The sequence below is a fragment of the Phacochoerus africanus genome, chromosome 1 (assembly GCF_016906955.1).
Source record: "Phacochoerus africanus isolate WHEZ1 chromosome 1, ROS_Pafr_v1, whole genome shotgun sequence".
Classification (NCBI taxonomy): domain Eukaryota; kingdom Metazoa; phylum Chordata; class Mammalia; order Artiodactyla; family Suidae; genus Phacochoerus; species Phacochoerus africanus.
The window spans coordinates 146,749,325-147,037,092 of NC_062544.1; the positions used below are offsets into that span (position 1 = coordinate 146,749,325).

Sequence of the window (287,768 nt, forward strand, 5' to 3'; positions counted from 1 at the left end):
GGGCTAAAAGCAAATTCAGCCAATTCTCAAAAAGTTATTGAAAACAGGATTGATTAAACCTTGTAGGTCCCAGTATAACACACCTATCCTCCTGGTGAAAAAGCCAAACACAACAGAGTATCGTTTGTTTGAGGGCTGTTATTGAAATAGTCCAAGATTTGCACCATGTGGTAACTAACCCATATACACTTTGCTCACACCTATTCCCAAAGACTACACCTGGTTCTCAGTTTCAGACTTGAAAGGTGCTTTTTTCTGCACTCCTGTTGGAGAAGAATCATAGCAGCTATTTGCCTTTGAATGGTAGGACCCAGAAACACAGGTAGTCCAACAGTGTCGTTGGACAGTCAACAGGGAGTGCCCAGAGGGCAGAAGTCATTGCCTCAGAGATTAAAAATTCCCCTACCATGTTTGGGGAAATGCTGGCCAGGGACCTTAGAAACTTAATACTGGATGACGGACTCTTACTCCAATATGTGGATGAATTGCTCATAGCAAGTCCTCTATATGACAAGTGTCGACAAAATACCATCAGCACCCTGAACTATTTGGCTACTTGTAGATGTAAAGTTGCCCAGAAAAAGGCCCAAGTGTGTAAGCAAGTCACGTATCTGGGTTTTGTCCTTCCCCAAGGACAGTGGAGTCTTTTGCCTGATAGAAAACAGGTAATTGCCGGCTTAGGAACACCCAAGACCCACAGACAACTGAGAGGGTTTCTGGGAATGGCAGGATTCTGTCCGATTTGGATCCCGAACCATAGGCTCATAGTAAAGACCCTCTCTGAGGCTTTAAAAGGACATGATCTTGAGCCCCTTACACGGACTAAAGAGTACCAAACAACCTTTGAAGCAATAAAGACAGTCTCAGCCCTGGCTTTGGGGGACTACTAGACTTAAAGAAACTTTTCAGGAGTTCCCATCGTCACTCAGTGGTTAACAAATCTGACCAGGAACCATGAGGTTGCGGGTTTGATCCCTGGCCTTGCTCAGTGGGTTAAGGATCTGGCATTGCCGTGAGTTGTGGTGCAGGTCGCAGACTTGGCTCGGATCCTGCATTGCTGTCTGTGGCTCTGGTGCAGGCCTGTGGCTACAGCTCTGATTGGACCCCTAGCCTGGGAACCTCCATATGCCACGGGAGCAGCCCAAGAAATGGCAAAAAAAAAAAAAAAAAAAGAAAAAAGAAATCTTTCAAACCGTAAGTCCATGAGAGACAGGGAATAAGTCTCAGGGTATTAATTCAATCTCTGGGGAATATCCCTTTGCCTGTTGCTTAACTTCTCAAAACAACTAGAATAGACTGTGAAGGGATGGCCCCCTTGCCTTTGAGCTGTAGCAGCTGGGTGTGACCTACTTGAGGAAGCTGAGAAGTTTACCCTGGGGTGACCCACTACTGTGTATGTCCCTCACCATGTCCTTTCTTTACTGGAGCAAAAGGGGGGCTATTGGCTGACTTGCTGGAGGATGAGAAAATACCAAGCCATTCTCTTAGACAATCCTTATGGAAGGTCCCTTCAGCCCTGAATCCAGCTACATTGCTCCTGATTGATGCTGCACAATCCCCAGAGCAGGATGGCCTGCACGTCATGGAGCTGGTGTGTTCTAGTGGACCAGACTTGATGGACCAGCCCTTGGCTGAGCTGGATGTGGACCTGTTCACCAGTGGAAGCAGCTTCATGGACCATGGTAGGCGTCACACTGGGTATGCAGTGGTAACCCTATCGGTATTAAGTGGGAGCCCTGCTCCCAGGGAGGGCTCAGAAGGCAGCTATCATTGCTCTGACAAGACCCTGCTGCTCACTGAAGGGAAGCAGGTAAATATACACAGACTCTCATTGTGCATTCTCCATGCTGCACACTCATGGGGATCTGGAAAGAGAGGGGGCTCCTTACTTCAAATAGTAAAGATAAAACCTACTTCTGGAATCTTGTTACTCTTAGAAGCAGTCAATAAGCCCTCACAAGTGGTCAGAATGCACTGTCCAGGGCACCAAAAGGGTGAAACTCATCACAAAGGGCAACTGGTTAGCTGACCAAGCTGTAAAGCAGCAGCAAAGGAAGGTGGTTATCAAGCCATGATGGGGTCACTTCTCCTACAGACTGACTTGTCACAATACCAGCTAGTGTATTTGGAAAAGGACCAGGAGAGGGCCAGAGATTGTTCAGTTTGGACCACACCTCACCTGGCTGGAAATGTAGTACACAAGGAACAGTTTTGATCCCTGAGGTTCTCTTGGACCCTGTGCTGCAGCACATTCATAATAGGGCCCATTAGAGGAGAGATGCCGCCTTACAGTGGATTCAGAAATAGATAATGGGGTCAGACCTACAGTGGATCATCCAGCGAGCTGCTAAGAGTTGCAGGATTTGTGCTAAAAAAAAAACCCCAAAGACTGTTGTCAGACCTCCCCAGATGGGGCACCACACAGAGGAACCTGCCCCACCGGGGACAGGTACACAGACTTGAAATGCCTTGAGCCACAAGAAATCTCCAATTCTTGCTAGAGTTTGTGAATACTTTTTCAGGATGGGTGGAGGCATATCCAACCAGGGAAGGGAACCTCCAAAGTGGTTAAAGGCCTCCTTAAGGAAATTATGCTCCGATTTGGACTACCTAAGGTGATAGGTTTGTTTCTAGCATAACCGAACTAGTGTCTAAAGCACTGCAAATTAATGGGAAGCTACATTCATCCCGGAGACCAAAATCAACAGGAGAAATGAATTAAACACTGAAGAGGAGCATTGCTAAAATATGTCGAGACTATTTAAACCTGGGATAAGGCCTTGTTGGTTGCCCTGCCATGAGTCAGAGTGGCTCCCAGAAGCAGGCTTAAATGAAGCCCCTTTGAAATATGGTGTGGGAAGCCATTCCAGGTGTTTTCCCTGGCAGGGGAATCTATAAATGTTCTGAAAGATCTAGTGGTTGCCAATTATGTTAGAACTCTGGGCACTGTACTAACCTAAGTACATGAGTTTGCTTCTAGCAGGTCTGCCTGTCTAACTGAGGTAGGCTTACATCCTTTCTGACCTGGAGACCGAGTCCTCAAAACCTGGAGAGAAGAAGGGTCTAAGCACCAGCTGACAGCAATGTGGACAGGACCACACGTGGTATCACTTACCACACACTCATCTGTCAGGTTAGTTGGAATAAAGCCACGGGTTCATCACACTCAGGTCAAAGTAGCCCCACTGACATCAGAAAATGACCCAACACCTGAGAAGCCTGGAGAGCAATAAGGTTGTGAACCCTTAGAAGATGTAAGGTGGCTCTTTAAAAAGGATAAGCCATTGTGGTTAGAATTTCCTTGTAGAAGGAATTTCATCAAGTTTAAATAGATGTAGATAAAATGAATTGTATTAATATTCCGGGCCCAAGACTGATCAGTTCCATCTCATGATCACCCCACTGCCCATCATCGCCCCCTTCCCCACAAGATTGTGGAATGGACATTGACAGTGGGGAGTTGTAAGCGAGTGACCACTAGTGGTCCTGCTCAGCCACTGGTCAGCATTGCACTGAGCCCTCCCCCAAACAAGTGATTGTTAGTGAGTGACCGGTGGCTGCTCCCCCTTCCCTTTCTCAGTCAGTATAAAAGGAGCCTGAATTTGGACTGAGGCAAGATGGTTTTCTTGAGATTCTAGTCTGCCATCTTCTTGGTCTGCTGCCTTTCTGATTTAGTTGCTCCAACAACTTGTCTCCAGATTTATTGACCTGTCATGCAGTGGTCAAACTTGGGTTCAGTATCGCACATTTACGATTGTTTCTCTCTCTCTCTCTCTCTCTTTTTTTTTTTTTTGGTCTTTTTGTCTTTCTGTCTTTTTTCTAGGGCTGCATCCGAGGCATACGGAGGTTTCCAGGTTAGGGGTCTAATCGGAGCTGTAGCCACCAGTCTATGCCACAGCCACAGCAATGTGGGATCCGAGCTGCGTCTGTGACCCACACCACAGCTCACGGCAACACCGGATCCTTAGTCCACTGAGTGAGGCCAGTGATCAAACCCCCAACCTCATGGTTCCTAGTCGGATTCATTTCTGCTGTGCCACAATGGGAACTCCTAGGATTGTTGCTTTCTTGACGAATTGACCTTATTATTATGTCCCTCTTTATTTTGTTCCTGTTCTTTCTTTTTCTCCCCATTTCAGGGCTGCATGTGTGGCACATGGAAGTTCCCAGGCTGGGGTTGAATCGGAGCTGCTGGCCTATGCCACAGCCACGGCAATGTGGGATCTGAGCTACATTTGTGATGTATGCCGCAGGTCACGGTAACACCAGAGTCTTAACCCACTGAGTGGGGCCAGGGATTGAACTTGCGTCCTCATGGATACTAATTAGATTTTTAACCTACTGAGCCATGATGGGAACACCTCCATTTTCTTTTTTTGGTGCCCATTTTTGGACTATGTTTATGGTGTCATGCTGCTCTCTACTGGCGTATTCATTATACCCTCTGCTTTATTCTTTTAGTGGTTGACCTAGGATTTGCAACCTCAACATATTAGAGCACATAGTGGATAGTTACGTTTTCCCTTCATATACACTGTAAGACTGGCAACAGAATACTTTGATTTCCCTACTTCCATTATTTGTGCTACTGCCATACATTTTATTGTCGTCACACTGTGTCAACCCCACAATGCACTTTGGATAGTCAGTATTTTTAGAGATTAAAGAAATGAAAAAAGTCTTATGTTTACCTGGATATTTACTATTTCTGATATTCCTTATTCCTTGGTTGTAGATTCACATTTTCTCCTGGTATTTTCCTTCTGCCTGAAGAACTTCCTTTGATGTTTCTTGCATTGCTGCTTTGCTGGTGATTGATTCAGTTTTATTTGAAAAAGCATTTCATCTTGTATTTATTTATTTATATTTTTATTTTTTGTCTTTCTGCCTTTTCTAGGGCCGCTCCTGTGGCATATGAAGGTTCCCAGGCTTAGGGGTCTAATCGGAGCTGTAGCCACCGGCCTATACCAGAGCCACAGCAACGTGGGATCCGAGCTGCATCTGCAACCTACACCACAGCTCACGGCAACACTGGATGCCCAACCCACTGAGCAAGGCCAGGGGTCGAACCCGCAACCTCATGGTTCCTAGTCGGATTCGCCAACCACTGCGCCACGAAGGGAACTCCTGAAAAAGCATTCCATCTTTTTAAAAAAGATTTTCACTAGATATAGAATTCTAAGCTGATGGGTTTTTTCTTTCAGCACTTCAAAGACACTTTTCAGATGGTTTGTATAATTTATGATGAGAAGTTAGCTGCTGTTCTTATTTTGTTGTTTAATTTTATGGCTGCACCCACGGCATGTGGAAGTTTCCACGCCAGAGATTGAATGCACTGTAGGTCACTGCTGTGGCAATGCCAGATCCTTTAACCCACTGTGCCAGGCCAGGGATTGAACCTGTGCTTCCATGGCGACCTGAGCCGCTGCATTTGGATTCTTAACCCATTGTGCCACAGCAGGAACCCCTTAGCTGCCCACCTTGTATTCATTTTTCGATGTGTAACAGGCTTTTTTCTCTAATTTAAAAAGTTGTTTTATTATAGTATGTGCTCATTTCAAGTTACACATAGTTTAGACTGGTTAATATAGTTTCCTGTGTTTCCTTTCTCTGCCAGTTTTTTTTTTGCTCCCTTCAGTCTCTGATGTGTATTTTTCCCTGCAGAAATGGAATGGTTCATTTCTAGAAACTCCAGTTGCAACTTTCTTGCATTCATTTCTTTTACATCCTTTTTTTTTTTGGTCTTTTTGCCTTTTTTAGGGCTGCTCCCATGGCATATGGAGGTTCCCAGGCTAGGGGTCGAATCGGAGCTGTAGCTGTCAAGCCCACGCCAGAGCCACAGCAACACCGGATCCGAGCTGCATCTGCAACCCACACCACAGCTCACGGCAACACCAGATCCTTAACCCTCTGAGCAAGGCCAGGGATCGAACCCATAACCTCATGGTTCTTAGTCGGATTTATTAACCGCTGAGACATGACAGGAACTCCTTTTACCTTCTTGAACATATTTATACCTCTTTTTAAGGTAGTCATCTAATTCTATGGTCTGTTATTTCTGAATCTGGGTCTATTAATTTTTTTCTTTTCCTGATTATGAGTCATATTCCTGCTTCTTTGCATGCCTGGTAATTTGGGGTTGGGTGATGTACGTTGTGAATTCTATGCTGTCAAATGCTGAATTTTTTTTGTTGTTAAAGAGCGTTGGGCTTGGATCTGGCACAAGGCTTGCTCTTAAAATCTGGAGCGGCCTTTACTCTAGACCTAATTTAAGGTGTACTCTTAAAGCATAGTCTTTCTTGGGACTTGACCTAATGCCCTGTGATTGTGAAGATGTTGGACTCTAGTTCTTGGGAACATGAACCACTCCCACTCTGTGAGTTGCATGAATTGTTTAGTCTATTGCTTTTCTATATGCAGGTTAGTCCTGGGTCAAAATTCTGGGAAGACCCATCAGCAGATCCCAGGAGCTCGTGTCTCCAAAGCAGCACCCTCTTTTCAAGTACTCTGCTCTGCAAGTGCTGGCTTAGCCTTCTCAGCTCTGGATTCTGTGTTCTGGTCCTTTCCTGGAAACTGCCACCAGGTGAAAGCTGGAGCAATTATGGTGACCCCCTCATTTGTTTGCCTTTTTCTGGAAAAACACTGACAGAAACACTGAAAACAGTTGTTTCATGTATTTTTTTTGTGTGTGTTTTCTAGTCATTTATCATGTAAGGGAAGCTCTTGGCATTATAAATTCTTTATGTGTAGAAATGGAAATATGCCCCCTAGTCATTTTGAATTCACTTTTCAATGAAAGCGTGGGTGACAGTCCTCACCCATGGCTTGCTGAGTTTTCCACTGAGAACAGATGCACATTTGACGGTAATTCTTGGTTTCCTGACTCATGTATTTTAGATTCGTTTCTGCAGAGCCATGATGGGAACTCCTGTTTCCTGACTCAAAGAACCATTAAAAGTTTCCTTTTTCTCTATGCTGATCCTACACAGGTATTATGCTATAAATAACTGGGCCCTGCTCCTTGATATTCTAGAGTTTGAGGGGCCACCTTAATGTCTGAGGGCTTCTTTCACTGTCCTAGTTGCTTTGTTTTTAGGAAAAGATTGAAAAACAATGTGGCTGCTACCACCTTCTTTCCCTAACCAGAACTCTGTATCTTTTAAACTACCCTTACATCCATTTGGACTTGGCAACTGCTCTGGAAGATTGATACAACATGGTCTTTCCACCTGAGTGGCCTATTTTGCTGTAACAATGTGGGGTATTTATCTCACTCTAGGAATGGCTAACATGTTACCACCTTAAGCATAAACTGTTCACCAGAGTAATTTCATTTACTTCCAGAGAATTTTAAGTGATCTTGGTGGTGTAGGCTGTAAATAGCACCTGTGGCCAGGAGCCCAATGACTTGTCACTGTGCGACATGGGACCAGTCCCTTCTCATTATTCATTTGTTGATGGTGGCAGGCCCTGTGAGGAAGACCAGCTCTGCTCTTAGGAGCACAGAGCTTATAAGGGAAGGCAGAAATGTAGAGCGAAGTAGGGGTCAGTGGAATTGGGTCGACTGCGAAGTATGTGCAAAGGTGCTTTCTTGAACTGTTTCACATCTGAATAATGGGTGGAAAGAAGCAGCAATTTTCATAATGTTTTCTAGAGGCTGGGATTTTGTAGAACAACTTGGGAGGCAAAGTGGGCCAGACCCCGACCCCTCTAGCCTCATTTCAAAGTATTTCCACTGTTCCATTGGATATGTTATGATCTAAGATTTCAAAACAGACTGCGCTGCTGAAAGGCAGACAAGAAACAGACACAGCCTCCTGCAGCTGAGTGGCTGACCTTTCATCTAAGTGCTCACATAAAGGCCTGGTATGAGCTCCACCGAGGACAGCGGTGCTCCTTCCCTGATTCCACCCGAGAGGTTTCCAAGGTAAGAAGGGTGAGGAGACCAGTGCTGGCCTTAGCATGTGGTGGTGGACAGGCCTGGGCTAGTCTGGACCTCCTTGCCAGTTTCCTCACCAGTAAGTCGGGGTTATGAGCCTACACAGGTTTGCTGGGCTGCCTTATGTATGAGATGTCCAAGTTTGTGCCACTTAACGCAGGTCTCAGTAAATGCCAGCTAGTGTGACTACTGACTCAGGTCCCAGGGCCTCTGCTGAGAGGTGATAGTTGGTTCAGGGTCAGTGAGGACCAGAACTGTGCTCTCCATCACAGGCTCCTCCTTCCACTGACAAGGCAGTAAACGTGGTGAGTTGTGCCTACCTTCCTGGTCAGTCTCCTAACTCCTACAGACTTCGTCTCTGTCCACGGCAGAGGATGTGCACTCAGGGTAAGTAGCAGAGCTGGGCCACAGGCCCCTCCCTGAAGGTGCAGTTGAGTGCTCCTCTTACACCGCTCCATATGGTGCCTTTAGCATCAACTGAGTCACAAAAAATCTTAAAATCTTAAATAGTGATTAACCAGCTCTATGGATGGGGTTTCTTCACGCCCACAAGGACCTGGGTTCTTGGGAAATGCTGTTCTAGGACACTGACCAACAACAGTTAAAATGAGGGCTGTAGGGCAGGGTTAGGATAATGCGGGAAGAGCTATAAGCAATATGAGTTTATTTAATAATTATTCTGAAAACAATCCCCCCCTCCCCACCACAAATGATGTCTGAACCGAAAAGGTACATAAAAGTGACCAAAAATACTTTAAAATAATAAATTTGAAGGTCATTCGTAGTTTTTCCCCTCATAACAAGAGTGCATTCAGCTGGACAAGAAATTACAAACCACATTAGATCATGTTAAGGCAGATGATCAATCTGGTTGCATTTAGTATGACTCCCGGGAGAGTGAGCCTGTGGGAGTTTGGCATTCTTCCTCCTAGCTGTTTGGTCAGTTGGCCCAGGAGGGGCAGTCCTGGAGGCGGCAGGTGAAGAGCCAGGCCCGGCCTGTCTTGTCACTGCTCGTTCTGCTGACCCTCTGTGATTGAAGTGGACACGGAACCCTGGCCCTTGTTGACATCACTGATGCACACCCACTGCCCGTCGACCGACTCCTTCCACAGGGTCACCTGCAAGCCAGCACCCACACAACTTGTTAGAGGTGTGCCCTGTTGTCCTCCTCTCCCCGGTTGCCTAAAGACAGCCAAGATCTCCTGCAGGAACCAGAGCTTACAGCCTTGGGGGTAAACTCAGCACTGATCTTGGTTCCCCCCCCCCCCAAATCCCCACAAAATGGAAGTAAAGGAGTAAAAATTCACACCCAGAAAGGAGTAAGAATGTTGTCATGAAAATGGTGACACAATTGGTCATAACTGTTCCTAGCTTTACTCTCTCTCAGAAGAACTAACCACTACTCATGGATGAGACACCACTGAGCAAATCCTACAACGTATGAGTGAGGCTGACATACCCCCTGCACCACAGAGACTGAGACCTGCTGCATACTGATCACATCTCTTCCTGACGTTGGCACAGCACCAGGCAGAGGACTTCTGTGAGGCCAGGGCCCCTCCAGTGGAACACGAGCCCAAGGGTGACATCCAGAGCCCTTGCCTCAGCACTGTGGTCATCACTGCAGGAGCTGCTACACTAGATATGCCCCACGGGGATGGTAGGTGAGTCTGAGGCCCCAGTGTGTGAAACTGATCCAACACTAGCACTCAGTTCTCGGCAGAGCCTGAGGTCCCAGCTGCAGAGCCCAAGCCGTAGTAGCAAGAGCAGCTTTCATCATCTGCAGGACTGCCCCGGGAACTGTGTGGCGTGCAGGTCTATCTAATTTGGTCCCTAAACAAGATTTGCTGCACCTGGTCCACCTACAGTGCAAGAGCTGAGTCACAGCTCTACCTGCTGTAGATGCCCGCTCCCTACTCCCCTCCCCTCAAAGTTGGCCTGGGAAAAATTTGGGAGTTGCCTGAAATGTGGGCCCTCTAAGACCTACCGAGGCTGTACTCCTGAACTGCAGCTTCCCTGCTGCCATCAGAAAGGCTCCTGAGAACACCTGGAAGCCATGGTGACCCAGCAACTGAGCAGGGGGGCAGAGCTGATCACACCCAGAGTGAAACCAGGGACTCTGTTCAGCTCCCCACACAACAAGCCATGCATGGTCTGGGTCCCATCCTACTGCATTGCCAGGGCAGGAAATCCAATTCACAAGTCCTACTTATTGCTGAATAGAGGAGCCAGCCAACTGTCTAGTAAGCCTAACCAGAGAAGCCAGGCAACTGAGAAGCCTTTACTACAACTGCACTTGGGCAGGGACCTAAGCTGCCCATCCTATCCAGCTGATCTCTAGTCAGTGGCACACTGAGTTGACACAATTGCCTCACCCCAAAACAGACCTTAACAGCAGGTCCTACCTGCCCAAGGACATTATCAGCAGACATAGCCAGAAACCCAAACTGAGCTGGCTAGTCAAGAACAGCCTCTACCAAAGCAAACTTGTATGGTATGGAAGAAGAGACAACTGTTCCAATATAGGGGGTCAAGATCACAAAAAAGCCCCCACTTAAATACGAGACCACTAAAGGAAACCAATACAGCTTTAATAATGGATCCTAAAGAAACAGATCTGTCACCTATTAGACATTTAAAATAATCCTCTTCAAGAAGTTTGGTGAACTACAAGAACACAGACAACTGAACAAAATAGGAAAACAATGCATGCATGAATAAGATGAGAAGTTTGACCAAAACCATAAATAAATACAGTCTAAGTGAAGTTAAGAATTCAATATAGCCTCAAAAGCAGACCTGACCATGCAGAAGAAAGAATCAGTGACCTGGACAATAAGATAACTGGAATTATCCAAAGGAGCAAAAAGAGTGAAGAATGTCTACAGACATAATATGGGAATTCCAGAAGAGAAAAGGACAGAAAATATATTTAAAGCAATAATGATTGAAGAAGCCAAAAGAAACCCAAGTAGACTGAATCTGAATAGGGCCACACTGAGATACATGAGAATTAAAAGTCAACAACAAGAGTGAAGGAAGGCATCCTCACAAGACTCTTGACAGATTTCTCAAGATAAACTTCTCAAGCCAGAACAGGAGGGAATTACATATTCGATACTGAAAGAAAAAACTCCTGTTAACCAAGAATACTATACCTTGTAAAGCTGTCTTTCAGAAATGAAGGAGGGATAAAGACTTTCCTGAATAAACAAAATCTGAGGGAATTCACTATCACCAGACCTGCCTTGCAAGAAATGCTAAAGGGAATTTTGTGAGTGGAAAGAAAAGGACACTAATTAAATCACAGAAACTTAAGAAGGCAATCAATATAAAACTCACTGGTGATGGTAAATACATAGTCAAAGTTGAATTCTATACGGTAAGTGAATTATATATCACTTACAACTCCAGTTCTCAATAGCTTAAAATGTGAGGGGGTGGGAAGTAAAAACATAAAGTTGAGGAATTATACTGAAACTAAAATTATAGCACTCACTTTAAACAATTACAATCACAAGGAAAAACACAAAATAAGATAAAAAGTCATCTAAGCACACTGATACTGCAAGGTATCAAAACACAAAAAAAGATAGCAGGATAAAGAACAATGGATTTACAAAATCAGAAAATAATGGAAAAAAAAGGGCAGTAAATCCTTACTTATCAATAATTAAATGTAAATAGATCAAATGTGAATAGATTAATTCTCCAATAATAAGATAGAGAATGGCTAAATGGATTAAAAAAACTCCAAGATCCAACAATATGACACCTATCACTTTAGCTTTAAAGACAAATATATACTAAGAGTAAAGGGACAGGAAGAATTATTTCGAACAAACAGATACCCTAACCCATGCCACCCTCAACCTCCCAAAAGAGGACAGGGGCAGCTACATATTGGTATCAGAGAAAATAGACTTTAAAAATGATAAAAAGAGACAAAGAATATCATTATATAATGACAAAGGGTTCAATATATTAAGGAAATACTCAACACCAAAGCATCTAAACCCACAAAACAAAGTTAAATAAATAGCAATCTGATAATTGCTGGAGACCTTAATACCCTACTCTCAACAGATAAATCATCCAGAGAATCAATAAGGAAACCACATAGGTGAACAACGCTACAGACCAAAAAAACCTAACAGATATATAGCGAATATTTTTCTAGGATACACCATATGTTAGGCCACAAAACAAGTCTTAGTAATAAATTCAAGATGACTGAAATACCAAGTATATTCTCTAACTACAGTGGTATGAAATCAGTAACAAGAAGAAAACTGGGAAATTCATAAATACATGGAAATTAAATGGCACTCACCTGATCAAAGAAGGAATTAAAGGGAAATAAAATAACCTCAAGATCAACAAAAAATAGAAATACCACATACCAAAACTTATGGGCAGCAGCAAGAGTTCTAAGAAGGAAGTTCCTGGCCATAAATGCCTACATTAAAAAGAATCCAAATAAACAACCTAACTTTATACCTTAGGGAATTAGAAGAGGAAAAACAAACCGAGCTCAGTTGCAGAAGGAAACAGAGTAGTAGAAATGAATAGAGAATAAGAAAAGAACCAAACTAAGAGTTCTCCAAAAAGATAATCAAAACTAACCAATCTTTAGACTAATCAGGGAAAAAAGAGAGGACCCAAATCAACAAAATTATAAATGGAAACTGATACATTTCAACTAATACCAAAGAATCATAAGAGGCTACTATGAAACCTTGATAACCTACAAGAAATGGAAAATTCTCAGAAATACACAAATTTGGAGTTCCCATTGTGGCTCAGTGGTAATGAACACAACTAGCATCCATGAGTATGTGGGCTTGATCTTTGGCTCTGCTCAGTGAGTTAAGGATCCTGCATTTCTGTGAGATGTGGTGTAGGTTGGCTCAGATCTGGTGTTGCTGTGGTGTAGGCTGGCAGCTATAGCTCAGATTCTACCTCTAGCCTGGGAAACTCCATATGCTGTGGGTGTGGCCCTAAAAAGAAAAAAAAAAACAAACTACCAAGACTAACTCAGAAAGAAATAGAAACTGAACAGACCAATTACTAAATCGAATCAGTAATCAAAAATCTCCCAAAGAACAAAAGCCAGCCCAGGACTGGAAGGCTTCACTGGTGAATTTCACCAACACTTCATCAAATTCCTTGGAAAAAAAAAAAAAAAGAGAGAGAGAGAGAAGAAAACACTCTCAAGCCAATTTATGATAGAAGATCATATATAGTAATTCCACCCAATATCATAATGGCAAAAGGCTGAAAGCTTTTCCTCTAAAATCAGGACCAATACAAGGGTGCCCACTCTCACCACTCCTATTGGACACAGTACTTGAAATCCTTGCCAGAGTAATCAGGCAAGTAAAAGAAAAGGCATCTAAATTAGAAGTGAAATTAACATACCAAAATCAGCATTTCTATACACTAACAACAAGTGAATGAAAACAAAAACAACCCATTTACAGTAGCATCAAAAACAGTAGAATATGAGAATTTCCACTGGGGCTCAGTAGGTTAAGAACCTGACTAGTATTCATGAGGATGCAGGTCTGACCCCTGGCCTCACTCAGTGGGTTAAAGGATCTAGCATTGCCACCGCAATGAACGTCACGCTGCCGTGTACATCACACGTCGCAAATGTGACTCTGGGATCTGGTGTGGCTGTGGCGTAGGCTGGTCGTCAGCTGCAGCTCTGATTTGACCCCTAGTCTAGGAACTTCCCTATGCTGCAGATACGGCCCTAAAAAGAAAAGAAAGAGCAAGCACAATAAAATACTGAGGAATAAACTTAATGAAGTGAAAGAGCTCCAGTCTAAAAAGACATTCCTGAAAGAAACTGAAGACAAATGGAAAGGTTTCCCATGATCATGAATCAGAAGAACATTGTTAAAGTGTCTGTACCATCAAAAGCTATCTAGAAATTCATCACAATCCCTACCAAGATTCCAATGGCATTTTTTAGAGTAGTAGAAAAATCAAACCTCACATGGGAGTCACAAAAGACCCTGAAAAGCCAGAGAAATCCTGGGAGAGAAAAAGTGGGAGGGGATTGTACTTCCCAATTTCAAGCCGCACTATAAAGCTATGGCAATCAAAACAGTCTGGCATTGGCATAAAAACAAATATATCAATAAGCCAGAATTGAAAGACCAGAAATAAACTAATGCACATATAAATCAACAAGTATTTGACAAGGGAGGCAAGAACATTCACTGGAGAAAAGTCAGTCTCTTCAATGTATGGTATAGGGAAAACTGGATTCTCACATGTAAAAGAATGAAACTGGACTCCTATATAATACCACTCACAAAAATTAACTAGAAATAAATGGGTTAAACATTTAAATCTAAGACCTTAGACCATAACAATACTAGAGGAAAACAGGAAAAAAGCCCCTTGACATGGGTCTTGGCAATATTTTGGATATGTCACCTAAGGTACAAGTAAGCAAAATTAAAAATTAAACAAATGGGACTGCATCAAGCTAAACTAAAATGTTTTTGCACAGTAAAAGAAACCACCAGCAAAGTGAAAAGACAACCTACAGAATCAGAAAAAGTCACAAATTATGTATCTGATAAGGGGTTAATATCCAAAACATATAAAGAAACTTACATACTTCAATAGCAAAAGAACCAAATAATCCAATTCAAAATGGGCAAAAGACCTTAGCAGACAATTCTCCAAAGAAGTTATATGAAAGGCCAACAGGTACATAAAAAGATGTTCAACATGATTAGTCATTAGGGAAACAAAAATCAAAACCAAACTATCACCTCATGCCTGTTAGAATGGCTATTATAGGAGTTCCTGTTGTGGCTCAGCGGGTTAAGAAGTAGTATCCATGAAGATGCAGGTTTGATCCCTGGCCTCACTCAGTGGGTTAAGGATCCAGTGTTGCCGCAAACTGCACTGTAGATAAAAAGATGTGGCTCAGATCTGGCATTGCTGTGGCTGTGGCACAGGCTGGCAGCTGCAGCTCTGATTCAACCCCTAGCCTGAGAACTTCCATATGCCACAGGTATGGCCCAAAGAAGAAAAAAGAAAACAACAACAACAACAACAACAAAACAGAATAGCTACTATAAAACAGACAGGCTATAACAAACGCTGTTGAGGATGTGGAGAAAAGAGAACCCTTGTGTGCTGTTGGTGGGACTATAAACTGATATAGTCACTATGGAAAAACATGGAAGATTAAAAATAGTCTACCATATGACCCAGCAATTCAAGTGCTCTAGTGGCACAATCAGTGTGTTACTTACACGATCCAGCAATTTCCACTTCTGGGTGTAAATCCAAAGAAAACAAAAACACTAACTTGATATCTGCACTCCTGGGTTCATAGCAGCATTATTTACAATAGCCAAGACATGGGAAAAAAACCTAAGTATCCGCCTAACGTATAACTGGATAGTGAAGTTGTGGTACATACACACAAACACAGCCTGGACTATTATTCAGCCATAAAAAAATAAGAAATCCTGCCATTTGCAATAATAGAGATTGACCTTGAGGGCATTATGCTAAGAGAAATAAGTCAGACAAATACTGCAATAGCTCACTTGTATATGCAATCTGAAAACAAAAAACCAAACTCATAGAAAAGGAATTAGATTTGTGGTTACCAGAGGCAGGGCATAGGGGAGGAGGAATAGGAGGAAGGTGGTGAAAACACACAAACTTCCAGTTGAATGATAAATAACTCACAGGGATGTAATGTACAGTATGAAGGCTACAGCTAACACTGCTGTATGATATATATGAAAACTGTTAAAGAGAGTGGACCCTAAGAGTTAACATTACAGGGAAAATAAGTTTTTCTTTTTTGCATTTTCTTGTTAATATGAGATGATGGATGCTAACTAAATTCATAGCAACGATCATTTCAAAATGATCATGCAATTACATGCAAGTCAAACCATTACGGTATACACTTAATATAGTGATGTATGTCAATTATACCTCAATAAAAATGGAGGAGTTCCTGTTGTGGCTCAGCACGTATCTGACTAGTAACCATGAGGATGCAGGTTCAATCCCTGGCCTCGCTCAGTAGGTTAGGGATCCGGTGTTGCTACGAGCTATGGTGTAGGTTGCAGATGTGGCTCAGCATTGCTGTGGCTGTAGTATAGGCTGGCAGCTGCAGCTCTGATATGACCCCTAGCCTGGGAACCTCCATATGCCACAAGTGTAGCCCTAAAAAGGGAAAGAAAGAAGGAAGGAAGGAAGGAAGGAAGGAAGGCAGGCAGGATGGAAAGAAAGAAAGAAAGAAAATAAAAACAAAAACAAAAACAAAAAAAAGGGGAGTTCCCGTCGTGGCGCAGTGGTTAACGAATCCGACTTGGCCATGAGGTTGTAGGTTCGGTCCCTGCCCTTGCTCAGTGGGTTAATGATCCGGCATTGCCGTGAGCTATGGTGTAGGTCGCAGAAGCGGCTCGGATCCCGCGTTGCTGTGGCTCTGCCGTAGGCCGGTGGCTACAGTTCTGATTCGACCCCTAGCCTGGGAACCTCCATATGAAATAGCAACAACAACAACAACAACAACAACAACAACAAAAAGACAAAAAAAAAAAAAACAAAAAAAGGGAAAAAAAAACCCAAAGCAAAGCCCCACACAAAAACCCCTAGGAATAAGAGGCAATGTTGTGAATAATGATGTAATACAAAGTAACAAAAATGTAAACTCTGGTGCTGTCTAACCAGTTTTTTTTTTTTAGTCTTTTGTCTTTTATTGTTGTTGTTGTTGTTGCTATTTCTTGGGCCGCTCCCGCGGCATATGGAGGTTCCCAGGCTAGATGTTGAATCAGAGCTGTAGCCGCGTCTGCAACCTACACCACAGCTCACGGCAACGCCGGATCGTTAACCCACTGAGCAAGGGCAGGGACCGAACCCGCAACCTCATGGTTCCTAGTTGAATTCGTTAACCACTGCGCCACGATGGGAACTCCTGTCTAACCAGTTTGACAGAGCTTGAGAGAGAGGATTTGGGGTGGTAAAGAGCAACTGCTCTCAAAAGTGACCAGAGTGAGTCTGCAGCATCTGGCGACTTGTGAAAAATGCAAACTGTTGTGTCCCAGCCCAGATCCACTGATTCAGGAGCTCTAGCGCTGGGGGGTGGGTAATCTGAACAAGTTTAACAATGCAAAAATGTGAGAACTGGGGTAGAGGAAGACAAAAAATCAGTGAGTATATTATTTCTACACTGAAATAAACAGCAGAAGAAACAGTTAAGAGTTGAAAAGGCTTGTCCATGGAGAGGGACAATTACACTGTAGTAAAAAAACAAAACCCAAAAAAACCCTATTTGATAAGAATGATTTTAAGAACTCAGGGACATTTTATTACAAACATGCAGTGTGCAGAATGCTCTGGAATGAAAACACACTAAGTCCTTCAGTGAAAGAATGCTATAGAGACAGCAAAAGAGCTAAACTCTTCATAGGAAACAGGCTTATAAAGAAGAGTAAGATGCATAAAAGCAGACCCCAAAACATGAAATGTACAACTATGCACTTGCTCATTATCTTGTAAATATTACCGAGGCCAGTCAGGGTACACTGTCCAAAGCTGGGCTCTAGCCCTGACGTTGGCACCCACTAGAAATAGCGTTGGATTAGTTGTTTTTTGAGGGTCATTCCAGCTCAAATGCTATGGCTCTCAGATAGGGCCTGATATATTCTCTGGGACCACTGAACACAAAAGGGACCCAAGGCGGGGAAAAAGCGGCCTGCAGAGGGTCCTGAAGTGGTATTACTTGTATACCCTGTGCACAGCAGCATTATTCACAACAGCCAAAAGGTGGAAAGCACCCCAGTGTCCATCAATGGAGAATGGAGAACAAAATGTGGCACAATGGAATATTATTCAGCCTTAAAAAGGAGGAAACGATGACACATGCTACAACATAATGAAGACAATATGCTAAGTGAAATAAGCCTGTCACAAAAAGACAAATCCTGTATAATTCTCCTTACATGAGGTCCCTAGTATAGTCCATTCATAGAAATAGAGACAGCAAAATGGGGGTTTCCGAGTGGCTGGCGGGGGGGTGTGTGTTTAATGCATACAGAATCTCAGAGTTTAGGATGAGGAAGAGTTCTGAACTGATGACAGCGATGACTGCACGACATGTGAATTAACACTACAGAAGTGCACAGGTAAAAATGGTTTAGGTGGTTAATTTTGTTGCATATATTTTACCAAAATTGAAAAAAAAAAAAAAAAGAAAGCCGACTGGAGAAGTGAAGTAATAAGCCATTGCCATCTGTTCAGCTGACTTTTCCTCTAAGGCAGAGGGTCCCTAACTGAATAAGGTAGGTTTCCAAGTAGTGGTCATGATGAATTTTCAAGTACATATGCTCTGTTGCTATCCTGCCCTGGGCTAGTCTTTATTTTGCCAAATTTTCCTATGGCTCCTTGGGCACCATGTCCCTTCCTTCATATGGCTCACACCACAACATGAAGAGGTACACTCTGGTGCCAAGAAAGTACTTATGAATTTTACTGATTTAATATGCTGGAAGTTCCCATTGTGGCTCAGTGGTAACGTGCCTGACTAGTATCCATGAGGATTCGGGTTTAATCCCTGGCCTCGCTCAGGGTTAAGGATCTGGCATTGCTGTGATACGTGGTGTAGGTCGTAGACACGGCTCAGATCCTGAGTTGCTGTGGCTGTGGTGTAGGTCAGCAGCTGTAGCTCTGATTCAACCCCTAGCCTTGGAACTTCCATATGCTGTAGGTGTGGCCCTAAAAAAAGCAAAAAGTAAAAGATACACTTTTTGGGTGTTTTGGATTGTCCTGCCCCATTTTTTCACTTTTGAGTTCTTTTTCTTAGCTGTTTGCTTTGGGGACAGAACTAACTAAATGTTACCATGGAGATGGAGTTGTCAAATGGTCATGGTGACAGACTGTGGCACTGGACTTACCTTGGGCCTGATCATTGGTTCTGCCAGCAAACAGCTTTGTGACCTCTATGCAAGTCAAATCACCTCTGTCAGCCTCTCTCTCATCTGTACTAGGGGACATGCCACCTCTCAGGGTTGGGGTGTATGTGTCGTAGGCATTAATGACGTAAAACAGCTCAAAACACAGCCTTCATTCAGGTTCCTCCCAAACCTGCCATTAGGCAGAAGACTCAACTGTGCCTCCCTAGCGGACAAAGTAAAGACAAATAGACCTCTTAGTCCAGGTCACAGATACAGGGTGTATGTACCTTATTGTCTCCACCTGAGACGGCCAGGATGTTGGCTGTAATGGACCAGCTCACATGCCATACAACATCATTGAACTTGTGCAGCAGCTTCGGGGACCATGTATTGCCTGAGGCATCGTCACAGGTCCAAATAAACACTCGACCATCCTGGCAAAAAAACAGACTAGTCAGGAGCCAAAGGCCGACAACCCTGCACTGGTGATATCTTCCCAGTCTGGAGCCATGTCGAGCCTCTGCATGAAGAGGGTGGGGGTTCACGGCCAAGCACAGCCAAGGACCTCCTGAGTATCCACAGCTTTCATAGCTAGCTTCCACCCAAAACCCTTGCTTTAATTCCTCTATCCTGGAAACACACTTCATATTGGTCAGTAGTCTTCTAGGTTCCTTTCCTCATATAGGTTACAGGAATGGATTTTGCATCACCAATTCTCAAATTTTCTCTGGGTTTTCCTCATATCTGCCAAGTCACTTCCCTCTTTTGACTCTCTCTGGGTCTGTACTTTCTCAGCTGGATGGATATAACTGTCTAAAAAAAACAAAACAAAACAAAAAACCTCTAAGCCCTGAGAATGAAAAGGGGACCCTCCACAAAAAAATCCCTTAAATTTAGGACAAGTGGAACAGATTCAAGTGATGTAAAAGGCCTGGCTCAATTCTCTCCTAGGGTGATTGCAGCATATAATTACAGGCTTGTCCTTGGTCTTAATTCTGTTATCTGTTTGGGAAAAGTAGGCAGGTGAGCTCAGGGTCTTAGAATTCCCCATTGCTCCCGGTCCTTAATTAGGAACACTCTCAGAATGACAGCTAGGCACCTCCACTTCCTACCCACAAAAGGGTCAGGAGGGGAGACTTGTCCTGAATTTGGCTCCACTCTTGGCCTACTGGAAGACAGCCACTGTGGCTTCTGACCAAGGCTTCACCACATGATGACTACAGGTGCTTCCTTATTTGCACTGGTCTAAAAGTGCGTCTCCTGTCCTTCCAAGGGCTTCCCATAGCGCGTTAGTCACCTACGGGGACTTCAAGGGCTGATGAGACTTCCTGCCATTAAATAACACGAGATGCTTGCATGGATGTGAGCTGACCTGGGAACAGCTGGCAATGGTGCTGGTGGGCAGACCGATGGACGGGGCCCAGGCCACATCTCGAACCCAGTCACTGTGTGCTTCCAACTTCTGCTCTTCCTTCCACTGGCCGTCCTCTTCCTCCCTAACAGCGGAGACAGGTGGGAGAACCCAGCAGGCAGCAGCCCAGGAGCCATCCCCATACCTCCATTCCTCCCCCATCCTGTGGGCTCCACAGGGGCTGAGAAGCTATTCCATCTTTGTGATTCCACTTGTTAAACATACAGAACTGTATTCAGCTCACCAGCTATAAAGGAGGAAATGCGCTTTCTCCGCAGCCAACAAGTCGGCTCCAACAGCTGGCACTTAGGCAGAGTAAAAGTGCCTGAGCAAAGGGCAAGCTTTTTTTTTTAAGTTATATTTTTTATTTTTATTTTTTAAAGGATGTGCTCTGACAGATTGAAGATAGTTTCTATGGGCAGAAAGGAAAAAGTCAGGTGATCTTGTTACTGGTGAATGGAGGCTGAATCATGGTAAGAAAAGTGGAAGGTGAGAAGTGCCCTCTTGAGATCACCAACCCCACTTACTTCCACAGTTTGATGAGGTTGTCACAGCCGCCTGATGCAAACTTCTTGATGTAGTTGGGCTTCTGCCCAGATGGCTGGTCTATGAGGCTTCCGGGTACAACAGCAGGGGCCCAGCTGACGGCATTGCAGCCAATCTGAAAGGAGGGGGACTTGTGGTGACTCCGTCCCTTGGCCTGGCAATAGGACACTGCTTCCGCAGACCCGAGGCTGCTGTTCCTCTCCAATTCTCAGGACTGGATTATGCAGGATAGCTGTTTTGATGAACTAAGGATTAAGCCAACCATACTCTCCTGCAAAGATTCCTAACAGTGCATGTTATTTTTTAGCAATGTGCACTTAAAGCAGGAATTAGGCATCCTCGGGAATTTAAGAAACAGAACATTTTGCAAATATATGAAGGGAAGGCACAGACTCAGAAAACCACAAAGTAAATATAAGGCTTTACAAATTACTCTAAAGCACTGCTGTAATCACTACCAGTCAAGAAATAAAACTACCACTTACCCAAGAAGCCATGTCATTTATGTCCTACCTGAATCACAGCCCTTCTCTTCTCCTGTTAAGTAACCATTATTCTGACTTCTAATCTCTTTTTTTAGCTTTGTCACCCAAATGTACATTCCTAGGCAGTACAGTTTGGTCTTGCCATTTAAACATTTTAAAAAAATTTGTGATAGTCTTTTTATTGAACTATAATTTACAATATTGTGTTATTTTCAAGTATAGAGCAAAGTGATTCAGTTACATCTTTTTTCACGTTCTTTTCCATTATAGGTTATTACATGATATTGAATATAGTTCCCTGTGCTATACATTAGGTTCTTGTTGTTGATTTTATTTTATTTTTTGTCTTTTTGCCATTTCTTGGGCCGCTCCTGTGGCATATGGAAGTTCCCAGGCTAGGGGTCTAATCGGAGCTGAAGCCGCTGGCCTACACCAGGGCCACAACAACGCGGGATCCGAGCCGCGTCTGCAACCTACACCACAGCTCACGGCAACGCCGGATGGTTAACCCACTGAGGAAGGGCAGGGATCGAACCCGCAACCTCATGGTTCCTAGTCGGATTTGTTAACCACTGTGCCACGACAGGAACTCCTGCTGTTGATTTTATATATAGTAGTGTGTACCTGTTAATCCCATACTCAATATTTATCCCCCCCCTCCATTTCCCCTTTGGTAACCATAAGTTTATTCTTCATGCCTGTATGTTTGTGTTTTGTATATAGATTTCTATTATTTGTTTAGATCCCACAAATAAATATCATATAACATCTGTCTGACTTACTCCATTTAGTATGATAATCTCTACGTCCACCCGTGTTGCCCTAAATGCCATTATTTCATTCTTTTTTTATTGTTTAGTAGTATTCCATTGTGTATATGTACTGTATCTTCTTTATCCATTCATTGGTCTATAGACACTTAGGTTGGTTTCACATCTTGGCTGTAAACAGAGTTGCTATTAACACACTGGGGTGCGTGTATCTTTTCAAATTCGAGTTTTTGTTCTTTCCAGATATATGCCCAGGAGTGGGACTGCTCATATGGTAGCTCTATTTTTAGTTTTTTAAGGAAACTACTTACTTTTTTCCATAGTGGCTGCTCCAATTTACATTCCCACCAACCCTGTGGTTCCCTTTTCTCTACACCCTCTCCAGCATTTGCTATTTGTAGACTTTTTGATGATGGCTATTCTGACTGGTGTAACATTTTTTTGGATGTTTTTTCCATCTCCTAGCTTATAGATCCCTCCTCTGATCTTTTTAATTTCCTTGTAATTTTCCTGTTGAAGAAAAGGTCATCTGACCTATAGTCTCTCAGGCTGGCTTTTGCTGTTGCATATTCAGTTCAGCGTGTTCCTCTAAATTCCTGAAAACTGTCATTTGGGTGCAAGACTGGATCAGACTCAGGTTTGTTCGCTTTGCCAAGGGTAGTTGTGTATTCCTTCATCAGGAGGCACGTGATGTCATACTGTCTTTTAATATTTTAGCACCTGTCAATAATTTATACCTCTCAATTCATTACGAAATGGTGATACTGTCATTCTCATTCATTTCTTTGTCATTTATTACATGAAATACTCTAGATAGGGTCAATTCCACTCCTTAATATGTGGATTCCCAGGGGTACAGATCAGATAGGAGAGGCAAGATATATGCTTGATTCTTTTCAACTAGTTCTGTATCATTCTCCACAGATGACTGATTCTCTTTTAAATATCAAGATGGACTCATGGATTTAAACATATTTGACAGGTTTTAGTTCAATGCGATTACTCTAAATTTTTACATTCAAACTGCCTATCTTTGTTAGTGTGAGCCTGTTCAAGTTGCTCCTTTAACATAACTCTAGTATGTCACTGATCCTTTCTTTTCTATCTGGTGTGGCAAGATGTTCCAGGCTCCTCTTGTACATTTCCTGCCTCAGACCTGGGGTTAGCCATTTCCTCAAGAGCTCTGGTTTCTTTTATGACAAACTGTATTTCAAGTGTGTTTATTTTTATTTTATTTTTTTGTCTTTTTGCCTTTTCTTGAGCTGCTTCCATGGCATATGGAGGTTCCCAGGCTAGGGAACTGGAGCTGTAGCCACCAGCCTACACCAGAGCCATAGCAACGCGGGATCTGAGCCATATCTGTAACCTACACCACAGCTCACGGCAACGCAGGATCCTTAACCCACTGAGCAAGGCCAGGGATCGAACCCACAACCTCGTGGTTCCTGGTCAGATTTGTTTCCGCTGCACCATGATGGGAACTCCTCAAGTGTGTTTCTGATACTAGGGATGCTCAGCACTACATAACTATTTATTTTATCTCATGTCACACATAGCAGAATAGTCTCATAATAATAATATTGTGAACATAATTACTAAAAACATTTAGAAAAATGTTTGCAATGCCCTCCCCATTCAATCCCAGTTTCTTTTTTTGGGGGGGGGGGGCATTTTTGTGTAAATGTACCTACATTACAAAGTCTAGATCTCCAGCTGCTTGTGTTGCACACTTTAAAACAATTTTTTTTTTTTGTTTTAGGGCTGCACTCATAGCATATGGAGGTTCCCAGGCTAGGAGTCAAATTGGAGCTACAGCAGTTGGCCTACACCACAGCCACAGAAACACAGGATCCTAGCCATATCTGCAACCTACTCCATAGCATATGGCAATTCCAGATCCTTAACCCACTGAATGAGGCCAGGGACTGAATCCGCATCCTCACGGATTTCAATTTGTTTGTTTCTGCTTCGCCACAGCGGGAACTCCTGCACACTGTTTTTTAACAGCTGTACTCCATTTTAGCTGGGCACATGAACAGGACCTGAAGTTCTTTATAATTAACTATATATTTATACGGATGTCTCTCTAGTGACTTTGGCTGTCTACAACTTATTCTCTAGTAGATCTTTCAGGAAGGGCTCATGGAAACAATAGTCCTTGAGTTCTTGCATACCAGAAACAGCTTGCACTCTTTATATTCCCAATTTTAAATCAAGTTTTGAGATCTAATCGACTTTAACAGCACATAAAGTGCCCTGTAGGAGTTCCCGTCGTGGCGCAGTGGTTAACGAATCCGACTAGGAACCATGAGGTTGCAGGTTCGGTCCCTGCCCTTGCTCAGTGGGTTAAGGATCCGGCGTTGCCGTGAGCGGCCCAAGAAATAGCAACAACAACAACAACAACAGACAAAAGACAAAAAGACAAAAAAAAAAAAAGTGCCCTGTAAAACCATCCTTAAATCAAGATAACAAATGTATCTCTAAGTGATGAAAAAAAAAAAAAAACCTCCAACCAAGAATACTCTTACCTGGCAAAGTTATCAATCAGAATTAAAGGAAGACAGCATTTTCCAGACACATCAAAGCCTAAGGAATTCATCACCACTAAACCAGTCTTACAAGAAATTTTAAAGGGATTTCTTTAAGCTGAGAAGGGTGAAATTAGTAACAAGAAAACATATGAAAGTATTTATCTTCCTTATGCTTATAAGGTAAATGTATATTAAAGGCAGTAGATTAATTGCTTATGAAGCTATTAGGAAGGTTAAAAAAGTAATAAAAACTACAACTCAAAAACTAAAAGATATACAAGATAAAAAGACATAAAATGTAACATCAAAACATAAAATGTGGGTGGGAGAGGGTAAAAATGTAGAGTTTTAGAAATGGGTTCAAACTTAAATTGTTATCAAACTGTTATATATATGGGCTGTGACATGTAAATCTCATGGTAACCATAGAGCAAAAACCTATAGTAGATACACAAAAGAAAGGAATCTAAGCCTAACATCAAAGGCCATCAAATCACAAAGGAGAGCAAAACACAAAGAAACAAGAACTATAAAAAGCCAGAAAACAACAAAATTGCAATAAGTAACTACTTATCAATATTTACTTTAAATGTAGAGGGACTAAATTCTCCAATCAAAAGACAGAGTGGCTGACTGGATTTAAAAAAAAAAAATTCAGAAGATGTGGTATATATACACAATGGAATACTACTCAGCCATAAAAAAGAATGATATAACGCCATTTGCAGCAACATGGATGAAACTAGAGAATCTCATACTGAGTGAAATGAGCCAGAAAGACAAAGACAAGTACCATGTGATATCACTTATAACTGGAATCTAATATCCAGCACAAATGAACATCTCCTCAGAAAAGAAAATCATGGACTTGGAAAACAGACTTGTGGCTGCCTGATGGGAGAGGGAGGGAGTGGGAGGGATCGGGAGCTTGGGGTTATCAGACACAACTTAGAATAGATTTACAAGGAGATCCTACTGAGTAGCATTGAGAACTATGTCAAGATACTCATGTTGCAACAGAACAAAGGGTGGGGAAAAAAATGTATACATGTAAGAATAACTTGATCCCCTTGCTGTACGGTGGGAAAAAAAAAATTAAAAACAAAAAAACAGGAGTTCCCGTCGTGGCACAGTGGTTAGCAAATCCGACTAGGAACCATGAGGTTGCGGGTTCGGTCCCTGCCCTTGCTCAGTGGGTTAACGATCTGGCGTTGCCGTGAGCTGTGGTGTAGGTTGCAGACGCGGCTCGGATCCCGTGTTGCTGTGGCTCTGGCGTAGGCCGGTGGCTACAGCTCCAATTCAACCCCTAGCCTGGGAACCTCCATATCCCGCGGGAGCGGCCCAAGAAATAGCAACAACAACAACAACAACAAAAGACAAAACAAACAAACAAAAAAAAACAAGGCCTATCTATATGCTACCTACAAGAGACTCACTTTGGATTTAAGGGTACACACAGAGAAAGAAAGGATGGAAAAAGATGTTCCATGCAAATGAAAACCAAAAAAAGCTGAGATAACTCTACTTATATCAATATCAGACAAAACAATCTTTACTATAGAGACTGTAGTAAGAGACAAAGAAGGGCATTAGATAATGATAAAGGAGTCAATCCAACAAGAGGACACAACATTGGTAAATATATACACTCAATACAGGAGCACCAAGATATATAAAGCAAGTATTAGGAGACCTAAAGGGAGATACAGACAGCAATATTTTTTTTTTGTTGTTGTTGTCTTTTTAGGGTCACACCTGCAGCATATGGAGGTTCTTAGGCTAGGGGTCGAACCAGAGCTGCAGCTGCTGGCCTATACCACAGCCACAGCAATGTGGGATTCGAGCCATGTCTGTGATCTACACTACAGCTCACAACAATGCTGGATCCTTAACCCACTGAGCAAGGCCAGGGATTGAACCCATATCCTCATGGATACCAGTCAGGTTCGTTAACCCACCAAGCCACGGTGAGAACTCCCAGACAGCAATACTATTAATAACAGTAGGGTTTTTTTTTTTTTTATAAATTTTTTTTAATTTTCCCACTGTACAGCAAGGGGGTCAGGTTATCCTTACATGTATACATTACAATTACATTTTCCCCCCACCCTTTCTTCTGTTGCAACATGAGTATCTAGACAAAGTTCTCAATGCTATTCAGCAGGATCTCCTTGTAAATCTATTCTAAGTTGTGTCTGATAAGCCCAAGCTCCTGATCCCTCCCACTCCCTCCCCCTCCCCCTCCCATCCATCAGGCAGCCACAAGTCTCTTCTTCAAGTCCATGATTTTCTTTTCTGAGGAGATGTTCATTTGTGCTGGATATTAGATTCCAGTTATAAGTGATATCACATGGTACTTGTCTTTGTCTTTCTGGCTCATTTCACTCAGTATGAGATTCTCTAGCTCCATCCATGTTGCTGCAAATGGCATTATGTCATTCTTTTTTATGGCTGAGTAGTATTCCATTGTGTATATATACCACCTCTTCCAAATCCAATCATCTGTCGATGGACATTTGGGTTGTTTCCATGTCTTGGCTATTGTGAATAGTGCTGCAATGAACATACGGGTGCACGTGTCTCTTTTAAGTAGAGTTTTGTCCGGATAGATGCCCAAGAGTGGGATTGTGGGGTCATATGGAAGTTCTATGTATAGATTTCTAAGGTATCTCCAAACTGTTCTCCATAGTGGCTGTACCAGTTTACATTCCCACCAACAGTGTAGGAGGGTTCCCTTTTCTCCACAGCCCCTCCAGCACTTGTTATTTGTGGATTTATTAATGATGGCCATTCTGACTGGTGTGAGGTGATGTCTCATGGTAGTTTTGATTTGCATTTCTCTCATAATCAGCGATGTTGAGCATTTTTTCATGTGTTTGTTGGCCATCTGTTTATCTTCTTTGGAGAAATGTCTATTCAGGTCTTTTGCCCATTTTTCCATCGATTGATTGGCTTTTTTGCTGTTGGGTTGTATAAGTTGTTTGTATATTCTAGAGATTAAGCCCTTGTCGGTTGCATCATTTGAAACTATTTTCTCCCATTCTGAAAGTTGTCTTTTTGTTTTCTTTTTGGTTTCCTTTGCTGTGCAAAAGCTCTTCAGTTTGATGAGGTCCCATGGGTTTATTTTTGCTCTAATTTCTATTGCTTTGGGGGACTGACCTGAGAAAATATTCCTGAGGTTGATGTCAGAGAGTGTTTTGCCTATGTTTTCTTCTAGGAGTTTGATGGTGTCCTGTCGTATATTTAAGTCTTTCAGCCATTTTGAGTTTATTTTTGTGCATGGTGTGATGGTGTGTTCTAGTTTCATTGCTTTGCATGCAGCTGTCCAGGTTTCCCAGCAATGCTTGCTGAATAGACTTTCTTTTTCCCATTTGATGTTCTTGCCTCCCTTGTCAAAGATTAATTGACCATAGGTGTCAGGGTGTATTTCCGGATTCTCTATTCTGTTCCATTGGTCTGTCTGTCTGTTTTGATACCAGTACCACACTGTTTTGATGACTGTGGCTTTGTAGAATTTCTTGAAGTCTGGGAGAGTTATGCCTCCTGCTTGGTTTTTGTTTCTCAGGATTGCTTTGGTGATTCTGGGTCTTTTGTTGTTCCATATAAATGTTTGGATTGTTTGTTCTAGTTCTGTGAAAACTGTCATGGGTAATTTGATAGGGATTGCATTGAATCTGTAGATTGCTTTGGGTAGTATGGCTATTTTTACAATATTGATTTTCCCAATCCAGGAACATGGAATATCTTTCCATTTCTTTACATCTTCTTTGATTTCTTTGATTAAAGTTTTATAGTTCTCGGCATATAGGTCCTTTACCTCCTTGGTCAGGTGTATTCCGAGGTATTTGATTTTGTGAGGTGCAATTTTAAAAGGTATCGTGTTTTTGTATTCCTTTTCTAATATTTCATTGCTGGTATACAGAAATGCCACTGACTTCTGAATGTTAATCTTACATCCTGCTACTTTGCTGAATTTATGAATCAGTTCAAGGAGTTTTGGGGTTGAGTCCTTCGGGTTTTCTATGTATAGTATCATGTCATCTGCATACAGTGACAGTTTGATCTCTTCTCTTCCTATATGGATGCCTTTGATTTCTTTTGTTTGTCTAATTGCTGTGGCTAGGACTTCCAAAACTCTGTTGAAGAGCAGTGGTGAGAGTGGGCATCCCTGTCTTGTTCCAGATTTGAGTGAGAAGGCTTTCAGTTTTTCCCCATTGAGGATTATATTTGCTGTGGGTTTATCATAGATGGCTTTGATTATATTCAGGAATGTTCCCTCTATACCCACTTTGGAGAGGGTCTTGATCATGAATGGATGTTGGACTTTGTCAAATGCTTTTTCTGCGTCTCTTGAGATGATCATATGATTTTTGACTTTTTTTTTGTTAATGTGGTGTATGATGCTGATTGATTTGCATATGTTGAACCATCCTTGTGAACCTGGGATGAACCCTACCTGGTCATGGTGTATAATTTTTTTGGTATGTTGTTGGATTCGGTTGGCTAAGATTTTGTTGAGACTTTTTGCATCTATATTCATCAATGATATTGGGCGATAGTTTTCTTTTTTGGTGGTATCTCTGTCTGGTTTTGGAATGAGGGTGATGGTGGCATCATAGAATGTCTTTGGGAGTATTCCTTCTTCTTCAACCTTTTGAAAGAGTTTAAGGAGGATGGGCACCAATTCCTCTTTATATGTTTGATAGAATTCACCTGTGAAGCCATCTGGTCCTGGACTTTTATTTGTAGGGAGTGATTTTATGACCTCTTCAATTTCATTTCTAGTGATCGGTCTGTTCAGTTGGTCTGTTTCTACTTGATTCAGTTTTGGCAGGCTGTAAGATGCTAGAAAATTGTCCATTTCTTCCAGATTGTCAAACTTGTTGCCGTATAGTTGTTCATAGTATTCTCTTATGGTTTTTTGTATTTCTGCTGTATCTGTTGTGATTTCTCCTTTTTCATTTATAATTTTGGTTATTTGGGTTCTTAGTAGGGGGTTTTAACACCTATGTCACTGGATAGATCGTCCAAAAAGAAAATCAATAAAAAAACAATGGCCTTAAAGGACCCATTAGACCAGATGGACTTTAAAGATATATACAGAATATCTTATCTAAAAGCAGCAGAATACAGGCACACTTCACTTGTGTGTGTCTTGCTTCACTGTGCTTGATAGATAACCGAGCTTTTAACAAATTGAAGGTTTGTGGCAACTCTGCATTAAGCTAGTCAGTTGGCACCATTTTTCCAACAACATTTTTGATCATTCCTGAAGTATTTCAAACTTTTTCATTATTATACTTATTCTGATGATTTGCGATGAGTGATCTTTGACGTTACCAATGCAAAAAGATGATGACTTGCTGAAGGCTCAGATGATAGTTAGCTCTTTTAACAATAAAGTAGTTTGAAAATAAAGCATGTACACTGTGTGTGGGGGGGATCAAGATGGTGGAGGAGGAGGACATGGAACTTGCCTCTTCCCAAGAATACATCAAGAATACATCTACAAATGGAGCAGTTGTCACAGAACACCTACTGAACACTAGGAGAAAACCTCAAACACCTGAAAGGGTAAGAAAGGTCTCCATGTAACAGGGTAGGACAAAAGAAAAAAAGAGGAAGCAGGATGGGACTTTTCCCTGGAGAGGGAGTTGACAGAGAGGAGAGGTTTCCACCACCCTGGAAGTACCCTCGCCAGTGGCTCTATCAGATGGGACAGAAGAGGAACTTTGGAGGCTTAGAGAAGAATGCAACAAGCAGTTTATGACAGGCAGGACAGAGTGTCTGTGCCACAGCCCTGCATGTCCCAACCTGAGATGTGTGTCTGCTGATAAGGGCAGGGACTGGGTCCTGGGATGTGGAGTTTAGAGAACAGTACTGGGGAAAGGACTGCTGTAGGCTACGTGGAGATGGCCTGAGGGGTGGGAGTACAGAGTACCACAACTGGGAGTGTTCATGGAAGAAGCCTGGGTTGCCACTGCAGCCTCTTTCCCCACGCACTGGTCCCTGCTCCCACAGGCTCTGGGGGAGGCTCCTGCCTGGGTTGGCCTGCATGCCCCAATTGCTGCCCCGGCTCCCTCCTGTCTGGGTAGGCTTGTGTAGGCTACAGGAGGTGGGGCGCCTCTTGCACGGGGTAGAGGTGGTGAGGGCAAACTGCCACAGCTATCTGACTCCAGACATGGATGTGGCCTCCCATCACTAGAGGTCCATGAAGAGGCACTACCTGTGGCCCCAGTCATCTCAGGGGTCAGCACAGAAAAGGGCACTACCACAGAGCGCCACCTGTATTGCTCTCACTCCCCTGGGAATGCATATGTCCTGCCGTTGCCAATGCCAAACATTCTGGGTACCATTTATACCTGCCTAAGGGTCACTGCCTCTTCCCAGGGACCTGCAACCAGGAGCAGCCTGCACCACCTCCAGTAAGTCCTTACTACTGTCAAAGGCCCAGCGACTAGGCACTGGCTACAAGCCCTGCCCACTGCCTCCATCTCCCTGGCAGCACAGAGAGGCCACACACCAGCACACCCCCTATAAGGGGATAACAGCCTGCACACACTGAGGAAAGAGATATTAAGCATCCAAATCAAAAGCAGACTGCCCCCCACCCCCAACACACAAACACAAAGTAAGCCCTTACAAACTACCCAGGGGTGCTCTTGCATGTAAACAGCCCTCCAAGATTACAGTAGTGGTTTTCCCTAAACTCAAAAGAATAATAAAAATATAAGCAAAATGAAGAAACTCAGGAACCATTCCCAGTTAAAAGAACAGGTGAATTCCCCTGAAGGAGCAAACAATGAAAAAGACCTCTATAGTGTAACAGACATAGAGTTCAAAAAGGAGATGGTGAAAAGATTGAAGGAATTAAGAGTGGATATGAAGGAAAGAAGAGCAGATATGAACAGTAATGCAGGCTACTTTAGAAAGGAACTAGAAAATATGAGGAGCCATGAGAAATTAGAAAATTCATTTGCAGTGTCACAAGCTGAGTTAAAGGCACTGAAGGGCAGAATGAATATTGCAGAGGAACGAATAAGTGACTTGGAAGACAGAATAATAGAATCACCCAGTCAGGACAGCAGACAGAAAACCAAATGAAAAATGTGAAAGCAATATAAGAGATCTATGGGCTAATATGAAGCAGGCCAGTTTATGCATAATAGAGATTCTAGAAGGAAAAGAAAAAGGGGAATTAAAAATATATTTGAAGAAGTTATGGATGAACACCTTCAACTCTAAAGGAAACAGACATCAAGACACAGGAAGCACAGAGGGCCCTAAACAAGTTGAAACCAAACAGACCCACAACAAGACATATTATAATAAAAATGGCAAATCTTAAAGAGATGATTCTAAAGGCAGCAAGAGAAAAACAAAGAGTTAATTACAAGGGAACCCCCATAAGGCTATCAGCTGATTTCTCTCCAGAAACACTACAGGCCAGAAGAGAGTGGCAAGATACATTCAAATTTCTAAAAGAGAAAAATCTGCAGCCTAGAACACTCTACCCAGCAAAAATATAGTTTAAAATAGAAGGAGAAATAAAGAATTTCCCTAACAAACAAAAACTGAAAGAATACAGCAATACTAAACCCATTCTAAAAGAAATACTAAAAGGTCTCCTCTAAATAGGAAAGAATTAAGATATAGGATGGAGAAAATCACAAATGGAAAGTAATCACTTTAAGCCAGTACACAGAGATCTAAAAGGGGGGAAAAACCTATTTGTAAAGCAATGATAAACACAAGGAAAAGCAAAAGGATAAATACGAAGATGTAAAAAAAGACATCAAAATCATAAAATGTGGGGAAGGAAAGTAAGAAAATTTATACTTTTTTTTTTATTTAAAATTTTTTTTGAATGTGTTTGAGCCTATATGACTATCAGTCGAAGGCAAGCAGATATAGGAAGAGATCAACATACTTGAAAAACAGGGCAACTACAAATCAAAACCAAACAACACATCCACAAAAACTAAAAAGAGAAGGATATAAGCATAAAATAAAATCATCCAGCCAAAAAGGAAAGGAACAAAGGAGAAGCATAAAATCAACTGGAAAACAAGGTTTAAAATGGCAATACACATATATTTATTAATAATTACCTTAAATGTCAATGCACTGAATACTCCAATCAAAAGACAGAGTGGTAGACTGGATTAAAAAACAAGAGCCCACAATATGCTGCCTACAAAAGACTCACCTTAGGGCAAAGGACACATATAAATTGAAAGTGAGGGAATGGAAAAAGATATTTCATGGAAAAAACAAGAAAGCAGGAGTTGCAATACTCATATCAGACATAACAGCTTTAACACAAAGGCTGTAAAGACAAAGGGCACTGAAGGGCAGAATGGATCCATTCAAGAAGAGGATTAAAGATAAATTTAAAGACAAAAGGATCCATTCAAGAGGAGGATATTACATTCATCAACATATATGCCCCTAATATAGGAGCGCCCAAATACATACAACAAATACTAACAGAGATAAAAGGAGAAATTGATGGAACAACAATAATAGATTTTAACACCCCATTCATATTAAGGGACAGATCTTCTTGGCAGAAAATCAATAAGGCAACAGAGACCTTAAATGACACAATAGAACAGTTAGACTTAATTGATATTTTCAGGACGTTACATCACCCCCCCCAAATATACATTCTTTTCAAGCACATATGGAACATTCTCAAGGACCGACCACATACTAGGGCACAAAACTAACCTCAGCAAATTTAGGAGTGTAGAAATTATTTCAAGCATCTTCTCTGACCACAATGTCATGAAACTAGAAATCAACCACAGAAAAAGAAATGAGAAAAAACTGGCTACATGAAGACTAAATAGCATGCTATTAAATGAACCAATGGGTCAACGAGGAAATCAAAATGGAAATTAAAAAAAGACCTTGAGACAAATGATAATGAAAACACAACCTTTCAAAATCTATGGGATGCCTCACAAGCACTGCTTAGAGGAAGTTCAAAGCAATCCAGGCCTTCCTCAAACAAAGAAAAAATCTCAAATCAACAACTTAATCTACTGCCTAAAAGAATTTAAAAGAAGAAAAACAAAACCCAAAGTCAGCAGAAGGAAATCAATAAAATAGAAATTCAAAAGACAACAGAAGAAAATCAATTAAAACCAAGAGCTGATTCTTTGAAAGGGTAACAAAACTGACAAACCTCTGGCCAGATTCACCAAGAAGAAAAGAGAAAAACTCAAACAAAATAAGAAATGAAAAGAAGAAATCTCAAAGGATACTGCAGAAATACAAAAAACCATAAAAGAATACTCTGAACAATTATATACCAACAAATTTGACAACTTAGAAAAAAACGGACAACTTTCTACAAACACAGATTGCTAAAACTCAATCAAGAAGAAATAGATCAATTGAACAATCACTAGAAATTAAACTGAATATGTAGTAAAAACACTTCTTACCAAGAAAAGTCCAGGACCAGATGGCTTCACAAGTGAATTCTACTAAACACTCAGAAGACCTTATACCCATCCTTCTTAAACTTTATAAATCCAAAAGGTTCAAGAATAAGGTATAATCCCATTCTATGAAGCCACCATCACCCTAATACCAAAACCAGACAAAGATACTACCAAAAAAGAAAATTATAGGCTACCATCTTTGATGAATATAGATGCAAAAACTCTTAACAAAATTTTAGCCAACCAAACTGAGTAACACATAAAAAAGATTAAAGACCACAACCAAGTGGGATTCACTCCAAGCTCACAAGGATGGTTCAACATATGCAAATCAATCAACATCATACACATTAACAAAAGTCAAAAACCACATGATCATCTTGATAGATGCAGACAAAATGTGCATCTAGATGTGACAAAATCCAACATCCACTCATGATAAAACAAAAAAAAACCTCTTACCAAAGTGGGTAAAAAAAGTCTTAATAAATTTAAGAAGACTGAAATTCTATCAAACATCTTTTCTGACCACACTGACATGAAAGGAGAAATCAATTACAAGGAGAAAACAGGAAAATTTGACAAATATGTGGAGAATAAACAATGTGCTACTGAACAATCAATGGGTCAACAAATAGAAGAATAATCAAAAACACCTTCAGGCAAAAGAAAATATAAATACAAAACACCAAAATTTATGGGATGTAGCAAAAGTTCTGAGAAGGAAGGTCATAGCAATAAATACCTACCTGAAGAAACAAGAAAAATCTCAATAACATCCTAACCTTATACTTCCAGGCACCAGTAAGAGAACAAATGAAACTCAAAGTTAGTGGAAAGCAGGAAATAATAAAAATCAAAGCAGAAACAAATGAAATAAAGACCAAAAAGACAATAGAAACGATCAATGAAACTAAGAGCTGGCTCTTAGAAACAAGGAATAAAATTGACAAACCTTTAGCTAGAGTCACAACAAAAAAAAGAGGGCTCCAATAAAATCAGAAGTGAAAGAGGAGACAAAACTGATAACCACCAAAATAAAAAGGATTATACGAGAATGAAAGAATAGATAAATTCCTAGAAGCATAGACTCTTCCAAGACTCATGAAGAAACAGAAAATCTAAACCAATAACTACAAACATAGATTAAAAAAAAAAAATCCTCAGCAAAATATCAGCAAACTGAATTCAACAATACATTAAAAGGATCATTCACGATGATCATGTAGGATTTACTCCAGGGATGCAAGGCCAGTTTAAATACCCACAAATCAATCAAGGTGATATACCACATTAACAAAATGAAGAATAAAAATCATATAATCACATAAATAGATGCAGAAAAAGCATTTGATAAAATTTAGCATTGATTTATGATAAAACTCTCAACAAAGTAGGTATACTTCAACATAATAAAGGCCATATAAGAGAAACCCAAACTAACACCAAAGTAAACAGTGAAAGGCTGAAAGCTTCCCCTCTTAAGTTCAGGAACTGGATGAGGATGCCCATGCCCACCACTTTTACTCATCATAGTACTGGAAGTCCCAGCCAGAACAATAAGACAAGAAAAGAAATAAAAGGCATCTAAATTGGAAAGGAAGAAATAAAACTGTCATTACTTGGAGATGACATGGTATTATATACAGAAAACCCTCAAGACTCCACCAAAATACATTAGAATTAATAAACAAATTTGGTAAAGTTGCAGGATGCAAAATCAACACACAAAAATTTGTTGCATTTCCATTCACTAACAATGAATTACTGGAAAAGAAATTACAAGAACCAATTATTCACAACTGCATCAAAAAGAATAAAATACTTAGGAATAAATTAAACCAATGAGGGGAGTTCCTTGGTGGTCCGGTGGTTAGGATATAGCACTTTCACTGCTGCAGCCTGGGTTCTATCCCTGGTTTGAGAACATGCCAAGGCAAAAAATAAAATAAAATAAAAAAGGGTAAATTAAACCAAAGAGGTGGAAGATCTGTACTCTGAACACTTTAAGACAATGATTAAACAATGACACAAATGAAAGATATCCAAGCAGATGGTTTGGAGGAAATGATATTGTTAAAATGTCCATACTACCCAAAGCAATCTACAGATTCAATGAAATTCCTATAAAAATTCCAATGCCGTTTTTCACAGAAATAAACAATCCTCAAATTTGCATAGAACCACAAAAGGCTCCAAAGAGCCAAAGCAATATTAAGAAAAATGCAGCTGGAGGAGTTCCCGTCGTGGCACAGTGGTTAATGAATCCAACTAGGAACCACGAGGTTGTGGGTTTGGTCCCTGCCCTTGCTCAGTGGGTTAATGATCCGGCGTTGCCGTGAGCTGTGGTGTAGGTTGCAGACGTGGCTCGGATCCCACATTGCTGTGGCTCTGGCGTAGGCCGGTGGCTACAGCTCCGATTAGACCCCTAGCCTGGGAACCTCCATATGCTGTGGAAGCAGCCCAAGAAATAGCTAAAAAGACAAAAAAAAAAAAAAAAAAGAAAAAGAAAAAAGAAAAAAGAAAAAAGAAAAATGCAGCTGGAGAAATCAGGCTTCCTGACTTCAGACTACACCACAAAGCTATCGTCACCAGAACAGTAAGGTACTGGCACAAAACCAGAAATACAGACCAGTGGAACAGGACAGAAAATCCAGAAATAAACCCATGCAGATATGGTCAACTAATCTATGACAAAGAAGCTGAAAATATACAATCGGAAAAAAAAAAGTCTCTACAATAAGTGGTGTTGGGAAAACTGGACAGCTATATGTAAAAGAATGAAATCTGAACAATCTCTAACACCACACACACACAAAAACCTTAAAATGGATTAAACATAAGGGTGGATGCTATAAAACTCTTAGAGGAAAACACAGGCAGTACACTCTTTGCCATAAACTGCAACAGTATCTTTTTTGACCCACCTCCTTTAATCATGGAAATAAAAATAGAAATAAACAAATGGGACCTTACTAAATTTAAATGCTTTTGCACAGCAAAGGAAAACATAAATGAAAAGCCAACCCAGAGAATGAGAGAAAATCTTTGCAAAAGAAATGACCAACAAAGGATTAATTTCCAAAATATACAAATATCTGATACAGCTCAGTATCAAAACACCAAACAACCCAATCAAAAAATGGTGAGAAGATTTAAATAGATGACTCCAAAGAAGACAGACATATGACCAAAAAGCACATGAGAAGACTATGAACATCACTGATTATTAGAGAAATGCAAATCAAAACAATGAAGCATAACCTCACACCAGTCAAAACGGCCATCATTGAAAAGTCTATAAGCAATAAATACTGAAGAGGGTGTGGAGAAAAGGGAACCCTTCTATAATGCCAGTAGGAATGTAAGCTGATGCAACCACTATGGAGTCAGCATGGAGGTTCCTTAAAAAACTAAATATAGAACCACCATATTATCCAGCAGTCCCACTCCTGGGCATATATCTGTAGAAAACCATAATTCTAAAAGACACATGCACCCCGATGTTCACTGCAGCACTATTTACAATAGCCAAGACATGGAAGCATCTTAAATGTCCATCGACAGATGAATGGATAAAGAAGATGTGGTACATACATATACAATAAAATACTACTCATCCATGAAAAAAAATGAAATAATGCCATGCGAAGCAACATGGATGGACCTAGAGATTATCATACTAAGTGAAGTAAATCAGCCAAATACCATGAGATCACTAACATATGAAATCTAATAAAGAATAATACAAATGAACTTACTAAGCAGAAAGAGACTCAAAGGTTTTGAAACTAAAGTTACTGCTACCAAAGGGAAAACGTGGGTGGAAGGGATAAATCAGGAGTTTGGGATTAACATGTATACACACACACACACACACACTACCGTATATCAAATAGATAAATAACAAGGACCTGTATAGCACAGGGAAATCTACTCAATATTGAGTAATAACCTATATGGAAAAGAATGTGAAAAGGAATGAATATATGTATATGTATAACTGATTTGCTTTGCCATACACCTGAAACTAATACAACTTTGTAAACCAACTATGTTCTAATAAAATGAAACAGAACAAAACAAAACTGCTAGAGGAAAACAAAGATATTAAGCTCCTTGACACTGATCCTGGTGATGATTTTTTGGATCTGACTCCAAAAGCAAAGGCAACTTCAGCAAAAATAAACAAGAGGGACTACATCAAACTAAAATGCTTCTGTCCAGCAAAAGAAATCAACAAAATGAAAAGGCAACCTGTGGATTGGGAGAAAATATTTGCAAATCACCTATCTAATAAGGGATTAATATCCAGAATATAAAAAAACTCATACAATTAAACAGCAAAAATCCAAATCATCCAATTTTAAAAATGGCAGAGGAGGAGTTCCCATTGTGGCTCAGGGGTAATGAACCTTGCTAGTATCCATGCGGATGCGGATTTGGTCCCTGGCCCTGCTTAGTGGGTTAAGGATCTGGTGTTGCTGTGAGTTGTCGTGTAGGTCACAGATGCGGCTTGGATCCCACATAGGCTGTGGTGTAGGCCAGCAGCTGCAGCTCCAATTCGACCCCTACCCTGGGAACTATGCCATAGGTGAGGCCTTAAAAAAAAAAAAAAAAAGCAGAGAATCTGAACATATGGTTTTCCAAAGACAATATACAGATGGTCAATAGGCACATGAAAAGAAGCTTAACATCACTAATCATCAGGGAAATGCAAATCAAAACCACCATGAGATATCACCTGTTACAATGGCCATTACCAAAGAGACAAGAAATAGCGAGCACTGGCGAGGATGTGGAGAAAAAGGAACCTTGTCCACAGTTAGTGGGAATATAAACTGGCAAAACCAATACAGAAAACAGTTATGGAGGATCCTCAAAAAAATTAAAAATAGAATTATCTATGATTCAGCAATTCTGCTTCTGGCTATTTATACCAATAAACAAATAAAACCCAACAACCCCACCCTCATTAATTCAAAATACATCTGCACCCCCATGTTCATTGCAGCATTATTTACAATAGCTAAGATATGTAAACAAACTAAATGTCCATCAATGGATGAATGAATAAAGATGTGGGGTGTAAACACACAGGAATATTATTCAGTCATTAAAAAAATGCAATCTTACCATCTGCAACAACATGGATGGACCTTGAGGGCACTGTGCTAAGTGAAATAAGTCAGAAAGAGAAAGACAATACTGTATGATCTCACTTACATGCGGAGTTAAAAACAACAGCAAGAACCCCCCCACCCCCAAGCTCATAGGTACAAAGAACGGACTGACGGTTTCCAGCAGCGGGGAAGGGGGATGAACAAAATGGGTCAAAGAGGTCAAAAGACACAAACTTTCAGTCATAAAATAAGTAAGTCAGCTTGGCAACTACAGTTAACTATACTATATACTACTGCATATTTGAAAGTTGCTAATGGAATAGGTCTTAAATATTCTCACCACAAGAAAAAATTTTTTGCTATGTATTGTGATGGGTGTTAACTAGACTTATTGTGGTGACTATTTCACAAGTGTACAAATATCAAATCGTAATGTACCCCTGAAACTAATGTTATATGTCAATTACACTTTAATTAAAAACAGAAGTGATTAAACAATAAATTATTGCTAAAAAAAGAGAGAATGAACACATCTATCATCTCTTAAATGTCCTTTACAATCCATCTCTGGCCCCCACCACCCAACATGGCAACTACTGATCTACTGTCACTATATTATGATCCATATTATGGTATCATGGTACATACTTTTTTGTCTGATTTTTTTCCTTAGCATAACTATTTTAAAATTCATTCATCTTGTATTAATATTCATTTCTTTTTATTGCTAAGAAGCATTTTATAGTATGGACATGCCACAATTTGCTGACCAATTCACCTGCTGATACACATTCGGATTATTTCCATATTTTGGCCATTAAAGCTGCTATGAACTTTTGTGTAAGTCTGTGTGTGAACTTGAAAGTCAACTTTGCTCTTCATAAATCCTTGGCTCACCCATCCTTCCCTTGAGTATTGTAAATGTGTTCTCCATTTTTTTCCTACATGGATCATTGCTGTTGAAAAGTCTGACGATAATCTAATTGTTTTAGAAGTCACATGGCTCCTTTTGCTAGGTGCCAGTAATTTCACTATAATTCTATCCTTTTGCTGGTGATTCTGGGTTGAGATTCTTAAATAAAGGTTATGCTCTCTCATTATGTGGATTCAAATATTATTTTTATTTATTTATTTTTTGTATTTTTAGAGCAGCACCCAAGGCATATGGAAGTTCCCAGGCTAGGGGTCTAATCAGAGCTGTTGCTGCCAGCCTACGCCACAGCCGCAGCAATGCCAGATCTGAGCTGAGTCTGCGACCTACACCGCAGCTCATGGCAACACCGGATCCCCAACCCACTGAGTGAGGTCAGGGATCAAACCTGCAACCTCATGGTTCCTAGCCGGATTCGTTTCCACTGCACCACGACAGGAACTCCTCAAATATTATTTTTAAATTTTAAGGTCATTTTCTTGAATTAGTTCTTAGTACTTGTTCTACTTTCTGCTTTGGGACTCTTAATATTCATGTGTTTGATCTTCATGTGACTTCATTGTTTGTCAAAATCTTTTTCTCTCCTCATAAAGATTTTCTTTTTTTCCTTTTTCACACTATTTCTCTTAAGGCATTATCTGTTGTGTTTATATGCTCTAATATCCCTTCTAACTTAGTCTTTATGAAATAATTTTTTATTTCTAATTCTTTCCTGAGCTGTCACCTCATCTCAGTTTTTCAAATTTTGATTTATGCTATTTTTAATGTCTTATGTCATAAAAAAAAAGTTTCTTGGAGTTCCTTTTGTGGCTCAGCAGTTAATTAACCCGACTAGGATTCATGAGGATGTGGGTTTGATCCCTGGCCTCACTCATTGGGCTGGGGATCTGGCACTGCGGTGAGCTCTGGTATAGGTCGCAGATGAGGTTCACATCCCACGTTGCTGTGGCTGTGGTGTAATCTGGCAGATGTAGCTCCTATTTGACCCTTAGCCTGGCAACCTCTGTATGCCTGGGATTGGCCCTAAAAAGCAAAAAAAAAAAAAAAAAAAGTCTCTTAGCTTGATTTGAGGTAGTGGGTGACAGTTGGTTCTATTTTGTGGGCAAGTCTTTCATTGCCTGGAGCATATTATTTATTTAAGAAAATTTAAGTTATTCTGCATATTCTTTTTTTAAGAAAAACTCTGTGATTTCACCTCAAATATTCCTCTGTTGTTTTTATGTGAAATTAGTCTTCTTGATAAAGTGAGGTTCAGGAAAGCCTTTCTAAATTGAGAATTCTGTTTTTGTACAGTGTTAACAGATGTGACAGCCTGCTTATGGGATTTTGTGGCTCTGTCCCCTCTCCCCCTGACACACACACACTTGGGTCTTCCTCATCTCTTTCCTTTCATTCTGTGTCCCTCTGCAGCTCAATTTTGATCTCACTCCCAGCAGTTTCTCCTCATGAGGAGCACTGTTGTGGAGGAAGGCCCCAGTGAGTCATAAGGGTCAGATTTCTCCAAATTCCTCTAGGCTTTCTAACAGAGGGTCACCTGTATTTACCTGGTATGAGATAGTGCAAACCCCTCTCCAGTCAGTTCTCCAAAGAAGTTCTCCAGTGACCAACAAGCATGTGAAAAGATGCTCACCATCATTAGTCATTAGAGAAATGCAAATCAAAACCACAAGGAGATACCAGTTCACACCCACTTGGATGGTTCTAATCCAAAAGATGTCAACAAGTGTTGGCAAGGATGTGGAGAAACTGAAACACTGCTGGTAGGAAATGTAATATGCCACAGTTAATTTGGATAACAGTTTAGTAGTACTTCAAAAAGTTAAACACAAACCAGTTCCCTTGTGGCTCAGTGGGTTAAGGATTCAGCATGGTAACTGCTATGCCTCTGGTTATAGCTGTGGCATGGGTTTGACCCCTGGCTTGGGAACTACTTCCAGGTAGTTGCCCAAGAAAACTGAAAACACAAAAACTTTTACACACATGTTATAGAAGCATTATTCATAACAGCTGAAGATGACCACCAACTGATGAATGGTAAAACAAAATGTGTATATTCACACAATGGAATGTTATTCAGCCATAAAAAGGAATGAAAGCCTGATATATGTTATGATACAGATGAAACCTGAAAAGACAAGTGAAAGCTGTCAGTCACGAAAAACCATGACCACATATATATATAATTACATTTACAGAGAATGTTTAAAATAGGCAAATTCATAGAGACAGAGATAGATTAGGGTTGCTTAGGGCTGGGGGTATGGTGGGGTGGAGTGTGACTGCTAATGGGGTTTCTTTTTGGGGTGATGAAAAAGACCTGGATATTAGCGGTGAGAGTTGTACAACTTTATGAGTATACTAAAAACTATGGGATGGTATACTTTTAGAAAAGGTGAATTTTATGGTATAAGAATTTTATCTTAACTTAAAAAGTTAAAAACAAAACAAACCCACAAAATTCCTGTCCTCAAACTGGCGAGCTACGCTTTTCAGTGAACACGTGGCCCTCCGGGAGCACACCTCAGGTGTGCTGGGAGGCACCTCACTGCTTCCTTCCTCCTTCTTCTTGGATGCTAATACCATGCAGTCTTCGTTCCTCTTCTCTTGTATTTTGGAGCTTGCGGTAATACCTTGTTACCCAGTTTTGTTGTAAATGTTTTGCAGGAGGTCTTGGTTTTGCTACCTCGTTGCTCTGTTGGTTTTTATGAAGAGATGTGGAAAGACTGAAGCACTATGATGCCATTCCCCACCATTATCTTCCCAGAAACCTCTCAGCCAATTCATTTTTGGAAATTAGTTAGCAGATAGGGGTCCCAAGGGTCTCAAGTAACAAGGCCCTGAGATAGGCTCCTGGGGCCTTGAAGGCTGGGTGAGCTCTGGATCTCCTGAATTTGAGAACTCCAAAATACTGTCAAACTTGGGGCTGCTAACTTCCATCTGGGTACCTTTCAGAAGGGTTGGGGCCATTACAACTGGACTGCTGTGTAGACAGAAGGCACACAGATTTCAAGGTTCTAACCCTAGCACAGTATCTTCTCTCAGCTGCTTATTTTTTTCTGAGCCTCACTTACCTAGTCATAAAATGAGAACAGGATCATTGACCTTGCAAATCTGTACATTTGTTAGTTTTTTCTTTTATTCACGAGAGAATTACATGACACACAACAGAGGCTCAAGAAACCTAGGTTTTTCCCCTACTGTCCAGAGTTCTTTCATGACTATTTCAACCTTAATGTCCAATGGCCAGAAATAGAGAACTAAATTCTTATACTTTCTATAACACCAGATGAGCCCAATGATCACTGCAGGCCAAGTCAACTTGAGGTGTTCACAGCAAAGGCGGCAGGTAGACAGGCTGCTGCTGTAACTTTGCCAGTGCCCTGGCCCTCCCTGACATGGAGGAACCAGTACCAACCCTGCCCTGGGCTGAATGAGGCTGGTGCAGCCTGGCCTCCCTGGTTTCAGAGCAAAAAAACTCAAAGCTGCTCTCCAAGCATGTCTGACCAACAGTCCCCTCCCCAGCCCACCACACAGCAGTGACACTGCTCCTGCCACTCTCTAAGGAGTGAACAGGGGATGCGTGGCAAGACTGCAGAGTTACCCTCTATAGGTAGGCAGGGTCTGGACTTACAGTGTGAGCATTGTTGATCTTCTTCACTTCCCACTGGCCCAAGCCAGTGTAGGTCAGCAGGGAGATGGCCCCATCCGAGCTCCCACAGGCCAGGATCAGGCCATAGTCGTGGGGGGCCCAGCACACAGAATTTACTGCAGGAAGGAAGGAGACACAGTTAGAAACTTTCATTTCTCAGACTTAGTGTTTTACTAAATTTCTAAAAAAGAAAAATTACAGAGCTCATGGGGGGAAGATGTAAGTTTGTCAATTAAGGAGATTAAAAAAACTTATCACCTAATAATATCATTTCATAAATAAAAGCCTATCTTATAATCTGAGAATAGGGCCAGTACTTAAAGGGAATAAACCTTATAAAAAGGCCTCATCATGCTGTCTTTGCTTTTCTCACTTTGCTTTGGATTGGTTTCAGGTCTTAGGGCCTTATCTCTGCTGTGGACAGATGAGCAGAAAAGCAACCAAAGCCCAAGAGACAGGCAAGAAGCAGGACACGGAGAAAGCTGAGCATCAGCCAGGACAGAGGCCCTTCCCACCCGAGGGCCCCTGAGCCTGCCGCCTTCTCCTGCCACACCCAGCGTACCTGAGGAATCGTGTCCTGTGTGCTCATGTGTCTTCTCCCAAGTGCCGTTCTCCTCTTTCCAGATAATGACCTTCCGGTCATAGGAGCAGGATGCCAGGATATTGCCATACATGGGGTGGGCCCAGGCCACTTGCCACACAGGACCTTCATGACTGAAAGGGGAGAGGGGCAGAGACTGCTCAAATGTGCCAAACAAACCCCTGGTGCCCTGCCAGCCGCTACTCTGGGTTTCCCAGTACAGCACTGCCTAAGAATTTCAAGAGGGAGAGCTGTAGAATGTCACCTCCAAATCACTAGGCAGTGAGGACACTGAGGCTGAAGGCCCCTCTGTCCTGACCCAGCAGAACCCTTACCTGGCCCAGACTGCACCCACCACCACCTACACTTACTGCCTTCAGCACAATCACTGATCAGTCTAGGGTTTACACCCACCAGTGCTCCAGATGTATATGTGGATCAAGTACTACTCATCTTCCCAGATGGTCAACTTATTGAGGAGGCAGTAACTGTTTTATTTTGATACTTTCTACTATCGTATTAACTTGTTCAAAAGGCATGACTCTCTTTTTAAATTTTTAATTAATTAATTTGGGGGGCCACACCCACAGCACGTGGAAACTCCTGGGCCAGGGATGGAACCTACACCACAGCAGCAACCTGAGCTGCTGTAGTGACAATGCTGGATCCTTAACCTGCTGTGCCACAGGGGAATTCCATGCCTCTCTCTTTTCTTTCCATCTTTTTATGTTCACCTGGTAAGTACTGTCTCAGCATGGACTCTGTGCCACCCTTGGGTCTGGGGGGTGGGGGGGGGGCGGCACCAGCACACAAGAGGTAGCATGGCACAGAGGTGGTGGACAAGGCTCTTTCACACTGACTCCCCGTTCTATTCACTAGCTGCTTGATTTTAGGACAGAGCCATACCCTCTCTTTGGATTTGTCTCTCAATAGAGATGTCAGCAAGACTTCTTTCACATGGAGGTGCTGAGGGAAATGTATGTGACAACTCACATGAAGACTTTAGAACAGTGCTTGGTACAAGAAAAGGAAAAAACACCAGCTCAATGCCTATGAGTTCTGAGTGCTGCTTCTTGCTCACTCCCTAGCCCCAGGACTGCAGACAATGGTCCACCCGCAGGCTCTACAAAGGAGCTGCTAACGAAATTCTTAGGAGACCCAAACATCCTATAACCAGCATGATTTTAACGGAGGGAAAAAAGAATGGGAGTGTGACCTTTTTTTTTTTTTTTTGGTCTTTTTAGGGCTACACCTGTGGCATATGGAGGCTAGGGGTCTAATCAGAGCTGTAGCTGCCAGCCTACACCACAGCCACAGCAACGAGCCACGTCTGCGACCTACACCACAGGTCATGGCGGCGCTGGATCCTTAACCCACTAAGCAAGGCCAGGGATTGAACCTGCAACCTCATGGTTCCTAGTCAGATTCGTTAACCATAGAGCCACAACGGGAACTCCAAGGGAGTGTGACTTTTTTACCCTCTGATATTTTATGTCCTCTAAGCGGACAGGATGGCTTCCACCAGTGCTGGCAGCCAGGCCTCGCCCTCATAGCTCTCTGCTCAGCCGTGGGCTGCCATGCAGGAAAAGTGGCGTGGGCTCCTCAGTCACTCTACCCCTGACACTCAGGAAGAGGGAAACTTCTAGGCCCATCTTCCCAAAGGGCTACTGACTTAGTTATATATCTTCTTTATTCAGTTAACAAACATGGACTGAGCACCTACTTGTCAGGGATTCTTAATCTTGCTTATGTCATCTGGTGAAGGTTATGGCCCCTTCTCACATTAATGGATAAAACACACAGAAATAGAGTTATAAAGGATACTGAAATACAGTTATCAAAATGTTTAAGAACAATTTATGATATAGTGATACATGTGCTTCTGTGTTAACACATTAAGTAACAAATGCTAGTGTCAAGTATAACAACCATTCTAATTCCAAGGTAGTAATGAGCATCAATGCTGTTTTGAGAAAGCTACAACAACTGTAATGTGATATAAAAAATATTTGTGATTTCTACAGGTAACAAAGTGATAGAAACTATGTCTACTACTGTGGTTCCTGGCCTATAGCTATCATTGAAGGAAATGCTAAGTATTAAAGTCCCTGAAAATAAAGATGTGATTTTTTTTTTTCTCCCTTTCCTAGTTTGCCACTGCCTGAATTCTATCCACAGAAGCCTTAGAGCTCTGTAGAACCAGGGTAACAACCCCCACCTATCTCTCGTAGTGAACTAAGGGAAAGCACTAGAGTGTGGCCATAAATATGAGAGCCAGGATCTCAAGAACCTCAACAGGGAGAAGGGTAAATCAAATGCTGTAAATACCCACTCAGGGCCTGCCATGGGCCAACAGGCAGAATTATGGGATTTATATAATTACCATTATATTCTTACATTACCACCTTTGAGTCATTTAAGATCATGCGGACTAAACCTTTTCTTAAAAAAAAAAAAAAGTAGTTTTTCACTTTTAAAAATAGCAGTAGCTACCAGAGTTCCCTTGTGGCACAGTAGGTTAAGAATCTGATGCTGCTGAAGCAGCTTGGGTTGCTGTTGTAGCACCGGTTCAATTGCTGGCCTGGGAACTTCCACATGCAGTGGGCGTGGCAAAAAAAAAAATAGCAGCAGCTACTGAAGGCTTGCTGCCAAGAAGGTTCCACCCGGGCAGAAGGAGCATCAGTCTGAGGATCAGTTTTGTAGCAAGTGAAGGCTACAAGAAGTAAACAGACTTTCTTACCCAAGGTCTTTTAAGGGCTTCTGGGTGGCAGAGCTGGGATTCCATCTGGCTCCATGAGTCTGGAACTCTGGGTAGCTAGGACCGGGTGCCCTCTCTGCCAATGGAACTGTGGGCTGCTCTGATCTGGGCTCTCAGCCCTTCCTGCCATGTCTGAGAAGCCCCAATACTAAGACTCTGTGTAGCATCGGCTCCACTTACCCCCTGAGGTCGGCGATGAGGATCTGCCCTCCGTTGCGCACATCGAAGATTTTGACGGACCTGTCTGATGAGCAGGTTGCCAGACGGGTGCCATAGTAGTCCATCTGGGCATCATGCTGCAAAGGGAGGAGAGCTGGGGCAGCCTGCAGGCTACGCGGATGGGTGTGGGGAGGGGTGGTCACCAAGACAGAAAGCCTAGTTTGGACCAGTCTACCTGACATTATTTGAACCTCAAGGAATCATCACTACCAGACAAAAAGCTAGTAAGTCAACATTCTCACTTCTCTGAATGGCAATGTGTTTCTGAAAGGGCCAAGAAAAACCACACCCATCTGCTTTCAGACCCCTTACATCATGGAGAAAGTCCTTTGCAATCCCACTCTGCAGAGCGGGTATGGGAGAAAAGAAACTTGCCTGGCCTCCCTTGTCTTCCTCCTTCCCCCAGCCCCAATGTGTCCTGAGGCTCTGTGGGCTACCAGGGAGGTTCAGCTCAGCCTCAGAACCCAGGGCTAGTGCTGATCCAGAGGCACAGGCCTCTGCCTGCCTGTAGGCCCCAGTCAGGTGCTCCATGACACACATCTGTTCTGTACATGGGTTGGCTCCATTCAGACATTTAGCACCACCCCCACCGCCTGCCCCGGATCCTTTGTGGACCCATGTTCCTGTGTTTCCACTTGACCTTTTCCCTAGCAGTGTACCCAAGATCCCAGATTCTTCACCCATGCCTTAAATGTTACTGGTCCCACCACTGATGAACGGACTTCACTGATGCTGTCTGGCCATCAAGACCCAGGGCCAGGCCCTGCCCACAGCTCCTTGTCCATCCAGGTGATGGTTCCTCTGAGCCACTCTGCCTGTTGGCCCTCCTGTTTGCTGACCTTGTCTATTCCAACAGATGGCACTTTCTTCAGCTATAGCACCTGGGGTTTCAGGGACTATCTGCTCTTACGGTCATCAGGAGCAACTACATTCTTTAAAAGGGAAGCAATCATTCTGTCTGCATCAACATTCCTTCTGCTTCAACATTCCTTCTTCACCTCCTTACCAAAGGAAAACAGATTCTTCTTGGGAAGTCAACCCTCCACCATTTCAGGTCTTGGTTTTTTGGAAGGCAGGCAGAGCAGGGGTGAGGACAGATTTCTCTCCAAGTGCTTCTGAAGTACTGCTCCTGTAGGGTACTACCACAAACTTGGGAGGAAGCAGGGCACAGTACCTATGAGATTCGAGCCCTCTCTCCTTAGGTTACCATGTGCAACTTGGAAAAATTTCCTAATCTCCTTGCACTTTAGTTTCCTTATCTTCAAATGGAGCTAATGATGGTATCTGCTTCAAGGTTTGTTATGAAGGTTAAAAGGGGTACTTAATGGACAGTATTTAGCATGGGGTGTGATGTCCATGAGCAGGCAGACATTAGTCATCACACTTTGTCTCATCTGCCTCTCCACAGGAACCCACACAGAGAGGTGGCATATCCATTATTTTTCCCATTTTAGCTATGAGGAAATCAAGGCTGATTCAGACAAATTAAGAGACTGGCTTGGGATCTGATTGGCTCTTCTTGCCCAAGGTGCCGAGCTGTCTCCAAGGAATGTGGTCTTACAGCCAGAGCACACACATGACTGTGTCCAGGGAACATACACAATTTTGAGGCCAGGCAATCTCCCAGACCCAAAAGCAACTGTAGGTGGATAGATGTAGGACAGGATGCCTGGCATGAAATGCTGTAGGCTGGCCAGACCTAGGTTTTGTTCAAAGGCTGCCTGGACTCCCTGGCCCTGCATGAAGCAGAGTTTGCATCTTTGCTGCTGGAGACTTTAACCTCTGGACCTTCTCCCACACACCTGCCCTCCTGTACTAAGCCCTGTGCTTGCGTCTCAGCAAATACCCTGATTTAACAACTTATGGTTCAAAGGGCCTTGTATGGCTCACTGTCTGTGGTGGTCTGACCTGGCTCTGCCTCTGTATAGTCATCCTCCTCCTTTTTCTTCTTTTAACCCCCTTTCCAATGGGGCCAAGACATAGCAGCAGGAGAAAGATAGGTTGGAACACTATTTCAAAACTCTGCATTCACTACCATCTCCTTCCAGAACACAGGACTAAGGCCTTGAGCTACAAACTGTTTCTAAGTTCCTCCTGCCTTGCCAACTCAGAGGGCACTGCCCGAGGACCCCTGAGGCCACGGCCTGGCTGGCAAAGGCTGCAAGGCAACACTGGGTTCATAAACAATGAACAGAAATGCCCATGTCCACAGCCCATGAGGAAGGGCTAAAGGAGTACTTACTATCATGTCCTCATGGGAAGTATCCACAGTGTTAATTACTGACACCTAGAACCAAAGATATTGAATGCAATCAGTTAGAATGCAGTCATCTCATTAAATCCACTGCTCATTTCTCAAGTCCTCCACTGCATCTGTTCATTCATTCAGTAAAGGGTCAGCGTAAGTGCCTTCATTGTGCCAGGGACTGGAGACATGGACACAAATAAGAGATACTTCTTGCCTCCATGAAGCTTGCACATAAGTAACCCTAACAGGGCATGATAAATACTTTTATGGGGTTTCCCTGTGCCATAGCAGCCTGAGGGGCTGGTGGTGGACATGAACTGGGATTCAGACAATGAGGAATTTGCCAGGTGACACGGGGGTATAAAGCACAGTTCAAGCAGATGGAATAACATGAGCAAAGAGGGGGGATGTCCAGCAAGCCACCCTGGTTACCTTTGAGAGTGAAGAGGGATCCTGAGGGAGCTATGGCTGGGGTTTCCTTCCTGGATGACAGACTCTCATGTTCTAGGCAGTTTTTTGCGTAACAGGGTTAATACCTAAGACTTTGAGAATTGATTCAAGTTTTTCCCGAGGCTGCTCCCTGCTCCACCACCTATGACAGAGCCCAGTTTGTGGGGCGGGCACACAGCTGCTAGGGTCATCACCTTCCTACCCATTCTCTGAGGTTCAGCTCAAATTATGCCTCCCCCCCCCCTTTTTTGTCTTTTTGCCTTTTCTAGGGGCGCACCTGTGGCATATGGAAGTTCCCAGGCTAGGGGTCTAATCAGAGCTGTAGCCGCCGGCCTATGCCAGAGCCAAAGCAGTGTGGGATCTGAGCCGCGTCTGCAACCTATACCACAGCTCACGGCAACGCCAGATCCTTAACCCACTGAGCAAGGCCAGGGATCGAACCTGTAATCTCATCGTTCCTAGTTGGATTCATTAACCACTGCACCATGACGGGAACTCCCTGCCTCCCCTCCTTGAAGATTCCCAGATTTCCCAACTGGCTGGCTTCCTCTGAATATCTTCAACACTAAATATCTATGACACTTTATGCTGTTTCTTCTTACAACTAGAAGGTGAGCTGCCTGGACCAGGGTCAGTTTCATTAGGAATTTTGAATGCTCTCAAATCACAGTGCTTGGCAACCAGAAGGAACTCAGTGGCTGTCTGCTGAATAAGTAAATGAACAAAAATGGACAGAGTTTTTTTTTGTTGGTTTGTTTTGGTTTTCTTTTTATGCCCGCGGGTGCGGCATATGGAAGTTCCCAGGCTAGGGGTCCAATCAGAGCTGCAGCTACCAGCTTACACCACAGCCACGCCAGATCTGAGCTGTGTCTGTGACCCTACACCACAGCTCATGGCAATGCTGGATCCTTAACCCATTGAGTGGGGCCAGAGATCGAACCCACATCCTCATGAATACTAGTTGGGTTCTGAACCAGCTAAGCCACTATAGGAACACCTGGAACCAATATTTCTTACCATTTCACCTTTTTCCAGCAGAAGCCCTGCAGGTATAAAGTCTGACCTGACTTTTCCAAAAGTTAGGACCCTGGAAGAGGATGGCTGCAAAGTAAACAAGGGTTCTCTCATCCAAATCTAGATGCCCTATGCAGCAGGCCCTCAAGGTCTGCAAAACCAAGTATGGAAGAGAAGCATCTTCCACATGTGCCAAGTTGTCCTGGTTATAAAGTGTGCTCACGTGTGCACTGGGAAGGCCAAAGGGCAGAGCTGTCTGACAGACTAAGGAAATGAAAAAGCCCCGAGAGGAGAAAGCACTTGTTCAAATGACTAAAGCTAGTTAAGGTGGAACTGGGAGAAGAGCTCCACCTGCTAACCTGGAGCCCACAGAGCTTCTTACCTGAAGAGGCTGCCTCTCCAGAACACAGAATCATCATTACGCCCAATTCCCTCAGTCAAGAGCTGAGGGCTAAGTAGGAGCAGGAAGAATGTTTACTGCTAGTTTCATACTAAGTCACCAAAGGACTTTGGAGATAACTAGCATTTATTCTGAATCACTCTCACCCACCAATCATGCTTCTGAACAAGTGTAGTTTTTTTTTGTTGTTGTTTTTTAAGCTCCTTTTTTTTAAAAAAAAAAAAAAAGTCCTTCCTCCTGAGCACCTCAAGTCGTCTGGTTTCATTAATGAGACAGCCCTCAAAAACAATCAGCTCTTCAGAATTAATGACTTAAAAACTCAATTAGAAAGAGCTGAGTGTCAGGGCATAAGAGACCCCCAACTCTACTCATCAGCTGAAGAATCAGAGGCCAAAAAACCCCAGAATAATTTAAAACCTGGTCCCCTGCAGAGCAAGAACCAAAGCCAGAGCCCTGACTCCCGGGACCACCTGGGTTTCCTCAAAACCCCAGGCACGCCCATTTTCCTGAGAGCAATGTTTTACTGAACCCTCACTCTGTGCCAGGCTCAGGCTATTTGCTTCCATTCATTAGTTCCCGCTGGCGGTCATTCACTGGATGAATAAGTGCAGAGTCAATGTACACTGTGCACCACAGACGTTTAAACACCTGAGCCCCTGCCTCAGAGTGCCATTCAGTTCATCTTTACATCAGTTTCCTAAAATGCCCATCACACCTCCGGGCCCTGGGCCAGGCAGCTACTTCATAAACACCTCTGCTGGGAAGGGAGGTGGGGGAAAGTAATGGTTTCGAGGGTTTGAATCTCAGCTCTGCCACTCGCTGCTCAAAAAGCTTCACCTCCCTGAACCTCTAGCTTCCTTATTTGTCAAGGGTCGATAATAACAATACCGACTTCACGGAGCTGTTAGCCGACTGAGATTAGGAACACTGCTTGGAACCTACCAAGGGCTCAGGATACAGTACCTCCTAAGGTATTATGGGTTTTTTTTTTTCCCATTATTGGAGAACAAGAAGGAAAACAAGGAGCAGGAGACGCAGCAGCAGCGAGGGCCGAAGCGTTCCGGAAGGTTCCGCGGCCTCCGCTTAGCCTTCCCCCAGCCTCTGCCTCCGAAACGTTCAGACCTGTAGGGCTGCGGCCCTCCAAACCCGAAGCGGTAACGGAGAGATGAGCGGCCCCAGTCCGGGGTTTCAACCTCTCTGCAACGAGGAACCCGAGAGACTGCGGCCGAAAGCCCCCTCGGCGACCCTGTCCCCAGCACTCACCATGGTGGCAACAGCGGAGGTGGTGGCGGCTCCAGGCCTCGGACGTGGCAGGACCCGGCGGCGCCCGGGAACAGCTCACTTCCGGCGCCGGGCTGGCCGGCCTTCGGGCACCTCGCGGGAGCCTCCGGGTAGCAGCACGCTCCGCTCGCACAAAGGTTCCGGGACTTTCAGGGGCGGTGCCAAGCTCTCCCCTGGCCCCACTCTTTCTCGGTGCAGAATGCGCAAGACGTAAATGGGCGGGACTCTCCTTTCCACTGCGACCAGGATCTGGGGACTTGGAATTTGAAGCTCTAGTCTCTCTTCTCTCTGCCAACTCTTCCCTTTTCCTGAGATCCACACATTTAAGAAAAAGGACTCATACATAACTACACCTTCACCCACTTCTCTGTGGTTGTGGGTGCCACTGGCCTTATGTTGAACATTGTAGGGTGATTAATTTTTGAGGTAATGGGTAGACCAGTCCTAGTACTTCCTTGTTGTTGGTCTCTCCACAGACCCCCAAGGTTGGGACCAGGGGCAGAGAAGGCCAGGGAATAACTCCCTACCAGAGGCTGAGCCTCTCGCCAGGCCCTCTCCAAGCTGGAAGACACAGACCTCCAAGCTGCCTGTTCCTCACGGCTCTGGGATCCTGTGAGTCAGGCCCACCAGATAGATTTCCCAGGCAAGGAGAGATCTCAGCCAGGCTCAGGCAGCAAGAGCCCAGGAGACAACCACTAGTTTCCCCAAACCCTAGGTTTCTGGCTTCCCACTGGCTGTACAGCTGGACAGAGCCTGGGGTCTCCCCTCAGCCACACATGGTCTGGCAGCTCTGGGTTCCTCATGGCTTTAAGGAATCCAGTGACTTAGAATGGAGCCTAGGCACCAGTTGGGTGAGTCAGAATCACTCAGTTTCCTCTCCTGAAATTGGAAGGAAGAGTCCTAGCAGGTAACGGTCACTGTTGGAGGGATGAAGTTTAATTAAGGCTCAGAGTGCAATAGACCCAGACCATCAAGGGGCTTTGGAGAAGGGGTTGAGCAGTCGGGTCTTACAGAACTCAGGGCTGGGCCTCGGAGCAGTAACTCCTCCCCCACCCCCACTTCAGGGTTCAAGACCCTTAATTTCCCTCTAATGGAGAAATATTGCAGGGAACAAAGGGGGAGGGCCTCTTGAGTCGCCTGTTTTTTAAGGGTAGGCTCTGGTCTCGGATCTGTAGATGTATTACTGATTCTCTGGATGATGAAGTCATATCACTTCTTTCCGAGCCTCTCTTTCCTCAAGTTGAAAATGGGGACAATGACTCATTAGCTATAATATAAATACAATGCATGGAGCATAGTTGTTATTAAAGGAATTCCCTGGTGTGGAAAGATTGGGGATTTGGGACAAATGGTGCAACTCTATCTTATTCATTAAGGTATTTGCTGGTGGAACTGAAAGGTTTTGAGTGCTGATTCTGGCGTAAGACTAGGTATCAATACTGTTTCTCTTACTTAAGAGGTGGGCACACCCTTCACTTCTCTGAGCTGCTGTCTCCTCTTTGGTCAAGTGGGAATTGTAATAATACCTCCACTGGAAAGTTGATGCTGGGAGTAAATGGACCTTTGGAGGTGGAACTGGGCTTGGAAGTTGTTTGGGCCCATGGTGCTTGACCTGGGGATCAGTTTTCCCTGAAAAGAACTGGGTTTTAGAGTGTGCGTATGTGTGCACATGCGCATGTGACCCTCAATCTTTAGACCAACACTGGGACCATCTCCTCCTGGGACATTCTTTACTGATTCTTAGCAGAGATTTGCAAATCAGACTCTTAGGGTGCCAGGCTCCCCTCTGCCTTCCTGCCCCCACCCCCCCATAGGCAATGCCACCTGCATCCTTTGTCCATATCTCCCATCACCTCCCTCCAGTTAATCCCAGGCCATTTTTAGCTTCCCCTAATTTGTGCCCTGACCTCCCAGATCCTCTGCCTCTGAATCTTCTCCTCTCTGTCCGCCTGAGTCTCTTCCCCCAAAGTCTTGTTCTCTGGGATTGTCAGCTCTTCCTCATGGAAGGTTAAGGACTTGCAGGCAGGCTGAACTTGCCTCCCTCACATGGTGACCATTTGAAAGGTGTGACTGGGTGGCAGGAGAGAGACCACGCCTGTGCAGTGCCCCCTTGGGCAAAATGCCTTTCCCTCCCAGGCACTCAGTTTCCAAATCATGGAGGGCAGGGACCCAGCTGCTCCACGGAAAAAGGCCTTGTGATGTGTACCATGTCTGCATTTCCACGTGTGCATTTATTGTTATTGCTCAGTATAGTGTTGAAAAGGCAGACAAATCCCATTGATTACAAAGAGCACAAGCCAGAGATACAGAGAAATCAAGAGTGTACAATAAGAGCACAGTCACTTCCCAGCCCCATTGTCCCAGAGCCCGGGCAGCTTGTGGAAGCTGAAGGCGGCACCATGTCCTCGCTACTCTGTTATAAAATATGTGCACACAAGAGTTAGCAAAGTGTGGCGACAGACCCCCGAGAGGAAAGGTCCAGAGGGAGAGCACCACAGGCGTTACAAAACAGACTCAGGGGGCTGAGAAGGGTGGTTCCAAAGCAGCCTTAAATATCTTGTTGTTGGTGGAGGGGGCGATGGCTGATGCCCAGAGCCTGGGATCTCCCTTCCCCCAACTTGGGTGAACCGGATCTTTACATCCAAACGAGGAGGGCTTGCTTTGGAACTTGGGAAAGACCTGGGGATTTTCTGCTGTTGTTTGATTTAGGCCTTGGGGCTGGAAGACCCAAAAGCCTTCAGAGGAAAGCAACCTGCCCCTCCATCTTCTAATGGTGAGATCTCGGACCCTATGCAAAGAGTTTTAGGTGGGAGGCAAGTCACGGTGCACACCTTTGACAGCCTTCTGTAAGAAGAGCAAGAATGAGGAAGGGGAGTCAGGGTGGTGAGAAATTGCTGCATCCCAAGGGACCTGTTATTCAACTGACTCTGAATAAAGGGCAAGAAATGACCCCCCCCCAAAAAAAAGAGAAAACAATAGTTCAGGCAAGGGAGATGGGAATAAATATTTCTCCATGAGGAGAACTGGCAACTGAGGCACACATGCTGCCAGATCAGGGTCTGGGAAAGACCCTTCTTTCTTGCCTGGACCAGGGCAGATGGAGGGTCCACCCCAGCACAGCCAAGATGGGTGAGTTTGGTCCCACACCGAGATCGGGTGGGGGCTCAGTGCCCTCTCCTGATGACAGCCTGGCTCAGGGGACAGGAGAGATGATGGGAAGAAAACCAGGCTTCTCTCGGGGTTTAGGACACCATTTTTACATGTCCCCTTCGAGGGCACTCTGTTTAGTAACCTGGAGAGGACAGGGGACAGGTGGGAAGATGTTTGCACCTAGAATGACAGGGCAAATGATATCTGGGGGGAGAGGAGGGCAGGAGGGTGGAGCACTCGGCAAAATTTCAAGTTTACCTGGAAGGATAGATGTGAGAGATAACCAGGAATTTTTTTTTTTTAAGTAAAGAGTATTTATCCCACCACATAATAAAACATAATATAAATCAATAATAATTAAACTATATGGCTGGTGCCATATGAGACACCCAGATGAGGGAACAGAGGAGCAATTCCAGAAATAAACTCCAGTCTCTCTGAGCTGTTAGGATGTGGTAAAGGAGAGTTTCTGTATGGTTGGGAAAGAGGGGCTATTCGGTAACTGGGTTACCTAGGCTGAGACAGGTCCGGAGTCCTTGACCCTGGTGCACTCACTGCCATTGGTCTGGTTTCAGAAGAAGGGGGCCCCCCTTCTTGCCAACACTCTGCTCAAGGGGGTCAAGGGGCCATGGTAGGAGCAACCGAGGCTGTTTTCGAGTGAAGGAAGGACAGGCCTCAGTTTGCTTCCTGTCCACCTCACTGAATGGGGCCCTGCTCCTCCATCAGGGGTTGGGGGCAACAGATTGGTGAACTTGGACCTCAGGACAGAATCTGCTACCTTCTTCTGGAGCTCTTGTCCAGAGGGCAGACAAGAAGCTAAAGAGATGGTGCAGTTCCACACCAGAAAGAAAGGATACATTACAGAGTATAGATTTACTACGTTCTGTTTGATGTTGGTTTCTGCCTTCTCGCTCTCTTTTTTTTTAAAGACCACAGATATTTCAGAACAACACTGCAGGAGTAAGAAGAGTCGGCCATTGAAAGCATAACCATTGCATAGTATTAAATGAACAGAGATGGTGAGTTCTTTATTTACAATTATTGTCTAGATAAAAAAATTCATAAAAACAGATGAATGGTCATAAATTATTTACCCCCTAATGGGGTGAACTGCCAAACGTACCCCATGCTGCTAGATATAGGACGCAGAGTGCAAGCCTGATGTACTACAGTGAGTTCTGACAAACCAATCATTCCCTGTGTGTGTGTGGATGTGTGTGTGTGTGCAAGTGTGGAGCTGGGGGTGTGTGTGTGGGAGAGCATCCATCATTCCCGACAAGAAAAGACCAACACTGATGTCAGGCATTCTTGGTAGCTCCCATCACTCCTTATCCCCTGAGCTAAGCCCCACTTGGGGAGACCCCCTACTGCTTTCCTTGCATCCTGGCTCCACATGAGCAGGGAGCATCAGTGTTGCGTACAAGCGGAGCTTTCCTGGTGTCAAGGAATGAGGTCATGGCCACAAGGTTGGAACAAAAGGGGGAGATGGAAAACCTTGAAAAAGTAAACTGCCAAAAAACAAAAAACAAAAAAGCAAAAAACCCCACAAACACACAACGTTCCAAGGCTGCCCCATGTTTTACAGGAGCAGGTCTTTTCTTTCTCGCAGGAGAGCAGTGGGCTGAATCAGTGGTGTTGGTGCTGGAATCCAATAAACATATCTGAGAGCTGGTCACCCTGGTGGGGGTGGGGTGGGGTGGGGTGAGGGGATGCAGTTTACTCTGCTGGGTACATTCAGAGACATTTCTTCATGACATTCAGGAGATGCTCTTGCGCAAAGAAGGTCCTCCTTTCAGGAAGTTTTTGCCAGGTGGGATGGGCTGACTTGGGACCCCAAACCCTCGGGTTTCTCCACAGCCGTCCAGATGCAGGCCCCTCCCAGCTGACTATGGCTCTGTTCCCGCGTGGCTCTCATCTTGTTTGTGGAAGAGTTCTCTGGGCCTGGAGAAGGGAAGGGCCTGGGCTGACTCAGAGCAAATGTGGGAAGGATCAGTATGAAGAATGCATTTTGCAAGCGAGGCGGGAAGTGTTTGGTTTTCCTTGAAGCATGGGACATCGTCGATCATGGTATTCAAAATGTCTTTTGCACTGTACAAGTTTATGGAAAAAGATCGTATGCTGAAAAGTCTCAAAGCAAACTTTGTATTAAATACAAAAGTTCTTTTTATGAAAAAAGCTGATACCCACAAAGTGCTTAGCAGTTAAGAGGCTGACATACAATTAAATAAGCTCTTATGAAGTGGGATTACTAGTGCCGTTATTGTCTTGGGGGAAAAATAACCACCTTTTCTCGCCTGCGATACTGTAGGGTTTCAGAATGGCTTTCTGTCTGGGAAACAAGACTCGCTGTTTGAAGGCTACAGTATATTGCGACTACAGGAAGACAACTGGGTTAAAAAAAAATCACACTGAATACATCTCAATGTACACATCATAAGGTTCGTTCGGATCTAGATAGTGCAGAGAAAAAGGCTATTCTTTTTCAAAAAGAAAAAGAAAAGCAGCAAGCCATAATGATCCTCATCCAATATGCCAACAGCTCTTATGCTGGAATTTATAAGGAAATAAGCCTCTAAATTACTAACTGAAAAAAAAATCAACACAATAGCATTTATAATATTGCCACACTACCTCAATCTCTGTACAGACAGTGCCAGAGAGAACCTCTGTTTCAAATGCTCTTAGTAAACGCAAGTGAATTTCATTGAGAGAAAAGTCTTCACCCAGTGCTTTGCAGACTGGCTGTCTGGGAGCCCAGCTGCCTTCAGTGCTTTGAGCCCTGGAAGCCTTCTCTCCCTCCTCGCCCTTTGTCTGCAAAGCACACTGTTGGACCCCTCAGGATGGATACTTGCTAACATTTGGCTTCTGCCTGAGCCTCCCTCGGTAGTGACGTCATTGAACGGAAATAGCAGGCAAAAATCAGAGCATGGCTATCTTAAAACATCAAGGATGCAATCCAGGGAGGTGTCTGTCGGGCTGAGCTGTTTTCATAGCATCTCAGCCACCAGTGTCCTTAAACCATACAAATAGCTGAAGACGTTATCTACAGGTTTGTAAACAAATTACATTCTTCTTTTAGGACATAAATAAGTTAAAATAGAGCAATTTAAGCGGAAACAAGGCAACATGCCGGCAAAGAAACTTTATATATCCATGTATATATAATATATATATATATATATATCTACCTATCTATATGGACGTATACGCTCTTGGAGAAGTATACGTTGATATAGATACAAAGAAATGGATATAACCTGGTGAGTGTCTGAAGTTCTTCGGTTCCATTGGTGCAAATTTTCTAGGCGAGTTAAGCTCTGCAATTTCAAAAAGTTGTTAAATTAACCTATACAACTGAGACCATGCTGCGCAAGCATTTCAAAAACTCACAGATCAGTGGATTGGATAAATAGTCTCAGAAAAGAGTCCATTTGCAGTTCCCGCCTATGAAAACAAACAAACAAACAAAAAAACCCTTCCCCAACCCCCCCCCCAAACCAAACCAAGGAGAAGAAGAGTGCAGTACATTCATGCAGGGGGTGTGGTGGCTGGGCGGGCGCATGGCTGGTCCATGTCGGGCGGGAGCCAGGAAGGGCTAGTTCTGGGAACCCCGCTCACTCCCTTAAGCCCTGGAGGAGATTCCGCCCTCGTCTCAAAGTGAAAAAGAGTTCAAACAGCATCGCAGCCAGAAAAAAGGTCTGTTGGGTGGAAACGGTTTTCTTGCCAGTATTTGGTTTCCTGTTGTTGCTCGCTGCTGCTTGCGTGAGTCGAGTGCCTGGATGGGTGGGTGCCCGGGGAGGTGGGTGGCGGCGGGGTCCTCAGCTAAAGCGACGTCTCCAGGCTGTGGATGGGGCTCCCTGGACTTGAAGAGGTAGCTGATTTGCTTGTGTCGGTCGTCAGGTTGATCCCACTGTCGATGGCGCTGTTATTCTTGTTGAGCGATGTGGGCGGGCTCGAGTTCTGCTTGAGCGCAGCATCTTCTTCCAGGTCGGTGTCATCAATGAGGGGGATGTGGGGCTGTGAATCTTCGATCCGGAACTCAGGATGAGCCATGAAATTATGGATGGAGGTTCGAGACTCAGGCTTTTCTAGACCTTCATAGAGAGAGCTACGGAACGCCTTCACGACGCGGATCTGCAAGGGAAGCGCTGGAGTCAGAAGCACTGCCCTGGGGGCTGGGGGGCCGGCGGCCAAGATCTGGGGGGCTCAGAGGGGGCACGGGTTGGAGAGGGGTTAGGGCACGGCAGTGGCTGGAATCCACAGTCGCTGGGTGTTATGTGCATGGATAGGAGAGGGAAGAATGGAAGAGGGGGCTCAGGTTATGTGCATCCATGAGGTTTGTTTAAATTGCTCGAGGTTGGGGTCAGAACTACTGTATTAAGGCAGGAGGAAGGAAGCCCCATCACAGAGGTGATGGGAGGCAGTGGTTAGAGGAAGCTTAGTCCACTCCAGCGGGCAACCACACCTAGTGAGAGACTGAGCCTTGTTAACTCTAAAGCAGAGGTTCAACCATGCAGAAGGGGAGTGGGACCAGGTGGGAAGAAAGTGGGAAGGAGGAGAGGCTATTTGTCAAAAGTTAATCTTAAAAAAATAAACCACACACAGTTAAGAAACCACACAACACGGAACAGATAACGCGTCACAAACAAAAAGGAACAGAAAGGAGAGACAGTCAGATGAGCTGGGATGAGAGGAGACACATGAGGGCCCAACAGAGAAGGGGGACATCACACGGAGGCAGCAAAGCAAACCAAAGCCAACTCGGGGCTTCCTGGGGTGCAGAGCAGAGGCAGCCAGAAAGCACAGAGGGGCTGGCGACCCATGACATTCGGGGGTAGGAGCATGCTACAGGGGGAAGCAGTCGGGAACCACACGGCACACATAGACGGACACACGGCTACACTTGGAAGCCTGGACAATGTGAACGGAGGTCGTTTGTACCCAACGTTTCTTCCCTTCATGCATTTGGGAGGTAAACACTCGAGTATAGACTCAAAGCCCTGGTCAGTCATTGGAGTTGGCTGTGGGGTCCCCTATTTCCTGTTTTTTTTTTTTTCTTTCTTTATTTGTGCTTTGAAAACACAAAACTGAAAAAAAAAAAAAGAAAAAAGAAAAAAAAGAAAAAGAGGCCAGAATGAGATGGCCAAACCCAGCCCCTGGGTAGGATTCTAAGCAGGGGTGGCTCTGAGCCACCAAACAGCAAGTTCTTTCATTTTCTGTGTCTCAGTTGGAACCTGGGTTCCCTAGAGAATGCAAGCAGGCTGGACACTGAGTCCTACAGGCCAGTGGACAGAGCACTGGATTCTGAATTAGGAAGACCAGAGTCTGAGTCTGGGCTCTTCACATCTGCTGCCCTGACTGTGGGCAAGCCACGCCACCTGGTTGGCTGCCCCCTGTCCCGAGTTACATGGTGCAGGGGAATGGGACCCTTGCTTGGAAGAGAGGTGTCCCTTCTTTGGACTCCTGGGAGAGGGAGCCATGCCTGCCACCCCATGGGGCCAGTGGGACTTGGGCAAAAGTGCTTCCTCCTCTCTTCCCAGCCCCCACTCAGAGCAGAGCCAGTGGTGGGGAAAATGATCCTGCAGCGATCCCTCCAAGGAGCAGAGCCTCATCCCAGGCGGCCAGCTGGGCCTTTCCTGCAGAGCAGCAGCTGCCACGCATCCCAGGCCTGGGGGAGGCAGAGAACTGGAAGAGGCAGTTTCGGGGAGGCCCCTGCGGTCCCAGGATTGGAGGAGCTCTCAGCCTAACTCAGGGGAGCTCGCTGGTGGGACAGAGGTAGGGAAAGCCCTGTCCATGGAAGTGAGTTTTCATGATGGCTGTGGCTGATGGTTTTAAGTGTCTTAGCTCAGGGTTTACTTTACTGTTTCAGAGGGGAGTCTTTAAAAAGCACATCATAAGCTCTCTGCCTTTATTTCTTTTTCTTTTTTCTTTTTGCGCTGCACCTGCAGCAAAAGGAAATTCTCGGGCTAGGGGTTGAATCGGAGCTGCAGTTGCCGGCCTACACCACTGCCACGGCAACACCAGATCTGAGTTGCATCTGTGACCTACAATGCAGCTCACTTAACCCACTGAGTGAGGTCAGGGATTGAACCCGCATCCTCACAGAGACATCAGGTCCTTAACCCACTGAGCCACAGTGGGAACTCCTCCTCTGCCTTTTAATTTAGAGTGCACAGAGAGGAATTTAAGTTTGTCAATGATCCTTCTAGGTCTTGTGCAGACCCTACAGTTTCTATTTTTTTTGAAAAAGTTTTTCTCCTTTGCTGTCAGCCATCAATAACTAGTTCTGACTTTTTCTTGTCTTCTCAAAAGCATCTCTGTCCCTTCTCCTTTGTGCTCAGGGCTGGGGACTCCAGGGAAACCTGCCTGTTAGAATCCTGCTTTAAGTAAGAGGCATTGAGTGCCAAGCAAGAGCCAGCCAGACACCAGGCATTGGTGCTGGTGCTCTGAGAAGGCCATTTGGCCGGAGATTTCTTTCTTCCTGTATCCCTTCTTTGTGGCTCTGTAGAGATGATTCAATATTCTGATCTCCTGATAAGTGGGCCATCACACCCTTGATTAAGTGAAAACAACAACAAAGGCCTCAGTTTTCTTAACTGCAAAATGGGAATAATAATTACCCTGGTAGCTGCCCAGCCCTGTGCCCAGTGTGCTCTGAGGCTGAGCTGCAATAAGATGCCAGCCGGGAGTGCCGGGTGGAGGAGGAGGGATGGTGGCAGGACCCTGTCATGTGACTGACAACGTGGAGTGGATGACACACGATGAGATGCAGGCCCCTCCCCCTCCCTCTGGAATGGAGACAACAGAAAGAATGAACTGCTCTGGACAAGACTGTGGGGACAAGACTTTTTGGGACACCCCGCCACGGCCATCTCAAGTCTCCACTTCGGTTCTCTCGCGGCTGAAATGGAAAAAAGTATGGGAAGAAAAAAACTCTTCCATCTCCCCTCCCTGCCTGCCCTGGTGCTGGGCTGTTCTGGCATGAGCCGCGTCTGGGCGTGGGCTGAGGGGGAAGAAAGCAGGGGCCTCAGTCTGGGGGCTTTCAGACGTTTTGGTTCCATCAGCATAAAGGGTGTCGGGGGCGCTGAGGAAATGCATGGGCCCCGCTCTGGGGTTGACATACTCGAATGTTTACCCGGCTTCAAGGAAGCCAAGAGTCTGGGATTGATTCACATTCATGTCAGGCTCAAGGTTAAAGACTCACAACCTCTTTTAATTTCACTCTCTCTTGCTGAACTCTGTGTCCAGGGTTCTCTAGCCCTCTAGGGAAACAAACACATGGAATATTCAGACAGTGGAGAGGTCTGAGCTCCCCCCCACCCAGAAGCAAGCCGTTTTCTCACCAACCCAAGGCTGCGCTAAGTCGGTTACCAGAATTCTAATGAGAGGTCCAGCTTCCTTCCCTTCCCTTCTTCTTCCTTTCTCCCCCTAAGAGATGCAAACTCCTCACCGCAGCAGTGCTCAGAACCAGGAATCTGAAGGCAAGTGGGAGTGGACGTGCCCTAGCTAGTGGGGTACGGCGTCCGGAATAGGCCTGCCTGGGGTTGGGAACCTGCTGCCCTGGGCCCACTTGGTTCAAAGAAGTAGGACCTTCATGGAGGCTGCTATGAATTTGCTAAATACAAAGGTGGCTTGAGATATAGTAGGAATTAGTGAGAATAAGAGAGAGGGGCTGTGTAGCTTGGCCTTGAATCCAGGAGCTGAATGGTCAATTCTGTTCCCATCACCCATGGGAAGGCACCCTCCTCCTCCATCCCTGCTGGGCTGGTGGACGCAAGTGGAGAAATGGCTTCCAGGCTGTCTAGACCCTAGGGCAGTGGCTCCTGTTCACTAGATGGGGCTGTGGGTATGGGCACTGGTTCCACAATGGAAATTCAACCTCTGTGGGCTCCAGATCTGTGGCTTGTCTAGACAGTGGTGTGGATGGTGGGAAAAATGAAGGCTTTTGGAGTCAGACCTCTTGCCACTTATGTGCTACGTGATCCTGGCCAAGTCAGTCTGCTTCTCCGAGCCTCAGTATCTTTCTCAGTTAAATGAAGATATTGGCAGAGCTTCTCTCTGCACATTTCCGTTGTGAGGTATATGTTGAGTGAAGGATATGGGAGACTGCTTCGGAAGATGTTGGGTGAGGCTTGAATGTAAGGCATTAGAGGGGTACCATTAAGTTTCTGAGGGGAAAAAGCCAAACCTGCCACCCTGCCCTAAACCTTTGTGGTCACTTCTGACAGCCCAGGGGACAGCGGTGTGACCTCTTCTAGAGGAGACCCCAGTTATTTTGGACTCAGCATGCATGCAGCCCCTTCCTCTACTGCAGAATCCCAGGAAGAAGATCCTGCTCAAAGAGGCAGGGAGCAGCCCACCTTTCCAGCCACCTACTCAGGGCCCCTTCTCTTACTCCCTAAACACCTGCTTCACACCCTGTGGGATGAAAGTCTTTTGGCTTCTGAAGGGACCCTTCCTGGTATCTAGATGGTATCCCTCAGAGTCCCTGGGGACCAGAGGAGGTGACACTGTTCTAGAAACTATTTGAGCAAAGGGGGGACCAGGGGATATTTGAGTTCACATCATGACTGTGTTGCCCCAAAATGTGCGTATTAAAACTACAGAGGTTGTGATCCCATTTGGAACCAGACTTTTTTGGAGACCCCATGCCCAAGAAAGGGCCCCAGATTACAGGCTGGATTCTACAATATTGGGTAGGAATGCTACTGATGATTCCTGAGGAGGTGTGATGCCTGGGGGAGAGGCAAGGTGGCGCTTGGCAGAGGGCCTCATGCTTGACCTGCCCTTGACCCCAGAGAATAATGGATGGTGGGAAAGGCCTAGAGGCTGCTTCTCAAAGGCTGTTCCAAAGTTGGGTCACCATGGCAGAATGGGATTAATGTGGCCTGGAAGGAGACTGGCTTGGAGAGGGGAACTGAGGCCAGGGAGAAACGGGCATTTCTCCAAAGGCAAAGTATTGAGATCTAGCTGGTCCAGGACTGGCCTTATGAATGGATTGATGAAGGACAGAAGAAAAGGTTCAAGATGACTGCACTCTTTCTTTGAAACAGTGAGAGCTCGGATGCGGGACTGAACCTCAGGAGAGGCTGCGTGGGTGCCGTGAGTTCTGGGCAGGCCACTGCAAAACTTCAAGAAAGAGTCTGAACGGGGAGGACAAAGAACTGAGCCTGGGCCCAGAGGCCACCTTCTGGCAGTCAGATAGGCTGGAGGAATGGGGAGGGCGGCAGGAACTGGGAAAAGGGGACCCTTCCTCTAGGAGCTCCCCAACACTGAGCACTTTTGGTCACTGCGCTGCAAGACAGGGGCTAGGCTGCTGGTTGCCACAGGAGCAGCGCAAGAGCCTCCCAGAGAGACTTGGGCTCTCAGGTGTGAAGGGGAGAGGGTGGGAACAGTGTCTTGTGCCCTGAGAAAGCCTGGCAGTGATTTCCTGGTGATAACGCCCCATGGAAATGTGACTCAGAGGCCATTTGCTCCAACACGGGCCTACCCAACCTGGCTGGTCTGGCCTCCCCATGGCTGTTTTTGTGTTGATGAATGAACACAGGGGCTCTCCCCCCTTTTTTCCCCTTTCTGTCACCTTGCACACCTGGCAGGACTGTGCCCACAGGAAGGTCATGGCATGTGAGCAGACGCCCCAACAGCGCGGTGTGGCTTGTGCTGCCTCCCTGAGGGCTTGGCTTCGTTCCCACCCACACATGGTCCCCTCCTGCCCAGGAGCAGAGGATGTGTATTTGGGGTGATCTGTGCTTGGGAGGGGGAGGGGTACCCGATGAAGTGTCGGGAGGGGAGGTCTGGAGTCTCATCAAAGGAGCCTGAGGGCTGCCTAAGAGAATGACAACGCGAGAGGACCAGTCTGGGGTTTCCTGGCAGTGGTGGTGGTGGGGGACAACTGGAGATGGGGGCGGAGAGGCTGGTGGTATCTAGAAACCTCTCCTTCTTCTGAACAAGGGGCCCAAAGCTGTGTGGGCTTCATAAAGATTTAGACAAGGCCATAGATGAGCAACCCGGGTCAGCAGCCATGGTGTGAGGAGCTGAACTCATAGGACGGATGGGAGGGATGGGACAGAGGTGTGGGGGTCCCAGGCCGTTCCTCAGATGGGGAAGGCATGAAGCCTAGGGTTTGTCCAGGTTCCTTATGCCAGCTGTCAGCCCCACTGTTCTCTACCTGAGGTCAAGACGAATGGTCAGGAGCCCTGTCCCTTCCAGGAAGGGCTCAGCATGGGCTCGGTGTGCTCCAAGCTCCCTTGCGGGGAAAAGCGTGTGTAAGGCAGGTGATGCTGTCAATTGTTCAAGGGGTGGGGGCAGAGGGGTCTGAATGGCTGGGCACAGGACCTCCAGGCTGTGATCTCCTTGGGCTCCTGGGTCCCCTGACCGACTCTGACCTCTGACCTACAGTGACCCCTCGTGGCTGGACCTCACTATTGCAGACTGTGACCTTTGAGAGCCTTTTCTCCCTTGACCCACAATAACCCTTCCCTTGATTTCGACTGCAAGACTGTGACCTCCTGGCTGACCCTGACCCTGATGAGACAGGCTTCTCCTGACCAACGACGAGCCTACACTGACTGGGACACTCCACGCCCCCCTACTTGGCCACCACGACCCAGTGGTGGACTGTGACATTTGATCACTGAAACCTCCCTCACTGATAGTAATCCTCTGATTGACCCAGACTTTTTGACCACTCGTGACCTTCACGACCCCCTGACTACTTCGTTGTAACCCCGACTCTGACCCCACGAGACCCTGGCCCGCCAAGGGACTGCCACCCCATGCCTGGCTGTGATCTGCTGACCACCTGGGACCTTCCTCAACAGCTGGGGCCCCTCAGCCCACTGGGCCTAACCTCAACCGGCTCCCCCCAACCCCGAGTCCTAGGCGCCCCGGCCCCTGCCCGCCTGCCCGCCCGGCGCTGGCGTCGGTGCCCCCAAGTGGGAAGGAGTCACACTCACGCCCAGCTGCAGCAGGAGGAAGGCTGGTCGGAGAGGAAAGAGCATTGGACAACGACACGCGACTAGGGCTAGAGAGATTGGCTACGTCCTGGCTCTGGCTGGTGACGGAGGACTGTCTCCGCAGGGCGCCCTGAAAGGAGGCCCCGCTCTTGAAAGTATTGACTACTTCAATCTGCAACGGAGGAGAGAACGAGACAAGTTGCGAGAAGAACGGACACAACAGCTGCACGACGGACAGGTGGCACGCCACGAGGACAGCCGCAGCCACGGCAAGACGACACGCCACTTAAACAACACCAGACACGCTCCAAGGCTCTGAGAGACGTCTGCTCAGCTCAGGCGCCTGGGCCCCCAGGGCCCGGGGGATTCAGGGGTCCGGCCTTGGTCTTGCTCTAGCGGCTCAGGGGCCAGTGGGCTGGGCCGGGGGTTGTGGGGGCATTAAACATGGTGTTTGGAGGCAGAGGGGGTGCTTATCCACTGCCCCCCAACCTCTGACCAGGGGTGGGGCCAGAGGGGTGGGGTGGGGGCTCTGGGGTGGATAGTCCTTGGCCCAAACTCCAGCTCTGTCACTTGTGAGCTAGGTGACCTTGGGCAAATCGCTGCTTTGAGGCAGTCTCCTGTCCTTCAGAAGAGTCAAGGCCACCTACTGGGCAGGTCAGCTGTAAGTGTCGAAGTACTGGCCCACTTAGGGGTCTTTAAGAGTCAGGCTGAATAGACCTTGTGCCCACTTAAGAAACTACTGTCCTGGTGTCCTCTTGAAAGGCTTGTGGCTGGGCTGGCGACAGCACCAGAGCTGTGCACACTGAGAGCTTCCGGGCCCTCTGGGAAAATGGGGGGTGGGGGTCGCCAGGAGGGCTGGCTGCTGGGGTTCTAGAGCCCAGGCTGCTGTCTGTCAGGAGACTTGGGGAATCTGCACCCTGGACCCCCCACCCAGCTCTCAGAAAGGGCTGTCTCCTGAATCTCAGTCACCATTCCTTCAGTGGAGGGGAGCATACCTACGTCTCAGGGGGCCTGAAAGGCCAATGAGGTGATATTTGGGATAGTGCCCTGTGGGGTGTAAGGCAGCCCTGGTGATTTGTTTCTGTTGCACAGGATGGGAATGCAGGGATGGGCCACAGAGGAATGCAGGGCTACAGCCTCAAGGTGGGGGCCCTGAAACACTTCCCAGAGTGTGAGGGCATGGGTGGAGCAGCCACGAACTTCCTAGCACAGCTCTCCCAGGCTGGCTGAGCAAGAGACTGACTGTCTCTGGGTGTCTTGGTTCCGCTGTTCCTCATCCTGCAGGGCTGTGAAAGCACCCTGTGAACTGGAACCCTGACCCAGGGAGAGGCACTGTGAATTGGGGGCTCATGTGTGTGGGGGCCGCATGATTGAGGCATGTGTCACATGGTGGCTAGGCGTCTCCATTCTGGGGAAGAAGCCTGCTTTTGGCTGGATACATATTCTGCACGTGTGATTTGCATGTGTGTCCTTGGTGTGTGTGTGAGTGCATGTATGCATGTGTGTATGTGTGTGTGATACTGAGCTTTGCACCCCAGAGCTGCCTCAATGCTCACTGGGGGAGGGGGGTATCTTGAGCCCTCCCGTGGCCTGGACCTCCTGGCTGGGAGAATCTGGGGCCCACCCTGGCCTGAAGCTGCTATCCTGGCCTCAGGCGGACCAGTCTCCAGCCTTGCTTGACCCTTCTGGTGGCTGCCCAGCAGCCCTGTTCCATGGTCCCCTCTGCAAGCCTGACAGGAGCCCCTCACTCACTGCCCCACAGCCTACAGTGGGTGTGGCCCCAGTCTGACCCCTTTCCAGGGGAAGAGGGAGGGAGAACATTCCTGAGGAGGCTGCCCGGCAGAGTGTGTGGGGGGAACGTGGGTGACAGGAGGTTGGTGAGATGCTGAGAGCATGTCTGGACCCCACTTCTGCTCGTCTCTGCCACTTCCTGCCCTGCTGGGCATGGGCCTAGCCCTGGGAGCCTCCTGTACCTGGGTCTGGATCCGATTCAGGCCTCGGAACCACAGGATCTGGCCCCGCCGCAGCTCCCGCTCAGCGTGGTCAATCTCCTCCACGTCCTCGTTGAGCTCCTCCTCTGGGATCTCCTCCTTCTGTGTGAGCCTGCCCGCCTCCTTGAGGAACTTGAGCCTGCTGGTTGGGATGGTGGCGATGACCTGCGGGGGGCCCATCCGTCAGGGAAGGAGACTGGTCCCTAGTCAGACTCCCTCCCTCCTGCCCACTCTTCCTACCTATTTACCCAGCTACATTCATTTCACTCCTTATCTCATCCCTTTCTCAAATCAATCTTTACATTTCTTTTAAATTTGCTTTTTAATTCACTGCCCATCCAGAGTTGGGGGACACTGTGGGAAACAATTAGGAGTTGGACACATGTAACTTTGAATACCCCAGACTAACTGGCCGTGTGACCTTGGGCAAGTCACTGAAGCTCTCTGAGCATCTGGAAAGCCGAAGGCAGTTCTCAGAGTCTAAGGACTAAGGGAGATGGTCTATCTATGTTGCTGGCCCTTGCAGCCTGTCTTATGGTTGGCCCTCAGTTCTTCGGCTCATTCTTCCTGAGATTGTTGGGCCTGGGGTACCCAATCCCAGGCGACAGAGGCTCAGGGCTCAGAGATTTGGGGGCAGTCAATCCTGGGACCTTTGGAATGGCTGCCCTCCCAGAAAGGGAAGGCACTTTGGGAAGGGGCTAGACTTTCACACTCATGCTGCCTCCAAAGGACCTGTCCATGGTGCTGAGGCCTGAGAAGCAGGCTCTCTGGGGAAGCTGGGGTGGCAGAAGTCACATCTTCTGCATGGATAGACAGCGGTTGGCCTAGACACTCGACTTCAAGGATTTAAGGTGGGCATTGCCCACTGGCATCACCATTAGGTGTTAGGAGTCTGCCTTACCTGATGCCCAGGGCTCTCTGAGGGAGTAGGCCCCAGGGGAACAAAGATGGCCAGGCCTGAGGGTCCCCAGGGAATGAGGTTGCTAAGTCTAACCTTGTTTATCAACTCTCCAAAAAAGTGTCCATGTTTAAAGAAGATTCTTTGGAGTGAAACTAAACTTTCTTATACTTTTTTTTTTTTTAAAGAAATTTTAGGGAGTTCCCATGTGGTGCAGCAGAAATGAACCTGACTAGTACCCATGAGGACATGGGTTCAATCCCTGGCCTCGCTCAGTAGGTTGGGCATCTGGCATTGCCATGAGCTTTGGTGTAGGTTGTGGATGCAGCTCAGATCCTGCATTGCTGTGGCTGTGGTTTAGGCTTGCAGCTGTAGCTCTGATTTGACCCCTAGCCTGGGAACTTCCATATGCTGAAGGTGCCACCCTAAAAAAAGACAAAAAAAAATTTTTTTTTATTGGAGTATAGTTGGCTTAGAACTATACTCTAAGTTAGTTTTAGGTGGACAGCAAAGTAAATCAATTATACATATACATATACCTGTTCTTTTTCAGATTCTTTTTATACATGGGATTGAGTAGATTACCCTGTGCTATACAGTAGATCCCTATTATCCATTTTATAGATAGTAGTTAAACATTCCTCTTTATCTTCTAATTAATTTCTGCCACAGGAATTTCCTACCCTAGCCTGGGAACAGCTTAAAGGTAAGACCAATCTCTGAGGCCTGTTGGGGCCCCCAATGGCTGGATCCAACACCGGGTACCATGTCCTAATCAGGTGCTTTTATGCTGCAGCTGCAATTTCCATGATGGTACATGTGAGGAACTGGGGCAAAGTAGGGAAAGGAACTGGTGGGAGATTGTTCTGGGGTCATAGCTTGAAGGGCCCATAGAGAGGACTCAGCTCAGGGTCCCTAAAAGCCTGGGAGGGTCACAGATGGCTGCAGACACAGCACTGAGATAAGGCAGGGTTTGCATCTCTCATGCTTCTTCTGAGCTTTCTGAAAGAGTCTCTGCTTGGTGTCACACCACCTGTAATACCCTTGATGACAATGAACCAGCTTCAGGCTCTGAGCCTGGGCTGACCAGATCCTCTAGTTAGAGTTTTGAAACATTGTTGTTATACTTTTCTTTGTTAATTTCTGTTTATGACAAGCGATATTGGTTTTCCAGTCATATTGATTTTTCAGTCATATTAGTAATATACATTGCCTTTTGAAATCAATTTCAGTAAAAAGATGTGACTAAAAGAAAATATGAAGTAAATAACAGAATCAGCAGTATATAGCCAGAAGTAAAAGTTATAGTGGTAATACTCACAGGACCACTGTTTCAGACCTGGGCCGACCCCCATGGCTCTGATCCCCAGAGATGGGGAGAGCCTTGCCCAGGCCCAGACAGCTGGTCCATGGCAGAGCCAGGGCCCATTTCTGGGGCTCCCAGATTCCCTGTCCCGTATGCTTGCCCTTCTTCTGCCGAGAGGCACCTCCTTTAATCCGCCCAGCACCTACCTGGCCCCAGACGAGCTCTCCTAACCCGATGAATATGCACCACATCCATTGGTCCAGCTGCAGCGGAGAGCAGCTAAAGGGCTTCCCCCCAAACTGCACGATCACTATCTGGAGGTCAAAGGGAGCAAAGGGAGAGAGAGACAGAGACACAGGCTGTCAGGGGCCAGCTCAGAGGTCCGGGCTCTCAGGGCACTGCTGAGGGGCTCCGGCTGCCCGCTACTCATCGCCCACCCCGGCCAGGTTAGGGTGGGGGCCTGGTACCTGGATGGCGAAGGTGCCCAGCACAATGGTGCAGAAGATGGGGTTCCGGAAGATGCCGTCAAAGACGTTGCGCTCGCCGTGGATCTTGCGGGCGTTGATCTCGTTGAAGAGCTGCATCATGACGAAGGTGTTGAAGATGATGGTATAGTGCTCGGAGGGTGGCGAGTGTAGGGGCGCGTTCCTCCCGCTGTCGATCTGGAACATCTTCTCGCCTGCCAAGCCAAGGGGGTGGGAGATGGGCTGAGGGCCGGGGAAGGGGAGGGGGACCCCTGGCTCTGCGTGGGGGCTTCTTCTGAGCAGCTGGGTGGGTCACTCAGATGCGGGAGGGGCTCCTTGGACACTGGGGGGTGGGGTGGGCCTGTGCTGTGGGACATAAGTGAAGAGGTAACAAAACCCTTTCTCCTCTAGGGCAGACAGGCCTTGGGGGAATTTTCTTCCACTTTTTCTGCGGAAATTTGATAAAGGTGGGCTGCCAGCTGTGTGATGAGGCAACATGGCTTAGAAAAAGCCACCCTGGCTAGCAAACTCATCTGAACTGGGAGCAGGGACGGTGACCTTGGAATAGCTGGTGGGCGGCCACGGCTTTGGGTCCCCCCCACCTGAGAGTGCTGCTGCTTGTAACTGAGCATGTTCTTGCTGAGACCCCTGGAATTTCAGGGGTTGTTATAGGAGATACCAATTCTTCTATGGAGGCTGGGGCTTCCAGGCCAGGCTGGCTCATTCTCTTACAATGGGAGCTGTCACATGGTAGATCAGGGGGCCCAGCTCTGTGTGGCTGTATGGACACCCACCATAGGCATGCCTGATGCGGTCCTGCATCCTTTTGCAAAGCTGCCTAAGCTGGTGCCAGGAGCGCTTGTGGGGTTTTCCAAGTGTGAGGGGTCTAGCTGAATCCAGGACTGCCCAGAGCAGGTGCTTATGTGGGGAAGCCAGCAAGTAAACCAGAAGCCTGCCCTCCCTGCTGGTCCCCAGCCTGACAGCTTTCTCTTCGAGTGCCTCCTGGGTTTGCATTCCCCTAACAGCCTCTAGGGCTTCTCATGACCCTCTTTATAGCCATCCTGCCAACACCACAGAAGAGGAAACTGTCCTTTGAGGAACGGGACCCCCCCCCATCTGTACTCTGGACTTTGAGGGCAAGGGCTGGTTGCCTCTGAAAGCTCAGCTCGAGGAGGCTCACATGGAGGAAGCCTGCCTAGGTGGGGGACTCCGAGCTGGGCCCCCCTTGCTGTATGACCATAGGCTGGCCCCTGCCTGTCGCTGGGCCTCTCCAGGTGCCAGGGGTAGGCTTTGCCCGATCATCTCTGAAGCACCTGGAAGACAGGTCAGGCTTTGTCCCAGCCAGGCCTGGTGTCAGCCCAGATGCCACCTCAGACAGGTTACATGCCCTTTGACAAGGCATCTCCCTCTCTGTGTTTGGGGCCTCCACTATCCTGGGGATGGTGGCACAGGAGGTGGCCTCAATGGAAGTGTTGTGGAAACAGCATGGGGCAGGGATCAAGTGTGGGAACGATCAGGGAAGGGCTGGTTACTCCCTCTGAAACTCAGGCTCCTGTGGGGCTGGCAGGAGGTGTGTCTACAGTGTCCGGAGCTGTCATCAGTGGAAAAGCCCTGGCTCTGGGGTTGGCCAGACCTGGGAGGACCAGGGCCTGGCCCTGCCCAAGATTCGCTGTGTGGGAGTTCCCATCGTGGTGCAGTGGTTAACGAATCCGACTAGGAACCATGAGGTTGTGGGTTCAACCCCTGGCCTTGCTCAGTGGGTTGAGGATCTGGTGTTGCCGAGAGCTGTGGTGTAGGTCGCAGACGTGGCTTGGATCCTGTGTTGCTGTGGCTGTGGCGTAGGCCGGTGGCTACAGCTCTGATTCAACCCCCAGCCTGGGAACCTCCATATGCCACGTGAGAGACCCTAGAAAAGGCAAAAAGACCAAAAAAAAAATTCACTGTGACCCTGAGCAATGAACTTCACCTCCCTGGGCCTCCATTACCTCATCAGCAAACAGGCAGGTGGCTGTGAATCCAGAGCGCTGGGTCAAGGCCATGGTGTCCCCGGTGGGCGGGGTGGGGGACTCACCAACAAAGAGCAGGGTGAAGATGAGGGTGAGCTGGTAGACGGCGTGGCCCAGGATGTTCTTCATCATGGTCCTTGAGATGAGGGGCTTGTTGCGGCCGTACGGCTTCCTCAGAAGCAGGGTCTCGGTAGGCGGCTCGGTGGCCAGAGCCAGTGAGGCGAACGTGTCCATGATGAGGTTCACCCAGAGCATCTGCACGGCCTTGAGAGGGGAGTCCTGGGGACACCAGGTGGGGAGGGAGGTCACGGCGGGGGGCCACCTGGGCTTCTCCTTGTCACGTCAGTGGTTTCCTGCTGGAGCCATAAGGCTGGCTCTGTGGGGGTGTCTCCTTCCCCTGGCCACCCCCTTGGGCTCCTGAGTGGGCCCAGAGCAGTCTGCTAGACATTTTCTAGAGAATGGCCCAGACCTGCCCAGCTCAGCCCTGTCTTCTCCCCTAAAGAGAGAACCGAGCCCCAGGTCTGAGAGCCACGGTTCCCTGCCCTCCAGTAAATTTAGCTACATTGCTGCCATCTTCCCTGCTTCTCTTCAGCCCCTGTGGACGCATCTCTCCTCTAGGCTAAGGTCAAGATCCCTCCAACAACCACCTCCAGCACAGACCCTGCTGATTCCTGCTGCCTCTTTCCCCTCAACCGTCAGTGGCTCAGGCCTCTCCTGTCCCACAAACAATGCCTGGGACCCTGTCCTCTTTACACCATCACCCAATTTCACTTTACTGCTTATCTTTACTTTAAGCAATTATTGTGTGTATCTATGACTCCTTCAAATAACGTATTTTCCTGGTAGAAAATTTTGGCAAGTAAGGTACTGAAGAAGCTAAAACTCATCAACAGTTTCACCACTGATGGGTCCCGCCGTCCATATTCTGGTGTGGATCCTTCCACACTTCTCTCTGGCTGAGACTGGGATCACATATTCAATACCGTTCTGTGCACAGTCCTAACATGTGATCTGCAGTGCTCGAGTGCCTGAATCCACTTGTCCTCCCCTTGTCACATCTCCAAGCCCCCAAATGCCTTTCTCCAAGGTCATCAAGGCCTTGCTTGTTACAAACGGGGGATCATTGTCCAGCCTCATCTCACTGACCTCGCCATCATGCCTGGTTCTGTCTCTCTCTGGCACCCCTGAACCCCAGGCCCGTCGTCTTTCTCTCTGAAGCTTCCTTCTCCAGCTCCCCCAGGGCACCTCTTCCCCTGCATTTTATTTATTTATTTATTTATTTTAGGGCTGCACCATCAGCATATGGAAGTTCCCGGGCTAGAAGTCAAATCAGAACTACAGCTGCCGGCCTACGTCACAGCTACAGCAATGAGGTATCCGGGTATCCGGGCCTTGTCTGTGACCTGCATTACAGCTCACAGCAATGCTGGATCCTTAAAACACTGAGCAAGGCCAGGGATTGAACCCACGTCCTCATGGATACTTGTTGGGTTCATTACTGCTGAGCCACGATGGGAATTCCTTCCCCTGCCCTTTAATCTGTGCTCTCCTGGCCCCTTCCTCAGTCCTGCCCCTCCCCCACCACATCTCTGCCCCCAGATGTAGGTGCCCACCTCTCTCCCACATTCTCTCCCTCCAGCCCAGACCTCGCCCTGTGGCTTTAGCCTCATTCACGGGTAGAACACCCCCTCCAGGAAGCCCTCAGTCTCTATACACCCAAGAGCCTGGACTGAGCTGGTCCTTGCCCCGCCTCCTCTCAGTGCGGCTCCTGAGGCCCCTCCACCTCCACCTCACACACTCATCCACCTCCTAGATGTTTATCACTGTCCCTCCTCCAGGCCATTGCTCCCATCTCCGAACCAGCTCAGTCACGCCCCCCACTCCCCTCAGTTTCTTCCTCCCCATCAGCCTCCTCGGATTACATGTGCTGTGTGGTCAGGGCCTCCGACTCCCCACCAAGTAATTCAGAGCCCTGCTACCAACTCAATCCAAGACCTTGGGCAAACTGACAGTCCTCCTGGCACTGCAGTTTCCCCATTTGGCATCAGTTGGTCTCCAAGTAGCCTGGTGTGAGAGGCTGTGCTGTGGGAGTGTCCCCAAACCACCACTAGAGGGAGCTTCTTGTCCACAACCAGGAGAGAAGGCCCTTGAGAGCAGAAGGGAACCCCACAGCCATTCCCCAGGGCTCTCACTCTTGGGGCTGGGGTCCTGAGTGCCGCCATGTGCATCCCCAAGGACTCAGAACACGACGGGGGAGACAGCATCCCCAGAGCCACATGGCTCTTTAGGACGCTGCTGGCTTCTGGGCCTCTGGGTCTCCTGTGGCCCAGGAGCATATCTGCACACAAGCTTGCTGGGAACATCTGCTCTCTCCCCGAAAGCTGGCTTCTCAGCTCCTGGGCAGAGGCAGGAGGCTGCTGGAGCAATGGCTGGCACCTGGCCCACCATCCTCAGAGCCTCAGTTTCTGCTCAGTTACCCTGCCAGCTTCTTTGTCCCATCCAGCTGCCTATTCCACTCCTGCTTCCTCTGGCCTTCTTTGTGGCCAGGGCCCTGCTTCCCTGGAGGACCCCCTCTCTGGCCTCCTGGAGCAAGGGCTAGGCTTGTGCCTGAGTCAGGCAGACAGGGAGGTGACCCTGAGCAAATCTTGCCACCTCTCGGAGCCTCATTTCCTCTACTCTGTGGGGCTGTCACCTGCCCCTGAGGTCTGTGAAGGAGATCCCAGCCCCCAGCAAGGAGGTGTGACAACCTGGGGAGGCCCGGTGTGGGTGTGCACCCTCCCCAGGCTCCAGCCTGCTCTGCCCTGCCCGCCCCCAGAGGACCCACCTGCGTGATGCAGGCACCCGTGAAGGCCACGATCACGGCCACCACGTTGACCGTCAGCTGGAACTGCAGGAACTTGGAGATGCTGTCATAGACATTGCGGCCCCACATCACCGCCTTGACGATGCTGCTGAAGTTGTCATCCGTCAGGATGATGTCCGAGGCCTCCTTGGCTACATCTGTGCCAGCAATGCCCTGTGGGGATGGGGACAGGAGCCTGGGTGGGGCGATTGGAGACGCCTGCAGCTCTAGCAATACTGTCCTCACCCCTACACAACCTCCCCCCATGTATACACACCCACCTCCAGCACTGCCAGACCACATGGGGCACATGTGTGCATACACACACACATGAAAGCCACACACCTGCTCCTCACAGACCCAGCCGTGAGGCCAACTCTCTGCCTTCAGGAAGCTTCTCCCTGGCCCTTCCACTCCCTCCTCTATCCTCCCCCAGACTCATCACTGCAGGAAGCCCCCACCCCCACCCTTCTGGGGAGGGGCGGGGGGCAGGCTGAGCCTCAAGAGCACCTGGAGCACCAGGTGGATGGAGGCTGCACTGTGAGTGTGCACTGGGGGTCCTGTGCCACCTACTTGAGGCCCTGGGGCCCATGTCCCTTAACCCCGCCTGCGAGCTCCTGTCGGATGCCGCCCAGGCCCCGCGCCAGCTCCTACCATGGCGAAGCCCACGTCAGCCTTCTTGAGTGCAGGCCCGTCGTTGGTGCCATCCCCTGTCACAGCCACCACCTGCCGCTGCTCCGTGTGCGTGCTGTCGATGATACCTGCGGGCGGGCGGGTGCATGTGCTCAGGACCCTGGGACACTTGGGGGCAGGGGCAGCCCCCCGGGAGGGCCCCAGGCTGGGCACAGCCTCCTCTTGGGCCCCTGCCTGCCACCCCTCCTGTCGAGCTTCTTCCCAGCTTCTGATTTGCCCACAGCTCCCGACTTGCCCACAGGTCCCGAAGCTTGCAGGGAGCTTGGGGCCCCTTGGCCCAGGCTGGATGACAGCCTTCTGTGCTCTGGGACTGTCGCCTCTCCAGCTTCCTCTTTGCTCTCTGCAGGCCACATTGTCCAGACTCACCTCCCCTCTGCCTGTACCCCAGGGGTGCCTCTGTCCTCTGGGGGCACCAGGGTTTGCCTGGGGGCCTACCATCTATGCCCCTGGCACCTTCTGCCTGGGAGGGCCAGTCATGCCTGAGGAGGCCTGGCCTGTGCCATGTGCCAATGACTGCTCTTCAGACATTCATCCTCAGCAAAGCCTTCAGCAATTAACAGAGTGGACAGATGACACGTGGCCCATGTCACCAAGCTGGGACCAGTGGAAGAGGGAAGGTGAAAGAAGCTGTCACTGTGTGTGTGTGGGTGTGTGTGGGGTTTGCAACTGTGCAAGCTGAGATGTCTACGGCAAGACAGAGATTCCAGTATCAGCCTTGACAGGGCCCTCTCCTCTTCCCCATGTCAGACACACCACTGGGGCCAGCGGGTCCTGGCTCTGAAACCCCACCAGGATCCTTCTATTCCTCTCTGTCCCTGTCCCCTCCACCACCAGCAATTCACCCCTGCTCTCACTAACCCTGGGCTCTCCTCCCATCAGGGGCCCCAGGGCCTTTCTAACATCTGAGTCCTTGCTCCCTGGCCTCAGGATGTTGCCCTTGGCTCCACCCACATGGTCCTCGGCAGTCAGGCCCACTCTGATCCCTTCTCTTGTCCCCACAACCCCCAGGCTGTGTTTCTGCTGTGCTGGCTCTCGGTCCCACCCCCACTGATCTGGCCGCTTGCCCGTCCTTGCACAGGCCATTCCCTAGGCCTGCTGTTCCTGGTACCCACCTGTAGTCTTGACTTGGATGCTACTTTCCCTGGGAAGCTTTTGGGACACCTGAGGACCCCTGCCCACCCAAATCAGACCGCTGCAGATCCCACACATGGCCTGCACTTGGCAAACAGCAGCGGCCTCTGGAATGAGGGAATGAGCTCCCTGACCTGGGCACTGTACCCTCAAGCCCCCTCTCCTCTCAGCTCCTTGTAATGGTCATAGTTCCACTCTCTTCAAGGCCCAGCTCCAGGGCCTGTGTGCTGGGAGTTGTCCCAGCTGTTCCCCGCAGCCGGTCTCCCCTCTCCTGAGCTGTCCCCTTCCCCACATGATATAACTTCTGCCTACTTGGCATTTGAGGCCTTCATCCCACAGGTTCCCTTGGCCTGCCTGGATGCTTCTAGAAGGCAAGGAGGGGGCCAATGTTTTCCCTGTGGCCCCTCCAGGCTGGCATGGCTCTCCTATGACTCCTGATAGAGGGGGGAGCTGGGAGTACCCCTTCCCGCCACTTTCCTGCGGCCCTTTCCTATTGTCCCTGTCCTGTCTCTGGACCTGTCAGCTGTCATTCACACCGTGACCACACCTCCCCCTCTGCAGGCTGCCTTCCTGGTCCTCCTGGACTCCACTGTTCCTGCTGGCCCTCTGACTGCTCTGACCATCTCTTCTTGGTGACAGACCTGAGCCTCTGCTGCTGCTCAGGTGGGAGGTTCCTGGGTTCAGCAGCTCTCTGCTCTCCCTGGTGGCCACATCCTGCCTGCATCTTTATCAGGGGCCAGCCCTCTCTCCTGAGCCTTGACAGCTCCACTTGGATATCAGAGGGCCTCTAGCTCAGCCTCTGCAACCCAGTGCATCATTTCCCCTCAAACCTGTCCCTTCTCGTGTGACTCCTAACACCCCACTGCCCCTGGTAAACCATGCGGCAGGCTCTCAAGCAGGTGTAGACAGGAGCAGCCCTGGACACCCACTTCCTCACCCCCAGGCCTTTTCTCCCCAGGAAGAGTTCTCAAACCGCCCACTTCCAGCCCCTCTGCATGGTCCCCACCTCTGCCCAGTGTCACCTCTCACAGCTGGACAATCCTGGTGGTCCCTCTGTTTCCAGGCCACTCTCCACGCAGCAGCAGGGCGCTTTCTAAACCAATGCTGCCCCTTCATATCCCCTCCTCGGTGGCTCCCTGCCTGGGCTAACAGTGCAGGTCACTGGTCTGGTACTCAAGGCCCTGCATCGCTGGAGGCTGGCACCTCCTTCTCTGGCCTCCTCCTCTGCCTCCCTCTTTTGATTGGGGTCCAGGCCCAGCCAGCTGAACTTCTTTCTACCCCTTGAAGGTGCCTGGAAATCTTTGCTCTGGGCTTTCATAGTACAATTCTCTTTCTGCCTGAAAAAGGCCCTTTCCCCTGGCCCCCCGGCCCGCCTTACATGGCCTGTGATCTGACACCCTCAGGTTAAGTCAGAGGAGGGGGCCCAAGACCACTGTTCTCTTCTCCCAGTGTATCCTTTAGCTTTATGTGGGGAAACCACGTATTTAATGTCTGCTGGATAAAACTGGGACCATGAATTCCAAGAAGGAAAGATCACATCAGCCAAGAGCAGGGCTTGGGGCCTACTAGATCCTCAGTAAACACTGATCAAGAGATGAGTGGAGGAATAGATGAGTGATTGAATAAGAAAGAGGGATGGGTGGGGGGTCTCCTGAGTGGGTACCTGTGGTGTGGGGCTCCGTCTTTGTGTTCCAAGGCCACATCTGCCTCCATTAATATGTGTAGGTAGTATACCTTTGGGAGAGGAATCTGAGAAGCCCTCAGGAGGACCTCAGCCAGAAACCTCCCCTCATGGCCATTTTATAGATGGGGAAGTTGAATCCCAGGGCTGGGCACACAGCAGGTCAGGGGCAGAGCCAGGACTTGGACCCAGGCCTGTGTGACCCTGAAAGTGCCCAGCATCTGGCCAGCTAGATGGGCTCAGCAAGTGATGTGTCCTTCCTCTGGAGGGAGTCAGGAAAGAAGGATGCTGGCTTTTGGCCTCATTTGTCAGGTTGCTGTTCCCAGGATAGCCTGTCCCTGGGGTTTTGGTTACATAGGTTAGTTAATGGCCTCAGAGACCAGGCAGACCCAGGGTCTCAGACTTGCAAGCTCTGGGGCCAGACTAAGAACATAAGCAAAGGAAGTGGACTGAGTGTAACACAATAGTGGTGAAGACAGCATCAAATGGCAGCAACCAGGGTCTGTATCAAGCCATTCAAACTGAACAGTAAAAAAGACACAGCACCCAAACAACACCTGTCTGCAGGCCCCATGCAGTCCTCAGGCCATGAGAGTTTTGGACCATGGCTACTTATGGGAGAGGGGCCCAGGGATAAGGTTCACCACCTCCTCATCTCCCTGCGGCCTCCAGAAATGGGACAAGGTAGGGTCATCCCCGGGGCTGCAATGAGGACAAGGCATGGGTGTCCCCAGGGGTGGGGAGCCCCAGGCAGGAGTCCCTTCTGTGCTGGAAAGAAGCTGAAGGCTCCAGGACAGAAAGGCGCAGGGAGGCCAGGTGCCTGGGCCTCAGAGCTGCCCACCCCTGCCCAAGTCTTACCTTTGACCAGGGTGTGCTTGTCCGTGGGGGAGGAGCGAGCCAGCACCCTCAGCTTTGGCCAGATCTTGTCGATTCGCTCCTGCTCAATCTGGAGAGGGATGGGGGTGCGGGTCGGTGGGGTCTGGGAAACAAACTGAGGCCCGGAGAAGGGAGGGGACTTGCCTAGGTCACTGGGCTCTGAGCTGCACACTGACTGACTTGCTGGACCATCATGCATGCCCGTGCCTCCAGGCCCCCGTGCAAGCCAGCCCTCTGAGGACCCTTCACACTGGGCCACGTACCTCCCCTTTCTCATTGCGGATCCTCCGGTTGAACTCCTTGCCCTCAAGGCACAGGAAGTCCTCCCCAGGATGGATGATGCCACACTTGATGGCGATGGCGCGGGCCGTGTTGATATTGTCACCGGTGACCATGCGGACTGTGATGCCTGCTCGCTGGCACTTGCGGATGGCTTCTGGGACCTGGGCAGAGGGCAGGAGCCATGGAGTGGGTATCACCTCGGATTCCAGAGTGAGCCCTGCTCACAGGCAGCTCTACTGTAAGGGCCTAGATGACCAGGAGATACCAATGGCACATAGACCCTTCCCTCCTTCCTGTGCCCATGGCAGGCATTGCTGATCTCACAGCACCCTCTGATTAAGCCCTGATGTGGACTCACAGTTCCTTTCTGCAGTGTCCCAGGCACCCATCACTATCAACCATGATAGTCCATCCAAAGATGAAACCATTGCCTATCCTGAAGTAGGCAAGGACTTCGAGAAAGACTCCAATATAAGCATGCCTGCAGTTATAGTCCCAGGCAAGAGTACAGAACACTCCACTCCTGCACAGGATCTTGTCCCTGCTTTTTCCACATGCATATTTCCTGCATCAATGATAAATATGATTGTGCAGAGTTCTCTTGCGGTGCAGTGGATTAGGGATCTAGCGTTGTCCCTGCAGCAGCTGGGGTTGCTGCTGTGGTGTGTGTTCGATTCCTGGCCTTGAAACTTCCACATGTTGCAGGCACAGCCAAAAAAATATGTTTGGGTATTTTCAGCTCCTTTTTTTTTTTTTTTTTTTTCCCATGGTGGGGGAAGGACATTGCATTTTAGGGCATTTTATTTACATAATGTGACAGTGGCTTAGAATAAATGCAAACGACTAGACTGCATATGAAACATGACATTTCCCCGTGAGAGTAATGACCACCCACTGCCCTCTCTGTAATGACTGACTGACATCTGGGCCAATTAGGCCTGGGCAGACCCAGCTAATCAGAAGCTGGCAAGCCCCTGCCCCCTTCCCAGTTCCCTTCACCTATGTACAGGTGTGGATGTGCCCAGCAATTAGGATGCAAAAATCAGCCTGGAGCTGCCAGGGCCCTTTACACACAGCACAGATCAACTGAACAAGTGATGCTTACCCTTGGGCAGTGAAAATAACAAAATAATAAGGCAATATTTGATGTAAAACATCCTTCAGTCGGAAAGGACATGTCCAGGGCAGCAAGTCCAGTAGTAAAAGACCAAAGTATTTTAGACCTGGGGGTGGGGGTGGGGTTGAATTCCGTTCCCCCTTCTCTTGCATACCCTGGTGTCTGGGGATTCACTTTCATCCCCACCCTGCCAAGCCAGCGCTGAGGGAGTGATGAAGTGATGCGCTGAATTGTGTCCCCCTGGAAGATACACTGAAACCTTCTCCCCGGATTGTGACCATTCTTGGAGACAGGGTTTGTAGACAGACGATCAAGTTAAGACAAGGCCAATGCACCCAGTGTGGCTGGTGTCCTCACAAAGAGGGGAGGTGTGTTGGAGTTCCCGTCGTGGCGCAGTGGTTAACGAATCCGACTAGGAACCATGAGGTTGCGGGTTCGGTCCCTGCCCTTGCTCAGTGGGTTAACGATCCGGCGTTGCCGTGAGCTGTGGTGTAGGTTGCAGACGCGGCTCGGATCCCGCGTTGCTGTGGCTCTGGTGTAGGCCGGCGGCTACAGCTCAGATTAGACCCCTAGCCTGGGAACCTCCATATGCAGCGGGAGCGGCCCAAAGAAATAGCAAAAAAAAAAAAAAAAAAAAGAGGGGAGGTGTGGACAGACACATGCGCATAGAGTGAACATCACAGGAAGAGGAAGGCAGAGGTTGGGCGATGCTGCTATATGTCGGGGTGCTGCCGACCACCAGCTCATGGCTGCACATGCTCTCACTGCTTTCGGGAGGAACCGATCCTGCCAACACCTCCATCCAGACTTCCAGCCTCCAGAGCCTGAGACAACACAGTTCTGTCATGTGTGGTACCTGGTCATGGCAGGCCTAGCAAACGAGTATAGGGTTAGAACGCTGGTCCAAAACCTGACTGGACAGGTCCAAAACGCTGGACAGGACCTGCCTGCTGGCCCCCTTTCTGTGCTCAGGAATTTTAAGAGCAAGGATTGACCTTGAAAAGAGATCACCTCTGTCCACTCCCCTGTCTATACCACCTAGAGTTCTTTCAGCCCAGAACACCACCATCTCAAGCCAGGGGTGGGGGATGGGGGGTTGCTGCCTAGCCCCACCCCTGTCTCCCTGCCCCTCCCCTGACCACCTGCCACTGGCCCAAGTTCAGCCCGAGTGCCTCTCTCCTTTGGAGCCTCTACCCTGCTGCTTGTAGAGAAAATCCCTCCTCCTGAGCCCAGCCACCCTGTGCCAGGCAGAGGCAGGGTCCAGGCCAGGCTAGGGAGGTGTCTCTGGCTCCCCAAGTTCTCTAAGTGTCAGCTCCAGGGTGGCAGGTAGTGACCTCCCAGGCATGGAAGGGCCGGAGTGGGAGAGCTGAAATGCCGTGTATTTCCAGGGTCTGGGAGCCTTCTGGGACCCACACAGGGCTTGGGGCCAGCCACATGAGCAAGGCCTCTGCTTCGTGCCACAGCGGCTGCTCACATAAGCCAAGGTGACCTCTTTTGACAGAGCAGCAGGGAGTGGGGATGTGGAACAGCCAAGATCCCATTTACATAATTTATCGATGTCCTCACAAAGGTTGTAACCAGCTCTGGCCTCCTGCTGTCTCCAGCCCTGGAGGATGGAAAAAAGCCATGGTTCCTCTGGGAACACACACCTTATCTGGCTCCTGCCCAGAAAGGAACAATCTAGGTTATGCTTGTTGCAAAGATGCTTGAGGTTGTAGAGCTTAAGGGACTTTAGGTCATGACTCTGATGCTCTGCTCCTTGCCTTGATCTCTTTCCCAGGCATCCCTGACAGATGTTTGGAGAGCCTCTGCTTGCATGCCTCTGAGACAGGATGCTCACCCCCTCTAAGACTGACTGCTCCACAGCAGAACAAGTCTCCTGTATCCTTTCACATAATCGTTCCTTTCTTCATAAGAGAGTAGTTACTCTGGGTCAGACCCATTCTTTTGTACAGAGATGGGGTCTTTGGTAAAGATCTATACAAAGGGCTCTGGGAGCACAGAGCCGTTATTTTAGAAGGAAGTGCATGGGGAGGAGAAATCTCTGAGAGCTTCCTGGAGGAGGGGATGTTTGAGCTGCTTCTGTTCAGCCAACACTAAATGAGGCTCTTGATGCCTGGCCCTGTGCCCATGCTGGGGCTGCACTTCACTGTTGTCCTGGCTGCAGGGTGCACAGGCAGAGGAGGGAAGGGCGCTAAGGGGAACTGGAGGGCTGAGGCCAAGGAAGGATGTGAGGTAGGGGCTGGTGGCCATGGAGGTGGAGAGGAGCTTGATGTCCTAAGCTGTGGGAACCAGAGCCTTGCTCCCTCAGGCTTGGGTGTCAGGGAATATTCTGAACTGAGAATGAGGCAATGGGCGCCATGCTTTAGGAAGACTTCTGCTTTCGAGATTGTGTCAGGGAGCTGACATCTGCCTGCTTGGAATCCCCACCCTCTGGGCTTCCTGTGAACACAGGGGAAAAAAGGAAGAGGCTAATTTTTACAGCCCTCATGCTTTTTTCTGTGCAGGGGAAGCATCTTTGCCTTCAGAGAGAGGACTCAAGGATCAAAAGGCTGGGCTAGGCTTCGCCCTGGGCTCCCACCTAAGCCTTAGTTTCCTCTTCTGTAAAATGAGCTGTAGTCTCTGCCCTTCACTGACGCTGGAGAATTCTGTGATGGGGCAAAGGGTACCAAGTTCAGGGCCACACATGCTGTTGAGGAGGGGGCGAGAAGGGCTGGCAAGATGCTTGATCCCAGGCTTCCTTGTTTGCTCTTTCTGTTCTAGGGCAGGAGCAGGGCTGCAGAGGGAGGGTGTAGACACAGATGCGGGGGGCGGGTACAGTGGGCATCTGGAGCACTGGAGGGCCAGGTATTCAGGGTGGGATGGAGTGACTCCTAAGTCAGGTATATTGGGGCCTGTGACCTGCCCTGAATATGTGGGGGACAGACTTAGAAATGCCAGAGGATCTCCCCAGGCCACCAAGAGAGTCTCCACTTCCTTTCTGGGATGCATCCCTAACCGAAGTCCTTGCTGTGCTTCAGTCCCTGTCCAGCTTTATGCTCTCGTGTGCCATGTGTCTATGCTTCCTCTTCACCAGACGTTGCACTAGGCTGTGCATCTGGCGTCTGGCGGGCAGGGGCTGCTGGCTGTTCAGAACCCTTGCAGGGTAGATGGTCTGTCAACATGGGTCATCATCAACCATCTCTGGCCTGTAGTCCCCTGAAGCCTGACCCGGCCGAATGGATTCACATGGGGACAGGCAAACCCTTCACTCTTTAGCGCCAAGCTTCCTTTCCAGCCTTTTCTCTAATAATTCCAAATGGGGTTTTCATGAGTCCCTAGGCCCAGAGCATCCCCTGACACCTCCGTGCCTGTGCCATCCCCTCTGTGCTGTCCCTCTCTCCCCGAATCCCTGAGAGTCACAAATCTTGCCCATTTTGCAGGGCACATGCTCTCTGCTCAGGAAGCCACCCCGGGTCCCTCCAACCAGACACCTCTTCTAGCTGCTTCTTTTTCTTTTGGCTTTTTAGGGCTGCACCCACGGCATGTGGAGGTTCCCAGGCTAGGGGTCTAATTGGAGCTGTAGCCACCGGCCTACGCCAGAGCCACAGCAATGCCAGATCTGAGCCGCATCTTCGACCTACACCACAGCTCACAACAACGCAGGATCCTTAACCCACTGAGTGAGGCCAGGGATCGAACACAAGTTCTCATAGATACTAGTTGGTTCGTTAACTGCTGTGCCATGACAGGAGCTCCAGCCCTTCTTTTCATTCCTTCACTCATTCATTTATTTGATGACCAGCTACGGGACCTCTAACCATTGCTGGGAGTGAAGATGCTGAGAGGATGAAGTCGCAAGCCCCAGAGGCACTGATCTGGTTGAAATGTGTTTTCCATGTAGATAAAATAGCTGTAAAAAAAAAAAAATCCTCCTTTAGCTAAAATTATCCTAGATATTTGTTGTGGAGGAAAACCAGCCAGGAAATGGGTGCTTCCTGTTTTCATTAAATAGAGGCTTTTAAACATCTGTTGTTTCTGGTGACAGAAGTTGTCTGAGACTCCGAGGGCTCCCAACACCCCCAGATCACCCGGCCAATCCTGGGCTGCTGCTCTTCTGACGCTTCATCCTCACTGGCTTCCATCAGCCACGGGAAATGTAGTGAAGTGGCATTTTGGGGGGTGGGGTGGTTGGCGAGCCTTTTTTTTCTGTTCTGTCCTTTGTCTTCTCAGGGGCAACGTGGGCTTCTCCCTCCTTGACTGATGGGGAAACTGAGGGAGGCAGAGTTTCTTTTTCAGCAGCAGCTGCAAATGAATCTGACCAGGCTTGTAAGACCCTAGAGGTGGTCCAGGCAGGTATTTTCACTCCAGAGGGCGCACAGTTGTCCTGGCAACTTGACATAAACACGATCGCTGTTGGCAGAGACCCTCCCCAAGGGTCACCCACCAGAGAAACTGGTGACTGTGGTGGCCTCTGAGGTGGGAACTGGGTCTGGGGGTGGGGTGGGGGTTATGTCACTCCGTCTGTGCCACTGAACCTTTTGAACTTGGCTCCATGTGCCTAAATCCCTTGGCCAATAAAAACCACGCAAACCAAAAACCATACCTGCAGGTCTCCTCTGGCCCTGCGTCCACCCCTGCCCCACCAGGAGATGCTGAATCAACAGGTCAGAGCCTTAATACTTTCAGGTGGTATCATTGCGGGGCCCGCTGCACCCCTCATTTGCAAAGGTCCGACTTTCACTGTGCAGATAGGGAAACTGAGGCCCGGGCCGAGAGCACTGGAGGGCTGCTGTGAAGGAGTGGCAGGGGTGGGATGAGAACCAGGTTCCCAACTGCTGTGTCCTCCAGTAAGTCCTCGTCCTCCAACAGTTTCATCTTCTGAATCCACATGGGGGTGGGTGGGGAGCCACGGGGAGAAAGAAGCCCCCAACAGGGATGTGTTAGGGGAAGCCTCCCAGGCAGCTGGCCTAGAACGACAGAACTGGATGGAAGGGAACATGAGGGACACTGGGGCCAAGTGCCCATTTTACAGGTGAGGGGACTGAGGCATGGAGAGAAGTGACTTGTTTGATAGTGGCAGAGCTGGATCCAGGCCACTTTTCTCTGATGTGAGATGAATGTGCTCTCAGCCCTGAGGGGTGGACAGTACCTCCTCCCAGAGTCTGTGCCTGAGGCCACTTCCCCCTCCCCATCTTTTTAGGGCTGCACTGGTGGCATATGGAAGTTCCCAGGCTAGGGGTCGAATTGCAGCTGCAGCTGCAGGCTTACGCCACAGCCACAGCAACCCTAGATCCAAGACTCATCTGCTACACCACAGCTCACAGCAATGCCAGATCCTTAACCCACTGACTAAGGCCAGGGGTTGAATCCACATCCTCACAGATACTAGTTGGATTTGTTACCAATGAGCCATCACAGGAACTCCTTTTTCTTTTTTTTTTTTTTCTATTCTTTTTCTTTTTAGTAAAGCAAAAGGGATTTATTAAGTCAACAAAGGGGCACGGACTGAGCTCAAGATGGTGCCAGCCTTTTCTATTTTTTTTTTTTTTTGAGGCTGCTTCTCTGGATGCCCTTGGTGTCAGCAGGAACCTAGCCCAGCCCTCCCAGCCCTCCTTCTCCTCTCCTCTGGCTCCTGACTTATAGCCACTTGCCCTCTCACTTTTGTGGCCTCCAGAGGCGGCCCCAGGCAGGAAGGCAGAAAACCTGTTCTAACCTGGATTTGCTCAGCCACTTAGAGAGAGAGAGACCTGGGGAACCTCACTGTCCCTGTTTGGGCCTCTGTTTTCTTCTGCGAATTGGGGGTGTAGAAAGGCGTCTGGACTAGATCTGCAGTTCAAACCTTGAGTCATGCCCTTCCAGTGAATTGTGAAATCAGTTTCCTGGGTGGTGACCAGTGTTTAAAAAAAGAAAGGAAGAAAATAGAAGAGAAAATAACTTAGTGCATCCCATTACTTTGTGAGAGTCTTATTTCGGTTAAGTGTGTGTATGTTTGCTGAGTCATAAAGTACATTTCTTAACATTGGGGGTCATGGCCAAAAAAGTGTGTGTCCAATGCCACCTTCCCCTCCCCCCCGCCCCCCAGCCCAGGGTGATGAGGTGGGAGCTTGGGTGTGGGGGCTGGAGGGTGCTCTGGGGACTGGAAGGACAGGGGAGTCACAGGCTGGCCTCATGCACCATGCATCTCCGTTGTCTGTGAGGAGATAAAACATCACAGCAAAGCTCAAATCCATTAGCAGTTGGTAATGAACGGTCAGCCCACAGGGAGGCTGATAAACGGCTGTGTGTCCAGGGAGAGGTGAGGTCTGTGGGCAAATGCATTTGGACTCTGGTGCCAAGCACCAGGGGCATTACTTGTCTTTGCTGTTTTAGGCTCTGAGTGGGAGTGAAGAGGTGTGTGTATGTGTGTGTGTATGAGAGAGAGAGAGAGAAGGAGAGAGGGAGGAAGGAAGGGAGAGAGAGAGAGAGACAGAGACCGCGCTGTATTGGTAGATTTCTTCTTATTCATTCATTCCATAAACACCTAACAAGCACCTTCTGTAGGTCAGGCTCTATGTTAGGGGCTGTTACCTGCCACTGGACCCAGAGTAATAACCTACTGAGGAAGGATATAAAAGGAGAGGGACTCACACTTGTGGGCCACTTATCTTGTGCCAGATACTCAGTCTATTGCTTGTATGTACATAATCTGATGCCACATAGAATCCCCGAGTGTGTGTGTGTGTGTGTGTGTGTGTGTGTGTGTATGTGTGTGTGTGTAATCCCTGGCCTTCAGATGAGGATAGGGAGGCTCAGAGAGGTTATGTAACCAGCTCAATGTCACACAGTCGGTTAATGCTGGAACTCAGGATCCCAGGTCTGCCTGATGCCTAAGCTCACACTTTTTTTTTTTTTGGTCTTTTTAGGGCCGCACCCACAGCACATGGAAGTTCCCAGGCTAGGGGTCCAATTGGAGCTACAGCTGCTAGCCTACACCACAGCCATAGCAATGCGAGATCTGAGCCGAGTCTGCGACCTATACCACAGCTCGTGGCAAAGCTGGATCCTTAACCCACAAGGGAGGCCAGGGATAGAACCTGCATCCTCATGGATGTTACTTGGGTTCGGTAACTGCTGAACCTTCAAGGTCCACTTGGTCTTTGGAATGCAGAACTGTACAACATCGGGGCCAGGAACTCGGAAAGGGTCTTGTCCAATCCCTTTCACTTGGAAGAAGGGGATGTGGAGGCTCCAAGAGGAGTAGGGAGAGGCCAGAGGCCCCGGAAGATGGTGCCAGGGTGAGGGGGCACACTGAAATTGCCCCAGGTGGAGGATGGCAGCCCCAATGGGCATCATCCCCAAATCCCACAGCCAAGGCCTATCTGGACCCAGCAGTGTTGGTCCTGGAGGAAGTGAAGGCTGCTCCCTCCCATCCGTCACTTCCAATCCTGGGCCCAGGGGGAGCTGGCTCCCTCTGCCTACCCAGAACAGCGTTTTGGAGACTTGAGGCGCCTCTCTCCTCTTCCCACGGCCTCTTTCCAGCCCGACCGACCACACATGTCCCCTTCTCCCCCAACCCTACCAATCCCCAGCACTGAATCCTCAACCCTCCCCCCAGATGCAGATTCAGCTGAAGGACACTGAAGACCTACTGAGCCAAGCATCTCATTAGGTGCCCTTATTACATCGCTTCCCTTGATCCTTATGGGGAGGTGGTGCTGTCGCTCTCCTTCACTTGTGCTTAAGAATTAGACCCTCAGTTAACTTTCCAGCTCTGTTCCCTGGAAACCTGATCAAGGTGGATGGCCCAATGCATCACTAGGGAAAAGTAACTGGTAAACTGGTTCTGGATGGGGAAACCTCTGCATACTGATGGGGACACCCATATGCGGTTTTATTGAGGGTAATGACCTTTGTTACTGGCTGTCTCCTTTGCAGGGGCCCTGGAATCTGGACCTATGGATTTGGGAAGAGACTTTTAGGTCAGGGAAGCCCCCACGTGTGCCCCTTGGAGCCCAGAGGGAAGGTCTCTGGGTGGGTGGGTGGTTCTAGGACTACCCCCATGGCAGAGCAATGCCAGCTGGCAGGCTGTGGGTTCTACCTCATGTCCTGAGTAGACCAGTGAGGCTATGCTGCTGTTAAGAGTCTGAATGTTGAGGAGCAGATAGAGAGAAAGAAAGCTTGAAGGAAGCTGAGGTGACTTATGCGAGGTCACCCAGCAGGCTGGATGCCTAACTCCATCCCCTTCCCCGAGCTCCATGGCTGGCACCTACCTCGGGCCGCACGGGGTCCTCGATGCCCACCACGCAGATGCAGGTGAGGTCGTTGAGAATGTCGTTCTCATTGTCCCAGTCGGGCTCAGGGCTGCTGGGGAAGTCGCGGAAGGCCACACAGATGGTGCGAAGCCCATCACAGGCCATCGGCTCAATCACTTTCTTCACCATCTCATCCCGATCACGGGGCCGGAAGACCCGGGGCTCACCTGCCCCGTTGAGGATTTTGCAGCACCTGGGGCAGGTGGAGGGGGTGGTGGATGAGGTCTAGGCAAGGGCCCAAGGAGCCTCCCTCTGATGGGCTTGGAATGCACCCCTACCACCCCACTGACACCCCACTGGCCACGGTTGCTCATCCAGGGCCCGTCTAGTCCATCTCCCATAATGCTTCAGCTCCTGGCTTCTGGACACCCCTGGAGGTGAAATCGCAGCCAGCCAAAAAGAAATCAGGCAGGCTTGTTGCAATATATCTGCCCCAGGCTATTCAGCAAGAGCAGATCTACTTTGCTGTGTTTCATCTTCTTAAGATCTCATCTGAAAAACACAGTTTCACAGCTAAAATGGTTTTCAGAGGGCATAAAACTAGGCTAGTGGCTCCTGACCCTGCCTTTAGATCAGAATGGCTGGGGCAGGCACTGAATAAACACACCCACCTGTGAGCCCCACCCCAGAGATCCCCACTCAGTTTGTCTGGGGTGGGTCCAGGAGTCAAAGTTTTTTTTTTAAAGCTCCCTGGGGGTGATTCTAATGTGTGACCAGGATTGAGTGCCCTCAAGGTACAGATGGGGAAACTGATGCCCAGAGTGGGGTGTGACTTGCTTAGTTCTCCAGCCTTATTTCTGGCACCTGGAGTCAGAGGAGACTGGCTAACCAGGAAAATAGTATCTGTCAACTGACTCCATGCTAAGGGAAGTGACACAAGGGAGCTCTAAGAGTGCTATACGGGTAGAAGTTCCTGATGAGCGGGTGACTTAGGGAGGGGAAGAAGGAGGGTTCCCTGCAGAAAGATTTCAGAGGAAGCAGAAGTTAGATCCCTAGGCAAGGGGATGTGCAGGTGGTCTTGCTGTGGGACGCTAGGCTGGGGGCCCTCCCTGCTATGCTGGGGGCTGAGGGCCCCTCCTCCTGGCCCGTGCCCATGCGCTCCCTCAACGCAGACCGACTCCCGCACCGCTTACTTCTTGAGCACGATCTCGGATGCGCCCTTGCTGTACATGCGGAAGCTCTCGTCCGGCAGCTTGATGACGGTGCTCATGGACTTGCGCACGGAGTTGAAGGTGTACACCTTGTACAGCTTCTCCTCCGGCATCTGGGTGCGCACCGGCTCGTAGTCCTGTTTCAGGTCCAGCACGAAGCCCAGCAGGCCGCACTCCGTCTTGTTGCCCACCTGACGGGGCAGGGCGCCCTCCTTTTCCGGGGGCTGCGGGGAGAGGCGGGGGTTCAGGGGCTGCCAGAGGCTCCGCGGGGGCGGCTGGGGGTGGGGCCAGACCATCCCTCCCTCCCCCTGTACCCACCAGCCTCTGCGTTCCAGATCCACTCTGGGATTTGGATGAAGGAAATTTAGCGAGATCGGCTTTCTAAAAGTTATGAACTACTTCAAACACAAAATCGTGACAGAATAATATAAAAAAGCTGCATGTAGACCATCCAGCTCTGTAGAACCTTGGCGCTGTGCCATGTTTGCTTCAGATTTTTCTAAGAACTAAAGCCTGACAGTTAAAGTTGGATCTCCCTAATGACCCCTCTGCATCTGCATAATCGCCCCTAGTCCCAGAAAGAAACTTGGTCTTATATTTGGCATGAATCCTTACCCTGTGTGTATTTTAACTTTTTACCTCGAGATAGTTCCAGATTCATGGGCAATTAAAAATATACAGGGAGATGCTATCCATCCTCCAGCCCATTCCTCCAGTGTTTACTTCCTGTATGACTGTGGCACAATCTTAAAACCAAAGTATTTACACTGATAGAAGCAAACTGGCCATATTTAGATTTCACGAGTTTTCCATGCACTCGTGTGTGTCTGTGTGTGTGTCTGTGTGTTTAGTTCTGAGCAATGGCATCACATACAGATTCCTGCGACCACCATCATCACGACACACAGCAGTTTATCACAGCAGTCTCCGTGCCATCCTTTTATGACTGCAGTCACTTTCTCCCCTTCTCCTCCCTTTCCTGGCAACCACTAATCTGTTCTCCAGCTCCATAATCCTGTCATTTACAGCATGTTACATGAATGGAATCATACAGTAGGTAACCTTCTGGAGACTGGCTTCTTTTCACTCAGCACAAACCCCTAGAGACCCAGGCAAGGTGCTGCATGCATAGTCCTTTTCATTGCCTGCCAGTAGTCTATGCTTTGGATGCAACATCTCCTGTGATTTCAGTTGAGGTTGGACCAAAGGCAACTGCTTTTTTTTTTTTTTTTTTTTTTACTTTTTAGGGCCTTCCCTGCGGCATATGGAGGTTCCCAGGCTAGGGGTCGAATCAGAGCTACAGCTGTTGGCCTACGCCACAGCCATGGCAATACCAGATCTGAGCAGCATCTGTGACCTACACCACAGCTCACAGCAATGCTGGATCCTCAACCCACTAAGCAAGGTCAGGGATCGAACCCTCATCCTCATGGATCTTAGTCAGGTTCGTTAACTGCTGGGCCACAATGGGAACTCCTGCTATTTCTGTATGGCATGATGGTCAACCACTGGCAATTTCAGGTAGTTTAATGTAAGTGGTGTTTTGTGTGTTGAAAACTTCATGTAAGAAAGCTGTACACATTCTTCTGTAACCTGCTTCACTTAGGCAACATTACATTTCTGAGAGTTATCCCCATTCATGGCACTCGTTTGTTCTTTTTTAACTGGGCTGCATGGACACCACAGCCCCTGCCCTGAACCTCAGTGAAACCACTCACCACATCTCCCTAGCGCCTCTTACATCCTCCTGTGGCTGCCTGAATACAAGCTGTTTCAGGCCTCTGTGCCTTCGCCCCTGCTGTTTCTTCTTCCTTTCCTGCCAGGCAAGCTCCTCCCCGCCTTTTTAGGACCAGCCCAGATATTTCCTTGTCTTTGCAAATTGCTGTCTCCTCCTAAACAAAAGAGTTGTATTCTTTTCCCCACTAGGTGCTTGGAGCCAGCAAAGAGTCCAGAACACAGTAGGCATTTACTCATTGTTTGCTGGATGGCTCAAGGCAGACCAGTTTGGGGTGGGGGGTGGGAGGAGGCACAGGTGAATAGGTAAGAAGATGCTTCCATATGGGCACTCATGGTGGGATTAGCAGGCAGCTGTGGGAAGTTCATACTGGCAGGTAAACTCACCTCCTACATGTACCTCCACATGCGGGCATATACCCACTCATACTGCTTATAGAAAATCAATATGCAGTGACTCAGGTGGAGGTGGCTTTGGGCGTGGTAAAAGCCACCATGAATAAAACCCAATTCTAGAGAGATACTGAAGAGGAATAAATACCTATGAGCATTCTATGCCCCTCCATGCTACCCTAACCATGAATAGCTCTTTGTGGGTCTCAGAGCACCTTGCACAGGAAACCTCTGGATCCTCACCCCAGTCTCCCTAGTATTGTTCAAAAGAGCAGCCTGGGCCAGAAGAAGGCAGCATCCAGGAGATGCTGGCGTGGACTGCCTGTGCTGGGGGACTGGCTGTGCAGTAGATGTGTCCCTGGCTGATTCCCCCTTCCACAGTTAGGGCTTGGGCCCCGGGAGCATGATCCTGTTGGGTAATGGGCATTGACCCAGGCTTTCATCCCCCTCGACTAAGCTCCTGACCTCAGCTTACCCATCTGTGAAATGGGAAGGCTGGAGCAGACAATCCCCAGCTGAGAGAAAAGTCAAAAGTGGATTGTGGTGAAGGGTGGGAAAGCAAGGCAGAGCTGCAGGTCCCTCGATGGGGGCTGGGGGCCAAGGGTCTAGGCTTAGAACCAGCCCTGCTCCATGCCACGCCAAGCTATGTCCCAGCATCACAGGCCTCAGAAGGATTTCCATGTCCAAGCTCTTGGTGGGATTTGATTTGGAAGCAGAGGAATCTGACAGCTTTCCATTTTTGCTGTTTGAGAAAAGAAATTCTAAGCATGTCCCTTAGTTTCTGTAGCATGCGGTTCTGTTGCACTTTTAAAATTTATGTATTTATTTGCTTATCATAATTTTTAAAATAATCTTACAATTAACCTTCTGGTGATTTCCAGAGTTTTATGTATCCTCCACAACAGTTTTTCCCCCTCCACTGATGAAAGACAATGACACGGAGGACTGAAATAAAAATGCCTAATTACTTATTTGCCCAAGAGAGCTGAGCAGTTATGCCTGCAAAACACCCGGCATTTTATTACCCTCTGTGAAATATTTTAATTTTCCTCTAAAAGGATTTCAAATGATCCATGGTTGCAAATGGCAGAGCTGCCTCCTCCGTAATTCAATTTGTTCCTGTGAACTTGAGCCCTGAAATCGCCCATGTGCGTTACTAAGAAGTAGGGGCCCACCCCTTTTTTTTCTTTTGCCTTTTTTAGTCTTGACAAACCCAGAGGTTTTGCTATTGTAGATTTTCCATGAGCCTTTGATCTCCAAGGCTCTAATTCTGTAAGAGAGTTAAGGCACTGATTTTGAGGGACAGGCAGCAGGCTAGGGGGTGGGGTGGGGAGTGACTTGCTCCTGGTCACACACCTGCAGAGGTAGCACACCTGGGGCTGCCCCCCTACCCCCTGATTCCCAGCACAGCGCTGTGTCCAGCACATTTCCCTGTATGGGCACTGGGCCCTCTGGGAGTGCTAGGTGCAGCTGTGGATGCGACTTTATGAGGACAATTCATGCTCCTGTTGTGGGATTCTTGGGAGTGGCTAGAGCTAAGATCTAGGAATGAAGACCTGAAGATTTACAAGTTATAAATAACATCTGCAAAAATGAGAGTTAAAAAATGTCACCAGCAAGTGCCACCTCACACCCATTAGGATGGCCATTACAAAAAATCAGAAAACAAGTGTCAGCGAGGATGTGGAGAAATTGGAACCTCTGTATGATCCAGCAATTCTATTTCTGGGTAGATAGCTAGAAAGAATTGAAAGCAGGGACTAGAGAAGATATCTGTACACCAAAAAGTCCATAGCATCATTATTCATAATAGCCAACAGGTGGCAGCAACTTACGCCCATTGACAGATGAATAGATGAGCAAAATGTGATCGACACCTACAGTGGAATATTATTCAGCCTTAAAAAGGGAGGAAATTCTGACACCTCCTATAGCATGGATGAACTCTGAGGTCACTATGCTAAGTGAAACAAGCCAGTCACAAAAGGATGGATATTGTATGAGTCCACTAATGTGAGATCCCTAGAGCAGTCACACTTATAAAGACAGTAAATAGAAGGGTGGGTGCCAGAGGCTAGGGGAGGGGGAGGAAGAAAGGGAAATTGGTGTTTAATGGGAATGAACAGTGTTTCAGTCGGGGCAGATGAAAAGTTCTGGATATGGGTAGAGGGGATGGTTGTACAATGTGCATGTACTTAATGTCACTGAAATGTACACTTAAAATGGTTAAGATGATTAAGTTCAAGTTACATATATTTCACCACAATTAAAAAAACTTCAAAAGAGACACGTGCACCCTCATGTTCATTGCAGCACTATTCACTATAGCCAAGACATGGAAACAACCCAAATGTCCATCGACAGATGATTGGATTCGGAAGAGGTGGTATATATACACAATGGAATACTACTCAGCCATAAAAAAGAATGACATAATGCCATTTGCAGCAACATGGATGGAGCTAGAGAATCTCATACTGAGTGAAATGAGCCAGAAAGACAAAGACAAGTACCATATGATATCACTTATAACTGGAATCTAATATTCAGCACAAATGAACATCTCCTTAGAAAAGAAAATCATGGACTTGGAGAAGAGACTTGTGGCTGCCTGATGGGAGGGGGAGGGGGAGGGAGTGGGAGGGATCAGGAGCTTGGGCTTATCAGACACAACTTAGAATAGATTTACAAGGAGATTCTGCTGAATAGCATTGAGAACTTTGTCTAGATACTCATGTTGCAACAGAAGAAAGGGTGGGGGAAAAACGTAATTGTAATGTATACATGTAAGGATAACCTGACCCCCTTGCTGTACAGTGGGAAAAAAAAAAAAAAAGAATAAAAAGGCACAAAGTAAAAAAAAAAAAAACAAAACACTTCACCTCCTACTTTCACTCCCCCTCAAAACAATGCAACAACCATAGCACAGCAAAGGGCAGCAATTGCCATAGAATGGTATTTGTGAGAGCATATTAGAAAACAACTTATGCTTACTGGCTATCTCTAGCCACTCCCCCTTGAGGGCAGGCACTGGCAGAGGAGCCTCCCTTTGCCCAGATGGACCACCAGGCCACCTGAGCAGTGGCAGTAGTGACCACTGGTTGAATGCTGACTCTGCCCACCCTTTCCTAAGCTTTCAAATGTGTCTTGAGCTATATCCTCACAGCTCCCTAGGAGGCAGGCTGTTGTTATGGCCACATGCAGGTGGTGGCCCTGAGAGGCGAGGCCACACTGTTGGTAAGTGGCTGAGCTAGGATCAGCCCTCAGCTACTCTCAGCTCTGAGCCCTCAGCACATGATCTGCCAGAAGCCCTACCTCTCTTCACTAGCATCTGAGATGATTGGTTAACCACGTGACTTGTGGGTGATTGGTTTAGAGTCCATGTGGGGGAGGGCTGTGTCTGTCTTGGTAATCTTTGCTTCCCACTGTGGGGTGACCAAGGAATATGTGTTGAATGAATAATTGAATAATTAATTTGGTGTTTGTGTATGTGGAGGGCCTCCAGTGGGAGGCCAGGTGGAATGCTATTTGGTCAGAATTTTGGCCTCCAGATTTTTCATCTGAGGCTCTGCTTCCTGGGACCCTCTCAGGTGCTAGGCCTCTAGAGGGGTAAGAGGGGTTAGGGCCATGGGACCTTCCCCAGAGGCTGTCCAGGCCTAAGGTCAGTGTGTCCAGGACGGTGTGTGTGTGTGTTGTACATATGTGCTGTGCGTTTTTTGTTTTTTTTTGTTTTTTGTCTTTGGTCCTTTTAGGGCCGCAGCTGCGGCATATGGAGGTTCCCAGGCTAGGGGTCAAATCGGAGCTGTTGCTTCCGGCCTACACCACAGCCACAGCCACGCCAGATCCGAGCCATGTCTGCAACCTATACCACAGCTCACGGCAGCTCTGGATCCTTAACCCACAGAGCGAGGTCAGGGATCAAACCTGAAACCTCATGGTTCCTAGTAGGATTTGTTTCCGCTGTGCCACAATGGGAACTCCCATGTGGGCTCTGTGGTTTGTGTGTGTGTGTGAAGAGTGACAAGGTGGGATACAAGGATTATCAGTTCTGTTAAAATGGGAATTCCCAGAGTTCCTGTCGTGACACAGCAGAAACAATTCCGACTGAGAACCATGAGGTTTCAGATTGGATCCCTGTCCTTGCTCAGTGGGTTAAGCATCAGGCATTGCTGTGAGCTGTGGTGTAGGTCACAGAGAGGGCTTGGATCCTGCATTGCTATGGATGTGGCATAGGCTGGCAGCTGTAGCTCTGATTTGACCCCTAGCCTGGGAACCTCCATATGCTGCAGGTACAGCCCTAAAAAGCAAAAAAAAAAAAAAAAAAAAAAAAAAAACCCCCTCAGCCAGGGTTACTTGCTTTAAATTCTTCTTCCAGGGATGGCATTTGCAAAAGCAAAGCAAAATAAAAAACCAAAACAGCTGTTGAGTCCAACATAAAGGCCCCTGACACATCACAGGCCAGAATAAAGGGCCGCCCTACTGCCCCATCTTAATGCCTGGCTAAGTCACTTCCAGGGTTTTCTGTGCCTTCTGGAACCCCTTTCTTGGCCAGAACCTCAGGTAAAGATGGTTTGACTCAGGGGTCTTGAGGCTCATTTGAATATTCAGTGGCACCTTGGGTTTGGAGCCTAGAGATCAGAATTCAAGGGCAGGCCCTGCTTCTTAGAGTCACCTCCCCACTTTATCCTTCCCCCAGGAGATATTGTTCTAAGATTTGTGAGAAACACAATCAAGCAGATCTTTTCTGCTTTGCGTGGGGGGTTACTGGGGCTCTCTGGGGGTACCAAGACCCCCAGTTTGGGAATGGGGTAGACTGAAGACATGGGGTTTCTAACTAAGTGAAGTTAGGCTTATTTATTCAGGAAATCCATCCTGCCAAGACAACCCTTCTCTCGCCTTCCTCCAGAACTTCAGGGGCTCCAAGGAAATTTGTTTTTCTTTTATTAGTTGATGTTTTCAGAAATCACACCATAAACTTCTAACAATCCAGCTCCATGAATGCCTGTCTTCAGCTGAATAATTGAAATGTTAACTGTCGTGTCAACCTACTTTAAAAGAGGGCTCATAAAATATAAAGTCCACCTGGGTGGCTTCGGCACACAGGATAGAGGCGGGAGGGAAAGGAAGATGTTTTCTGAGAAAGCTCGGTGCCTCTGAAGTCTGAGGAAGGAGCTATTTCCATCGCTGAAAGTGCAGCTGTGGCTCTGAGAAGCAGCAGGGCAACCAGTGAGAAGCAAGTAGCAGTCATGACGTTCAAAGAGTCAGGCAGCGACAAAGCACATCTGAGGGTGTGCCAGGATGTCTGATGTAGGGAAGCAATTTCTGACTAAAAGAAGATTCGTGTAGCTTCTTTCAGAGGGCAAGCTGCTCCTAATGATGGAAGTCGGAGTGGGAAGAAGAAAGTGCTGGCATCCTCAGAAGGGATGGGGCCTGGCATTGAGGCGGGCCCTCTGACAGGACCCCCTGGCTCGCTTTTTCTGGCCTCCTTTGGTCCTCACCCCATCTTGCCTGGGCGAGTCTGAGCACTGTGAGGAGAAGGCCTATTAAGGGCTTATCTGCTGCCAACAGAATGCCCTCAGCATTCCTCTCATCATGCTTTCTCCCCCGGAGAAAGGCCCGGGCCACAGACTGCCACACCTCCTGAAAGGTTGCTGGGCCCTGGCTGGGCTGTGGCCCTGCCTGGAATGACCTTGTCCCCTCACCCGCTCAGAAAACGCCTCCAGAATGCTCTGGGCTCAACTCTGCCACCTGGCATCAGGAGCAATCCTGGCAGGTTAGTTGTTATTTCTGTAGCTCTCTTTTATCAGCTTCAAGATAGGATTGGTGATATTTGCCTTGATTACCTGGCAGGGATGTGGAGGGTCAAGCTAGTCAGTGGCAAACTACAGAAGGCAAGGCTCAGAAATAACAAAAGAGGTCATATGAGTAATCACTGACATGGACTGGGCGCTTGCTTCATGTGAAGCACTATGTGGGGAGTCACACATATATCTTCTCATCTGATTGTCACAGCAACCCTGGAAATGCCTCAAGGCAAAAGTGCAGCCAGGGGAGTTGGGCATGGAGTGGTGGTGAGCTATGCAGACTCTGGACTGGACAGACCTGGATTCAAATCCTGGCTCAGCCTCTCATTTGCTCTGGGACTCTGGGCATGTTCTTTAACTCCTCTCAGCTTCAGTGTCCTTATCTATGAATTGCAGATGAGATATCACCCACTTCATGGGGTTCTCATACAAGGCAACACAGGTTAAGCACTCAGCGCGGAGTCTGCCTAAGTGAATGTTAGTGATTATGATGAACTGTACCCTCACTTTATAGATTGAAAAACGGTGCCTGGAAGAGGTTAGGTAACTTGCTCAGGGACATGTGGGTGCTTAGTGCTAGAGCTGAAGGTTGAGCCTTGGTCTATTGGACTCAGAGCCCAAGCCCTTAGCCTTTGCTTACTGCATTGGGTGTCAGGACATCTGGATTCTAATTCCACTAACCCACAGGATGACTTGGCCTAAGTCCCTTCCCATTTCTGGACCCCAGAGTAAAGTGAGGAGGCTGGACCAGGAAGGTGGTCCCTAAAGTCCATGAATGCATGTAGATTACAGCCACACAACTCACCCTTGCAAATATTAGTTTTTTTAAAAAAATTTTTAGAGTAACAGGCATTAGCTAATTCAGAAGTCTCTGGATCAATGCAGATTAGAGAGCTGAAAGCAGTGTCAGAAGAGATCGGCTCAGCATGCTCAAGGTACCAAGAGAGCACTGGTATTGGCCTTGGAACTGGGATCAGGGCCAACTCTTACTTCTTGCTGCCACAAGAATAGGAAAGTAGAACATAGAGGTTTCCCTGTCCTAAGCCTCTAATCAATTCTACTCATTTATCAGCCAGCCAGCCATCCATCCATCCATCCATCCATCCATCCATCCATCCATCCATCCATCCATCCATCCAACCATCCATCCACCCATCTAGCCATCTACCCATCTATCCATCCATCTATGTAACTATCCACACCTACCCATCCTTCTATCCCTCTCCCTACCCAGTCCTCATCTCGCTGATTATCCACCAGTCAATTCACTCATCTTACCCGTCTAACCAGAGCTTCCCAAGAGCCTATGCCGGGGGTGGGTAGAGATACTCAGCTGTATCCCTCACTGTCAAAGAGCCCACAGCCTGCCCCAGGCAGCAAGAAGACACAGAAGACTCATGCCCTCATGTAGGGGGAAATACAGCCTTGCTGGGATCTGTTTCTCAGACCAGGCTCATTTTCCATCCAAAGCTGATAGGCAGTGTGAGGACACTGTGTGCCTTTCCTGCCCGTCTCCTCTTGAGTGGTAAGGATGTCCTGCAGTCTAGATTTCCCAGCCTGGTCTGGAGGGTGGATGGACTTCCACCCTGGACTGAGCAGCTGACTCTGGGCCTAGAAGGGCAGTGCCTGGGAGCGCCTTATCCCAAGGTGGCTCATAGTCCAGGTTGTGTCTTTGACCCTCTGAACTCCAGGCTTTCTCTTCCAAGACCACCTAATGCTAATGATGCTGCAGGATTGGTTTCAATAACCAAGAACTGAATCTGAACACCCTACTAAACAGCTGGCTTCAAGGTATCTGTAAGTTGGCTTTGCCACTAATTTGTTGTGTAGTTTTGGGCAAAACCCTTTCTCTCTTTAGCCCTGATGCCTCTGCTGTCTATTCATTTATTGATTAACATTTTCATGGCTACAAATTATAATCCCCTTTTGGCTGATTTTACTGCTAATGACAATGCTAATCACTCATGACAACGCTAATATAAGTGCTGAGCATGTGCTGGGTGATGTTGTGTTAAGTACTTTCTACTTACTAATGCATTTTGTCCTCACAATACACCTATCACTTCCCCCAGGAAACTGAGGCACTGAGAGGTTAGGTAACTTGTTTACAGTCACACAGCTAGTGAGGGGATTTGACCCCAGGCTGTCTGGCTTTCATCACCACCTAGTCATACCAGAACAGCCTCTGCTGTTCCTTCCACACTGATGGCTACCAGCCCCCAGCAAGGAGAACCACATGACCAGGTTTTTTCAGGGAAGCCCCAGAAAGAGAGTCACAGGGGTCCTAGGAAGCCAGGGTTCAAGGCATATAAAGGGACATTGGTGCCCGAGAGGCTTGATCACAAACCAAGGATACTTGTTCTCAGGTCCTGAGATTTCTTCAGCCTCGGCAGCTCTGCCTTCTCCCCGGGTGGACCAATGGCGTCCTGTCCTTTAAGCCACCTGGACACAGCCTTAGTCAACCACATCTTGAAGTGAGAATTTAGCTTTGCCACCAGGGCTGTGAAGCATAGCCTAATTGAGACTTATCGCTGCAGAGATGTCTTGCAGTCCTTCTGGAAGATCCCAGAAGTTCTTTTTATTGTATCTGCATGACACACATCTCAATCCAAGCCCATCTTGCTGGGCTCTGCCCACACGGCCATCCCCATCACCTAAAGCCTGCTCTGGGAATTGCCCCGCTCCCTCTCTGACATATCTGCAGGACAAGATAATTAATAGCATCTCAGTTATTTTAGAAAGGGCTGGGAAACAGAATAAAGCATCACTGGTTTCCCTTGGTTTCCAAATCAAGGGGAAATCAAGCGCTGGGGGTGGGGGGAGGGTGGGAAGAAGATAAAAACGCCATCATTTCTGGCATTCCCTCCCGCCCCACCCCCAGCATTCTCTGTCACCCATCTGCATGCTTTCTCCCGACCTACTTTCTCCTTCTGTCAGTGCTGCCTCCCAGCCTTTGGCTCTGGGATGCTGCAGCTCTGGGGTAACAGGGTAGCTGCTCAGCCCCAGTGGAGGGTGCAGTTCGTGCAGGCAGGGCCCCCCACCCTCACCCCTGCATCCGCCACCAGCCCTTGGCTCCTCACCACTGACTCCCAAGCTTCTCCCAGATTTGATAAAGCTGCTGGCAGCTTTCGCAACCCAACCTGATCCTTTTAAAGGCTTGGGCTGGCTCAGGGGCAGAAGGGAGAGGTCAGGGCTGGGGCACGTTTGGAGGGTAAGCAGGAGAGCTCAGCTGCTCACCCAGATGCTTGCATTGCAGAAACACCCTGGGAGCCGACTGAGCTCCGTGTGGACAAGCCTGTATTTCTCTTCATTCAAATACTGGTTAATTACAAAGAGGCAATCTGTGCTTCTAAAGCAAAGAGGGATTCCAGCATGATGAGGTGGCTTAGCTGAGATAGGAATATGAGAGTTTTTCGTATCAAAACTAGTAATACCACTACCATTACTCACAACAACATCATCAGTGGGAGACTGTGTAAAGGGCCACAATTTGTCCCCGGTCTGAATCCACGCCCTATGCACTGTGACTTTAAGTTCCTCCCATTAGAGAAGGAGTCTACCTCCTGACTCCTTGAGTCTGGGCAGGGCTCTGGACTTGAGTTGGCCAACAGGATGCAGCAAAATGACAACTGAACAGCCCAGGCTAGCCTGCTCAAGGAGGTGGGACCACACAGAACAGAGAATAACCACCCTAGCTTAGGTCATCCCAGATAAGCCTAAGGTCCTGCCAAGATCAGCAGAGCTGTCCACGTGAGCCACCGCAAACATGTGGGGAAACGTGGTCCCCCAGCTGAGGCCCACTCCTGACTCACAGAATCGTGAGCTAAATACGCAGTTTGGTTTGGAGCTACTACATTCTGGAGTAGTTATATAACAAAAGCTAACTAATAAAAAAAAATTTTTTTTTTTTTTTTGGCAGGGAGGGCAACAGTGGGATCCAAAAAACACAATAAACAAAAATCTCTTTTTTGTCCTGCAAACATCCTAAGTCAAAGAGAAACAAGTTGCTTGCTATCTGACCACCCCAAAATACATCAGTAGGATTGAAAATTATGATTCGACCTGTCCAGTACTTCTGCATTGCCCTTGGTCATTGCTCCTTCTGGCGGAAGCTGCGCCACTTACCAGAATCTTGGTGGTGTAGGCGCTGTTGATGGCGATGGCATTGACTAGTAGCTCCATGGTCTTGGCATTGATGGAGCTGGGGTCAGGGATCTCCTTGTAGTGGACGTCACCCACATAGGCCTGCACCACTGTCATGCGATTGGTGGTGAGTGTGCCTGTCTTGTCTGAACAGATGGCCGTGGCGTTGCCCATGGTCTCACAGGCGTCCAGGTGGCGGACCAGGTTGTTGTCCTTCATCATTTTCTGGGGGAGGGGCAGGTGAGAGGGCGACAGTGAGGAAAGGGAGCTGAGGGCTCTTTGGAAACTCGGAGTAAATGAGGCAGAACTGCCCCTTTGGCGTGTGCAAAGGATCTTGGTTGCTGCAGCCTCTGACATCTGAGCTCCTTTTATATGTGCAGCCCTTTCTCCTTTTTTATTTATTATTATTATTTTTTTAAAAAAATTTATGGTCACCTCTGTGGCATGTGGAAGTTCCCACATTGGAATTGCATCTGAGCTGTAGCTGCAACGTATGCCACAGCTGTGGCAACACCGATCCTTTTTTTTTTTTTTTGTCTTTTTGTCTTTTCAGGGCCACACCCTCAGCATGTGGAGGTTCCAGGCTAGGGGTTTAACTGGAGTCATAGCCTCTGGCCTACACCACAGCCACAGCAACACCAGATCCGAGCCGTGTCTGAGACCTACACCACAGCTCACGGCAATGCCGGATCCTTAACCCACTGAGCAAGGCCAGGAATTGAACCCCCAACCTCATGGTTCCTAGTTGGATTCGTTTCCACTGTGCCACAACAAAAACTCCCTGCAACACTAGATCCTTAACCTGTTATGTCATAGTGGGAACTCCCCTTAAAAAAATTCCTTGAGCCATTTAAAAGAGTTGATTAATTGGCTTTAGTAATTTGGATTATAGAAGTAATCTGTGTTGTTTATGGAAAAAATAGAGAAAAAGATGATAAATGATCTGATTACTTCGAATATTTGTCTCTTACATCCTAACAGAGATAAATTCCTTATTTGGTTACGGATTTTTTCAAATCTACCATTTTTCACTAGTGCCTTGTTTTCATTGTCACTTTGGTTTCACCCAAAGTAAATACATTTAGGATGTATATATGTGTCAATAGACATGGGACACTACCTGGAAAAAAGCAAAATATTAGTCTCGTTATTTCTGGGTGGTAGAATTTTAGGAGATTGTCATTGTTTTCTTTTAAAAATCTATAGCTTCTATTTGTCTATAGTGAATACATAACTTCACGATAAAATCATAAATTCCTTTTAAATATAGATACACAAAAAAGAAAATAAATCAGCCATAATGCTACTACTCAGCACTGACATGCCTAACATGTCAACATCCTTTCTTTTAAAATTTATAACAAAGTGAGGAGTTCCCGTTATGGCTCAGTGAGTTATGAACCCGAATAATATCCATGAGGATGTGGGTTTGACCCCTGGCCTTGCTCAGTGGGTTCAGGATCCGGTGTTGCCGAGAGCTGTGGTGTAGGTTGTAGAAGCAGCTCGCATCCTGAGTTGCTGTGGCTGTGGTGTAGGCTGGCAGCTGTAGCTCAGATTCGACCCCTAGACTGGGAACTTCCATATGCTGCAGGTGTGGCCCTAAAAAGCAAGAAAGCAAGCAAACAAAAATGACAAAAGTGAAATCCTGCTCTCCAGATGATTAATTTTCTTATATCAACCTCCTTTTCTCTCTTTTCAGCATCACACTCCTAGCTTCTTCCAGGTTCTCAAACAAATAACACAAAGTGACTCTCAAGGAACCACCCCTCTTAATGCAGGCCCTCTTGACCTGGTGACCCTGTCTGGCAAGGATAGATGTGAAAAGACGGCTGTAGCTAGAGGCTGAGTCAGATGTCATTCTAGTCTGTGCCTAGGAATCTGATTTCTTTTATTTTTGCTCCTCGTTATAACTCTACAACAAGGGTAAAAAAAGGAGTGCAAGGAGAATAACTTTAATAGCAGTTCATGTCACTGAAAAAAATGGGTACTGGTAGAATTATACGCTATTGCAGTTTCTCTCATCATAACCTGTGGTAACAGCAACAATAAATGTATGTTGAACAGAGGATCAACAGCAATTTGAGTTTGCAACACCCTTTACAGTTTGCAAAGTTCTCCTGCGTTGATTTTCTTGTCTGACATTATGAGGATCCTGCGCAACCTTTAAGGATTCTTGTCATGCATCTGGCAATCAAAGAAGCCAAGGCAAAGCGGCTTGACCAGGATGACACACCTAGTGAGGCTTAAAGCGGGGATTTGAACCTAACTGTTCAACCTCACGGCCCCATTCTGTCAGGACTCTGCCTGTCTGCACTATCTGAAGAGGGTTCATCTTTTGGGCTTTAGAATGGTAGATGCAAACTATTCCATTTAGAATGGATGGGCAATGTGGTCCTACTGTATAGCACAGGGACCGATACCCAGTCTCTTGGGGTGGAACATGATGGAAGATAGTATGAGATAAAGAATATATACATATATTTTATATATATATATATATATATATATATATATATATATATATGACTGGCTCACTATGCTGTACAGCAGAAATTGACACAACATTGTAAATAAACTATACTCTAATAACAATAAAATGAAATTTAAAATTTAAAAACAGAATGCATAGGCCTGAGCTGCCCAATATGGTAGCTATGTGAGGCTACTAAGCACCAGAAACAGGGCTGGTCTGAGGTGAAATATGCTGTAGGTGTAAAGTACACATCTGGTTTTGAAGACGTTAGGAAAGTGAAATGCAAAATATCTCACTAATCATTTATAGATTATTCAATACCACATGTGGGCTTAATTATAACAGGCATCCTGGGTTATGTAAATTACATTATTAAAGTTAATATCACCTGTTCCTGCCTGCTTTTTCCTTTTTAATGTAGCTACTTGGAAATTTAAAAGCCCACACGTGGCTCACATTATATCTCTATGGGACAGCGCTGACCTCCGTGGTCAACTTTACTCTGTTGATGGCAGCTCCCAGCGGGTAGGGCCAGGCACAGTCTGGGTAGGCAGGGTGGGGCTGTACTGAGTTCATCAGGTGACTGTATAAGTATCACTACCTGAGGCAGCTGAAGGCACAGGTGCCAGAGACACAAACTGCAGAAGGCGAAGCGGTCTAAAAATGCCTGTATGTGGTTCCCTGACACCAACGCTTTCTGAACTTTAGGGAGACCTCGAACTCAGCTGGGTGGCTGTGAGAGCCTGGACTCCTGGCTGTGTGAGGGTCTCCATCTCTAGGCCCCCGATCAGCACCATGTCGTGACCCGTTTGGGCTTTGGTTTGTGGGATGGAGTTTCTCCGAGAACCCCAAAACAGGGAGATGATAAGGGCGGTATCTTTTACACAGAGCTGCCGCTCTCTGGCACCTGCTTTGAGATCTCTTTTCTGTGTGAAATTACATCGGCCAGAGCCGTGCCCAAACGCCTGCCTGGAAAATGACGCACACCCAACCCTCGGGTGGCTCTGCCAGGGTCTCCGAGCAAATGCCTTGCTTATAAACATGCCCAGGCCTCCCTGGCCTTGCAGGGACATCCTGGCATCGGGGCCCTGGGACAGAGAAGAGCAGGGCCCTGCCCTCTGAGGTGTGCAAACCACAGGCCAGGGGAAGACGGTGAGCCCAGGGAGCGAGGACCTGGGAGTGAGACAGTCCTAAAGGGCCCTCCAGAGGATCAGAGGCCCAGTGATCGTGAGACCCCACCCCCTTCCTCAGGGTCTGGGCTCCACTGATGGTCATGGGCCTGGGAGCAGGTCAGGGTGGGGCTCAGACATCAGAGTGGTACTTAGGGGCACCCTCCAGGCCCCAGGTATTCAGAGGCCCACCTGCCCGTATTGAACTGTTTTAAAATCTCATATTTTTAGCCCATCTTCTGCGAGGAGGCGGCTTTCATAAAACTAGACATCTTCTGTTTTAGGTTTGTCTCTTTTCAATTTCAGGGCACAAACTCTGAGATTATCCACATAAGTACTAGGCTCCTGTGGGGCCTATGACTGGGATGGCGAGACTTCTGCTCATGTTTGGTGGGACTGGGGCAGGCTGGGGTCTGTCCAGTGCTATTTGCACTTTATTTTTTAAAGTTGAGTTGGTCATCAATGTTTTAAAATCAGGAGAGTTTATATGAAGTCTGGATTTCTGGCTTCTCTTAAAAAAAGACGACATGAAGCTCTGGCCACGATGGGCCTCTTCCCCACAGGGTGGCACTGGCTGGGCTGAGTGGAGGCTGCCCCTGAGCTGGGGGTGGCTCTCTGAAGGGTCCCTGGGTTCTGCCCCCCCCCACACACCTGACCCCGGTACTCTCTTGCTGAGCTTCCAACATGCCCTCTCCCTCTACTGAACTCTTCTCTCAGCCCCAGCACCGGCCCCATTGGCCACCCCCCAGGCCCCCTAGCTGGGGGCAGCCCACCTCAGCGGCATCGGCCGGCTGGCCCCGCTCGCCCCTCCTCACCTTCACCGAGTAGGCCAGTGAGATGGTGACAGCCAGGGGGAGCCCCTCGGGCACGGCCACGACCAGCACCGTCACACCAATGATGAAGAACTTGACGAAGTACTGCACGTAGACGGGCGTGCACTCAGGGAGCCATGGCTTCTTGTTGACCACGAAGGTGTCCACGGTGAAGTAGAGCACCAGGATGATCACCGTGATGGCTGACATCACCAGGCCTGCAACATGGGTAGGGGGACGCCTGCTCAGGGGGTTCCCTGGGGGTGAGGGGCCCTGGGACGTGAGAGGTGGACCCAACCCTTGGCTAAGAGGGCTCTGGTGTGAGGCAGGCCCCAGCTCACATTCCAGCTCAGCTTGGTGGCCTGGGGCAAGTCTTTGATTCTCACAGAGCCTCAGCTTCCTCCTGTGTTCAGTAGGGATGCATGTTTACTGCACTTCACGTGGTTTAGTAAGGATCAAATGTGATGAATGCAGGTAAACTCCCTAGGACAGTGGCTTGACCCATGGTGGGTGCTGAGCGGTCACGTGAATAAGTAAGAATGGCTCACAACAGTTGTGCAGCAGGTACCACTTATTTCCTCCTTCATTCAGGCACAGAGTAGTTCCTATTCCAGGAACTAGGGACACAGCAGTAAAGAGGACAGAGTCCCTGCCCTTGGAAGCTGAGATTCTAGAGGTGAGGTAGTGGAGTTCCCGTGATGGCCCAGGGGAAATGAATCTGACTAGTATCCATGAGGATGCAAGGTTTGATCCTTGGCCTCACACAGTGGGTTAAGGATCTGCTGTTGCCATGAGCTGTGGTGTAGGTTGTAGACCCGGCTCAGATTTGGCGTGGCTGTGGCTGTGGCGTAGGAAGGTGGCTACAGCTCCGATTCGACCCCTAGCCTGGGAACCTCCACATGCTGCAGGTGTGGCCCTCCAAAAAAAAAAAAAATAAATAAATAAAAAGAATAAAAAGAAACAAACACATGAATAAGGTAACTCAGATACAGATAATGCTGTGAAGAAAAACTCCAGGATGATGTGACAGAAAGTGACATGGGCTGAAGATAAGAAAACAACACAAATGTCCATGGACAGATGAATGGATAAAGAAAACATGGTCTATATGTACAACAGAATATTAGTCAGCCTTAAGAAGAAGGAAATCCTGCCGTTTGTAATAACATGGATCAACCCAGAGGACATTATGCTCAGTGAAACAGGCTAGACACAGAAGGGCTTAGATGAGGAATTGAAAACAGTCCAAATTAAAGAAGCAGAGAATAGAAGGGGGGTTGCCAGGGGCTGCTAGGAGGGGGGGAGGGGGAGTTGTTTTTAGTGGGTAAAGAGTTTCAGCTCTGCAAGATGAGGAAGATCTAGAGCTCTGCTGAACCATGTAGTGCTGATAGGTAATGATGAGGTATTGTGGACATCAAAATTGCTTAAGAGGATCTTAAATGTTCTTACCCCAAAAGCAAAACCCCCCAAAATCCATGAAAGGACATAGGAAGTTTCTGGAAGTGGTGGGTATGTTTAGGTCCTCGGTTGTGGTGATCGGTACCATGAGCACATACTTGTGTCGAAATGCATCACATATTAAATGTGTGCAACTTTTTTTTTCTTTTTGTCTTTTTGTCTTTTTGCCTTTTCTAGGGCCGCTCCCATGGCATTTGGAGGTTCCCAGGCTAGGGGTCTAATCGGAGCTGTAGCCACCGGCCTACGCCAGAGCCACAGCAATGCGGGATCTGAGCCGCGTCTGCAACCTACACCACAGCTCACGGCAACGCTGGATCCTTAACCCACTGAGTGAGGCCAGGGGTCGAACCCACAACCTCATGGTTCCTAGTGGGATTTGTTAACCACTGCGCCATGATGGGAACTCCCTAAATGTGTGCAACTTTTCCCATATAAATTATATCTCAATAAGACCAATAAAAAAAAGAAAAAAAACTGACTTGAGCCAGCAGGCCCAGTGGCTACTTTAGCTAGGGTGGCCAGGGAAGACTTCCTGGAGGAGGTGCTATTATTTGAGAAGCCAGGGGAAGGATGAAAAGGAGCAGCCAGGGGGTGACGTGGCGGGGGAGGGGGGGGGAACAATGTTTCAGGCTGAGGAAACAGCAGGGGGATTTCTTTGAAGAAGGAAACCGAGGCTCAGGGAGGGGAAATGACCCACAGGCCAGGAAAGCCCTGTAGCAATAGCACTGTAGGTGGCTAACTACTCAGATCCCTCTTGCCAGCTCCCGTGCTCATCTGTCCCCATCTGCTGCATGTGCTATGCTTGTGCGGGTCTGCTGAGATTCCCTGCACTGGCAGCCTCTGCCAGAGGAGGAGGCATGTGGGCGACTGGAGTTTCCTTGTGAGAAAGTGCTTGGGAGTCCACACAACCCAGTTTGAGGGCTAATATCCAATGGCCAATGTGAGGGTCCAGAAGCCCAGCCTCACCACTGTCAGGCCGGTCAGACCCTACAGAGGAGTCCTGCTCCAGGGCTCTCCATGAGATCTGGTGGAGACCAGGATTTCTCTGGAAACCTTGGCTATGAATGGCTTCTTCCCCAGCCCTGTTGCATCTCTTATCCTTTCGGGGTCTCACCAGAGAGCACCCCTCTGCAAATTCTGTGCCCACCCATCTCAGGTTCTGCTTTCAGGGCATTCATTCAGCCCAAGAGAGAAGCAGAGGTGAGATGTGAACCTGGAAGTGCTGGGCCAGGGCGAGGAGGAGGGGGTAGATGGGTGAGGACTTTGAACGCCTTGGAGTTGTTCTCACTGCTTTGTTCCCCGCCTCCAGGGCCCTATTTCCGCACAGTGGGGATGGAGGAAATCCCTGCGCCCATCTCTCCCCCACCCCCACCTCCAGCTGTGGAGCCAGTTCCATCCCTGTCTGACGGTCGCAGGGCGGAAAGCCAAGCTCCCAGCAGCCAGGAGCTGTCACCAAAGCCTCCGAGTTTAAATATAGACAGCAAGCCTGTAATTTGCCTCTCTTCTCCATGCTGTGGTGCCTATAATTAGAGCCGGGAGACAGCCACGGAGGAGCAGGCAGCCAGGTGGGGAGGCCTTGGTGTTTGCTGCATCCTTGCCTGGGAAGGGAGGCCAAGGCTGCGGCAGGCAGGCTGGGCTCACCTCGCAGCTGGGCTCAGCTTCCTGGGCCAGCAGGGCCATCCTCAGCCATCACCTGCAGCTACCAACTCAGCTGGGAAACCCTGTTCGTGCTGGGCCTCAGACGAGGGGCTTCTCACCGGGCTCCTGGCACTGTCCTCAGCCTCTCCAGTCTTTCCTCTGCACTGTAGCTCGGGCGGTCATTCTAGGGCTCAGCTCTGTCCCCACCTTCCCCTTGCTCACACCTCTTCCAGGGCTCCCACTGTGCCCAGGATAAAGCCTGTGCTACAAATGGCAGGCCCTCCGGTACCTGCCCCTTGTCCGGCCCCCAGGCCAAGTGCTGAGCACCTGTCTGTGTAATATATCTCCTTTAATCCTCACAGCAGCCTGAAGTAGGGACTACCGGATCTCATACACACAGAGCAGGAGTTGGAGGCTCAGAGCTGGTGGAGGGACTTGTCCCGGCTCTCATGCTTGGCTGGGCAAGAATGCAGAAAGGCTGCCCCCAGGGCCCAAGCTTCAAGCCCCCACTCTTCTGCCTCTCTAAGTTCTATATAAGGACTGGTTGTGTGGTCGAGAAGGGCGGGTCTCACACAATCCCTGGCTTTGCAGATAAGGTGATGAGGCCTGGTTTGGGCAGGGTCCACTATGGGCCCCCCGTGTGCCCTGTGCCCCCTCGCGCCGCTCACTGTGGCTGCAAGCTCACCCGCCTTGCCGATCTGCACCGCCAGCTTGGTGAGCTTGCCCTGCAGCACCGACTTCTCCTTCTTGTGCATGTTGGCCTTCTTCTTGTCATCAGCGTCGCCACCCTCGGCGCTCTTGAGGGGCTGCATCTCCATGGCGGCTGCTCCATCCTGCTGTTTGGCTGCAGGGGGCAGAGCACACACAGGTGCACACACACAGACACGCACACACACACGGACACACGCACAGACACGCGCACACACACAGGTTAGCCTGCAGGATGGGGATGTTGGCACCCACCCACCTTCCCTGGGGAGCATGGTGAGGCCCCCACTCCCCCGCCTGGATCCCTGTGTATGGCTGGCACAGAAGCTCTATGATGGGGGGTTGGCCTCTTCCCATTGGAGAGCCTGGTCCTAGAGTCACTGGCTGCCTGGATCTGGAATCCAGGGCACAGCAGGGTGTGACATGACCCCATCCTAGATTTCCAGCAGGAGTGGGCTGGGGTCCCCACTGGGCCTGAACAAGCCCACAGTCCCTTCCCCAAATGACTCCTCAGCTTTGTCCACATTCAGAAAAGATACAGGCTTGGGCCCAGGACTCAGGCTGAGCTTGTCTTATGCCCAGTTGATCTTTGGACCATGTTGCTGGGATATTAAGTAGTCACCAGACAGAAGATGGATAAAAAGGAGGCTTAAAAGAGAGTGTCCCACCCATGGGTGCCAAGCCCCTCCTCCTCCAGGACAGGCCTGACTGGTGGGCTTGAGGCCTAACCCCCTAGCCGCTAAAGATATCAAAGAACCAGCTTCAAGTCTTCAGCTGAATAGGCAGCAGTGCTCAAAGGCTGGGAGAAGCTGGTTTGCAGGTGGCCTGTCCTCAGTCCGTGACACCCCATTTGGCCTGGCATCACGTGATCACAGCTACTCCCCTAAAGACGTCAGGCGCCCATAGGCGTGGACGTCTGCCTTTGGTGTGGCCCTCAGAATCAGTGGGGCGGGGCCACAGGGACCACAGGTTAATACAAAACAGTTACCTTTGCTCTGGCTGGCGTCCACATTGCCATCCTGCATCTTACCTACACGACAAAGAATTTTAACAGACAACAGAGAACAGACAACACATGTCGGTCACCATGAAGATGCGACAGGGCCACGGACATTCATGTCAGACGGAGGGAGAGCCCAGCTGACTCTGCCTTTCTATTCGGGGGGTGGGGCCGGGGAGGCCCCCCGATGAGAGCAAACCCCAGGTGGCTGCAGGGACTCTCTGGGACGCAGCGCAGAGAGCGCTTCTGTGGGAATTACTTTGGTCCTGAGCATCTCAGAGATTAAATGGCAGCTTTTGAGGGTAAAGGGACCACAGTTGGCTGGCAGGAAGCAGGAGTGGGAGTTCTCAGGTTCCCAGCGATTAACATGGTTGGTGACATTTGCGGGCTGAGAAGAGGCAAAGGGAAATACATGAGAGAGTGAGAGAGTGCAAGAGAGAGAGAGCAAGAAGAGAGAGAGAGCAAGGGGGGGGGGGCATTCTAGAATGGGGAGGAGTTTGGTCAACGTATTTCCGAGTTTCTGGCTCCAGGGGGATGACTCCACTTTCTCCTTCTCATGTGAAGGGGTGTGAAGCTAGGACCCAGACAACCTCTCTCTAGCCTCACTGAGAGTGACCCCCAAAGGGTGGGCAGGGGCCCCTGAGAGGTGGGCTCTGAGGTGTCCACACGTATCCAGGGACCTAGTGGCAGTGCCCTGGCTACCGGAGGAAGCTACAGAACCTTCCCCTCCACTGGGGTGTGTGCCCTTTATTCTGGGTTGACCACTCAGGCCACAGCAGATGGCTGTGATGGCCCTGAGTGCCCCCTCCCCCATCCTGCCTATCAGGGACTGATGCTGCCTCATGTTGGGGAAAGGGCTGCCTGGGAGGCTGTCTCCCGTTTTGCCTCAAGATCCCAGGCTTGGAGGTACTGGTGTCTGCTGCCTGGTGGCTCAACCCCTGCCTCCTGTGCCCTGGGCTCACCCCCAGCTTTGCCTACGGCCTCTCCACCTCAGCAGGACTCTGAGATTGGCCCCCTTGGACCTTTGCTGTGAAAGAGATTTTCATGGCTTGTGTTCCAGGTGCTTACATGTCATTCACGATTTCACCTGGTCCTCCCCATTCCCTTCCCCGGGGGCTCCAGGATCGCTCCCACTTACAAATGAGAAGTGGGGCTCAGGGAGGGACCCTCAGCAGGGTCTCTGCCAGCTTTCAGCAGGGAAAGGAGAGCTGGCCCCAGAGCACGTGCATGTTTCTACCCCGTCAGGGACAATGCAGCCACCCCTCAGCCCCAAGCCCCGGGGATGGCTTGGAGGTGGCTCTGGTGGGACTGGGCTCCTGAAGCCGCTGTTTTAACACCAACCAGCTGTGTGGTTTTTACCTCTCCTAGCCTCACGTCCACCTCTGTAACAAGGGGGTGCAATATTCACCTCCTGGAGTGCCTTAAAGTTGCCTTAGTGATGACTGCTTGCTCAGGAGCCTTTGGCAGCTTGCAAGCAACTCCCCTCCTGTCAGTTTTCTGTCGCCCTGTGAGGCGGGGCGGGAGGGGTTGGGGTCCTCATTACTCTCATTTTACAGATGAGGAAACTGGGGTGCAGGGAGGTTCAGGACAGGCAGCCTAATGACAGTCCTAAGGCTGTGTTAGTGTTTCATGGATCACCTTCACCACCATACCCATGTTACAGGTGACTCAGAGCAGAGAAGCGGCTTTCCTATGCTAGCCATCTCTCCAAGGTCAGTGCAGATCTGATACCTCTGCCTCTCATAGAAAAGGGCCCGTGACTCACTTCGGGGTTTAGAGGGAAAAGCCCTTGATGCTCTATTGTAAAATTCTTTCTACTGGATTAAGAAACAAAACAGGAGTTCCCTTGTGGTGCAGTGGGTTAAGGGTCAGGTATTGTCATTGTGGTGGCTCGAGTTGCTGCTGTGGCTCAGGTTTGATCCCTGGCCTGGCCTGGGAACTTCCACATGTTGTGAGCTCGGCCAAAAAGAAAAAAGAATAAAAAAGTCTCTTTAGAGCCAATAGGAATGAAGGACAACAATTTTTATTTTTAAAAATAATGCAACTAACTGGGCTAAAGGGCACCCGGGAATTCTGCTTCAATAGTTGGTGTTAGCTGGCACAAAGGGGCCTTTATTTGCATTGCATATTATCATATGCAATAGCCCGCATGTGCCCACTAACCAAGCTAGCAATTTCCTCTTTCATTTCCATGGCGACCACGTGGCCAGAAAAATAATCAACAATGCATATGTTCGAGGAAGGGAGCTGTGTTATGGGGGTGCTTTGGTGCTGATGGCCTGGTTTCTCAGAAGCAAGGGAGTCATTCGGGGGCACTTCTCAGCCAATAGGTGCTGGCCTGGCCTTTGAACTGTGGTGGGACCTGGAACATGGGCTGGGTTTCAGGGGAGCTGGGATGGGGGACAGGACCCAAAATGGGGAACCCAGAGGCCCTTCTGCATCAGATGCCAGAAGCAGCTCTGCCACAGGGGTCTGTCCTCTCTTTGCACTGTAGGGGTCTTGGTGTGGAAAACATGGATGTGGAGGGTCCATGGCCCGATAAGCCAGCTTTGGGGAGACAGACCACTAACTAGGAGGCCTGGGAGATGTCCCTTTTCTTCCCTGTGCCTCCATTTCTTCCTCCGTGAAAGGCGACAACTTCAACCAAGGTCATGCTTATGAAAAGCACTGCAAAGTGCCCCGTAAATGTCCAGAGTTAAGAGCGATGGATGGTTAATCATGATGATGAGTGATGAGGTCACTAGCAATATATTAACAAATGCAAAAGAAATAGTAAAATAAAAAGGCAATCATCATGCCTCCAAGATGAAGGGGGCAAAACTACCTTTCAGTTGGGAGGGGCTTGGGGGAGCAGGGTAGGGGGGAACCTGTCACCTGAGGGTTTTCCATATCCAGGTCATCCTGAATTGGCTCAGATGAAGGAAGTGAAAGGAACAGTTAATTCTCTCACTCACCAAGAGTCAGCATAGCATCCTTCAGCTCAGTGCCTGGAGCTGGAGAGCACATTAGAACACAGATTCACTAGGTCTGGGGTGGGGCCTGTGATTCTGGCATTTCTAACAGGCTCCTGGGAGATGCTCAGGCTTCTGGTCCTCCAGTGGCATTTTGAGTAGCAACAGCTTAGAGCACTGCTTCTGAAAGCATATTTTGGGGGGCCTACCCATCCACGACATTCAGCCAGGAAAGGTCCTGCAGCCAAATCAGCCTGGGAAGTGCTTCGTGGCTCTGTCACTCGCCACCTCACATGGGCACAGTCCAGGCTCTCTCTCTGCACCGAGGAAGAAACCGATGCTACCCAGTGGGTCTTAGACATCTTTGACCACAGGATCCTTTCTTTGGGAGGAAAAGTTCTTAACATCCTTGTGAAGTTATATGAGACAGCAGGAAGCGGGACACACACTTTAAAGCCAGGCAGCCCTGGATTTAAATTTCAGCTTTGCTACTTTCTGGCTCTGTGACCTAGTGTCTTAATCTCCTGGAGCCTCCATTTCCTCATCTTTAAAGCGGGGAGAATGAACCCTGAATCACAGGGTTATTGTGAGCAGTAAGGGAGATAGATTCTTGCAAAGTGCCCGGCCACGGTAGGTGGTTAAGAAATGTCGGTTCCCAATCTTCTCCTGCGGTTTTTCTTGGGATATTTGGTGTTTTCCACTACAGTAAGAAGCGAGGCTGTCCTTTTCTGGGCCCTACCAGTCTGGATGAGGTCTGTATGTTCCCTGAGCCCAGCAAGCTCATGGTCCTGGGGAAAATAGGGCGCCACCTATTTTCCTCCCCACCCGCCACGTGGATTTGCCTACATTGGTTTGGTTCTCCCTGTTATCTCTCGCTGCCCCTCCCTCACACATGGCACCGCCCACACCCCAAGCTGTCCTCCTTTCTCCTCCTGTGCCTGAAATAGACCCACACCCGAATTAGCCCTTCTTGGCAAGGCGCTGCTCGCAGGGGAGTCTTCTCCAGCCCCTGACATCTACTAGGGGCTTCCATCCTTGGTCATTTTGAGTCCAGCCAGAGGTCTGGGGCAGGGGATGGGAGCATGATGTGAGACCAGAGATCCAGGTGTTCTGGGAGTGGAGAGGAGTAAATGATACATAATGGATGAGGAACCTGCAGCCCAGTGCCCGGGATGCGTGGCGCTGGAAAAAAAGCATTCCCTTCTCTTCAATCGGGCGGTGGTTTCCTGACCAAGCCCTAAGAGCTCTTGGCAGTTCAGGAGAAGACTGGCTTACTTTATGTTACCTAATTTGGGGATGGGGACATATCTGAGTCCCTCTGAAGATGGGAGGGTACAGAGATAAGAAATCTTTTAAGGGCTTGGAGGCAAATGAATGGGATTCCTTCCCACCTATGTATAAGGAATTTAAGAGGCAGACCCAAGGTACAGTGGCAGCCCCCTGCACCCACCCCCCACCCCCGAAGGGGCCAGTAAGAATGCAGAGACTCAGCACAGGCAACAGCAAGAAATACCAGTCCACGGGACAGAACTAGGCCCGAGCCCAAGTGCTCCGTGACAGAGAAGAGGAAGAATGTCTACCAGTGGCTCAGCCATGCTACGGGGTGGGCCCCAGGAGCTGAACCCTGACCTGGGTCCTCCTGCCTCAAGGGAATCATCCAGTCGAGGACCAGAGCCTTTCTGGGGGACACAGAGGCCTGCTGCAGCCCAAGTCCTGACCCTGGGCCTTCTTCTCAAAGCCGGGGCCAGGAAAGTACTTAGGAGAGGGCCACACCAGGTGGGACACTGCTTCTTAAGGGCCAGATCTGCAGCCAATGTCACGTCCCTCTTCTAGGCTCCACCAGGGGTCAAGGGCCCAACAGGAGCCATTGCCACTGGGGCAGCCCCAGTGGAAGTGGGGCTGCGTGGCCGGCAGTGGCATCTCCTCTAAGCATCTGCTCCATGTGAACTGACTGTCCCAGAGCTGCCCATGCATGTCCAAGGTCTGTGCAGCCCAGAACAGGGAGAGGCAAGCCCAGAGTTGGGGGTGGGGAGATGAAAGCTTGCTGTGGGAGACGTACCATTGACTAGGCTGGTATTTGCACTATCTGCAGCATTTGAACCTGCCGCACCATCGGCCACTGCGGGGGTGGGAGGGATGGAAAATGCATGTGTCACAATGGAGAAAAGCAACAATGCAGAACAGCAACAATAATAGACATGAACCAACGGGTGGGAAGTGACGTGACTACATTCTTAGAAAAAAAAAAATCTCTGTTGGAAATCAAGAAACTCAAATTTGGGGGTGTGTGTGTTGGGGGGGGTGCCCAGAGAGATGCCACAGAAGTCGGGGGGGGGGTGGAACTCAGACGGGGAGGTCTTTGAAATAAAACATGGGGGATGAGCGATGTGGTTAGGTGGGATGGCACTATTGGTTGGTGGTGAGATCTGGACCAAGGCACCCTGGTGACCCAACCGATTGGGCAGGTCCCTGTTGGAGAAGGTTCTATGAGGACAGGGCGGTCTGGCTGCTCATCAGAGCCACAGAGGCTCACAGCCAGGAGTCAATTCAAAATATTCAACAAGTGGTGCAGTGTGGGCACCAGCCATTTTGTATGGGTGTCGGCTATGACCATTGCTGTGTCCCGGAAGAACATCTGTCCAAGCTGGTCCACGGCCAGCTCCTAACTTCCCTAATCAGAACTCAAAGGATTGCCTTGGTGACCCCCATATGAGATGCCCCCCATTTCAAAGGTGACATCAACCATGTTGCATTTTGTGCATGAGATAGAGGAGGTACTAGTGTGTTTTCCTCAATTTAGAAATTAAAAACAATATGAGATGATCGAATTCACTCTTGTTGTTCTTCCTTGGGGTGGGGAAATGGGTTCTGTGGGAGGGAGAGGGGAAAGACTACTGGGTGAGTTGGCCATGCTGAATGGTGGGGGGATGCCGGGACTGGCTCTGTGGGTGGGGGTGGGGAGCAGGGCCATGGCATCCCTCCGTGGCACTGAACTCTGGTTATCAGAGCTGAGTGTGTGTGGAGCTGGTGGTGGTGCCATCTGCACTGCAAGCATTGGAAGGGCGAATGGATTGTCTCGTGGAGCTGGCGGCACAAGGGGGCACAGCAGAGGTTTGGTGGGGCAGAGCCTCCAGCAGCCTGGTACCCCCTCCAACTGCGTGCTGGCGGGTCTAGGGGTAGGGTTCAGGGGTCAATGGCTGCTATTTCTAAATGCCCCATCTACCCTGAGGGGTGTCTTACTGTACCTGGTAGCTGAAGGCCATCCCCCTTCTTCACACCTGTGTGATGATTTTTGAGACATGTTAATGATGGAGAAGCACATACAGCCTCTTCTGCGCACGCACACACACACACACACACACACTGGCACACCTGGGGTCATCCTGCAATTGGGACCCTTGGTTGGCAGACTTGAAGCAATGTTCTTGGTGGAGGTGATGGGATGGAAGTGCCGAGAAGCCCCAGCTGTGCTTCTCCTAGGACCTGAGAGGCTGGGTAGCCCCCCATCTTCCTCTGCCACATGCCCGCCACATCCCACCTCTTCCCTCAACACTGATGTCCCCATCTTGTTGGGGTGCAGGTAAATATTCAGCAAGGTACCCTCACCTGTGCTTTGGGGCAGAGAGCTCTGTTTTCTTGCTGACATTTTCAAAAACACTGGCCTGCCCCTGGGTGCTTCTGGCCCTCATCCAGGCCCCAGTGAGGACCAGGAAGTGGGCAGAGTTGCTGCAGCTGGCCAAACTGCCTACATCTGGGGCCACAGCTGGCCACAGCTTCTGCATTGCTGCATAGATGCTGTCCTGACATGCTTGGGGCCTCTTGGCCAATATTCTGTCCTAAGTTTCAAGCTCAGCTCTCCCAAATCAGAGCTGTTGCCATTGTGCCTGCTGGTGGGGCAGCATAATCTTACAAGGACCCCACTCAGAAATGGGTTTTGCCCCCAGGAACAAACAACCTTTGATTGTGACTCAGGTTCAGTGTCTGATTGACCTCTGAGAGCTGGAGGTAGCCCTGCTGACCCCAAAATGGAATGAGGGGCCGTCTACTATCTCACCTTTCTCCCCTGGACTCTGGAAGGTCTGGGTGTTGGGAACCCTCCTCTGGAGCTTGGGGAAGTAGATAAAAGACTGAAGATGTGAGAGGGGTGCTGTGCCCAAGACTAGGTGTACGTGTTGAGTGAGAGTTGGCTATGTGGGGCCAGAGGCTGGGTTTGGTTTGTTGGGATTGGAGCCCCTGTCTTGTGACCATCCCTCTTCTGCTCTGAGAGGCACTTGTAGCCCAAGTTGCCAGCCTGCTGCACCAAGGGGAGCCCAGGGAGTGAGGAATCTTGTTTCCAGGGGGAAGAAGAGCCAACATTCAGGTGAGGTGGCAGCTCTGGGGGCATCAGGTGGAGGCTCCCAGCAGTTGACCTGGAGACATGCATTTGTCCACCTTCCTCAGAAACTCTTCTATCTGTCTCTGAGGAGAGTCTATGCTGGGTGAGTAGGCAGCTTGGCTTAGTGGAGTTGAAAATAGTGGAGCAATACACCCAGGTAGGGATGTGAACTCTATATCAGAGTGATGATGGGATCAGGTCACACTTGAGGCTGGAGGGTTAGAAAAGGCTCAGCACCCTTGGCCTGGCCTTGGGGAAGGCCAGGGCCCCCCATGACATGATTGGACAAGACAGAGACTGGGACAAGACCCTGGATATGGAACAGACAGAGCCTCCTGGCCCAAGTAGGTCCTTGAGGATGCAGGAGGTGGCAGCTGGCACAGGGTATGGACATAAAAGGCACTCAATAACTATCTTGTTAAGTGAATGAATCAACAACAACAAAAAAAAATGTGGCCTTAAGAGCTCCTCTCCTGGTCTGCAAGGGGGTTGGGCTTACCTTTCTTGTCTTTCTTCTCTTCCTCCTCACCACCAGCCCCCAGAAGGGTGAAGATAATGCCAGTCTGAGAGTTCACACCCACAGCGGTCACCACCATCCGTCCAGAACCCTCCATCACGTGGGTCCCTGGGAAAAGGGGATGAAAGCCAAGTTACCATTGCACGGCCCCAACCCCCTCCCCCAAGGAGTGGAAGGAATTTGGTCCTGGTCAGCTCCTGGCAAGTTGCCTGCTAAGGTCCTTGGGGGCACTTCCTATGGTTAAGGTTCAAAATACATATGTGTGGTGGGTCCTTTAAAGATAATTTCCCCTTGGGACAGTGCTGTGATGGGACTGGGGCTCAAAGATGGCTATACCTCAGTTCTCAGGCTCCAGACAGCTTAGGGGCCTACTTTCTCCTGGAGAGTCCCTTCTCCTTCTTTCTTCCCCCACTCCTCATCCAGCCATACAGGCTGAGCAGGAACCCCTCTCTTCTTTTCTTATTGATATGTCTAGAACCAGATCTCATTCTGCTTAACTTTGCAACCAGCTAAGCCCTAGACAGGACTGCTTAAAATGGGGACCACCCTTCCCAAAGATCTGGGGAAAGAATTCAGGGCTCTGTGAGCAGGGATAAGAAAACAATGACATCTTTATTTCCACATACATTGAACTGAAATTTAGCATTTCCTCCCATTTAGAAAACCAACAACAAAATCCAGAAGTGTCAAGGGTGCCCACGACACCATTACATATGTTAGAAAAGTCACAGGTTTTTTTTTATATCACTCTGTGGCTCTTACAGATGCTATTAGCCTTATCCTTATATTTATTTTTTAATGTACTTACTACACTGACTGCTGAGTCTTGTTATTTGGTGTGCTAATAATGAAGCACATATGTTCCTACGTGACATTAACTTTTTATTACTTGAACTATTTCTATGTCATTGGCTGCCTTTGTGATCCATTGTATTTTATTTTATGTATTTCAAAGCTTTATTTTTAATGGGGGGGGGCACATGATACCCCAGACCTCCCCGGGGGCCCATAGTATAAGAAAAATTAAGAATTCTTTTCCTAGAACTTTAAATTTTTCAAAATGGGTTCCAAAATGTCCGAGAATTCTTTTGAGGGCAGTGGAGCAGAGGGGCACCATGGGTCGAGGGTCAGAGTAGCTCCATTTTTACTCATCTTTGGGGCATCTGTGTCACCTTTTGTTTGACAGGCGGTTCTTATTGCTGGTGTAAGGCAGGCCCCTCCACTGTGCAGGTCAGGGGACAACTTGTCCAAGACAACTTCAGTGAGGATGAAACTTGAAGGTCCACCCACTGAGCCATGGAATGGATGGGATTTATTCAGCCTTCAAAGGGAAGGTAGTTCTGACCCATGAGACCACATGCATGAGCCTTGGGGACATTATGCAAAGTGAAATAAGCCGGTCACAAAAAGACCCATTCTGTGTGATTCCATTTACATGAGGTCTCCAGAGCAGTCAGACTTAGAGAGAATGGTGGGGGCAGTGGCCTGGGGAGCGGAGGAGGGGGAGTTAGTGATTACTGGGGGCAGAGTCTCAGTTGTGCAAGACGAAAAGAGTTCTGGAGATGGATGCTGGTGATGGTTGCATAACATTATGAATGTACTTAATGTTATGGAATTGTACCCTGAAAAACAGTGAGAATGGTCAATTTTATGCTATGTATATTTTACCATGATAACAACAAAAAAGGGAAACCTGCTAAAGCTGTGACCTCCCTGAGGAAACAAGGTGGGCCCAGGGGGCTGCGGCTGGGACCCTGTCCAGGAAATGGGCAGCAGCCACAACAGCCTAGTTCTGACAGCAGGCACCCAGGGCCCTTAATCCTCAGGCTGGTCCTAGAGACACATGGCCACTGTGTCCTGCCCAGCAGCTTCCACAGTACAGTGGCCATGGCCACTGACCCCTGATACGACACTGCTGGTGACTTGCTTCTTGAACTCCTTCTGCTGTTAAGAGATTTTTCTTCTTTCCCCTGAAGATTGATGGCCATTTTTTCCTGTTTTCAGGCTCACTTGTCGCTAAGGACCTTCTTGTCTTCCAGTTTGCTTTATATTTGAAGTCTAGGTGGACAAACTCATTAGAATTGTATCTAAAATAAGAGTCAGGAGGTTCTGAGTCAGGGCTCGAGGCACATTCCTTAAAGCAAGGAATCTATTTTCACTTTTCAAGAGGTTTCACCCAGCCCTTCCCTTTCTTCTAGGAGCTGAGAGATAGCTTGAGATTGTGTGTGTGTGTGCGTGCCTGTGTGTGTGTCTGTGTTTGTGTGTGTGCACGTGTGGTGTTCCAGCTTCTTGGCCTCCAGAATCTCAGGATCTTAAAGTGCTTTCCAGATGGATGGATTCCCTCTGCTAAGTTCCTCTGGGGCAGTAAAGGTTGGTCTGTCCATCCATGATGGATAAACCAAGTCATGAAGGCTCCCAGAACAGGGCATGGAGCTGGCGAGTGCACTGGACCCCAGGCTCTCAGGTGGCGAGCTCTGCAGCCGGCTCCTTGTCAACTCCTAGGGTCTTTTGGCCCTGGGAAGGGAGCAGTGGGGCTTACGGAATGAGCTTGGACACTGAGTACAGGCCAAGCAGCCCAGGCCTGGTGTCTTACCATCACAGGCAGACCCTAGAGCCCACCGACCCCAATATGGGTGCAAATAGCAAGAACCTGGGTCCAATCATGGGACTCTAGGAACTATAATAACCTGCTGACAAAATACTCTCTTGTGCACTGGCTCAGCTTGTGAAATACCAGCAATATTAGATGGAGGAGGAAACCGAGGCCCAGAGAGGTCTTGTGTGGGTGAGGGTGGGGTCACTAAGGTCTTTCAAAGAAACGGGGGAACACACTTCCCAGGGTGTAGACAGCAGTGACAGTAACCAGTGCTGCCTTCTGTAGGACACCCACACTGTGCCAGGCACCACGCTGAGCTCTTCCTGTGCAATCACCTCATTAACCCTCACTCTGGCCCTCGGCTTATGGAGGAGGAGCTGGGGCTCTGGGAGAAGTGGCTTGCCCAGGGTCGCCAGCAGGGGAGGGGCAGAGCCCTTCTCGGCTCTTGTCCAAGAAACAAGGCTTCACACTCTGGTCTCAAACATAATCGTGACAAAGTTCGCTCTGTCTGGGCGGGATGGAAAAAGACACAGGGGGCCAATTTCCACCCAAGATAATCAGACCCCAAATCACCTTCTCATCTAATCACTCCCATCTCAGCAGGGAGCTGGCGGCTCTGCGATGGGAGGCAGGGAGGTGGGAGGAAGGAGGAGGAGGCAGCCAGGGAGGTGGCCTCTGGCCACACCACAGGACATGGACATGGGGTGAAGGCTCAGCAGACCTCCCACCCAGCCTTGATGAGTCCTGGAGGGGGCAGGGGGCCTCCAGCCCCAGCACGAGATGTGCCAGAGGAGCTGGGGTATCAGACTCCCACTTTGTCCTCCCTCCCTCTGTGCCCCAGTAGCACCTCCATCCCCCAGCTCAGACACCTGCCATAGCTCCCTAAAGTCCAAAGGCCTTGGGCAGCACCCCCTGAATCAGACTGTAATCTGCTTTTCCCTTGACAACAGATGCCCGCCCTGTGCCCTCCACCCTGGGAGCCGCAAAGCTCACTGGGCCTTTCTGCCAATCCCCCTCCCAGCCCCACTCCCACCTTTGCTCACAGTTGTCACTGCCTGAATGTCCTTCCCTCATCTCTGGTCCCAAATCTTCTCAAGGCTCAGGACAAACGACCTTCCTCTTGGGTGACTTCCCTGATCCCCACTTAACCTCCGTCCTCTGAACCAACCCCTGTGGCTTCCCCTGGGGGTGCCTGTAGGCCTGACTTCCCCACTAGATGGTGAGCCCCTGAGGGCAGGTTCTGCACCAGGATCTTCTCCCATCAGGGCCTGGCTTGCAGCTGGAATCCAGCACTGTTGCCACTGTTACCTCCTCTTCTGTATTTGCCATGGGGACCTGTGTTACATTTATAATGGAGAATCCACATGCCCTCTGTAAGCCATCTTTATGGTTTTACTCAGGGTCAAATTCATCCAGGCCAGCCCTCCTCTGCACACCTCACTGGGCTGTCTGTCTGTCTCCCTGCCAGGACCTCAGAGGCAGGCCAAGTGGACCGGGTCACCCCCCGGGCTGTCACACCCCAGCTCTAGGGGCCGCCACAGAGGGCAATGCTTAACCCCAAGGCCTGCAGCTCTAGCGGTGGAATCAGAGGCCTGCAAGCTACGGGTCTTTGGGTACAGAGAGAGGTGAGAATGTTTTGGGGATGGGGTTCCTGGCTGGGCCTTGCACCAGACCCCCATGTCCACGGTCCCTTTGACACCATCCTTAGCCCCCACCTCCCCTAAGGCCCTGTGGAGCCCCTCGGAATATACAGCATGGAGAGGGCCCTGGGCTGAGGAGGAGAGGACCTGGGGAGCAGCCTGCTGTCCGCTTCCAATGCGCTGTGTGACCTGAGGCCAGCACCCTCCTCTCTGGACCTGTTTCATCCTCTGTAAAGTGGGGAGTTCTGGCTTAGGTCGTGACCTCTCAGCAATGAGAGTCTGGGCACCCCAGGTCTTGGGCAACTGAGGCCACTCCAAGGAGGGTTTGGGTGGGGTAGCCTCCATTAAAACTCTCAGGGAGCTTGGATGGGCCAGCAGGGGCCTAAGCAGGCAGGCTGGCCATGGGCCACTCCCTGCCTGGCCATGCTAGCTCATTCAATGGACAGGTGAGGGGAAGTCCAGCTCTGTGCCGGGCTCTGGGCCCAAGGGGCCCCTGGTGGTTTCAGGGGTTCACAGTCTAGCTGGGATCTGGGGTTAAAGGACAGGCACACAAATCAGCAACGCCATGAGACTACAGAGACCCAGGGGCACCTGGCCAGTGAGGGAGGCGGGCGCATAGTCCAGGCGAAGGTGGGAGGGGGGAAGAGCAACGGCTGAGGATCAGCCTGCTAAAGCTCCATCAGGAGGGGCAGGGGCAGAGGGCTGCAGGGTTGGGTCTCTGCTGGTGGTTCAGTAGGGGCCACTGGAAGCATTTTGGGAGGAGGGAAGAAGAGAATTAATATTTATGGAGGCTCCCTAGGTGCCCCATAATATCCGAGCTGTTCTTTCCACTTGGCGGCCACAATCCCTGGGTCAGGTCATGGCCACCACCTGCATTTCACAAATGGGCAGCAGGGAGGTCATCTCCATGTTCAGCCTTGGAGGGGCCTGCCGGGGGGTGGTGGCGGGTGGTTCCTTTCTCTCCCCCTTGCCAGGATGGTTAGGTACAAAATCAGAGGCAGAGCTGTTGGGGACATAGCCCTGAGGAGTGAGGTGGAGGCAGGAGAGCCGTGGGGGAGCTGTCAGCATCCAGCTTCCCACATCCATCTATCTGTCTGTCCATCTATCCATCAGCCAGCAAGCCAGCCATCCACCTGTGAGCCAGAAAGGAGGTTGGGCCCAGGAACACTATGATGGCTGTCCTGCCCCACCTGAACCTTCATCCTGTCCCTCTGGAGGCAAGCTCTGTGGCCTTTGACCTGGCAGCAGGGAGTGGGTCAGAACTTTCCCAACTATAGGCTCAAAGCCCATCTCTGTCTCAGACTTGCTCCAGGCCTGGTCCAGATGACATCTCTTATACAATGGCAAATGGGATGCTTTGGTGTCAGAGCTAGGGGGGCTTAGTTTTACAAAATCAAGCTCTGAACCCAGAGAGGGCAAAGAGCTGGCTGAGGTTGCATAGCACAGAGGCCCAGGGCTTGAACCCAGGGCTCCTTACTCTCTTGCTTTGGACTTGCCAACCCTTCCTTTGGACACGGAGAGGGGCAGGTCGTACCTTCTAACAGGTCTTTTCCTAGGGGTAGAGACCAAGAGGGATGGAGGCCACCTCGGGGATTATCATCTGCCTCCAGCACAAGCACCAAGCAAAGCCAATGCAGTTTCCAGCCCAGACGCAGTCCTGTCATCATTATTGTTATCAACGCAGTCAATAACAGTAACAATGCACGCTCACAGAGCGCTAGACAGTCAGTAAAGCGTTTCAGCACCCGTGAGCCCGTCCCCCTCACAACAGCCCTGTGAGGTAGGTCTTGGCACAGGCATAACCCTAAGCCCCTCCGCCCACCTGTGGCCTCTCTGGCTCAGAGAGGTTGAGTGATGGCCCAGGGTCACACAGCTGTGAGCGGTGGAGCCGGGACTTGAACCCGTGCTCTATCCACTACACCCCGCTGCCTCTCGTGGAGAAGAGGCAGGGTAGTGTAATGGAGAGAGTGCGGGCCGAGTGGCAGACCGGGCCCTCCTGCAGTCACGGTGTCCTCCTAGGCTCCCCGGTGGCAACAGCAGTGGTGGCAGGTCCGGCTCCCCGTGCCTGGCCTTCCGGTTGGTGGGCAGGGTGGGCAGCAGGCCCTAGAGGGTTCGTCGATGTCCTGGGTGAGCTCACGCTGTTCGTGCCCTGGTTCCGGGGGTGATGGAGAAGAGGGGGTCCTAGGGTTGCCTGTTGGAGCCAGGCCCTGCTGTTCTTGAGGACGGCCCCTCCATGGCCTACTGACCCTGTCCCTTCCATGGTCACACTGATGGTGCCTTGTTCTTGGTTTCCCATGGAATTCACTTTAAGATGCTTCAAATAGGCCATGCTGCTGAGCAGTAGTCTCAGGGGCCTCAGAGCCAAGCTGGCATGGGGGGCGGGGGCAGTAGGGGAGTGGGAGGCAGGAGTGCTGGAGCCTCACGCTGGCCCTGCACTCTGTGGGGCCTTACACGCCTGCTCAGAGCCTCGTTTCCCCAGCTGCAAATTGAGACAAGACCAGGGTTGTCTAGGGATCTGTGAGTCTCCAGACAGGGTGTAGAGTGACAGGTCTGGGCCTTTATTTGCATAAGAGGGATCATTGCTTTCACCATACCCTCATGGGGGCTCATAACCTAGGAGTGTTAAAAACCACTGGCCTTCCAGGAAAGGCAAAGGAAGCTGAGAAGCTGCTGGGGTTAAAGGAGGCTGAAGAGGCAGGACATCTAAATGCCACCCAGCACCCTGCACTGGGTCCCAGCCTGGAGGGCGCCGGGTGGGAAGAGGATGGCATGCTGGGTAACAGCACGGCATCCGTGCCGAGTTTCCCAACTGGATCGCTGTGCTGTGGTCATGCGCCAGACACACCTGACATAGGCAGGGGCACAGGGCGGTAATGCATCTGATGAGGGGGGGAGAGAGGCTCCTGAGAGCCAAGGCAGCATGACGGCAAGAGCAGCTGAATCAGAGGGGAGGGTACTCAAGCGTTCCCCGTACAGTGCTTATGACTTTTCTGAAAGTTTGAAATTATTCTTCAGATACAAAATTAAGAAAAAAATTGCCTAAGGTCAGAGTTGGTGCTCCAGGGTCTACCACATGTTGTCTGACCCACACTGGCTTTTAAAAAGTTGGAATTCCTTGCTAACATCTTAAACACGGCAAGATTGAAGGTGAAGATCTGAATTTCTAGCTCCCTTTGCAGAGTGGCCATCGCAGCCACAGTAGTGGCAGGTCCACAGGCAGCAGTGGAAGCCAGGGGGTGCTTGATTTGGTGCCCAAGCTTCCCTGCCCTGCCCCATGGATGTGGGGCCTGTGGTTCCTGCACTTTTCTACTCTGCCTGGGCTGAAGACACCACAGACACAGGCCTGTGTCCGTCTGTCTGTCCTGGGGGTCGTGCTCCAGGTCTTTAGGATTTCCTTTGTGCCCTGAGCCCTGGAAACATGTGAATCTTTCCAAAGGCTGGTCTGCCCCCATTTGTCAGATGGGGAGACTGAGGTCCTGAGGGGCAGGGATCACCGATGCAGGGCTGGAACCTGGGGGTTCTGCCTCCAAAAGTTGTGTTTGTTCCACACCACATGGCGCCTCACACCCGTACCATTGGCAAAGGACCGTCATATCCATGCTGGCATGTGGTCCCCACAACAGCCCTGTGGGGTAGGCCAGGGGACGGGCCCCCCACCAGCTCCCCCATTGCATAGACTCAGAGAGAAGGTACCTGTCCAGGGGCACAGGCTTGTGTGCCAGATGCAGTATAGGCACTTCTAAATTACCAGGAAGGCCCCACAGGTGCCCCCAGCCTGGTCCCTCTGTGCTCCCTGATGGTCATGTGACAGGAAGGCCCAGCAAGACCTCCAACACCTCAGGCCCTGAGGTGTCTGGTCATGTACAAAAACAAGTGTCCAAATGGCAGTTATGCAGAGATCAGCTGGGGAGGGCAGCAATCAAGGGGGACCATCTGGAGGAGGCAGGCTCCTGCAGCCTGAAGTTGGGAGGAGCTGGGTGGTGGAGAGATGGGGCCAGCTCAGAGGGGGAGAGGGACACACCCAAGATGAAGGAACTGGGAGGAAATGGACACTGACACATGATCTGGGGTTGCCCGCCCATTTCATCATTTCATAAGTGAGGAACTGGAGGCTCAGAAAGGGCAAGAACCTGGTCCAGGGTCTCCCGGCGGAGGAAGGGCAGAGTTGGCATTTGAATTCAGACCTATTTCACTCCCAAATCCTGGCTCCATCCGAGGAACAGGGGAGGGAACCAGCCCATCAGGAGCATCCCTCTGCCGGCGCTGTGCTGGGTGGCAGCCTCACCTACATCACAGGACAGGACATTGGTGTTGTCCTCACAGGTGAACGGAGGCTCAGAGAAGTGAAGCGAGGTGCCTGAGGCCACATGGCAAATTCATTCCAGAGCCCGCTCTGGCTCAGCACCCCCCAGCTCTGCTCCTTCTACAAAGCAGTGTGGCCTCTCCCCTCTGGCAGACGGTGCCTGAGCCCTAACGTGTGCGGAACCTAGGGTGGAGCTGGGCTGACCTCCCGAGAGCCTCAAGGTCAGGGTCCTGCCCCCTTGGACCTGTCTGGGTGGGAAGATGGGTGCAGAAGCACATGGGGTGTCTGTCCTCATGTCTGCCCATCTGCGTATGGCCAAGGATGGAAGGGGCCCTAAAAGGGAGACCTGTTAGGTCTGTCTGGGTGGTGGGACTGTAGATGGGTTTTGCTCTTTCTTTTACGTGAGATGGTTGCACAGAGCTAAAGGCAATCAGCCTGACGAGGCTGTGCCTGAGTGGGCTGAGTGCAGTGTGATGTCACAGGCTAAGCGGGGTCCCAGGTGGTATGGGGGTGCTTGGCAAAGGGCAGGGGCGCTTGGGGAAGACTTCGTGGAGGAGGTGGGGCCTGAGCAGATGGGCAGGAGTTAAATGTAAGATGAAGAAGGGAGAGGGCCATCTGGGAGGAGGGAACAGCCTCAACCGAGGCAGGGCAGAGGGAAGGAAACAAGGTGGGTCTGTAGCAGAGGGCAGGGGAGGATGGGAGCACTGAATGTGTGACTCTGACAGCAGGGAGGCACTGAATGCAGGGTCCATTCAGTGCTTGGGCCTACTCTGCTAAAGCCCCATCCTTAGCCTGTCCAGGCCCTGTTCACATATGCTCAGTGATAGGGAACTCACTACCACACAGGCAGCCTCTTTTGTTCTAGAAGGATTCTGTTACAGAATCTTTTGCTTTCTACTTAGATGGCTTCTCAAGGAGCCAACCATGCCCCTTTCTCACCTTCTTTACTCCACGAGTTGGGCTAAGCCACTGCCCTCCTTCCTCACATGCAACTGGGTTTCTGAAAGTCAGCAGTGCTGCTCATGGTCAGGTTTCATTTTCTGCAGTTTAGTTCACCCTGCACCCTAGCCATCTTTGTGGATCTTTCTTTCTTACTGCCACCCTTCCTTGGCTTTTGGTCTTTGTGAACTTAATGGGCACACTTTCCATATTGCAACAGGAATGAGGGCTGAAGGAAACCTTCCACCAGACTGCCTGCAGTCCAAGAGTCAGCGCAAATCGGCTGAAATACCCTGGCCTCTGTACACCCTTCTCCATCTTGCCCACAGACACATGGGAGAACTTGGCTCCTGTTTTCTGCCATCCGGAGGCCCAGGGTCTATTCCATTTGCCCGGGCTTCCAGCCAGATGGACAGGTCGAGACCAGAGCAGCTGGTTTGACTTGAGCTGGCCAGCCGGCTCCCCAACCATCTCTGCCCTGTGGCTCTTTTCCAGGGTCTCTGTACCTGTGCCCACCTCCTTGCCTAGCTGGTGATGCTCTGGGTCAATGATGCTGATCATTTTCTCTCCCCAGCCTCCAGCCAGGGAACTAGCCCATCTCTCCTTCTCCAAAGTGTCTGGAAGTGTCATCACTAATCTACTCAGTCCTAGCAACTCCCCTTGACTTCCGGATAACCCTCTGGCCACTTCTCCCAAGGATGCAAGGCTCTCTGACAGCCACTTCAGCCCAGAGGTCAGAACCAGGGTCACAGGGTGATGGCTGAGCTCTCACATGGCTCTGAGTTCCAAGAGGGCATTTGAGGCTGTCCATGATCACGTGGTCAGACAGACTCCTGGGCCTTGGCACTTACTGTCCTTCTGGCCTGGAATGCTCTTTCTTCTCATTGTTCTGGTTTTAGTTCAAATGCAACCTCCTCAGTCAGGCTTTTCCCTGAGCCGCTAAGATTCCTGACCCCTTCCTCAGAGTCTTTGTCTCACTACAATGGTGTAATGTTTTCATCTAACTTATTGCTGTCTGAAATTATGGTACACATCTGCTCTTGTTTGTTCCTTGTTGCTCGTGCCAGGCTGAGATCTTCTCCCCCCCCATTTTTTGGCTGCACCCATGGCACATGGAAGTTCCTGGGCCAGGGGTCGAATCCTAGCTGCAGCTGTGGCAACACTGGATCTTAAACCCACTGCGACAAGCCAGGGATTGAACTGGTGCTGCTGTGGAGACAACGCCAGGTCATTAACCCACTGTGCCACAGCAGGAACTCCCAGACTGAGATCTTAAATATGTAAATGTCAATGTGATCAGCTTACCATTTGAAACCACTCCAGAGAATCCAGCATCACACTCAGAAAATGCACACACTCCTGACCCTGGTGCTCTAGGCCTGACATCTGACCGATCCATCTTGCTCAGGGTCCTGCCCCAGGACCTTTGCACTCGCTTTTCCCACTTCCTGGTATATTCTTCCCCTGGAAAGTTGCAAGACCAGCTGCTTCTCACCATTCACACCTCAGCCACACGTGCAACCACCTGCCTTCCATTGCCCTGCTTTATTTTTGTTATGTGTTTATTACCCTCTAGAACCTTTGCATTGTCTGCACCACAAGCTCCTCATGGTTGGGGCCTCATCTGTCTTATTCACTATTGTGTCCCCAGCCCCCAGCCCAGTGCCTGCCACACAGTAGGTGTCTAAAATGATTGTCACCTGATTTTTTTTTTTTTTTTGGTCTTTTTAGGGCTGCACCTGAGGCATATGGAAGTTCTCAGGTTAGGGATTGAATTGGAGCTGTAGCTGCTGGTCCATGCCACAGCCACAGCAATGTGGGATCTGAGCTGCATCTGTGACCTACACTACAGCTCACGGCAACGCCAGATCCTTAACCCACTGATTGAGGCCAGGGATCGAACCTGCATCTTTATGTACACTAGTTGGGTTTGTTACCGCTGAGCCAACGGGAACTCCTCACCTGATGGATTCTTTCTAGCCCCTAGAGAACAGGCTTCAACGTGTGACTTTTCAGAAAACCAGCTCATTAGAAGGTAAACTTCACGGGGGCAGGAACTCGTCAGTCTTATTCCCTGTACCAGTCCCGGGACCCAGAGCAGTGCCAAGTGCACAGTAGGCTCAATGCATGTTTGCTGGGAAAAGGGAGGGAGTTCTCATTTGGGGCCAAGCTGGCCAGAGATCTGGAGCCAATGCCTCTGAGACTCTCTAGCCTCATGAAGGGGACATGGAGCTCCCTGGGCAGGGACGCAGGGACTGGCAATGGGAGTGAGCCCACCGTCTGGCCGCAGCTCACCTGACAGCAGCATGGGGTCCTTGTCCACGGACTTGCGCACCTGGTCAGACTCCCCCGTCAGGGAGCTTTCATCGATCTTGAGGTCATTGCCCTGGATGAAAAGGCCGTCAGCAGGGAGGAGGTCACCTGGTGGGAGGAAGGGTGAGGGGGTCAATCAGTAGGGTTTCTGGTGGCTGGGGAGGCTGGAACATTCCTGCCAGGCATGATTACAAGGTCAGTTTCGCCTTTGGGAAGTGGCTGCCTACTAGAGCTCCCAGGGTGGAGGAACCAAGATGGTGCCCATCACAGGCCCACAGGCAGCTGAAGCCTGGGGCCGAGGTGGAATGCATGAGGCCTGGAGGCTGAGGCTGGGTCCCCAAATGATCCTAGCAAGAGTGGGTGTGCTTCCCCCGGTGCTGCGTGGATTTGGGGCCCAGTTTTCTCAATGAATCGTTCTTCTCTGATCTTAATTATGGTGTGGGGACATTCTTTTGGAAGAGACAAATCTATCTTGACTAAGCTGAGGAGACTTCCAAGACAGGCATATTATCAGAGGAAACCAAACCCCTACAGGGATGGGGGAGGAGAGGCCCTCCAATCTTTCCCCCACCTTCTGCCGCTACATACCTAGGACACATCTCATCTAAACCCCACTTTCTCCATGGCAGTAACACAGGCCTAGAATGGCCACTCATCCATGTCCATTCCCTGTAACATCTTCTCTAGCCCAGCAACCACCCATCAATAGCCAAATCAGAGGTGGGAAATGGATTTCCTCTCATCAACCCATTCTGAGTGTTCATGGTCCTTGGAGTGCCATGTTGAGGAGGCTTCTGAGGATGTATCTAGGCTTTGAGCTGAGATCGATTAGTAATGTCTGCTAAGGGTAGAAGTCTGGAGAATGGTGGTACCTATGCCATGTATTTGCCAATTCTGATTTAAATGGCTTCTGAAAGCCATTTAATCCTACCTCCAGAAAGGAGCCTTCCACCTCTCCGGGGAGCTCAGAAGACAACTTGGCTTGGGGTCAGCCTTCAGGGACCCACCCCCTGCCCTGGGCCAGCCTGTCTGGGTCTGCCTGTCCTGTCCCATCTCTGCCTGAATTCCAGCTCTAGCATCTGGCTCTGTAGTTGGGCTACTTACCATATTTGACCTGGGCGATGTCCCCAACCACGATCTCAGCCACAGGGATCTGGACCACCTGGCCAGCCCGGACCACGGTAAACTTCTGCTCCTGCTCAATGCGGCTCTGCAGGCCTCTGAACTGTTTCTCTTTGCTCCAGTCATTGAAGGCTGTGACCAGGACCACGCAGATGACCGAGAGGAGGATGGCAGCCCCCTCAATCCAGCCCGCCTCTGCCTCCCCTTCATCCTCTGCCCCGCCCTGGGCTGTGGCGCATCCTGCAGAGAGCAGAAGGAAGCAGGTGGGGTGGGTCAGCCAGGCAGAAGGGGCCTCACGACAATTAATAGGGCACGTGCTTTAGGGTCTAAAATGCAGCTTTGCTGGTGTCCTTTCCTTCCATTCTTCCAGTATGGGGCAGGTCTCTAGGCTGGGACAGGACTCTCTGCTCTGACTCTGCCCTCCAACAAGCTGGTCTGAATCCCACTGCTGCCCCTCTGTGGTCCTGGGTACGTCACTGCCCTCCCTGAACTTCAGTGTCCTCACCTGCAAAATGGTGATCACTGAGACCACCTTCCAGACTCAAGGACAGGGCTGTGCTTGGCACACAGGAGGTTCTTACTCAGCCTGGGTTGGATTTGAGCCCTGACCACACTGTGAGGACATGGACACAATAAGCCATTTGTCTGATATGCAGTGACCCTTCACCCTACACCCTTGCTCCCTTGACCCTCTGGGTCTGGGCCTCCACCTTGCTTGGGGCCTGCCAGGCCGACTAGGTGAAAAGAGAAAAGAAAAAGACACCATTTGATGCAAAGGCTTCAAACATGAAGGCAGGTCCTGCCCATGCAGTGCTGAGCCCTGGGGCCTTTCCAAGCCCCTTCACACACCCCGTGTCCTGCATCCTCACAAGGGTCTGGAGAGTGAGAGGTATTACCCCCATTAGCAGACGAGGAAACTGAGGCCCAGCAGGTGAGTGCTGCAGCCAGGACTAGCTGAGGCCCTTCCTTCCACTGGGTGGGGGTTGGGGGGTGGAAAATAGCCCTCTCCATGAGCAGTGACCATGAGCAGAGTCTGACCATCCACTCGAGTGGGACCCAGCCAGAGGCTGGGTCCTTTGCAAGGCCTGCTGTGTGCTAAACACTCACTTTAATCTTCAAGCCGGCTGAGAGAAGAAAAACAGTTCAGAGAGGGATAGCCATTCACCCAAGATCACACAGCAGATCTGGAGTTTGAATCTAGGCTTGGAATCTGACACCGGACCTGGACTGCTCACTGTCCCCCAAGCCCAGCGGTCCCTCTCCCACAGGCTGGCCTCATTGGGAAAGCAGAAAATTTTGCCAAAGACTCATGGCTGATTGTCTGGGAGTCTAATTTAGTCCCAAGAGAGAACGGCAGTTTCAAGAGACCCCAGCAGGACCCTCTGGGAAACCAGGGCTTGAAAGCAACATGACAAGAAGGCCAAGGGTATCCAGGAATGTTTTCTGGCTCCCAGCTCCTGGGAGGGTTAAGGCTCAGCTGGTGGGCCACACTCAGGACTGTACAGGCAGGTGGCATGGGTCACTAGAAAGCTTCACATCTTTAGCTGAACTAGCTGCTCCTTGTTTGTTAATAAACAACCACACCACCGTGTGGGGTTCTCTAGGCCACTATTCTTTTCTCTGGGAATTACAGATTTTCCAATGATTTTAAACTGTTTACCTAGACCAGCCTTTGGTGGTGCTGGTAGTCATTATTGTGATGATAACTGACAGCGGGCCAGCCCTGGGTTCAAATCCAGCTGTGTGCCTGGAGCTAGCTACCTGACCACAGTGCCCCGGTGTTCTCATCTGTGGAAATGGGGTAATAACAGGTGCTCCCTCCTAGGTGGTTGAGAGGACCAGGGGAGAGCCATTATGTAAGGCACACACCGCAGCAAGCGCGTGGTAAATGCTCAGGGAAAGGGCAGCTTCTGGTCCAGTGCATGATGTCATTCCTGCTTTTGAGGTTTGCAGGCAGCCTGAATGGAGCTGGGAGCCCCACATTTCAGGGGGCATCCAGCTGGACTTCAGAACCACAGGAAGATGGGAGGAGAGCATCTAGGGTGCTCCTCAACCACTGTGAATGACAACAGTGAAGTCCCTCAAACCGGGAAACTCAGGTGAACCTTGCTAAGCAGAAATCCTGCACATGGAGATGCGTTGTCTGGGACTTGGGGGAAATGACTGCAGGTACAGAGCCCAGTGCTTCTCCTGGTGGGACTTTGGTTTTCCCCACCGCTGCCACATACTCTACAAGTGGGAAGACTGTTCTTTCCCTCTTGTGTGCTTCATCAATGTCCCCCAACTCCAATTAATTACTGGAAGGTTCAGGACACTTACAGACAGCCCAGGACAATGGAAAGCCTTTGGGTCCTGGAATTAGAAAGACCTGGCTTCACATCCAGGCTTTGCTGTGTGATCCTGGCCAAGTGACTTGGCTTTTCTGAGCCTCACTTGGGACGGCTGTAAAATGGGATGACCCCAGGGACTCTGTGAGCCCAAGGCTTTGTAAGGGCCCAGCAGGTGGTAGGTACATGATAGACATTGGTTCTCTCCCTGTTTTTCATGAGCTACTCTCCTTGGACTGGCTTCTGGGAGCCAAGGGCATGGTAGCTGAGTAGGTCCACACCCTGTTCCCTTGATCCCCAGCCACACCTGCTGCCTCTGCTGACTTAATACCAAGGAATCCTCTGCGCCCTTGAGGGCACTTGCTTGGCCAGCAAAAGCCCATTAGCTTTTATCTCTTTTTGAGTTGCCTTATATATTGTGGTGAACCTATGTTGGGTGCGTAGATATTTAAAATTGTTATATCTTCTTCTTGGATTGATCCTTTGATCATTATGTAATGACCTTCTTTGTCCCTTAAAATATTCTTAATTTTAAAGTCTATTTTGTCTGATATGAGTATTGCTACTCCAGCTGTCTTTTGATCCCTGTTCACATGAAATATTTTCTTCCATCCTCTCACTTTCAATTGGTATGTGTCCCTGGAAGTGAAGTGGGTCTCTTGAAGACAGCATATATCTGGGTCTTGTTTTTGTATCCATTCAGCCAGTCTAAGTTTTTTGGTTGGGGCGTTTAGTCCATTAACATTTAAGGTAATTATTGATATGTATGTTCTTATTGCCATTTTATTAATTGCTTTGGATTTGTTTTTGTTGCTCTTTTTTCTTCCCTTCTTCTCTTGTTCTCTCCTCTTCTGGTTTGATGACTATCTTTAGTGTTGTATTTGAGTTGATTTTTCTTATTTGTGTATCAATTGTAGATTTGTGGTTTGCAGTTATTCTGAAGTTTTTTTTTTTTTTTTTTTGTCTTTTTGCCTTTTCTAGGGCCGCTCCTGTGGCATATGGAGGTTCCCAGGCTAGGGGTCGAATTGGAGCTGTAGCTTCCGGTCTATGCCAGAGCCACAGCAATGCAGGATCCAAGCCGCATCTGCAGCCTAAGCCACAGTTCACAGCAACACGGGATCCTTAACCCACTGAGCGAGGCCAGGGATTGAACCCGCAACCTCATGGTTCCTAGTTGGATTCGTTAACCACTGTGCCACGACGGGAACTCCTATTCTGAAGTTTTGATATGAGTCTATATACATATGAGATTGTTTTAAGCTGTTGGTCTCTTAATTGCAAGTGCATCTCCAGTGTCCTGCGTTTGTACCCATGTCTTCTTATGATTTCTGATTTTGGTGGCATAGTCGTGTGTGGATGATAGTTTTATCTCCTTTTGAGGACAGTCTGATGATTACATGGTGCCTTAGCATGACAAGGAAGTAGGTGTGCAGATTGCTTTAACTGCCAGGAGCCACCAGACCCTGAGGACAACTCCGGTGGTCTTGGTGCAATTAGGGGAAGAGCCGAGGAAGGGGAAGGAAGAGGGACATGGGGAGGTCCTGCTGAAGCAGGGTCAGGATCTGAAGGTTGTGACCACAGGGTCTGGGGAACCTGCAGCTGCCCTCCGGACCCATGGTTTTCTAGGGTGTGGCCATGCACTGTCTGTCTGACTTTGGGGAACCCATGTGGCCTCTCTGGGCCCCTCTGGGCTTCATGAGTAAAGTGGGCAGGCTCCTTCCTAGGCGGTTTACCAGGGCCTGGCACTGGGAAAGGACTCTCAAACTGGTCAAGTCACAAATGCTTTCTAAGCACGCACCCTGTGCCTGTCACTCTGCTGGCAGTCTGACACTAGGGGAGCTGTCACAGGCAGGGAGTTGGGAGCACAGGGTACACTAATCTTAGTCCTGCCATGAACATGTCATCTCACCTCTGACAAGTGTCTGGAGGTTTCTGAGCCACGAAAGCAAACGGGGAAGGGCTATGGGTGCTGCGTGGCAGTCTAGAGCCTTTCAGCCCATCACCAGCATCTTTTTATACATAACTGATGCAGCCTGAGCCTGACACAGCAGGGGCTTTCCAGGCAACATGGAAGGTCCAGTGTTCTGAGCTCAGGCTGGGGCCTGGGTGTCAGGGAGGTGTAAGTAGTCACAAAGTGCAGGATTTTCACTCTGTGGGGCTGGAATGTGTGCAGCTGCCCTGATCAACCTAGAGTGTGGCCTGAGTGAGTGTCTCAGCTGCAGGAAGTGGGGGGCAGTAGAAAGAACCATAAGACTTGGGTTTAAAAATCTAGCCATACTGGAGTTCCTGCTGAGGCTCAGCGGTAACAAATTGGACTAGTATCCATAAGCTTGCGAGTTCGATCCCTGGCCTCGTTCAGTGCGTTGGTGATCCGGCATTACCATGAGCTGTGGTATTGGTTGCAGATGTGACTCAGATCTGGCATTGCTATGGCTGTGGCATAGGCCAGCAGCTATAGCTTGGATTCAACCCCTAGCCTGGGAACTTCTATATGCTGCAGGTGTGGCCCTAAGGAAAAAAAAAAATCTAGCCCTACATGCTGTGTGACCTTAGGTAAGTGGTTGCCCTCTCTGGGTCTCGGCTGCCACCTAAGATGCAGGGGATCCCAGCCCTTTGTGTGCAGGGCTGTGGGGAGGCCCCTTCTGGCACCCCTGGGAGCCTGATCCATGTTCCCACCACACCCCCTCTACCACTTGCCCTCTGAGTTCTAATCTTGCACTGAATTGGGTCACATGAGGTCACTTGTCTGGGTGGCACTGACTCAACTCAGTCCCTTTCTGAGTAAATGTAGCCCAGGGATAGGAAGGAGGGCTCGGAAGCCAGAACGCCTTGGCCCGAGTCATGGTTCTGTCACTTCCCAGAATCTGACCTAGCAAGTCATGTACCATCTCGGGGCCTCAGTTTCCTGGTAATAACAGCACCTGCCCACAGGGTTGTTGTGAGGGTCAAGTGAGGATCAAATTAACTTTTACTCTAAAAGCTCCCAGCTAGTGGTGGCTCTAAACATAGTAAGAATTACCCTTCTTATTATGCTTTTGTGAGTTGCACACTTAGCTTGGTTCAAGGCTTATGCAAGTAGCCATGGGCCATCTTCTCCTAGTTTTCTATAAAACTTCTGCAAAGAACTCTGCCTGTTTGGCATTGCTTGTAATGACCTAAGTGAAAGTTCATCCTAGAATTCATTGTTAGGGGACATGCTCACTTCCTCAAGAGCTACCTTTCCTCCTTGTGCTTTTTTTTTTTTTTTGGTCTTTTTAGGGGCACACCTGTGGCATATGGAGGTTCCCAGGCTATGGGTCTAATCAGAGCTGTAGCCGTCGGCCTACACCACAGCCAGCACAACACCAGTTCCGAGCCTCGTCTGCGACCTACACCACAGCTCACAGCAACGCCGGCTCCTTAACCCACTGAGAGAGGCCAGGGATTGAACCCTCAAACTTCATGGTTCCTAATTGGATTCGTTAACCACTGCACCTTGATGGGAACTCCCCTTTCCTCCTTGTTGATAACTTGACCTATGCAAATCATCCTCATTCACTTTCTGCCTTGGCTGCCATGAAGTTTAAAGTCAAATTTAAATCTCCATCGTGGAAATAAATTTATTTGCTCTGGATCCTCTTTGGAAAGAGGTCATGCAGAAAAAAAATCAGCTAGTAATATTATGTATAACATTGAGGTAGTTGGCCAGATAGACTTGGTTATTGAGTGACTCAGGAAAGTCTGGCTTGGGAGCGGGTGGGGCGACATCTGTTCAAGGAACCTCAGAGACCACCTCCTCATTTGGGGAAATAAAGGCCATAAGGGTAATTTCTTTCTTTCTTTCTTTTTTTTTTTTTTGTCTTTTTGCCTTTTCTAGGGCCGTTCCCGCAGCATATGGAAGTTCCCAGTTTAGGGGTCTAATCAGAGCTGTAGCCGCCAGCCTATGCCAGAGCCATAGCAACGTGGGATCCGAGCTGAGTCTGCGACCTACATGGCAACGCTGGATCCTTAACCCACTGAGCAAGGCCAAGGATCAAACCCGCAACCTCATGGTTCCTAGTCAGATTCGTTAACTACTGAGCCACGACGGGAACTCCTTTTTTTTTTTTTTTTTTCCCCATAAGGGTAATGTCTTATATGCTATTCACTTTTTATTTGCTTGCCTGAAGCAGTGAACCTAGTAGAATTATCTATTTATGCAGCACGTTCGTTGGGAAATGTCTCACCATAATTAATAACAAAGGAAAGTGTTGACAATATCCTACTAGTGAAAAATCGGATTATAAAAATCTAACAACAAAACAACATATCTTATGTGATCCCACCAATGCCATGGTGTGTGTATGTATCTGCCTGTCTATCTATCTGTCTGTGTATTCACGGGTAGATTGATACAGGTTGAAAAGACTTTGCCATCATAAAGGAAAGGTGTCACTGCGCTGGTGAAGCCCTAGCCCTTGGCTGGGGCTCCGCTTCTGGAATGAAAGGAGGTGAACCTGATTTGGCCTGTGGGCTGAAGTTTGCAATCCCTGTTCCAGAATGTCAGGTGTATAGACCTCTGACATTACCGTGGATTTTTTCATAGTTGCAGGCCTCAAAGAGCCAAGGACTTTCGGGTTCTGAGGAGCTCAGTGCCAGAGCTGAAACAGGGTCCCTCAGAAGCTGGAGCCCCCGGAGGGCAGATCCAAGAATGGAGCTGGCGCACTTCAGTGTGAATACAGCCCACGGCTGAGCGACTCAGGGCTCGCCCTCAGATATGAGAGTGAGGAGCCCTCAGACAGCACCACAGAAAGAAGTTCAGGGTCACCTGCCCTTGGGCTCCAACAAAGAGAACCAGAGTCTCTCTGGGAGTGACCTGGGCAGCAGTGTTTTTAACAAGCCCTACTGCAAAACCTGGGGACTCTTCCTTAGCTGGGTGACCTCGAGCAAGTTAAGGCACTTCTCTGTGCCTTGGATTCTTCATCTTTAAAATGGGCATAACCAGGGCCCCTACCTCATGGCGTTATTAGGAGGACGGCATCTCAGCTCAGAGCTTGGCTTACTGTAAGTGCTCAATAAACCTAACTACACTCTGACCATTGTTGGTCCAATCCCTGCAATTCACACATGGGAAAACTGGGGCAGGGGGCTCTTGGCACCTGGGGTCTGGCTCAGCCACTCATTGGCTGTGGATGAGGCCCTGTCCCTTGGGCCTCAGTTTTCTCCCTTGGAGTGTGTGATGCCCAGTAGCCCCGGTGCCCTCCGGTGTGGCCTGGCATGCATGTTGCAGGGCGGGAAGAGGGGGTCCCAGCGGCCATCTTACCTTCGTTGTTCTCGCCGGGTGGGTGGTAGAAGGAGAGCCCCAGGGAGATGATGGCCGCGATTTCTAGGATGATCAGTGTCACATCTTGCAGCGCTTCCCACACGAGCTGCAGGAAGGTTTTTGGCTTTTTTGGAGGTATGAAGTTTTGTCCAAAAATCTGCTTTCTCTTTTCCAAGTCTGGAGCAGTGCCCGGCAAACCTGTGGACAGAGTGCAGAGAGGTTGGCCTGGGGGCCCAGGAGAGAGACACACATTCGGGAATCAGGAATCGTCCTGAATGGGGCAGCCACATGATGGAGGGAGGAAAGACAGGGAGAGGGGAAAGCAAGGCAGCAGCCTGGCAGCCACCACCCTGGAGCCCAGCGCCCAGTGCTTGCCTCGGCCCAGAGGATCTTCTGAATAGCATCGCTTAGTGTGTTGGGGTTGAAGGCCTGGAGCCTTCTGCTATGACAGTTATGGGGTCTCACGGTCTCCTATCTAATACCATAGATAACCTATCATATCACGGCTTCTGGAACTCCAGCAGTTTCTACTTCATTTGCTCATTCATCCAGTTATTCCTTTGGCCTGTGCTTCTTAAGCCTTTGCTGCAGGCCTGGCCCAGCGTGGGGGGAGGGGAGGGCATCTCGTGAACGGAAGAGCCCCGTGCTCAGGGATGTCTGAGCTCAGTGGTCCTGGGAGTCTCAGGGTCTGCAGTTCAGGGGCACGGGAGACGGGCATACCCTCTGTCTGGGGTTCGAGGTGCTGAGCCTCTGCTGATGCTGACAGTGAGATGTCTGCCTACAGCCTCCAAGAGCCAGACTGGCTGAGACCTCACGGGAGAGCCCAGGGAGGGTTGTTCCCAGGGAGATTCCATGGGAAAGCGCTGGAGATCCCATGTCCTGCCTGCGCAGCGGGAGGGCAGGAGTCTGAGCTTGGTTGTGCCCATTTCACAGATAGGGAGACAAGACCTTTGTGAGGCCCAGGTGCGGCCTTAGATTCAGCTCCTGGGACCTGAGAACCCAGGCTGGCCCTGTTCCAAGCACATGGAAGGCTGCCACCATCCTCCTGTGCTGTGGCGGCACTGGGATCTCCATATACAGAGCAAGCAGACATGATGTACTCAGGGACTGCAGGGGGTTCCTTGTCTTCCTTCCTTTGTCCAATTCTACCCACAGACAATGTCTGAAATTCTTCCACTTGGGATTCACTCCTTTAACTAAAAGCTCCAATCCCTTTACACTTCCTGGGAGGGGGAAGCCATCATCAGTTCTGGATACCTTGTTGTGAATGAGTTGCAGGTCTTTTCCTGGAAGTGGGTTTTGAGGAGGGCCTCTGAAGAAGGGGCTAGGTATGGTCAACACTGGCCAGCCAGTTCCTTTCTCTGAGCCTCAGTTTCCCCATCTTGACAACAGGAGAGTTCAATGGAATGGGTAGACCCTAAAGATCCCATGGTTTTCAAGGTCTATAGGCCCTGAAGTGGTCCTGCTGGGGTCTGTTCACATGCTGGGGCTCCTCATGAGGTTTGGAGTAGACAAAGGCTTCACTAAGAAGAAGCTTGCACCTCCCAGGCTCCTCCTGATTGATTCAAAGACAGATGAACCTCTGAATGGCCTGAGGATCTGTGATTCAAACATTTGGAGTCTTCTGTGTGACCAGTTGAAAAGGTGGGTGTTCTCCAGGCCAGGGGATCTGGCCACAGCTCCAGGGTTCTGTCATGTGGAGAGTCACAGGCCCCACATTGAGATCCTGGGTCCTGGGATAGAGCCCAGGGCATGGCTTGCAAATTTGAATAGCTGTGGGACTGGGCAGATTTTGTGAACGAGGGAAGTAGGTGGGTAGGAGGCAATAGGAAGTAGTGGGGACTGGGGCAAAGGAAAGAATCGTCAGCCCTGCTAAAGGAGGCAGATGCTTCTCAGCTCCTGTGGGAAAACGTGGGCCCAGTATGGTAGACTCTTCAGTCTTCTAAGATAAGCTGGACACTGGAATGTGATGTAAATTTTTCCCATTAAAAAAAAAAAAATCCTAAAGCCAAATACAACACAGACAAAAGCTGGATTTAGTCACAAGGTGGCTAGTTTGAGACCAAGCACCAAGCACTCAGGCGGGGCTTGGAGTCAGATGTCACAGGTTCAAATCCCAGCTCGGAGTGACTCTGGGTAAGTGCATTTACTGCTCAGGGCCTCAGTTTCCTGTTCTGTAAAACGTGGGCAGTGGCAGGGCTTCCTTCACAGCGGTGAGGCGGGGCTGCAGCAGGCTGCCTTGAGTAAGGTGCACAGTGCTGTGTGGGCCACTGGTGAGGATCTCGGGTGGTTGGGGATAATTAATCACCACCTCCTGGAAGAGGACGTTTTTGGATGATGGGATTTTGAGAAGATGGCGAGGGGAAAAGTCAAGGCAAGAAGAGACGCAGTGGAAGGACCATGTGACTGCACGTGAGCTCTCTCTCTCTGGACCTCAGTTTCCCCACGTGTGACATGAAGGAGAGCCGTGGCTGAAGGCTGGGGACTGATGCCTCTGATACCTTATATCCAAAGACAGTGGTTTTGATGACCTGCAAGGGGGGCAGCCCACCTGGTCCAGCCCACCTGTCACCCCCTTCCCAGGGGCAGAAACTCACAATCTCCTTGCCTTCTGGCTGAGGATGATGGTGCCTATTTTGGGAGCAGAAACAATCCAGGCTGGTGTGAGAGATGACTGGTGTTGGAGATTCAATTTAGATTAAAGGGCATCTCACCATTTAGTATATTAAAAAATAAAACACCGTGTCAAATATCGCTGCTCAAAGCCAGCAAAGACCTTGAAAATTCAGAAACACAAATGGCTGGAATTGATGTCAGAGGCCATGTGGAGCTTGGGGTTCTTTTTGTGTAAGTGGCAGAGGAAGGAGCACTGGGTGAGGTTTGAGGGTGCACTGGAGAAAAACTCAGTTTTCTCATCAGTGAAATGGGAACAAAGTAAGCTGGAGGCTGTGGTAAGCCACGCACAGAGGAATGGGTGGGAAAGCTGCCTGTGAACTGTGAAGGCAACTTAAGTGAGTCTTCGTGGTAAAAAAAATCACCGCAGGACATGTCCAGAGTCTTCTACAGCAGTCAGCATTTGTGTTCTATTAATGAAAACATCTCCTTGTCCTTTTCTGATAACTTCTGTCAATCACCAACACATTTACTGGACATCCCTCCTATGCCAGGTTTTGGCCCTTGGGGTCAAGTGCTGACTGACACCCACCCTTTGCTGCCACAATCTTCTGGACACTGAGTCCACCCCACCCTACAAGAGGCTGTCTGTGCCAGTGCACAGCAGGCCCTCAGGAAACCTCCCTCCCTCACCTGCCTCACTGGACCAGACATGGGGATGCGGATGCTGAAGCCACCCAGAGGCCCCTGCACACACAGACGGCCATGTGCCACCTGTAACAGCCTTTTAGCAAGCCAGAGCTCGACACCATGTCTTTGAGAAAACAGCCCATGCCATGGGCATCCCTGTGGTTGGCAACTGCATCCTGCTGGGCAGTAAGTTCAGAACAGACTTTTTTTTTTTTTTTTTTTTTTGCTTTTTAGGACCGCATCTGTGGCGTATGGAGGTTCCCAGGCTAGGGGATGAATTGGAGCTACAGCTGCTGGACTACACCACAGGCATAACAATGCGGATCCAAGCCGTGTATCCGAACTACACCATGGCTCACGGCAACGCCGGATCCTTAACTCATTAGCGAGGCCAGGGATAGAACTCACAACCTTGTGGTTCCTAGTTGGATTCGTTTCCATTGCACCATGATGGTAACTCCTCAGAACAGACTTGATGGCTCTCATGTCGCACGCCTGGCAGGCTGTACAGCACCTGACATTCACAATCACATCAGGTGATGGTCCCTGAGTGGCAGGATACGGGGTGAGAGGTTTCTCTGATATGTCACGGCCCTGGGAGGGGGGGAATCTCTCATAATCACAGGTGATGACATGGAGGCAGCATTTATTGGTTCATGGGCTCTAACACAGACCTGGCATCCAGCCACACACAGTGCTGGCAGGTATGGCACACAGCTGTGGACACGGCATTTGATGCTGGCATGAACGCACAAAATCATAGTCTCAGCTAGTTTCTCAGTAACATGTAGACTCGGTGCCACTAGTTTATGTGAGCACACATGGACATGGCACAAAATGGGATCAGCCACTTGTGAACACCACAGACACAGTGTCCCTCTCATCATCATGACACATGTGGACTTAAATTTCTCTGCTGATTTAAATCCATCACTTGTCTTTTTCTCTAAGTGTGGCTGTGTTTCTACCCTTATCTCCACTGTATGAATTGCTGGACCCCTGAAACTTTCAGCTTATGGCTCCAGAATTTCTTTCAGGCAGGAAAGTGGGTGTTGGGGTGGGGGGTGGGAGTAGATGGTGGGGATCTGGTTGGAAGGTGGGGAGCCAGGGGCTCCTCTGGAAGCTGTGAAGATATCAATTATCTGCATCAAAGACTAAGGGGAGGGGGTGTCCAGCGGAGGTGAAGGCCCCAAATAGGGTTGTCAGATAAAATACAAGATGACTAGTTAAATTTGAATTTCAGATACACAGTAAACAATGTTTTAGTATAAGTTATGTGCCTATAATATTAGAAACATACTAATAAAAATTATTTTTACCTGTAATTCAAATTTAACTAGATGTCCTATATTTTTCTGTGTTAAATCTAGGCACCCCTACCTTTAAAGTTATCCCCCTGCCCCAGTCCTTCCCCGGGTCCCCCTGTTGTTGGAGCAGGACTATCCTGTGGCCAGCCAGTCTCATCCTCCCATTTGACAGGTGGGAAAATTGAGGCCCAGAGATGGGGAAGTGACTTGGCCCAGATACAGTGATTCAGCTCTAGAGCTGGGGCTGGACTCCTGACTCCTGGCCCAGGCCCTTTTCACCAAGGGAGGGAGTTCTCATCTCATTCAAATGAGCATCACCTGAGCTTTAAAAAATTGAGCCTTCTTGCACATTTCATATTCTCTGTCAACCTAATTTAAGAGATTTGATTCAGACTGTCCTGAAGTGACTTCCTAGGAGCGTTTATCTCATCCCCTTGGGAAAAAGGAAGGCCAGAAAAGCCATTTTTCTCTCCCTCTGCAAAGGGTCTTGATGGCTGGATGCAAGCATCTGAGACATCATCATGAGAGGAACTTCCCTATCTGTCCAGGAGGGGGCGCTCTGCAGAGCAGCAGCTTTCAGAAGCAGAGCTTCCAGTCTCAACCCTGCCACTTACTGAGATCTTGCACAAGTGGTAACCCCTCTTGGAATGTTCAGTCTCCTCATCTGCAAATTGGGCAGAGGGACAATCCTCTGCTCTGCCTGTTGGGGTGAAGATGACAGGAGGTGCTATGTGGGAAGTAGGTGCCCCGAATCTGGGCAGAAAACTCTTTGAACTCAACTGCTACCTTGTCATGGCATTGCCCACAGTAGTAGAGCATTCATGTCTTTTCACTGTTCTTTGACCTGGAGTGACCCTTTAGTGACTCAGGACTGATCGCTGCCCCTCTGTCCCGTTCCCCCTACTACCCTGGGGCTGAAGAGGGGCACTAAATGCACATGTAAGTGCTCTCAGATGATCATCACTTTACACGTGGCTTGCATTCACCTGTCCTGGACGTTCTATAAGATGAGGATTATAAACTCCATCTCATGGATGGAGAAACAGGCTCAGAGAGGTAGCGTGACTTGCTCAGGGTCACGCAACTAAAGCTGGGGATGTGAACCCAGGTCTCTGAAGCTCCAAAGCTGTACAATTTCCACACTGTGCCTGGACACTTCTTTCAGGGCCCAGCACCGAAAAGTGGACAACTCCATCGTGCTCCTTGTTCTTGAGACGGCCTTTAGCTATAAACAGAGACTTGGCAATAGACAAGAGCTAGCTCCTGGGATGCCAAGCACCTGAAGAAGATGGGAAAACTTAGTCACAGGTAGTGTGTTGCTAAATATTTGTGTTGTCCCTGCGGTGTGCGTTCCTTCATTAGCATAAATAAAAGTCTTATGTTTTGAAAGGAAAAAAACCCCACCAGCCCTTCAAAAGCTACAACATTTGCAGAAGAAGGCATTTCTGTCTTTGGAAAGCGAGTGGGCTAAATAAACTGTGGTGTGTTCAGTCCATAAAATACTATGCAACAGTTACAAAAAATGCAGTGCAGGTGTATGTACTAACCTAGAAGGCTCTCCAAGACAAACTGAGAGAAAAAAGCAAGTTGCAGAGCAATGTGTATCGTTTGACTTTTAGATAAAACAGTTTACGTTTTCTATGGGTACATATATGTGTAACTGTGTAACAAAGGGTCTGTACGGATCTTTTCCAAATCCATGAAGGTAGAACATCTGGGAAGGAAAAGGGAGCTCTGATTGGTTGCAGTGGTCAAGGGGATTTCAGCTTTGAATGAAATATTTTGGCTTTAACCAGGAGGATGTATTTATATTTTATTTGAATGATTCAAAGTTTCATTTAAAGGGGGAAATCAATATGTACTGTGAGAAAATACAGGTTTATTTCCACAGAATCTTTGGATGTGCACTTGGGGACAAATATTCCTGGGTTAAAATCTGGGCTTTTATCACTCACTGTGTGTACCTCTGTTCAAAGAAATACTTAATACAGATGCAACCACTCCCCTTTACAGGCTGCACATTAATCCAGGAGGACTTTGGTAGCCATCTCCCTGCTGCCATCCTCAATCTATTCCCCACCTAGAGGTCAGAGGGATGTTTTAAAAGTGTCGAGTGGGCATTGCCATGGCTGTGGTGTAGGCTGCAGCTACAGCTCTGATTTGACCCCTAACCTGGGAACCTCCATATGCTGCAGGTGTGGCCCTAAGAAGAAAAGACGACAAAAAAAAAAAAAAAAAAAAAAAAAGGATCAAGTGCGCTGTGTGAATGTCAGGCCTTTGCTGAAGATGCTCCAGGGGCTTCCGGTGCACAGAGAAAAGCCACTCTCCTTGCCAAGATCTGGAAAGGCCCTGTACAGTGGGGCCCCTGCTTGCATCTTAAGTCTTATTGCCCCCTCCCACTCTAATGCTCCAGTGCTACCAGCCTCTTTAGTGTGGCTTCAATACAAGTGCTCTCCTGCCTCAGAGTCTCTGCACATGCTGTTCCCTCTGCCTGGTATGCCCCCCCCCTCCCCTTTTCATCCAAATTGGCTGAACCTCCTCCCCCACAGGCTGGGCTCCCTTTTGAATGTTTTCATAACTCACTTAACACATCTTTCATGTTTATCATTATTTGAATAATTAATAATGGAATTGGTTTTTCTTTTCTTCTTTGCTTTTTTGCTTTTTAGGGCTGCATGTACGGCATATGGAGGTTCCCAGGCTAGGGGTTGAATCAGAGCTGCACTTTCCAGCCTACACCACAGCCACAGCAATGCAGGATCTCAGCCATGTACCCACACCACAGCTCATGGCAATGCTGGATCCTTAGCCCACTGAGCAAGGCCAGGGATCGAACCTGCATCCTCGTGGATACTAGTTGGGCTTGTTACCACTGAGACACAACAGGAACTCCCAGAATTGGTTTTTCTTAGTGTTGGACTCCCCCTCACTCAAAGGACTCTGAGGGAAGAGACTGTACCTGCCTTGGTCTGATACACAGGAGCTGTTCACGAATCATGTGCACAGGAAGACAGGAGGTGTGGAGGTCACACCGCTCATCTCCAAAGCAGTGTCTGCTCTGATGTATTTTTAGTCTGAGGATGGGGTGGGGGTGGTACAGGGGGACACTCGGGGTCTCTTCTGTGTCCAAGGCCATGGCCTGCTCTGTTGTTCTTGCTGACAGGAGGGGTTGTTTAGTCAGACCCCGGCCTCCAAAGGGAGTTGTTGAGGAAACACTCATCTCTAGCCTCAGCCGCACCCTGGGGCGCCCCTCACACTTTGCACTTAGGTGCCTGAAGTTCCCGGGGGAAACAGCCGGCGAGATTCTACATCTGACAGAAACGCCAGGGAGGGAAGGAGAGGCCTTTACTTCTGCCATGGCAGCCCCTCCCACTCCTCAGAAAGGCAGCTTCGTGGAGGATCAGGAGGCATCTCTTAGAAACAAATTCTCCCTCAGGATGAAAGAATTATTGGGGGGACAGGAAAGAGGGGAGGGAGGAGGGGATGGAGGTGTGACAACTATGGAACAAATCACAAACCCATGAAGACCCTAGAAAAGAGAGAGCAACTCCCTTGCAAGAGTTGTTTTAGGAAGCGGGTCCTCATCCCTGACCTTGTTTGGGCCTTGAGACTCTGCAAAGCGTGTATTAAGAGGTCTGTGTCACAGATGATGAAACTGTGGTTCACAGAGGTTCAGGGATGGACCGAAGTTCACATACTGAAACCTCAAAACAGTGACGACACTCTTGGTTTCCCTGTGACATCTCTTTGTTAGCCCCGTTTTACAGATGGGGAAACGGAGGCATGGAGACATCAAAGGTTGGAGAGGCATTATGAACAGCCCTATTTTATGGATGAGGAAACTGAGGCACGGAGAGGGGAGAAAGTTATCCCCAAGGTGAACCCTCCCCCCGCTTTCTTTTTTGGCTTTTTAGGGCCGCACCTGCAGCATACGGAGGTTCCCAGGCTAGGGGTTGAATCAGAGCTGCAGCCGCTGGCCTATGCCACAGCCACAGCAACGCAGGATGCAAGCCTCATCTGTGGCCTACACTGCAGCTCACAGCAATGCAGGATCCTCAACCCACTGAGTGAGGCCAGGGATTGAACCCAAGTCCTCATGGATACTAGTCAGATTAGTTTCCACTGAGCCACAACGGGAACTCCCCAAGGCAAACCCTTGAGAGCACCGCGATTTTTGCTCTAGACCATCCACGCCAACACATTCCCTCCTTCAAGAGGAATGTTTCAGAGCCTTGAACCCTGACATGCTCCTTGTACCTGGGTCACCTGGAAGGTTCTGATCACCTGGGAGGCTGTATAGCTGGAGGCTTAAGGAATCTGTGGACCCAAGTTGGAATCCTAGTTCTGTCACTTTCTAGCTGTATGACCTTAAACAAGTTCCATAAACAATCGTGGACCTCAGTTTCCTTATCTGTTCAAGGGGGATGACTGATACCTATTTCCTCAGGTAATGCCCATAATGCACTCAGCACAGCACTCGGTGGAGGGAAATACCTCGATGAACAGAAATCACCATCTGCACTATTATTATCTCCTAAGGAGCTGTGACATTTGTGTGCCCAGGGCCATAGTGCCTTGGTTCCCCATGGCTCCAAGCTGTAGCCATGGTGGGGAGCTCTGGAGCACCCTGGCCACACCCTCCCCATGTCCACCAAGTCTGATCTCTGCCTCGGGGCTCTTCCTGCAGCTGGGTGTTCACTATGTGCTCCCAAGCAGGGACCCCAGAAGTGCCAGGAGTTCCCCAGACCACACCTGGCAGGAGCTGGGAGTCAGGATAGATGCTCCAGCCTGGCATCCTTGGAAAGACAATTCTGAGATGCACCCCATGCATTCCCTGTGAAGGGCAGCAGGACTGAACCCCAGTCGGCTACAGCAGTAACCAGATCCCCAGCACACGTCCTATTGGCATTTCTCTCACTTCTGAGATGATTCCCCAATGATCCAACTGCACCCCATCCTTGACTCCTGCTCTTCTTTGGGGGAACCCAAACAAGGACAGGTCGGTGGGCAGAGAGTATGTGACAAAACCCTGGGGTATGGTGTCCCATCTTGATTATCCTCCAATCACTGGCCCTGTGGCCTTGCTGGGACTCTGCTTCCCCTCAACTGAGGTGCCTGGATTAGCCCTCCCTAAGGGCCCTTTGGCTCAAAAATTCTGAGGTCCTCCTGCATTCATCTCTTGTAACATATCACTCATTCATAAAGCCATTAAGATTTTATGAGGGGCCTTCTAAGGCTGCTGGGTCAGCCTGTGGCCTTGCCTCCAGAGGAGGAACCTCCAGCCAAGGGAGGGGTGAACCTGCTATGGTGGGGGCATACGGGTACCAGGGCGCCTCACTGACCATGTCACTTTGGTGGCAAACCTCGTCTCTTGCTCTGCTTGGCCGTATTCGCCTGTCTGCCTGCCCTTCCAGCCTTCATCTCCTGGTGGTGGAGTGGTCATAGCACCTTATTCAAGAAGCCACCCCTGACTTGCTCCACCCCGATCTAAAGGCCCCTCTACACTGCTCGTCCGCCATGGAAGTTATGGAGTGGTGTCTTAACTGACTCCTGGATTACTTCATTTTCAGCTCCTGAAAGGCAAGGCCTGTGCCATTTCATTTTGCGTCCTTGGTTATGGCTGGCAGACAGGAACCCCTAGCTATGTGTTTGTGGAGGGAAGGGAGAGAGAGGGGGAAGGTGAGGGTGGCGGGAAGAAGGGAAGAAGAGGGGGTCACTGGCTGTGACAACAGCTGGGACTATAATGCTCAATCATAGCATATACACGCAACCCTCAGGTTAGATCACTCGTCTTCTCTGTCGTCAAGGCAACACCTAGTGTTGACTCTGTGCCAGGTTCTGTGCTAACTGTGCTCACATCTATAAACGCATTTCATCCTCCGAGTGGCCCCTTGTGGGAGATCCCATCACCATTCCATTTTACACACACCTAGGAAGGGACAGAGCTAGAATGGAGCCCAGGGAAGCTGGCTCAAGTCCTGTTCTGAACTAGTACATGTGTGGCCTCTTTTGTTCATTCAGGAAACTGTGACTGGGCACCTCCCGGCGCCAGCACCCCACCAAGCACTGGCCAGACATTTCTGAGCAGAAATGTCACTTCCCATTGGCGGCCTAGCTGTGCAGTGCTGTGGCCACCCACTGCCTTAAAGTCTTCTGGGGGCACGTGAGACAGGTCCTCTGTCAGGAACTGTGTGGTCATAATCTGCAACAACTAAAAGTGACTCTGGCTGTTCCATTTTCCATGGTATGTGGCCTGGGGCAAGTCACCACCTTCTCTGGGCCTCCTGGGCTACAGAATGGGGACAGCCTGCAGAACCCAGAAAACTGATGATGAGAGGGTAAAGTAAGGAATGCCTGGCTCCCAGTGCTTGGCATAGACTGGGCACTGATAATTACCCTCTAGTTGTACTAGATAAAGGACTTCCACTCCTTACGGCCAATAGCCTTGTGATGATGCTCCATGGAGGAGGAAACATGGAGCCACGGCTGTGGCATAGGCCAGGGGCTACAGCTCCAATTCGGCCACTTGCCTGGGAACTTCCATATGCCATGGGTGTGGCTCTAAAAAGCAAAAAAACTGGGGATGTGGATAGCACCTCCCTCACAGCTTGTGGCGAGGATACGATGAGTTCATGTTTGTTAATGTTAGAACAGTGTTTGGGACATGGTAAAAGTGCTGGCCACTATTAGGGTCATAAAGGGCTTTCCTTCCATATTGGGATAGGTCCCTCTCTTTATTTTTCCTTTGGACCTGAACCCAGTTAATGTTTGAAATTGTCACCATCTCTTGCTTGCACTTTGTTTTTTTTCCCCCTCATTGTGAGACTCTGGGGCTCTCCTGCCTGGTGGGAGAGTCTGGGTCTTGGCTGGGAGGTTACAGAGCTGCAAGGGTGGGTGGACCTGCCACTTCTGACTAGGAAGGATCATCACCCCCACCACTCACTGGGTCACACCTGGTTGCCTAGCAACCAGTAATGCATATCTCTGCCCCCGCTTGCAATTATATGGGGAAACGAAATGTTCTCCATGAACCCTCAAATCACATTCTATTGCGTTCGGTTCAGCCTGAGGCCCAGCAACAAAACCAAAAGGAACAGAACAAAGCAGCAAGGCCTTTGGGGGGCAGGGCACTATGCTAGGAGGCTGGGGCTGGGCTTCTGGCCCTGCCAGTCCCAGCTGGCTGGGCGATGTGGAGACCCTCACTCAGGTCTGGGTTCAAAAAGTGGCTCTGTCACCTCCTTACTGGCTGAGTCATACCTCCTCTTAGTGCCTCTGTCTCTCCTCATCTCCTGGAGTGAGAATCTGGTACATGCTTTGCAGGGCCTGCTGAGCATGGCCTGTTCTCAGCTCCAGTGGCCACCTCACTTGAGCAGAAGCCCTACAGCTCCCTCTTGGACTTTCCCTGAGGCTCCCTGCTCTGAGTCTTTGCCCCCACTCCCACACCTATTCTACAGGGCAGCCTCCCTTGCATTCTCCAGGACCTCCATGCCTCCTGAGCTCAGGATCCCAGAAGATTGATTGTTCTGTTATTCCTCCCCTGGACCTTGCTTATTTCCTCCACAGCCCTTATTACAATGGGCTCTACTATTTTCCCACTGGCTTCTGTTCCTGCCACCCACACTCAAATGCAAGCTCCCCAAGGGCAGTGGCAGTTTTGTTCTGTTTACTGCTGTATCTAACCCCAGGGCCTAGAACTATGTCTAGCACATAGTAAATGCTCAAGAAACACCTACTGAATGAATGAATGAACAAATGAAAGGGCTTTTCCAATGCCTGGTGCTTAGTAGGTGCTCGGGAGCCTTCTCATCTTTTTTGTTTCACTTCAGGCTTTTCTGCAAAGGGGGTGGCAGATACCCTTATACCCCATAGTGCTTGGTCATGCAACTACTGGAGGCAATTCTTTCTTAGATATTTATAGCAAAAGGTAAAAATATCCATTAACTGAGAAACATGCTAGCATTAACTCATCACCCCTGGCACTTTTCAGGGACAAAGCTTCAGGACACAGCTGACGTGTCCCAAGAGGCTCTGAATTTAAACCCACAAAACAGGGAGAGGAAAAAACATCTAAGATCTGAGGGCATCTAGAATATACTCTAGAGTGGGGGTTGGGACAGGTGGGCCTGGATTTGGATGTCACCTTGCAACCTGTTGGCAAGAGACCTTGGCACATTGTGCCTCAGTTTCCCCACCTGTGAAATGGTGATAATACTGAAAAGAGATGCCATACATAAAAGGCAAGTGCCCCCCTTCCCCCCAGCGTAGTGCTCAGACTTAAACCTCAGGCTGGGAGTCACCGCAACCCCGAGGGTGGTCTCCTTCAGCCTCCCTCACAGTGGCTGCCCTCCTCTGTTACTCCGCCGAGGCCGGAAACACGGCTGGCTCTCCAAGAAGGTAATTGTTAGGACAATTTAGGAAACCTTTGGGGCAAAAGAAAAGCTGGCAGTTCCAGATCAAACAGCCAGCTGTCCCGGGAGCCCGTTGTCAGAACATCAGAGGGACGGTTTTGCAGCCTGGCTTCACATTAACTGCTGCAGTCAAAAAACGGATTATTCCAAACCCTGGTGTTCACTCACTCAACACTTTCTCCTCGTCTGGGTAATTAGATCTCCCAGGACTTCAAGAGGATGCTGGTGGCTTCATGCCAGCTCATGCGTCCTTGAGGCTGGCAAGGGGACAGCAGGACATGCATCTAGGTTAGTCAGATCACAGCCCCTCCCAGACTGACACCCTTCTCTGGGACCCGACCTCTAAGTGGGGATGAAAGGGACCTATCTTTTCACTTATAGAAACAGTGGGAATACAGGGAAACTGGCCTGGGGCATGTACGGGGAGGTTGTGGAGACATTGCTGGTAGTTTTGGCCAGGGATAGATTCCCTGATATGTTTGTGGTCCCCAAGCTGAGCTGGCTGTGGGTTTAGGTCAGGGGGAGGCAGACTAGGGAGCCCTCAACACGCTTGCTCATGCACACATATGTTGGTGTTACCCATGTTTTCATTCATGTAGAATCCCTGCAAAGTGCTGAGGTTTTGAAGCAAGTAAGACTGCCCTTACCCTCAGTAAGCATAAAATCCAAAAGTGTAGGACAGTGCCTGCCCATTCACCAGATAGGCTATAGCTGCCTCTCTCAAGTGGAAGGAACTTGGGAACTTTAGCTCTTTAAGTGTTGAGCCAAAATGTGGTAATTTACAAAGCTACCCTCTGTGCTCTACAGTTTGCCTCTGCAGGGACTTCCTTCTTTCCTTCCTTCCTTCCACCCTTCCTTCTTCTCTGTTTCTGTCTCTCTCTCCCTCCTCCCCCACTTTCTTTTTTTATGGCCTCACCTGTGGCATATGGAAGTTTCCAGGCAACAGACTGAGTCCAAACCACAGCTGCAAACGGCACTGCAGCTGTGGCAATGCCAGATCCTTTTAAGCCAATGTGCCAGGCCAGGGATTGAACCAGTGCCTCTTAAGTAGCCTGAGCCACTGCAGTCTGATTCTTAACTCACTGCACTACAGCAGGAACTCTTTCTTTCTTTCTTTCCTTTTCTTTTTTTTTTTTAAACTGTCATGAGGCTTGCCCAGGATTTCTCCATATGCCTCTTTCTCTGTCATGGGCACAGTTTGGTGACTACTTTTTCTCACTGAATACTCAGTGGCTTCTTGGGACTCAGCCTCTCCCAGCTGACAGTTCCAGTTCCTAAAAGACTAGGGGGTTCTTTTTCTGACACTGTGATTTCTACAAACACACCCAGCAAGGAAAGAGGTGGGAGAAGGGGCATAGGGCTAGGAAAGTGAGGAGACCCGAGGACAAGTCTCGGCTGTCACTCACTTGCTGTGTGATCCATGCAAGTCCTCTCTGAGTCTCAGTTTACTTATTATAAAATGGGAGGCTGAAAATGCTTGCCTCCCAGGGCAGCCATGATATCAAGAAAGATCATGAAGGTCACAGAAGCTGGCAGAGTACCTGGAAGAGCCCACAAAATGGACATAGGGCACCTGAAAACACCAGAGAACAGGAGCCCCACCAGAATTCACCCTCAGTTAATCACGGCAAGCAATTCTCAGGCAGCTGGCATGTCAGTTGAGTCTCACTTTCAATGTTATCTCCACAGGGGAGCCCTCCTCCACCACCCATCTAAGTTGTCCATCTCCCTACTCACCTTCAAACCCCTTATCCACCTGATATTTTCTTGTTCATTTATTTGTTTTTGCATTTTTGGCTGGACTCCTATAAGCTTGGTCAGGGTGGGATCTTTGTTCACTGTTGTATCCCCAGCACCAGGACACCATCTAGCATCAAGCCAGTGCTCAATAAATGCTTCATTAAAGGATGGATGAGTTAATAAGTGAATTCAGTGCTTTTCAACTAGTGGGAGACATACCCCACCAGAGGATGTGTCCCAATTCAGCAGGGTGAGGAGTAGTAAGGGGCAGAGCATTTAGAGTCTCAACATTATAATTATTATCACTTATTTTCAGTTACAATCTTTAATTTACTCTAGAATCCCGAATGGCATTAACAGAGGGCCAAGCTCAGTAGCTTTAAAGAAAACTGTGTGTTTCTATGGGCTGGTGACTTCCATTTCCTGTGGGCCTGGTAGCCTGCCCTTAAGGACCCTGCCACAGGGTGTGGCTGGACCATGCCAGGCCTGCAGGCCACAGTGAGAGGTTTAGATTCCAACAGCAGTGGGAGACAGCGGGGTTTTGAGTACATGCTGAATCATACTTCAGTTTACTCTGGCCACTGCAGGGAGGAGAGCTTGGAGGAGGAAAGGATGAAAAAGGGAGGGGCTTATACATCCATTATTCACACAACTCTGTCATAGGCATATCTAAATTCACTTTTCAGATGAGGAAACTGAAGCTCAGAGAAGGCAGGTAATTCACTGAGGTCACACATCGCGTGAGGAGAGGAGCTGCCACTGGACCTTCAGTTGGTGCTCCGTGTCCAGGCCCTGCCAAATGGCTTCAGGACTGGCAGCCTCCACCCCCTGGCTCTGGGATTCTGGGGTTATCTGCTATAGTCCATGAGGCCCAGGTCCAGGGGTGCTTAAGGATGTTGCTGGCCAGAAGGAGGCAGATGAGTGAGACATGGAAATTAGGACTGAGTTCTCAGCCACCCCATTGGCAGATTAGGTGCCTGCCTGCCCCGCTTTCTGGCCCTTCTCTCTCATATTAGAGCCTGAGCTATAATGTGCTTTAGAGCAACTGAAAATCGGGGGGACGGGATTAAGATGGTGGAACAGAAGGACTGGAGCTCAACTTCTCTCCTAAAAATGACAAAATTCACAACTAAAGACTGAGCATTCTACACCCAAATGTACTGGAAACCTTAAAAAAGATATCCTACTCCAGAAGAAAAAGAGGAGGCCACATCAAGAGGTAGGGAGGGCGATTTCATGATATAAACAACCCCATACCTCCTAGGTGGGAAGCTCTATAGACTGGAAACTAACTGGTTCACAGAAAGTCACCTACAGGAGTGAGAGTTCTGAGCCCTACATCAAACTCTCACGTGTGGGGATCTGGCACAGGGAGAAAGAGCCCCTGGAGCATCTGGCATTGAAGGCCAGTGGGGCTTGTGCACAGGAGCTCCACGGGACTGGGGGAAACGGAGACCCCATTCTTAAAAGGCACAGAGAGACTTTCACGTGCACTGGGTCCCAGGGCAAAGCAAAGTCTCCATGGGAATCTGGGTCAAACCTGACTGCAGTTCTTGGAGGACATCCTGGGAAAACAGGGGTGAATGTGGCTTGTTGTGAGGGAAGGACATTGAAAGCAAAGCTCTTGGGAATATTCAGCAGCGTGCCTTTCTCTGGAAGTGGCCATTTTGGGAAAATCTGGCCCCACCCATCACTCAGCTGCTGAGAAGCCCCAGGGCAAACAACAATCCAGGTGGGATCACAGCCCCACCCCTTAGTAAACAGGCTACCTAAAGACCCTTCAGGCACACTGCTGCCTCTAATCCTATCCAGAGACTAAGCCCCACCCAACAGAGGGATTAGAATCCAGTGGACAGGCATCAGCCCCTCCCATCAGGAAGCTACAGCAAACCCCCCCATACCGACTTCAGCCACAGGGGGGCAGACACCATAAGTAAGAGAGGCTACAACTCTATTATCTGTGAAAAGGTCACCACACCAAAATCCTATAAAAATGAAAAGATAGAGAACTATAACTCAGATGAGGGAGAAAGGAAAAACCCCAGAAAATCAGCTAAGTGAGGAGGAGATTCTCAGCTTCCAGGAAAAAGACTTTAGATTGTTGATGCTGAAGATGATGCAAGACATTGGAAATAAACTGGAGGCAAAGATGGATAACTTACAGGAAACACTGAGCAAAGAGATACAAGATATAAAACTTAAACAAGAAGAGATGCAAAATAAAATAATTGAAATAAAAAATTCACTAGAAGCAGCTAACAGCAGAATACAGGAGGCAGAGGAACGAATAAGTGAAGCGAAGGACAGATTAGTGGAAATTACAGATGTGGAACAGAAAAGAGAAAAAAGAACTTTGTCTAGATACTCATGTTGCAACAGAAGAAAGGGTGGGGGAAAAATGTAATTGTAATGTATACATGTAAGGATAACCTGACCCCCTTGCTGTACAGTGGGAAAATAAAAAAAAAATTATATAAAAAAAAATAGAAAAAAGACTGAAAACAAATGAAGAGAGTCTCAGAGAACTCTGGGACAACGTTAAACACACCAACATCCGTATTACAGGGGTGCCAGAAGGAGAAGAGAGAAAGAAGGAGACAGAAAAAATATTCCAAGAGATAATAGCCGAAAACTTCCCTAACATGGGGAAGGAATCACTCACTCAAATCCAGGAAGCACAATGAGTACCATAAAAAATAAACCCAAGGAGGAACACCCTGAGACACATATTAATCAAACTGACCAAAATTAAAGACAAAGAGAAAATCTCGAAAGCAGCTAGAAAAAAGAAACAAGTAACATACAAGAGAACCCCAATAAGGTTATTGGCAGATTTTTCAGCAGAAACTCTGCAGGCCAGAAGGGAGTGGCATGATATACTCAACAAGTGATGAAGGAAAAAACCTCCAACCAAGATTACTCTACCCAGCAAGGCTCTCATTCAGATTTGAAGGAGAAATCAAAACCTTCACAGATAAGCAAAATCTGAGAGAATTCAGCAACACTAAACCAGCCTTTCAACAAATACTAAAGGAACTTCTATAGGCAGAAAAGAACAAGAGAAGAAGGAAAGAAAAAAGAGCAGCAAAAGCAAATCCAAAGCAATTAATAAAATGGCAATAAGAACATACATATCAATAATTACCTTAAATGTAATTGGACTAAATGCCCCAACTGAAAGACATAGACTGGCTGAATGGATACAAAAACAAGACCCAGATATATGCTGTCTTCAAGAGACCCACTTCACTTCTAGGGACACATACAAATTGAAAGTGAGAGGATGGAAGAAAATATTTCACGCAAATGGGGATCAAAAGACAGCTGGAGTAGCAATACTCATATCAGACAAAATAGACTTTAAAATGAAGAATATTTTAAGGGACAAAGATACATAATGATCAAAGGATCAATCCAAGAAGAAGATATAACAATTTTAAATATCTACACACCCAGCATAGGTCCACCACAATATATAAGGCAACTGGTAACAACCTTAAAAGGACAAATCAACAATAACACAATAATAGTGGGGGACTTTAACACCCCACTTACAGCAATGGACAGATCAACCAGACAAAAAATCGATAAGGAAACACAGACCCTGAATGATGCATTAAACCAGAGGGACTTAATAGATATTTATAGGACATTCCATCCAAAAGCAACAGAATACACATTCTTCTCAAGTGCACATGGAACATTCTCTAAGATTGATCGTATCCTGGGCTACAAATCCAACCTCGGTAACTTTAAGAAAATTGAAATCATATCAAGCATCTTTTCCGACCACAATGCTTTATGACTGGAAATCAACAACAAGAAAAAAAAACTTCAAAAAACACAAATACATGGAGACTAGAGCAACATAAAACCCCCAGGCTTCTGGGCCAGAATCCTGGTGCTGCTCTGTGGAGAGCAGGGAGTCCTGGGGACACCCTGCCAGACCCCCTTTGACAGATGGTTAATGCACAAAATGTGGCCTTATCTGAGCCCAAGGTTTTACTCCCACGGCTGTATGACTTGGGAAAGTCAGTCACCCTTCTGGGCCTCAGTTTCCTCATCTGCAAAATGGGAATAAAGTGGCATCCTGGTGTGCTGCTCAGTGGAAGGCCGTCACCGACTTGCCTCTTTGCACAGGACAGACCATTTTCCCCCGGGCTTCCCTCTACATGCTGGCCACCAGACGATCCCACTAAGGGGTAGTGGAGGAGGTCAGGTTCTAGGGTGGCAGCTGGCCACTTGTGGTCATGAGCCAGGGATATGGAGCCATAAGAGAGACCTTGAGTCTTCCTGGAAGGTCAGTGGGGTTCCCCGTAAATCAGGGACCCATGGGACTTAGGATGCTCACTCTGGCCATAATTTTGAGATTATGTCTAAGCCTTCAGGGGCACTGCCTTCATATCTGGGCCACTGTAGCCCCTGAGGGTCCCCATTCACCTTCATCTGCCTGCAGAGCTACTGAGAAGACTGCCTAAGATGCTCCGCCTGGGGTGTGTGTGCTCTCAGGAGAACATCTAGGGTGGGCTCAGAAGCGTGTTGGGAATTGAGTTCATTTCCATCCCTGGAGAAGGTGGGGGGCCGGCCTGGGTGGGCCATGCAGGTAGCCATGGTCGTGCTGAGGCCGTGTATCGTTCTATTCACTGTTCTCAGGCTCAAGCCCTGGATTCCCTTTGAAGACTCTTGGACTTGAACCAATGAAGACATTTAAAAAAAAAGGAAGAAAAGAGATCATAAAAGAAAAAAAAAAATGCCCCAAAGCAGGTGATGGGCCTTGGCCATCCAGTGGCATTCTTTTTTCCTTCTGGGAAGTTAGGTCTCCCCCACTGGGAGGCTGTCAATCAAGATGCTCCCCTTTCCTGGCCTAAAGGTGGGCCTGTGACCAAGCCAGGCCACATGCATGCTCTCCTTGGACCAGAAACCCATGATGCACTGGAGCCAGCTCCCATCCGCCTGTGAGACCTGATTGTTAAATTTTCAGGTACTTTTGCCACCTGGTTGCTAGGAGCAGCCATTACTAGTAAATGATACAAACTTACAATTTATATAAATTATATTTTAAAAGACAACACATACCCCATACACATGTCTTCCTAATTATTTTACCACATTCACAAAGCTCTCTTCTCTTGACTTGAGTGCCCTGAATCCTCTAAGGTGCTACCATGCACCTTGTCTTGGCTCTGCATTTAAAGTCGTCATCTTGCTGACATGGCGGGAGCATTTATACCATGGAAATCAGCACACATTAGGAATGAGGACTCCCTCCCAACCCAGAGAGCAGCGTGTTGAACATTTGCCAGCACAGTGCTGCCTGGAATCCTGAGCCATTCGAGGACCCAAAACAGCCAGAGCAGATCTACCCACACCCCCCCCTGCCCCCACCACCCGACATTCCCCAAAGGGACATCTGTTTGGTGAGTCATGCCACCCATCCCTGCATGTTCCAGCTTCCCTCTGGAAAACTGAGCTGGGTTTTCCAGCCTCTGCCCTGATATGGGGAGACCACTCCCGTTCTGCCCTGAGATCCATACTACGCTGTCCAGAAGGCTTTTGTGGCTTGCAACCAGTGTGCCTTAGCCGATCCACCTTAGAATGACATCCCCACCGGAGTTCCTGTTGTGGCTCAGTGGTTAACGAATCCGACGAGGAACCATGAGGTTGCGGGTTCGATTCCTGGCCTTGCTCAGTGGGTTAAGGATCCGGCATTGCCGTGAGCTGTGGTGTAGGTCACAGACTCGGCTCAGATCCCGTGTTGCTGTGGTTCTGGCGTAGGCCGGTAGCTACAGCTCCAATTAAACCACTAGCCTGGGAACCTCCATGTGCTGCAGGAGCGGCCCTAGAAAAGGCAAAAAGACAAAAAAAAAAAAAAAAGAATGACAGCCCCACCAATTTGGAAGGAGAAGCTGAAAGAAGAACCATTACCCCTAATCTCACCTGTACCCCCAACACTGGCACTTTCTTGGTGTTTCCATCCAGCCTTTTTGTCCTGGCATCTGTTTCCATGGAGCTGTTGCCGTGTACCATGCTAAACCCTGCTTTTCTCACACTACATCATTTCACCAGCCTCATCCACATTGCTTTGTGTTCTCGGTAACAATTTCCCACAATGTTCCATCGGGCACGTGCAGAAGTGGGAGGGGACTCTGTGGCTTTCCTAATTACAGTAGAAATTACTTTAAAAAAATCACACTGGGATGTGGTTAAAAAAATGCTGGGACTGTGGGCCTAGAGACCTGAGTTCTCATTTGATTCTGTGCCAGATGGCTGTGTGAGCTAAGAACATTCCCTCTCTGGGCCTCAGTGTCCTAACCCTATAATGTGTACATAATGATGACTCTAGTTCTTAGAGTAATAGTAATCATGGCAGCTTCCATTCCCTGCCTGCAGGTTCCCTGTCCTGAGCCGTGTGTTCTTACTCATGCCAGCTCATTTATTCCTTACAACAGATCACGAATAAGTACTATTTCACAGATGAGTAAACAGGTTCTGAGAGGTGAAGTCACTTGCTTGGCACAACGCAGCTAGCAAGGAAGTGGCACTGTTGGGATCAGACCCAGGATGCCTGCTGCTTGAGGCTCAGGCTGTGCTGCTACGTCTTAGAGCTCGCTGTGTGATGGGCTCTCAGAGACGTATGTGTCTCCACAGGAGGAGGCTCGCCTGCCCTCACCATGGTCCTCATCTGTTCCCATGTATGGCCCCACTTTACAGGGGAGAAACTGTGGTTCCAAGCGCGGGAGTGCTTGTCTCAAGTGAGAATGTTCTGGGTGGAGTGAGGTCCACATGCTGAAGTTCCAAGCCCTGAAACCTCAGAATGTGACCATAGAGCGTCACTGCAGGGGCAAGTATTTGCTCAGTTAAGACGAGGTCTCGAGGGCGAGCCCCAATCCAGTATGACTGGTGTCTTTATGTGGAGGAAACGTGCATTCAGAGACAGACACACACAGAGGGAGGACGATGTGAAGACATGGGGAGAAGATAGCCACCTACGAGGTAACAGATGCTCCCTCACAGCCTCAGGAGGAACCAGCCCTGCCCACACCCTGATCCCAGATTCCCAGCCTCCAGGATTGGGTGACAAGACATTTCTATTGGTTAACGTGGTCTGGTTCAGCTTGTGGTCCATTGTTGTGGTGGCCCCTGGAAACGTATACAGTGGCCAGGCAGGGATGCAGGAGAGCTGAGGTTCAGGGCAGGGTGGTGGTGGGGAGGCTGCAATGGGGGAAGGGAAGAGGGATGACCCTCTCAACACGTGCAGGGATGACTCGGGGACCTGGCCCTGGGTCAAGACTCACCCATTGTTCACCAGGGCAGGTCCCTGCCCTTGTGAACCTCAGTACACCCTGGGATTGCTGGATGAGATGGTCCCTGAGAGCTGTTCCAGACCTGTGGTCTCATGGATCTTGGAGTTCCTTAGACTCTTGTCCCCTGTGTCCTGACCCGACTGAGCTGGTGTGTATGCGGGCAGCCCCAGGGAATACTCCTTTCTGCTGTCTGTCCAGCAGAGGTTTCCCCAGAGCTCAGGCAAGAGCTGATCCCCAGGGTTACTACTCCTTCACTGTCCTCCTTGGACATGTCCCCAACCCCTGCCCTAGGAACTCTTAAGTCTAACTGATTGCCCAGCCAATGTTAAACACACTGATCACAACCCTACCTGCAAGTCACATGCCCCTTCTACCTCTCTGACTTCTGGTTTGCTGGTTGCCTGCTCCTTTAGCAGCTGGTGTTCCCTAAGGACCCGTGCTTGATGGACATCCCAGGTAAATGATGAGCACCCCAGGTAAATTCATTCCTGCACATATATCCAGTGTACTCTGTGCCAGGCATGATCTAGGCACTAGGATACAGCAACGAACAACACGGGCCCAGATCTCTGCCCACCCCCGACCGCCCCGCACAGGTTTGGACTTGTTAGCAGAGACAGGACTTCTCTGTAGGCGGCGTCTTTGTCATCTAGATGTTCTGCCTCCAGAATTGCTGTCCTAGCCCCAGGCCCCAAGGATGCAGGGTGCCCAGCACAGACCTTTCATCTCACCCCAGCCTTGCTCCTCTCCTTGCTGGCTCGTCTACACTATAAGCAGCCAGCTTCTGTCTTGAAAACCAAATCTTCATGATTCTTTCTTGTTTTTGACCACACATCACAGGCTCTGTCCTGCTGCTTGGCTTCCCTCCTATCACCACCCCTGGCCAGGCCCAGCCCTGTCCCTCCCTCCCTTCTGGCTTTATTTCCTGGGGTATCTCCCCATCCAACCCAAACTCACAGCTGTCAAACCAACTGTCTCAGCCACAGTGCTCCTCTGCTCAAGAACCTTCAAGGGTCCCCTCCCACCTCTTAATTTAAGCCCAAACTTTTTGGCTTAACATTCAGCATCGTAGTATGGACTCTGGAATTGCCTGCTTTGGTTTGAATTCCTCCACTCATTAGCTGTGTGACCAGGGGCAAGTGTTGAATTTCTCTGTGCCTCAGTTTCTTTATTTGTAAAAAAGGGGATTACCCCATAGGGTGGCTGAAAGGATTAAATAATGAAATAATGTACATAAAGCTCTTGGAACAGTGTCTGGAGCATCTCTAATGCTCAGTTACTCTTTTTTTTTTAATCTTATTTTTTTCTTTTTAGGGCCTCCACTGCGGCACATGGAAGTTCCTGGGCTAGGGGTTGAATTGGAGCTGTAGCTGCCGGCCTACGCCACAGCCAGATCCTTAACCCACTGAGCAAGGCCAGGGATTGAATCAGCATCCTCATGGATACCACTTGGGTTCTTAACCCACTGAGCCAAAACGGGAATGTTTCAGTTACTCTTAATTACTATAACTACTGCCATGGCTCTGACCTCCAAGCCCCAGCCAAACAGAATGATTGGCTCTTCCTTTTACCTACCCTTCTCTGCCTTTGTCCACACTTTTCACTCTACCTAGAGTTCCCTTCTCCACTGCAAACTCTGCCTATTTTTCAACATCTTGCTCCAGTACTGCCTCTTCCATACAGCCCTCCCAGATCCTCTGATGGGAAGGGATAGATTCTGCTCCTTAACCCCCTTGTATTTTGTTCAAAGTTATCCTATGGAAAGAGCAGAGTCTTCTCTGCTTAGGAACGGTCTCTGGGATCATCTTCCAGGGCACAGAAATGTCTAGGGGGCCTCCCTTTAGGGTGGAGGCTAATGCTGGCAGGTGGGTCCAAGGGAACCATCTGTGGAGGCACTAATTTCCACTGACTATAAATAACTATGGGTCTGAAACCACAGCAGGGCCTGGATTGTGCCAGAGAGAGTAAGACAATCGTTGTGGGCTGAGGGGGGCCTGCATAAATAACTCGCCTGCCCTGTCGTGGCCTCTCATGTGACAGGCAGGCCTGGAGGGACAGGCTGTTTCAGTGCTCTTGAGCTTTGTGGGACCTGGGCTGAGTGGACAACTGAGGTCACCCTGACGCCAAAGGTGGTCTAGCCTGAGTTACCAGGTTGCATCTCTAGCCCCTCAGCCTACTTGACAGATAAGGAAACCAAGACTCAGGGAGGCAAAATAATCAGAGATTGGTGTCCAGGGCCCTGGGCTTCTGGAGCCAGAAACCTATTGCCCAGGAATGCCCATGGGCCCTTGCAAGGCAGTGAGGGCAAGACCCTAAAGCTGGGCCAGGGCTTGAGGCAAGAAGTCAAGGGCACTGCCCCTGCCTGGGTTGTAGTGGGGCTTTAGGCACACCCCAAGGATGTGAAGTTAGCTGCTTTCAAGGGAAGGAGGATCTGGGATCTGGCTCTGAGTTAGGCATCCTTTGGCCAGTCCAGTGTCTGCACTGCTGGGTGGGGGTGGTCCTATGGCAGTGAGCCTCATAATTCTAGAATGTCTGAGCCTTGGAGGATCCTCAGAGACTCCTAGACCTGCCCTTGTTATTGGGGTGGGGCTCAGGGATGTCTCACTCAGCAGGGGCCAGAGTTGGCTTGGTCCCCACTTGAGAATTTCCAGCCCTCGTTGTCTCCTTACACAGGTGGGTGGGCCACGCCTGCGAGGCCAGACCATGGTCAGGGTGGGCGGCTGCAAGGGGATCCTCTCGAGGTCCCAGCGTGGGCCAGGCTCCCAGCATGTGTCTTCTCATTTAATCCAGAGACCAGTGTGGAGCCTGGGAGCTGGATATTACCCACTCCATTTTACAGATGTAAAAAGTGAGGCACTGAGAATTTATAGAACCTGACCTCCAACCCAGGCTTTTAAACACTATATTTTCAGTATTTTTTTTTCCAGTATCAGAGGTTTTCAAATTTTTCTTTTTTAAAAAATTCTTTGTTAAAAACCAAAAACTCACCAGATGTTTCATCATGCAAAATAGACTTTTTTTTTTTTTTTTTTAAGAATTGCTCTGGTACAAGGTGGGCAGGGGGACCAGAATCCCATCCACTCAGCATCCCTCTGTCCCCAGGGCACCTCTGTGAGACCTCAGGGAATCTAGGGTGGGAACCACCTCTCCAAAGCCTCAGTCTCCCTGCCTTCAGCGAGTTCTTTGGCTCCTCAGGGCCCTGGAGAGGAGCCGTACTCAGGCTTTACCCTCAGGGGGCTCATGGCCCATTTCACGCTCACATGGACAGCACAGCGTAATCAAACATAAATGCGATCTCCAGGCTGACAGTCTGAACACACTGCGGGAACACAGCAGCTGAAGCCCAGTCTATAAAAATCAATCCATAGTCCGTAGGCTGAAGTCCTCTGCACTTTGGGTTACGGCCTAGGCTCTGGGCATGATAAATCCCTTACCTCTCCCCATGCACATCCCACATCTCACCCCTGGGCCTTTGCTCAGGCCGTTCCCTCATTAAGAAGGTGCTCCCTTCCCCATCGCTGCATGTTTACCTCCTTCCCACCCTTCAAGACCTGCTCAGAGGAAGCCTTGGCAACTCCATCTCTAGTCAGGAGGGACTGCCCCTCCTTTGCCTGCAAGCATACCCACTCCTGCTGTAGTTATTCGTGGCCCCAAAAGGCACTGGATTAAAGAGGTTATGTGTGCGTGGTTGGGAGCCAGCCTGTTTGGGCGCTAATCCTGGCTGGGCTCCTCATTAGCGGTGGTGCCCCGAGCCTCAGTTTCCTCACTGGAAAGCTAGGGATACAAACAGTTCCTGCCTCACAGGGGTTTGTGTGGATGAAACGAGGTAATGCTGTGACGCCTCAGCAGACAGGTCGGCTCTCTGTGAGTGCTCCAGTCATGCTAACAAGTCTCTGAGGTCACAGCTATACCTGGGACCACAGCTGGCTGACTTATCACAGCTAGACAGGAAGAGACTTCAGGACAGGGGTGCTTTACAGCCCTCTCTGCATTAGGGAGTTCTGGAGCAGAAGGGGGTCAGGAAGGGGCTCCTCCATCTCTGGACCAAGAGGAAATGTCACGCAAGGCTAACTCCACCCTGGTCTCCCACCTGCCCCATGTAAAGCCATATCACATAGACACTGCCTGAGGAGCATACAGAAGCCAGAGGAGCTGTGTGGCCTGAGCCTGCACATAGTAGGTGTGCAACACACATTTGTTCAACGCATGAATGCATGTTAGCTTACATCTCCACCCAGCATGACAGAGCAGGGGGAAGAACAGGACATTTTTTGAACACCTGTGTCCACTGGTTCTGGAAGGTGGGTATTCTTATGCATTTATAGCTGGGGACATTGTGGCTCAGGGGAATGGAGTAACTTGCTCAAGGGCCCTGATGGTGGAGCTGGGGCTCCAAGTCCATGCTCTATCCACTCTTTCTCTCTTCTGAGCACACAGCAGGCACTTGACATTTAGGGCATATTCATTCTGCAGAGCAAAGATGCCTTCAGAGTAAGAATCAGAGCCACCTTCCTCTCCAAGCCTTGGCTTCCTGCACACAGGGCTGGGAGGCCCACGTGAGATAATCTGATGGAGGAGGCCCTGATAAATGTGCACAGAGGAAATTATAGTTGCTGGGGGGCTTGGGGACACAGGCTTTTTGGATGGTGGGTCTGCCAAGTGAGAGGCCCACCTGACATGCTCTCCCTTCTCCCTTTATCCTCGATGCCCCCGCCAGGTACCCGCCCAGGAGGCACGGACCAGGCCAAGCAGTGTCGGTCAAGGAATGGAGTCCCTCTCACCCTGCTGGAAGCCACCAGGGCAGGGGAGGGTCAGGCCCCCTTTCTCTGTTCTGCATGCTCCGCAGCCTCCCCCAGGCCTGCAGAACTGTTTTCCTAGCACTGCCTCTGCTGGCCCAGCCTGGGAAGATGGAGAGCATGGAGCAAGCAACACGTGGGTCTGTTTTATCGATGATTCAGAAAAATGTGCGGGTGGCATTCTGGAAAGCATCCCCACGTGATTCATCGGGCTTTCACAGAAATCTGTGCTTCTGAGGGATTTATTTTTCCTGGTGCTGTTGGTGGGGGGAGGGTACACAAGACAGCAAATCAAGCATGATGGAGGATGGTGAGAGGGGGGAAGGTGTGTGTGTGTGTGTACGACTGGGTTACTGCGCTGTGTAGCAGAAGTTGGCACCACACTGTAGGTCAGCTATACGTAAATAAAAAAAGAAGTTAAAAAAAAAGATTGCAAATCAAATATGGGCCTCATTGTTTCTAAAGCCATAGACTCACATGTGTTGCTTGAGCCCATTATCTGCCCAGAGAGGCTGCTTCTCCCTTTTCCACTAATTTAAACCCAACTTGTCCCTTAAAGTCACCCAGGGTCCCTGGCTGACACAGTGATAGCACCTGCCATGTGCCAGGCATTTAGCCCTTGACACATGTCACTCTGATCCTCACAGCAACTCTGCAAAAGAGGTGCTATTACTATCCCATGCTGCCAATGAGGAAACTGAGGCACAGAGAGGGTAGATAACCAGCTTGACATTCCACAGCAGGATAAGAATGGAGTCAGGACTTGACCATGACACAGAGTTGGCCCCTTCACTGCTGGGACACTAGTCATAGCCTTCCTCACCTGAATAGACCCAGGTTCCACTATCTTCACCAGTATAATTATTAACAGCATGGTGGTTTAGCTATGATCCCTCCATATTTGTGCTCCCACATCCTGCCTTCATGCCTCAGCTGACTCTTCAAGTCTATCCTTTCTCCCCACCCTCAAGGGCACGGAGCATGCCTGTTCCTCTCCATACGGCCCCTGCACACAGTTATGGGCTTCCATGCAGCAGCCCCGCCAGCAGGTGTGGTTTGTGCCTCCATTCTTCTTCCTTACTCTCCTTCCCGCTTCCATGTGCTCTGGGGCTAACGTGCACATGACCTGGTCTGACCTAGCAGCCTATTCCAGCCTCTGGCCACAGGGACTGTCTCATGAGCGGGTCCGGGTGGCCTGGCGAGAGTCTGTTGTGATACCTAGGGACAAGACCCAGGGAAAGATAATCCCTGGATATTCCAGTTACACAAGCCAGAAAATCTGTTTTTCTGTAAGCCAGTTTGACATGGACCTCCATGAGATAGAACCCTAATAGACAAAAATACTCAGCAAATACTGGAAGATGACCATTCTTTGGTAAAAAACCTTCAAAGCACTTTCAATTCATGGTCTCCGAGGGGCAGAATGCAGTTTCCCCATTTTACAGATGAGGAAACTGAGCTTGTGAAAGTCTAAGTATCTTGCCCAAGGTCATGAGCCTACTTAGTGACAGAGGCAAGGTTGGAACACCTCCCCAGGCTTCATGCCCACCCCTCCTCCACCCCTGCACATATTTGAGAAGGTGGTTGTTTCTTCGGCTTCTTAAATTACTTTGATGAGCTCTGCTCCTCCAAGCCTTGTATGGATAGCATCCTGGGCTGCTTCTCCTGAAGACCCAGGGTGGGGTGGGGGGTGGGGTGGGGAGTGGGTCCTCCCTCATCCCTGGCCAGTGTCTGAGTGGCCCCTGGCCTGGGGCACTGCTGCATCTGTGGCTGCCTCAGTTTCCCCATTGGCCTCTCGGGGCCCCAGGGATCCTTAGGGAGATGGAGCACAGAGAAATAGAGCATCACAGTGACAAACAGGAGACCCATCTCACTTCTCTCACGCCCTCCCCCATCCCCAGCCAGGGGAAGTTCTGTGTGTGACATGGGCCCTGCCAGGTCTGGGGGGCGTCTTGTTTATTGTCATGTTCATGCAACGGGGTGCTGCAGCTCCGATCTGCTCTCCTGTCCCCCTTATTGAACAGGCTGCAGGATTCATACAAAATTAACTGGAGGTTCCGTTTCACAGCACTCTGACATATCCAGTTCCCACCCCACCCTGTGACTGTCCTGCGTTCTTTGTCCCCTTTCTCCCCCACCATGAAATATGCAGTGCAGGGAGCTCCCAGCAGGGCCTCTGGAGCCGCCCCTGCTCACAGCCTGCAGTGTGGGTCAGGGAGTGAAGGATGAGGGCCAGGTGTGCTGGATGGCTCAGAGCAGTGCCACTCTGGGCTCCGGAGACTGAGGCTGCATATTCCATGGGTGACACAGGCTGTCTGCCATCCTGTCCCCAAGCTGCAGCTTTCCACACTATACAGAAAGGATCACAGAGTACCCCCACTTCTTTGTCCCTTCCTTCCTTCATTCTGCCAATATATTTTGAGTCTCTTAGCACTGCAGCAGGTGCAGGGGACACAGTGGTGAATGACAGACAGCTCCTACTTACAGGCCACTCCAACATCCACTACCTGGGTAATCTTTCCAGAAAATGCCAAGACACCTCCTCTGGGAAGCTGCCTCTGATAGCACTTTTGACACTTTGTTGGGCGCCATCTTATTTAACTGCCTAGTTCTTGCACAGGGATGGGGCCAGAGCATATGCTGGGTATTAAGAGATATGTGCATGTAATAACAATGACAATGAACATCATTTTGTAAGTGTCTAGGGGCTGCCACACACCGCACTAAGCCCTTTATGCGAACCATCTGATTTAATTCTCACACCATCCTGTGAGGTAGGTAGTGTTATTCCCATTTCACAGACAAGACAACTGAGGCTCTGAGAGGATTCACTGAACTCTCAGGGTCCCTTGGAAAAACAGGCCAGTCAGGATTAAACCTGGGTCTCAGGGACTCAGGCGGGAGGGGTGTGGAAGGAAGGGAGCAGTGACAGGCACGAGGGAAGGGCATTATCAGGATGGAACAGAACCAGCAGCGGGAGAGGAAAGCAATGGCGCCCAGGTCAGGGCTGAAGCCACCCCACCCGCTGAATGTCCATCACTGCCGGCTAGGGGAGCTGAGCTCATGGCCTGTGCAGGCAGCAGGTGGTGTCCCGGGTGGGAGTTGTGGTCTGTGGCTTCAAGACCCCTGTATCACTTTCAGAGATCTTTTTGCCTAAAATTAGCTCGATGTGAACGGGAAGGCTAATTTATGCATGGCCTGGAGCAGTTTCCTGGAGTGTGACTCAGAGGTGGCTCCCTGTTCACGTCAGCAGATTAGCACAGGGGGGTGTTGGGAAGGGCCACCCTGAGCCCCCAGCCCCTGCCCACGTGGCTTTCAAGTTGGGGGCTGGGGCTGGAGGCCAAGCATTTCTCTATGTCAGAAGAGGCCAAGCAGGACAAATGCTGAATACGAGAGAGAAAAAGAAAAGTTCCCCAGTGGCCCGTTGTCCTCAGGCCCTTGGCAGATATAGGGTACCCTCTTAGGACTGTTCCCACGGTCATGCGAGTGCCTTGGGGCTGGGGCACACCTGGGTGTGGTGTCTGACGGAGCCGTGTTCAAAGTCTGCTCTGATGTGAGCTGTGGCAGTGAGCTTGAGCTCCCATGCTTCCTGTCTGTGAAATGGGTAACGCCTGCTTCCAAGAACATGGGTGATAGCCGAGGAAAATGGGGAGTGCCAGCAGAGACGCTGCCAGCATCCTGGAAGAGTCAGGTTCTGCCCCTTTTGGAGAATGTGGCTGCTTCTCCCAGGTAGTGATGATCAGACTGAAAACAAGAGCTGACGCTGACTGGGGACTTCCATGCTGAGCGCTTGGCCTGATCTCAACCAGTGTTCCACACCCATCCTATTGATGGAGAGATGGAGGTGTTTAGTCTCTGGAGCTGAATCGTAATACACAGCGCTCTCCGTGTGCCCGGTAGGTCCTGTCTAAGATACTTGATCCTCACCACAACCCTGTGAGGCAGTCACTGTTATTATCCTATTTCACAGATAAGGAAACCAAGGCATAAGAGAGGCTAAGTAACTTGCCCAGAATCCCACAGCGGTTAAATGGCATAGCTGGGATTTGAACCCAAGTCGTCCAAGTCCAAGAGTGGCATTAGGCTCCTCTGTCCTTCCTGTTACCTCTTTCACCTCCACCTGCCCCTTAGGAGATTCTTCTGTGGGCCAATGAAGCAGGAGCTCTGGTTAATTCTTTCTTGGGCCGTCCTCCTTCTTAGGGACCTTTCTTCTCAGAGATCTCACTTGATGCTCATGACATTTTAGGAAACCAGGGCTCAGAGGTCAGACAAAAGCCTCAAAGGCACAGAGCTGACAGATGTCAGAACAATAGTCAGAGCTGTCATTACTGTTTCCATTTTACAGATGAGAAGACAAAGTCTCCTTTATTTTTTTTTTACATAATGCTTAACATCCTGCAGCACACCAGCAGTCTGTGGAATCCTATCTAGAAATGCTGCTTTGTGCCACATCACACGCTTTCCCTTCTCTTTCCTCCATAGCCAAGTTCAAACTCCTCCTCCTCCAGGAAGCCTTCTCTGACCTCCACTGCCCACTCACCTCACTTTTCCTCTGGTCTCTGGGGCCCTTGCTGTACTTGGTCTGGATTATGTGCTGTTCTGGCTGCTTGGCTATCTGGGAGCTGCTCTCTGTGGGCTGAGGACTCAGTGACCACATCTCAGGGTTTTATGGGGCAGTTGTCCACCTTCCCCTGCACCAGGCACTAGGCTGGGTGCTGGATGTTTAGAGAGGAGGGGATGGGATTCCTGCCCTTGGGCATGCACCTGCTGCCCCCAGGGCTGGAGCTTTGCCGCAAGCCGCTCAACTTCCCAGATCCCAGAGCCTGTCATGAGGGAGGGAAGTGCAGATTTTTTAACCTGGGGTCGCGGGCCTGCTACCAGGGGCTCTGTGAACCTACTGATGGTGTGGGCCAGACTGTTGCATGCAGTTGGCTGTTAGTCCAGGCAGAGGGGCCATGGCTTCCACCAACTTCTCCACAGGGTCTGAAGTCCAGAGATACTTCAGAAATTCTGGCTCAAGAGAATCTCCTGGCAAGGACAACCTTGCCTCCTAGCAGGCCAGGTGTGCCAACCTGACAGTGGAGGTGAGCATGGGCCATTCTGCCACAGATCGGTGTTCACGCGAGGCTGAGGCCCAGGAGGTCCCCAGGCTGAGTCCACACCTGTCTCAGTGCCCCATGCAGCTGTCTCAAGCACTGAGGTAGACTCACACAGGGAAGAAGGGATGTGCCCCCTATTTCCACCCTCCCTGCCCCAACAAGGCCAAACAATATCCAGAAAAAAAAAAGTGTTTCTAAAGTGCCCAGATGCAGCATGTGGGCTAAATGTCAGAGACAGCAGCCAACCTGGGAAGAAGGACTGATCTCAGCTTTTCCTCCTGGCCCAAGAGAGGAGGGCTGCAGAAAATAGGGACCTGCCCCCCATCCTCGCAGCATTGGGAACAGTGGGCGCCAGCACAGCAACTGCTGGATGAACCCACTGGCCCCAGCTGAGCAACTGGCTCCATGAGCAGCCTCGGCAGGAAAGGCTCTCAGGGTTAGTGCCCAGTGGTGCCTAGGTGTGAGGGCTGCAGTTGGGAGATGGTGTGGGAGGGACCTCCAGCCTTGGCTTTCTCATCTCTCAGTGGGGATAAGACCTCAGGCTGCCTGCCTCCCGGGCTATGGTCTAGACCTAGGGGAGGCCTGTCATCTACTCTCTTTAGAATAATAACAGCTGCTGCATATGGAGCGCCTCCTGTATGCTCAGCCTTCACTAGGCACCATGACATAGACAATGGCCCCATTTTCCAGAGGAAGAAATTGAGGCTCAGTGTAGCTGCTTTGGCTAAAGTTGCAAGATTGGGAGTGCTAGGGTGGACTGCCTCCTGCTGGTGCCTTTGGGGTTTATGCAGGGAACTCGCCTCTATCATGGTGAGGGGATGGTAACTGGGGGGTGGGGACACACTCTGAGCTCTGGTGCCCAGACTGGGCCGTTTCTTTCCTCCTCCTTGTGGCGGATGACCTGCTTTTGGTCCCCTCCTGAGGAGCCCCCAGGAAGCCACAACCTTCCCTCTCTGGAGACCCCAGGCCCGCTCATGTTGGCAGTTGTAAGAAAGCCCCACACCCATCTCCAGGTGACACACACATGGGCATCTGTCACCTTTCCTGTGATGGCCCATCTTCCTGCTTGTCCTGACTTCCTGGCTGCTCCATGGCTGCCCCTGAGACCTGGGGACCCCAAACGGAGTTTGCAGCTGGGAGAGTCGGACATGAGCCAACCCAGCGTCAGGGGATGGGGAACTGGAAGAGACTGCTCTGGTGCCATGCTCGAGCCCAGGTGAAGGGTTTCTGGGCCTGGGAAATGCAACCCCAGGGTCGACTAACTCCTGAACCCAAATCCTGTGGTCCAGCCTCTGGCACCTACCTTCAACAGGCGAGGTTTTGAGGCGCCGGCAGATGGCGTCAGTGTCCCCGTAGGTCTCCTTGATCTTGACCACGGCCTCGGTACCCCGCAGCTCCATGAGGGAGCGCAGCTCCTCCATTGTGCACCCGAAGTCGCCCCCATGGCTCGACTCATTTCTTTGGTTTTTGGAGTAAAAGTCGCTGTTGGTCATGTCACCCATGTCTGCTGCAGTCCCTGCTCGGGGTGGGCCCGAGGGTCAGCACTGGACAGGAGGCTGCCGGGTGATAGCTCTGTAGGGCTGTCCTCTGTAAAACCTCACAGGATGGCTGTGGCTCCTGACGGCCAACTCCAGGGGACAGCTGCAGTGGACTGGTGACAGCGATGGTGGGCTCTGAGGGGCTTCCCTGGGTGCACGGCGAGGTCCAGGGGCCGGAGGGGCTCAGGGCTGTCGATCCAGAAGTCTCCATTCAGTGGGGTCCATGCTGCTCCCTGGAGCTGGCATCTACATGGTCAGGGGTGGTGGCTCCTGCAGAGGCAAGCACAGAGTGGTGACAAGGGTCAGGCACTGGAGGCCTCATGGTCTGAGTACTCTGGAAGGCCCAGCCTGCAGGCACCACACACACACACATACGCCACTCCAAAATAATACCCACTACGCATACAGATACCTGGACATGGATGTTCATACAACACCCCATCATACACTGGCACACACTGTAAACCCAAATGCACAAATGCACGCTGTAAATCTATAGAGGGCCCACTGGGTGCTCTCTGATATGCCACCCTCCATGCACAGCCTGATAACCCCTAATTTTTCACTGTGCTATGGAACATACTGACTTCATGACAAGAACCCTGGTGTACACACACACACTCTGATACACAGCTCAGGGTGGAACACCCAACCTGCCTACTTTTAGAGTCTACCCCACTTCCACCCACACACATACCCCCATCCAGGAACGCCCTTTGTACACACCCTGGTGGACACCCCCTCCCCACCACGCAGTCACACACAGCGACAATTACAGGCATCATCTTAATATCCTGACCTCTTCCCCTCAAAAGCACCCATGCTCACAGCCCTGTTTACACGCATGCCATGTCTACACAACAGGGGCATAACCCCCTCCCATCAAGGACACAGCCCTCAGGCACCCCAGCATAGATGCTTCCCCTGCCTGTGTCTCCTGTATCTGCCCATATGCAGGGTTCTCCCCATTCAAGTCTCATAGGCATGGGGGTCGGAGAAAGCCACCCATTTCCACCTGCAACCCACAACCACGTTAACCAAGGCCTTTAGCCTGGCCAGAGGAACCCACTCAAGCATATTCATCAGGACGCATGAGCTGGGGTCCACGGATCCCTTACCTGCCCCCCCGCCCCCCACAGACCAGCACCACGGACAGCGGCTGCCGCGTCCCTGGAGAGCCCAGGAGGAGGATGGCACGCCAGCTTCTCCCTGCTGCCCAGCCACCCTTGCAGGAGTGCGGCATCTGTGGGGCTGCCAGGAGAGAAACCAATCTACCCAGATACCCAACACCGGTGGCCAAGGCCCCGGCAAGCGTTGGGTGACAAAGGGCCTCTGCTGAGCTCGGCTAGATCTGGCACAGGGACTGGCCCCACCCAGCAGCCACAGGTAGCTGGCCATCCTAGGTCCAGGACAGTGAGGAGGAAGGAGTGGGGGCAGGAAGATAGGACTGAGTGTCCCCTTACCCCCAGTCCCAACTCCTCCCTCCTGTCTCCTCTCCCACCTCTTTCCTTTACAATCCTTTCCTCTTTCACAGCATTTTAGAGCTGGAGGCAATTTAGGGTTAATCTCATTTTTCCAGTGAGGAATATGAAGCTCAGAAAGGGGAAGGAACTTATCCAGCCACATACGGCAAGAGCAGACTGAGCCCCAAGATGGGCTAGTCTCCCGACTTCCAGCCCGTTGTTCTCCCCACCACTAGGGGGAGCTCGCTTCTTTCTCTCTGAAGAACAGAGGCTGGTGGAGGGCTGTGCCTGTCAAGCCTTGAACAACACAGGATCCGGAATCAGACTATTTGGGTTCAAATACAAGTTCTCCCAGTCCTGGCTGTGGGACCCTGGACAAATCCTTTCACTTTTGCCGGGCTTGTTTTCCTCATCTATACAATAATAGTTATCCTTCTCTGTGCCCCTCCTACCTCCTGGTTTACTGGGAACTAATTATGACCATGATCAAATCCAGTGTGTTTCCACCCAGGGTATGAGTCTTCCCAGCCTGGGTCAGGGGGTGCTTGAGCCACAGGAGAATCCCATCATGTCTCACAGGAGGGCGCTTTCACTCAAGGATGCAGTTGGAAGCCTAATTTTCACTCCGGGACCAACTGATATCCTACAGAGTAGAACTTAAAATGGACCTGATGCCTCAAGCAAAGACATAAGACCACAAAGAAAGTGGGTGCCTGGGGCTCCCATCCACAGTCCTGCAGAAACACTCAGGGTCCTTGGCCATCCGAGCATGCACCACCCCACAGCACCCATGCATTTGGACCTCAATGAGAGGAGCAGGTGAGGTAGGGACCAAGTTTGCTGGTGTGTAGAGATGCTGTGCAGGTTAACTGGAGTGACTCTAGAAGACAGCCTCTGGGTTCAAGTTCTTCCTCCTCTCAGCAGAATGGGAGGCAAATTAATTGTAGTTTTGTTATCTTAAAAAAAAGTAGGGGCAGTAATAGTATCTACCTCATAGCTATTACAAGGCTTAAATCAATTATTTCATGCAAAATACCTAGAACCAAGCCAAGCACATGGTAAACACTAAGTATTTTTATTGTTACCAATCCATACAACCACTTTATGAGCTAGGTAATCTTGTTATTCCCTAGGAAAATGAGGAAACCAAGGCAAAGGGAGGTGAAGTAACTTGCCCAAGGTCACAGAGTTAGTGAGTACCAGAGCTGGGATTTGAACTCAGACATTCTGGATCCAGAGACATACACTTAATCAGGATGCTTTGCTGCCTCCCCTGGTGAATCTCCCTTGTGGGGTTCTTACAATGCTTAAATGAAGTGCCAGATGTGAACAAAAGTGCTTTGCAAACCACAAGGGACTCTCTAACCCCGAGGTGCTGTTTTCTATCTGTCCCTCTGCTACCTGCGGTGTGGCTTATGGGCACTGATAATTACATTTCTGACAGCGTGAGCTGTGAGAAACATTAGCAGTAATTATATCTGTGATGACAAGAGCAGGCATGAGTTAATGGGCTACCGGCGATTTTGACAACTATTGTGTTAAGATGAACAATGATCTTCAAATATCTATCTTTCTATCTATCCATCTATCCATCCATCCATCCATGCAACCATCCATTCATGAATTGTGTTGTGGGCACTGACTTCGTGCCAGGCACTGGATAGTCCAGACCATGGTCCCCGGCTCCAAAAGGTGACGGGGGGCAGAGGAGAGACAATTAAATGAGTGACCTCTACAACGTGATAGGATTGCCATGATGAGGAGTCCAATGTGTTTAGGATGTTTAGAGCAGGAAGATCTGATCTGGTTCAGGGTATGAGGGAAGATTTTTCCCTCTTAATATGAGTAGGGAACTTTTCCCCCACAGGTTAAGTAAGACTTAAGCCAAAAGATAAATGAAAGAAACTGACACATACTACTGTCTGTTGGTAAAAGGTTGGGTGAACTATCATCAAATGTGTAGGAAGAGACCCATATGAGCATATGTGGAGGGACAAAACTCTGAGAGAATGAAATCAGTGGAAAAACAGAACTCTGTCCCTCTGAGGTGACTAATGTTAAGCTTTCTTCTTTGAGATTTCCTAATACAGATACCTCTTTTCATCAGTGCTCAATCCCCACCCACTTCACCCCTGCTCCTGCATCTCACAGGTGTATGCATGAGGCCATGCATGTTCTGGGCATCTTGGTTTGTCCTTCTAAAATTGCAGAGCTCACTTTAGCACTTGATCTCACTGTGGGACTTGCTTGGTTTTAGATGGTGAAGTCCACTGGCACAGAAGCAATGTATGAAGCCATACAAATGATCCTGTGATACAGTGAAAGAACTGAAGACCTGCTGGCTTGTGTAGAATCCATCAGCTGCCCTAATCCTCCAGACCTACCTGACATCTGTAACAGGGTACTGTCCACTACCTGCCCGGGCCTTCACCACCCTGATAATGGCCTGTCCTGCTCAGCTTCAGCATCCCTGGAAGGCTTCCCTGACCATCCAGGTCTGTGGAAATGCTCCTGACTCCTGGATGCTCTGTATCCCACCACTCTTTATGTGCTATTGGTTGGCCTGCTTCGCCTTCTCCCTGCCCTGGAGCCCAGGGTTCTGCATGGCCAGGAGCCGTGTCAATTTTGTACTAGTACAGTGCCTGGTATCCAGAAGGAAGCCCATAGATACTTGGTGAATGAATAGATGCCTGGATCAGCTCTTGGGTCACCCATACATGGCAGGGTATGACTGTATAGGTCCTTGGAACTCAGCTTCCTCATCTGTAAAATGGGCTAGATATTCCTACGTGCCCTACATTACAAGCTTGCAGGAGTCAAGACAGGCATCAGAAGCAGGAGTCATACGTTTTCCTTTGTGATGCATCCCCTGCCTTCCACTCCCATTTCCCTTCATTGTAACAAGACATGGGTGTGAGGCTAGGGCAGGCAGCTGTCCCCTCCGCCACAGCCCACCACACACTGACATCTTTGCTGCCTCGCACAAACCTCACATGAGCCATCACTCTATAGCTGAGAGATAAATGGGCCATGGACATTGGAGAAGTCACCTGACCTCGAAAGGCCTCACCTACGCAGAGAAGTTGACCCCCTCTGTCTTATAGGCTGCTGTAAGGACCCATCGAGACCCTTGCGTGTGCGTCTCGGAGTGGCTCCTGGCCTAGGGCAGACACTCTACAGGGCTGGCCTCTTTGCCTCCCCCAGTGCTCCTCCTACCTACCACCCTGTTATTATTAGCAAGTGCACCTCCCTCAAGGTTGTGCCGAGGTTCGTTTGCAGCCAGCTCTCAGTCACCCCTGTCCTAATTAGTGGGACACAGGCTGCTACAGACAGAAGTGTCCCCCTGCCCCAAATTTATGTGTTAAAGCCTCAATCCCCAGTGAGGTGGTATTTGGAGGGAGCCTCTGGGAGTTAATTAGGTCATGAGGGTGGAGCCTTTAGGAATGGGATTGGTGTTCTTTTAAAAGGAGACAAGAGAGAGAAGTTCTATCTTGGCCATGTGAGAAAAGGGAGAAGATGACCATCTGTAATCCAGCAAGTGTGCTCTCACTGGGAATTGAATCTTCCAGGACCTTGATCTTGGACCTCCCAGCCTCCAGCACTATGATAAATAAATTTCTGTTGTTTAAGCCACTCAGTCTATGGTATTCTGAGCTAAGACATGAGTCTGGGCTGGGCAGATACAGTCCAGAGAGGTTGAGTGACATACTAGGGGTCACACAGTCAACAGGGGCCACAGCCCATTGACAAACCCCTCCCTGTTTTCCAAGCTCCTGCTATGTGACCTTGATCAAGCCCCTTTCCTCCCTGGGGCTTCAGTTTCCCATGTGGAAAATGAAGAGACTAGGCGAATGTTCTCTGGGGTCCCTTCAGGCTCTGATGTGCCAGCCTCTTATGAATCCAGGAGAAATTCTGACAACATTGGATTTATGCATTTCAGTTTCATCTTATTAGCATTTAAATGACTCCATATTGTTACATTTCAATGAATCAAGAATACGTTAGAGGCACCTTAATAAAAAGTCTTTGCCAGGAGAGATGCTGGCAGAGGAAGGAGCAATTTTTTTTGGAGTTAATATAAAAAAGGAGGAATCTATCTTTCGAAGGAAGGATTAAAAAAAAAAAAACACACCCCTAAACCTAAACCAACAGCTTTTCAAATCCTAACTGAAGGACGGTAGCTGGGACATTGCAAATGAATTATGTGCTAAAAATAACTTTCGGATGCCGAATCCTTCTGTTTTCAGATGTGCTGAATTTAAATGCAACCTTAATATGTATTTATAAAGTCATCCTTTCCTTTGAATCATCCCTGGCACAAATGACAGATGTGGGGACACAGGTCCCATCTGGTGATCCCGGATGACAAGGCCTAATGCTGTTATTTGGTAGTTTTGTGACGGGTTGCAAGGCTTTAACCCCTCCCTGTGCCTTCGTCTCTGCCTCAAACAGAGCCAACCCCAAAGCTTGGCTTTGAATTCTCACAGTCAAGGAGAGCAGGGAAAGAGGAAGGGAATTGAAAATGAATACCTCAGAAGCGTGTTTAGTGCTATTTTTAGAAAACTCCTATCCTGTTAACCAGAAAAGGAAAATCTAAAAAAAAAAAAAAAAAAAATCCCAGAGAAGCAACCCGCAGCAGCCTCAAAGGCACAGATGGCAGAAGCAGGTCCAGGGGGTGGGCTGTTAGGGACTCAGAACTTCTCACATAGCTTCTCACCCTCCTGTCTGGCTTGAGGGAGGGTAAATCCAGCCTTTAGCTGCACACTAGGGCCAACTCTCTCCACTGCCCCCTGTTCTCCACAGGAGTTTCCAGTGTTAGATGGTAGGAAAATATCCACATTTCTGGTTCTTTAGGTGCCTTACATACCCACTCATCCACCCATCATCCATGCATCCATTTGTCCATCTGCCATCCACCCATCTAGCCATCCATTCATCCATCCATCCACCTACCCAATAAATCTAAAAAGCTGCACCTCAGGCCCTTCCCAAGGTACTGGGATTCTGAGGAAAGCAAGGGAGGTGCATAGATCCTCCTTCATGCTGTTTAATGTCTCCTTACTCTGCCACAAAGAACCCCCCAAACCCCTACGTGAGGATCTGCAGACTGTGTCAAATGAGTCCTGCACAACTTTTGCTTCACGTTTTGGGAGGATGTAATCCAAATGGAACTTGCTTGGGAACTAGGTCTGCTGGATCCCCATCTTGGCTTGACCACTACTATTAATATGGATTGCTTAGCACTTGCTTCCATGGGCTGTGTGGTAGTAGTGTCCCTACTTTACAGGCGAGAAGCTAGGGTTCTGAGAGTCAGATGGCCAATGCCACACAGATGGGACCTGGTATAGGTTAAATACATCTGCTTGAGTCCAAAGCCTCTGTGTTTCCTGTATCCCTTTTACCAATGCAGTGTGGCCTTGAGCCAGTGCCTTCTTCCCTGTGCCTCAGTTTCTTTTTCTATAAAGTGGAGGGGGGAATTGGACAGATACCCAGTCTTAAAGGCCATTTTAGTGCCATCCACAAGGATTCTCCCATCACCTGATACTTGCTTCTGAGGGTACACACTTCCCTGAACATCCTTGATGCCCTGCTGTCCCCAGCAGGAGCACAATCCTAGTTGCAAGTCAAGTCCTGCTTGGCTGGAGGCCAAAGGAAGGAGAAATGCCCTAGAACCTGGGAGTCACAAGCAGATCAAAACTGACCTGCTGCCTTTGACATCCCTTCAACCTCTGCATGGAAGTGGCTACTTTTCAAGATTTAGACTCTTCTTATGCTCCTTGTTTAGAAATCTTCCATTTACCAAAATCTTTGAGAGTTTTCTGAAGTGAAATCAGTAATGTCATCAGCAGATAAAGAGAAGGAATCCTAACTGAGGCAGAGAAATGTTGGGAGAAATTTCACCTTGGCCTGCAAGAGAGGGGACATATAGTAAGAAGGCTGAGGACCATGGCTCTGCCTAAGATGGACCAGCTGCTCTGGTCAGTGTTCTTTAGTTTCAGCCAAATATTTTGGCCACTTCCCCATCTGTCTCCCTGCCCAACTCTCTCTACAGATGCATTGACTTCCCTGGCGGCCCCCAGCCTCCAGAGCCTAACTAGCTATAGTGACACTGCCCCTCCTGTTTTTATCTGCCTCCTTCTCTCCCACTGCCAGCTTTGGACCCATGGATTATAAGTGCAGGCCTGAAGGAAGGACAAAAAAATGATAACAGCAACACTTGGTCATACCTACTATGTGCCAAGTACCATTCTATGAGCTTCACATTTTTTATCTCATTTACTCCTTCACAACAACCCAATGACACAGGTACTGTCACTCTCATTTCACAGAGAAGAAAACAGAAAAAGAGAGTATAAGGTCCTTAGGAGGGTGGCAGAGTTAGCTCTTAAACACACACACACACACACACACACACACACACACACTCACACACTCACACACGCTTAAGGGCTCACTCACATTCCTTTTCCCACAAGACCAGGCTCCTATTCTCTTTTCTGGTTTCTATAATGAAGCATAGGTTTCTGCCGGGTCAGTGCTCTGACCATATACAACAGGTCACTAGCTCCTTGGTGAGTCCTCAGGCTACACCTTTAACTGTGGAGGGTTGGGGCCCAGGGAGCTGTCTCTGGGGATGAAGTGTTGATGGATGGATGGAGGTGGGTGCTGAAGAGGGATTGGGTAGCTAAGGTCAAGGAACCTAATAACCACAGGCCCCCTTTCTCCCCAGCAGGATGACTAGCAGAGGCTGGGAGTGAGCTGTCCATGTGGTTGTGGTGCTGACTGACAGCACCCCTGCTATCCCCCAACGGAGGACAAATGAGCAGGCATCTGGGAACTGTTTCCATGGGGAGCTGTCCCCAAGGCCACGGTGCTGATGAGAGATCTGGGGTGGGTTTAAGGACCACGTGCCAAGGAGCTGTCCATATTATGTGGTGCTGACACAAAGCAAAGGGTTCTAAGTGCCCCTAGAGCTATCCAGGATAGCAGTGCTGACCGATGGGGCATGGGGCTGGGAAGCCTGAGGAGCTGTGTGTGGGTGAAGTGGGAAGGGAACAGGACATTTTCCACAAGTTCTGTGAGCCATGTAGCTGACCCCAGATATTTGGTACTGTCACCAATGCCAGGTTGTTAGGCCATGGGGTGTCTCAAAACTGACCTGAGCCAACAAAATGACACTACGCCAAAGGTCACTTGGGGCAATTTACATGCACATACAGAAGACCCACTTTGATCCACCAGTGCATTTGTCACCTGTGCCAGAAACATTACCATTAGTTATCCCCCCCCCTTTATTTTTTGCATTGCATATGGTCCTTTTCTGTTGGTTCCTGCTGGGACCATATTTAAGTGGTGGCATCCCAGTGTGTCTAAGTTTATTAAATTATTTCCTCTATGGAATGGAAAAGGAAAATTCACCCACAGAGGTGCCAGGGGATGAGTTTACATTGGGAAAATACTTTTTTGTTGTTATTGTTCTTTTTAGGGCTGCACCTGTGGCATATGGAGGTTCCCAGGCTAGGAGTCAAATCAGAGCTACAGACGATGGCCTATGCCACAGTCACAGCAATGCAGGATCTGAGCCACGTCTGCAACCTACACCACAATTCATGGCAATGCTGGATCCTTAACCCACTGAGTGAGGCCAGGGATCAAACCCACAACCTCATGATTCCGAGTCAGATTTGTTTCCACTGCATCATGATGGGAACTCTGGAAAAATACTTTTGAATAGCTGAGTGAATTCTTAGGTGTCCAAATCAGAAAAGCAGGAAGCTAAGGCTTAGGGAAAGTCATTCTATATGTCTTGAGAGCACAGAGGCCAGGAAATAGTACTGTGTGAAAAAGGGAAAACTGCAGAAAAGCAGTGACTCCTGGATTCAAAGGAGGGGAGTCAAACTAATGCAGGCACTGGCAGGGGTTGGTGTTTGTATGTGTTGGGGGGGGGTGTTTTTCAGATTCTATTTCTCACTACTGTGGCCAATCTTCTAGGCTCAAGCAGAACTAGCCCTGGTTTGGTGACTGCACTTGCTGCCCTTCATGCCCCAGCCCAGGTTATCCCCCTCAGGGGCTCCTTGGTAGAAAGAGAGTGACATTTGTCAGGACACCACCTGAAGGTGGTGAATCAGAGGGCCAGGAAGCCAGGCGAGGAGCAGAGAGTAGGAGCTGCCTCTCATGACGAAGGTTTCCTCTCCTCCCTCTCTTGATAAAGGCTTCTCTAGTTGGAGCTCAGGCACCCAAGAGCGGGGTTGCTTGAAGTGCAGTTCTCCAAGGGCCACCCATGTGAGCATCACTTGGAGGCTGGCTGAAATGCAGATCTCCAGCCGCAAGCCTGCAGAGACGGGTCAATCTCTGGTGGTGGGGCTGGGAATTTTAATTACACAGGCAGAATCCCTGCCCTAGCACTTAGGGGCTCCCGTTAAGGCCCTTCATTCAGCTTTCTTCTTCTTATAGCCAACATTCTCCTGGCTCTGGGTTCTAGAATTCTGCTCTTGTAGTCAAGCCTATGGCTCAAAATCACCTCCAGCTCCCTGTCCCTGCTTTTCCAAATGCCACCTCCTGTCAGGTCCAGCCCTAGGCATCTCCTGGGAATGACTGCGACCAGCTGCTCCAGGGCCCTTCTGTCTTCACACCTTTGCCCATACCTGATGATCCCCATTCCTTCTTCCCACACTCCTGTGGCTTCTCTGACCAATTTTATCCCAGGAGTCAGCATGACTTCTCTATTCAAGGCCAACTATAGGCTTTCAGCACAATCCTTCCCTCGATCCTCTTAATGCCCCACCTCTCCCTGGCAGTGCCATCCACCTGACATCAACTTGCATCCTAACATGAATGGTTCCCAAACTGACATTCCACACTGCCCTTTCCCCTAAGCTCTAGCACCCACCTTTTCATGACTATCAAATGTCCCCTCTGAAGGTCTCCAGGCTCTCAGAGTCCCCAAACTATCCTCAACCTTATGTGATCTCTGCATCTGTCATGGCATCTAACATGCCCTTGCAGATTCCTGGAGCTGGACTATCAGGGTCACCCTTGACTCTGTTCCTCCTTACATCCAATCAGGTGCCCAGACCCAGGGAGCAGTGGGGTAAGAGCTAAGGCCTCATCCTCTTCCTAACCATCCTGAGCTCTTGACCAAGTTTAGGTTTTGCATCCACAAACTTTCAACTAGCCCCTCACCACTAACCCCCAACCCTCACTGTTCCTAAAGTGATGCTGACAGGGACTCCCATTTACTGAGTGGCTCTCATGTGCTGGGAGCTGTGTTAGGATCTAAAAACATGTTAATTCACAGTAACCTCATGAGGTAGGCAATCTTACGGAATGGAGGCTTAGAGGAAACTGAGGCTTAGAGAGGTGAGGGAACATCATGCCCCAGTCACGTAGCTAATGAGTGGTAGAGTCAAGAGCGGAACTGGAATCTGTCTGACTCTAAAACCTCTTGAACTTGAGCATGTCACTCTCTGGATGAAAACCCATCACTGACTTGCTGGTATCTATTAAAGAAAAACCATATTCATGACCACTGCATCCAGGATCCTGCCTGGTGGGCTCTGAGCCAACTTCCCCGGCCTCTGGGGTAAGTGAATTCCTTGTACTTCCTCAACAATGAGCACATGCTCCTGCCTCCCACCCTCTGTATACACCATTACCTCTGTCCGAGATTATCTATACCCACTTTGCCATTAATCAAAAGCTTCCTTGCTAAGGCCATCCCCAATGCCAACTTCTCTGCAAAGTTCTCTCCAATGCCTCTGCCACATATTTCACTCCCCTTCCCGCTGCTAGACCATCACATGTGGCTCATTTCTTGACTTTGAAACCTCCACTCTCAGTCTTGGGATAGGTTTTGCCAGCTTGCCTCCCTCCACTGTGAACTCCCTGAGAACAGGACCTCCCCACCTCCCAGCACAGGACTGGCCTCCAACAATGCTGGCTCCACTACCGAGGAAGCAAACCGACTATGGAAAGACACCAGGGACAAAACAAACTGCCTATGGAAGGACACTAGGGTCAACAAATCTTGGGGTGCAGCCTGAATTTGGAAAGCGGAGTCTGGCTGACCAGATGGCAGGAAGAGCTGATGCTAAAAGCACCCAGGCAGCATGCCGCAGCCTCACAGGCAGCATGCTGGCAAATCTGCATCTGAACCTTAGGAAGCAGCTGCTTCACATCCCATTTCACAGATGAGCAGATGGAGGCTTTGCTGGGTTAAGGATGTTGCAGGGTTACCTCACTGTTGGATTTGAACCCACCCAGGCAATCTGCCATCAGAACCCCTGCTGAAGTCCCTCTTGCAATGACTCAGAAGACCAAGGTGTTGGTGGCTATGGCAATGGGGCACACTGAAGCACTTGGTGTCTCATGGGGAAATGTCCCAGCCCTTCTGGACCACACTCGTCAGGCCTGTGTCTTCTGCCACACCCCATGTTACATCCCACAGAGGATCCCTGTGGTCTGGCCATGGCGCTGTTCTCCCCTCACCTCATCTCCATTCTCTACCCAAAGCTGGATGACAGGGATGAGGTCAGGGAAGGACACTTAGAATCTGTCAAGACGCTGGTCCAGACTCAGGCCCAGGGACCAGGTGAGGTGCTGGGAGCATAGGATGCCCCATGTCGAGGCTGACCTCAGTGTTAATGGCCCTGGCTCCAGAGCTGGCCCACTGGCAGCTCCAGACCCCAGGATCCCATGTCTCACAGGCCTGCAGAATCTCTTTGGCTCCTGCACCCAGCAGGCCAGCCTGCTGATTAGTGACCATCCCAGCCGGCCAGCTCTGCAGCTCTTCTCCTGACTTGGCATGGCCGTCCCGACCACTGCAGAGACAAACAGAATCCGCCCGGCACCTTGAACAGATGGTGCCACTTCTAAAAATAACGCCGCACCACGCTCCCTGGCGCAGCCAGTCCTCTCGACAGAAGGGGGTGCGGGTGGGGGTGGGGGCTGCTAGCTATGCTCACCAGCCATCTGCACAGGGACAGATGTGGATATAGCCTCCTGGGGGACAGAGGCTCAGGGGACCCCAGCCCCACTGAAGCGGGGCAGGGCCACGGGCTTGCTGCTGAGGTCCAAGGTCTGTCCCTGAAGTGAAGGTACGGAAGCCATGGCAGCTCCCCTCCCTCCCCACCAACATGGCTTCCCAGTGGCCCCTCCCCCAGGTTCCATGGCTGAGATTCCCACTTGGAACACTGGCTCTGCTGGCCTTTTGGCTTCTACCCCATGCCTGAGTCCCTATACTCATAACTCCTAGTGCTGTCTTCTCTTAGGAATTTCCTTCCACTCCCAGAATCTTCTTCTTCCTTCTATTTTTTTTTTTTAGGGCCATACCCATGGCATATGGAGGTTCCCCCACTAGGGGTCAAATTGGAGCTGTAGCTGCCAGCCTATACCACAGCCCCTCCCCAGAGCAGAGACACCAAAGGGGCATCACTGTTTGCAAAGCTTGATGGGAAGCCAGAAGAAGCCCTGATTCCCCATGCCTGCTTGAATCCAGAGGGACCTCAGAATCTGTGTGATGGTCAGTGCCTTCACAGATCCTATGTGCATTCTTGCTTGTGCTTGCATGCTTCCCTTGACAGTGGGCTCACTCCCTCTTTCCATGATAATCTAGGTCATTGAACTGAATTTTGACTGAACTTAAATTTTCTTCTTGCTATTTTTTACTGTTTCACAGTTAATGGGAGTTTTCTGACTCACACAGAATAACCCTGCTCCCTCTTCTCCACTGGAAGTTCATGACCACAGGTGCATGGATGTGTGTGTTCCAGGGCTGAACATGTACATGACTGTGCAATGTCACACATACATGTATTTGTGCAGGTCGGGGCAGAGGGAGCACACGCGTGGTTGCACAAGTGTGTGTGTAAGCCTGCCTGAATGTGTCTGAGCAGGGGGTGTGCTGAGACGTGTATGCATTTTGGAAATAAGACTCTAGATGTTGCCTGTCGGGGGATCTTTGGCAGCCATGGATCATGGCAAAGAATTTTAATTCTATCTTGAGACTACCTTAGTCTCCCAGTTTGGGAGATGGGTGGGTGGCGAGATGGGGTGCTCACAAAGGCTCCAGAACAGATCAGAAGGCCAACCTGTAGCAGACGCCTGTCATTGTCTCTGGGGCTATCTGAAAGGTGGCCCTGAACCTCTGTGAACCCCATCCCATGCCATCAGATGACTTTCTCAGGGGACTCTGCCATTAGGGTGGGTCCTGAACAAGATGACAGTGACGACAGAAGAGCAGTTTATAAGAGTGGTCATGATGTGCTTTTCCGCTTAAAGTTCACAAAGAACACACTGATTATTTCCATTTCATGATGAAGGAATCTAAGGCAAGGCCACTTTAGGGGCCTGTGGTGGGTCCCACAGATGCCAACATGTCCAGGAGGCAAACTGGGGGCTCAATATCCTGCACAGGACACACTACTCCAGGGCTGAGCACCCCCAGCCATGGGTGAACAGGCCTTGGGCTGGCCTGTCTGGGGGGGTCTGCCATCAGCTGTCCCTGTGCCACTGTCCTCTCTCTTTGGGTCTGAGTTTCTCCACCTGTGAAATGAGGAGGTTGGACTAGATGGCTCCTCACACACTGGCCTGTGCTAAGTCTAGGATACTGGATCAGGCCCAGGAAAGGGGGCCTCTGCCTCCTGCATCCCCATCCTGACGGGTCTGTATTGGCCCTTGGGACAGCCAGGGTTATTTTCTGGACACTGGACATCTATGGGGCAAAAGTTCCTGTTTTATTTTATTCTTATTCTTATTATTATATTTTACTGCCGCACCTGCAAGTTCCTGGGCTAGGGGTCAAATTGGAGCTGCAGCTGACGGCCTATACCACAGCCATAGCAACACCAGATCTGAGCTACATCTGTGACCTACATCACACCTTGCAGCAATGCTGGATCTTGAACCCACTGGGCAAGTCAAGGGGTTGAACCCGCATCCTCATAGATACTAGTCGGGTTTTTAACCCACTGAGCCACAACAGGAACTCCCAAAAGTCCCCATTTTAAAAAACAAAAAAATCAACTCAGAGCTGCCATGTGAACAATCTGTCATACACTAGCACTAACTGTTCCCTCCCATTTGCTGCTCTGCCTGGTATACTCCTATCCACCCTACAGGGCCCATCTCATGGGGCCCCTCCTCAGTGCACACTATGCTGACCCCACTCTCCAGGCAGAGTCACCTGATCCTTCTACGGGGTTTGACTGCTTACTCCGTGAAGGGCAGAGGACCGCGTCTATTCATCTCTAGGTCCCCAGTGCACCTGACAGAGACAGAATCAGTGTCTAACAGAGGCTTGCTGAATGATTGTAAAAACCCATTGCTTGACCTCAGAAACTGAGACAGAACAAGACTATCTGGGGCCTGGGCTCATCCACTTCTTCAACTGCTTGCTTTTGAATACAAAGGCAAAGAACATGCATGGAGCACCTACTGTGCACCCAGCACTGGTCTCCAGGAAGGATTGACGCCCTGGCTGAAATACAGGAGTTGAGATCACATTTCTGGCAGGGTGGGGGCCACAGTCATCATGACACTGTGGCGTAATAGTAATCAAAGAATCTTAAGAGCAGCTAAGGTTTTTTTTTTTTTTTTTTGGTCTTTTTATGCCACACCTGAGGCATATGGAAGTTCCCAGCCTAGGGGGGAAATCGGAGCTGTAGCCACCTGCTTATGCCACAGCCACAGCAATGCAGGATCTGAGCCCTGTCTGCAACCTACACCACACTCACAGCAATGCCGGATCCTTAACCCACTGAGCGAGGTCAGGAGCTGAACCCACATCCTCATGGATGCTAGTCGGGTTCATTAACTCCTGAACCACGACGAGAATGCCAGTTTTTTTTTAATAACGAAGTATTATTCCTTGTATGCAGCTTTTTCTATGCACAATATTGCTCATATTTACAATGACCCCTCAGGCTGATACTCTGATTTCCTTCTTGTTACAGATGAGAAAGCTGAATTTAAGGGCACACTAGGGTCTAAGTCTCAAGGCTGTACTCTTGACCTTGGCACTCAAGAGATTCCCGGAACTGGAATCAGTGCCCGTGGTGGGGACACCAGTGGAGAGAAATGTGTTATTCTGGGGAGACAGAGAAAGCCAGGGCCATCCTGTTCCTCCCTCTCGAGGTGGAGGAACAGTGCCTGGGGTCCAGGTGGGCTGGGGGCTGGGAGGAGGCCCCCAAGCATTTGCCAACTTTAACATCCATAAGGAAACCCCCAGTGGGATTCTCGTCTGCTACGCCGCTGACAGGTGCAAGGCGGGGGCTTTGGCTGACCTGGCAGGCTGGGTGTGAGGGGCGGGAAGCAGATGGCAGCCCCTTCCTGTGTTTGGAAGAAGTCAAGGGTGAAATCCTGGAGCCGGCAGCCGGGCCGCATCACCTGCTGTTAGAAACAGCCCCTGGGCCAGAGGGCTGGCGGCCACCCAAAGTGGCTTTGCTGACGAATGGCAGGCCTGGGGAGGCACAGCCACCGGCGCAACCCTTTTCCATGGAGAGCATTGCTATCTTCTTAGAATTAAGGACTGTTACTGGAAGGAGTTCTTCATAGTAAAATCTCCTTTGTCTTGCCAGTGACCTTGGGGCAGAGGGAGCAGGGTACCCATTTTAAAGATAAGGATACTGAGGATCAAAGAAGATAAGCCACTTCCTTGACACAGGGCCCTCAGACAATGCTGGGAGGTACAAAAGAGACCCGGGTGCAAAACACAAGGAGGCACCCACTCTCTGGTTCCCAAAAGTTCCAAGTCCCCATCCCTCTGCTATGGGTCTGCCCTGTAGTTCAAGTCTACCTGAAGGACGCATGGGTCTACTTGCCCATCCCTGTCCCTGTCCCAAACAAGGGCAGAGACAGAAAATCTACAGAGATTTCAAACCCATTTTGGTAAGTTTGTGAATGAAGCCGACATAATAGATTCTAAGATGTACCAAGAATTGCGAAAGTTGTTGAAAGCCAATGTCTCAGCAATCACTTCCCTGAGCAGCAATGGATTTTAGGGCAAACAGCTCACTCTCACTTCCCCTTATCTGGCAGCCTTTTGCTGTGGGCCTGTGATGTGCCTGGCCCCAGGGGATGGAGAAGAACAGGACACAACCCTGTCCTCAGAAAGCCCTGTGTTTTTCCCTCCCTGTGCAGCATGGAACCTGCACATTATAACAACTTAATACAAATGATCATGATAAACTAACATTTACACAGCAGTTTCTATGCGACAGGCCCTGTGTCAAGCACTTGACACACGTCACCTCATTTGATCCACATCACAATTCTGAGGCAGGTATTCTTATTCTCCCATTTTTCAGAAAAGGAAAGTGAGGCAAAGAGGGGTTAAGGAACTTGCCCAAGGTCACTCAGGAAGAGTACAGTGGAGCTGGGACGGATGCCCAGTAAATGTTTGGTGGGTGAATGAATGAAAACACAGGGCAGGTCACACAGGGAGGCCAAGGAAACCTACAGGGAATGGTTCACTGTGACTGTGCAAAGTGCCCTGAGAGCCCCAGGAAGTGGCAGCGGGCCTTCCGAGGTCAGTGCTACCAGAGCGTCAGGGAATTAATTACCTGTGCTTTCGGGCAAACTTGGGCTGTAGGCATCCAAGAAGAGGGTGACAGGGACAGCTGCCGTATCAGTTAGCAGCATGAGGAAGCTCCGATTTCTCCCTCTCTGAGCCCAACCACATGCCCCACCTATAAAAATATCCCAGGCCAATGGCCCTTTTACCCCGAGAAAGTGGGCTCTGAGACAGGCTGGTCCTGCGCAGGTAGGAGAGGAGCGCGAGGCCCCTCCTGGGCTGCCACGGTCAAGGGTCTCAACCCTGAGCCCTCCTGCTCAGGGTCACACAGTGACCACAGTGACATGGCTCCAGCCTGCAGGGAGGGGGCTGTGGCTGGACACCCTGACACCCAAACCTCCCCAGCTTGTGCCTCAGCTGCCAGGCAACCATGCAGCTCAGGTTTCGGGGGCCGAGGACAGGGCTCGAGTGAGGTCGTCAGTTAATAATAATAGATACGGCCCAGCCTGGTGGGGCTGCTTGAGATACACAAATCTCAGACCCGGGCAGGGCCTAGGTGGCTCTGCGGTCATTTTGCAGATGGAGAGACTGAGCGCTGGGAGGGAAAGGGGGTTTCCTGAAGGGACCAGTGAGTTAGAGATGAAGGTTGGAAGAATAATAACAGTTCAGAAAGTAGGGACAAGAGTAGCGCCACATGCAGGGCGTTGCATCCGTGGCTTTTCCACCACATCCCAACTCATCCTCAAAACAATAGTGAGGCAGGAGTTCCCGTCGTGGCTCAGTGGTTAACGAATCCGACTAGGAACCATGAGGTCGCAGGTTCGGTCCCTGCCCTTGCTCAGTGGGTTAAGGATCCGGCGTTGCCGTGAGCTGTGGTGTAGGTTGCAGATGTGGCTCGGATCCTGCGTTGCTGTGGCTCTGGCGTAGGCCGGTGGCTACAGCTCCGATTCGACCCCTAGCCTGGGAACCTCCATATGCCGCAGGAGCAGCCCAAAGAAATAGCAAGAAGACCAAAAAAAAAAAAAAAAAAAACCACCAATAGTGAGGCGGAGGTGTTTTCATGCCCATTTTATAGGTCGGGAGACTGAGACTCGGAGAGCTGGTGAGTGACAGAGGCCAGCTAGGAACCCAGGTCAGTGTGACTCTGAAGTCTGCAAGTGTCACCCCCACCAGTACTGCCCTGAGCGACTAAGAAGAGTCCCTGGGTGAGGACTGAGGGGCCTGCTTCACAGCTGGGGCCTTTCCATCTCCTCAGCAGCCCCTGGAGGGGGAGGCGTCTCAACACTAGGGATGCTGAACTCACAGGGTGAAGTGGGTCCAAGGCGACCTAAGAAGTAGGCAGGGATGTAGGATTTGAGCCCCTGTCTCTCTGGCCAGGCCGACCCACTTTGCCCAGTTTGCTGGCAGAAGCCTGGGGCAGCGCACCCCTCTGCCAAGCGCCCACTCAGCATTGGGCATCTCTGCCCGATTACCCCCTCAAGCAGGGCAAGATTTCAGGGGGACGGGCCCCCACTCCCCAGCCCCTAAGAGAGGCTGCAAGCCCCAGCAGAGAGTAGTGACCTTTGATTCCAGGCCACTAGACCTCTCCCTCAGCCACTCACACCCCCACCTCTTGCAACCTGAGCCTGGCAGGACAGGGACAAGCAGGTTGTCATGGTGACAGCACATCAGATACTGACCTGGGGACCCGAAGGCAGCACAGGGGAAGGGCAGGCGTTGCCGCGGAGGGATGACTGCAGGGGTGGAGGGCAGGGGGTCGGGGGACCTGTGGCGGCTGTAGTTCCTCTGTGGGCCAGGCTGGGCACAAGCTGCTATTTATAATTCTGCTGAATGGGCCCAATGACCTGACCCACAGCCCAATGGCCTGGAAGCCCAGCAGCTGCACAGAGGGGAGGAAACAGCTCAGGAACCTCTACCCCACTCCTCCAGCCCCAGCCCCCAGCTCTGAGTGCAGGGTGGAGGGAAGTGGGGGAGCACAGGCCCCCTCACCCACCACCTCCATTAGCCTCAACATCCATCCCTCTGGCCAATCCTGCCCACATCCCTATGTCCTGGGCCAGTTTCGGCCAGTGCAGGAGCCCAGGAAGGGCTGGGGCCTGGGTTCTGGTCTTAAAGGGGCTCAGAGAGCATGCGTGTACATATGCGTGCGTGCATGCACGTGCATGTGTGTGTGCACGTGTGTTCCAGGATGCTTCCCACTGGAGGGGGAGGAGGGTTGGGGTGGAGGGGAAAGAGAGGGAAGAAAGAGAAACTGTAAGGCAGAGAGGCACTTGAGAGGCTGGGGTGGAAGGGCTGGGGGTGGAAAGGAGGTGTAAGAGGGAGAGAAACAGAGGCAGATGTCAAAAGAGACAAAGTGAGACAGAGAAAGGAGGGAGGGAGAGAGATAGGAGGAAATGGACAGACACACATAGAGCCAGAGGAACTGAAGCAGAGACACAGAGAAACTGGAACCGGGGTGGGGGTGGGGGGACAGAGCTCAGCGTCCTCTCTGCCCTGGTAGTCAAGCCCAAATGCAAACACGACTGGGACTCACGGGGCGGGGCACTCAGAGGTCTGCTTGTGGGAGGGGAGGGGGCCTGGGCTGCACTCACCGCCCAGCCCTGCTCCAGCCTCCTCGCCGCCTGGGGGCATGGGCAGGGCCAAGACTGCTCCAAGGTCGCCGGAACCGGGCCAGGAGAAGCATGGCGGTGGCTCCTGGGGCTTGCTGGGCTGTCCGCCCTCGGATAAGGGTTATTTTGGGAGCAGAGCAGCCAGAACCCACCCCCTCTTCCCTTGTTCACGGGCCAGTGGCTGCTGACTCAAAATTTTCTCTCAAGGAAACTGTCTCCCCGAAATCCAATGTCACTTCTTCTGGGAGGCCTGCCCTGACCCTCCCAGATTAAATTCTCTGCTTCCACAGAGCTAGCCCCGGGGTGGCGGGGGGGAGCTGGAGCCAGGCCTCCCAACCCCTGTGAGAGCTGCACGTTCACTGAGCAAGAACTTTACATGTACCATCTCATTTAGCCTCCCAGCAGCCCTCTTCAGGGGCTTCAGGAGCAGGCCCTGATTTACAAAGGAGGAAACCAAGGCTCAGAGGGGCTAAGTGGTTTGCCCATGATCTTATGGCTGGGAAGTTGTTGAAGCAAGGTCTGACCAAGGCAGCCAGAGTTCAGATCCCAGGCAAACAGCCTTCCCTGCTCTAACTGTCACCTTCATACCCACGACTCCAGAACCTTCTGTGGCTCCCCAGTACCTCCAAGATCAAATCCAAGCATCCCACTGGGTACTAAGCCTTTCCTCTATTTGTCCTACTCTTGTCGTTCAGGTATCATTTTCTCTCTCCTCCCAATCTCCTGCTTCTAGGCCCCTTCTGCTCTGGCCTTTTCTGATTTATTCCTTTAAGAGCTAGTTAATGAACACCCACTGTGTGCCAGGCACACCATACTTGTTTCTGCTGGGAAAGACAAGTTATGAAAAGTGATATAAAGAGACTAAGGCATTACGACCAGCTGCCAGGGGACTTAGTTTGCTGAGTAGACATGCAAAGAGCTGTCGCCAGTGGGTGCCAGGCTGAGAGAACCGCACAGGTGAAGACCCTGAGGTGGGAATGGGTGGGGTGTGCTTTTAATAATCCAAAGCATGGCTGGGGCTTGTGAGGGAGGCTGAGGGATGAGGTAAGCTCAGAGAGGGGCAGGGGTCAACTGTGTGGGGCTTTGAAGCCAGGATGAAGAACCTGGATTTTATCCCAGGAGCAGTGGATGCCTCTAAAGAATTTTAGGTGACAGATCAGCACAAAGTTTATTTGTTTTTAAGGACCAATCCTCTGCTGGTGGACACCCTGTCAGGGAGATAGGGAGAGAGCTGGGGAGGAGGGAGCAGCTACTGCGTCACCAGGCGAGTGGGGACGGGGCAGCGGCTGCAGGGGCGGCCAGGGTGCTGAAGAGACGTGGGCAGGTGGGAGGGAGGAAGTGGCACCAGGAGGACGAGCCAGGGAGAGGGAGGGGGAGGAGCACGGCGGATGAGGGCTCTGCCTTCAGCAAGAGGGTGGGTGATGGTGCCATTTACTGGGACGGGAAGTTGGGAAGGAGCCGGTTTGGGGGGTGGGTGGGCACAGGGAAGAATCCTCTTTTGGACTTGTTAACTTTGAGATGCTTGTGAGATGTCCAAGTACAGATGCCAAGCGGCCAGTTGGGTGATGAGCTGGGAGCGCAGAAGAGAGGCTCTGGCTGAAGATATAAATATGGGAATAGGCAGCTGATGGTATTTCAAGCCATGGGACAGGGTGAGCTCACTGAGGAGAGAGATGACTGAGGGAAGGGAAAGGGCTCAGATTTGAGCCCCCAGCATTTGGAGGTCGAGCAGAAAAAGAGGACCGAGCCATGCAGCTCCCCAGCTGAACTGTCAGGTGGCTTCCCTGCTTGAAAGCCTTCCGTGGCTCCCCACTGCCCTCAGAACAAGGGTCAAAATCCGTAGCTTGACACACAGCTCCTGCCTACTTCTGTTTCACGTCCTCTGGCCCCTCACTCATATCCTTCCCAACAATGGTACCAAATCCCTTGTGACATTCCACAGCTCCAGGTTTAGCCAGGGCAACTGCCCTGCCTAAGTGCCCTTCTCAGGCAAAGCCTAATTCTAGCTCTTGCTCTTGTAAAGCTTTCTCTAAGCTTCAAGGCCAATTTTGCAAACCTGCCTCTGTGTCTCTAGGCCTTGTGGATGCACTACACTAGCGCCATCTTTCTGGGAGCCCCTTGGGGGCGGGGGCTGGTCCACCACCCCATCCAGGGCCTGGCACGCCTGAGGCTCAGGGAGAGCCCTCGTGTGCTCCGTGCCCATTCCTGGGTCACAGTCGGACATGTGCCATCAGAGCTGGGGGCAGAGGCGAGAATGTGGACTCCATCACTGCCAACTTGAGCCTGGGCTGCCGCTCTGAACAGACTCAGAGGAAGGAAGGTGCTCAGAGGGAGGAGGTGAGTGGGCGTGAGAATGACGGGCGGCCACTGGGCACTTGCCAGGCACCCTGCCTGCCACTGCAGCAGGAGGGGAGAAAAAGGAAAAGATAAAATCAGGGAACAAAGAGCAATCAAGTTCATCTGCCCTCACTACTGCCCCAGCTCACGATCAGAGATTCCTGTGCAGGAAATCAAAGAGACAGTGGGGAGAGGGGAACTTGGTCTGGAGGGGTCACGACAAAGCTCCTGCACCCTCCTGGGTCGCTTTGATTCTGTATTGTGTCTAATGTTACCACCCGCAGGCTCCTGCTGAAAGCCTCTGTGGATGGGGACTGGAGGGGCAACTTGCCCATTTAATCCGCTCCTAATAGGTGTCGGGCGCCTTGAGTTCATTCAAGGGCACAGATTGGGGTTAGGCAGACCTAGGCTGTGATTCCGGCTCCACTGCTTCCTCATGGCTTTGGGCAGCTTACCATCTTGCTCTGGGCCTCAGTTTTTTTCATCTGCAAGATGGGGACATTGACAGGTGCATGCCTATGCTTTGGGGGTGGGGGTGACGTGTGACAATGGTTGTGAAACATGGAGCAAGCACCTGTCACACAGCTGTCTCCTTTTATCTTCCTAACAGTCCTGTTAGAGGAGCGATGATGCTCCTATTTTATAGACAGGGGAACTGAGGCTCAGCGAGGGCCAGACGGCAGAGGTAGGATGGACAGAGCTGATGCCTAAGAGCATTTCTGCTTCCAAAGCCAAAGGCCCCTCCCTGTGCAATGTCCCATGCAGTCTCTTACTTGACATTCAGTTTGTTGATTCTAGGGTCTGGGGTTGGATGCTGGGAACACAAAGGTGATTCAGACAAAAGGTCTACCTTCTGGGGTGGGGGGTGTCACCATTGACTTTTTTATACCCCCTCCTCCCATTCGGAGAAGCTCTAGGTGGGAGGTGGGGTGGGGATTCCCACAGTACAGAAGGAGAAATAGTCTGGGAGTTCCCAACTCACAGGGCCAGACAAGCAGCTAGGGTCACTCCTCTGAATCTCAGTTGCTCCTTCTGAAAAACTGGCATAAATTCTATCTCCCCCTCAAGATAACCAGAAAGAGAAAGACACATACCGTATGCTATCACTTATATATGGAATCTAAAATATGGTACAAAGGAACCTAGCTACAGAACAGAAACAGACTCACACACATAGAGAACAGACCTGCGGTTGCCAAGGGGGAGGGGAGGGAGTGGGATGGACGGGGAGTTTGGGGTTAATAATGCAAACTATTACATTTAGAATGGATAGGCAGTGAGGTCCTGTTGTACAGTACAGGGAACCGTATCCAGTCTCTTGGAACGGACCGTGCTAGAAGATAATATGAGAAAAAAAAGTATATGTATGTATGACTGGGTCATGTTGCTGAAAGTAGAAATTGGCACAACATTGTAAATCAGCTATACTTTAATTTAAAAAATTAAAAAATTAGGAGTTCCCGTCGTGGCGCAGTGGTTAGCGAATCTGACTAGGAACCATGAGGTTGCGGGTTCGGTCCCTGCCCTTGCTCAGTGGGTTAACGATCTGGCGTTGCCGTGAGCTGTGGTGTAGTTCACAGACACGGCGGCTCGGATCCCGCATTGCTGTGGCTCTGGCGTAGGCCGGTGGCTACAGCTCCGATTCGACCCCTAGCCTGGGAACCTCCATATGCAGCGGGAGCGGCCCAAAGAAATAGCAAAAACACACACACACACACACACAAAAAAAAATTAAAAAATTAAAAAAATTAAACAAAAGGTAACAGGAGGGTGAAGCAGGAAAGCATTTGGGTGGCCTTGGCACCATTATGGGGACCTGCTGCCTGCCACCCTTCACCCCCCCCCCCCCACCGCCCTGGCCAGGCTCTCTTTAGCTGAGGTCTGGGTAAAGGTCCTTTTTAAAAGTTTGTGAAGACTTACTTTTTTTGAGGAGGAAGCCTGTGGCTTTCATCAGCTTCTCAAAGCAGTTCCTGGCCCCTTTGTGTCACAAAGACCCAGAATCACTACTTAGCAGGACCAAGTCAACTCTCTGCTTTCCAATGAATGCTGTGCAGAAACGGCACCAAGATTGTGGAGCCAGGACACCCAGGGGCTTGGGGATGGTTAGAGAGCAGGGTTGGAGGCCGGGGCCCCAAGCTTGGGGGCCCATAGCAAGGCAAAAACACTGGAAAATCGTCTCTCCCGCTACAGCTCTCCTGTGCTTCCAGGGCTCGGGATCTGGTAGTAACCAACTCCCCTCCATGCCAGCGTGGCGGAGGAGAAAGAACTCAGATGCTGGTCTTACCCAAGCAAAATGCAAAGCTAATTCTTCTAGACAGCAAGTTCCTGTACCCTTAGTCGATCAGGCTCTAGGTGAGAGGAAATTAGATTCCATCTGACGCCTCCATTAGCCCCAGGGCTGGGAGTGAAGGAGACAGTGCAGTGCAGAAAGCTGTTATTGCAGACACACCCCGCATCTGGCCAGAGAAGTAGAAGGATGATATAAGCTACCCCAGGGAGGTGCTACTCAGAGAAGACCTTGGGAGAATGATCCGGGCAGATTGTGGCTTGAAATATCAGCTAACTGGCTGTTCCTCCAGTCCACGCTTCATCACGAGTGACACCTGCTTCCTACCTTGCCTCTCTACCTGGATGCCCCCACCACCTCATACTCCGTCCATCTCAAGCCCAACTTGTCAGTTTGCTCTTTTATGATACGAGACTTTTTTTGTCTTCTTTAAAAAGTCATTTCTTATTTCTAAGTGGTGAAGATGTCCTTCTATGTCTTCTTTTATTTATTTTTAATTAAAATTTTTTTTTGTCTTTTTTAAGGCTACACCTACAACCCATGGAGGTTCCCAGGCTAGGGGTCCAATCAGAGCTGTAACTGCCGGCCTACACCAGAGCCACAGCAATGCAGGATCTGAGCTGCATCTACGACCTTCATCACAGCTCACGGCAACACCGGATCCTTAACCCACTGAGTGAGGCCAGGGATCGAACCCACAACCTCATGGTTAGTAGTTGGGTTCATTAACCACTGAGCCACAACGGGAACTCCCTACTTCTTCTTTTAGAAGCTTTATCATTGTAGCTTTTATGTTCAGATTTATGAGTTGTCTCAATTTAATTTTTCTCATTGACTTTTCTTTGTATTGTGGTTAAATCTACATAACATAAACTTTACTACTTTAACCATTTTAAGAGTACAGTTAAGTGGAATTAAGCACATTCATATTGTTGTACAACTGTCACCACCGTCCAGCTCCAGAACTCTTTCATTTTCCTCAACTGAAATTCTATCTCCATTAAACACGAACTCCCCACTGCCCCCTCCCTTCATCCCTGGAACCACTATTCAACCTTCTGTTTTTTTTTTTTTTTTTTGGTCTTTTTGGCTTTTTAGGGCCGCACCTACGGCATATGGAGGTTCCCAGGCTAGGGGTCAAATCAAAGCTACAGCTGCCAGCCTACACCAGAACCACAGCCACGCCAGATCTGAGCCGCATCTTCGACCTACACCACAGCTCATGGCAAAGCCGGATCCTTAACCCACTGAGCAAGGCCAGGGATTGAACCCTCAACCTCATGGTTCCTAGTCGGATTTTTTAACCACTGAGCCACGACAGGAACTCCTCAACTTTCTGTCTCTATGATTTTTGACTACTTTGGGGGACCTTATGTATGTCGATCACACAGTATTTGCCCTTTTGTGTCTGGCTTATTTCACTTGGCACAATGTCTTCAAGGCTTATCCATGTTGCAGCAAGTGTCAGACTTTTCCCCCTTTTAAAGGTCCAATAATAATCCCCGTATGCATAGACAATGTTTTGTTTATCCATTCTTCTGTTGAGGGACACTGGGGTTGCTTCCTGCTTTTGGTTGTTTTGAATAATGCTACTAGGAACATGAACGTGAGTCTTTGTTTTCAATTCTTTTGGGTACATACCCAGAAGTGGAATTGCTGGGTCATATGGTAATTCTATGTTTAAATTTTTGAGGAACCACTATACAATTTCCTACAACAGCTGCACAATTTTGCAGTCCCACCAATAGCACACAAAGGTCTCAATTTCTCCACATCCGTGCCAACACTTGTACATTTCTGTTTTGTTATTTATTTATTTATTTATTTATTTTTGCTTTTTAGGGCCACACCCTTGGCATACGGAGGTTCCCAGGCTAGGGGTTGAATCGGTGCTATAGCTGCCAGCCTACACCACAGCCACAGCAAGGCCAGATCTGAGCCACGTCTGTGACTTACACCACAGCTCACCGCAATGCCGGATTCTTGACCCACTGAGCAAGGCCAGGGATCGAACCGGCATCCTCATGGATACTAGTTGGATTCCTTTCCACTGCACCACAACGGGAACTCCTGTTTTGTTTTTTATAATAGTCATCTTAACAGGTGTGAAATAGAATCTTACTGTGGTTTTGATTTGTGTTTCCTTAATGGTCAGTAATGTTGAGTTTCTTTTCATGTGCTTATTGGCCATATCATCTTTGAAGAAATGTCTATTCAAGTCTTTTGCCTATTTTTGAACTGGGGTGTTTGGGCTTTTTTTTTTTTTTTGGTTGAGTTGTAGGAGTTCTTTACATATTTTGGACACTAATCCCTTACTATATATATGATTTGTAAGTATTTTGTTCCATTCCATGGATTGTCTTTTCATTCTGTTGATAGTATTCTGGGCTGCACAAAACTTTTTCAGTTTGATGAAGCCCAGTTCATGTATTTTTTTCTTTTGTGGCTTGTGCTTTTGTTGTCACACCTAGGAACCTGTTGCCAAAAAGCTTCCCCCCTCACCCTGTTTTCTTCTCCCTCAGTTTTATGTGTGTATCATGTGAGGTAGGAGTTCAACTGAACATTTGTGAAATCTCATCTTTAAACTTCCCACCCCACCTCATTCTCCCTGGGGTTCACTGTTCCCACAAAAAGCCTCATCTTCTCTCCAGGTGGACAGCTCAGAACACAAGAGTTACCCCTGTCACTCTCCTCTCCATCATCCAGGTCCTGCTAATTTTGCTTTTTCCTGTATTTCCTTAAAACCACTTACTTCCCTGCCTCTCCACAGGCCCTGTGCCAAGTTTCTCATCTCTTGCTTGGATGATTGCAGAAGCCTCTCTGCTTCCACTAGGAAAAGCAATTCTGACTACATCACCTTCCCCCCATAATGCTCTTGGGATAAAGACAAAACTCCTTAATGTGATCTTCTAAGCCCAGGGTGGCCCATCCCAAATCCATCAACCCCACCTAACCTCCCATTCTCACGCTCTCTGCTCCAGCCACACTGCTCACTCTCCCCACCAGGCCCTTGTCTGTTCTGTTCCCTTGCCTGGAACATTCATGCTGTTCCCTCCCCATCAGCACCTAGTAAACGCCTACTCATCTTCCTCTTCTCGGCTTAATGCCACCTCCTCAGGGAGGCCTTCCCTGATTTGCCTACTATATACTCTCCATTGCTGCACTCACCACAGTTGCATTTTACACTTATTTCTGTGAGCTGGATGAATGTCTGACACTAGACCTCTAAGGGCAGGGCCTGTGTCTGATTTTTAATTGCTACTATCCATTCCTAGAGCCTAGCATCGTGTCTAGCACATAGTAGGTCATCTGTAAATAGTGTGGAAGGAAGGAAAGAAAAAAGGAAGGAAGGGAGGGAGGGTGGAGGCATGGAATGAAAAGATTTCCTTGGCTTTACGAGATTCTTCCCAAGGTGGGAAGCTATGGTGTTTATGATCTCCAGAGGGCAGGGAGTGACACTCACTTTCTGTCAATTTCAGATTTTCTAGGAACTTACTATGTGACAAATGCCATGCAGGCCCTTTCTCAGACTGTTTCCTCATCTGTAAAGTGGGGACAACAACATTCCCCTGCAGGATTGTCGTATTTTAAAGATGATTATGTGAAAGTGCTGAGCCCCTTTCACATAATCATACAGGGGTACGCAGATATAGTCAGGGAGCACAGGTTCTCTGTGCCTCAGTCTTCTCTTCATTAGTTGTCAGATTTAGGGCTAGACACATCCCTAGAATGGCACATGGAGACCCAAGTCCCTCCTGAAGCATGCAGTCTTCGAGGACTTCCCCAGGTACACGCCCTGGGAGGCTTAACTCAGCTGCACTTGTTCTGGACATATCTGAAGCCTGGTCACAGTAGGCGTCTTAGAAAAATGCTCATGGCTCATCTGCCTGGACATTTTTTCTTGGGGAAGTTTAGAGGTGGCCTGAGATTTAGTCCACTCTGGTGGGTAAGAGATGGGTGACCCCAGTGTAGACTCACTTTCAAGCCTAGACTCTGGGTAATTCTTCCCTTGTGTGCGACTTCAGTCAGTCTCCCTGGTGGGCAGGGGAGACTCCTTAGCTGACCTTAGGCACCAGATAAAGGCCAAGACAGGTCCTGATAAGCTCTGGGACCCATCCTGGATCCTGATGTTGCCCACAGGGAATAGTGGTCTGCCCTGGACCCAGCATTGGAGGAAGCGGCAATGGCCATGGCCGAAGTAGGAGGCTCCCTCAATTCTGGCCTCCTGCTGTCTGATGGGTAGGTTCCCTGTCCTCTCAACTCCCCTCTCCTCATGGCTGGGGCCAGTGGGCCCCCCACCTACAGGCTCCTGGATCTGGGCTCAGTGGGTCCTGACTGGGAGGGGAGTCCAAGAGCCCAGGCCTCCTGCTTAGGGGGCTCATGCCACCTGGGCAAATAGGCTCCAACTCTAGGGATTGGCTCCAGCCTTGTTCCTGGCACAGAGCACCCTCCTATACCCCATTTCCTTCGGAGCTGAGATTCTGATAACTCCTTGCCGGTGATCCTACTCCCACCTGGGCCCCAGGCTTAGTCCAGGCTTTCTCCCCAGTCCCTCTCAAGTCCATTTCCTTCCCTCCATTTCTACCTCTATCATCGAGGCTCACCTGGGTGATCGCACTAAGCCTCCTTATCCATCTCGCTGTGAACTCCTTGCTCCTACAATCCATTTACCATACAACAATCAGACTGACGTTCCTAAAACATAAACTGGAGCATGTCACTTTCCTGTTTAAAACCTTCTATGGCTTCTAGGACACTTAGAACTAAGTCCAAAGTCCAGGGTCTACAAGGTGCCCTGGATCTGCTGACCCTCCCCTTTCCTTTCCCACTTCTTTATCTCCCACACTCTGCCTTCAGCCTGCTCTCACAAGCCATGCCTGGACCTTACAACACAGCATCTGTTTTTGCTGCAGTTACCGACGCACAGGACATCTGCTTGGGGCTGTTGGGACCTTCCTTAGAATGAAGATAACATAGATGCAAACAGAACTAAGGAATGAGCTAAGACTCATCTGAGCACCAGGATACAGCCATACCTGAATCCAACACATCTTTTTTTCTTAGGTTAACTTGAGTTGGCATTTGTACTACTTGCTTGTGAAAAGAACCAACCCCAATGAATTCAACTGGACAACTCTTTCTCACCCCACTCATCTCCTCTCATGCTCCTCCAACATGCCAGCGCACTCCTGTCTCAGGGCTTTTGCCCACACTGTTTCCTCTGTTTGGAGAGTTCTTCACCCAGATGTCTACAAGTCTCACTCCCTAATTTATTCATGTCCCTGCTCAAATGTCACCTTCTTAAGGAGGCCTGCCCTTCCCACCCTGCCAAAAATAATATTCCTCATCATGACCCCCTCCCCCCTCACGCTGGGTTATTTTTAAAAATAATACTTTCAACCACCATGAATGTTATATATGTCATACTTACTGTCTGTCTCGCTCCACTAAACTTTAAAGTCCGTGAGGGTAGGGATTGTGTTAGGATGTCCACCTGTCCTGATTTTCTTGAAATTGAAGGGGTTTCTGGGATGCAGGACTTTCAGTGCTAAAACCTGAATGTCCTGGGCACCAGGGCCATTTGATCATCTTAGACTGCTTTGTTTTATTATGAAATCCCACTGCCCAGATCAGGGCTGGCATAGGGTAGATGGTCAATCCCCAGCTGAGTGGGTAAATGAATGCCAGTCCTGGGCCAGGCAGTGCCACGCTGTATTTATGTGCAGTTTCCTTTCATCCCCATGGCCAGCCTGGGAGGGGGGCTCTATTACCCCATTTTACACATGAGGAGCCTGAGGCTTGGGCAGCTTGCCCAGGCCACATGGCTGGGGAAACAGGACTGGAATCCACCCAGAGGTCAGGCCCTTGACTCTTCTGCAGTGCGTGCCTCCCAGTTACGGCCTGCTCTGCTCACCGACCACCCCTTAACTCCTGTCACCCAAACAGCCACATTTGGGCCCAAAGCATCTCACCCCTCACCTTGCCCACCAGGTGGGTGAGACCCAACCCAAGGGCAGCTTGTTCTCAGCCAGGTTGGTGGTGACAGGAGAGGGTGAGCAGGCAGGTCAGGCGCTGGAGTTGAGCTGTGCTAAGGCTGGAAGCCTGGAGATGGTGGCCACTGTCCCTGAGCTGTGTGTCCCCAGGGCACCTCTGGTCCAGGCTCCAGGTCTCCCTGGGGACTTCTCAATCACATCTGCCTTTGCTGCTGGTCCTCACCCTTGTGAATGAGCTGGAGAAAGCCTGTTTCCTGCCCACTCATGGGGGCCTAAACCAAAACACCCTCCCAACCCAGTGAAGGGAAAGGTCTCTCTCTGCCATCCCAGAGCTGCTGCTCCCCGTGCCTACCCCATCACCATCAGAACTGGGGGAATAACACTGGGGGGCAGTGCTTCCCCAGGTCCATTTCCCTCTTGTCTGATCCCTACAAGCAACCCTGCAGACAGGTGCTCTTTCTTATCCCCACTTCATGGATGAAGAAACTGAGGCCCAGAGAGGCGAAGTCACCTGGCCCACGCGACACAGCTCACAGAGATGGAGTCAGGCCTGTCTCCCAAGCTCACATGTTATCTCTTCTTCCTCTCCTCACTGGTGAGGCTGATGACGGAGAGGATCCGAGTCTCTGCTGTTCACTGAGCCAGGCACTGCCCACGTCCTAGTTCTCATTTCAACCTTGCACGCTAGGTGCAAGTGCGTCCATTTTTCAGGAAGTCAGACAGCACAGGTGTGAAGTGACAGACCAGGGTCACATGTCCCGGAGGATGCCTAGTGGAGCCTGTCTGACCAGGATGCTTCCCACTCTCCTTTCCTTCCCCCCATCCACCCACCTATGAACCTATCTCACAGCCAATCAACATTCACTGAATGACCCATGATGCGTGACACCACCCGCCCAGCACCTAGAGCAGGAGGATGTCCTGGGCTGCAGTGGTGGCTATCCTGGCTCCTGGCCCAGAGCAGCTGGAAATCCCTTCCTGAGAGGCTGCCGGCTTCCAAACCAGGGTCCCCTGGGTCTTATTAACCATCTACTTGGGAGTCTCCCACTGGGGAATTCTTCCCTGCAGGGTTCATTCTGGGATCTCAGCTGCTCCCCCCCCTCCCCCTGCCTGGCCACCAAGGAGCTGTTTTTCATAATAAAGCAGGGCGGGAGAAGGGCCACACGCGGTTGTAATAATTTCAGCATTGGAAATTTCCATGGCAATGGAAAAGACCTGCTGGCCACCCTCCAAACACCTTCCTGAAAAAACTTCCAAAACCAAACCACCAGATTGGGCCACTGTACCCACGGCAGACACTGGAGCTGCCCATGGAAGGGCTTGGGGCTAGCACATGGGCATCAGTGCCTAGCACAGAGTTGGGCACCACAGGCCCGGGGATCAAGGGAAAATGGGGAGCTTTTCCTCTTTTGGAGGGAAGTGTGGAAGAACAAAGCAGCTGTTCCCCCAGGAGTGAATCACAAGCCTGGAGTCCATTGTCTCAGCCACCTGATTGCTGTGTGACCTTGAGCAGTCACTACGCCTCCCTGAGCCAAGTTTTTCCCCTGTGAAAGGAAGCAGTTTGTGGGAGGTTCTTTAAGGCCTGAAGCACTGGTGATGTTTGCTGGCTCTGACTTTGGGTCTCCTGAGTTCTGGAGACTGAGGCCAGGAAGGGTACAGAGAAGCTGAGTCCCTGTGAACGCCTGAGGAATCTAAAGGGCCCAGAGGCTTCCTGGGAGGGAGAAAAGGACCTGTGAGTCCTGGAGGGTACGAGCTTGTGGTAAGCAGGCAGCCTCCCCACTGCCTAGTCATGGGCATGCAGCTCCCCACAGCCTTCTATGAAAGGAGGGGATGGCAAGTGGCAGGGTCTGCATAAAGGTGAGGATCCTGGGGATGCCCTCCTCCCAGTGTCTGGCCTGCCATCACCCGCAGCCATCCTGGGGGTCTCTGTGGCACTCTGGGCTCTCCATAGCCACCTGCTGCAGTCACTACCTGCTCCTTCCTTGATGGCTTCTTCCCACTGTGCCCTGGCGTGGCGCTGCCCCCTCTGCCTGCGCTCACCTGCCAGGCTGGTCTTTGCTCAGCCCAGCTCTGACCCCAGCCGAGGCCCCCCCGCCCAGGGCCCTAACTCCCCACAGCACAAGCCTGGGGTGGGTGATGACCTGGAGCATCAGCTTTCCCTCCACAAGCCCCTTCTCCCAGGGCAGGAAACCCCCCTCCACACCAAGCACTAGCCCCCACGAATAGCCCGAGAAGAATCCCCCCAGGTCTGGAAGGAGGCGATTTCCTGTGCAGACCCAGGTTTGAACCCAGGCTAGGCTGATTCCTCCACAGCCATGAGCCTGTTTCCTTAGCCGTGAAGTGGGGGTGAGGCTGTGGCCCTTACACTGTCATCCTGAGGATGAGAATGAGAACGAGCTAGAACGCTGGGCTCAGAGCCTGGCCTGGAGCCAACCCTGGGCAGACCTGACCCAGGTAGGACCCCCTCCGTGAAAGGGGCTGGGAGGGCTCCGGTAGACTGGGGGGTGGGTGAGAGAGGGAGGCAAGGGGAAGAGGTCAGGGAGGTTGAAGGAGGCTGAGTGGCCACTGCCATCCTTGCCATCATGGCAGCACTGTTGGCTTTTTTAAACCAAACACTTAGGATGTGCAAGCAAGGAGTTTAGGGCTTCTTGCTGCTCTCTCATTAAAGTCCTGCCTGGGAAGGTTTGTCACCTTATCTCATGCTGTTGAAAGAGGGTCAGAGCGGTGAGTCACTTGGCTGGTGGGTGACATGGCCAGGGCCTTCACCCCTGAGTTCTGCACTGGGTACAGGTGGGTAGCAGTGGGTGATGAGAGGGCTTAGATGAAGAGGTGGGTGATGCCCTGTCCCTGGGTGTGGGCATACCTGGCTTGGCCCCTTCCTGGCCTGGGGAACCCTTGATGGGCTCCTCTCCCTTTGCTTCCTGCTCATCCCCTTATGGAGTCTTTATAAAGCAGGTCCTTGTGATCACAGCAAAGTAACCAAATTTACTCTGCCTGGCTCCAAATTCTCCCAAGGGGTGGGCAGGCATGAGGGTGGAGCAAGGTGGGGGAGAACCTTGAACCACTCCAGAGGCAGCTATCCTGGCCTGCTTTCAGACACTGTTGTCCTGGTCTGCTTGCTCCCTGGTCCCTGGGGCCAGCCCCTCAGCCAGGACTCAGCTCTCAGCACCTGGGAGTGGGAAGGTCACTCCTTGAGGCTGCAGTGTATCGATGGCTGGGGAAGACGTTTGCAGGAGCTTCTGGCAGAATCCCATGAAATCCACACTCCTGGTGCTCACCCTCCACGGGCCCTGAGCAGAGGCAGGTCCAAGGCAATAGGGAATGAGCCAGTGCTTACGGAGCTGGAGCCGAGTGTGGTGAGTGAGATGAGGGGGCATCTGCTACAGCAGCACAGAGGCACACAGGGCAGGGGCCAAACCCAGGGAAGCTGCCTATCGGTGGCCACACTGGCATCCTTCAAGCGCACCTGTACCATGCTGTTTCCCAGTCCAGGGTCCTTCCATGGGTGCCCACTGATCAAGTGCAGGACTTGGTCATGAGATGTGGGTTCAAATCCTGCTCTGTCATTTATGAGCTGTGCAACTCAGTTTCTCTATCTGTGAAATGGGAAATTCCTCACCAACTGCCCCAAACTGTCGCAGGACTGAATGAGATGACAGTCTCTTCTCTACACAGCAGCCAAAGGGGGCTGTGTGTGTGTTTCACCCCTGCCTAAGACCCTTCAAGGTCAGGGTCAAATCCAAATACCATACCATAACCTATAAAGTCCCACATGACTAGGCTCCTTACCTTTTCTTCCACCTCACCTAACTCTGCCCTCTGAGCACTCTGTCACAGCCACAGTGGCCTCGATCTCTGAACACACCCTGCTCATTCACACCCCAAGGCCTTTGCACATGCTGGCTCCTTTGCTGGGACTACTCTTTCCCCAGATGGTGCCTTGGCCAGGCACTTCTCATCATCACAAGCGTAACCTCCTCAGCGAGGCTCCCCTTGCCCCCAACCATCCTACTCAAACTGTCCCAGGCAACCCTTTTAATTTCCCTGTTAACTTTCTAACATTCACCACTGCCTGGAATTCTTTATTTATTAGTGTCTTGTTCACCACTGTATTCTCACTGCCTCAAACAGTGCCTGGCACCTAGCGAGAATTCAAGAAATATTTGTGAAATGAACAGATATGTAATGAGCCTGAAACACAGTGGGTGTTAAGTGTACGCGGGTGCCTTTCCCTTCCCCCATATCCAGCACAGCCTTTCTCACGGGCAGGTGTATCACATCCAAGACCAAAATAAAACCCCAGATGAAACCAAAGGACAGAAACCTCAAACGAGGAAACCCCGAACATAGGGGTTACGAGCTTCCAAGACGGCTGTAGGTCTCGCCTGGCTTACTTGTGGGTCCTCTGTAAGCCTGCGGAAAGTCAAGCTCTCTAGAAAGAGCAGCATGAAGCTGGTGGGCCTGAGAGTAACTTGCTTCTGTCTCTGAGGCCCCAGGAAGGGTAAAAATGTGTCCTGTGGGCAAATACTGTGTCTGGTTCATTCATACCAGGTCCCTAGGGCCCTCAGCACAGAGTAAGTGCTCACGGAATCCCTGTTAATGACTAAATGAGTGATGCTGGGGGGCTGGATGGCTGAAAACAGAAAGGACTGGCTGTCAGTGATCACAGAGGTTACCAGCTTGAGGCCCAGTGCCAGATACTGCCCAGTGCCACCATCTGACAGCACTTCCGATGATCCTCACGTCGGGTCACACCCGTGCTCAAGGACCTGCGGCGGTTCCCACTGCCTCGGACAAAGTTTGGATTTCTTAGTCTGCCATTCAAAGCTTGCCTCCTTTCCTCTCTCCCTGCTTCTCTGCCTCCATCCATTCATCCATCCCTCCCCTGGGACCACCCATCTATCCATCTGCCCTTCCATCCATCCATCCTTCCTTCCGTCTGTCCCTCCCCCCACCCACCCACCTCTACTCTCCCCTTCCTCCATTCCTTCCTCATCTACCCTTTCATCTAACATTTACTAAGTGTTTCCCAGGGTCTGGACAATGTGCTAGATTCTAGGGTCAATCCAGCTCTTCACTTCTATAAGAAAATGATCATGCCAAATAGTGATCTGCAAATCCTGTCTGATTCACCTTCAAAACATACCCCGAATGTCACCACTTCTCATCACTTTCATGGTCTCCACCCTGGGCCAAGCCACCGTCTTCTTTTACCACACTCACTGTGGTAGCCTGCTCCCTGGTCTCTTTGCCTTGCATCCCTGCACCGCCACCCCCACACCATCCCTGCCCCTGCCCAGGTCTGTTCTCCACACACAGCCAGAAGAAGATCAAGTCTTCTTCTCAGAACTCTCCTGCTGTTCCTGTCACCCTCCAAGGAAAGCCAAAGTCCCTGCCACAACCCAGGAGGCCCTCCAAACTCTGTGGCCCCCACCCTGTTACCTCTGCCACCTCGTTGCCTCCATCCCCTCGCTCCCTCCTTTCCATGCCATGGGCTTCCTTGCTGCCCCTTGAACCCATTCAACATTTACCTATCTCAGGCCTTTGCACTGGCTGCTCCCTCTTCCCCAGACCCAGCTATAGGGCTCGCTCAGGTCTCTGCCCAATACCATCTTCTCAGGGATGCCTTTCCTGGCCTCCTACCTGAAATTACCCTCTTCATCTTCCTTCCTCTGCCTTATTTTTCTCCATCCACAGACCACTCCCTGACTTCCCACTCACTTGTACCTTTGCTTATTGCTGCTCTCCACCCTCAGTACCTGAACAGGGAATGGGTCCAGGTACTCAGTGTGGTATGCCCGGTGCCTGGCACACAGTAGGCCCTCCACTGATCTCTGTGGGCTGAAAGAATGCCCCCCATCTTTAGGTATGGGTAGTCACTTCCACTTTATGAAAGACTTTCACATTCCTTTTGTCAGTGATCTGCCGTAATCTGATGATTATGTCTATTCGTAATCATGCCTCGGGGCTCTCATTAAACAGATTCATAGGTTCTCTCTGAGCGGCTTCCCCTCTTACCATCTCCATCCTTTTCTCAATGGCCCCCATGACCCCAACATCAGCTGGGACTCACTGTGGCCTTCCGCTTACTGCCCCCCACTCCCGCCAGTCCCAAAGCCTTGTCACCTTACCCTACCCTATTCGCCTGCCCCCTTCTCTGAACCTGTCCCCCATTCTGCCCTTATTCACCCAGATACCCATCCAGTCTCCTCCTCATGGGCCTCCAGCCTCCAGCCCTGTCTCTCCAACTCATTACCCTCACTAGGGCCATGGGAGCTTCCAAATGGGCCAGTCTGGCCACATCCCCTCCCTCCCACTTAAAACCGATCAGTCCACTGCCTTTGGCTTGGCCCCGCTACCTCTCGGCCGAGTGCTCACCACTCCGCCTGGTGCCTTCTACTGCTGGTGGCCTCTGCTCGCTTAGGCTGTGCCTTTGCCTGGGGCACCCTTCCCACATCCTACCTTCCTTCCAGCTGGCTGGCTCTTATTTATCCTTCCACTCGGCTGCGGCCGCGTGAGGCTCTCTTGGGGTTGCTCCCTGACAGCTCTAACAACGGCGGCCTCCTCTGGGCTCTGCATCCCTGCCGGGCTTCCCCTGGCTGGGCTGTTAGCATGGTGGTCTGCAATTACTCGTGTCCCTGCTAGATCGAGCACCCCGGGACTGTGAGGCCACTGTCGTCACAGTTAAGCTGAGGGCTCTGAAGCCAGCCTGCTGGCCGGGTGCCCTAGGGCAGGTCACTGTAGGACACAGAGCCTCATTCCCTCATCTGTAAAATGGGGGTAATAACTGCCAGAGGCATGTTGTACTAAATAAATCGCACAGAGCACTTAGAGCAGCGTTTACAAACATGTCAGTTGCAGGCATTTGGATGGAGGAACCGGAATTGGTGTAGGGAAGGAGCCCAGGGCTTCTGGCCCATAGGTGCAACTGGTTGCCCTGGGTCTCCTGGTGCTGGACCCGGCCCTGGTGGGGGCTGGGCCAGGGGTGCCCACAGATCACCTCTGTCTCTCTGTGGCCTTCTCCTTACTAAGAGGCCTTTATTTGCTTCAGTTAATTTTTTTAAAAATGTATCTTATTTGGTTTGTGGGGTGAGGGAAGTGTCTTTTCAGGTTTGTGGTTAATGTCCTTGAGTTTTTTTCTTCTGACCTTTGTGCCTGTTTTCTGGCTTCACCTCCTGCCCTTGTTTGCATGAGGCTTTTTTTAGCTGACCTTTTGCATCTAACCTTTTTATCTGAGCTCCAACTTCCTGCTCCTCCTCTGGGTCTCAGTGCTATGTGGTTGGAGTGAGGGCGAGGACGCTGAGCCACGCCCTCCACATGGAAGGAATGGGGAGGAGCACCCGCCCCCGCGCATGCTCTGTGCCAGCCTGTGCTGGGTGCTGCATGTGTGCTGGCACCTTAAAGCAGTAATGAGTGCACAGAGAGGGCACACCGCAGCTGGTAAATGGCAGAGCTGGATGCTCGTAAGCCCTCATCATCTGCACTAGCCTCTGTGCCTCTCAAAGACTCGACAGCCATCAGGATGGCCATGGTACCCTAAGGAACAGAACAAGGCCACAGGTACAAATAAAATGATTGCAAAGAAAAGAACCAAAATCGCTCTGAACTTACATCTACCAGTTAAGTGAAAATACAAACAAGAGAAGGAAACGGCAAATTGCCAGATTTTGTCAAGCCTAAGTCAAGTTATGAGTTGCACCACGATTTTACACACTCCAAGAAAGAAAAAAATGCTTCTAATAAAAAACTATAACATGATTCAGTCTTTTTGTGTGTGTGCAGATTATGCCGTAGACATGAAACTAACACAATAATGTAAATCGGCCATGCTTAAGAAATCCCCAAACTATCATGTGCTGTCAGCTGCAACATGTATCCCTTTCTAAGGACTGTGAAAATGTGGGAAAATGTGCATCCCCGAATCTCCAAAACAGGGTATCGACAGTGGTTGCATCAAGGAAACGTGGGATGTGGGGAGAGGAAAATTAGTCGTTTTGCTATAGACCCTTCTGTCCCATTTTGTTGGTTTCTGGAAGCATGTCGTTATTTTTGTAATTCGAATGACTGCAGTTTAAAAAAAGAAAATAGGTTTTCCAAGTGGTTGCCGCCTGATTTCTTTTCTGGCCACCTTATGGGCTGGGGATACAGTAATTGGCAGCTCTGGGTGCCCGGCTCGGGGAGAAGGCTGGAGGCTTGTGTGTGTGTGTGTGGGGGGGGTGCGGTAAGTATCAGGCATGCAATTTCCAGAGCATGGCCCCGGGGTGGGTCTCATCAGCAGAAATTTCCCTTTATTAAGCCTTGGCCCCAAACCCAACCTTGAGGGTTCTTCAAGCTTGAAAGTACATGGTGGAGCCACAATATGGTAAAGCCCAACTTCTTAGAGAACGGGATGGCCAAGGGCTCTTCCTTCTGTACCATCCACTGCCGTGTGCCTTCCTCTGCTGAACCTGCCTTGCACCGCTGTTGCTACCTGGCCTTAGAGCTGTGTTTACACACCTGGCTGTCTGTGTACTGCCCTCTCTCCAGCAAGAGCTTCAACAGCAGGAGACTATGGATTGCATCTGTCTCATTTAAGGCTGCACCCCTCACCCACTCTCTCCCTCTCTGCCCCCTCCCTGGAAGACCTATGAAAGGCAGTGGGGGGTGTGAGTATGGGGTTCCTGGGCAACCCCCTCAATCATTTCTCCCCGTCTTATGGATTCAGGGTCAGCTGTGACACTGAAGAAGGACACTACTTTTTCCTTCACAGCTGCACAGAACAGAAACCCTCCCCCTGCCCCAGGCCCTTGGATATAAGAGTGAATGGAACCTTCCTCAGGGAGCTGTGTGTCTGGAGGGAAGACAGGCAACAAACAAAAGAATAAATAAGGAAAAGAATGTCCATTGTGATAAAGGCTATTAAAAAGCAAGTGCTGTGACAGGGAAAGTGCTTTTAAGTAGACCAGGGAGGGCCTTGATGGGGACCTATGAGAAGGAACCTATAATATACAGATGAGGGGAAAGCAGCTCAGCATGTGCAAAGACCCTGAGGCAGGAAAGAGGCTGATGAGTTTGAGGAATGGGAAGACCAGTAAACTATAGATGAGTGAGGAGAGTGGGCTTTGATGAGGGGCTTACAGGCTGTGGAAGGGGTCTGGGTTTTATTCTGTGCTTCATGGGAAGGACTGTAGAGTTTCATGCAGAAAGCCCCACAGTCTCATTTATATCATGAAAAGGATCCCTCTGGCCACATGAGGAGAACAGATGATTCGGGGAGAGCAAGAGAGGATATGGGGGACCCACGAGGAAGGTCATCCTTTCACTTATTCCACATGTGTTTATTCAAACTTTTTCTAATGAAATCTCTGAAAAACACAAAAATGAAAACAAACAAGACTCATCAGCTGGGGCGTGACTCCAGAGGTCCAGGGTCTGCCACCCGGGAGCTTATAACAAACAGAGAGGTGGAAGTCTTCCTGAAAAAGGAGCCAGTTAAGTGGGTTTGAAGGATGGCTGAAGGGTGTTCAGGGATGGGCACAGCCTGGGCAAAGGCTCAGAGGTGGGGAAAAGGGTCAGTGGGAACAGGAGCTCTAGCTCAGTTTATACTAGAGTTCCTGTTGTGGCTCAATTTGTATGGAATGCCTAAATTCCTGATAAACTTAGTGGGTAAAACAATTAACTGATGAAGAAGAAGCTGGAGGAAGGGGCTGGAGGGCAGATGGGGGCTAAGTCCTGGAAGCGCTGAAGGGGGGCCAAGAATGGGGGCCAAGGAGTCTGAGCTCTATGTGCTTGGCCATAGAAAGCACTGAAGGCCTTGACCAGAGAGTGGCCACCAGATGGGCATTCTCAGAAGGTCCCCCTGGTGGCCATGGAGGTCCATGGAGGAGGCTGGGGCAAGACTCAGGGAGAGAGGCAAAGGGTGGGCCAGGCTCCCCCTCCCATTGTGATTCTATGATTCATAATAACACAGAGCTGATACTTCATAGAGCTTCCTACATGTCTGTTCTAAGAGCTTTATACCCATTCACTCGATTCATCAGTACAAGAACCCTATGAAGTTGGTCGTGTGATTTACTCCCATTTTATAGGTAAGATGACTGAGGCACAGAGAGGTTAAGTCACTTGCTCAAAGTTACACAGCTAGGTGGCATTGGGGCTGGGAAGGAAGCCCAGGTTCTCAGACTCCAGCCTCCACTCTTAACCACTGCCCTTGGCTGCCTTCTCCATCTAGGATCCCACAATCCCACCTTCTGGGGTTTGGTTACCCTGTCAGAGAAAACCCTCTCTGGACAGTGCGCCTGGCTGCCTCCTGCGGCCGCAGGAATATACCAACAAGCCCCTCATAGCACGTGAACCGACCAGCTCCTGCTCTTGGCTCTCCTGCTGACTTGTGTGACCAAGGGTGAGTCCCTGGACATCTCTGAGGGATCTGGTCCCTGTCTGCCAAGTGAAGATGAGGATGTCGTCTTTGCAGGATGGACAGAACCGTGTCGCTAGCTGGGGTGATAACCACATCAGTGAGGGGGCATCTGGGAGGGGTTCACAGAGCCTTTGACTCATGCCTTGCCTCATTGCCACGATGGCTACAGCCACTCCCCCCATTTTAGAGGCAAAAAAAAAAAAAAAAGGAGGCTCAGAAAGGAACAGCCACTCACCCAGGGGACACAGCTTGTCGGTGGCAAAGCTGGGGTGTGAACTACACAGTACCTAGTAGGTGCTTAAGTAATATAGTCACCCCCTTCCCCAAATGTGGACCCAATGTGGCTCCAACTCTGCATGGGTTACCTGGGTCTTTAGGGGTCAAGAATAATGAGCAAGACCCGGTCAATTCCTGGGGTCCAGGCCTGTCACTGTAGAGGTGTCAGCCATCGGGGTCTCCTGAATTTCCCCTGTGCCCATGGGCAGCTGTGTTGGGGACATGGGCCCTGTTCCTGGCTTGATGTCTGGCCAAAGGCCTCGCCCTTTCTCCTGGAGGTTTGAAGTGGCATGTAGGCTTTGGGGGTGGCGGCCAGGACCATGGACAGAGTCCTGGCCTTCTGGGCTCTCACTTAGCAATCTTTAAGGCCTCTGCTCTAGGCCTGGGTCTCCCCTTGAGTCCAGCACACACAGCAGGATAATGAGGGATGGCTCCCTCATAGGGGGCCCGTCCCTGCCAGGAGAGCTGGCCTGAGCTGCTGCACTTCCCCCAGCCCGGCTGTCTTCCTCTGGAAAGGGGTCCAGGTGTGGCCGTGGGGGGTGAAGGGACACATGCGCGGACACTGCTGGGCAGTCACGCTGTTATCCTTAGTCCAGGTTACTGCAAAGCTGTGGTGAGGCTGGGGAGGCCACCAGGTGAAGGCTCCCTGGCCACTGATCACCACCAGCACCTCATTCACCTTTAGCTATGGCAGCCCTGCTGCAGGGGTCTGACTACGGAGCTCAGCCTGGAGAAAGAAGCTTTGGGAGGTCCCGGGGCAAGGGGAACTATTGGAATTCTTTCTCCTTTGAACAAACTCCGGCCTCCGAGAGGGCAGAGAAATACCCACAAACATCCTGGACCCCAATGCCCAGCCATTCTTAATTCATTACCACCACCTGAGTGTGGGATGGCCACGGCCACTGACTCCTCCCTACATGGGGTGCATTTTGCAGATGAGAGAACTGAGGCCCAGTGAGGTCCAAGACCGTGGTTGGTGAGGCTAAGCCTTGGGCACAGAAGTTACTCATGGTAACCCCCGAGTTGGGCCTCTGCTATCACCTACCACCTTCTGCCGGGGGCTGCGCACAGCCTGGCATACGCTAAGTACTTAGCCACTATTGGTTTTATTGATTTACATTCTCTTCCCTTTTTCTAGATCCTCCAAGCTTGGAAACCCGAAATTGGCTGAGGGTGGGATGGGGAGAAGGGCCTTGTTTTAATCTGAAGTGAGTCATGTAAGTTGATAAATTTAGAAGTGGCCTAAAGAGCTCTTAATCTTCTGCCTTCAGATAGTTGCTAGGAAGAGGCTGGTTCTCAGCAACCTCTGCATTGCAAAAATACATGACAGTGCAGACGTGTTGGTGCCCCACCTGGGTCCCCCTCACTGACCTGAGGAACCATATGCCAGCTGCTGGGCTGCTAGACCTTCTTCCTGCCTCCTCCTCTGAGAAATCATCCTAGATGCACAGGGGCTGCCGAGGTCTGAATCTGGTTCTCAGGGACTCTCCCTTGAAATCCATATGCATAGGCACACACTGCTACAGGCTCATTCCCTCCAACCCCGACCCTTCCCTGTAACCTTGACTATCAGCAATGCCTGGGAAATTTCTAATTGCAGACATGTAAATTCCCATGGGGCCCATCTGGCCCCAAAGTCCTTGTTTCAAAGATGGGCAACTGGTGTCCAGGGAGGGACCATGACAAATCCAAGGTCATTTGGAGTGTTTGTCAAGGCTGAGTTGCGCCCAAGTCTCTGCTCTCCCTCTCCTGCCTCAATCCATTCTGTGGCCCTGGTACTGCTTGGTGGCTGGACCAGCTGGTCAGCAGGAGCTCTTGCTCTCTCCAGGAGGGAGTTTTGCTGTGTCAACTCTGCAGAAGCCACGGAGAAGGCATTTGGAGGTTGGGCAGTGCTGGCGGGGCAACTTGCAGGGTGGTTGGCAGGCTCTGCTGACCTTGGGCACAGACCAGCTCAGCTCAGTCCCTTCCCCTGTACAGTGGTGAACAGGCAGAAGCACTTGTGGTGAGAGCCCCAACTCAGCAGACACTGCAGCCAGCGGCAGCTGCTTCTCAAAACCCTCCCTCTCCTGACAAGAATCTCCTTTTCCATAAGAACCACAGAGTCCTGGATGGACATGGGCAAGGAGGCAACATCAGGCTGGTGCCTGGATGTGGGGGTCAGGTTCCAGCTCTGCAGCGAGCCAGCTGTGTGACCTTGGGCAAACCAATGTGCAACTTGGGCCTCGGACACTCCATCTGTAAAATGAGCGCAGTCTGTCTTATCATTTTATTGAGCCCAGTGTCCATTTTAGCTACCATTTGTTGAACTAGAAGAGACTCATTAGGAGTTCATTAAATAATAATTGCTTACACTTCTGTCAAGCTTTGCCCTAGGCACTTTAATTTTATTTAATTCTCACAGCAATCCTAAGAATTGGATACTTCCATTATCTTCATTTTACAGATGGTGGGACTAAGGCACAGAGAGGTTAAGGAGCTGGCACAACGTCACACAGCAAGGGAAGTAGTGGAGCAGGAGTTGGAATTCCAGAGTCTGTGCTTTCAGCTCCTTCCTGCGCTATAGCCTTTGTTGTTTGCTTTGAGCTGCCAATTATTAGGCACCTACCACATATGGGTACTCTGCTAGGCAAGTGATACCCACATGAGCTCATTGACTTCTCACATCAGCTCTGAGAGGCTGGGATTCTCACGCCCATTGTTTCAGAAGGGGAAACAAAGGCTCCTGTGAGATGTACAGAAATGCCCAAGATCCCACTGGGACCGAGCTGGAGCCACAGAAGGGAGACTGGTTTGTTCCCACCAGACTGGTGGCTCTAAGCCCTTTATGGGTTTTATCTTACTTACTGTATTTCACTGAATCTAAGATGCCTCCCCTCTAAGAGGCAGCTCTACTTTACATACACTTAAGAAAGAAAAAGGCATGGCTGGTTCTGTTGTGACATCGTACAGGCACCCTGTGATTTAGGGATGTCAAAACGTGCACTGGGAATCCATGCGATTCAGCTTTAATCATAACACCCTATAAAGCAGACACTGTTACTGCCCCCATTTTACCGAGGCTCAGAGATGCAGGACACACATCTGGTTGGAACCCGGCCCCAGATTTGATGCTGGGCTGGCTGGGCTCAGACTTGGTTCTATACCGCCATCTCCATCCCTGCTCAGGAAGGCCTGGTGGGACATTGCCCTGTCCCCAACACACATTAGGACACGGAGCAGACTCAGCTGGAAACCAGAGCCCCATATTTCCCCAACAGCTGCCCAATGATCCCCCAACCCTCCATGGCCTCAACAGAAGGTGGGGACAGCTCAGCTCCCAAGATACCCTGGAGCCGGCACTCAGCCCAGAGAGGCAGGATTACTGGGAGACAGGCTGCAACCGGAGTCTCTGGATGGTGCCCCCCACAGGCCCTGCCACGCAGCCCCTGGGCAGCCAGGTGTGACTGGCGGAGCAGCCCAAGGCAGCAAGGCCACTGCTTTATAGACAACTTCCCTTATGGTGGCAGGAGAGCCCTGGAGAGACCCTTCCTTTCTTGGAAGCCACATGGCTCTTGGACCCAAAATGGGGTCAGCCCTTCACAGCTTCCCCCCCAGAGGCTCTTCCAACCACAAGCTATGCTAGAGCAAGGCTTCTCTCTGGGTCTTTGAAACCTGATTCCACCCCTCCATGGACCAGGATTTGCCCCTTCTGAGGACATCTTTAAAGAAGGCCCCTGGGAGACTTTCCCCAGAAGCACAACAGAAATCTGACATCTTTCCAATGTCTGACATGATCAGGGCTCCACTGGGAACAGTTTTCTATCCATAACGTCACATACACTATCGTCTTTAACCCCACTTTACATGCCAGGATGCCAAGCTCAGAAAGGCAAATCTACTGGCTCAAGGTCACACAGCAGTAAACACTGGCATCAGGATTTAAATTCAAGTCTTTCTGATGGCACAAGAGGAGGCCACTTTCACGTCCATTTCTGGACAGGGCCTCCTCTGCATGACTTCACCAGATGCTCACACACCAAGTAATAGTATGATAACAACAACACTGTTATAACCCCAACTTACAGACGAGGAACTAGCTTCTGAGCCTTCGACTGGAACATAACCCCAGGCTAGGCGCTCTACTTGTCTCTCATAACAACTGAGAAGGTGGGTGCTAATGGTAGCCCATTGAATGGAGCAGTAAACTGAGGTTAAGGCAGTAGTTCAACCACATACAGCTATTTCATGGTTGAGCTACTTATTAGGATGTGGCTTGGAAGAAGCAATTACCCTCCCACACATTACGCTAAAAAACATTTGTAAAGTGCTCAAGGATCCATTCTAGCTATTAGTAATGACTATTACGATGAGCGTTTTTGAACTTGGCAGTTCCCCACAAGGCGGGCGTTGCTGCCCCCATGCTCCAGATGAGGACACTGAGGTTCACAGAGAGTAAGCGGCGGTTAAGAAGGGACCATGGGCTCTCAACACCCTGCCCTGCACCCTGCTCGCTCACGCCCACTCTCAGCTCTTCTCTCTGGGGTCCAGGAGCTTGTAGGCCCTGGGTGAACACGGTGCTGGCTGGAGGTCACATCCTTTGGGTTTCTGGCTACGGGCAGTCGCCATGCAGCTCCAAAAAGGGAGAAAGGAGAAAGAGCCCCAGAGACTTGGGTTCAGTGCCAGCTCAGCCCCTCACTTCCTGTGTGACTGGGGCACTTCTTAACTCCCCAGGCCTTGGCTTCTTTGTCTATAAACTGTGTGGTAGTGAGGAAATGAGGCACCGTGCCAAGGCCTTCCTAGCCATAAATACTCAGTATGTACCCTTGTCCCAAGACCCCCCATGGACACCAAACTCCGAGGATGCTCAAGACTCTTATAGCGGGTCCTTCGTACCCATGGGCTCCACGTATGCGGCTATGGAGCTGACTGTCTTAGTGATTATAATGGGGTCAATAGTATCCCCCTGCCCCCATTCACATCCACCTGGCCCCGCAGAATGTGACCTTATTTCGAAATAGGGTCTTTGTATGTGTAATTAAAGATCGCAATCATTCTGGATCTAGGGTGGGCCCCAGAGCCAATGATTGGTGTCCTGATGAAAAGAGGAGAGGACCAGACACACAGAGGGGGAGGTGAAGATGGAGGCGGTGCTGGGCTGATGCAACTACAAGCCAAGGACTGCTGAGGACGGCTCTACCGCCAGAAACCAGGATGGCTCCACATCCTCAGGGCCTCCAGCAGGAATCCGCCGACACCTTGCCTTCAGTCCTCCAGCCTCCAGAACGATGAGAAAATAAATTCCAGCTGCTTTAGGCCACTCAGTCTGTGGTCATGTGTCACAGCAGCCACAGGAAACAAACACAGTAGTTGTAATGACTGCTGCTGCTAAGACCACGGCCTCCCCTTGGCAGGATCTCCCAAGGGGAGAGCATAGGACCAGGGTGCTGCCACAACTTGCCCAACGTCACCTGCCAGTGACTGACGTGGGTCTGGAAATCAGCTGATTCTCAGACCAAGGCTGTCTCTTCCACACCCAGGGACCTCTGCAGCCTTAGGGACCCCAGTCCTGGTGGCCCACCCCCTGGCCCCAATAGGCCTGGCCATCTCAACCTGCCTCTGACCCTGCAGAGGTTTCCTGGCTTGTACATGATGCTTCCAAGGTCTGGAGACCAGGCGAAGCCCTTAGCACATCACCCAGCACATGGTATGTTCTCCGAAGATACTGAAAGCTTGACCTATTTTTCATTGTTGCCATACAGCTGTCTGGGTTTGGCAGTGAAAGGGGCAGTCTGGGTAGTGTGGTCCCATTTTACAGTTCCAAAACCAAGGCTTGAAGAGGCAAAGTAGCTGGCCCAAGGGCACACTTAAGCGGCAGAGGTTGGTTTTAAACTCATGGGTTCTGATTCTCAATCTCAACAATTTCCATTCACTAAACCATAAATATGAGCCACACCCTGAGCCTGGCTCTCGTCCACCCGCCCCTCACCACGGCCTGAGAAGTGGGTCCCACTGTCATCCATTCTACAGACGGGTGGACTGAGGCTCCACCCAACCATCTGGAACACCAGGGCCTTGCCATCTCTGTTTACGACCAGCTCTTAACAAGGGGTAAAGCCAGACAACCAATTGTCTCTGTCCAGGGGGACGTTCTCCCTAAATATTTTGTTTTACCTCCTACAGGGAGGGGAAATGAATTGCTACAGGTTCAAGGTTAGGGCTTTGGAGAGGGCAGAGTGGGCTGGGGGGCCTGGGTTCCAGGCAGAACCCACCCCTGCCTTCCGCACTGCACTGCGTGCTCCAGGCAGGGCTGGGGGAGGGAGCCTGTCCACAGCCGCCCCCGCCCTTGTGTGTGTGCACTCGGCACCCAGCACCTGCACCCACCTCCACTGCAGCCCCTTGGGAGAGAAGGGAGGCCAAGAAGAGCCACATTCTGTACCTCAGGCTCCCCCAGGCCCCAACCTTGACCCTGCACCTATTCTGTGACAGCTGCTTCATACACATCATTTAAGATCTTCCCAACCGCCCCGCTTTCAGTATCTCCCCCTTCTACAGAAGGGAAGACTGAGGTTTACAGGGAGGAGCCACACCCCACTGTCCGTTGGCTGGGGATAGGCCTCACCTGGGCTCAAGGCCAAGGGCTGGTGAGTTTCCTTGGAGCCCGCCTCCCAGCCACACTGGATTTAAGGTTGCCCCACATGATTTAACAGTGTGGGCTGAAGCCAGCAGTACGGGATGGGAACAGAGGGCTGGAGATGTGTATTTCATATCCCTCTGCCACCAACTTGTCGGGCGCCCTCAGCTCTGCAATGTGGCAGGAGCAGGGGAACAACATAGTGCCTGGGTCACCCCAGCTCCTGGATCTTGTGGGGGCCCCAAGCCCGTTCACACACACCTTGGCTCTCGCGGTACAGAGCCACAGAGATGACGACCCTTGAAAAGGCACTCCTCAGGTCCTCCCGAGTCACTGGAGTGACCCAGAAATCTAGCCCTCACCAGATGATTTTTTAGGCCCATTCATGCTTGAGACTCACAGGCCTAGAGGTTCCCCTCCTGACCTTGGCCAATTGCACCTGTTCTGGCTCCCGGCGCTGATGGCGGGCCAGCTCTGTGCACAGCCCTCTAGGACTCCAGGCCCCTCGCCACTGTGGGCTAAGGGAGGGCAGGAACATGAGGACACTGAGGTACAGAGAGACAAAGTGACTTGCCCAAGGTCAAGGTGGCCAGGAGCTGTGCCAGGGCCTGGTGTGCTCATCCTTTTAACTTGGACTCAACATCTGGGGAAAACCAGGGGCCCAAAAGGCCTCTGTTGCTGCATGCCTGGGACCTGAGAGGAGATGGCAGGACTCCCCACACGCCACGAGCGTGACCTAGGACAAGCCCCTTCTCCTGGCTGGGCCTCAGTTTCCCTCTTATAATTGGGTCTGAACAAGAGAACTTCAGAGCACACGTCTGCTTGGCTTTCCAAGTGCTGTCACTTCCACAGAGTCAAGGGCTGGCAGAGCTGTCCAGCTGCCAGGGACAGGGCCACACTGGCCTGCGAAGGGCTCTGTCTTCACCCACAGGAGACCCTCTGGACCCTTTCTTGGAGCCTCACCACCAAATCCTAAGTTCTTGGCCTGTTGGTGCTCAAGACGTTGGCACCCCGAATTGGCCTCAAAGATGAGGGTAGTGGAGGAAAGGGTCTAAGAGGGTAGGTAGGGTGCCTGATGGCCTGTGTTCTGCCCCATCTCTGCCACATTCCTGCTATGTGATCTTGGGTAAGTGTCTTCACTTCTCTACGCAGCTTCCTCATCTATAGCATGAGCATAATAAGGCTATGGGTGGCTCACGTGAAGTGGTGCATGCAGCGTAATTAGCTCAGTGAATGCCAGCGAGCTTATTATCTACCCTGGTCCCTTGACCTGGTCCTGTGAGAACAGAGAGAGGGGCCCAGCACTTAGGTCCCTCTACAGCCTAAGCCATGGCTCCAGCTCTGAGAGAACCCACACCAGTGTGCTGGTTTTCCAGGGCCAGAGAAGGGAGTTGGTGGGGTAGTTGGGGGTCCTGGTGGTCTGGGCCATTGGCAGTAGCCGCCCCTGCTCCCTGCTCTGTTTCCTTTCCTACTCTGCAGAACATCAATGACCCAAGACGGCTTGCTGAGCCCAATCACTGTTCCCTGGGAATGTGGGCTGTCCCCACCTCAGGCCTATGGCAGCCACTCGGGAACATATGATCCCCTGTCCCCATAGGCAGTCCCCTAGGAGGCAAGCCTCTTCCCAGCACCCAGAGAGGCACCTTCACTCCCATGGAGGATGTCTGGTCACTGAGGGATGGGTGTGTGCACATGGCACTGGTGGAGGTGCTGCATCTGTGTGCCTGGGCCATCTCTGTACCTGTGCAACCTATAATCACCTGTGGCCACATGCCACCAGGCCGTGTGGCCTCCAACAGACAGACAGGCACGTAGATGGCACTCAGGACATCAGATGTGTGTGCCTGTCACTTTCACCTCACACAAACACATGCCACACTGGCAGCTGCTGTAGGGCACTGTGGTATGCAGGCTGCTTCACCCATGTGCAGCTGACTGCATTCCCAAGGTGGTGCTACCTGCATGTGTGGGCACGCTGTGTTCACAGGTATAAGTGCCTGCGTGCGTATGTGTGTGCATTCTGTATTTGGCAGGTGAGCGGTGCTATTCAGGGATGTGAGCTGTACTGACATGTGCTGGGGTGTACCTGTGGGCATACCACCTTGTGTGTATGATTTGAACATGAACTAGGCACTACTCTGTACTACATTTCTGTATGTGCCCCTGTGCAAATCTGTAGATGTGTACATGCCCTGATGAGCATGGGCCTGGTAGTATGAAGGTGGCTGAATATACGGGCCATCAGCCTTTCTCCTGAACCTCCCGCCTAGCCCGGCAGGGTTCCCCCAGAGCTGTAGCCCCTTCCCTGCCACTGCTCCTTCAACGAAGTTAACAGGCGGAGGCCCGGGGGCTTGTGCTCCAACCCCCTCCTACTGCACACGTCAAAGGAGAATTTCTCCGGATGGCGCCCGCCGCTCCTGGAAATGCCCCAAACGTCAGCTCTGCCTCCTCCCAGCAATCTGGAGAGCAGTGCAGGCAAGTAGGGGAGCCCGCTCTGTGCCGGGCAAGGGGGGTTCAGCATCACACCAAGACCCTCTGCTGGCCGAGCCTGCCTGCTCACTTACCCTTCTGAAGGTCGAGCAGGGCTGGGCCTGGTGGGGGCCCCAGACCCCTGGGGCCTTTCCTGACTGTGGAAGACCAGCCCCGGAGACCCCTCCCCACACAGCCTGGGTGAGCAGAGGACAGCCGTGGCATGGAACAGCCACTTGGCTACAAAGGGTGGTTGCCCACAGCACCCACCCTTGGGGAGTGCAGAGGTCCCCCTGTTGGATTTCCCAATCTTGAATCTACTGGAGGGCAGGGAGGAGCCCCAGGTGTCCAGGGCTCAGCCAGAGCTTTGGGGCAAAAGTGCCAACTCTACCACCCAGCATGACTGCTGCAAAATGGCTCGGGCACCCTGCTCCTGCCCTTCTCCTGGTGGGCTCAGGGACCCGGGACTTGTCCCTGCCACCACACACCCTGGCTGGCCTGACCTGGTGGTCCCGGCACACAGCAGCCCACCCCAGCAAGGGGATCCTCCATGGGACCCCCCCCCCCACCTCTTTTCTGGGACTCTGGCTGTAGTGGGCAGGGGGCACCTTCTGGTCTTCCGTGTCTCCCTGGGACAAAGCTGAGGGAAAAGAACCTTGCCCCCCACTGCCAGCTGGCTGGCCCTTGCGTAACAACCATCAGGGGCATTTGCTGCCCAGAGGCTGCCGGAATCCACCTGAGATCCCTGGCATCTGCCTGTCCGAGGCCCCTCTGCCCGTGTCCCCAGAGTCCCAGCCTTTTCTCCCCCATCAACACACAGACAGACCCTCGCACCAGTGTCTCCTTCAGCGGCGGCTCCCAATGCAGCCTCAGCTGCTGTCAGATAAACAAGCCCCGCACCACCCCCCCTCCACGCTGCCACCGCCGCCACCACCATCAGCACTGAGAAAAATCAAATGAAATGAAACAAAATAAAATGGGTGAGGGAGGAAGGGGAGAGCGGAGTGGGGCGCTTTTTATTTTTTATTTCCTCATGCTGGGGGGTGCCGGTACTTACTTGGCTACGAAAATCACCACAAATCCGGCACGGTTTCCAGGCGGGCAGCCCCGTAATCGCGGTGCGGCAGCTGGTGCCGCGGCTGAGCCCAGCCAGCGTGCCCGGGTCCCTCTGCAGACTGTACCATCCTGCCCGAGCAGGTGGGGGGGCGGGGGGGGGGGCGGAGGCGCCGGCGTCGGCTTCTAGGAGAGCATCTCGCCGGCAAAATGCAATCTCTGGGGAGGCAGAGGCCGCCCCTGCCACTGCGCTGCCTGAGGGTGGGGGAGGGGACGGGAGGACCGGGGAGGGACGCGGGGAGGGCTCTCTCCAGTGGGGGGACTGGGGGAGGAGAGTGGGGGGCGGGGGTGCGTGGACCGAACCACCACGGTGTTGTTTGCGGTTTTAATTCCTCCCACGGGATCATGAGGAACTGAAGCTGGCAGAGTCCCAGGAATATGCCCCGCTCCCCCGAAGTAAGAGGGAATGTCAAGGGCATGGTGAGGGTAGGGTTGGGGCTGCGCTGGAGGGGAGGGGGTCCTTCAAGTGCTGGAGGTGGGGGGCAGTGATGGAGAGGGGAGCACTTTGCTCCAATGGCCCTAAGTCATCCTCTACTTTCTGGGGGACCCATTCAGCTGGGCAGGGGCTCTGGTGCCCCTCTTTTTGATCAGGACACCCCCAGACCTGGGGGGCAAAGGTCACATGGGGAGCAGTGAACTCATCACAGACTAAACACATCTATAGTTGCAGGACCAACGGACCAAAGCCTACAGGGAGCTTCCTGCTCCTATGGAAACACAGTCCAGCAGCCTGCTGCCCACTGCCCATCCATAGGCACTCCCACCTTCCTGGGGGGCTGCAGGTTTGCAGAAGGCCCCACAAGGGGCCATTTCTCTGCTCATAGGTGCCCACTGGCAGGGGGTCTGCTTGTGTCCTGTGCACCTGCAGGGACGTCAGTGATGAGTTGGTGGCGGGGGGGCTGACAATGTCCAGAGGACCCCAGGGACCCCTCAACAAGGAGTCTGTGGGAAGAGATTTCCACAGCTAGCTGTCTGCTTCTTCCTGCCTCATCTTTGGCTGACCTGCTGCCCCTTTAAATCCAGACCAGTGGGAGGACAGCCCGGGAGCAAGGCTAGGAGGTCACAGTGGGTGAAGGGGTTTCTCTCAGATCTGGAAGCCTCCCTCCTATCACCTTGCCCACTCCAGGAGGGGTGTCCTGCTTGGCAGGCGGGCACTGGAGGTGGAAGAAGCTTCAGGACAGTGTCTCAGGGCACCTGTCAGTGTGGAGGGGGGCGCATGTGGGGGCAGGAACAGGGCTGGGGGTTGCCAAAGGAGGCAGCCCCAGACAGAGGCTTCCTCCTTCCCCCACCCCCACCCCCTGCCCACTTCTGAGCTGCCCGCCCGAGCGTCCCAAGCTTCTGCTCCATCCCTGGGCTGGCACAGAATATCAATTTGTCTCGTTAAGCTGAAAGTCTGCACTGCACCAAAATCAGAACCCGGCCAGGCAGAGGGGCCTCGGGAGGCAAAGAGCTGGGAGCACCGGTGGCAGGGCCCCTGTCAACAGGGCCATGCTGATGTCTCCTTGCCCTTCGCCAGCTAACCTATCAAGGGGGCCCACTCTGCCCCTGGACTAGGCCGGGTGAGATGCAGGGAAGCTGCCAGAAGCTAAGGGTGCTGAGTGGCTGGGTGGCCCTGGGCTCCTGTGGGGCAGGCAGAGAAGATGCCTGGCTGGGATTCTACAGAGCAGCCCAGGATGTCTCCCAGGGAGGCTCTTGTGCTCTGCCAGTAGCCTGGGACATGGAGCTCCCCCACGGCCCCTTCTTGGGGACTCCACTGGCCCCTCTGGCAGTCAGTCTCTGAAGAGAGACTCCACTTCAGGAGGGGCCGGACCAGGAGTAATCCCTTCCCCGGGGCCCAAGGGCAGCAGTGTGGGGCCATGTATAAGTGTCTGAGACAGTGCAGTGAGGGTGAGCACAGCCTGGCCGGCTGAGGGGAAGGGCCTGCCGCAGCTCCCATCTGGTTGGAGCAACTGTGTCTGGGCCAGGAATCCCACCGTTATTGCCATGATATTACTGGGGGCAAACCACTTTCCCTGTGATTATAAAACAAATAGCTCCACAAGGCGCCGGTTATGAGCCACATCTCAGCAATAATAATCCCTTTCCTGTCCAGCGCACTTTAGTTCACAAAGGCCACCTGCAAAACAGTAAATCACTTGTTTCTCCAAATACTGCTGGAGTGGCTGCAGTGGGCACCCATGTTATGGATGAGGCCACAGTGCATGGCTTAGAGGTGTGTGATGGCCAGGACAAGGTCTCTTGGCCATAAAGGGGTAAACTGGAACTGCGACCCAAGCCTGAGGACCCCAAGCCCAGGGCTCCCTACAGGTGAAGGTCAGCATGGCACAGGCCACCTGGGAACCCCAAAAGTTATGCACTTGGAAGTCCTAAGTCCTGCGTGCTCACTGGCCCCTGTGAGGGGCCGGCTGGGCCTTCACTATCAGATGCCAAACTTTCAGGAGCTCACAGATTTTGGTTCTCAGGATTTAGATTAGCACTGGCTAAGCGCCCGTCTTCTTGGCATTTCAGGCCTGTGTGCTTCAGCCTCTGCATCCACACTCCAACTCCAGGATATTCCCTAACTTTTAAGGCAGCCCAAACGTTAGAGTTGAAAGTTTTTTTCTTTTTTTTTCTTTTTTTTATTTTTTTTTGTCTTTTTTTTTTTTGCTATTTCTTGGGCTGCTCCTGCGGCATATGGAGGTTCCCAGGCTAGGGGTCGAATCGGAGCTGTGGTCGCCAGCCTACGCCAGAGCCACAGCAACGCGGGATCCGAGCCGCGTCTGTGACCTACACCACAGCTCACAGCAATGCCGGATCGTTAACCCACTGAGCAAGGGCAGGGACCGAACCCGCAACCTCATGGTTCCTAGTCGGATTCGTTAACCACTGCGCCACGACGGGAACTCCTGAAAGTTTTTTTCTTATGTTAGGCCCAGGAACTCCTATTCATCCCTCAAAAGTCCAGCTCAAATGCCCCTTTCTTGGACAGACCTTCTGGATTCCAGCAACAGAATTAGTTCATGACTCTGGCCTAGCTCTGATCATGGCATAATGTGATGGTTTCATATCTGTCTCTCTCACAGGGCTGTGACCACCTGAATTCTGTCTCCAGAGTCCCAGCTCCCAGCATGTAGTAGGTGCTGCAATGAAGGCTAGAATGAGTGTGCTGCTATGTGATTTTGAGTTATCAAATACCTAAACTAGAAAGACTCCTATCTAATTCTTCAGTTATATAGTTGAGCAAACCGAGGCCTCAAGAGAAGGATATAAGTGGCTTGCCAAATTCATCCTTGAGGGTCAAATCTGGCCACACTGTCCCCTGTCCTGCTCCCTGTGCATCCCCCTCCTGTAGCAGACACACCTGGAGCCTCTGGCCTATCTTTCCAGGATATGTTGGGGGGCAGGAGGTCCTGGACAGGCAGAAGTGTTGTGAAATCAGACAAACAGTGGCACTAGTGTTGCAACTCTGGGAAGATTGCAAATGACAGGTCAGGGTCAACCACAGGGAAGAGGGGGAGAGAGGCAGGAGGCCAGCCAGGAGGACGACCCACAGCTTCCGCCTCCAGCATGATTTGGCTTATGGTGGACACGGCTTGAGGGTCAGAGTTGGGGAAGGTATGAGAAATTGGGCAAGGGGTGAGGGGAAAGCCGGTCCAGTCGGATTTCGAATAGTGTTTAGTTGGCCAGTTTTCTCCCCTGGGGGAAGGTCCTGGGGAATTGGAGAGGGTCAGTCACCCAGGAATGAGGATGGGGAGCTTGGCCCGGGCTGATGGAGGCAACCTGCATAAGGCAGACTGATAAGGTAGGTCATTCAGACAGGCCTGAGGGAGGCAGAAATGGATGCTGCTGGAGGTCAGCTGCAGCATCTCAGGGAGATATGGGCTCCTTGTTGCCACTCATCTTGAGGGGAAACAGGCTAACCCTGCTCTTGCCCTGCCAAGCTCAGGGTCTTCTGCAGCCTGGGCAGGAGCCCCGGGCAGCTCGCAGTCAGCTGCTGTCACAAAGAGCTGCTGGCTGGGTTGCTCAGGATAAGCAGGTATTGCCAAAAACACCTCCCATCCCTGCCTTGTCTGACTCCCACTAATCACTCCCAGAGAGACGGGGCTTCTTCCCATTTTACAGCAGAGAAAGCTGAGGCCTGGAGATTTTGAGTGAACTGCTTAGGAGTTACAGAGCCAGTGAGGGCCAGAATGGAGTTTTGAATGCTAATCCATCCCATAAGAGCTTTTGACCCATCCCTCTGTCCTTGCCTGAAGTTACCCAGGTCTGAGCCATGTGACTCCCTCTCCCAGACTCATGACCATGTGGCCCAGCTTTTTCTTAGTCTTCCCTCCACCACCTTGGGGTCCTATACCCACTCCCACCAAGATCTAAACCTCGCCCTCAAGACAACCAGACCTTGGGCTGAGGCTTTGTGCTCAGATAGATCTGGGTTCATTTACTGGCTATGTGACCTCAAGCAGATGATTCACCTCCCTCAGTCCCAGTTTTCTCATCTGCAAAATGGGATAACCTTAGTAACACCTACTTGGCAAGGCTGCAAGCTGAAGGTGCATGGAAGCTATTATTAATAGAAAAAACATGGGGGCAAAGCTTCTTTCCAAGGCCCCTGGGCAAGGCTGGGGGCATGGGTCCCTTTAGCCCCTAATCCTACTGGTACTTGCTGGTTCTCAGATACCACTGGTGGGGCTAGGGCAGGGCTGGTCTCTAGGACTCTGAAGGCCCAGGCAGCCCTGCTGAGACTTGAACCCAGGTCCTAAATTCCCAGCTCCTCCCACTGAGTCTTCTCCCTTTGTAAAGAGGGTGCAGGCCTGCGTCTGGCTAATCCAGCCACCATTCATATTGACATCCTACCATTGTTTCATATGGTGTGACCTTTGTAAAATCCTGAGTGGTCGGTCCTATTTTTACCTCCCATTTTACAGATAAGGACACTCCCATTTTACAGATAAGGTACAGAGAGGTGAAATGATGTTGCCCAAGGTCACAGAGTGAGTAGGGAATCAGGGCTGCGTGAGGCCCCACTCTGAGCCCAGGGACCCTCTGGGAGGTGGGTGTGGGCCTGGGTCCAGGGATCCACGTGGGACCCACATTTCTCACAGAGCAGAAAACCTCAGCCCAGAGGGCCTACCCCAGCCTTCCAGAGGGTGGGACACATGTGCAGTGATGGCTGACCTTGCCACCTCTCTGCAAGGTGAGGGGTCAGGAATAAGGCCATTAGGGAGCTGGCACTTTCCCACCTGGTAGGACACAGTGCCTAGTGGGTCAAGAGCTACTCTGGGCAGACTGCTCTGGAGGAGGCGGCCTTTTCCAGGCCTGGGAAACTGGGTCTCATCCACGTTACCCCTTCAGGTTGCTGCTGCCTTATTCGTGCACACACTTGCACACTCCCACACCCATCCATCACCCCTCTTCCCATTGGTCTCCCTGCTTCTCCTCCTGCCTGCCTCCTCCTTTTTACCCACCCCTGCACTTTAAGAAGCTTCCTCAATTCCTCTAAACCCTTCTTTGACTTCCCTGTCCCCCCAGCACAAAACCCAGATTCTGCTCCACAGCTCATGAGGCCTGGATGATTATTCTAGACCCCTCCCATTACCTCTGTCCGCTTTCCCTACATCGAGCCTTCCCTGCTTCTGAAACACGCCCCCACATTTCCATGCCTCTTTGCATGCACCGTCTACTCCACCAGGGGTGCCTCACCTCCCCAGTTCTCAGCCAGGAGAACTCTACCCTTCGAACGCAACTCCAGCAACTCCTCCTCCACGAAGCCTTCCCTGATTTCTCCTCCATCATCCCTTCCCCACAAGAAGAACTGTTTCAATTAGCTCTTTTATGTGCATCTGTCTTGCCCATCAGGCTTGAAGGCTCCTTAGGTGTAGGGAATGGGTCTCATTTGCTTGTTGTGTCCCCAGCACTGGGCACAGAGCTCAATAAATGTTGATTAAACTGATGAATACAGGTTTGTCGAATGAGAATGCAATTCCCCTAGTGGTTTTAAACTGGCATTTGCATCTCTCTACAGCTCTGGAAATATTCTTTGGGCTTTCTTGGAGGTCCTAATTTAAGAGTTGTTGTTTCCTGAACCTGTCAATGAATGAGGTTCCCTCTGGGTGTCCATTTCACGAAGAGGAAAAGACCCCAATTTCTTTCAGACACCCTTGCCCAGAGATGTCTCAACTCAGACAAGGATGCCTGAGCCCAGGACTGCACCCAAGGTGAGCTGGGCACCCAGGGAAGAGTGCCTGCCCCTAAGTGCTCCTTCCCATCTACCTACAGCCTGACATTTCACCATTAGAAATTCATTTCTTTGAATTATTCAGTCAGCAAACATTTATTCAGTCCTTACTGAATGTGAGGCACTGTGCTGGATTCCCTATTTAACATTCGTGTATATGCATGTCTGTTTTCACTCCTGCTGGAAGGCTGACTCCCTGGAGGAAGAAGAGGAGGAGGAAGCAGAGGGAGTGGGGACAATGAAATCAGGAATGCCAGAAGAGGGAAGACGATTTGTCATTTGCTGAGCACCTACTGTGTGCCATGCACTTACCACAAGAGCTGTCATTTACTCCTCATCACCACCCCATGAGAATTTAGTGTTCTCGGTCCTCAGTGTAGAGGAGAAGAACAAGCCCAGAGTGGCTTGCCTAAGGGTGCACAGCTGCGAGCATTCAAACATAGCAGAGCCTACCTGCAGCCTGTCATCTCTGTAGGCGTCATCCCACTGAGGAGGCAGTAGGGACCCAGAAGGGAAAGAAGATGTCCCAGAGAGGGTGGGGGCAGAGGGGTTGGGGTTGCTACCTGCTGCCTGGCTGGAGAGCTGGCCGCAGCTGGGTTGTAACCAGTAAGGAGTTTGAACATGAACACGGCCATGTCTCTGGCCTGTGGGTCATTAGACGAGGAGGGAGTCTGCAGGGGCTGTGTCAGCTGTCTCTGCTGAGTGTTGCCTGTGTGCTGATGCACATACGTAGGAACACACAATCGACCTGCTGCCTAAGAGGAGAGGATCACTCCCACCTTACTGATGGGGAAATTGAGGTCTGGAGAGGGGAGGGGACAAGCCCAGGACTACACAGCTGGAGCCTGATTGAGAACTCAGGTCTCTCCTGGAAGGCTCACAGAGGGGCAGCAGGCCCCACAAGAGGTTTCCGCACCGTCAGCCCTCTCAGCGGAAGTGACGTCCTTGTCACTCAAGCTTCCGCCCTCTGGGACTCGAAGGGGCTCTTCTGCCACAGCCCCTCACTTCACCCAAAGGTGGCGAGGAAATGGGGGTGGGTGCACAGAGCTTGGGAGCTGGACTAGCTCAAATCCTTCCCCACCCTGATGGGCTGAGTGACTCTGGGCAGATCTCTTGATCTCTCTGGCCTCAGGCTCCTCTGTAAAATAGGCATGGCACCACCTGCTTCCTGCTTCTCTGTCCACTCACTTGTTCAACAAGTATCCACTGACATCCACGACTTGTCAGGTTCTGTGCTAGGTGCTGAGGATACAGTAGTGGGTTTAGAGACAGTTATGAAATGAAATGAATACACAAGCCAATGTACATCTACAAAGGGGTCTGTGATGAAGCGGCAGAGACCGTGAGCATGCTTAGCAGGAAAGTCTCCAGTAGGAGTGAAGGAGGAGTTGGAGAAGGTTTCCCCGAGGGGGTGGTGAAGGAGCAGGAGTTCACTAGGTAGAAGGAGGGGGTGGTGTTCCCCACAAAGGGATTGGCATGTGCAAAGGCCCTGAGGCTGGAAAGGAGTGGAAAGGAGGGGTGGATGACTAGAGGGGAAGAGGTAGCAGAGGAGCAGAAGATGGTGGGGGCCTTGTAGACCATGTGACAGATCCAGACCATGTGCTGGGAGTAGGAGGAACCTTAGAAGGGTGTGAAGGATTAAACGTGCTGAGGACCATCAAGCGGCGGTGAGGGCCTGCCACAGGATAGACTTCCACGGTGTCGTAAGACAGCCGCACCATGTAACCCCACCTTCCACAGGGGACTTATTGATTCAACAATCCAGGATTGAGGCAGGCTCTGAGACAGGGACACATCACCACGGCTGGGAAGATAAACACATCCAGTACATGTGCACAGACTCTCAGATGTGCTGGGGGCTGAGACGAGCACCCAGCAGAAGGAGAAACAGGCCAGGAGAAGTGAAGGGGCCTGCGCCCTGGGGTCGAGGGTGACTGAGATGAGAGCTGTGGGCTCAGGACTCTTAATCCAGGGCTCCCTCCAGGGCCTGACACTGCCTCTGACGGTAGCTCTGCTGGAGAGCTACTGGGCAGAAGACACGGTATTACTGTGAATTACGAAGAGCTGAACAGTTACTAAGTGATGGGTACTTTTTTCCCTAAGAACTTTTCATGTTTTGGATCATTTGATTCTTATGCTTTAAGATAGTTTTGATTTTGACCCCCATTTTACAAATTGTAAAACTGAGGCACAGAGGGGTCAGGTAACTTGGCCAAGGTTGTTCAGGAAGTGGTGCTGGAATCTGAACACAGACATCTTCTTCCTATATGGTCAGAGGTCTGGGGAATGCTGGGGCCCTCCTAGGGTGTCTGGCAAGTGACCAAAGGGAGCAGGGAAGAAGTGAGACGTGGAGTCAGAGCTGTGCTGAGAAGGGAGGATGGGAAGATGAACTGTCTGTGCTCAGGAGGTGGGCGACAAGCAGTGCGGATGGAGCCCTGATGGCCTCCAAGTCTGTCCCCACAGGGGCATCCCTCTTTCTTCCCAGAGGGAATTCCCTTTGGCATCTGCCTGTGGAGCTGGTCTGTGTGGAATCAGGGTCTGTCTGGGCTGGGAGATGCTGCTGTGCCCCCCGTTGGCCTACCCTTCCAATTTACAGATGGGAAGCTTGAGGCCCAGGCAGGCAGCTATGTGCCCTGGGCACACTGCCGCTAAGCCAGGGCTGGGAGGCAAGTGCTGGCTCCCGGGTAGCCCTTCAACCCTATGAGAAACCTGCCCTTTCACCTTGTGGGGCCACATGTTCAGTACCCATCTTCATCAGACATGGCTCCAAGAGCACCTGCACCAGAGCCAGGGCCACCCTCCCAGGAGACTCTGCACCCATGGGGCCCTCTGTGAATGGGACTGCCCTCAAGGCTGAGCCGCTACTCTCATTACAAGGCCACCGACAGGCTGCTCCACGGGGTAGGGTGAGCCCTGGATCAGGACTTGGCCAAGGTGGGACTTGGGCTAGTGGGTATTTCTTGGGTATATGATGCTGTTTCTTTCTGCGGGACCCAGTAGAGGAGAGCAGAATCGAGCAGGGGCTCAGGAATCAAAGGGAAATGGGATTGAACCCCAGCCCTGCCATTCACTATTGGGTAGACTGGAGCTAGTTATTTGGCCAATTTGATCCTCAGTTTCTACATCTGTGAAATGGGAATAATAATAACTACAATTATGAGAGTGTCGGAGGCATGGAGGAGTAACATGTATGCTCCTGGCACACATGCTCAACAAAGTCTGGCTTGCTTCCCCATCTCTTTTTTGCAGGGTGATAACACTTTTAAGCTGTAGGAAATCTGGTCTTTGATTTCAAACAAAATGAAAGAGACTCTGAAGGTATCACTGGTTCACTTTCGCATGAATTGAGCACATACTACGTGCCTGGTGGGGTGGGGACTGCCTCCTGGGGCTCTGGTACAAGAAGGGAGTGAGGGAGGGAGAGTGTGGGGAGCCCTGGGGGTTCAGAGTGGTACCCTTGCCCTCAGTGAGGGCTAGGATTCTCTTGCCCCGCACCCTGCCTCGGGACCTCCCCCAAGCTTGGTGACCACCTCCTCTGGGCATGGTCAGGACTCTCAGCTGCCAGCCCCACGGAGGAAGCCCATTAACCCCTGCCTGAAAAGCCCGCCCCAATTCAGGTCCCAGAACTACCTTGGCTGGAGGCCAGGGGCTGTCTGGCTGGGCTGTAGGCTCTGAACTTACACACCCCTGATTTCACATCCAGGCTACATTACTCACTGGCTATGTGACTTTGGGCAAGTCTCTTCACCTCTCTGAGCCTTTGTTCTTTTTTTTTTTAGGGCCACACTCCTGGCATACGGCAGTTTCCAGGTCGAATCGGAACTGCAGCTGCCGGCCTACACCACAGCCACAGCAGTGTGGGATCCAAGCTGTGTCTGCGACCTACACCACAGCTCATGGTAGCTCTGGATCCTTAACCCACTGAGCAGGGCCAGGGATCGAACCTGAATCTTCATGGATACTAGTCGGATTCTTAACCTGCTGAGCCACAACAGGAACTCCTAAGCCTCAGTTTCTTCATCACTAAGATAGAGATAATGTCTAGGTCAGAGGACTGTGCTGAGAATTACCTGGGATACTGCATGTTAAACACTTGTCTGCCATGTGTTATGTGCACAATGAACAGTAGCTTGAAATGGTCCACAGGGCCCTCCTCCCTTCCCTTGAAGCAAGTGGACAGAAGAACTCCACCCTGGGTGGCTGGCATGGTAGGAGTCTTGCTTGGTAGGTGCTCAGACTGGCTTGTGAGAGCTGATGGTGTGTATGACACCCTCATGTTGGTAGCTTGCTATCTGCCATGGTGGGAGCATTTATACCACAAGTGCCAGCAAACACTACACACCAGGGCACGTGCTTCTCTGTGACTGATCTGGAATGTTCACCGGCATAGCACCAATCCCCAGACAAGAGTGCAACACTGCTTCGGGTCTCCGGACCCCTTCCTCGCTGGTTCCCCCCACTGCTCCTCCCTGCCTGGTGGCCATCGCCCACCCCAGCATTGTGACCTGCTCTGGGGACTTCTCTCTTACTGTCTGCCATGGGGTTGGCAAGGCTGGCTGCCCTGCCCCCAGGGATTCCAGGGCAGGTGAGGTGACCCTGGTGAGGCACTGCCCTAGAAGGCTGTTGGCCAATTCTCGCTCCCTTGGCCCCTTTGCCGAACCCTTGTCAGCCCTCCTCTCAGCTCCTTGCACCCCAGCCATGACATTTTCGCTCAAATTCCACGATGCCCAGCACTCAAGCCTGTGATCTCTTCTCATTTACCCTTTCCACCTCCAGCCCCGTGAGGACCACTAATAGGCAGTGAGCCACTGCGATTGGAGACAGGTGGCCCTGAGGGGGTCCTGGCCCTGGCCCTTGCTCCCCGTGGCACTGGAAAGCTATCTGGCCTCTCCAAGACCCCCTTAGACGGACAGTGATATAAAGCGGCCCCTTGCCATGGTCAGGCACTGTGCCAACAGCTCCACCGGCCAATCCCATCCTTATTTCCTCATCTGTAAGAAGGGAATGAGAAAAGTGCCTGCCCTTGGACTTGCCTGGTGATCCCCAGCAATAGCTGTGCTGAGGTTGGCCCAGGCTGGAAAGCGCTGTGCTAATGCTGTCATCCTATACTGAAGGGCAATGCTTATTTAGATCTACAGTTTTTAGATGTGTTCAAGAAAAACAAAACAAAACAAAACAAAAAACACCACAGGAATGTTATTTATAGTCAGCTCCCGTACAGGTTTTTATCATTCCTTGCTTGCTTGGCGAAAAATAACACACAACAAAGGTCACGTCTGCTCCCACCTATTGGAGGAATCTGCAAAGAATGAGGCTTTCGATGCACTGCCTGGGTGAAGTGAGACTCTGCCGCCACAGCCCCTGGAATTCCTCCTCAGGAGGCCTGCAGTGTCTCGTTGGGCAGGTGGGTCCTGGCCTTAGTCACCTATTTCCCCAGCCTAGGTGGAGGAGGGGATGGTAGTAGACCAACAGAAGATTGGGCTCTGATTCCAGAGGTGCAGGGCTGACATCATTTCCCCCATATTCGAAATCAGAGGAATGGAGTCAGCAGGCACAGAGAACTTTCTCCTATCCTAAATGCAAAGATGCCCTATTCTGATTTCCTTTTCCTCCACCCTGTACCACTGTGGACGCACTCAGTGAATATCTATGAGCCCTTAGATATTGATGATGACAGGTGTGTTCATGATTCAAATAATCTGGAAAATGTTTGTGGCATGCCGATAACATGACAGGCAATGCCTCTCAGTGACTCTGTGCACCCCCTTTACCCCCTCCAAGGAAGGGACTGGGTGCCCCTATCTGACAGACAAGGGAGGGGATGGAGCCTCAAGGGTGAGGGTGCACTGCACAGCTGGCACCAGGCAGTGACAGCTCCAGAGGGTGTCTGCCTCCTGGGCCTGGGCGTGGCTCCAGGTCCTCAGCCTAAGCACAGCAGGTAGGAGGACACAGGCACCCAGAGCTTGCTTCCCCATCAGTGAGGGAGCCATGGTCCCAGCTATGGTGATTCTCACACAGGTGGTGGGAGGCCTTGCCTGGGCAAGGACCTAGGGCAGCCTGGAGGAGGTTGCAGCGAACAGCTCACATCTGGTCCTTGCCAGGAAAGGTGGACAGGAAAGGCATTCCAGGAGGGCCCAGGAGAGTGCAGGTGGGGTGGGGTGCGAGTGCCTGGGATGTTTGGGGCAGGTGGGGCAGGCTGTGGAGTGGGAGTGGCAGAGGCCACTGGAATGTCAGAGGCTGTCAGAGGGAGGGGGTTAGCAGTTCGCCTGGGGGCCAGAAACCCCAAACCTCAGTAATGATGCTTGCCGGCTCCACCGGCATGGCGCACACTTCCCATTTTGCTTTAATCAACTCTCTTAAAAAATGTATACACTTTCTTACTATTACCTTAAGCATTCACGGGCATGAGATCATGATTTGCTTTGCCAGTTGTGTTTTGCCCTAAATACATTAAAATAAGTGCTCAGTCCCCAGAATGGGGCCCAGGTCTGCCCGTTGTGGACCATAGTGCTGGCATTGGCTGGCAGGTGGGTTTGAGGTGGCTGATTTGCTCTGGGTTACTAGAGGGTTTCTCAGTGATCATAAGGGGCAGGGGAGACATTCCTGGGGGCTGGCCCCCCACCAGATGACAAAGGCCTGTGCTAGCAGGCCCCTCGCTGGGCACTGCCTGCCGCCCTCCCCCTCTTCCTCGGCCTGGCTCTCTGGGAGGGCTCACTCCTGGATACACCTTTTTCTCAGCCAAGAGCCGCAGCAGCCCGCCTGACCTCAATGACTAACACACATTCCTGGCCTAGTTAGAAAGCCCCTCACCTCTCATATTTATAGCCACCTCTGGACGTGCTCTTGCCTCTGAGGGAGGCCTGGCCCTTCTTTCGCCACCTCTGTGCTGCCCCAGCTGCGTGCCCTGAAGGCTCTGCCAGGCTTTCCTCTTTGAGAGAGAGCCGTAGGGCTGAGATTTCATTCTGGGTGACCGGGGCCACAGGGTTTCTCCTCCCCGGAACCTCGTCTGTAAAACGGGAGCCGTCGTGTGGGCCAGGCTGGGCTGTGGTGAGGATTCAGTGAGATCCTAGTTCTGAAATTCGAACAATGGCTAAGGCTTAGTCAGTGCCCGCCATGTTTTAGGCCCTGTTCTGAGCACTTGGCACATATGAACTCATTTAATTCTTACAACAACCCTATAAAGGACCTGCTATTATTATCATGCCCATATGGCAGAGGAGGAAACCGAGGCACAGAAAGGTTAGGTAACTTGCCTAAGCTCACACTGATAGCTGGGATTCCAACCTGACACTGGAGCTGTATCCCGAGCAGTGGGCTGACCTGGGCACCCAGTGGGTGCTCAGGCTCCACATGTTTCCCTGCCTTTGGGGTCTCTTTAATTAGTTGAACAGTTATGTCACTCATTGTCGGCAATCAAGTGGCCACTGAGTGAACAAATAATGATGGCCACGTGCTGGCCCCCAGACACCGGCCCCTGTGAGGCGGTTAGGTAGACATGGCTAGTGAGGGAACAAAGCAGGAAGGGGCTGAGAATCACAGGTGGGACTTGCGTTAAGGCGCCTCTCCTTACAGAGGGGACAATGGGGCTCAGAAAAAGGAAGCACAGACAATGGGCGGGGAGCCCTGAGTTCCCAGCCCTGTGGCCCCCACCTACCCTCGACCTCCTGACCACATTTCAAAGTGGGGGGAAACGTGCAATAAATGTATTCATGTAAAGGTTTTAGGAACTAGCCACCTTGTCCCATGAATATTTATGGTTACAAACAGGGATTCCAGGAAGGACAAGAGAACTAATATCTTTCACTATTTACTCTGTAGGCAGCACTGGGTCAGGCGCTTTGTACTCTTTCGTTCAACAAACACTGGCTCAGCCCCTGCTCCACACTGGCTGCTTTCTATGTTATATGTGAGATGCCGACACCAGCTTCGTCTCCTCACACACCTCTGAGTTGCACAGACCTGGCGGCTCCCACATGGTCACCCTGATATGGTGCAAAGGAGCAGTGGTGGACCTGTGCTGTCTTTCTGCTCTTCTTAAAATCAGCCCTAAGAGGTACAACCACTATGGAAAACAGTATGGAGGTACTGTACAAAACTAGATATAGAACTACCCTATGACCCAGAAATCCCACTCCTGGGCATATATTCAGTCAAAACTTTCACTCAAAAAGATACATGCACCCCTATGTTCATTGCAGCACTATGCACAATAGCCAAGACATGGAAACAACCCAAATGTCCATTGACGGATGGAGTAGGAAGATGTGGTTCATATATACAATGGAATACTATTCAGCTGTAAAACAGAATGAAATAATGCCATTTGCAGCAATATGGATGGACCTAGAGATTCTCATGCTAAGTGAGGTCAGAAAGAGAAAGACAAATACCACATGATAGCACTTATATATGGCATGAATGAACCTATCGACAGAAAAGAAACAAACTCATGGACTTGGAGAATAGACGTGTGGTTGCAAGGGTGAGGGAAGGGAGTGGGATGGACTGGGAATTTAGGGTTAGTAAATGCAAACTATTGCATTTGGGGTGGATAAGCAATGAGATCCTGCTGTATATCCAGTCACTTGGGCTAGAACATAATGGAGGATAATGTGAGAAAAAGAATGTATATATATGTATGACTGGGTTACTCTGCTGTACAGCAGAAATCGACAGACACTGTAAATCAACTATAATAAATTAAAAAAACCATAAATGATTAAAAGAGAAAATAAAATTAGTCCTAAGAGGTAAACTCTGTTCTCAGACTCAAATGAAGCTGCGAACCATGGTTTCTGCATCCTGGAACAGAGGAGAGGGGTCGGGGCGCCTGTCCTTAAGCAGAAAATTGATGGCCGACCCTGATTTAATTAGCTTTTCCTTAGAATGATTTAGGGAGGCCTGTAATTAGCTCAGGGGCCCAGAGGGAGAGGCCGGGTGTGGGAGCCAGCACTGGAGCAGGCGATAAGGGGGATGGGGGCTGACTTTAAGCTCAGCTGCCTGATCTGGCAGGTAACAGAGGTGGGTGAACCCCTCGATGCCCGTGGGAGGTGAGTGGAGAGAAAGCTAAGAAACACAGAGAAAGAGACAGGCTGGAGGGATCAAAGGGAGGGGGGCCAAGGATGGGACCTTTACATTATAATTTACATTGGAGGAAATGTGTGATTTCTGTAAGCAACACATCACCACGGGTTCGGGGGGTTGTAGGGGGGCTGTAACTACAGATAATCTCTCTGTGGCCCTTGCAGATAGTTGTGGAGATCTTCCGACAATGCTGGGCGTTAAAGCAGGGTTTCCCAGCTAACCATGGTGCGAACCCAGAACAGGGTCTGCACTGCATGGAGTGTAAGTGGGTGTGAGCCAGACACAGACAAGCTCTGGCCTGAGACCTTTGCCCGCATCAGGCTTCAAGGCTCCACTCATCCCAAACAGGTAGGGTACCTCTCGGTGGGCCCAGCCCCCAGTGGCCCCACCTTAGTGAGATTGCTGCCGTGTGGAAGCAGAGCCAGGACTGCCTTTTGGGAACGCAGCCTGGTTTGGGGGTGCCAGAGAAGCACCCACACATAGTCACCTGAGCAACAGCAGCACAGGGTTTACAGGCCATCCTTGAGAATAAGACATGCAATCTGGGACCAGAAAGCCTTCATTCATGAACTTTTAATCTGAGGACTTCCATGGACACTAATAAACTTTCCCCTCCACACAGCCAGAGGGTGGTACCAGTCATTACAGACGAGTCTTTTAGTTCTTGATCTGAGTGATCTGCCTTCCAATGCTTCCCCCCAACCCTTCTTTTTAGGGCTGCACCTGCGGCATATGGAAGTTCCCGGGCTAGGAGTTTAATCAGAGCTGCAGCTGCCTGCCTACGCCACAGCAACAGCAACACCAGCTGAGAGCTGCACCTGCAACCTACACCACTGCTCATGGCAACGCCCAGATCCTTAACCCACTGAGTGAGGCCAGGGATCGATCCCATATCCTCATGGATATTAGTAAGAGTTCTTAACCTGCTAAACCATGATGGGAACTCCCCTGATGCTTTTTTGAGGTGTTTTATGGATGTTACGAAGGCCGCCATGTCCAAACACCACAGGAGCAGTGTGGAAACTGTGTAAAGAGACTGTGGGAATGGGGTGACACTTATTCTTCATGGATGTACACATCTAGGATATGAAGACAAATCACGAGTGTCTGAGAGAGTTCAGTCTGCCTGTAAACGGGGAGCCAGAGGTGATCATGTGCCACACGTGTAAAGAACAACAGCACTTACCACTGTCAGAATGTCAACTCTGTGTCAGGGACCATGTGAGGGGCTTTCATATGAAACCTCTCTTGCCGTAACTGCTGGGGGGAAGGGCAGTATTAGCCCATTTACAGAAGAGGAAACTGAGGGTTGGAGGGGGGACTAACTTGCCCCAGGCTGCTCCGCCAGGAAGGGCAGAGTCTGGATTTGAACCCCAGTCTGTCAGAGAGCAGGGCCTGTGTTCTTTCACACTTCCCAGAGGTGGGCGGATGGTGGCGTTGGAGACTGAAGGATGAGGATGGTTTGTCCTTAAATGGGTGGGTTTGAGGCAGAAAGTAAAGTGCTAAATTCAGTTTTTTGTTTTTTGTCTTTTTAGGGACATACCCACAGCATATGGAGGTTCCCAGGCTAGGGGTTGAATCGGAGCTACAGCTGCCAGCCTACACCACAGCCACAGCAATGCCAGATCTGAGCCATAACTGTGACCTACACCATAGCTCACAGCAACACTGGATCCTTAACCCACTGAGCGAGGCCAGGGATACAACCTGAGTCCTCATGGATACTAGTCAGGTTCGTTACTGCTGAGCCATGACAGGAACTCCTGAGTTCAGTTTTTCAAATGAAGTCTGTGCACTGATTGTGAGCCTGGCCACCAGGATGACCAGTACACTGTGCCTGCCCTTCAGCTATTCCTGGGCCAGTGGACGTGCATACTAAGCCAACTTGGCCTCGTTCCTTCCCGTTTGTGCACTGCTCAATCCTGCCTGACTTGTCTTCCCTTCCCAGGTTCAGCAGTGACCATTTTCCCCTGGCCTCAGCCCCTTGGCTGGTTTCTATCTGCACCCTTACCCTCTGCAAGGTCTGCTGCCCCAGGTTCGGACCTGGTACTAGTCTTGCTGGATGTTTGTGGATCCTCAGGCTGTGTTTCTCAGTGGCCACGCTCTCAGCCCTCTCGTCGTAACAGTCCTCTGTGTGGGGCTCAGAGAGCTTAACTGGTAGACTCAAAGTCACCCAGCTAGTAAGTGGAAGAGCCAGGATTTGCTCCCAGTCTATCTGACTCCATAGCCCAAGGCCTCTTCCGCGAGCTGGTCTTCCCTGTGGCCTTCATGCCCATCTCCTTCCACCTCCCAGGTGAGTCCATTGGACGTTACTTGCTTTAGACACAGCCACTGCTGAAGCTAGCTTTGCACTTGTTAGGTGGAGGGAGGAGATGCATTTTGGGAACCACCCAAGAAAAAGACACTTGCAATAACTTTCCTCTGCAGGTCTTATTGCCAAAACACACCAAACCCCGAATGGGATCAGGCTGCTTTAGGACTCACATTGATGCCATCCGTTTGGCTGGGATTTGTAGCTGACGGTGCACTTTCCAAGCCATGACCTCACAGATCCTCACAGCTGCCCTGGGATGGACATCCTGAACCTCCTGTTACAGCTGAGGAAGCTGGAGGCTCAGGAAGGTAATGGGACTTGCTCAAGGTCAGGTCCCCACCAGGGGTGACCTTGGATGAGTCATGTTTCCTCCCAGGGCCTCAGGTTCATCGTCTGCAAAGATGATAATGGTGTTGGCTTCCTGGGTTGCTCTGAGGGTTAAGGAAGTGAAAAAGGGTGGAAAGGTCTAGCACAGAAGCTGACACATGAGCAGTGCTCCACAGCTGGTAGGTGCATTTAACCCTTCAGACAAAAGCCAAGATGGCAAATATGTAGCTAGTCAGGGTGAAGAAAGGCCAAGTGTGACAGTTTCTTAAGCCACCACCTGTGCAGAGGGGCAAGTGGGCTGTGGCTGACAACGACAACCACGCTCACTGGTTTTTAGCGCTCAACCCTTGGCACATCCTGTCTCACGGAAGCCTCATTGCAACCTGAAGGAGTTTAGTACAGTGTTTATCCCCATTTTATAGATAAGGAAACAGAAGTGCAAACAGGTTAAGTGGGAACCAAAGAGAAGTTTTTTAATAGAAGAGAACAACTCAAGTTCAGAATGTGGCAGACCTGTACATGAACTCTCTCACCAAAAAAAAAAATTCCTCTAAGACTTCTCTCCAGACCACGCCTCTTCTCTTTCCTTAATCCCCAGCTCTCACCTAGCAACTTTCTTTACTACAGCGTTTATCACTAGCTCCCCCCAAAGCCTGAGAGCCAGGAATCCCTTGGTATCCTGGCCTCCCATGCACTGGGCCGGGGCTAGGACTGAAGCTGGAGGTCCCAACATCCCTAGTCTTTTCTATGGCTTTGGAAGTAGGAGGAACTCTGCTTCCTATCAGCTGTACCCATGATGGGTAGTGCACAGAGCATCTGGTTAGCAAACATCATATTTCAAATATGCTACTGGAAGAACCTAGATCCAGGGGAAAATTCCCCCTGGATTCCCCTTCTCTCAGCTGCTGCAAAACCTGGTTGATTTTCTGCGGACCCCGCGTCAGGCTTTGTTGTTGTTGTTTTTGTTGTCGTTGTTGTGGTTTGGGGCCATGCCTGTGGCATGCCAGAGTTCCTGGGACAGGGATTGAACCGGTGCCACAGCAGTCACCAGAGCCACAGCAGTGACAATATCAAATCGTTAACCCTCTGAGCCGCCAGGGAACTCCCCTGCAACCAGGAGAGGGGAACTTGGACCCTGCTCGTTGCCTCCAGTGAGTGGTCAGACACAAAGGCCCCAAGTTTCTCTCTCTGCCTCAGTTTCCTTATCTCTACAATGCAGGTAACAAAAATAAAAGAAGGCAAACTGGCAGGGCCAGACTGGGTGTAAGCTGCATATCAACCACTTGGGAGAGCAGCCAACTTAAAATAAATTTGTTTGTTTTGCTCAGAGCTTAAAATAAAGTTGAACCAAGTGCCAATGTTTAAAAATTGGGGAACCATGCATAAGAATCCAGATTTCTGGCTTCTTTTACAATATGGGAAGTGCTGCTCACTCTGGGGTTGGCTGGGTGGGTGAGGCCATAGAGATGGGCAGGAGGTCAGCAGTTTAGCCCTGCCCTGTCTGCCTTCATGAAGGGCAGTGTCTTGTTTGGACTCAGCAGATAAGAAAATGTACAGCATCTGGACCTCAACCTCTCCTGAAAGTCAAGTCCCCTCCAGAAAAGAGAGTGGGTTTCTGGTATAAAACCTCTCGCAGTTATTTCACAAATACTCATTATATGCCAGGGGTTGTTTTAAACATACCCATGTGAATGCCATTGTTATCACTCCCATTTTACAGATGGAGACACTGGCATACCCAGAGGTTAACTCACCTGCCCCAAGGCCACATGGCTAGTAAAAGTGGTGGTCTTGGGATCTGACTCCTGGTAGCCTGGCTCCTGAATCTGTGCTCTAACCATCATGTAAAGCTACCCAGTTCTTTTCCAGGGTCAGGGACCAGGCCCATGGCTTTGCCCAGGTTGCCATGCCCCAAAATGAAAGAGAAATCCTCACCCCTCCCCCATCCTCCTTCTCCCCTCACCTATACTTCTTACTTCCCTCATGTGTCAAGTGACTCCTTTGATCCTCTCAACACTCCTTTAAGGCGCAGGAGCTAATTATCTCCACTTTAAGATAAGGAAAGTGAGCACTGAGGGGTTAAGTGACTGGTCCAAGGTCATGTGGCTGGGAGAGGCAGGGCCAGGGTTTGACTTAGGCCATCTGGCTGCAGAGTCTGCGAGCCTGGGACCTGGTACTCCCCCGTCCCATCTCGACTACCCCCTTGCCATTCATTTCTTCCCTCCTTCGTTTCTTCACTCACCCATCCATCCAACACTCAATTCAGACCCCGTGCTGGCCATGGGGACACCTATAAGGTATATGGATGCTGGCTGGCGTGGGAAGGCCACATCCTGCTCCCAGAACAGGAACTGCCCATGACCACTCCCTCTGGGGCTGAGGCCAATGGCAGAACTGGTTTCCAATGGACAGTCCTGGAGAGCTCAGGAGGAAGCACCCAAGGGAAGCCCGTGGCACCTGGCCGCTTCCTGCAGGGCAAGTCCTCAGCTAGGCACTTGGGATTCAGGGGGAGCCCAGGGGCCCACCCTTGACAGCTGGAGCACTGCCCAGCCTTTCAGTCCTGGCTCTGCCACTGACCTACTGGGGGAACCTGGACAAGGGGTTTCCCTTTGGGGGAACCTCTGTTTCCCCCTCTATAAATTAAGGCCATTAGATCCCTGGAGGTCACAAACTGGCAGTCCAAAGGCACAACAAGCCCATGGACTTTTTTCTTTTTGCTTAAATGTCTAAAGTACTTTTCTTTTTTTTTTTAAATAAACTTTTTGTTTTAGAACAGTTTCAGATTTACCAAAAAAAAAAAAAAGCTAAGTATGGTCCAGAGTTCCCAGCTACCTTACATCCAGTTTCCCTTATTATTGACAGCGTACATCAGTATGGCGCATTTTTCACAATTAGTGAATCAATATTGATGTGCTAATATTAACTAAAGTCCCTACCTGATTCACATTTCTTTAGTTTTTACCTAAAGTTCTTCTTCTGTTTCAGGATTCCATCCAGGATACCACATTATAGTTAGTCATCATGTTTCCTTAGGGGCCTCTTGGCTGTGATAATTTTGCAGAATTAAAAAAAAATTAAATTTGGATGCCTCAGAAGGAATGTTTGGGGGTACTAGAAATATTCTATACATATTTTGATCTGGGTGGTGTAAATATATACAAAAATCATCAGATGGTACATTTAGGATGAGTGCTCTCTACCCACTTTAATGTCTGTATATCGTGCCTCAATTAAAGAAAAGTTGAGGGAGTTCCTGCTGTGGCACAATAACTTAAGAACCCAACTCCAGTGGCTCAGGACACTGTGGAAGCACGGGGTTAGATCCCAGGCACGGTGGGTTAAAGGATAGGGCATTGCCGCAGCTATAGCTTGGATTCAATGCCTCCCTCTAGAACTTCCATTTGCCATGGGTGTGGCCATAAAAAAAAGAAAAGCAAAACAAAACCCCCAAACAACTGAATGACTCTCTTCACTTTGCCACAGTCACCAGCGTGTCCTAATATCCCACTCAGAGTCTACCTTTTTTTATTTCATCTGCTTGGCATCTGTAATTACCACAGGGTATATAAATAAGCCTCACCTAATTTACTCATCTGTAAAATGTATATACTGAAATTTTCCACCTAATAAGGCCATAGTCAGGATTAAGTGAAATTACAAATATAAAGTTCTTAGCACAGTGCCTGGTGCATCATAAATGTTCAGTAAATGGGAATGATAATAATTATTATTGCTGTGTAAGATTTATATTATTAAAACAAGCACATGACTCCTTAAAGCAACCTGCCCCCTCTGCCTCCTCTTGTGTCTCCATCCCTTCTTTCCAGGGAAGGCCTGACTCTGATGGTGAGAAAGTGGAGGAGACAAGCCAGCAGAAGTGGTCCACATTTGCTAAGGAACAAGGACACCCCTGAGGATGACCACAGACCTGTCTCCAATGGCCAAGGAAACTTTGGTGGAAGTTAGGGGTCCCAGTCCTTCCCTTTGTAAGGAACCTCTGGGGGAATAAGGGATTCTGTCTTCAAAAGCTGCATCTTGTCCCCCTCTAAGGGGCCTGCTGGCCAAGAATCCCTGGGGACACTGGGAACCTGCAGGCATTTCAAAGGGCCCTGTGGAATCATGGGGAGAAGGTAACCCCCCTGCTCTCTGCTGGCCCAGCCTCCTGGGGGATGCCAGCTTCCCCTGTGTGGTGCCCCCAGATCTGTGCTCAGAAGCAACAAGCAGCAATGGGAGGTGGGGACCTCTTGCAAGGGGAAACCAAGCTCGAGGCAGGATGTGCTGGGTTGGGGGGGGGGGGTACGAAGAACAGTGAGGGCCAAAGAGATGGTGAGGGAAGCAGAAAGAATAGGGGTTGGGGTTAGGAGGCCAGGGCTGGACCCTGTCTTGCCCCTGACTTACTATATGACTGTTGGCAAGTCCATTCCCTCTCCGAATCTCCCTTTCCTCATAACAACATCATCATCATCAACAACAGCAACAATAATAGTGACAACAGTGATGATGGTGGTGGGGGTGGGGGTGACAGTGGCTTCAATTTAGGTCTGAGGTACAGGATAAACCGTTTAGGTATGTAGCATGATTTCAGCCTCACAAGTATTCCATAAAGTAGGTTCTATAATGATTTCCACTTCACATGTGAAAAACAGGGAGGTGGGGAATCCGAAAGTCAAGAACATGTCTAAAGCTTCCAGTTGAAAAGTTTGCAGACAGAGAGTTCAAACCCTGGTCTGACTTGGATTCTGAGGCTATAAATCTAGGTCATCGCCTTTGTAGCTGCACCTGTGAAATGGGCACATAGCCTAAAGGATCTCTGGATTTTTCCTGAAGGCTGTCCCATTGTGGGGAGTAGCAGGGAGCAGTCAAGGTGCTCAGGACTATGGGGCACTTACCTGTGCTAAGGGGCTGCATCTGTCATCTTTATCAACAGCCTTGTGAACTAGGTCCCGCTATCACCATCCCCATTTTACAACTGGGAAGCTGCAGCACAGAGAATCAAGGCAGATGTGCAAAGTCACACAGCGGCCTGGCTTTGAACCTGGGCAACTCCATGCCCTGGTTTGTGTTAGCGTACCCCGCAGGAAGGGCACCCAGAAAGCTGAGTGAAGCCAGAGGTCATCCCCGCTGGGCTCCTCAACTTCCAAAGGGCTTGCCTCGCCCTCCAGCCTCCTCGCAGCCCAGGACTCAAAGGCCTTAGGTTCCTCCCCTTACATGGAGTTGCTATACTCTCAGTGACCCCCTGCCCTGGAGAAGCAGGTCCCTAAGGGGCCCAGCCAGTCCAAGGCTGTGGGCAGTGCTGGGGAACCCCCCCCTCCCCCGCCAATACCTGGGCTGGACTTGGTAGCGAATTCTCCGGTGTCCCTGCCGCGTCCCAGGCCACAGACACAACCCCCCACTCTGACCTCTCAGCTTTAGCACCGACAGCCAGCGCCGAAGTCTGCAGCCTGTGGCTACACCCTGTGAGGTGGCCACGGTGCCCGGTCCGGCTGCCAGCAGGGCTGCTTCCTTTCTGGTCTTGGGACCAGCAGGGGAGGCCAGGGTGGGGAGGAGCCCCCACAGCGCCTGTGTTCAGCTTCTGCCAAAAACGGTATGGGTGGTGGGCCCTCCTCTGTGGCCCCAGCTTCCTCCTGGGCCACCATTCACTGGAGGCTGCTGATCCTATCAGCGGTGCCCTGGCTCTGGTCCTGGTTACCTGGAAGTCCTTTTGTTCCAAGGACTCCCTGTACAACGGGCTGAGGTAGTGTGGCCCTAGGGCCGTGAGGAACAGGCAGCCACCACGTGTGTGTCTGGCTGGACCTGAGCGCAGAGGCATCCGATGAAGCAGCCACGTGCGTATAAACCCTGGGGAGAGGCCAGACCAGGGCAGTGGGGAGGCCCTGGGCCAAAGAGCCCGGATTTCGCCTCCTCTGGGAAGCCCCACTGGGCTAAAAGGAAAAAGGGCCACTCATCCCGTCTCATGGCCCCATGATGCTTGTTCCCTTACGAAGTGCCCTGTTTCTTTCTGCCCATTTACAGAGAACAGGAAGAAAACATTCATGCTTCCTGCGAGCAGCACAGCAGACTTTCTCCAATAGCGCTGGAGAAGGCGCGCTTGCCCAGCCCTGGAAATCTCCTTTTACGTACCCACGTTTGTGTTATTTTAAACATTTCAGGTGTAAGGAATTCACCCTTGAGTCTTTTTTTTTTTTTCACTTTTAAGGGAATTGATATTTTTGCTAATCACAATGGCTCCTATTTGACAAAAAGTAGAACAACTATGCCACAAACATATTATTTAGTCAACCTGGTGGCTTCCTTTTCTCCCCAGCCATTTGTTTTTTCAAATACAGTTTAAGTGACACAGGCACCGCATGAAAGCTCTCCTGGTGAACAGAGCTGGCGCGGGGACCACTCTCCCGAATATGTGTCCCTCTGTGAACCCCTGACTAAGAAGCCCCAGACCACTGCAGGGGTCGAGCCTATGCATTTGATTTTCCTGATGGTTTGTCTCTTGGCCTCGGTGCTACACACTCTTCCAGCAGCAAACTCCCTCCCCTGCAACCTCAGGACCCACTCTACCACCATGGCCTCCTTACCCTTCCTCTCTCAGCAAGTGCTCAGCTCCCACTGCAGGTCAAATTCTAGGGGTACAGGGATAAGAGCTGGACTCTGCTCAGGGAGGAGAGAGGATCACAAAGACTCTGACATTGACCCCCATGTGCTCAGAGACGTTGGATCACTTTCTTTGGGTCACATAGCCAGGAGCAATAGGGCATGAAGCCTGGATCTATTTGAGTCTAAGGCCCAAGAAAGCCGTTTCCACTGCCCCACTCCTGGGGAGTTTAGGGTCTGAATGACCAAACTAAAACCCAGCAGGAGGAGTTCCCCTTGTGGCCAGAGGTAACAAACTTGACTAGAATCCATGAGGATGTGGGTTTGATCCCTGGCCCCCACTCAGTGGGTTAAGGTGTAGGTCACAGACGCGGCTTGGATCCAGCATTGCTGTGGCTGTGGTGTAGGCTGGGAGCTATAGCTGTGATTCGACCCCTAGCTTGGGAACTTCCATATGCTGTGGGTGACAGCCCTAAAAAGACAAAAACAAACAAACACAACCCCCCAGTAGGATGCATTCTGTCACAGAGGCCTGTCTGAAGAGCTACAGGGACAGAGAAGGTGAGTGAGTAAATTTAATGGGGGTGGAAGTTCTGTTGGGGATGGTTCCGGGGGAAGTGAGATCTGAGCAGAGTCTTCCATTCTCAGGCTTAAGAAATCAGATAGGGAGTTCCTGGTAGTCTAGTGGTCAGGGCTCAATGCTTTGGTACTTCCACCACTGCAGCCTGGGTTCAATCCCTGGTCTGGGAACTGAGATCCCACATCAAGCATTACTGAGATCCCACATCAAGCTGCCCCCCAAAACCAACAACAAGCACTATAAATATATATACATGTATATATATATACACATATATATATTTGAAGAAATCGGATAACTCATGTGGTTAAAATTGTGTGTAAAGTTAGAGTTACAATGCCCTGAGTGAGGAGTGCTGTGGTTATTTATGCACAAAATACCTTAGCACAAGGTGCATAAACTCTCTGCCCTTGGCCACATAACAGGTAGCGTGGTCCCTGTTCTTGGAGGTAACTAGCATGAAAATAAAAATTATGTCCTTGGATGGGGTTGTTGAGGAGTTGTTTGATTTCTTCTACAATAAGATGCTACAAGTTTTATTATTCTTCCCTAGTGAAAGGAAGGAAAGGCAGGTCCCTGCTTAGTCCTCTTACTGACACTGGGGAGGGGCGGCCTCCACTCCACGCACGCCAGAGCTGAGAGTGAGCCCTGAGGGAACTCAGGGATGCCTGGAATGCCAGTGACCTTTGACCCCATTGGATTCCAATGCAGCAAAGAGTTTTGAGCAATAACCCATCAGGCCCTTGTATACTGGACACCTCAGTAACCCCCATGTGAGCCCCTGAGGGCATGCTGTACCCAATCTACAGATGGGCAAATTGAGGCACAGGGAGGAAGAGGCCTCACAGTGAGTGACTGACACCTTCTGGTCTCCCCAAGTTTGAGCACAGCACTTCTGTTACTGCACCTGCCAGTGCCCAGTGCAGACAGACCAAGTGGAAGGAAAGACCTGGAAGGCAGGACTCCTCCCAGGCCAGGGCATCTAGAGTCAAGGTCTGGAGGATTCTGCTCTTGGCATCTGAGGTTGGGCACCTGACCCATCTGCATGATGCCAGGGGCCCAGCAAAGAGGGAGAAGGCCTGCCATACGATCAGCTGGTGGGATTGGCGGGGGATGGGGGGGGAACAGGCTGGGGTGGATAAATGCCCCACAGGAGTGCCTTCGGGCCTCATGACAACTCTGTGACTTGTTCCCAGATCAGGCAGCCAAGGTCCAGATAGGGGAGGTCACTTGTTCAAGGTTACCCAGCAGGGCCAGGTTTGAACCCAAAGCTCATGCTCTCTCCAACACCATGTGCCCACTCCACGTCCTACACATTTTTTGCTTCATCCTCACCTCGGCACAGTGCGGTGAGCAGAACTCCCACAGAGACAGTGAAAAGCACCAACAGCACGATCCCAAGTCTCAGGGTCAGACCTCACTCCACCCCAAGAATTGCAGAGAAAGGCTGATTTGAGTGTTGCCCGTCGCCAGCCTTCCTGCCCACAGGTTCCCACAAGTGCACCATTAGTGCACTAGTGGTTTCTGTGAGGCATTTTCTTCTACTGCAGCTGCTCTGTGAAAATTTTAGTGTGCCTGGGACACTAACCTCCCATCCCAGAAGGGGAAAAACATTCCACCCTCTGGACTTCAGTTTGGGTGTGTTGATCCAGCAATACATTCTGCTGGACAAGTGTTGGTTGGAGGCTGAACAGGGAACACGGCCCGTGCCAGGTGCTATAGGTGCCAGGTGCTAGGTGCTAGGTGGTGTCCCTGTGAAGAGACTGTTGCCTGGGTACCAGGAGATGGGTAGGGAGCATCTGATTGGCAGTCTGGGCTCCAGGCTCTGCCACCCTGGGTGGGTCTTGGAGCCTTCAAGATGGGCAGGAAGAGAGTAAGGGATGAGAATTTAGGACATCTAGTAGGGCACAAACGCAGATCTCCAGATGCTTGCATAAGGTCAGAGGCTCCAGGGATCTCTCCACAGTCACCCTGAGCCCCCAGGCTTGCGTCCAGTGGGAAGCAGTTGCCCTAGGTCACTCAGTGAGCTCTCAGCAGAGCAGGCCTATGGCGGGGGCGGGGGGGGGGGGGCGGAGGTTTCCTCTGCCCGGCTAGATGCTAGATTCCCTCAAGGGCACCCTGAGAGCCGCACGGAGCTGGCCAGAACCCATCTGGTCCAGCAGCCTCATTTGCAGGGCAGGAAACCAAAGCCCTGAGAGAGAATGGGGGCCAGGGGTGTGCTACCTGAGTGCCCAGTGCTACACAAGCCCTTTATAAGCACCCCTCACTAAGGAGGTAGGAACCCTCTCCACCTCGCACAGGGGAAACTGAGACTGGAAAAGTGCAAGATTCACCTGGGATTACAGAGCTGAGAGTGGCAGCCTTTGGATTTGCACCCAGGCCCTGCTCACAGCACACTGGCAAATGGATTCCTGGCTTTCAGTTTAAGTGATGGAGGTTCCTCCAGGATTCAGGGTTGGGGAGCTTGTTTTAAGAATGGAATCCGGCAAGAAGGTGGGACCTACCACTGAGCCCTCCCTCTCTGGGGACTCCAGCCAAGCTGGGGATGCCTTGGAGGTGACAAGCTCAGGTTCCTCTAGATTTCTTGTGTGTAGGTCTCAGAGCAGAATGACAGGCAAGGGACTGATTACCTGGCAGCAGAGAGGGCAGGTTCTCCTGCAGTTCTGAGAGCATCACTTCCCTTCCGGGAGATCAAGATGGAGGTGGCCCAGGAGGGGAAACTTCCCCTTACCTCAGGAGATCTTAGCCAGGAAGGGACGTGGCCCCAGCACCCACCTGCCCAACAAGCCAGCTACACACCTGTGACCTTCCCCTGGGATCACCTCAAAGGTTGGGACCCAGGCTTCCTGTGTTCCTGGTGTCCAGCTCACACTCAGGGTTGACTGAGAACCTAGGTTCAAGTCCGCTTGTTCTTACATGTAACATGATGTCCGAGAGACCCAGACTGGGGTTTATTAAGGCCAAGTGTTCATGAGGCATCTCCTGGAAGCTAAGGGGTCAGAGATGGTGAGGACACTGTTCTTTTAGAAAATGATATAAAATATTATTTGTGTCTATTTGAGAAACATTTTGAATGAATTTGAGCCCATTCAGAATCAGCTTTAAACAAATAGGAGGGTGTCGTTGAGTCCCCCACAAATGGGACTAACTGCCAGGATCTGTGACTGTGACCTTATTTGGAAATCGGGTCTTTCCAGAGGTCAGCAAATTAAGACAAGGTCATTAGGGTGAGCTCTGACCCTCTAAGACTGGTGTCCTTATAAAAGGGGAAATTTAGGCACAGAGAGAGACAGGGACAGAGGGAAGATGAGGTGAAGGTGGGAGTCAGGATCACAAGGAGACCACCAAACCACCAGAAGCTAGGGGAGAAGGGGAGAACAGTCTCTCTCACGGCCCTTGGAAGGAACCACCCCTGCAGGCACTTTGATGGTGGCTTCCAGCCTCCAGAACTGTGACACCAAATGTCTTAATTTATACACCCAGCTTGTGGGGCTCTGTCACAGCAGCCCCAGGAAACTAACACAGGTGGCAAACTGACCCCAGTGTCTGTGAGGTCAAGAGAAACTGACGTGGTTCCATTGGCAAGGGGTGTGGGGTCCTCACATCTGAGGGTCCCATGGGGACCCCTGAGAGCACAGAGACCTAGTGGGTGGCTGGGACACTCCAGGCTCTGAGATGTCCTCCCCACTTAATTCTTCCAACATACTCAAGACAGAGGACTTCTTACTCCCATTTTAAACACTATACAACAGAGGCAGCAGAAACTTAAACACCTTGTCAAGGATTTGCAGCTCCAGGATCTGACACCCACAGGAAAGCCATGTAGCCGGGCTGTCTCCGCCACGCCCCCTCCCCAGACAGACCCTGTGAAGAGGAGCTGTGGGGTGTGTGGCCCCAGCTTCTTTGCTCCATCCTCTGTATTTCAGATTCTTGGGGAGTCTGGCCAGGGAGTGGGCCCAGGTTTTTCTCTTTTCTCTCCTCAAGGCAAACAGGATGGAAGGAAAGGATCTGCACGTATTCCAAAGCTCTCACGTGTGCAAGTGTTCATCTTTCACACAGCCCTATGCACACACTGTCCGCGGCCCCAGCACTGCCCTCAGCTGGGAACTACTGTCCACACCCAGAGGAGGCACGAGCTGCCATGTACACTGCTGTTAATTGTGACAGCCTCATAATTTCCTTAGATGTGGACATTCTGCCAATTGGATTTATTTGTGGGGAAGGATGCCTGTGGTTTTATTTAAAAGAGGTTTCCTCTGGGCCTGTCTGGGTGTTGCTCCCACACAGACTTGGAGTAAACATTTCGCGTGGACATTCTCTGACTTGATGAATGTCTCTTGGTTTACTTCTCTCTAGCTGCTTCTGTGGACAAAGAGGACAGTGGGATTCCTCTGTCCTGTGGTCCAGGGGCTGACTCTCTGCTAAGGCTGCCTTGGCTCATCCTGGCAGCAGAAGGTGGGTCAGGTTGTGGAAGGCCTTTCTGCTCTGGTCACTGAGAAGCCAGGAGGCTCTGGAAATGCAGGCGGAGCCCAATCAGATTGCAGGTTCTCTGCTTCCCAAACTTTCACTGCATTTTGCTAAAAACCTGGACCATGGAGCCAGAGATCCTGGGTTCTAACTAACTAGGGTAAAGTTTTGTGCTTCAGCATCTCCTTCTGAAAAATGGGGATAATAGTCATGTCTGCCTCATGGACTGTTGTGAAGACTAAATGATTAGTATTTTTAACAGGCACTTAGACGGCCTGACATGTGGCCAGCACTGTATTGGGTGACTGCTATCATTATTGCTATTTTTATTGTTATCAATTCATTCAGCCAACATGGATCAAGGGCCATACGTATGGAGTCAGATGGCCTAGGTTCAAATCCCAGCTCTGCTACTTTCTTGCTGAGGGACCCTGGGTGTTATACTTAACCACCCTGTGCCTTCGTTCTCCTCTTCTGTGAAATGGAGATGATGGAAGTGCATAGACCCCATAAAGGGCTCAGCCCAATGCCTGCCTTATAGCAAATGCTCAGTAAATCCTAGATGCTATTATCATCAGTATCAGAGTTCCTGTGATTCCTGCTGGATCAGGCCAGGTCCTCCACAGAAGCCCCGGGAAACATTCACCATCACTTTGAACAGATCCCCTAGCATCTGGGGCCCGGCAGCCCCTCCTGGGCTCTCCTTGGATTCACTTTGCCCACCTTCCAGATATAGAACTTGGACCCAGCTCTTCCCAGCATGCCTGCTTCCCCCTTTCCCCACCCCCACCCCAAATCCTCTCCAAGCTGCAGAGGGATGTTTTCCAGACACTCATCAGATTTGCTAGAGCCTCTCATAGCTTTTGGACTACCGTTCACTGTACAGTTCACTCAGCACAGGGGGCCCTCGGGGCTCGGCCCCGGTAGCCCTGGGGGACACCCCTCTGCCTGCATGGTCTACTGGGGCCCTTGCTCACCCCTCTTGGACCCACTGCCCTCTTCACTCTTCCTCAACTCCATCAGGGCCACTTGCTCCTTTCCCCTACCCCCATCTGCCTGGAGCGCTGTCCCCAAGCCCTGGACCTCTGTATGGCTGGCTGCTTCTACCACTGGGACCTCTGGGTAGAAGTCCCCTCCTCAGGGACTGCCTGCTACCTCCTACCCTGCCACCTCATTTTGTTCTCCTCACAGTGATCGCCACATCCAGAAGTCATAGTCTATATTTATCTGGTCAACTGTATGAGGACCGGGTCCCATTTGTTTCATTCTCAAGGGCACCCCAAGGGTGAATCAAAGCATTCACAGAGACTGCATGAAGAGGATGCTCAATAAACATGCATAAACAGATAAACAAGTGGCCAAGCCCTGGCATTACGCATTCTTTATGGAAGAGCTAATGCATCTTTGTTATTATATAATAAAAGAGGTTGAACCCCAATGGTGAAAATTCCACTATCACAGGCCTGGGAAGCCTTTTAACTCATCTCGGGGCCGGGGGGTGGGGTGTTGTCACTCCTGTCCCCGTGGATGGCTCATGGATGGCTCTCTCAACCTCCTTCCCCACCCACGCCTGTCAAAAGCTGCTGGGTTTAGACGCCCATGTTTCTGTACTGAATTATCGATTGTTTAATATTCAAGAGATGGCATTAAATAAATATGCGCACAATTATGTAATATGTTTGGAAACAATCTGGTTAGTACCAAAGTGCTTGGGCAAGAAACAAAACTTGAATGAAGCAAGAGATCTGGGTGATCCCTGAGGGCTGAGGACAGAAGGATGGGGCTGGCCTGCCTGTCTGCTCCATCCCCTTCTGGGCTCTGGAGTTACTCATTTTCCTCCAAGCAAGAGCCGGTGCCAGCAGGGTGGGATACTAGGAAGTGAGCTCAGAATTTCTGAGTTGCACCTTGGCTCTCCCAGCTCATTGCTGGAAGTTACTCCTCTCTGGGTCTCAGTATTCTCATCTGCGAAAGGGTTGACACCTTCTGCAAAGGTCAGATGGGATGCTGACTCTGAGCTCTGGCTTAGACTCTGTTCTTTTGGCAGGTAAGTTGGGTCTGATACTGAGAGACAGCAATGTGAGCTCTGGTCCCTTCTGGCAGTGGGTTTGGGGAGGCAGACATGGACTTTGAGGTTCATAGGTATATAATGTAAGGCGGATCAAGCAAGGCAATAACAGAGACCCAAAGAAAGGACTTTGGGAGAACAGAGGAAGATGCGTTTGACGCGCCATGGGCTGGCCCTGGAAGGCTGACCCCAGAGAGAGGGCTGCCCCATTTAACTAACAAGCACTAGGCAACTCAGCTATTCACTCAACCAGCATTTATGGAGCACCTACTGTGATCCAGCTACTCTGCTAAGCACTTTACATGGATTATCTTTGCTTGGCCTTTCAAGAGGGAGATGCTTCTGTCCCATTTCACAGTTGAGGGAACTAAGACTCAGTTCACTGTGTGCAGCAATGCTGCCTCTGTTTCCACTTTCTAGCCATGCTCCCTATTCACATCCAAAGACATGTGGGGGCATTTCCCCAAACTCAAATAATGCTGCCTAAATAATTCATGTGTCCCCACCTGAGTGGCGGGGCAGAGGGAAAGTAACAGCTGTCAAATTCTGCTTTCCTGCTCAGTGGACTCTCCATCAGGGCTCCCCCTTCCCCGCCCCACCCCCACTCCCTCCCCATGCTCTCTTCCCAGTCGTTCCCCACCTCCAGTTCCAGCAAACCCCATCTCCAACTCACCCCTCTACGTCTTCTGGTTAAATGAAAGGCGTTAGGGCTTGGAAAATGAGGCCCATGTCTTGCCGGCTCTGGGGACTGGGTGATGAAGTTCAGCTCTGGAAAAGGGGAGATGATAGCATTGGTTATGGGTGAGTGGTCCAGTGGGGACTCAGGTGAGGGAGGAGTAGGAAGGGAACAGTGTGTGGAGCGTCCCCTGTCTGCTGGCACTGGGCTAGCATCAGGGTGGGGTGGGGATGGAGAGGGTAGAGAAGCAGGGGAGGTCCAGCCACACGGGGACCTCAATCCAGCCTTCTCCACGGAGACCTGCCTGGTTCACCTCTCACAGGACTGATCTCAGGGGAGCCAGTCTGCCCACCTGCAGAGTGTCAAGGTGGGGTCTCCCAGTCCTCTGTCTGCTGGCTGGTGTGGCCAGTGAGGGCAGAGAGAGTGAGGCAGAGCAGTCATGGGCACATGCTCTGCAGAGACAGAGACCTGGGGACTCATGGCTGGACCTCCTTTCCAAGCCTCGGTTTCCTCATCTGTAGGGTGGATACAATAGCTTTTTTGTTTGTTTGTTTGTTTGTTTTTTAGGGCTGCACCAGCGGCATAGGGAAGTTCCCAGGCTACGGGTCGAATTGGAGCTGTAGCCTCTGGCCTACACCACAGCCACAGTAACATAGGATCATTAACCCAGTGATGGAGGCCAGGAATCAGACCTGCAACCTCATGGTTCCTAGTCAGATTCATTTCCACTGAGCAAAGACGGGAACTCCTATAATACTTATTCTTACATGCACTTAATATGTATGTGTGTGTAGCTGTAGCACATGTGTGGTATTATGTAACTACAACCACAATCAGGTTACAGAACTGTTCTGTCACCATAAGCTTTCTTAGGCTGTCCCATTATAGTCACCCATTCCCCCCACTACCTGCATCCCTAACTCCTGGTAATCATGAATCTGCTCTCTAATAATATTGCTTTTTTTGATGATGTCTATAAATGGAATTGTGCTACTTGTGACCTTCTGGGATTGGCTTTTTTCACTCAGGACAATTCTGTGACGATCCATCAGGTTGTTGTTATATATAGATAGGTCAATCCTTTTTATGGATAACTACTGCTCCATGATATGGATGGACCACAGGTAGCTTAACCATCCATTAAAGGACATCCGAGTTATTTCCAGGTTTTATCAATTATGAGTAAAGCTGCTATAAACCTTTGTGTACAGGGTTTTTGTGTGAATATAAGTTTAAATTATTTGGGATAAATGCCCAAGAGGGCAATTGTTGGGTCAAATGGTAGTTGCATAGTTTATTTTTTAATTTCTATTTGCTTTTGAGGACTGCACCTGTGGCATATGGAAGTTCCCAGGCTTGGGGTCGAATTGGAGTTGCAGCTACTGGCCTAAGCCACAGCTGCAGCAATGCCAGATCCAAGCCAAGTCTGTGACCTACACTACAGCTTGTGGCAACCCTGAATCCTTAACCCACTGAGCGAGGCCAGGGATGGAACCCACATCCTCTTAAATACTAGTTGGATTTGTTTCTGTTGCATCACAGTGGGAACTCCTGTTTTTTATTTTTATTTTGTTTATTTATTATTATTTTTTGTCTTTTCTAGGGCTGCACCCATGGCATATGGAGGTTGCCAGGCTAGTGGTCTAATTGGAGCTGTAGCCGCTGACCTATGCCAGAACCACAGCAACACGGGATTCCAGCTCTGTCTGTGACCTACACCATGGCTCACCGCAACACCGGATCCTTAACCCACTGAGTGAGGCCAGGGATCGAACCTGTGACCTCGTGGTTCCTAGTCAGATTTGTTAACCACTGAGTCACAATGGGAGCTCCTGTTTGTTTTTTTTTTAAGACACTTCCAACTGTTTTCTAGTGGCTGTACCATTATAGTCCCACCTGCAACACATGAGTGATCTAGTTTTCTTTGCATTCTTATCAGCATTTGGTGTTGTCGATTTTTATTTTAGCCATTATGCTAGGTATATAATAATATCTCAGTGTGGTTTTAATTTGCCTATCTTCAATGGGTAATGATGTGAACATCTTTTCATGTGCTTATTTGCCATCTGTATATCCTCTTCATAGAAATATCTCTTCATGACTTTTGTCCCTTTTCTAATTATATTGTTTGATCTTTTTTTTTATGGCCGCATTTTGCGTTTTAAAATACATATTAGATAGCAGTACCTTGGCAGATTTTGTGAGTTGCAAGTATTTTTTCTGAGTCTGAAGTTTGTCTTCATCTTCTTAGAAGGTTTTTATTTTTATTTTTTGGCAGATCATGAGCTTTTAATTTTGGTGAAGTCCAATTTATCATTCTTTTGTTTTATGGAACATGTTTTGGTATCAAGTTTAAGAACTCTTGTCTAGCCCCAGATCCTGGAGATTTTCCTCATACATCTTTTCCCTAGAAGTTTTATAGTTTTACATTTTATATTTAAGACCATGACCCATTTTCAGGTAATTTTGTATGAAGCATGAGACTTAGGTAGAAGGTTTTGATTTGTTTGTTTGTTTGTTTTGGTTTCTTTGCCTCTGGATGTCCAGTTGCTTCAGTACCATTTATTGAAAAGGTTATTATCTTTCCTCCATTGAATTGCTTTTGTACCTTTGTCAAAAGTCAGCAGAGCTTATTTGTGTGGGTCTCTTTCTGGATCCTTTATTTCATTCCATTGACCTATGTGTCATCGCTGTGTTGATAACACAAAAAGTCTTGACTTCTATATAATAAATCTTAAAATCAGGTAGACGGATTCTTGTTTTATTTTTCTTCTTCAAGACTCTTTCAGCTATTCTAGCTCCTTTGCTGTTCCATATAGATTTTAAAATAATCTTTTCTATGTCTACAAAAATTTTGCTGGGATCTTGGTAGGAATTGTAGAGAACTGAATCTTTACTATGGTGAGTATTCTAATACATGAACACATGTGCCACTTAATTTATTTGGATATTCTTTGATTTCTTTCAACAGCTTTTTTTGGTAGCTTTCAGCATGCAAATCTTGTACATATTTCATTAAATTTACACCTAAGTATTTCATTCTTTGAGCAATTACAAATGGCACTTCCATTTTTTTTTTTTTAATAGCTGCACCTGCAGCATATGGAAATTCCTGGGCCAGGGATTGAATCTGAGCCTCAGTTGTGGCAATGCCGTATCTTTTAACACACTGCCCTGGGTCAAAGATCAAACTCATACCTGCATAGCTACCTGAGCTGCTGCAGTCAGATTCTTAATGTATTGTGCCATAGTGGGAACCCCTGGCATTGCATTTTTAATTATGGTGCTCACATAATTGGGGCACCAATTGCTAGTACACAGAAATACAACAGATTTTTGTTATGTTATCTTGTACCCTGTGACCTTCCGGAAATCACTTATTCGTTCTAGGGTGTTTTTTATTTCCTTTGATAGATAGATTCTTTGGGATTTTCCATGTAGACAATGAAGTTATTTGCAAATAGGGTAAATTTTATTTCTTCCTTTCCAATCTGTATTCTTTTCCTTGTCTTATTGTATTTGCCAGAACTTCCAGCACTATTTGAATGTAAGTGGTGAAAGCCGAGATTCTTGCTTTATTCCCAATTTTAGGAGAAAGCACTGTCTTTAACCATAAAGTATAAAATTAGTTGTACTTTTTTGTAGATTTTTTTTATCAAGTTGAGCAAATTCCCCTCTATTCCTATGTTTCTGAGCATTATACCAGGAATAGGTATTGAATTTTATCAAATGCTTTTCCTGCATTGAAAGATATATCATGTGGCTTTCCTTTAGACCATTAGCCTGGTGGAATATATTAATTGATTTTTAAATGTTGAACCAATCTTGCATTCCTGGAATAAACCCTGGTTGGTCATGATACATAGTTGCTATTATACATTGATTAATTTTATTTGCTAATGTTTCATTAAAAATTTCACATTCATATTGGTGAGGAATATTGGTCAGTAGTGGGTTTTCTTGTTTGTTTTGTTTTTTGTTTTGATATTGTCTTTGTATGGTTTTGATATCAGGGTCATCCTAGCTTCATAAAATAAATTAGAAAGTGTTCCTTACTCTTTATTTACTGGAAGATACCATGTGGTACTGGTGTTAATTTTTAAAGCATCTGGTAAAATTCTCCAGTGCAACTATATGGTCAGGGGATTTCTTTTTAGGGGACTTAACAATTAAAAATTCAAATTCCTCCACAATTACAGTGTGATTCAAGTTATCTATTTCATATTGGGTGAACTGTAATAGTTTGCATTTTTTTAGGAGTTTGTCCATTTCACTTAGGTTGTCTGAGTTATGTGTACAGAGTTATTTATAGTATTCCCTTAGCATCAAATTATGTATCTGCAGGGTCTGTAGTGGTATCACATTTCATTTCTAATTTTGGTACTTTCTCTCTCTCTTTCTCTTTCCTCATCATTAGTTTTGCTAAAGTTTTGTCAATGTTGTTGATATCTTCAAAGATGCAGCTCTTGCTTTCACTGATTTTTCTCTATACATATTCTGTCTTCAATTTTATTGACTTCTGCTCTTATTATTTCCTTCTTCCTGCTTCATTTAGGTTTATTTATTTATTTATTGCTTTTTAGGCCCACACCTGCAGTATATGAAAATTTCCAGGCTAGAGGTTGAATTGGAGCTACTTCTGCCTGCCATACCCATAGCCACAGCAATGCGGGATCCAAGCCGCATCTGTGACCTATACCACAGCTCATGGCAATGCCAGATCCTTAACTCACTGAGAGAGGACAGGGATTGAACTCACATTCTAATGGATACTAGTTGGATTTGTTTCTGCTGAGCCACAAAGGGAACTCCCGATTTGAGTTTATTTTGCTCTTCCTTTTCTAGTTTTTCATGATGAGAGGTTAGATTATTGATTTGAGGCTTTTCTCTTTGCTAATTATGCATTTAGTACTATAAATTTCCCTCTCAGTACTGCCTTAGGTATGTTACACACATTTTGATATGTTGTATTTTTATTTTAGTTCAGTTTAATATATTTTTAAATTTCCATTTAATCTTTATAATTGATCCATGGATTATTTAGATGTATATTATTTAGTTTCCAAGTGGTTGGATATTTTCTGTTATCTTTCTGTTATTAATTTCTTGTTTAATTTTATTGTAGTTGGAGAAAACAATCTGTTTGATTTAAATTCTAATTTTGCTGAGGTCTGTTTTATGTCCTAGGATATGGTCTATCATGGTGTAGGTTGTGTGGACACTTAAAAAGAATGTGTTCTGGAGTTCCCATTGTGGCGCAGTGGTTAATGAATCCGACTAGGAACCATGAGGTTGCGGGTTCGGTCCCTGCCCTTACTCAGTGGGTTAATGATCCAGCGTTGCCGTGAGCTGTGGTGTAGGTTGCAGACGCGGCTCGGATCCTGCATTGCTGTAGCTCTGGCATAGGCCGGTGGCTACAGCTCCGATTCGACCCCTAGCCTGGGAACCTCCATATGCCGCGGGAGCGGCCCAAGAAATAGCAACAACAACAACAACAACAATAACAACAACAACAACAATAACAACAACAACAACAACAAAAAAGACAAAAAAGAATGTGTTCTATAAATGTTGATTTGATCCTGTTGGTTGATGCTGTTGTTGTTGTTTTTCTATATCTATGTTCTGATATTCTAATTGCTCTATCAATTATTGACAGAAGGGTGTTGAAGTTTCCAACTATAATAATTGTGGTCAGGTCCATCAGTTTTTGCTTCACATATTTTACAGCTCTGTTGTTTTTGTCTTTTTTTTTTTTTTTTTTTTTTTTTTTTTTTGCTATTTCCTGGGCTGCTCCGGCGGCATATGGAGGTTCCCAGGCTAGGGGTCGAATCGGAGCTGTAGCCACCGGCCTATGCCAGAGCCACAGCAACGCGGGATCCAAGCCGCGTCTGCAACCTACACCACAGCTCACGGCAACACCGGATCGTTAACCCACTGAGCAAGGGCAGGGACTGAACCCGCAACCTCATGGTTCCTAGTCAGATTCATTAACCACTGCGCCACTACGGGAACTGCAGCTCTGTTGTTTGATGCATATACATTTAGGATTGCTGTATCTTCTTGGCAGCTTGACTCTTATCATTATATAATATTCCTCTCTAACTCTAGTGATTTTATTTGTTCTGAATTCTACTTTATAAGATTTTGATATAGGTACTCCTATTTTCTTCTAATGTTGGTATGATATATATTTTGTCTATCCTTTTACTTTCAGCCTGCCTATATCATTATGTTTGAAGTGAGTTTCTTTTAGATAGCATATAGTCAGGTCATGTTTTTTCAAACCATGCTGTCAATATCTGCCTTTTAATTGTTTTATTTAAACAATTTACATTTAATGAAATTATTGATGTGTTAAAGTTTGTCTGCAATTTTAATTTTTGTTTGCTATTTATTCTTCCTACATATACTTAAAACCACAAAAAAAGTGTTACAATCTTTGCTTCAGTTGTCAAGCGTAACTTAGGAAATTCAAGACAAAAAAGGGTCAATTACCTTTATCCAGATTTGGCTTACAAAATTCTTTTTTTCTTCCTCATGTTCCAAGATTCATTTTTTTTTTTATTGCTTCCTTTCTGTTTGGAAAACTTTTAGCATTCTTTTAGGGAAGGTCTTCTGACAACAAGTTCTCTCAGTTTTTCTTCATCTGAAAATGTCTTGATTTCCCCTTCCCTCTTGAAGACTATTTTTGCTGGATATAGGATTCTGAGTTGAAAATTCTTTCCTTTCAGCATTTGAAACATGTTGTGCCATGTCTTCCTGGATTTCATTGTTTCTGATGAGAAAACTACTGCCATGTGGATTGTTTTCCCCCTTGTAAGTGAAGTGTCATTTCTCTCCCACTGTCTTCAAGATTTTTGTTTTGTTTTTAGTTTTCAGAAGTTTAACTATTTTGTATCCTGGTATGGATTTTGTTAGATTTATCTTCTTTGGAGTTTTGCTTAGCTTCATGAATCTGTAGGTTTACATTATTCATCAAATTTGGGAAGTTTTCAGCCACTATGTCTTCAAGCATTTTTTCAGTTCCACTTTCTGTCTTGTCTCCTTCCAGTAGTCCAATGACATACATATTAGATCTTTTGTTATAGTCTCACAGGTCTCTTGAGGCTGTGTTTATTTATTTATCTTGCATTTATTTTCTCTTGGTTATTCAGACTAGGCAAAAGGTTCTAGTTCAAAGGTTCTTTCCTCTTTCCCCTCCGCTCTGCAGGTAAGCACATTCACTGAGTTTTTCTTTTAAATTTCAGTTCTCATTTTTCAGTTCTAAAGTTTCCATTTGGTTCTTCTCTATGTTTCTATTTCTTTGTGAACATACTCTATTTTTTTATTTGTTTCAAGTGTGTGCCTAGCTGTTCCTTGGAGCATTTTCATGATAGCTGCTTTGAAATCTTTGTCAGATAATTCCAACTTCTCTGTCATCTTGGTGTTGGCTTCTAATGATTGTCTTATTTTTTTCATTCAATTTGAGATCTTCCTAGTCTATTATCAGTGAATTTCTATCAAAACCTTGGCATTTCGGGTCATGTGTTATGAGACTCTGGATCTCATTTAAACCTTATGTTTCTGCTGGCTTCCCCTGACCCTACTCCAGCAGAGAAAGGGGGGAAAATCCAGCTTTCCACTAGGTTGCCACTGGTACTTCCCTGTTTGGGAAGGATAGGAGTACCTTGTTACTGCTCCCAATGTGGTCCTTAAAAAATTTTAAATTAAAGTATATTTGATTTACAATGTGGTGCCAATTTCTGCCATACAGCAAAGAGACCCAGTCATACATATATATACATTCTTTTTATCATATCATTGCCCATCATGTTCTACCCTAAGAGACTGAATACCCTAAGTATTCCCTGTGCTATACAATAGGACCTCATTGCCGATCCATTCCAAATATAATAGTTTATAGCTACTAACCCCCAAATTCCAGTCCATCCCACTCCCTCCTCCCAATGATATATAGATTTTTTTTTACTTTTTAAAGTTTTATTGATGTATAATTAATTTATAAGCCAATGTGGTCTTTCCACTAGCATGACAGTGATTGGGGTAAGGTCCAGTTACTACCCAGTGGGAAATGAAAAGCCTGACTCCCTTCTTGTCCTTCTCTGACACCACCCCACTGGGGGATGTGGAATACTTCATTACAGTCTGGTGAAGGTGGAAGTCTAATCCCCACACTGGGCCTTTGCTTGTGGGGGTTAGAGTCACAATATTTCCTACAGTGTTTGGCTAGAGTAGAGCAGTTTTTGCCTAAAAGTGTCTGTTCTGTTAGCTTTCCCTTTCCTGCTTCTTTAGCTAGAGAGAGCAGGGTTGGTTTTTTTTTTTTTTTAAATTGGTGGGGGAGGTTGCCTGCTTACTGGCATTTCCTCATTTCTATTTTTTTCATCTCTGACTTTGGGATATTTGAGGGGAAAAGTAACTCAGCACTTACCAAGAACTCACCACTCTTCTGTTTCTTGGGTCCTCAGGATCCAAGAAGCAGGTCTGTATTCTCTCTTTCAGAATTTCCTTATGTTTATTTTATATGGAATGTCTAGGGTTGCCTCTAGGGAAAGGACCTCTACTCCACCTTCCCTGAAGCCAGAGCCCATCTGAAGCCCTCTTGAGAGGTGCTTTCCAGCTCCCTGGAGCTTTTTCAGAATCACCTCTATCTTCTGAACACTGCTAATCAAGTCAGATTTTCTAAGATGGCTATCATTTCTCATGGGGCTCCCAGCTTTTTACCTGACCCAAGTGAATGCCTACCTGTCCAGTCAGGGACAAGAAGAACTGTGGGCTTTTAGGAAGACTTTTTGTTTCAAAACTGTAGATATAGCAGTGGATGACTGTGGAGAAGTGGATGCTGATTTGCTAAAACTAGAAATCCAGCTGGGCGTCTCTTTCAGGATCTCCAGGTTTTACCTTTTCTGGTCTCTTCAGGGGAATGCAGGAGTCTGGGCAGTGTTGCCAATCAAAAATGGCTTAAGCCAGGGTGCGAAAGCTCATGGCTTTGCCTCATTCTCTACTGGGGCTGTGCATTACCATTTACAAGAACCTCTCAAGTCTGTGCCTCATTTCCTTCCCTTCCCAGCTCTGGGAGGCAGGAAGCACCCACCACCCTTTGTGTGTAAAGTGTCTGGCTTCCAGAAGGCAGAGACTTATCCAAGGCCACTTAGACCACATCAGCAGAACCAGAACACCCAGATCTTGTGACTCTGGCACGAATATCATTTTCAAAGCCCCAAATCCTCTGTATCTTTTAATCTAGATCAAAACAGTTCTCGAAGCATGGTTTTCATGCCTGTGAGGGTTCCCAGGATACTTATGGAGGAGCTGAGATATAAAACCATATTCCTAATAACACTTAGGTGTTATTTACCACCTTCACCGAGTTGATATTTGCACTGCAGGTGCAAAAGCAGGCGTGAGTAAAACTCCTGGTGCCCTAGCTTGAATCAAGGGAGCAGTTCCAAATCATACAGGTCATCATCATGTTCTTCATCAGCACACGCAGGAGGTAATAAATGCCAGCTTCACTTAGGAATGTTCCAGATGAAGCAATAAGAATGATTAACTCTCAACATGAGAACACAGAATGGGAAATACATGCATCAAGCATTTCTGCTGTAACCCACGTATGATGGGTACTGGAGGAGAAGCTCTTGTGTGAGCATTTGAGTTACAAGCTGAGTTTGCCTCTGTGTTCACCAAATGCCATTTTTACATAAAAGAACAACAGACAGACATATGATGATTATTCAGACTTGGGTATTTGGTAGACTTTTTCTCAAAAATGAACAAAGTAAGCCTATAACTTCAAAGAAAACAACTGACAGTATTTGAAACCAATGATAAAAATAGAGATTTCAAAGTGAAAATTAGAATTTTAGAAAACTTGTATGTGCCATCATGAGCTTGACAACTTTCCAATGCTCAGAAATATTTTCAATGAGGTCAGTGGTAAGATAACAAATGTGACTTTTTCTGATATTGTATAACAGAATGTGCAAACATCTAAAAGATCTGCATAACCCCATGACCCAGTATTTTCTAAATGACCCAGGTAGGATGTTACAAAAACAGGCATTGGGAAAAGATTCATCAAAGTACCAGGTTGAGAAAAAGATTATAATGTACAATAAGAAAAGCTGACATGGTTTCAGATTCTTCATCTAATCTGCAACTAATTTTTTCTTTCTTTTTATGGCTGCACCTGCAGCATATGGAAGTTCCCAAGTTAGGGGTCAAATCAGAGCTGAAGGTGAGGCCTACACCACAGCCTCAGCAACTGGGGATCCCAGGCACATCTGTGTCCTATGCTGCACCTTGTGGCAATGGTGGATCCTTAACTCACTGAGCGAGGCCATGGATTGAGCCCACAACTTCATAGAGACAACGATGGGTCCTTAACCCATGGAGCCATAATGGGAACTCCCACAACTAATTTTTGAGATGACACCTCTTCTAGTCTGACTTGTGTCCCTCTCAGACTTCATATGTTGAAGTCTTAACCTTCCAATATCTCAGAAAGTAACTGTATTTGGAGATGTTGTATTTGGAGAAAGTGCCTTTAAAGAGGTGATTAGGTTAAAACAAGCCCATTATGGTGGGCCATAATCCAGTCTGACAAGTGTCTATAAGAAGAGGGAATTTGGACACACAAAGATCCACCAGTGATGTGCAGATGGAGGAGGGACCCTGCAAGGATATCAAGCTGAGGAGAGAGGTCAGTATGCCTTGATCTTAGACTTCTGGCCAACTTAATGGTGAAAAACACATTTGTGTTGTTGAAGCCATCCCATGTTTGGTATATTGTTATAACAGCCCTGTAACCAAGCAAATATTTGCAAAAAAGTTTTAGCTTCTTAGGCCTTCCCTGAGTTCCAAAGGACAAATTTAACCAGAGAAGTGAGAAAATGCAGAAACAAAGGAAAACAGTCAAGCAAGACAAAATAATAATAGTTTAGTCACAGAACAAAGTCAAGGACCTTTAGTTCCTCCTCAAGGTCTCTAGCTAATATCCTAAGTCATACCCATGAGTTGTTCTGCAGTTATTAAAATGCCCTCCACAGAGAATTTAACTGCATGCTGACCACCAGCACATAGATGCCAGGCCAGTTGGAACCCGAAGGTTGATGAAGTTGACACCTGAAACACCACTCTGTTACCTTACCACCAACTGGTCAGAAAATGGTCCAGAAGTTGATCAGGCCCCCTATGACCCTCACCCTTAATGTTGCTTTTAAAACCCCTTCCTTGAAAGCCATCCAGGACTTTGGGTCTTTTGAACATGAGCTGCTGGTTCTTGCTTGGCTCTATGTCCGGTGCCTTGCTATAAATGCTCTACTTTCCTTCCCCACAACCCAGTGTCCATAGCATGGCTCTAAGGTGTGTGGACAAGGGATCCAAGTTTGGCTGGATAACAGCCCTTAGCAAACTAATACGTTATCACATGTTGAGTTTGGGTGTAGTATCAAAGAAGACTATCTACAATTATCTGAAAGGTTATTAAAATCCTTCTCCCTTTTCCCACAACATATCTCTGTGAGGCTGGAATTTCTTCATATACAGTAACCAAAACAACATATGGCAACAGACTGAACGCAGAGCAGATGAGAATCCAGCTGCCTTCAATTAAGTCATTAAAGAGACTTGCAAAAATATAAAAACAACATGACTCTTCTAGGTTGTTTTTTTTTTAAATATAGTTATTTTTCACAATGTGTGTTCCATAGTGGGTTTATTATTACTATTTTTAAAAGAATTAACATATAAGTATTATTGAAATCTCAGTCTTTACTTCCAATATGGTAACTATGGGGAGATACTGCTCATATAAGCACAACCCTTTTGGGGTCCTAAATCATTTTTAAGAATGTAAGGGGTTCTGAGACAGAAAGTTTGAGAAGGGCTGTTGAGGTCAATGTTTCCCAAACCTAGGTCAATCAAATATGATTGTCAAGATGATTACTATCTGTCCTTTAATCAATCTCATTTTTTTCCTTAATAGCATGCCTGATTAAAACCTAAACACACTTGTTTTAAAAAGAAAACCAGTGCCACTCACCACAAATAAAAGGCGACTACAACAGAGAACCTATAACAGGATGTCCTGACATTTAGTGGATCTCATTGCTTGCCTACGGCCCTGAGCCAGTCTGCTTGCTCTCTGCCTGGAGTTTAGCCAGTGTTCAGGTGGAAAGGGGGCCATAATTAAAGTTACGGTAGTTCCAGGCAGAACCTTTTGCCTGGAGGTGACTTGGAAGACAGAAAGAGAACTAAGAAGAGATGCGTTTTCTCACCAGGTGATGGGCTGTTATTATTTCATACCACCTAATATCCTCTTGAGTACTATCAGAGGTATATACAACACACTTAAGGATCCTCAGATTTAATGACACCGAAGCTACCAAGTAGGGTTGGGAGATCTCTTCATCAACGGTGCTTCTGCCTCCTTAAGGTGGGCAGGGGAGAGGGTTCTGCTCTTGTTCCCAAGCCCGAGACATTGACTTTGGCAGCTGAGCTTGAGAGATGAGACATGGCGCACCTTAGATCAGGCAAGCTCATGAGATCTTCTGTGTTGCCCTCCTCCAAAACCAAATCAGCTCGTGGTCTGCACTCAACTCAAGCTTGTGCGTGCTCCATTCTGGATTCTATCCCCACCCAAAACTGTTTTAACCTCCTGTGTTCCTTCTCTTGGTGATCGTGCAATGGCCAAGAATGTTCCTCAAAACACTGACTTCAAGAGTCATTCTGCAAACAACCTGCATGTCCACCAGAGGAGAACAAATCAATAGACTGTGACACCAATACCATGCAAGAGTGCAAATGCACCACTCCAGCCACAGCAACCACAGGGATGAGTCAGAGACACTGAATGTTTCCCGAAAGAATAGACACTCAGAAGGTGACGCGCAGTGCAATGCCATTTTAAAGAACTAAGTGAAAGCAAAACTAAATGATGGTTCAATTTTGCTGTGCACCTAAAATTGCTCTAAAAAAATACAATCTACGGGGTTGGGGGGAAGCAAAGAAATGATAAACACAGGGTGGTCATCTCAACTGGAGGAGGCAGGGCTTAGAATGGAGATACAGAGGAATATGCAAATTACCGGTGACATTCTAAGTCCATGACATACTATTTTATTTATTTTATTTTATTTATTTTTTTTGCCTTTTTAGGGCCACACCTACAGCATATGGAGGTTCCTGGGCTAGGGGTCAAATCGGAGCTGCAGCTGCCAGCCTGTGCCACAGTCACAGCAATGTGGGATCCCAGCCACATCTGTGACCTACACCACAGATCATGGCAACACTGGATCCTTAGTCCACTGAGTGAGGCCAGGGATCAAACCTGTGTCCTCATGGATACTAGTCAGATTCGTATCCTCTGAGCCACGAGGGGAACTCTTGTATGTTGTATTATTAAACTAGCATATATGTGACATAATTTCCCTTGCAAGTACCAAGTATAATATTGAAAAATATAATAAAGGAAAAATATTTAGTCTCTGACCCAGTAATTTTGCTTCTTAAGAACTTATTCAAATGAAAATAAATGGAAAATGTAAACAATGTTTCTGTCATATAGATGTTGATTACAGTGTTTCTCTTTAAACCATGGCAATAATCTGGACACAATCTAAATTTCTTTGTTTTTTGTTTTTTTGTTTTGTTTTGGTCTTTTTAGTGCCACCCTCCCAGCATATGGAGGTTCCCATAAACTTCTGATCTAGAAGATTAGTTATGTAAATTGTTGAGGAGCCATAGGACAGAATATTATACATCTATCAAAAATCACATTTTCAAATAATTTTTAATGACCTAGGAAAATATCTTAATAACATGAAAAATGCAGAATAGCGAACTGAAATATAATAAGATCTCAAATGTTTTTCTTTTTCTTTTTATGGCTGCACCTGTGGCATATGGAAGTTCCCAGGTTAGGGGTCCAATCAGAACTGCAGCTGAGGCCTATGCCACAGCCACTGCAATACCAGATCTGAACTGCATCTGCAACCTACTCCATGGCTTGTGGCAATGTTGGGTCCTTAATCCCCTGAGTGAGGCCAGGGATCAAACCCACATCCTCACAGGGACTGTGTCAGGTTCTTAACTTGCTAAGCCACAATGGGAACTCTGGAAACTGAACTTGCATCCTCACAGAGACAACATTGGGTCCTTAATCCACTGAGACACAACGGGAACTCCATGTCTCAATTTTTATGACCTCTAAGAAACTTACTATGGTTATAGCATAGAAAAAAAAAAGATAAAGTAATGTTGAAAGATACAGTGTTCCCCAAATGCCAATACTGTGGGATTAAGGTTTTGGTTCTTGCCTGCGTAGGGCAGGAGGAAGAGGACTGGGGCAGGTACAGACCTCAGCAGATGGTGGTGGAGAGCTGTGGGCTGTGAGTCAGCATTACTAGGCCAAAGCTGACTGCTGCTGAGGCAGGTAATCTTGGACAGGTTCTTTCCCTTCTTGAGCCTCAGTTTCCCCACTACAAGGGGTGGGAACATATGATTCTCTTCAGGCCTGACAAGGTCCTATTCTATGGCCTCAGGCCTTAGAGATTGGCCTCCATATTCCTGGTGCTTTGGGGTTGGCAAGAGCTGGTGGGGAGAAGAGTGGGTTCTTAGAGGAACTGGATGGCCCAAGGGCACATCATTTTTAACAGCAACAACATCTCAGAAACAATGATAATAATATTCCCCCACCCATAAGACATAGGCAGCTTATATCTCCCAAAGCACTCTTTCACTCACGGTCCCCATTTTACAGATGAGGAAACAGGATCAGAGAGGGAGAGGGAGCAGCCTAAGGCCGCACAGCTGGCCTGTGGGAGGACACATTCTTGTTTCCATGCATCTGTTTCATGAAACTTCTGGGTTTTAGTCCCCAGGGAGCTGCCGGCATGGACTTTCCAGACACCAGTCCAAAGGAAGCCCCGTGTAAGGCAAAACCATCTTATGCCAAAAGTGGGAGGAACTCTCCATCCAGGAAAGGTCTCAATTAAGGCATTTGCTAAACTTGTTTCCTGTGCTAGAAAAATAACTACTGGGCATCCCAGGTAGGGGTTTGCCCAGTCCCCTCCACACATGTGAGGAGGTGGCTCCCAGGTCCTCACCATTCTAGACATGATCCCAGTCATTACTGGAGGCGTGTCTGTCAATTCACATTCCTCTTTGGTCAGCCAGGAGGGGCCATGAATGCTGAATGGCCAGGACTCTGCTGGCTAAGCTCACTGCTTGCACTTCAGTGTCTGGTACTGATGGTCCATAGGACCGTATCACCGTTTATAGGCTGATGGTGAGGTGGCAAGAAGATCCCAATGGCATGTGTTTTGTATCACACAGAGGGTCCTGGGAAAAGGTAGTCTGTCACTCATCAAGTGCTTAATATGTGCCAAATATTAAATAAATAATCCCACTTAACCATCATAGGGAGGCTAAGGGTACAGAAATGCTGCTGTTGCCCAGCCTGCAATCCCATAGATCTAACCACTGTGGTACCATTTCCCCCATGGATTCCGCATCTCTTTGCTCAAGGACCTTCTCTGGGGGGCAGAGAATGCACATGTTCTAGAGAGGTAACATCCCCCCCTCCAGCAGCCCTTGGCCAATGACTGATGGGAACTGGGAGTTGGTTTATAAATACCCCAGCTCCCTTGTTCCCTGGGTAGGAAGGCATGAGCTGTGGGCTCTGTGCCAGCTCTTAGAGTTCCCAGTGCAAGTGAGCCCCAGTTGTCTATACTGATAATTAACTTGCTTGAAAACACCTCCTGCCCTTTGCTGTCTCAGCTTCCCATTTTCCTACTTACATTACTGTGCCTCCCAAATAAATTATTTGTACATGAATCATTGTTTCATGGACTGCTTCTGGGAAAATGTAGCCTGAGATGAAAAGTACTGATATTAATCCCATTCCGATGAGAAGGAAGATGATGCTCATGGAAGGGTAACATTCCCAGGGTGACATGGACAGCACACATCTGAACCCTGGCCCATTTAGCCTTTGACATTTTGTTTTAATCATCACACATGCCAGGAAGAGAGAACTAAAAGTGAGATTGAAAGTTTAGCAAGAGAATGTCCACAGAAGAACATTCACTCACTCACTCATTCATTCAAAGACTCTGTATTGAAATCAACCACTTGTCAAGTCCTAAACTGGGTACTGAGAGTATACCAGTTAAATGCACTGGCTCTGGAATCTTGGGGACTGGGCTCAAATCCAAACTCTAACCATGTGTCAGCTGTGTGACATGAGCAAGTGGTCAACCACTCCTGACCTCTGCTTTGTTGCCAGATGGAGGATCCTGGTGGAACCTGCCACACAGGCTATTTGGAGAGTAAACAGGCTTACACATATAAATAAGTGCTCAGTATATGTTCACTGTAAGATGATGGTGAAATCAGTGGTGAAAACTGGTAAGTGACATTTGGTAGCAATTCTATTGTTTTTAGCATGTCTTATCACTTAGGCCAGTCTGTGGTTAAAATAAATGAGTCCCAGAGGAGTTTAAAATTTTGGCATTTTCCCCTACATTTTCTTCCTCTCTCCCTCATTCCTTCTCTTCATTCCTTTTCCCATCCACTCAAATCTCTTGGCCTCTGCTCCTTGCCAGTCTTTATGCTGGGCACAGGATCACAGAGATGACAAGACTCTATCCCAGGGAACTCTCAGGGCCCAGGAGGGATTGAGAGGGAAACCATTAACCATTAAGCTCATTGTGGTGAACAAAGGCTAGCAAAAGGGCAGGGGAGCATGAGGAGAGGACCTGACCTTTCTCAGTGATGCTAAAATTAAGGAGAAGGAGCCACACGGGTCAGAAAGGTTGAGTCAATGGCTCAAGGTCACATGGCAAGTAAATAGTTGGTCTGACTCCAAATTCCACATGATTTCAAATGTCCTGCTGTGTTGTCACAGTCTGCTAAGAACCCCGAGGAAACCATGCTAATGATGAATTCTATTGAAAGGTTAAGTCTTGGCGTTCCCATCGTGGCTCAGCGGTAATGAACCCAACTAAGGTCCATGAGGATGCAGGTTTGATCCCTGGCCTTGCTCGGTGGGTTAAGGATCTGGCGTTGCCATGAGCTGTGGTGTAGGTTGCAGATGTGGCTTGTATCCTGCATTGTTGTGGCTATGGTGCAGGCTGGCAACTGCAGCTCCGATTTGACCCCTAGATTGGGAACTTCCATATGCCTTGGGTGGGGCCCTAAAAAGCAAAAATAAAAAATAAAAAATTAATAAATAAAAGGTAAGTCTTGAGGACTCAGCCCAAGGGAGCCTTTTGTAGCTGGCTAGCTACAGAGAACAGAGCCTCTGAAGTCTCATAGTAAGAGCAACTGAAGAGTTGAGAACAATATGAAAGTAATAAGTACTTATTTCACAGGGAAGCCGATAAGACATATTCTTCCAAGAATTAGAAGCTGAGCAAATAGTAGAAACGTAACAAGACACTTTACTTAAGAATAAACCGGAACATTGAAACTTAGAATATTTTATCTTGCTATAGGCTATTGTTTTTCTTTCAGTCATCTCAAGACTAACTATATAACAATGTTTTTATTTTTCCTCTTTTTCTCTATTTAACATAGAAATAAATTAGATCCTAATTCTATAAATCAGATTTTTTGTTTGTTTTCAGAATGCATACTTTTCTTTCTAATTCTTTTTTTTTTTAAGATCTGTTGCAATCTGAGACACAGTTTTCTTATGTTTGGGGGTTAAAAACGTCTCCCTTCTAGTTTGGGGTTAGTAGATGCAAACTATCGCATTTGTAGTGGATAAGCAATGAAATTCTGCTGTATAGCACAGGAAATCACTTGCAATAGAACATATCCAATCACTATAGTCAATCACTGTGATAGAATATGATGGAGGATGCTGTGAGAAAAAGAATGTGTCTATATGTGTGTGTGTGTGTGTGTGTGTGTGTGTGTATACACACACACAACTGGCTCACTTTGCTATACAGCAGGAATTGACAGAACATTGTAAATCAACTATAATAAAAAATTTTTGAAAAGAAACAATTTTTTAAAATAAACTTAAAAAAAAAAACAACCAGCTTCTCCCTTCCAGAAGGACACATTTTCAATGCTGCAACGAAAGTCAACCAGAATATAGGTGCTGGTATATAGAAACTCACTTTACAGAAACCCTGTCAAGACTGAATGTAACCATTCCAGAAACCCAGGCTGCCTGGGCACCAATACCACACACTCTTCTGATGATGGTGAGGATCCGTGTCATTTCAGTCTACCAAATGAGTTGCAGAGGAGTTTTAAATAGTAGGAAATCCATGCCGGGTGAGGTCACAGTCCAAAGGAAGGGGAAACATTCACAGTTGCTCTGGGAGAGGAGGAAGCTGTTATGCAGAGAGGCCAAGACCTGACGTAGAGCAGAGCATAAACTCCAATCAGGCCAGGCTAAGCAGGATGTGACTCAGCCTGCTGCTCCTTTGGCTGGAAGGGCAGTCTGGCTTTTCTCTCGACCTGGGTCAAGCAAGTTTAAGGCTCAGACAAGACTGAGGTAGGTGGGAACGCTTATGGACCCCTTCTGCCCCCTCCGCTCTCATTTATGCATATTTCCCCCTGGCCCGAGGAAGACAGGGTGTTTCATCTTAGAGGATCCAGCCAGAGGCAGACGACACGAAAAATCACAGGGATGACTATGCACATATTTTCTCCTCCCCCCCACCTCCCTCCCAACACACAGCCTCCTGAGCTGAGCTCTGATTCCTACCCGATGGAAGAATGATCAGTTGGTGAGTCCAGTGGAGGAAAAGGAAAGACACAGCCCACTGAGAAGCAGATAGTGTGGTTTTAGGATCAGGCAAGGCGAAAATGAATGGATGCCCACATACCACAGCACAGTGCAGATGGGACAAAAGTACCAGCCTTGGCAGCTCAGATGAGGCTCTATGATCACCAAGGGCTGCTCTTGCAAAGCGTGGTCCTCAGTCCACGTCCTTGCTCTTTAATCTTCGACCACCACATGCATCCTCCACGGGTCCAGTTTTGCACTATGAAGTTCCAAACTTTCGTCTAAAGAATTACTTGCTCCCAAACACGCTTCTATGTTTAAATGAACTTATATTTAGAAATAGACTTTTTCTTTCTTTTTATCAGAAATCAGAGTTCAAACTTCTAGCCTAGAAACTGGACATAACTGCTCACAATTACATTTCATTTGAAAAAGAATAAAAGGTATCGTATCATACCTGTTTTGCTCTGTCCCTGGCTCCAAAACCTAACTAAGGACCCCGGCTGTAGAGGGGGAGTTTTGAGGGCTGTGCAGCGAGCTGGTGGCTGCAAGTGTCCCAGCCATGCAACCTCAAGCACAGCTCAGTTTTCCCACCTGTAAAGTGGAGACGCTGGCCTCTGCCTGGGCTGCAGGAAGCAGGGCTTGAGGTCTGGGCCGGGCGGCTCTTGAGGGCCCACGGCAAATGGAAGTTAAGGAACATTAGCATTGCTTTTTGAACAATGTCAAAAGTTGCATAAGGAGGGTAGCCGAGCTTATCGAGGGGCCTGGTTTTGGCTTTCTGGAGCAATCCTGTGCAGCATTTCTGCAGCCGGAGAGGGAACACCCATCCCACGGCCTCCGCCTCGCCTCAGTGCGGGGTGGTGACTCAGAGTGCTAGCAAGGGGCGTGGGCGGGAAACCACTTAGGCATCACCATGGAATCTGACAGATTTGCCCCCATGGAGCTGCTCAGTAAAGAAAAGGGCAAGAGGGGCCCCATCCCCTCCCGCAAGGTGAGTGGGGCGCAAGGGAAGAGATTCCATCAGCCAAGCCCCCTCACTGCTGATGTGGCTGGAAGCAGAGAGCCCAGGGCGTGAGCTGGCACTGGCTCCCAGGTGAGAGGTGAATCCCACCTCGTGGGTGCTCCCCGCTCCCAGCAGGTTCAGAGACTCCTCCCACACTGAACATCAGGAAGGTGAAGCTTTCGTTCTTTGACCCTGCCTGTGCGCTGGGCCCTCGACCAAGCCTTTCACATGCTTTGCTTCATCCCTTCCTCAGGACGACCTGTTCTTATGCCCCTTTTACAAATGAGGAAACTGAGGCTGGAAGCAGGTCACACCGCTGCCTGGCAGCGCTAGGAGTCCAACAAGATCCGTTTCTGGTGCTCTGAAAAGCTTCGGGAAACCCACAAACCGGTGTCTGCAGGCACGAGAGGAGCAGGAGAATGTTCCAGAGAAGGAACCACTGGGGTCGCAACAGCTCAGGGTGGCCACGTTCATTTGGGGCAGCTGCCATTTTTAAAGGACTTTCTACATGTTGCCTCATTTCCTCTTCACGACAGTTCTGGGAAGCAGGTATTAATATTTATTGCATGGGTGAGGTGGATTGGGAGTTGCTCCCCAAGGGCACCCATCCACTCAGTGTCTTGACCAGCATGGCTTTCATGACCCTCAGCCTCCAGCTCCTTGTCTGTGCAATGGGGACTTGAAATCGCACCCTCTGATGATGTCAGGGTTAAATGAGGTAACGGAAGGGAAACGCTTTAGAAACTGCAAAATGCCACCCGAATACTAAGGAGTATTATTATTTACTAAAATAGCTTAGTGGGGAGAGTGCAAGTGAGGCTGAGAATGACAAGGTTCTGGATTCAGTCCCAGATCCAGCAGGTGCTTAGGTGGTGGTGTTCTTCCCTGGCCTGGAAGCTCCCGAGAGCAGAAATCATATCTGGTTGGCCTTGGTTTCCCCAGTTCCCAGCTGGAGGCACAGCACAGAATGAGTCCTTGAAAAATCTTGGCTGAACCATTCAGGATGAACTCAGGACAGGGGAAGCGGGGGAAGGGAAGAAAAAGAGACTCAAGGGCTGGAAGTGGCCTGAGGGCAATCAGAAAGTGGATCTTCCAGTTGGGGACACTTCTGAAAATGAAAAGGACACTTTCAATAGTCACAATTAGCTGGGGCTGTCCTGGGCTAAGCAAGACATATGGTCACTCTAAGTGTGGGTCATTTCACCTGATCCCTACATTGCGAGGGAAACTGAGTCCCAGTGTGGGGCGCAGAGCCAGCTCACTCTGTCCTCAGACTGCTCTAAAAAAAGCTAGCACAGCAGCTACCAGCGGGTGGAGCTTGCTTTTGAGGGCCTGCAGCCCTCTGGAAGGAATTGGGCGTTATCCACAGAGCCCAAAGTTTCTGTTGGGTAATTATCAACACTTCTGGGCTGGTTACTAAGGGCCTAAGTGGTTGCTAAGTGGCCATATGACCTCATGAGGGCTATTGTTCAGTCCTCAATAGGCATCCTTGAGTGACATTCCCCAACTCCCAAATCCCAGAGGCCCCTGGGGTTCTGTGAAAAGAGGCAAGAGATTATAAGGAGCAGGAACAGTTGAGAGAACCAGCTTGTTTTCTAGGGTAGGACGTGGTGGGGATCGGGGGCACAGCCTTTTGGAGCAGAGTCAGGAAGCCTGGGGAGCCAGCGAGAGCCGTCAGCAGACACTACCGGTGGCAGAAACAGCCCAGGAACAGAGGACTAACCCATGCACAGCACCTGACCCTCTAACCCCTCTGAAGACACAGCATCTCAGTGTGTTTCCAAAGCAGCTATATTTGGGGGGAGGTGTGTGTCATAATGATCACCCCCTCTTCAAAATATAGGAAGCTGAGGCTCAGAGAGAAGCAGCTGCTGAAAGCCTCCCCCAAATGTCTTGTTTGCCAAGTGTGGGGGGCATGACGGTGGCCACTCAGAGATACCTGTGTTCTAACCCCTGAGCCTGTGACTATGTTAGATTATAGGGAACAGGGGAACAAAGGCGGCAGACATCAAGGGTGCTCAGCAGGTGACCTGAAGATAGAGGAAGGGCCGGAAGCTAGAAAAGGCGGGGTATCAGATTCTCCATGGAAGCCTCCAGAAGGAGAGACTCACACCACACTCCTGGCCTAGAGAGCTCTTAGCTGGTAAATTTAAGCTACTTGGTTTGTGAGAGTTTGTTGCAGTAGTGACAGGAAATGAATCTGCCAAGATTAGAAATCTGCAAGGTCTGAGCCAGAAGGGGGGGCCTTGGTGGGCATTTCGCTTCTTGGACTTAAGGAAACGAGGGGCCCAGAGAAATGATTTGCTCAGGGTAACAGAGCAAGTGACAGAGATTGCCACAGAGACCTTCAGATGTGGTCAGACTTCCCCAAGGCCACTGTCCGCCAAGGGGCTGGATCTTCTAGGGGACTTCTCTGCTGCTTCTCCCCCAACTGGCCTCTTTGGGACCCTGGCCCCCAAACCCCATCTCCTCTGGCTGTCTTGGCCAGGGGTAGGTCAGTGGCCTGTTGTATGACAGGCAGGAGGCGCCCTCTCCTGTGTTGCACCTGGAGCCAGTACTCAGTGCCCACGGCCTTGGAGCCTGTTTCCTCATTTGTAAATGGGCACAGGATGAAAGGACAAAGGGGAAGCTCAGGGTGCCACATGCTAGGCCCAGGCCTTCCCTGGGTCCCCAAAGGCCACTACCTCTAAAGCCTCTGGCATTCAAGAGCCTCATTCCCAAAAGGACGTCATCTCTGCCTGGCATGCAGAAGGCACTCAATGAATGCTTGTGGGATGCACCATAGGATTGGTACATGAATGCTCCTCTGCCTTGTTTTGCCTAGAAAGCCCCTTACGTGACGCTCAAGGTCTAGCTCACATGCCCCCTCCTCCAGGCAGCCTTCGTCGACCCCAAGGGGTAAGGTCGTGCTGTCCTCATTGTGTTGGGTTTCTGGCTTCCCGGTGGCACACTGGTTTTCGTGTTTAGGCTAAAGCCAGGCTATCAGACACATCTGGGCTTCAGTCTTGGCCTTGTCTGTGAGGTGTTGGGCCAGCTACATCTCTTCTCTGAGCTTCGTCTCCTCTGTTCAATGGGAGTGATGACGGCATGTCTACTGCTGGGTTGTGGGAGGGGCCCATGAGGTACTGCATGAGAAGGGGAAGATTTAGTGCAGCTATGGCAGTGAGTGGGCTTGCACTAAACAGCCAGTGACTTCATTAGAAAGGTTATCCTCTTAGTTGCCTTCTAGTGTAAAACCAAAGTGCCAGGGCAGGGGTGTGTTCGATTACCTCTGACAGCCCCCCAGGAGCTGACTTCCCAGTGGTGGGGGAGACAGACATAACACAATCGCCATCCATAAAAATAGTATGTGCCAGGTGGAGGTGTGGGTGTTGCCGTGAGTGACAGGGAACCTCTGCTTTGGATAAAAGGCCAGAGAAGGAGTGGTGTTTAAGCCCCTACCAGAGTCTGGGAGCCATGTGGACATGTGGGAAAAGCATTCCTGGGGAGGGAACAGAAAGGGCAAAATCCCTGAAGAGAAGAGTGTGTCTTGTGTGTCTGAGAAACAGCAAGGAGGCCACATGGTGTGTGCTCAGGCAACATATGCAGAACTGACAGGTTACTACATTATTTATAGGATCTTATTTAAAAATTTAGTTATGCTTATTTATTCTTTCCTATTTTATTAATGGGAAATGCCTATTCATTAAGTCTCTTCCAAGTATTAGGTAATTGAATGGTCACAGCGACCTATTGGGGTTGGTACGATCATCCCTCTTTTAAAAATGTGCAAAACTAGGGAGTTCCCATTGTGGCTCAGTGGTAATGAATCCTACTAGTATCCATGAGGATGCAGGTTTGATCCCTGGCCTCACTCAGTGGGTTAAAGATCCGGTATTGTTGGTGTTTCCATCATGGCTCAGTGGAAATGAACCTGACTAGGATCCATGAGGATGCAGGTTTGATCCCTGGCCTTGCTCAGTGGGTTAAGGATCCGGTGTTGCCGTGAGCTGTGGTGTAGGTCATAGACACGGCTCAGATACGGCATTGCTGTGGCACTGCTGTAGGCCAGCAGCTACATCTCTGAGCCTGGGAAACTCCATATGCCATGGGTACAGCCCTAAGACCAAAAAAAAAAAAAAAAAAAGAAAAAGAAAGAAAAAAAAAATAGATGTGCAAAACTAAGGCTTCAGAGAAGTAAAGTGCTTTATCCAAGGTCACATAGCAGGTGATGGCTAAATCAGGATCTGAACCCAGGATTGTGTGATATGTCATTTCTTGCTTTTTCTCCCAGTATACCAGGCTTGGGTGGTGCTCATGCTCCCCAATTCTGCTCTCCCGTGAGCTACTCAGGGCCCAGGGAGTGACCTCCCTCCTTCCTTGGTCAAGTATTTATAACTGGTCTCTTTGGCTCCAGCCTGCGTCTCTGTTCAGAGGTGAGCATGGGGAGTGTGCCCGGGGGTGGTCACTGAGGGCTCAGGAAGGGGTTGAGGGGCTCAGGGATGGCTGAGGAGGTGAACAAAAATGTTGGAGGGGAGACAGCTGCCTTGGGGAAGGTGGACTTCCAAGAAGCATGTCAGAGAAGTCAAACAGCAAATGCTGTGCCAGCTCGGCTCATGTCTCTCACGGTCTTTGGGCATCTGTGTACCTGGCTGAAGCTGGATTCCCAGGGAGGCTGTGCCTTGGCCGTAGAGGCAAGTAAATTTCTGAGAAGTGCTGACAGGGGGAGGTGGCAGAGCCATCCCAGGGCAGACTCCAGGAGAGACCAGGGAGTAAGTGTGGAGTGGACAGGATCCCCAGAGGCCAGGGCACTGGGGTCAGCTTCATAGGGAGGGAAGAGAAGTGAATCAGGAATTGAGGTGGGTACTACAGGGCACCATCACCAAGGGCTGTGTCTGGGGCAAGGAGAGCAGTCGGAAGAGGCTAGAATAAGTGCTGTACCAGAGGGTGATGCTCTATAGCATTATTCTGTGTGTATCCTTCCCCTGCCATCATTTATCTCAGTCAGTGTCAGAAAGAGATTCGAACCCAGATCTGTATGAGTCTGGGGACCATGCTGTTTGTACGCTATCCTGCTAAGAACCAGGAGGTGGGTCAAGACCAAAGTGGTTGAGGAGGAGGTGGAAGCAGAGGTCCAGTGGCAGGACCAGGCAGGCCCTAAAGTTCATGTGGGGCTGCATCTTGGCTGAAGATGGTCCTAAAAAGGCAGCATGGCAAGGGTGTAATGGGGGACACTTCCCCTGTGTCCAGACATAAGGCAAGACCAGGGAGGAGGGACAGGACCTGACTAAGCTCCCCATCAGAAGGAAGTGTGCAGCCTGGCACCGTGATGCCTGTGGTTGCCTCCTCCTTTGGGTCAGAGCAGCCTGCTTGCCTTTGGGAAATTTCATCCCTGACTCTCAGACTGTGGGACTTTGATGGGATTCCAAGCATGGGTTTGAATCTCAGCCTTAGCCAAACAAGGTTTTGTAGTCCCCACCCAGTGACTGGTCCATGAATGTGCATGTGACCTGTGGGCCACTGAGAGTCAGCCTTAAGACTTTTGCCAAGACTACAGGGAGTGAAGTGCTCTCTTTCTGCCGGGGTGGCTGAGCTGGTAGGACGTAAACCTGAGGCTGCTGGGGGCCACAAGGAGAGGATGCCTGAGGGAGCCACCAGAACAGGGAGAGGCAGAACTGAGAGATGGTGAGAGAGGAAGAGAATAGGTTCTGATGATAATGTTTTAGCCCCTGGATCCAGCTCTACTTGAGTCTGTTACTCGAGGACTTTTCAGTCACTCAAGCTAATAAATTCCTTTTTGGGCTTAAGTCAGTTTGACTTGCTTTCAACAGAAAGGCTCTTGACTTATACAACTTATAACTTTCTTGGCGTGGAAGAGAGAGAATGGAACTCAGAAGAAAAAAAAAAGAGGGAGATGGGTGAGGCGAGGCAGGGAGGGAGAATTAGTATTTAATGGGTATAGAGTTTCAGTTCTGCAAGATGAAAAAGTTCTGTTGCACAACAAGGTGAAAATACTTAACACTACTGAACTTTACACTTAAAAAAAAAGTGGTGACAGTGGTAAATTTTCAAAAACCAGTGAGTAAAAAAAAAAAAAAAAATGGATGAGAGGAGATAGCAGAAGAGAAAGGAGAGGAAAGGAAGGCAGGGGAGGGGGAGGAGAGAACAGAGAGGAGAGTGACAGAAGGTGGCCCTGCAGCCTCCAGGAGTGAGGCCAGCTGTTCCTGTCACCTACTCTGTTATTTTTATACCTCAGGGCTCTCAAGGTAACTTCACACCTGTTATCCCTGCCCTTCAAACACTAATTTGTTTTTCAACATTTTAGAAATTCCTTTCTTCCCAGAGAAACTCTGCCTGCTTCTCCAAGTTCTCTAGTTTTTGAAATGCAAGTGTCCCTGAGGAGGGTAACAAGCAGAACAATAGTGATCCCAGAGACAGGTGGGGGTTTGGGGGGGGGGGTGAATGCTTTGCTTACAAAGCACTCTTAAGGAGGCCTCTCCAAAGCAGGTAAGGTAGACAGAGCCACTGTCGGCCCATTTTCCAGATGAGCAGATCTAGGCATGGACAGACACGTTCAAGGCCACCAGCCTCTAATGCTGGGTTTGCATCTACGTCCCTTGACTTCCAGTCCAGCCCTCTGAGATGTGGTGGGGGGCGAGGTGGGGCGGGGAGGAGCTTGGAGGTAATTTGCAGACCTCATCAGCTTCTCAAGATCCATCCTGGGCTTGACTGCAAAGAACCTTCACGGGGGCACAAGGCCCACAAATGACGTCCCACGCGTGTTCCCTCACAGGGAGCCCCGGAGTCTTCAGTTTCCAAAGCAAAATGATTTAAAGATGCAGCAGGCAGTTCCAATGCTGGGAATTGCTCTACACTTTTCCTTTCAAGTTTCTGTGCTGAGTGATTTGGTTTCCATTTTGGGAGGAGTGAAGTTGCTTGGGTTTAAAGGCGCTGCTGCTAAGAACGATGCTGGCCCCTTGCAGGCTTTGATCATTCGGTACATTTAACTCTGGCTTCCCAAACCCGAACAGCTGGTCCAGGCCCTTTCAAATCTAGCAAGCAATTAAATTTTCACAAAAAGAAGTAGGAACTCTGAGGCTAATGAGATAGGAGCAACGCAAAGGTGGCAGCTGGGCTTCTGAACAAACCAGAGAAAAGTGAGGTGTTGTGGACGCCCTCTATAATGAGGTGTCAGGGCCAACCAGGATGGGGAACCGCCGCCGGAGGGGGAACCCTGTGGGCAGGGGGGATGCTGGAGCTTCTGACAGGGGACTGGCAATTTGTGCAGTCCTGCTGATGCTCTCTTGCTGATGTATTTAGAAAACAAAGGAACCTCCCCATGGCCAGCCCCTCTTCTGAGTGCCCAGCCAGCCCTACAGCTGAGAAGCACCTCAAGTGCCCCATGGGCCCAGCCTTCCCCATCTCAGGATACGACGCCCACAGACAACCAGCTGCCTGCCATCCATCACCTGCTCACACCCAGTCCACCGCCCAATCCTGTAGATTCAGCATCGCAAACCTCTCCTCTACACTGTCACCAGCCTCATCGATCTCATGTCAGTGCTGGCCTCAATGAATGTTATACTTTCCATCTGGTCTCTGGTCTCCACTCTTGTCCCATAATCAATTTTGCTTTCCAGTGGAATGGTCTTCTGGAAGCTGGATCCTATTACATAAAGCGTTAATCGTCTAATGGCTCTCCCGCAGTTAGAATGATGTCTACACTCCGCATGTGTCCTACCAGGCTCCTAGTTGCCCTCCTCACAGCACCACCTCCTGCTCTGTGGGCTCCAGTCACCCTGGCCCTCCTTCAGCATCCCCAGTGCATGAGAACAGTTCCCACCGCAGGGCCTTTGCACATCCTGCTCCCTCTGCCTGCACCCCTTGTGCCCTGCTTTCTTCCTGGCAAATCCTTGTAATTTTTTGGGTCACCACTGCAGAACAGTCTTTCCTGACCCTAGTCAGAAGCCATTTCTGCTGAGCTCACACAGCATCTGTACACGTCTCTCAAAGGACTACCTGGGAGGGAAATCGTGCAGTTACCTGAGTGATGATTGGTTTGACTCTTGTCTCTCCCACCAGGCTGAGAACTCCTGGGAGCAGAGTCTTGTGTATAGTTAGACTCTCAGAGCCTAACACTGTACCCAATACATAGTCAGTGCTCAGCTGATGTCTGAATGAGTGATGGAGAGAAATCAGCTGCCCTCTGAATGCCTGGCCAGAGTGCGATATGGCAGTGGCTGCCTTCCACCGCATGTGCTTGGTGTTGTACGGCATCATGTGGGTGACGTCCCAGGTATCCCGACATTTCAATAAGCAACTATCTGCAATGTCTGCCATAGGGTTCAGAACATGTCAGCTAGTATTATTATCCCCATTTTATAGATGAAGAGGCTAAGGCTCAGAGAGGTGAAGTGACTATCCCAAGGTCACACAGCAGGAGGCAGAGTCATGTTTTGAACCCTTTTATGACTCTAAAGTTGCTCCGCTTAACTGCTAAGCTATCCTGCATCTCCAGGAGCACCTTGCACAAAAGTTGCATCCTTTGTTCATTTCTAGAACATGCTTCCATGAGGGACTCAACAAGACAACACCCCTGCTCTTAAGGAACTCAGAGTCTGGGGGTGGGGCAGGTGAGTTCACTAATATATAAACAGTCATGGTATTACAGTGTGGGGGTGGGGGGAACAATAATCCTCTTAAGTGCTATGGAGTGGGGACAAAAGCTGTTATGAAGGGAGCTCCTTTGAGCCAGGGGCCAGAGCTAATGAGAGGGTGTTGGTCTCTGGTAGGATGGCAGAGCAGAGGCAAGGCGCTGTGATGGGGAACAGTGAGTCGTCTGGCCTGGCTGCAGAATTAGGAATGAACCTGTGCCTTGGTGGGACAGTGGATTGCTATTCTGAGCCTCAAATCTGGTGGTCTTATGATGAGCTGCCCTCCCCTGTCCCCACCCCTCACCCCCAGGGTGGAGATCCTACCTCATTTTCCCTTTCCAATACACAGGGTCTCTGCCACTGGACCTTGGGGAAGAAAGGAAGACTTGGTAGGTAAGGCTGGCTGGATGTCTGTTTCCTGAATCACCAGGTGTCCCAGCCACCCACCCCCCCGGCCCCGCCGCGCACCAGCCCTTCTCAATCTCTCATCCTCAGTCTCTTCTCAGGACCCCCATCCCATCCAAGCTCTGTCTTTTCTCTTTAGGAAGACTAGGAAGGTCTTGAATTGATATTAGTGTCAGGCAAATATTCAAGGATCAGGTGAACATGCGACTACTAGGATATTCATTGTAACACTGTTTATGATAGAGTAAAATTGAAACAACCTAAATGCCCATTCTTGGGGATTGGTAATTAAATTATGGAATACCCACCCATATATTCTATAATGAATATAATTGTTTTTGCCTTAGATATGGTTGCGATTGTGTATGTATGCACAACACATCTAGTTTCCCTCTTTGATTTGGCTTCTAGGAGACTCGAAACCAAATACAAGGCATGTGCTTGTGAACTAAACTTCCCATGGGTCCATCTTATTTTCCCACCATTATTTTCCAATTTCCTAGTTCATTTCTTTTCCATCTTATTGCATTGTATAAACAGGCTGACCCAAATCTTTTTTTTTTTTTTTAAATGTTAGAGTACTAATGATACCAGTACCTTATATTGAGTGTTGGCTATGGCTCAACACTGACCTATGAACTTCTCATATTATTTCGTCCAAATCTTACATCAACCCATGAAGATATTATTGTCACCACTTTACAGATGGGGACACTGATACTGAAAGGTTAACTGATCAGTGGTGGCTAGATCAGGACTAATTCCCAGTTTTGTTTGACCTCAGTACCTGGAGTAACCACTACTCCAAACTACCTCCTGATAATTTAATAATCCAATCAAGCTACCAT

General features: G+C 49.5%; 2 protein-coding genes across 4 annotated transcripts; both read right to left on the reverse strand.

The window, feature by feature from the left end:
* Positions 1-8,586: 8,586 nt before the first annotated feature.
* On the reverse strand, positions 8,587-52,818 carry SEC13 (SEC13 homolog, nuclear pore and COPII coat complex component). Its single transcript, XM_047780799.1, has 9 exons — positions 52,719-52,818; positions 49,586-49,630; positions 47,305-47,420; positions 44,349-44,500; positions 43,769-43,902; positions 20,824-20,957; positions 20,258-20,381; positions 19,173-19,319; positions 8,587-9,057 (listed from the first exon to the last, which is right to left on the reverse strand). The coding sequence occupies exons 1-9, from the start codon at positions 52,719-52,721 to the stop codon at positions 8,944-8,946; spliced, it is 969 nt and encodes a 322-aa protein (XP_047636755.1). The 5' UTR covers positions 52,722-52,818; the 3' UTR covers positions 8,587-8,943.
* Positions 52,819-56,883: 4,065 nt separating this feature from the next.
* Positions 56,884-193,498, reverse strand: ATP2B2 (ATPase plasma membrane Ca2+ transporting 2). Of its 3 annotated transcripts, XM_047780819.1 has the most exons (25): positions 193,397-193,498; positions 174,509-175,013; positions 141,249-141,446; positions 133,623-133,880; positions 132,501-132,626; positions 120,710-120,835; positions 119,081-119,113; positions 117,895-117,954; positions 112,873-112,914; positions 111,862-112,020; positions 108,084-108,298; positions 103,609-103,851; positions 91,535-91,776; positions 90,360-90,594; positions 80,993-81,172; positions 80,712-80,799; positions 77,003-77,109; positions 76,331-76,522; positions 73,572-73,785; positions 71,504-71,715; positions 71,243-71,350; positions 68,815-68,997; positions 66,842-67,013; positions 63,094-63,148; positions 59,943-60,020 (listed from the first exon to the last, which is right to left on the reverse strand). In XM_047780819.1, exons 2-24 carry the CDS (start codon positions 174,705-174,707, stop codon positions 63,141-63,143), a joined length of 3,600 nt encoding a protein of 1,199 aa, XP_047636775.1. In that variant the 5' UTR covers positions 174,708-175,013; positions 193,397-193,498; the 3' UTR covers positions 59,943-60,020; positions 63,094-63,140. The 3 variants fall into 3 exon arrangements, with proteins under 3 accessions (XP_047636785.1, XP_047636768.1, XP_047636775.1); XM_047780829.1 differs by lacking the exon at positions 63,094-63,148 and having other exon boundaries at positions 56,884-60,020; positions 66,927-67,013; XM_047780812.1 differs by lacking the exons at positions 63,094-63,148; positions 66,842-67,013 and having other exon boundaries at positions 56,884-60,020.
* Positions 193,499-287,768: the final 94,270 nt, after the last annotated feature.

Coding starts and splice junctions, on each gene's coding strand:
- SEC13 (XM_047780799.1), bottom strand. Junction 47,421..49,585: donor CTTCCCATGAGGACATGATA/GTAAGTACTCCT, acceptor CTCCCTTTGCAG/CATGATGCCCAGATGGACTA. Junction 9,058..19,172: donor TCTCAGGTGGAGACAATAAG/GTACATACACCC, acceptor GCTGGCTTGCAG/GTGACCCTGTGGAAGGAGTC.
- ATP2B2 (XM_047780829.1), bottom strand. CDS start 174,707: ATGGGTGACATGACCAACAGCGACTTTTACTCCAAAAACCAAAGAAAT. Junction 103,852..108,083: donor CACTGGCCTACTCGGTGAAG/GTGAGGAGGGGC, acceptor CCCCTCCCCCAG/AAAATGATGAAGGACAACAA. Junction 73,786..76,330: donor CGGGTGCCTGCATCACGCAG/GTGGGTCCTCTG, acceptor TGGTGTCCCCAG/GACTCCCCTCTCAAGGCCGT.